The sequence below is a fragment of the Schistocerca gregaria genome, chromosome 1 (assembly GCF_023897955.1).
Source record: "Schistocerca gregaria isolate iqSchGreg1 chromosome 1, iqSchGreg1.2, whole genome shotgun sequence".
Lineage (NCBI taxonomy): Eukaryota > Metazoa > Arthropoda > Insecta > Orthoptera > Acrididae > Schistocerca > Schistocerca gregaria.
Window position 1 is genome coordinate 947,699,880 of NC_064920.1, and position 288,358 is coordinate 947,988,237.

Here is a 288,358-nt window from a genome sequence, read left to right on the forward strand (position 1 = left end):
GACATCGATACGAAGTTTGGAAGCCGTTCAAATTTCTTGCGTGTAATTCTTTTTTTATGCATTGTCTCGATATACATCTACATCTACATGACTACTCTGCAATTCACATTTAAGTGCTTGGCAGAGGGTTCATCGAACCACAATCATACTATCTCTCTACTACTCCACTCCCGAACAGCGAGCGGGAAAAACAAACACCTAAACCTTTCTGTTCGAGCTCTGATTTCTCTTATTTTATTTTGATGATCATTCCTACCTATGTAGGTTGGGCTCAACAAAATATTTTCGCATTCGGAAGAGAAAGTTGGTGACTGAAATTTCGTAAAAAGGTCTCGCCGCGACGAAAAACGTCTATGCTGTAATGACTTCCATCCCAACTCGTGTATCATATCTGCCACACTCTCTCCCCTATAACGTGATAATACAAAACGAGCTGCCCTTTTTTGCACCCTTTCGATGTCCTCCGTCAATCCCGCCTGGTAAGGATCCCACACCGCGCAGCAATATTCTAACAGAGGACGAACGAGTGTAGTGTAAGCTGTCTCTTTAGTGGACTTGTTGCATCTTCTAAGTGTCCTGCCAATGAAACGCAACCTTTGGCTCGCCTTCCCGACAATATTATCTATGTGGTCCTTCCAACTGATGTTGTTCGTAATTTTAACACCAGGTACTTAGTTGAATTGACAGCCTTGAGAATTGTACTATTTATCGAGTAATCGAATTCCAACGGATTTCTTTTGGAACTCATGTGGATCATCTCACACTTTTCGTTATTTAGCGTCAACTGCCACCTGACACACCATACAGCAATCTTTTCTAAATCGCTTTGCAACTGATACTGGTCTTCGGATGACCTTACTAGATGGTAAATTACAGCATCATCTGCGAACAATCTAAGAGAACTGCTCAGATTGTCACCCAGGTCATTTATATAGATCAGGAACAGCAGAGGTCCCAGGACGCTTCCCTGGGGAACACCTGATATCACTTCAGTTTTACTCGATGATTTGCCGTCTATTACTACGAACTGCGACCTTCCTGACAAGAATTCACGAATCCAGTCGCACAACTGAGACGATACCCCATAGCTCCGCAGCTTGATTAGAAGTCGCTTGTGAGGAACGGTGTCAAAAGCTTTCCGGAAATCTAGAAATACGGAATCAACTTGAGATCCCCTGTCGATAGCGGCTTCGTGCGAATAAAGAGCTAGCTGCGTTGCACAAGAGCGATGTTTTCTGAAGCCATGCTGATTACGTGCCAATAGATCGTTCCCTTCGAGGTGATTCATAATGTTTGAATACAGTATATGCTCCAAAACCCTACTGCAAACCGACGTCAATGATATAGGTCTGCAGTTAAATGGATTACTCCTACTACCCTTCTTGAACACTGGTGCGACCTGCGCATTTTTCCAATCTGTAGGTACAGATCTATCGGTGAGCGAGCGGTTGTATATGAGTGCTAAGTAGGGAGCTATAGTATCACCTTAATCTGAAAGGAACCTAATCGGTATACAATCTGGACCTGAAGACTTGCCCGTATCAAGCGATTTGAGTTGCTTCGCAACCCCTAAGGTATCTACTTCTAAGAAACTCATGCTAGCAGATGTTCGTGTTTCAAATTCTGGAATATTCCATTCGTCTTTCCTGGTGAAGGAATTTCGGAAAACTGCGTTCAATAACTCCGCTTTAGCGGCACAGTCGTCGATAACAGTACCATCGGCACTGTGCAGCGAAGGTATTGACTGCGTCTTGCCGCTTGTGTACTTTACATACGACCAGAATTTCTTCGGATTTTCTACCAAATTTCGAGACAATGTTTCGTTGTGGAACCTATTAAAGGCATCTCGCATCGAAGTACGTGCCAAATTTCGCGCGTCTGTAAATTTTAGCCCATCTTCGGGATTTCACGTTCTTCTGAACATCGCATGCTTTTTCCGTTGCCCCTGCAACAGCGTTCGGACCTTTTTGTGTACCACGGGGTATCCGTTCCATCTCTTACCAATTTATGAGGTATGAATATCTCAATTGCTGTTGCTACTATATCTTTGAATTTGAGCCACATCTCGTCTACATTCGCATAGTCACGGCGGAAGGAATGGAAATTGTCTTTTAGGAAGGCTTCTAGTGACACTTTATCCGCTTTTTTAAATAAAATTATTTTGCGTTTGTTTCTGATGGATTTGGAAGAAATGGTATTGAGCCTAGCTACAACGACCTTGTGATCACTAATCCCTGTATCAGTCATGATGCTCTCTATCAGCTCTGGATTGTTTGTGGCTAAGGGGTCAAGTGTGTTTTCGCAACCATTTACAATTCGCGTGGGTTCGTGGACTAACTGCTCGAAATAATTTTCGGAGAAAGCATTTAGGACAATCTCGGAAGACGTTTTCTGCCTACCACCGGTTTTGAACAAGTATTTTTGCCAACATACCGAGGGTAGGTTGAAGTCCCCACCAACTATAACCATATGAGTGGGGTATTTATTTGTTACGAGACTCAAACTTTCTCTGAACTGTTCCGCAACTGTATCATCGGAGTCTGGGGGTCGGTAGAAGGAGCCAATTATTAACTTAATTCGCCTGTTAAGTATAACCTCCACCCATACCAATTCGCACGGAGTATCTACTTCGACTTCACTACAAGATAAACCACTACTGACAGACACAAACACTCCACCACCAATTCTGCCTAATCTATCTTTCCTGAACACCGTCTGAGACTTCGTAAAAATTTCTGCAGAACTTATTTCAGGCTTTAGCCAGCTTTCTGTACCTATAACGATATCAGCTTCTGTGCTTTCTATTAGCGCTTGAAGCTCAGAGACTTTTCCAGCGCAACTACAACAATTTACAACTATAATTCCGACTGTTCCTTGATCCAAGCACGTCCTGTAATTGCCAAGCACCCTTTGACATTGCACCCCATCCCGAACTTTCCCGAGGTCTTCTAACCTAAAAAACCGCCCAGTCCACGCCACATAGCCTCCGCTACCCGTGTAGCCGCCAGCTGAGTGTAGTGAACTCCTGACCTATTCAGCGGAACCCGAAACCCCACCACCCTATGGCGCAAGTCAAGGAATCTGCAACCATTTTATGAAGTCGTCTGCTGTCGAAACCTCCTCCAGAAGTAGGGCTTGATACATGTCCTCAGCAACACCATTCATGAGATTTGCAACCTTATCTTCCTCCTTCATTCTAGGATCCACTATTTTACACAGTTCCAAGACGTCTTGAATGTAGGATGCTGTAGTTTCTTCTGGACTCGGTGCCCTGCACTTTAATTTATCTTCAGCCTTGCACTTCTGTCGTTGTGTGTCACCGAAATACACTCCTGGAAATGGAAAAAAGAACACATTGACACCGGTGTGTCAGACCCACCATACTTGCTCCGGACACTGCGAGAGGCCTGTACAAGCAATGATCACACGCAGGGCACAGCGGACACACTAGGAACCGCGGTGTTGGCCGTCGAATGGCGCTAGCTGCGCAGCATTTGTGCACCGCCGCCGTCAGTGTCAGCCAGTTTGCCGTGGCATACGGAGCTCCATCGCAGTCTTTAACACTGGTAGCATGCCGCGACAGCGTGGACGTGAACCGTATGTGCAGTTGACGGACTTTGGGCGAGGGCGTATAGTGGGCATGCGGGAGGCCGGGTGGACGTACCGCCGAATTGCTCAACACGTGGGGCGTGAGGTCTCCACAGTACATCGATGTTGTCGCCAGTGGTCGGCGGAAGGTGCACGTGCCCGTCGACCTGGGACCGGACCGCAGCGACGCACGGATGCACGCCAAGACCGTAGGATCCTACGCAGTGCCATAGGGGACCGCACTGCCGCTTCCCAGCAAATTAGGGACACTGTTGCTCCTGGGGTATCGGCGAGGACCATTCGCAACCGTCTCCATGAAGCTGGGCTACGGTCCCGCACACCGTTAGGCCGTCTTCCGCTCACGCCCCAACATCGTGCAGCCCGCCTCCAGTGTTGTCGCGACAGGCGTGAATGGTGGGACGAATGGAGACGTGTCGTCTTCAGCGATGAGAGTCGCTTCTGCCTTGGTGCCAATGATGGTCGTATGCGTGTTTGGCGCCGTGCAGGTGAGCGCCACAATCAGGACTGCATACGACCGAGGCCCACAGGGCCAACAACCGGCATCATGGTGTGGGGAGCGATCTCCTACACTGGCCGTACACCTCTGGTGATCGTCGAGGGGACACTGAATAGTGCACGGTACATCCAAACCGTCGTCGAACCCATCGTTCTACCATTCCTAGACCGGCAAGGGAACTTGCTGTTCCAACAGGACAATGCACGTCCGCATGTATCCCGTGCCACCCAACGTGCTCTAGAAGGTGTAAGTCAACTACCCTGGCCAGCAAGATCTCCGGATCTGTCCCCCATTGAGCATGTTTGGGACTGGATGAAGCGTCGTCTCACGCGGTCTGCACGTCCAGCACGAACGCTGGTCCAACTGAGGCGCCAGGTGGAAATGGCATGGCAGGCCGTTCCACAAGACTACATCCAGCATCTCTACGATCGTCTCCATGGGAGAATAGCAGCCTGCATTGCTGCGAAAGGTGGATATACACTGTACTAGTGCCGACATTGTGCATGCTCTGTTGCCTGTGTCTATGTGCCTGTGGTTCTGCCAGTGTGATCATGTGATGTATCTGACCCCAGGAATGTGTCAATAAAGTTTCCCCTTCATGGGACAATGAATTCACGGTGTTCTTATTTCAATTTCCAGGAGTGTATATATAGCACATCAGAGGTCAGGCAGTCTGCCGCTGAGAGTAAAGTGAGCGACACACCAGTGTGCCGTACTCCGATAACTACCATTCTGAAATATTTGCATATATTGTGTACAGTAGTTTTGTTTATTCTTGGATTTAATTCGTGACTTCTGTGACACTAAATACCAATTAAATCTGAGTGAGAACTTATTAGAGGAACACAGTGATTAATGACGCGTATGAAAAATGACTGGTTAGTACGGCAGTGCTGACGGACTTACCGATTGTTTTTGTGCACTATCTCAACCGTTGCGCATGCCTTAAACGTGTATGAGGACAGTGATGTGGTGAAATGATACGTTGTACCTTTTTGCCATATGTGAATCGTTTTAAAGAATTGGACTGTGTTGTGTGTTTGCAGCGCTAGTACAATTTAACAGTCTGTGAACTAGTGTAGTAGGTAATTATCTGCTTTCCTTTAGTTAGAACTATGTGTGAGACACGAAACTGGGCACATCAATGAATACTTTACACCAAGAACGTAACTAAAATCTTTAAATCTGTCTCTGGTGACGACCACAATAGTACAGTAGATTATTTGTAGAATTGACGTCTTTCAGCCCGTTTTGGAGTCATCACAGCTACCAAGAAGAACAGGAGAGACTTATACAGAAGGAAGGAAGTTTGTTCCAACTTATGAAATTTGTTATCAATAATTCATCTAAGACTGAGAGTAAATGAAACATTCACAAGTATGGCGCTAGAAGGAAAAATCTTCTGCATTGTCCTTTCATGAATATAATTTTGACATAGAAAGGGGTAAAATGATTGAAAGGAGTGAAATAGGTGACTATAAAACACTTTGGCAATCGACCCATGGAAATAAATGTGTCATATGGGAGATATGTTTTTAAAAAAATGTAAATTGGCCGGCATGCAGGCATATAAATTTTGTTTTTCTTTTTCGTTGTAAATAATTGTCATATGTTTGTCCTCTTGTCACATTCCACATCCTTGCGTTTATAGCGATTTTGATCTATGGAACAAGTAACTAACTAATTAACAGGCCCTCTACAGTGAACTGTGGAATACAAAATAAAGGCAACACGGATGGCAGCAACGTCGCTATGTAGTGATAAATGTACTTTAAGAGGTACACCGATTTTTCCCAAAATAACGATGCATTATTACAAATTATGCACGCGTTCAAAGCCTTTGCTGCATCTATAGAGCGTCTGGTTTTTGTATGTAAGCTATACTATTGTTAAAACTTCGAATTCTTGCATTCTAATTGTCTCCTAACACGGGTAAATAGGCAAAAAGTAATGTCAACTGTGTAGTGCCTTCAACAAGAGCAGATCTTACTTTTCACAGGGTTGAATATGAGCCTATGCTTACGCGCATATACCTACCTGGCGGACAGGTAACATTGGCTTTCACGAAAATAAAACATATCTGTGTGCCGACACTGGACTTCGGTTGTCCTCCGTATTCATTTTGTTTTCTTCTCTTCCTTGAATTGATTGGAAATAATAAAGAGTATAGGTGGCTTGTCGTTCTACATTGGGACTCATTGACTAAATAAATTATAAATATACGGTATTTATAAAATTTTGTCGTATTACTGACCATACCACAGTCTTAGCTGCTATATCCATTAACAATGAATTAAAATCTTGAGACACCTCTGACAGGTTATGATTGAAATCCTTCTGGATGTAGTACTACGTCATCTTATAAAATATTTAATATTAGGTAATGGAATACACAGTACTAATTTTCCAAAATATATCGTTGGTAACAGACTTTCGGATTTCTAGGCCATCTCCAGACAACTTAAGACTGAACAGACAGTGCATACAGTATCAGAGACATCTTGTTCTCCACTAAGATTGTTATTTCCAGACATATGTGAACATTTTACTACTATACATACGAAATACGAAAATTGCAATAATTCAGTTTTATTTGGCTACAAAACAAAAAATATTCTGTGATGGTCTATTGAGTGCTTTAAACTGCAAAGATGTGATCATAAATCCCTAAACCCACTGAATTACTAACATAAGCATATTGTTATAAACAAGTCACACAGATATTGGTTAAGGTTTATGAATTATATACAAACTGATAACCCATTAGTTAGCATAACGGTAAGCATATTGAAATGGACACAAACAATGAATGAACAAATAAGCCTTACATTCCCTTAAAAGATGCAAAGGCTAAAGCAGCACACTGAGTACTGGCACAGACTATTACGCTATACGGACAAAATTACTTATTAAAGTGATGGACAGCGACAGGGGTAACGGCAGAAGGGAGAAAGTAGTCAGTATACTGTGGAGGAAGGGGTATAACTATTCTATTCACAACAAGCTTATTATCTTATGGAGTGCATGCTAAGAATTAATGTCATTTTTATAGTACTAAATGAATTAAGTCGAGTGATGCTGAGGGAATTACATTAGGAAATGAGACACTTAAAGTAGTAAACGAGTTTTGCTATTTGGGGAGCAAAATAACTGATGATGGTCGAAGTAGAGAGGATATAAAATGTAGACTGCCATTGGCAAGGAAAGCGTTTCTGAAGAAGAGAAACTTGTTGACATCGAGTATAGATTTAAGTGTCAGGAAGTCGTTTCTGAAAGTATTTCTATGGAGTGTAGCCATGTATGGAAGTGAAACATGGACGATAAATAGTTTGGACAAGAAGAGAATAGAAGCTTTCGAAATGTGGTGCTACAGAAGAATGCTGAAGATTAGATGAGTAGATCACATACCTAACGAGGAGGTATTGAATAGAATTGGGGAGAATAGGAGTTTGTGGCACAACTTGACAAGAAGAAGGGACCGTTTGGTAGGACATGTTCTGAGGTATCAAGTGATCACAAATTTAGCACTGGAGGGCAGCGTGGAAGGTAAAAATCGTAGAGGGAGACTAAGAGATGAATACACTAAGCAAATTCAGAAGGAAGTAGGTTGCAGTAAGTACTGGGAGATGAAGAAGCTTGCACAGGATAGAGTAGCATGGAGAGCTGCATCAAACCAGTCTCATGACTGAAGACCACAACAACAACAAATGTGACATTCTTCAAGCAACAAATAAGGGCAGAAAAGCAACATTACTTGATATTCTGATTACCAATGAGCATTAATCGCAGAGCCATGACTAAATCCTTAAGGATAAAACACAGTTCCGCTCTTCACAGCTACTAATGTAACAGCAACAAGTTAACAATTTTGTTTCCTTCACCGGACAGATATTTCTCAGAGACGTAGGGGTACTAGCTGGGATACAACCTTCGTCATATGTTTGTTGTTAAGGTAGGTATCATACCTACATAAATTATCTAATCATTTAAACTATTAGGACCACACATTAAGTAATATTCTATAAACCGAAGAAACCGTACAGAAGTATTTTTGCACCCGATGCGGCTTCCAGTAGTACAAAGTTACAACACATCATAATATTGAAAAGTGAAAGCACTATGTTAAAACTGTCGTCTACGAAGACTAGTAACGAGAGATTTACTACCTGGTATATATAAATCATGATATTGATTTCGTAGCAGAAATGAAGATGTGTGCAGTAACGGGGAGAGGGAGGGCACTAGCTTGTTAAAATGTGGGAGGCGCTGCAGGTAAGCCAGCAGCTGGGGTGGCTCAGAATGAGAGTTCACGAGCCCTGGGAATTGCCGGCGCCACCTGCACGCAGGCCCCCTGCTGTGTCTCGCCATCACTACTCTCCATACAACACTCCCCTCTGTCTTACTTTGCGACCTGCTATGTGCTGGAATAGATCCTCCAATCCGTGGAGGCAAACACCTAATGATGCCGCACCTCGTGCTAACTTGTCTGTACACTTTCCTATTAAGCCAGGGAAGAAGTGTCTTAGAAGTAACACTTACTCGACGAAGAACAATGTATTCTTTCCCTTTCCTTATGTTATCTCACTTCTTCGTGATTGATTAGAGCTCTTTCATGTTGAAGTTAGGATTATTTTATTCCTGTGGGCGGAGGTGCCACCTGTCGATATACCACCACCTCAGCATAAGATTCTGGCGGAAAATCTGTCTGTGAACAGTCTAGATTTAATTGTTTTCACATTTTGTTCGTCTGTTGTGCTTCCAAGGCGGAGCATCTGCAAAATATTCAGTTGACCAGCTACTTGTCCGAGCGATGTGGCACAGTGGTTAGCATATTCGACTCGCATTCGGGAGGACGACTGTTCAAACCCCCGCCTGACCATTCTGATTTACGTTTTCCGTTTTGCGTGATCTCCCTGAATCGCTTCAGGCAGATGCCGGCATGGTTCCTTTGAAAGGGCAAAGGCGACTTCCTTCCTCATTCTTCCCTAGTCAGGTGGGACCGATGACCTCGCTTTTTGGTCCCTACCCTCACATCAACCAACCAATCAATCAATCTGCTGGGTGCACCAGAACAAAGGCCATGATTTCGCAAGCGGATTCCATCACATTCGGTCTCATTTTACACGTAGAGAGCACGAGTAGTTAATTTATTGTAGGAATGTAGTTACTGAGTTCTGTTTAGTAGATACTGAGATAGAGTTTGTGGCTGTGCCGATAATGGATCCCCGTACACTTCCTCTAGTGGGGACCTGTACTGGCCCCTTCAGGGGCTTGCTAAGTACCGTGTTTATGTATACAGTATCAGAGACATCTTGTAGCTCCACTAAGATTGTTATATCCAGAGATACGTGAACATTTTACGACTATACATACGAAATTCAAAAATTGCAATGATTCAGTTTTACTTGGCTACAAAACAATAAATATGCTGTGATTATCTATTGAATGCTTTAAACTGCAAAGATGTTATCATAAATCCCTAAACCCACCGAATACTGCTGTATATAAGCTAATCACTTTTAAATAAATATTGTATTTGGTGTTCTTTGTCTCTTTTTGTACTCTATGTAACACACCACCAAGTAAAGTTAGATGTAAAGATAAGATATAGTCCCGCAAGATGCTTGCGGTTAATAAGCCCACAGATTGGTGCAGCTCTACTAAATTAAACATTGCACTCGCAAAATCAGCGTTTCTACTACTCAAAGGGAAGTTAAATAATGACACTATCATCAAAATCAGTGACGTAAACACATCTAGACAAAGAGCAGTCAGATAATTGGACTTTCATATCAATGAAAGACGGAGCTTCACCGCCCACGTCAAGCAAGATACCCCAAATCAATGCCATTGTTTAATAAAAATGTAAGTATCGCCCAAAGGCAATTTCATCTGCCCACTAAAGCAAAAAATTTATCGCAGCTGCCTGCTTGCTCCGATGTTTATATGTGTCTTCATTCTGCGAGCCCTCAGACTTTCTGTGGTGAGGCCTGCCATGGCCATGTGAAGAGTACAGAGGAACGGCATTACAAGAAGGACTGAACCTTCAGCGTCAGTTCGACAGGCGCCATCCTGGTTATTTTGGGGCTATGTTCCTTACTTTTACACCTGATTATAAAGCAACAAGCAGCTATATACTTATTTAAGAAAAAGCTCAGACAAGGCAGAGAATATCATGGTTATGGCTATGGATCCAATCAAGAATATCACAGATAAAATGCTAATGGATATCTGGCGAAGTTGGTTGAAAACATCACAAACGGGAAAAAGGTCCTATACCCTTTTACGTAACATCAAATATATCATTCGATCTAAGGATTTGATACATTTTCTCACGGGGCGTGGTTCATATATGGAGTTTCTGCAGCGGACAGGCAAAATACAGTCGGCAGAGCGTGGTGTGGCGTCCAGATCGGGACGTCCGAAAGTGTTTTACTGGAGCGTGCAGAATACGAGTCACCTCAGATGAGAGACAATAATTTCAGGATCATAACATAACAGACACCATTAACTACCTTAAAAACTTTTCGCAATATCGGCAGATAAAGGTTACGACATACCCAGCTTCAGCACACACTAAACAGTTAACGTTATTGAACGAACATAAAGTTAATAAAGATCTTGTGGCTTAGTATCTGAGTTCGCACGACGATGTTGTCGAAAATGACAAAAAACCGGACGAGTCCTGTGGTGCAGTCTGTCCCTATAATCGGCGGCCCTTGGGTATAGTCCGTTGTGGGGATCTGCCGCCGTCTCAGTACCGACCTGCGTCAGGAACGGTGACGGAGGTGGGGAAGTGGATGATGGTAATCTACCCCTTCTTAGCCCTTTAGTGAAAGGAAGTTAGACGTAGATCTGTAGATGGTTGCCTCCTCATTAGTCTCACGTCCCAACTTCGTGACTAATAAGTACAATAGCGTAATAGTGCGGATTACAATAAAGTAGATGTTATAAGAATTTGTAGAAAGTATAACACTTTCATTATTAATATGGGGGTGGAGATAATACAAATGATGGGCAGTGTAATTAGTTGTGCCCCGACTCCACGTGTCAAGTGACAGCAACTTTTCAATATCCTTCGGCAGAGGCTAAGAAAGGCAAGAGATATTAATAACGTTGTTATTTAACTAACAAATATATTGTAACCAGTCAGTGTAGTAGTGCATAGTTAAATACCCACAGATTGGCTATTGATGTAAAACGTTGTTGTTAAAAAAAGTCCCACAAGCTAAATCAGTATGCGTTACGGTACATGGGCCGCACACATCGATATAAATCCTGAAACAGTTTTCTTATAAATTACGGTTGTGTCAGTGCAGAATTTCTTTTACAATAACATGCTGCTTAAAAATCATAAATATATAGAAATCAATACATTTACAGCCCAATTTACTACTTTCCGCTACTTTTATTTTTAGTTTGTGGGAATTTGATGTTTTTATAATTTGAAATACATGTTCTAGCTTAGAATTCCAATTATATAATGCATGTAGAAAGATCTTTTTAAATTTGGAAAATGTAAGCTGAAATCTGTGCATGAATATCTATCTTCAAAATGTGAATGAACAAAATCGTTAGTTGAACGCATTTAATGGATATCACTAAACAGCATACTTCGAAAATCCTACACCTGTTCAAATATGCTTCTTTTGTCGTCGGATGTCAGAAACTGTCGAAGAACAAGATGCACATGTATGCCACCAGTGTCATTATTTGGTTTACCGTACGTTGAAATCTAATTATCAGTATTACAGTGCTCACCGTTGTACTTAAGTTCTCACATGAGATATCGCAACTACGAAACAGGTGACGTGTACACCTTGTTATTCAATGATTTTTGTCTTAAAATATTTTACTGTTCTCATGAAACGCCTGTTAAAGACTGCTTCCCTTTTACTTTCAACATCAACATCAGCCTGATGCACGGGAGACTTTATGGAAGGTTTGGATTGAAAGGTTTGGATTCGTTCGTTGACCTAACTTTGTATTAGATATACACCTACAGAAATACTGTGCACGCTCACGTAGAACGCATGGTCGAGGGTACCGTGTCATTCGCTTACCTTTTCCACTCGATAACGCTATAAGAGGTAAACGACTGCTTATATGCCACATAAGGAGTATTATTGTCAGAACTACAACGAAAAAGTTTACACATGGCATGTTTGTAGCTATTCGTGGAGCTGCTAAGGCTTGAGCTTGATGCAGACTGGCTCTGTGACTGTATCTTTCTCACAATAGCAATGGACCATGCGTTTCGTAGCAAACGTTTCCTCGCTTCAATGTACAGAGTAATAAGAAGTCTTCGTAGTTTCTTGAGCAATATTCCTTTGTCGAAGATTGTTTCTTTTCTGGTGTGGACTGATTTCTCTCCTTAGAACAAAAACATTGTAGGCAGTAGTGTCAAGGACGTTGTAAAATACAGTTACTGGATAACGAACGATTTCTCTCTAGCACTTGTATGTGGCAATAAGCTGCTCGAGCGTGTCAACTGCGCCTTTCGAGAAATTGTAGTCAATATCATTTTTCTTTTGGCTTGAAACGTCTCTGTGAAATCGCTTCATAAGACGCTTGTCAAATTCAGTACAACTTATTCACTTTGAACCTGATTTTAGCTCAATTCATGAACTCTTCTAGAAAGACTGAGCACTCAGATAAGGCCCCTTAAATATTATATGCGTGTTTTAATGTGGGGTGTCGGTTTTGTTTTGTGGGAGCAGGCGATGTTGCTTCTCGTTCGAAGGAGAGCACACGATGACCAACTTAGGTTTCGAATACCTGAACAAAGAGGTTTACCCATCTTAGTCGAAGGCTGTTTTTGTGTGTGAGGTTGGTGACGGGGGGCTACCTCTCTGGTATCTTCCGTTGCGCGGGGAGCTAGGTAATCTGGAAAGAGAAGGTGGCACTCTTCGGTGAATGCTTGGTGAGTACAGATCGTAGTTCTTAAGAGGGGATTTCAGGTGATAGGAATCAGGTTGAGTTAGGACTTCGTTATGTTTAACTGGTGAAATACTTAAGAACTTCAGCTTAACTGAAGCGGTGAAGCGACTTATTTTTTTAAATGATTTTTAGTCTTATATTATGTGGAAAATGGTTTTGTCTTTGTGTGTCGCTTTTGTGCCACGTTTTTGGTAATCAGTGACCCTTCTGGTCCACCACGGCATCGCAATAGGCTTTATTTTAACAGTTTGCTTGTTTAATGAGCTATAATTTCTGCAAGAATATCTGTTATTTCGTGCGCTTTCTACAAAGCAGCACAACAGTTTGATTCGGAATACACCACGTGCTCTAGTTCGGTCGTTTGCAAGCAGCAGACGCAGTTAGTACGTTGAATAATTATCGCACAACCTCGTGCATTGGTTAAACCTCTGTCCAGAATAGTGCATGCGTGGAATCGTAATGTGAATCCCACTGAGATATTTTTTGGGTATGACTGCAAAGGAGATGATAGTATCATTGTTCCCCAGCCCCGTTTTCTGTGTTTCTTCTTGCTGTGGTTAAATTGCGCTCTGTTACATTGTCACGTAATTCTTACTTAAATATTTCTAGTCAGGCACCAATTATGTGTAGTTACGATGTGCAACCAAATACTTAGATACAATAAATAATCTACGTGAAAGATAAATTCTGTGGTGTTGATCTTACCCACTTACTCTGATTTCCAATGCTGAATTAATCAAGTTGCTTCATGCACGACATGGAGTGCTATTTATCTGGCTACTTAAAGAAATTTGCGTACGGTCCGGCACACATTTTTAATCTGCCAGGAATTTTCAACAAGTTAAATAATATAACAGACTTATGGGAAAAATGGATGAAAATACTTGAAAAATTATACAGTCCTAGATCATACGTAAGTGTTGACGAGCAGCCGGTGTGTTTTACACGTCGCTGTCCATTCAAAAAATATATTGCAAGCAAATTCGCCCTGTATGGGCTAAAGATGTAGACGCTGTGGGACAGTGCTACTCCATATACACTGAAAACATCACACGAAAGCCACCTGGCGGAATAGATGAGAGAAACAAAGACTGCCTGTTGTCACGGAACTGACATGACCTAAGAGGACAGAATGTTGAATGTGATAATTTTCTTACATCCTTTATGTTGGGTTAAGCACTTCTCGAAAGAAAGGTTACGATGTTGGGTACACTTAGAAAAACAAGACAGAACTGCCTAATTGTAAAATGTAAACTTTCACGGCCGGAACTGTCATGATTAATAAAATTCTTTTCCGGGCTATTATGCCGTGGTCTGATGGATTTCGCATTGTAAACCAACGTTTCGTCCCCATCTGCGGAGGACATCTTCAAGGGGGTTCGTGGCTTCTGTTAACCTCCGAAACACACACTGTCTCACTACTGACTGCAGCAAATTTTTGTTTTCGCGTGCTCCCGCGCATAGGCGTGACGTCACATGTTTAGAATACGCGAGCGCAATTGGCCGTTGTCGGTTGCCGCCGTCCGCTGTTGCTATCATCCCATGGCGGAAGACTGGTACACATCTTCTTCAGCACCGGCATCCAGATGTAATTCAATTTCACGCCCTCCTCCTTCCTATTAAAATTCCTGGGGTGTTTCATAATCTCTATAGCCTCTCTGTAAAGCCTTTCATTATATCCGCTTGTGGCTGACAGTACTTGAGTTCTATCAAAATAAATGTGGTGGTCTCCTGACTGCAAAGCGTGTTCCGCAACAGCTGATCTATCAATCTCTCCCCTTCTACAATTGCCCTTGTGCTCTTCTAGTCGTGTTTTGACCGTTCTTTTTGTGGTATCCACATATACCTCCCCACAACTACACGGGATCCTGTAAATTCCTGCTTTTTCCAGCGGTTTACGAGCATCCTTAGCCAATCTCAGGTGTTCTTGTATCTTCCGGGTAGGTTTGTAAATCACCGCGATATTCCGTTTTTTCAATATTTTCCCTATGCGGTCAGTGACGTCCTTAATAAAAGGCAGGAAAACTTTCGATTTTGCAAGCGCTTGTGCATTGCTATGATTTTCACGCGGCGGTCTTAACGCTCTTTTTATCTCAGCAGCCGAGTAACCATTCCTGAGTAATGCATCAGTGAGGTGTTCCAGTTCCGTATCCAGTAGCCCAGGTTCACAGATGTTCCTCGCTCTATCCGCCAACGTTTTTATTATGCCTCGCTTTTGTTGTGGGTGGTGGTTCGAATCCCGGTGTAGATAACGATCCGTGTGCGTGGGTTTCCGGTAAACTGTATGGCCTAAGCTACCATCCTGTTTCTTGTAAACTAGCACATCCAGAAAATTTAGTCTCCCTTCTGCCTCCTCCTCCATGGTAAACTGAATCTTCGGATTAATACCGTTTAGATGTTTGTGAAAACGGCCTAGTTCCTCTCTGCCATGCCTCCACAACACAAACGTATCATCTACGTAGCGGAACCAGATATTCGGTTTTTTGTTGGCAGTTTCTAGAGCCTGCGCCTCGAATTTTTCCATGAAAAAGTTAGCTATAACCGGGCTTAAGGGGCTCCCCATTGCCACGCCATCAGTCTGTTCGTAGAACTCATCGCTCCATTTGAAATATGTGGTCGTAAGGCAATATTTAAATAGTTCTGCAATGTCGGGAGGAAAAATTCTATTCAGCTGTTGCAACACCTCATTGAGAGGAACCATAGTAAATAGCGATGCCACATCGAAACTGACTAACATGTCCTCCGGCTGGACCACTACGCCGCTTAATTTACTGATGAAATGTGCAGAATTCTTGATATAGGAGTCCGATCGTCCCACATGCGGCCGTAATAGCGTTGTCAAAAACTTGGCAATAGAATAGGTGGGCGAACCAATGGCACTCACTATAGGTCTCAGAGGAACAAGTTGTTTATGAACCTTCGGCAAGCCATAGAGTCTTGGTGGCAGCGCAACTGAATTGAACAGACTTTTCTGAACGTTCTGTTCGATAGAGGACTTCTTAATTAACCGCGTAACCGTTCTAAGAACTTTATCAGTCGGGTCTTTACTCAGCTTCTTGTAAGTCTGCGGATCTAGTAAGTCATTAATCTTGCTGAAGAAGATGTGTACCAGTCTTCCGCCATGGGATGATAGCAACAGCGGACGGCGGCAACCGACAACGGCCAATTGCGCTCGCGTATTCAAAACATGTGACGTCACGCCTATGCGCGGGAGCACGCGAAAACAAAAATTTGCTGCAGTCAGTAGTGAGACAGTGTGTGTTTCGGAGGTTAACAGAAGCCACGAACCCCCTTGAAGATGTCCTCCGCAGATGTGGACGAAACGTTGGTTTACAATGCGAAATCCATCAGACCACGGCATAACAGCCCGGAAAAGAATTTTATTAATCAGAACTGCCTTAGTTATCATGCAAAGACACCCACAGTTCAAAGATCTATTTCACCAAAGATATCATAATACACTGCTGGAAATGGAAAAAAGAACACATTGACACCGGTGTGTCAGACCCACCATACTTGCTCCGGACACTGCGAGAGGGCTGTACAAGCAATGATCACACGCACGGCACAGCGGACACACCAGGAACCGCGGTGTTGGCCGTCGAATAGCGCTAGCTGCGCAGCATTTGTGAACCGCCGCCGTCAGTGTCAGCCAGTTTGCCGTAGCATACGGAGCTCCATCGCAGTCTTTAACACTGGTAGCATGCCGCGACAGCGTGGACGTGAACCGTATGTGCAGTTGAGGGACTTTGGGCGAGGGCGTATAGTGGGCATGCGGGAGGCCGGGTGGACGTACCGCCGAATTGCTCAACACGTGGGGCGTGAGGTCTCCACAGTGCATCGATGTTGTCGCCAGTGGTCGGCGGAAGGTGCACGTGCCCGTCGACCTGGGACCGGACCGCAGCGACGCACGGATGCACGCCAAGACCGTAGGATCCTACGCAGTGCCGTAGGGGACCGCACCGCCACTTCCCAGCAAATTAGGGACACTATTGCTCCTGGGGTATCGGCGAGGACCATTCGCAACCGTCTTCATGAAGCTGGGCTACGGTCCCGCACACCGTTAGGCCGTCTTCCGCTCACGCCCCAACATCGTGCAGCCCGCCTCCAGTGTTGTCGCGACAGGCGTGAATGGAGGGACGAATGGAGACATGTCGTCTTCAGCGATGAGAGTCGCTTCTGCCTTGGTGCCAATGATGGTCATATGCGTGTTTAGCGCCGTGCAGGTGAGCGCCACAATCAGGACTGCATACGACCGAGGCACACAGGGCCAACACCCGGCATCATAGTGTGGGGAGCGATCTCCTACACTGGCCGTACACCTCTGGTGATCGTCGAGGGGACACTGAATAGTGCACGGTACATCCAAACCGTCATCGAACCCATCGTTCTACCATTCCTACACCGGCAAGGGAACTTGCTGTTCCAACAGGACAATGCACGTCCGCATGTATCCCGTGCCACCCAACGTGCTCTAGAAGGTGTAAGTCAACTACCCTGGCGAGCAAGATCTCCGGATCTGTCCCCCATTGAGCATGTTTGGGGCTGGATGAAGCGTCGTCTCACGCGGTCTGCACGTCCAGCACGAACGCTGGTCCAACTGAGGCGCCAAGTGGAAATGGCATGGCAAGCCGTTCCACAGGACTACATCCAGCATCTCTACGATCGTCTCCATGGGAGAATAGCAGCCTGCATTGCTGCGAAAGGTGGATATACACTGTACTAGTGCCGACATTGTGCATGCTCTGTTGCCTGTGTCTATGTGCCTGTGGTTCTGTCAGTGTGATCATGTGATGTATCTGACCCCAGGAATGTGTCAATAAAGTTTCCCCTTCCTGGGACAATGAATTCACGGTGTTCTTATTTCAATTTCCAGGAGTGTAGTATCCTACAATCCAAAGAAAAATAAGAAGTTATATTGATGAGCACAATGCATAATAAGGAAATAAGTAACAGAAAAGATAAAAAGCCTGTAACGTATTACTATCTTTACGACGTTGCTCATCGAGCCATATACGTTATCTCACATTTCTAGCTGCTTCTCTCACACAATTAATAATACAAATTCAGGGTCGCCAAGAGCCCAAGCCCTTCCTAACCATTTAGAAAAAAAAACGGAGCTGGAAAATTATTATTTAATTACTTTAATAATTTAATTACACTTCACAGAAGTTTTCTGCAGGGTTCACAGAGAGCTTCTGTGAAGTTTGGAAGGTAGGGGACTAGGTACTGGCAGAATTGAAACTGTGGAGATGGGTCGTGATTCGTGCTTGGGTAGCTCACATGGTACAAGACTTGCCCGCGAAAGCCAAAAGTCCGGATTTCGAGTCTCGATCCGGCACACAGTTTTAATCTACCATGAAGCTTCATATCAGCGCACACTCCTCTGAAGAGTGAAAATCTCATTCAAGTTAATTTTTGTTTGCTCTTCGCATCTGTCGATCAGACTAATTATCAAAACGTAACATTCGAGATATGCTAAAGAACATCTTTAGTGACGTTGTAGCATAAAAAACAGCTCTACCTGACTTTGGCTCCCATACACTGCTTGTTGATTCACCATACTATTTATAAACACTAGCAAGTAATATTGCACCAATATATGCTTCCAAAGTAATTTCATCTAAGCCTTGCCGGGATGGTTCCTTTGAAAGGGCACAGCCGATTTCCTTCCAAATCCTTCCCTAACCCGAACTTGCGCTCCGTCTCTAATGACCTCGTTGTCGACGGGACGTTAAACAATAACCACCACCACCACCACCACCATCTAAGTCTTCCCAGTTGTCACCATACGCTCTTCGCCACTCAGTATTAAGCATTTGAAACCCAATTCTGCAAAGAGTTTTGTTCATAATTACTTCAAAAGTAGATTTAATATCAATTACTCTGGACGCATCATATGTGATTGGTCCAGGCGTTTCTTTCATTATGTTTGCACTGGGTACCCCTCCATGATGTGGAAATGTCATCTAACTCCAATTAATGTTCTTATCTTTCTACTGAACTAATTCTACAATTTTCAAACTGTCAATACTATCCTCATTGTCTGGAGTACAGTGTTCCGATCTGACCTATTTCTTATAATTCACTTTCAGTTAGGCGATAGTCTTTTATGATAACAATACACCACTATTTACTGCAAGAGTTAAAATTGTAACGTCTTCCTTCAACACTCAATCGGACATTTACATCTTCAACAATATAGTGTCTATTATTACAAAAGCTAGCAGCGACCTCCATTATCATGCACATTGATATGCACATGCGTTTGGATATAGTAGAACGTCAAACTCATGGAAGTAAGTGTAGAGTAATAAAAGCAAGCGACTAATTATGACCCAAGAAACATATGCTTAACGATTTCAACTATAAAAAATAGAAAAATGTTTTTTATTCGTCTTTTTTTACAATTTAAGGTTTTAACGGAAGCAGTTGCGAATATAAACAAATACATAAATTTACAAGCACCAGATGTTACATTTAATCTACTAATAGAAAGATAAATTATTGTTGCGTCATGTTGACGCAAGGATAACGGCAGGGTTTGTGGACAAAAGAGATAAATAAGACAAAATGTGCATGTAAACGTGCCCTCAATCAGACCAGTACTTTTTACGTTATGTCTTACAAAAGTCTTATAACTACAATGAACTTTAATTAATATCATTCTAATGCCTTGGCCGTGTTTGGCAATCTGTCTGTCAATTAACAGAGCTTGATAAGTCCTAGCAGAACATAACACCAGTGAGCACGTAACACTGATAATTAGATTTCAACGTAAGGTAAACCAAATAAAGACATAAATGGCATACATGTGCATCATGTTCTGCGACAGTTTCCAACATCCGACGACAACAGAAACATATTTAAGCAGGTGTCGGATTTTCAAAGAATGCTGTTTACTGATATCCATCAAATGCAATCAACTAATGATTTTGTTCAATTCTAACATTCCAAAGACAGAAATTTATACACAGATTTCACCTTATATTTTTCAGAATTAAAAAGTCATTTATCATGATGGATTACAAATACCCTGAAGTAATGTTTTCTGAACCTACTACGACACTAGATACTAACTGCCACAATAAAGAATAGAGAGATTCAATTAATAGCTGTATACGAGTTTCCAACATGATTTTCATAGATAAAAGCCGGCCGCGGTGGTCTAGCGCTTCAGGCGCTCAGTCCGGACCCGCGCGACTGCTACGGTCGCAGGTTCGAATCCTGCCTCGGGCGTGGATGTGTGTGATGTCCTTAGGTTAGTTAGGTTCAAGTATTTCTAAGTTCTAGGGGACTGATGACCACAGATGTTAAGTCCCATAGTACTCAGAGCCATTTGAACCATTTTTTCGTAGATAAAAGCTCCATTATTGAACTATACTTTTATATACGTATTCACGCATTAGGATCCAAAAAACGTTTTAAATTCTGCACACACCTACAAATAAGGAACACTGAAACAGGCACACCAGATATTTAAAAACAATGCCAATACAAAATGGATGTTTCCCACAGCAATTTTTCCGAACAGAAATCTTTTTACCCTTGAAATCGAAACGCAGAGGAAATTATCTTTTCCTCGCCTTAAATTTATTTTCCACTGACCAGGAAAGAGCACGGGACAGTCCTGTTTGTAAAAAGGATAAAGCAACATAAGTGCAGCATTACATACAAAGACTGTTTCTTGTGAGATCCTGGGGCAGATACATCACTATGACGTTCCCGAAAGAAAAGAAAATTTCCTTAAAGAATTAGCACGATGGAAAATATAGAAAACACTGTGCACTCTCCCTCATACAAGACATCTAACTTTCTGTAGCTTCAGATGAACAAGCACATTCTTGACTGGAAAATTTACTTCGGAACCCGAGATCATTGTCATGGGAAAGATAAAACTGTCTTTCATATACAGAAGTAGTTGAAAATTCTGACCATGCACAGGTTGTGGGGGTTTCGCTGTAATTGCCTGGATCGCAAGAATGTCATAAAACTGTATATAAAGAAGATTACTGTGATGGGAATGGATGAGGCTGTCTTTCATACAAAAAAGTATCTGAAATGTCCGACCGTGCACAGGTTATGGAGATTTTGGTGTAATCGCCTGGATTGCGAGGAGGCCATAAAAACTGTATATAAAGAAGTTCACAACCTAAAGGTGTGCTACATGCCGATTCAACTGGCAAAAGATTGGACAGTTGCACAGGTCACATCATTACACAAGAAACGAAACACAAATAATCAGCTGAATTATACTCCCATCTCACGGATTATTTTGCGGAAAAAGTATCCCACATTAGTAAGGTACTTAAAAAAAACAGTGACATATTTTTCCAGAAGTTGCTGCAATGTCTGATTTCAATCAAATTACAGTCTTCAGTCGACTCATAAAACATATTCACACACACACACACAAATAGTTCAAATGGCCTTGAGCACTATGGGACTTAATATCCGAATTCATCAGTCCCCTAGAACTTAGAACTACTTAAACCTAACTAACATAACTAACCTAACTGCCCGAGGCAGGATTCGAACCTGCGACCGTAGCGGTTGCGCGGTTCCAGACTGAAGCGCCTAGAACCGCTTGGCCACAGCGGCCGGCACAGACACACACACACACACTCACTGATGTTACTATTGGCTCAGAGGTAAAAAAACGTAATCCTAGGAAACAATAATCTTACTGCTTTATTGGTAAAGCTTGTATATATCATTTGTACAAACTATGTTTGTTAGCATCACTGTTTGCACTCGACATTAGTACTAAATGTGAGCAGTTACAACGATCTTGGCGGTTCTACCAGCTGATGTCTGTTTACATGTAGAAACAGCGACAGTGATTCTGCGATATCGACCCTAAACGTAGCCGATCATACACGTAAGTCAGCCAGAGATGCATGTTTGTTCTATCTTTCTACAAAGTTGTATACGTGTGACAGTATTTTTAACACACAGGCTATTATACAGGGTGATTATAATTAAAGTTTAACTTTCAAACCAATGTATAAATAAAACCACTGTTCAGAATGACGTCAAATCGCAGCGGAATATTAACGGAGAAGGGGGAAAACGTATGGCAGAAGAAAAATATTTACAAAATGTACAATAGGTGGCGCTGAAAGCATCATAATTTGATAGTGCTCGACTGCGAATGACAAATGAATCATACAACAATGCCTAAGGTGTGCGTTTGACGTTAAACGAACTGTACTACTCAGTGTGCATGGGTGTATAGGTGTGATACAGTTAGTTAGGTAAGCTCATCCGCCATGTCAAGGTCATATCACATTGGATGGAAAAAATCGGTTTTTAATTGTGCTGAGGCCTACAAGCTTAAAAACCATCAATCAAAATCAAATCGGATTACAAGTTTCCGTATGACTGGCGCAAAACATATTCAATTGCTGTCCCTCGTTTTCTGCTACTAGTTGAAACCGAGAAACAGAATCTTCCACAACTGATCTAAGTGAATCCGGGGTCACGTTCAGAATGTGTTGCGCAATGAGTGCTTTTAATGCAGCTGAGTTTGCAATCGGAAAACTGAATACAACATTTTTGAAGTAGCCCCACAGCAAGAAGTTACAGAGAGTAAGATCAGGTAATCAGGACGGCCAGGCTTTAGGGAAATGGCAGCTAATAATTCTAGCATTTCCAAAGGCGCTTCACTGGATTTGCAATGTGCGGAGGTGCGTCACGTTGCATGAAAATGATCCCATCCTCGCATGCACGCTGCTGGAATGTCGTGGTTGGGCAAAAGACTCTCATACCGCTTACCAGTGACAGTACAGGTAAGAAGACCGGAGTCACCTGTCTCTTTAAAAAAATATGGCTCTGTGATACATGATGCCGTAAACCCTTACCACACAGTGAACTTTTCAGGTTGAAGTGGTACTGGTTGCTTTGCGTGTGGATTTTCCGTTGTCCATATTCGTCAATTCTTTGTATTGATATATCCTGTCAGATGGAAGTGGGCTTCGTTTGTCCACAAAATTTTCCACGGGCAATCTTTTTCCACTTCCATGCGAGCAAGAAATTCTAAGCAAAGGTCTCTCTTGCTGGCAGGTCAACAGGAAGCTACTCGTGTATATGGTAACTTTTGAATAGATAACAAAGAAGGATGTTTCGTAGGATTTTAAGCACCGTGCTCATGGGTATGTCCAATGTTCGGGCAACTCTGCGTGCACTACACGTTAGCACACCACCACTCGTCTCCTCCTGCATTGCTGTGGCCACTGCTTCCACTGACGTCGAATCAATTTGTTTCCTCCCTCTACCATGTTGAACACCAAAAGAACCCGTCTTTTCGAATTTCCGAATCATTTTATCCAGACCCACGGCAGACATCGGACAATCGCGTTTTTCCAAACTCTTCTGTGTCCGGAACTTCTGCACAGCGACGTGTGCACAGTCATCATTCTTGTAGTACAGCTTTACAAGCAGAGTGCGATCCTGAATTCAGACAGTCATGGGAAGGTCGCAGACGCGAAAGGAGGAAAAGCCGTGTACCCGGGGTGTTTACACCAACTTCAATGGGTCGTGCACATGACAACTGTTTTCATTTACGTATTCTGACACATACAGCGACATCTTTTGATCAATCTTCACACTATTTATTTTTCTTCTGTCATACGTTTTCCCATTTCTCCGATAATGTTACGTTGCAATTTTACGTCATTATGGCCAGTGGTCTTACTTATAAGGAGTTTTGAAAGTTTAACTTTAATTATTATCACCCTGCACTTACATCGATCAACTCCTGGGATATTAAAGTTCAACGTAACAGGAAATCGATGAAACGTGTAAATATACACAGCAGTAAAGACACTCAATTTCTCCTGTTAGTTACGTGTGGTGTAAGAAATAGATTGCGCCGTGTATAAAAGTATTATATTAAGAACCAGTTTTAGACCACTCCTAAGCGTTACAGATACAACAGTGACTATGATTTCCAGTTCGTCCTTGACATTTAATTGAAGTGAAACGTATACATGAAAAATGTATTGTCATACGTTCAAGTTTTAGAAAAGGTTTCAGTTTTCTAATTAGAATTGTAGATAAAGTAAGAATGCAATGACCTTTAATACGAAAGCACAGCAGTAAAATCAATTTTTAGTCTTCCTTCTTCTTATAGTTAAAACAGGAAATGCAGCTTCTAGTAATGCAATCACATTGTAGTTGAAATGTAAAGGTATAGAACAAACAGGGTTTATGATTTTAAAAAAATGTGTCAGTTAAAATTAGTTTTAAAATCTATAAAACTGAACTGTATGTATGTTTATCTGTAAAATTCAACTAAGACAGTTGAACTAAAACTGTGTGGTTCGTTGAAAAGAAATAAGGTAACAATAGATCTACATTCCTCCCCCCATGAACCATGGACCTTACCGTTGGTGTGGAGGCTTGCGTGCCTCAGCGATACAGATAGCCATACCGCAGGTGCAACCACAACGGAGGGGTATCTGTTGAGAGGCCAGACAAACGTGAGGTTCCTGAAGAGGGGCAGCAGCCTTTTCAGTAGTTGCAGGGGCAACAGTCTGGATGATTGACTGATCTGGCCTTGTAACAATAACCAAAACAGCCTTGCTGTGCTGATACTGCGAATGGCTGAAAGCAAGGGCAAACTACAGCCGTAATTTTTCCCGAGGGCATGCAGCTTTACTGTATGATTAAATGATGATGGCATCCTCTTGGGTAAAATATTCCGGAGCTAAAATAGTCCCCCATTCGGATCTCCGGGCGGGGACTACGCAAGAGGATGTCGTTATCAGCAGAGAGAAAACTAGCGTTCTACGGATTGGAGCGTGGAATGGTAGATCACTTAATCGGGCAGGTAGGTTAGAAAATTTAAAAAGGGAAATGGATAGGTTAAAGTTAGATATAGTGGGAATTAATGAAGTTCAGTGGCAAGAGGAACAAGACTTCTGGTCAGGTGACTACAGGGTTATAAACACAAAATCAAATAGGGGTAATGCAGGAGTAGGTTTAATAATGAATAGGAAAATAGGAATGCGGGTAAGCTACTACAAACAGCATAGTGAACGCATTATTGTGGAAAAGATAGATACGAAGCCACACCTACTACAGTAGTACAAGTTTATATGCCAACTAGCTCTGCAGATGACGAAGAAATTGAAGAAATGTATGATCAAATAAAAGAAATTATTCACATAGTGAAGGGAGACGTAAATTTAATAGTGATGGGTGACTGGAATTCGGTAGTAGGGAAAGGGAGAGAAGGAAACGTAGTAGGTGAATATGGACTGGGGCAAAGAAATGAAAGAGGAAGCCGCCTGATAGAATTTTGCACAGAGCACAACTTAATCATAGGTAACTCTTGGTTCAAGAATCATAAAAGAAGGCTGTATACATGGAAGAACCCTGGAGATACTAAAAGGTATCAGATAGATTATATAGTGGTAAGACAGAGATTTAGGAACCAGGTTTTAAATTGTAAGACATTTCCAGGGGCAGATGTGGACTCTGACCACAATCTATTGGTTATGACCTGTAGATTAAAACTGAAGAAACTGCAAAAAGGTGGGAATTTAAGGAGATGGGACCTGGATAAGCTGAAAGAACCAGAGGTTGTACAGAGTTTCAGGGAGAGCATAAGGGAGCAATTGACAGGAATGGGGGAAAGAAATACAGTAGAAGAAGACTGGGTAGCTTTGAGGGATGAAGTAGTGAAGGCAGCAGAGGATCAAGTAGGTAAAAAGACGAGGGCTGGTAGAAATCCTTGGGTGACAGAAGAAATATTGAATTCAATTGATGAAAGGAGAAAATATAAAAATGCAGTAAATGAAGCAGGCAAAAAGGAATACAGACGTCTCAAAAATGAGTTCGACAGGAAGTGCAAAATGGCTAAGCAGGGATGGCTAGAGGACAAATGTAAGGATGTAGAGGCTTATCTCACTAGGGGTAAGATAGATACTGCCTACAGGAAAATTAAAGAGACCTTTGAGATAGGAGTACCACTTGTCCGAACATCAAGAGCTCGTACGGAAATCCAGTTCTAAGCAAAGAAGATATAGCAGAAAGGTGGAAGGAGTATATAGAGGGTCTATACAAGGGCGATATACTTGAGGACAATATTATGAAATTGGAAGAGGATGTAGATGAAGATGAAATGGGAGATACGATACTGCGTTTAGAGTTTGACAGAGCACTGAAAGACCTGAGCCGAAACAAGGCCCCCGGAGTACACAACATTCCATTGGAACTACTGACGGCCTCGGGAGAGCCAATTCTTACAAAACTCTACCATCTGGTGAGCAAGATGTATGAGACGGGCGAAATACCCTCAGACTTCAAGAAGAATATAATAATTCCAATCCCAAAGAAAGCAGGTGTTGACAGATGTGAAAATTACTGAACCATCAGTTTAATAAGCCACAGCTGAAAAATACTAACACGAATTCTTTACAGACGAATGGAAAAACTAGTAGAAGCCGACCTCGGGGAAGATCAGTTTGGCTTCCGTCGAAATGTTGGAACACGTGAGGCAATACTGACCCTACGACTTATTTTAGAAGAAAGATTAAGGAAAGGCAAACCTACGTTTCTAGCATTTGTAGACTTAGAGAAAGCTTTTGACAATGTTGACTGGAATACTCTCCTTCAAATTCTGAAGGTGGCAGGGGTAAAATACAGGGAGCGAAAGGCTATTTACAATTCGTACAGAAACCAGATGGCAGTTATAAGAGTCGAGGGGCATGAAAGGGAAGCAGTGGTTGGGAAGGGAGTGAGACAGGGTTGTAGTCTCTCCCCGATGTTATTCAATCTGTATATTGAGCAAGCAGTAAAGGAAACAAAAGAAAAATTTGGAGTAGGTATTAAAATCCATGGAGAAGAAATAAAAACTTTGAGGTTCGCCGATGACATCGTAATTCTGTCAGAGACAGCAAAGGACTTGGAAGAGCAGTTGAATGGAATGGAGAGTGTCTTGAAAGGAGGATATAAGATGAACATCAACAAAAGCAAAACGAGGATAATCGAACGTAGTCGAATTAAGTCGGGTGGTGTTGAGGGTATTAGATTAGGAAATGAGACACTTAAAGTAGTAAAGGAGTTTTGCTATTTGGGGAGCAAAATAACTGATGATGGTCGAAGTAGAGAGGATATAAAATGTAGACTGGCAATGGCAAGGAAATTGCTTCTGAAAAAGAGAAATTTGCTAACATCGAGTATAGATTTAAGTGTCAGGAAGTCGTTTCTGAAAGTATTTTTATGGAGTGTAGCCATGTATGGAAGTGAAACATGAACGATACATAGTTTGGACAAGAAGAGAATAGAAGCTTTCGAAATGTGGTGCTACAGAAGAATGCTGAAGATTATATGGGTAGAGCACGTAACTAATGAGGAAGTATTGAATAGGATTGGGGAGAAGAGAAGTTTGTGGCACAACTTGACCAGAAGAAGGGATCGGTTGGTAGGACATGTTCTGAGGCATCAAGGGATCACCAATTCAGTACTGGAGTGCACCGTGGAGGGTAAAAGTCGTAGAGGGAGACCAAGAGATGAATACAGTAAGCAGATTCAGAAGGACGTAGGTTGCAGTAGGTACTGGGAGATGAAGAAGCTTGCACAGGGTAGAGTAGCATGGAGAGCTGCATCAAACCAGTCTCAGGACTGAAAACCACAATAACAACAGATCTACATTGCCTCCTAGTATTAATTATAGAAAACAGTGCGGGTACAGTGAGGACTAATAATAAGTGAGAGGCTGAATTTAACGTTTGTCAGCCGTCTCTGGTTATTCTGTTAGATATTATAAATAACTGTATATAATGTCGAGAACATATTCTTAAACTTTTGGATTATGGTTTGGGTTAAGTCAGTGAAATATTTTGTGAAACCTTATAAAGGTCAGTAAGTAATGTATATAAACGCATTAGAAATGGGATGGACATCCTAAGTTTAGGAAAATCGTGAAGAAGCAGCAGGAAGACTTACAAGCTGATGAGGATGTCTTTGATGTTGATTACTTTTTTACTTTTTAGTTCAGTCTTGTCATTTAATACACTGATTGGATTTTTAAAAATCTGTTTATGAATTTCTTCTGATAAATTCATTTGTTGAACTTCTTCAACCTCGTTGAGTGATTTTAAGGCTGTAATCATTGATTGTGTGGTGTTCATTCTTTAGTCACAAGTTAAATGTCGGCTGGTTATTTTTGTTCATATTAACTGGTTATTATTCTTCATATTAATATGTTCATTATATCTAATAGTCATTTTATGTCCTGTTCGATCAGTGTACTGTTTACTGCTACTATTACATTCAAATTTAAGGATACTGGGTCTGTGCCACGGCTTTATTATATTAGTCCCATAGATGATGCTAGTTTTGATGTGTTTCCTGACAGAAGCCTATCTTCACGTCAGTTCAAGGAAATTAATTCTGCCTACAAATGGAATGGGAATCATTTTATTTTCTTCTTTTCCGGCTCTTTATGTGTTATCTCAGTTTCCTTTCTCACCTGTCCTCTTCACACCTTACCGTTTATATTTTGATTGTAACCAATATTATTGGCACCAAAGTGGTGAAGTGTACCCAATTCTTTATTTTTCTATACATCTGATAATAGGAGTCATAATAATGTTTCTACCAATGCATGGAACAATATTATTTTGTATGTGTGGGGATAAAAGACGAGTATTACTCGTAAATTCAGGGACCCCACTATTGTTTACTAGACTATTATCCTTTATTTCCACTATCAACGTAAAGCTGTTATGAACACCAATAAAATGTTAATGTATTGTGTACTGAACCGGAGACCTAGAAATGACTGAAAGGTTTCGTCCTGCCGTAGCCCTCAGTGGTTCACAACCCCACAACAGGCCACAGAAGTCCACATACCCCACCGCCACCCCACACCGAATCCAGGGTTATTATGCGCAAGGAACGTCTCCTACCAGAGGAGTGTAGCCCCAAATGGTTGCGTCGTAGAGTAATTATATAATACGCGTACTACATGGAGACCGTGTTTGCCCAGTAATCGCCCACATAGTGTAACTGTGGCGGAATAAGGGGAAGCAGCCCGCATTGGCCGAGGCAGATGGAAAACCACCTTAAAAACCGTCCACAGGCTGGCCGGCACACCGGCCTTCGACACTAATCCGCCGGACGGATTCGAGCCGGGGGCCGCACGCCTTCCCGCTCGGGAATCAGCGCATTAGACCGCACGGCCAGCCGGCCGGGCGAACGTTAATGTAGCTCATCAATGTCTTCGGTACTGGAATATATAAGAACGATGGTATCATCAATATACGTCTTACAGAAAATCCAGGTTCTTCTTTAAATACCTTGTTTTCAATATGATCTAGAAAACTATGTCAAATGTTATTAGGCAGCATTCCATCGCTAGAATTGATTTCTTGTCTGTGGACCTTTTGTCTGTGGACCTCTTTCTGCAATGTGAAACAGTTGTGTGACACTACTGATCTATGTAGATTTGTTAGACCGGGACATAAGTTCGTAATGTTTTTCTTCTACATGTTGGCACTCCAGTTGCTATGGGTTTACTTATCGAATGTAATTTTTTATTTATAGTCCACTCACTGTTGTTCTTTGAGTTTACGTATTGTCGTTTTGTTATTTGGAGATAGTGGGTGGAGCTGTGAACGCTAGGAAATTGAGTGCCAAGTGGAGTAACTGGAACATTTCCAACGTATTCTCCTGTTTGAGTTCAGTAGTGAGGCGACAGCAACGAAGGCAGACAGAAACATTTCCACCGTGTATGGGCATAATGCCTTCAGACAGAGTAGGACAAGAATATGATTTCTCGTTTTTAAGAGCGATCATTTTGACATTCGTGACTCTCCAAGTTAAGGAAGACCTTGGGGGTTCGATAAAGATCGTGAGGCATTTGCATGCAATAAGGAAGGTTTAGAAATCATCGAGTGTATGGGTACAGTATGCTCTAAGCCAAAATCACAAAAACCAGCCTGTGTCCAAATGTGCAACTCTGCTTCCATCTCATTAACTGGATTCTGAACAGCACCGAGCACTCCTACGCAGTATCGTTACTGGTGACGAGAAGCGGTTTTTTATACCCATATAAACAATCGTTGAGTGGAAAGAAAGCAGCGACTCCCCGTACAAAGATCTGCGCGAATCAAAAAAAAAAAAAAAAAATAGTGTTATGCACCTGGTGGAACAGCGACGGTGTGATTTACTACGAATTTCTTGCCCGAGGTATAACCATCACTGCTGACATTTATTGTCAAGAACTGAGACGTCTTGCAAACGCAATCGAAGATCGACAATAGAAGTCATTCCACGCCCTCCTTAATCAACTGATGCTACGCCCTGAGATTTTCACCCTTTCAACTCTCTATCAAACAACATCAAGGAACTTATTTCCGGATGAAAATGCGCTCCGAAGATAGCGCGACAAGTTCTCCGCCTGAAAGTCACTTGATTTCTACAGCCACGGAATCAAAAAGCTACCCCAGCGTTGGTAGACTGTTGTAATAGTGAAGAAGAATACATTATTTTTGATTAAAGTCTGGGTTATGTTAATTATTATCTGTATTAAAATAATGGGAAAACGCTACGAACTTATCTAACAACCCAATATCAATTCTACGTTTCTAGCCTGCCCTAATTTCTTGTAATTAAGCAAATTATTCCCTATGAGCCGTAAGTTTTGTCTCCTGGTATTTTGGTATAGAGATTAATCACGTCAGGTGACATTTTTCTAGATAATATTTGCACTAACGTATTTAAAGACTAGCCAATATTAACCAAAAAAGTATTTTATTATCGGAGGCATGCTGACGATAAGAATATCCTAATAAATGGCCGTAATGAAGACATCATTGAACTGCATTACTGTTTATTCCTACAGAATCTGAAGAATGTCGTCTAATTTTTAAACACTTTTGATGACTTTTCCAAGAAGTTAAGAATTAAATAATATGTAGATCAATTGTAAAAAATTCACCACTTTAAATGCGTATGGACGCACATATAGACAAACCCAGTGTATGATCAACCATTAATTTAAAAATAATCACCGATTCTTTATTGAAGAAAATTACATATTGTCTCTTAGTCGAGTTCTATGATTTAAATGTAACACTAGTAGCTTACTCGAAATATGTCATTTTTCACCGTCGTCATTGTAGCCTGAAAATTTCGCAAGATTTCTTTGTTTTAAAATTCTTTACAAATCGTGGGTAGTTTACAGACTCTGTTTGTGACACGATTGATCCAATGTGGAGAAACTTCTTATTCTTCTGGGAATCCGAATTGGTGAACCTCATCATTAGGCTGTATTCCTAATAGCCCCATAGAGATAAGAAACAGAACGCTCCGTTTATAGCACTCAGTAAACTGTGGTGTTATTTACAATATGTTACATGCAGAAGTATTATCAGCGTGGTGCATTATCAGCTACTGAAGATTAACTTGGATACCAGGGCACTAATAAACTACACAGACTGTATCAGTTTCTCCGGCAGAGGAATACAGTTCCTGTATTCGGACTGCTGCTTCCCAGATGGCGTATGCAGGTCAGTATACACTGAAGGGGTCAACGGTAACGCTGTGTGATTCTCACAGTTCCCAAAACTATTTCCCATATCATAGCAGTATAGATCAGATCAACTGTGAAAGTTTAGATCATTGCTATATCTCTGATATGGCAAAAATTTTATTTGCGCTTTTATTTACCGGTTTGCCAAGGAATGGTGTAGCTCACAGTTAACAATGATTAGGGTAGCAATTATGATTCAGAATTTTCCAGTAAGTAAGAGATTGTCGATTTTATGACACTCTCTGGATTAATATCTGCTTTTAAATAATCTGTTTGTTCTCATGTTTACGAATCATCAGTTAACATTCTTAAATATTTTCTAGCTCAGTCTAGTTGTAGCAAACAAAGTAATATCATGCACTATTTAAGTCATCAGTGGTGTGAGGTTCAAATCTCCGTGCTGTCACTGTACTTATATATTTCAGATTTTATGCGGTTCCACTGAACATCTTTTGGCGAACGTCGGGATGACTTCTTCAAGCAAGATACCGGTTGTTGATTCCTAAGGTCGACATAGTCCAACCTACCTGTGCTCGCATTCTAATAGCTTTGCTGATGAGATGGCGATAAGCTCTAACCTTCCTCTCCTTTTTATTACAGACTACAATTTCGGTTCCACGTTTCGCTTTACAACTTATCGATAAAGTTATTGTCATTTTGCTGACTGAATACAGAACCATCTCTGCAGAAATATTCTGCTTCCCAAAACATTAGCAACATAATCCTGTGGGTGCCTTTCGTTTTCGCTAACATTTCATGGCTTATGGGAATGAATCTATCACAGTACGTAACTGCCCTAATACAGCAAAACTGTAGGATATTACACTATAGGAAGTGGGCCAGTTGCAGTACTTATCAAACAAAACTACACAAAATAGTGGACAATAGGGAAACTGGTTACCAACATAACACTGGTAAAGAAAAGTTTCGTCCTTAAAATTTATCATTCACTTCTGTAGATTGACATCCTGGATTAGTAAACAAGCTTGCAAAACAATTTTTGAGGCGAGTGCAGCATATAGATGAAATATGAACTATGAATCCGAAGAATTTCAAGCACATCGTTGGTCCTCGTAAAATATTGTTGAAAATTCGAACAGAGTCAAATTTGAAAATGAATAAGCTCTAACAATAAAAGGAACATTATGCATGAAACTGAGTAGCATTTATATAAAAAAAGAGAAACAATGTGACATCGCAGTCATGTCTCGATGTACACTAGAGAATACACACTGCAGAATAATTTGCAATAAACGTATGGGGTGCCATTATTTGTAGTGATAGAAAGAAAGGTCTGAGATCCCAATAATAAAAGGAGAAATAGAAAGTGAAAAATTATTTGTTGGTAGACTCAAGAGCTTCAGCCTGAGAGAAATCAATATATTGATGAGTAAAGGCTCTTCTCTTCAGACTACACAGTATTATTATAAATCACACCTCCACACCACCATTATTAGAACAATGTTTATTGGAACCACTATAACTCGCTTGTATATCAATATGACTGACAATACAGAAACATTGGTTGAAGATTCAGATAAAGATTTTCGAGATGATGATGTTGTTTACGACGATGAGTTATCCGTAAATGTATCAATTAACGTGTCGCAAGAATGGAGACTGGTGTAAAGATGCAATCTTTTCCTGCCTTATTAGTCTTCCGATAACTGAAGAACCTTATCCGTTCAGATAACCTTAAATAAGACCGAGACACAGAATTCTACAGTCTATTTCTAATGGAAGGTATTTCATAACCCCAGCCACAGACTGCACACAGCACAGCCAGTGATTTTCATACAGAGCGCTACGTGGCGCGGCGTTACCAATAAAAAAACCTAAACAGCCTACTTACAACCATACTGAATATTGAGCATCTAGAAGCTAAAATTACGGCCCAAAAAGAATGTCTCCTCGATAGTTATGAAGGAAGCTATTTTATTTCTCTCTTATTCTTACAATGGGTGCTGATGGGGTGGCCCTATTCGAAATGTTTTACAGTTAAGAGCGGTCAGAAATCTTCTAATTTTCAAAGTCCATTTGAGTTTTTGTGAACAACGTCATACTATTTTATTAAAGTCTGGGGACAGACTTTGTAATTTTAAGTATGGAGAAAGTATAAGAGTGCTAATCCATAAGTTCCCTTGTTGGATACAGCGTCAGAACGGAAAAAAAGTGAATGAATTTTTATAAAAAGTGTAAAATTAAATTTCACCTGTAGTTAAAAATTTAATTTGATAATACTTTACAAGACCTAACTAAGTCGTTGAGAATTACTCGCTACACGGAAATTAATACAAAGCGAGAAAAATACTTCATTCTACTTTCATGAGAATTAGCCGACTCGGCAGGCTGTTCATTTGGGGGAGCGACGTCGGAGCATTCGAGCTCTTGGGGGCCCGCTCTCACACCCCTTCCCAGCCAGCCCCCGTCCGCCACACCCTTCCATGTGGCCGCCCCTTTTTCTTATTAATATCATGTCGAATCTCCCTGGAGAGGCGTAAGAACGCGCTCCGAATGTGGCCTACGCTGCCGACGGCCGTCCGCCGTCGGAAGGGGACGGCCCGAAGTCAGACTTGGACTGCAATGAAGACGCGGAACATCAAGCAATTTTCCCGCCCGCCGCCTCCTGCACCGTGGCTGAATCGTCTGCCGTAAACCGGTGAACCGAAATTATGAAAGCCATTGGAAAGGGGCGCGGCGCAAGCAGGTACGACGGAGGAGGACTGCGCTGCGCCGGGTGCACTGAAAGAACCAATTTAAAGTTGAGCAATTAAGCAGTTGGCGCGAGACGGCGCTCCCATAAATCGCGAAGGGGTGTCCGCTTCATTAATTTGTGTGAGGCGGGGCTGCGCCGTGGCGTGGCCGGGCTAGGCAGCGCCGCGCAGCGCTCGGCCGGCTGACGGATGGCAGGCGCTCCGGCAGGGCTAATTAAGTGATCGCTGCCGGCGGCTGACCGCTGCCCGCCAAGACAGCCGCGCCGCGCCACGCCAGCCTGCCATCAAAGTCCCCCTCCTTCCCCAGTGGCTGCCTGGCCTCCGAGCCGGCACTACCAGCTTCCAGGCCGCCACCGCCTTCAGTCCGACACCCAACCGTGGCTTAGATCTATGCACAACTCGAGTGCCGTGAAAATCAGCTGATAAGATAGGGTAACTATCAAGCTCTAACACCTGTGAGTTCGAAACCGAAAGTTTGAAAAATAGTATTCTAGAATGGAGATAGAAAACTTCAATGAACTTTTCGGTAACACTAAAAATGACAAATGCCGTGGAACTCTCCACTCGCACATTAGAAAATGTGTAGTATAAGAAGTAATAGCTGGAGGTATAAGCCATGATAACTCTTACGTATTACCTTAGATCTAATGAGGCTTAGATCACCTCTACAAGCTTCTCCATCTCGTTTTTTCCTATAGGTCATTTTTACTACAGTGTACCCTATTTATCGAAAGATGCACCGTACGAAAAAGCACTCGTCGTTACGATGTTGGGTTCTTTACTTTGCTTTGGAAAAAGGCCGAGTGGATAACACAACATATGAAATATTAGTTCACTTTATTGTAACATAACGAGAATTACTTAACTTTGTACGATCCATTTCCACAGGAATGTTATGAGTATTTACAGCTCTCTGAACAGAATACAAGTATCTCACTCAGGCTACATTTACCAACAACTTTCAAGTACAGTTCTGCCTAAAGCATTTACACTACTGACCAATAAAATTGCTGCACCAAGAAGAAATGAAGATGATAAACGGGTATTCCTTGGACAAATATATTATACTAGAACTGACATGTGATTACATTTTCACGCAATTTGGGTGCAGAGATTCTGAGAAATCAGTACCCAGAACAACCACCTCTGGCCGTAATAACGGCCTTGATACGCCTGGGCATTGAGTCAAACAGAGCTTGGATAGCTTTTACAGGTACAGCAGCCTATGCATCTTCAACACGATACTACAGTTTATCAAGAGTGGTGACTGGCGTGTTGTAACGAGCCAGTTGCTCGGCCACTATTGACCAGACGTTTTCAGTTGTTGAAATATCTGGAGAATGCGCTGGCCAGGGCAGCAGTCGAACATTTTCTGTATCCAGAAAGGCCCGTACACGACCTGCAATATGCGGTCGTACATTATCCTGCTGAAATGTAGGGTTTCGCAGGGATCGAATGAAGGGTAGAGCCACAGGTCGTAACACATCTGAAATGTAACGTCCACTATTCAAAGTGCCGTCAATGCGAACAAGAGGTGACCGAGACGTGTAATCAATGGCACCCCATATAATCACGCCAGGTGATACGCCAGTATGCGGATGACGAATACACGCTTCCAATGTGTGCTCACTGAGATGTCACCAAACACGGATGCGACCATTATGATGCTGTAAGCAGAACCTGGATTTATCCGAAAAAATGACGTTTTGCCATTCCTGCACCCAGGTTCGTCTTTACACCATCGCAGGCACTTCTGTCTGTGATGAGCAGCGTCAAGGGTAACCGCAACCATGGTCTCCGAGCTGATAGTCCATGCTGCTGCAAACGTCGTCGAACTGTTCGTGCAGATCGTAGTTGTGTTGCAAACGTCCCCATCTGTTGACTCTGGGATCGAGATGTGGCTGCACGATCCGTTACAGTCATGCGGATAAGATAAGATGCCTGTCATCTCGACTGCTAGTGATACGAGGCCGTTGGGATCCAGCACGGCGTTCCGTAAACCCTCCTGAACCTACCGGTTCCGTATTCTGCTAACAGTCATTGGATCTCGACCAACGCAAGCAGCAATGTCGCGATACGATAAACCGTAATCGCGATAGGCTACAATCCGACCTTTATCAAAGTCGGAAACGTGATAGTACGCATCACAACAACGTTTCAGCAGGCAACGCCGGTCAACTGCTGTTTGCATGGGAAATCGGTTTGAAACTCTCTTCATGTCAGCACGTTATAGGTGTCGCCACCGGCGCCAACCTTGTGTGAATGCTCTGAAAAGCTAATCATTTGCATATCACAGCATCTTCTTCCTCTAGGTTAAATTTCGCGTCTGAAGCACTTCATCTTCGTGGTGTAGCAATTTTAATGGCCAGTAGTGTATTATATAGCTGGCCTACTAGAAGACGATGCTGGTTTCTTAGCCTATAATCACAAGTTGAAATGAGCGGTCCTGTATTCGGCTGTAAGTAGAACAGGAATGGAGGTGGCGTAGCGAAATGTTTTGGGCATGGATATGCCGGTACCGTTCATGCGGCTTCCAGTAACTGGCTCCTGGCACAACACCACAATTTTCTCGACATTCCCCTCCATCTGTTGTACCAGATTTTAATTTTTTTTTTCGATTTTCCTAATACAGCTTTTGCTCATCAGAAAGAAGATTCTGCTTCTGAGTGGAGCTGGTTCATTCCATTCCATTATTTCCATCAGGAATTCAGTCACCGACATTATTAAATAGTACATCCGTTATGCTTCATCATACTGCTAACCTTTCTCACATTTGAACTAATACTGCACCCAATTGCCTTATCGTGCTTTTCCACGGTATTTACAAAAATCAGTATGAAGTAATTGGTTGGAGCATGAATTCAAAGTATTTCAACCATTGTCGCATATTCATTATTGATAATAGACAGGGCACTTTTTTTTAGTGCAGGAATCAATTTTCTTATTCCCCCTAGTTCCATAATTAAAACTTTGTGTTTGTAATTCTATCGACAGTTTGGAGAATTCAAACAGTATAACTAGCAGAGTGACACAAACTGGAAATAATTTTTAATGTGTGAGACCTAACTCTTGTGGCTAATTTTCATGCAGCTATACTGTGTGTTTTGTGCTACCAGACATTACTTTTCCATCTATTAAATCTCATTCCCACTTTTGTCGTCTGTACAGCGCATTTTAAGTATGGCTGCAATGTACCATACGAAAGATTTTGCGTTAAATTATAAGTTCTCTACTCTCTCATTACAAGGGTATAATTTAATGCAGATTTTTTACCGAAGACATTGTGTTTGTGAGACGACAAGAAGTCATCAGCATGAACAAGCATTTGATGCTAGCACGCACATTGTTAATGCATGTGGAATCTTTATGGTGGATCACCTTTGAATAGTATTTTTATGGAGTTGAGAACAAGCAGGCACTCTGTTCATTTAACAGCAAATCTTGCAGTGGACATTTGGGGCTTGAAGGCTACATGCAGCTATTAGGAAAACGAACATCTTAAAACACTTACTGGGGCAGAATGGTGGATCCAAGAATTTGTCTTATCCGAGTGCAGACAATGATTTCAGTAAAAGAGGCAAAAAAAAACAGACTACCCATACCTACCTGTAATGCATCTCTTGCCACAGCAGGAGCGAAGGGCAGAACAAAAATCTAGGTCGCCAAGCCAACGCTTTACAGTAGTGTTGTAAATGCCCTTTGTGACAGGGATGGCGGCCATGAAAAATTCGCGAGTTTCCATGTTCACCATGGACTAGATGGTATCGAAGGAGCCATCAGGTGGTGTCATCCCTCGGCTTGCAGAATTTTTTGGGAAGCCTCAGGCCTCCAAACAACTTTAGAAGGAGCACAAGACAATTATCTCCATGATAAATATGTTTTTCACTTCAGAGCTGCACGCTAACTCGAAAAACACTGCCTAAAGTGGCTATGGGGAAATTTAGCAGGTTGGTACCATAACGTCTCTGCCTCTCTGTACAGGAATTTGCGAGTCAGGGATTGACTGCTTCTCCTGAAAAGAGAAGAATATTGTTAACTTTGATTAAGACTGACCAATAAATAGAACAGATGAGTTAAAAGGGAGACATGGAGCTTTTGGAGTCTTGTGACTGCCAAGAAGCCCCTGTGGGTGCTTTCGTGGAGTTTACTGAAGTCTGATGGAAAGGAAGGAGAGGAAAAACTTGGTCTTCCCATTCAGACTCCAGTCTGGAGTGGGTCTTCTGATTCAGACTTTGGTCTGGAGAGGATTCTGGTCTTGACTTACGTTATGAGTGCGTTACTCTTGGGACTCTTGTTCTGAGGATGCACTAACGCTGGTCTTGACAGGGGAGTCTGTGGTGAGGACTTAGCTGTACCAACAGTTTAGATCTAAGTCATCTCAGACAACTTGGTGTGCTGAGGGAATCTTATTTGTGACAAGTCTGCACTTTGGGGTTTGATCTCCATGTGGGCATTGCTGTATAAGTAAGTCAAATTGGTCCATAGTATGACCGATGAACGTGAGTGTCACATGCTGGAATCTTCCGAGATTTCAGGGCTCTATCAGAGAGTGATTGTGGTCCATATCAAAAATCACCAGCATTGTCTTAGCATATTTCAGTTCCGCGATACAGAACTACTGGGGTCACACATCGCTGCTCCTCTGACGCTTCGACCACTTCGTCACTTGAGACACCACTACACATCGAGAAAGGGGTATAGTATTGATGTTCTGGCTTGTTATAGCAAACAGAATCATAGGTTCGCCACTTGTTCTCAGCTGCACCAACGTAGTATAACTTCTGTGTAGAATAAATCCACCAAAGTCAGTTTAATGTTAGATAATTTATTTCAGATTGCGATATCCATGTTTTGATTCAGAATAAATAGTTCAATCAGACAAATCTTAGTCTATGCCAACCAACCATCTACATGGGGAGTGTTAACTGTCTGTTGGATATTTGTGCTGCTATGATATATTTTTTTATTTTTATCGCCATGCTTAACACGTATTTTTGTCCAATTCTTTTCATTCAAAAAACTTGTGCCATAACTTTCACAAAAGAGCAAGCCTGTGTTGCTATATTAATCACCCAACAACAGTAACTACATGGCCACTATTTCATTAACATTATTTCAGCATTCAAGTTCGTTTAGATTCTGATAAATGTGATAACCTCTAATGCAGGATATCGACAGCAGACGTAGTCAAAAGGCAAAATCAGTTTAGCAGATGCATTGGGCAGGTACTCAATTGGAAGGTTCACTAGTTAAGGTGATTGCTATCAGGGTGCTAACTCATAGTCATCTGCCACCTTCAAAAACATACCAAAAGTCCAGTGTAGTCTTGCAGTATGATAATCGCAACAGTATTAGAGAACGGTGTAATAATTATGACAGAGAGGATGGACATACACACTGTTACTACAAGTAACGCAATGTCCAATTTCCTCACGTAATATCGGGAACAATGTAAGCGTCAGTCACTATTGTGTGCATATCTGAATTACAAGCTGGTGAAGACAAAATAGAGAGAACATACATGGGACTGACAAGATATGTGGACGAAGAGCCTACGAAGGAGACTAGTACACTATAGATAAGGAAGGCAAAAGTATTTTAAATGCTAAGATTTAAAGAAAATTGGAGTGATAAGGGATTTAAAATTAACAACTCCAATAAATAATGACACAAAGTAGAATTTTTTGAAGATCAGTGACGCGTGAGCAGCTGCGGAACAAGAGGTCCTTGCTTCAAGTCTTCATTCGACTGAAAAGTTTAATTTTTTGTTTTCAGACAATTATCAAAGTTCAGGCACTCACACATAATCAACTTCGCTCTCCAAAATTCCAGGAGATGTTCAGATTTGCTTGACATATGCAGGATTTGACGGTCTACACACAGAAAAAATTGGAAACGTTAAAAACATATGTTTTGGCAGAGCACAGGGAGAACTGCGCGACTGTGAAACTGTTGCATTCATTTGTTGCAGTTTATGTGACAAACTCTTACGTTTTCATCACCTTTTTGGGAGTGATTATCAACTGCTCAAGAAAGTACCCGTGTTCTAGGGGTAGCCTCTTTGATTCATAATCAAAACGTTTTTGGTCCTGTGTTCGATCCCCGCCACTGAATAAAATTTTGATAAATAATCAGCATTGGCGGCCGAAGACTTCCGACATAAGAAGTCAGCCTCATTCTGCCAACGGCCTTTTCAAAGAGGGCGGAGGAGCGGATAGAGGTTCAGGGCACTCTCTTGTCCTAGGGGTGGGAAATTGCCCCTAAAGGAGGAAGAATCAGCAATGATCAACGACATGAGGATGCAGAAGGCAAAAGAAACCACTGTATTAAAGACATGTAACGGGTATCCACAGGACATGTGGCCTGTAGTTGAAGAAGTGTCATGATGATCTCTCCATTGGCAAAAGATTCCGGAACAGTCCCCCATTCGGATCTCCGGGAGGGGACTGCCAAGGGGGAGGTTACCCTGAGAAAAAGATTGAATAATCAACGAAAGGATAATGTTCTACGAGTCGGGGCGTGGAATGTCAGAAGCTTGAATGTGGTAGGGAAGCTAGAAAATCTCAAAAGGGAAATGAAAAGGCTCAATCTAGATATAGTAGTGGTCAGTGAAGTGAAGTGGAAGGAAGACAAGGATTTCTGATCAGATGAGTATCGGGTAATATCAATAGCAGCAATAATGGTATAACTAGCGTAGGATTTGTTATGAATAGGAAGGTAGGGCAGAGGGTGAGTTACTGTGAACAGTTCAGTGACCATGTTGTTCTAATCAGAATCGTCAGCAGACCAACACCGACAACGATAGTTCAGGTATACATGCCAACATCGCAAGCTGCAGATGAACAGATAGAGAAAGTGTATGAGGATATTGAAATGGTAATGCAGTATGTAAAGGGGGACGAAAACCTAATAGTCGTGGGCGACTGGGATGCAGTTGTAGGGGAAAGAGTAGAAGAAACCGTTACAGGAGAATATGGGCTTGGGACAAGGAATGAAAGAGGAGGAAGACTAATTGAGTTCTGTAACAAATTTCAGCTAGTAATAGCGAATACCCTGTTCAAGAATCACAAGAGGTGGAGGTATACTTGGAAGAGGCCGGGAGATAGGGGAAGATTTCAATTAGATTATATCATGGTCAGGTAGAGATTCCGAAATCAGATACTGGATTGTAAGGCGTACCCAGGGGCAGATATAGACTCAGATCACAATATAGCAGTGATGAAGAGTAGGCTGAAGTTCAAGCCATTAGTCAGGAAGAATCAATACGCAAAGATGTGGGATACGGAAGTTCTAAGGAATGACGAGATACATTTGAAGTTCTCTAACGCTGTAGATACAGCAATAAGGAATAGCGCAGTAGGCAGTACAGTTGAAGAGGAATGGACATCTCTAAAAAGGGCCATCACAGAAGTTGGGAAGGAAAACATAGGTACAAAGAAGGTAGCTGCGAAGAAACCATGGGTAACAGAAGAAATACTTCAGTTGATTGATGAAAGGAGGAAGTACAAACATGTTCCGGGAAAATCAAGAATACAGAAATACAAGTCGCTGGGAATGAAATAAATAGGAAGTGCAGGGAAGCTAAGACGAAATGGCTACAGGAAAAATGTGAAGACATCGAAAAAGATATGATTGTCGGAAGGACAGACTCAGCATACAGGAAAGTCAAAACAACCTTTGGTGACATTAAAAGCAACGGTGGTAACATTAAGAGTGCAATGGGAATTCCACTGTTAAATGCAGAGGAGAGAGCAGATAGGTGGAAAGAATACACTGAAAGCCTCTTATGAGGGTGAAGATTTGTCTGATGTGATAGAAGAAGAAACAGGAGTCGATTTAGAAGAGATTGGGTATCCAGTATTAGAATCGGAATTTACAAGAGCTTTGGAGGACTTACGGTCAAATAAGGCAGAAGGGATAGATAACATTCCATCACAATTTCTAAAATCATTAGGGGAAGTGGCAACAAAACGACTATTCACGTTGGTGTATAGAATATATGAGTCTGGCGACATACCATCTGACTTTCGGAAAAGCATCATCCACACAATTCCGAAGACGGCAAGAGCTGACAAGTGCGAGAATTATCGCACAATCAGCTTAACAGCTCATGCATCGAAGCTGCTTACAAGAATAATATACAGAAGAATGGAAAAGAAAATTGAGAATGCGCTAGGTGACGATCAGTTTGGCTTTAGGAAAAGTAAAGGCATGAGAGAGGCAATTCTGACGTTACGGGTAATAATGGAAGCAAGGCTAAAGAAAAATCAAGACACGTTCATAGGATTTGTCGACGTGGAAAAAGCGTTCGACAATATAAAATGCTGCAAGCTTTTCGAGATTCTGAAAAAAGTAGGGGTAAGCTATAGGGAGAGACGGGTCATATACAATATGTACAACAACCAAGAGGGAATAATAAGAGTGGATGATCAAGAACGAAGTGCTCGTATTAAGAAGGGAGTAAGACAAGGCTGTAGCCTTTCGCCCCTACTCTTCAATCTGTACATCGAGGAAGCAATGATGGAAATAAAAGAAAGGTTCAGAAGTGGAATTAAAATACAAGGTGAAAGGATATCAATGATACGATTCGCTGATGACATTGCTATCCTGAGTGAAAGTGAAGAAGAATTAAATGATCTGCTGAACGGAATGAACAGTCTAATGAGTACATAGTATGGTTGAGAGTAAATCAGAGAAAGACGAAGGTAATGAGAAGTAGTAGAAATGAGAACAGCGAGAAACAAAACATCAGGATTGATGGTCACGAAGTCAATGAAGTTAAGGAATTCTGCTACCTAGGCAGTAAAATAACCAATGACGGACGGAGCAAGGAGGACATCAAAAACAGACTCGCTATGGCAAAAAAGGCATTTCTAGCCAAGAGAAGTCTACTAACATCAAATACTGGCCTTAATTTGAGGAAGAAATTTCTGAGGATGTACGTCTGGAGTACAGCATTGTATGGCAGTGAAACATGGACTGTGGGAAAACCGGAACAGAAGAGAATCGAAGAATTTGAGATGTGGTGCTATAGACGAATGTTGACTGTAGGTGGACTGATAAGGTAAGGAATGAGGAGGTTCTACACAGAATCGGAGAGGAAAGGAATACGTGGAAAACACTGATAAGGAGAAGGGACAGGATGATAGGACATCTGCTAAGACACGAGGGAATGACTTCCATGGTACTAGAGGGAGCTGTAGAGGGCAAAAACTGTAGAGGAAGGCAGAGATTGGAATACGTCAAGCAAATAATTGAGGACGTAGGTTGACCAAAAAAAAAAAAAAAAGGAAACCTAAATCGGGCAAGGTAGAAGAAACTTTTTACCCACTCGACAAGTGTACAAATTAAATGGGTCGACAACATATTCCTGTCATGTGACGTACATGCCGTCACCAGTGTCGTATAGAATGTATCAGACATGTTTTTCTATGTAGGAATCGGTTCACCTATGACCTTTCAATCAAATGCTTTCGGTTCCCATTGGAGGGGGACGTCCTTTCGTCTACAAATCGCACGGTTTTGGGGTGCGGTCGCAAAACATAGACACTATAAAGTTATTACAGTGAACAGAGACGTCAATGAACGAACAGACAGGTCTTAACTTTGCGAAAATAAAGAAAGTGAACTGTTCACTCGAGGGAAGACTTGAAGATACGACCTCTCGTTCCGTAGCTGCTCACGCTAACCACGGGACCACGGTGCTCCTGACTTCACATTATCCTTGATGTTGCCCAGATTGCACATGGACTACTCAGTTTGTATATTTTGCTTATTTTTTTCATAGTTCCACACAACTTCTTCCTGTTTTCTCGTTGATCTGTGTTCAGTTTCTCAAGGCCTATCCACTATGTCAACTTAGAACTAAATCTGAGGGGGGTGCGATGGGGAGGTTCCCTTGTGAGCAAGCCCCCAGGCCTCACGCGAACTGTTGAAGTCAGTGTTGTTTCCATCTTTGATCCCTCACAAACCTCGTTGGAGAGTCTCTGGTAGTACTCTTCCGAAATCATAGGCGAACTCCAGACCACGAACCAATCGTTTTAACCACTGCCATTTCGCTTCATGTTGTATTGTAGCATTAGTGGCCGTGGAGTTACTATGTGTTAAAAACGTCTCATATTTCTACGGCACATCTGGAATATTCCTGAGTGATAGCAGAGTGATAGAAATTTATATCTCTTTCGTAACACACTATTGTCTGACTAGACTATAAGTGTGTCTGTTATCGAATCACAAAGGTTATTAAATGTGTAGCTACCGAACCACATCCTGAAGAAACAGAATTATGTATCATGTAAGAAGGATCATTTTTAAGGTGTTTATCCAGTTGCAGACCATAATTCGAGAAATTAAAGTCTACTGGTGGTGTCTTTTTGTCAAGTCTCAGGAATATGGACGTAAATGGCATTCAGGTCCATATGAATAAAACATAAACTTTATGCTAAAGTCCTTCTTCCGAGTATTTGGCACAATCCGTATTAGCAATCCTTTATTGCGATGTTCAGACGAAGCATCAATCTTCCCTACAATCAGGACAGAGCTTTAGTCAGTTCACGTATCTTCTAAAAATCTCTTTTACTGAACCTGTTTTGCGATAGTCTCTGTTATACGAAACCTCTGTCACTCCTGCAATCACAAAGAAATTTGCTAGAATGAAAACAGATAGTGAGCTTCGGATGCTGTTGGGTTGATTTTTATTCTTACACTCATCTGGATGTTACTTCCTCTCAAATATCAGGTATTCCCGAGAGGGTGCGATGTCACTACCCGAATTTTCTGTATTATTATTAGACCATGCGGCATCGGACTTCGGGAAAGCGGCTTTCGCGTGTAATACACTCCTGGAAATTGAAATAAGAACACCGTGAATTCATTGTCCCAGGAAGGGGAAACTTTATTGACACATTCCTGGGGTCAGATACATCACATGATCACACTGACAGAACCACAGGCACATAGACACAGGCAACAGAGCATGCACAATGTCGGCACTAGTACAGTGTATATCCACCTTTCGCAGCAATGCAGGCTGCTATTCTCCCATGGAGACGATCGTAGAGATGCTGGATGTAGTCCTGTGGAATGGCTTGCCATGCCATTTCCACCTGGCGCCTCAGTTGGACCAGCGTTCGTGCTGGACGTGCAGACCGCGTGAGACGACGCTTCATCCAGTCCCAAACATGCTCAATGGGGGACAGATCCGGAGATCTTGCTGGCCAGAGTAGTTGACTTACACCTTGTTGAGCAGGTTGGGTGGCACGGGATACATGCGGACGTGCATTGTCCTGTTGGAACAGCAAGTTCCCTTGCCGGTCTAGGAATGGTAGAACGATGGGTTCGTTGACGGTTTGGATGTACCGTGCACTATTCAGTGTCCCCTCAACGATCACCAGAGGTGTACAGCCAGTGTAGGAGATCGCTCCCCACACCATGATGCCGGGTGTTGGCCCTGTGTGCCTCGGTCGTATGCGGTTCTGATTGTGGCGCTCACTTGCACGGCGCCAAACACGCATACGACCATTATTGGCACGAAGGCAGAAGCGACACTCATCGCTGAAGAAGACACGTCTCCATTCGTCCCTCCATTCACGCCTGTCGCGACACCACTGGAGGCGGGCTGCACGATGTTGGGGCGTGAGCGGAAGACGGCCTAACGGTGTGCGGGACCGTAGCCCAGCTTCATGGAGACGGTTGAGAATGGTCCTCGCCGATACCCCAGGAGCAACAGTGTCCCTAATTTGCTGGGAAGTGGCGGTGCGGTCCCCTACGGCACTGCGTAGGATCCTACGGTCTTGGCGTGCATCCGTGCGTCACTGCGGTCCGGTCCCAGGTCGACGGGCACGTGCACCTTCCGCCGACCACTGGCGACAACATCGATGTACTATGGAGACCTCACGCCCCACGTGTTGAGCAATTCGGCGGTACGTCCACCCGGCCTCCCGCATGCCCACTATACGCCCTCGCTCAAAGTCCGTCAACTGCACATACGGTTCACGTCCACGCTGTCGCGGCATGTTACCAGTGTTAAAGACTGAGATGGAGCTCCGTATGCCACGGCTAACTGGCTGACACTGACGGCGGCGGTGCACAAATGCTACGCAGCTAGCGCCATTCGACGGCCAACACCGCGGTTCCTGGTGTGTCCGCTGTGCCGTGCGTGTGATCATTGCTTGTACAGCCCTCTCGCAGTGTCCACAGCAAGTATGGTGGGTCTGACACACCGGTGTCAATGTGTTCTTTTTTCCATTTCCAGGAGTGTAGGTTTGAATAGACAGCCTATGGTGATCCAACTACTACACGGAATTTTTGGAATAAATAATGGTAATGGCGCTTAACAAACTTACTTTTACATCTATATTTGATTATTAGTATCACTGATAATCTCTTTGAAGTGACTGAACAGGGAGCACTTAATTCTGTATGTTTGATATTGCCTAGCGGGGGGACATTATTCATTTAAAACAATACCACAGCCTGGAACCGTTTCACAATACATTAACACACATGACCAACTCTTCAACTTGTTTTAGGTTAATGTAAATTACACAAATTGTAATTACTGAAGTTAATGTTATCGAGCTTGCATTGTGCTCAAGGCACAATGTCTACTGTGGTGGCAGCAATTTCTTTGAACGCTTAAATACAGAACAATATAGGTCTGCTTGTCAATGCAGTAACTGGAAACACTAATTGAGAATCACGTTGCTTGGACGGAACCGAGTAATTTTTACTATGGTAATGTACTGAAAAGCCACTGCATCGAGCTGGATAGTAATTAAGGTGGCACAGTACCTTGCATCTTCATCCATTGCATGAAGCGGCGTCTGCTGGCAATTTAGGCGTTAATTCTGACTATTTTCTCTTGTAATATAGCTACGCCGATACCCACGCACAATAACTTTTCACTGATGTTGCAGCACATACAAATCACTGGATATGGGGTAATAATGAGCTACTTCCCTTAAATACTTGATTACACTCGGAGAATGCAATTTAAACCATAAAATTATTATTGCCTCCAAACTTTACACACTGTGGAGAATTTGGTTTGACTATTACACAAACTGATCCACAAAATATAAATGTACTGGTAATGGCGGCAGTATAACAACCACTGTTCATAATAATACTCTTGTGAGATAACTTCTGGTTCGTTGCCACTAAAGTGAGCTCACCAATGGACCTAATCAGTTATTGAGATCACAATACGCCGTTGGATGAAGCTACTGGTCCCTCCATACCTCGCCGTTGGCACAAGGAACTCGTCGCAATTGCACCATGCAGTGCCATGTACCTCAGAGCGGGAAACCGTACTATTTTGCAGCTCACAGCCCATCTCCGTCGAAATATCGCGTCTTACACGCCTTAGTGTCCATTTAGCTTGTAGCCATACGATAAACGAAGTCCATATCTGTTTTCAGCTTACTTCTAAATGTTCTGTTAGCAATGTTATTGTAGCACACACAGGCAGTCACTTTTACACCACTTAACACTTGTCCCGCCTCAGAGTACGCCAACTTACTTCTACCGCCAATATTACGCGCCAACCTGTACACTGTTCTCATTCTCGGGGATTCCCCCCACACCTAAACATTATTTCACATTACGTCAAGCTCTCTATTTACAATTAAGCATACCATAGCATTACAATATTCAGTTACACTCATTTTCACTCATTAAAGTTATATGACATTTAAATATTTACTACACGTAACAATATTGTTTAGTTTAATTCTTTTGGTATTTCGCTGCCAGAGTGCAGCACAGTCCAGACACTGTCTCCCACATAGCGTTCTTTAATTTAGCTGCGACCACTTTCGGTTTGCCTTCGATTCTGGTCCACAGATGGCATAAGCGTCCACTTTCTCTACCGTTGCGCCTTGACTATGCCTGGCATTCACTAGACGGCATGTTGTCACATTACAAGGGGTAGGTTGAATCAAAGGTTTATGAAGCGATATATGTGTCACAAGAAGCCACCTGTAATGCTCTGGCATGTTCACATGACGTACACTTGAGTATAATGGATGAAGAGGAAAAATGTTATAAGGGTCTATGGTTGAAGTTACCATATTGTTACTCACATTAAAATTCACAGAGAGCAGTTTTTAAGATACAGTATAACATACACTGAGGTGACAAAAGTCATGAACTATCTCCTAATACCATGTCAGACTTGCTTTCGTCCAGAACAGGGCAACATCTCGATGTGGCATGGACTCAACATGTCTTTGGAGATCCCATACAGAAATACTGAGCCATGCCGCTCCTATAGCCATCCATAACTGCGAAACTGTTGCCGTTGCAGGATTTTGTGCATGCACGAACTGGCCTCTCGATTATGTACCATAAACATTCGATAGGATTCACATTTGGCGATCTGGGTGGTCAAATCAGTTCGCGCGCGAATTGTCCAAAATGTCCTTCAAACCAACAGCAAATATTTGTTAGCCAGTGACATGGCGCATTCTAATCCATAAAAATTCTGTCGTTACTTGGGAAGATGAAGTCCGTGAATGGATATAAATGGTCTCCAAGAGTGTTAGTTGGACCTGAGGACTCAGTCTATTCCGTGTAAACACAGTACATACCATCATGGAGCCACCAGCAGCTTCCACAGGGCCTTTTTGACAACTTAGGTCCATGACTTCGTGGGCTCTGCGCCGCACTCGGGCCCTACTACCAGCTTTTACCAACTGAAACCGGGGCTCATCCTACGTGCCCTCGGTTTTCTAGGGCCCAGCCGATAAGGTTACGAGCCCAGGAGAGGCGCTGTAGGCGATGTGCTGTTAGCAAAGGCTCTCGCGTCACTCGTCTGCTGCCGCAGTCCATTATCGCCAAATTTCGCGCACTGCCCTAACGGATACGTTCTTCGTACGGCCCACATTGACTTCTGCTGTCATTTCGTGCAGTGTTGCTTGTATGTTAGCACTGACAACATCACGCAAACGCCGCTGCTCTTGGTCGTTAAGTGAGGCCGTCGGCCAGTGTGTCGTCTGTGTTGAGAGGTAAAGCTCGAAATTTGTTACTCTCGGTACACTCTTGACACAATGGAGCACTGAATTCCCCAACGATTTACAAAATGGGATGTCCTGTGCGTCCAACTCCAGCTACAATCTGGAGTTCAAAATTTTTTAATCCCCATCGTGCAGCCACTATCCCATCTGGAACATTTTCACACGAATCAACTGGGTACAAATGACAGCTCCACCAATGGACTACCCTTTCATACTTTGTGTACGTGGTACTATCTCCATCTGTGCATGTGCATATCGCTATCCCATGACTTTTGTTACCTCAGTGTAAAGAACGTTTCACATCACAGTCAACCACTCATGGGTTTGATAGTGTGGTACTGCCTTTAATGATAAATAATTGTTTTACAGTGAAAGTTGCTCTACTGAAAATTCACAGTTACACCTGACACGCTCACTGGACAAAATATTAATCACACTCTTAAAAATAGAAGGGTCATTTTGGAGCTCTTTAGATAGTCTAGAACTGGTACCCGACAGTCATATGACCCTCGGTTTCTGATGTAAGTTGTACACACATCAAAAAAGTTTTGCATCACCACGGTCCCGAGAGTTCCTAAACCTGTATAGGGAAGCGAAGATATGACGCTGTTTATCAAGCGTCTGCAGAAGAATTAAACGATTTCTTCTCAACAGCTGTAATCTGCCACGCAGCGACAAATTACCAGCCCCAAGATATCAATCTCTCGAGAGACAAGTTTTTCCTAAAACATGTCACTACCGGCACAGTACACAAGGCAATTATGAGAATCTCTTCCGAGGCAGTAGGAAATGATGGAGTGAGCATTGGCATGATTAAAAACGTCGTAGCCACTATTATTCCAGTTATCACAGACATCTTCAACCTGTCTCTTGTCAGTAGTATATATCCTACTGAGTGGAAGCAAAGTTTAATCCAGCCTATACCCAAGACTGACAACCCTAAGTCGCCAGGTGACTACAGGCCGATCAGCATACTACCTGCAATATCTAAAGCCCTAGAATACATTGTCCATGAACAGCTGACGGATTACCTCAAAACCCATAACATACATGACGAATATCAGTCAGGCTTTCGAAAGCACCATAGTACAGCAACTGCATTAATCAAAGTAACTGATGACATTAAACATGCTATGGACAGACGTGAAGCTACTATCCTAACACTGCTTGACTTTAGCAAGGCTTTTGACACAGTTGACTTCGATATATTACTAATTAAAATGAAACAGCTGAATTTCTCAATCAGCGCAATACACTGGTTCGACAGCTACCTCAAAAACAGAAGTCAACAAGTCGTTTGTGGGTCGGAAAAGTCATCATGGAAAAGCGTGCACTCTGGAGTTCCCCAAGGCTCCGTCCTTGGTCCACTACTCTTCTCACTGTATATTAATGATATTTCTTCAGTGATTCACTCCTGCAGCTACCATCTATATGCTGACGACATCCAACTGTACATAAGTGCAAGCCCCAAAAACATTGCTGGCGCAGTAGCGAGTATGAACGCAGATCTTTGCTCTGTTTCTCGATGGGCACAGAACCTAGGTCTGAAACTAAACCCCAAGAAATCCCAGGTCACACTTATATCTCATCCAAAGTTAATCAGCCGGTACTTTCGCGAAACGGTCCCTAAAATACTCCTCAATGGTACCCAACTACCATACCAAAAAACAGTAAAAGACCTTGGAATAATCTTGGATGAACACCTAAACTGGGAAGAACAAACAGTCACAGCTTGCCGGAAATCGCTCTCCTCCCTACATGCAATTCAAAAATTTAGAAAAATATTTCCAACCCATGTTAAACAAAAATTAGTCCAAACACTAGTCTTGCCTAATCTTTACTACTGCGATGTAGTTCAACACGGCACGAATAGTGAAAATTCTAGATGCCTCGAGCTAGTGATGAATGCTTGCGTCAGATACGTGTGCAATATTCGGTTGTATGATCATATCAGTCCTTCATACTCCCAGCTAGGTTGGATACGCCCACATAAGGCACGCGATCTCCACACGATGTGCTTACTTCATCGATTTCTTAGCCACTGGTGCCCTCAATACTTATCTTCTCACATTAAACATCTATCATCATTCCACAATCGCAATACCAGATCGGATACGTCTATCATCTTGGCTGTACCTTTACATAACACAAAATCTTTCTCCGTGTCATTCTCCATCTCAGCCATACGACTATGGAACGCACTCCCCTGTGATCTGCGTCTTATCCAGAACTACTCAACATTCAAGAGGGAACTCAAAACTTACATATTAGGGACGGTATAGCCACCATTGTTGTGCCGCTAACATCTCTTTCTTTCTTCTCTCCATCACAGCTTCGAATTTTACCATTCTTTTTCTCTTCTTCAAACCTATCTACCTCTTATATATCTCTTTCACCCCATTCTATCGTCTTATGTCTCTGCTCGATGAGAATAACTCACAAGCTGCAAGAATATAACGAGAAAATTCCCAACTAACTGACATTCACAAAAGAAATGTATGTTTACTTTCATATACTTAGTCACTATTATTATTATTATTATTATTATTACTATTATCATTATTATTATCATTATTATCGTTGATTGTTATAATTATTTTTATTTTTATAACTATCATTGTACTACTGTTATAATCTCAAATTTTTTTCGTTTGAAATCAAAACTGCATAATACGTTAAATGTTCTTAATGTTATTTAGTAACTGTAACTCGTTCAATCTGAGTATGCCTGGTTAGGTGTAAGAGAGGGCCTGAAGGCCCTAATCTTGCCAGGTAAAATAAATGCATAAATAAATAAATAAAATAAAATAAATAAAATTGGAACAGAGATCAACAGAAAAATGGTTCAAATGGCTCTGAGCACTATGGGACTCAACTGCTGTGATCATTAGTCCCCTAGAACTTAGAACTACTTAAACCTAACTAACCTAAGGACATCACACACATCAATGCCCGAGGCAGGATTCGAACCTGCGACCGTAGCAGTCGCACGGTTCCAGACTGCGCGCCTAGAACCGCGAGACCACCGCGGCCGGCAGAGATCAACATAAACAACATTTTCGCCCTTTTTATTGCTCATGAAAACCACATATTGCATGTTGTACTACCATACAGCGAGACCTTCAGAAGTGGTGATCCAGATTGCTGTACACACCACTACCTCTAATACCCAGTAGAAAGCTCTCTTGCATTGATGCACGCCTGTATTCATCGTGGCATACTACCCACAAGTCCATCAAGGCACTGTTAGTCCAGATTGCCCAATCTTCAACGGCGATTCGGCATAGATCACTCAGAGTGGTTGATCGGTCACGTCGTCCATAAACAGCTCTTTTCAATCCATCCAAGGCATTTTCGATAGGGTTCATGTCTTGAACATGCTGCCCACTCTAGTCGAGCGATGTCAGTATCCTGAAGGAAGTCATTTACAAATATGCACTGTGGGGACGCGAATTGTCGTCCATGAAGACGAATGACTCGCCAATATTCCGCAGATATGGTTGCTTTATCGGTCCGAGGATGGCATTCACGTATCGTACAGCCGTTATGGCGCATTCCATGACCACCAGCGGCGTACGTCGGCCCACATAATGCCACACCAAAACAGCAGGGAACCTCCACTTTGCTGCAATCGCTGGGCAGTGTGTCTAAGCCTTTCAGCCTGACCGGGTTGCTTCCAAACACGTCTCCGTCGATTGTCTGGTTGAAGACATATGCGACACTCATCGGTGAAGAGAAAATGATGCCAATCCTGAGCGGTCCATTCGGCATGTTGTTGGGCCCACCTGTACCGCGCTGCATAGTGTCGTGGTTGCAAAGATGCACCTCGCCATGGACGTCGGGAGTGAAGTTGCGCACCATGTAGCCTATTGCGCAGAGTTTTAGTCGTAACACAACGTCCTGTGGCTGCACGAAAAGCAATATTCAACATGGTGGCGTTGCTTCAGGGTTCCTCCGAGCCACAATCCTTAGGTAGTTGTCATCCACTGCAGTTGTAGTCTTTGGACGGCGTTAGTGAGGCAGTCATCGACAGTTCCTGTCTCTCTGTGTCTCCTCCATGTCCGAACAACATCGCTTTGGTTTACTCCGAGACGCCTGGACTCTTCCCTTGTTGAGAGCCCTTCCTGGCACAAAGTAACAATACGAACGTGACCGAACTGCGCTATTGACCGTCTAGGCATGGTTGAACAACAGGCAACACGCGCCTGTACCTCCTTTCTGGTGGAATGACTGGAATTGATCAGCTGACGGACCCCTTGGAATGACTAGAATTGATCAGCTGACGGACCCCTTCGTCTAATAGTCGCTGCTCATGCATGGTTGTTTACGTCTTTTGGCTGGTTTAGTGACATCTCTGAACAGTCAATGGACTGTGTCTGTGACACAGCATCCAAAGTCATCGTCTGTCTTCAGGAGTTCTGTGAACCGGGTGCTGCAAAACGTTTTTTGATGTGTGGAGTATTGAAGTCGATAATATTGGTCCCGGAGTCTCCAGCGTGTCTCACACCCATTTAACAAGGCATCAGTAGGGTGCTCGTGAAAATATCCTGAATGACAGCTACCGGAGGCGACTGTCAACCCATCAGCGGCAGTCGGTTTCAGGTCAGACGGGAATTGTTCTTTTCAGTGGATACATGTAGATTTCAACCAGTTGCCGAGCGAATATTGCGAAGATAATTGCATGCTACTGACATCTGGAGTCTGGTACCTTGCAAAACGCCGTTATTTACCTCAACACGTAAAGCTTCACGTCTTTATGGTGCCAAACAATACATAAACTGGACAGTAACTGACTGGAACGGTTGTCTGTTGCGAGGAGTCACGATTTTCTCTCTTTTCAAATGATGCAAGGCATAGAGGGAACCCATGGTCCGATGTCGTTTTTGATTCACAGTGTGTTGTAGTTCCGGCCGAAGTGTTTCTTTGACATTTTGGGACTTCTTCGCATCACGACTTGCGCCCACTCCTCCAGGTTACCATGAAAATGAACCGGGATATTTATTTCAATGTTCTCGATGGCCAAGTGTTCTCTTTCTTCGATACCTTTATGGTGAGCGTGTCGTAGACATTCCCGTCTTCCAAGGTAACAACATCCATGTACACTGTATTGCATGCGTATGTTCGGCGTTACTCTGGTACCCTATTATGCCTCAATTGGCCGTCCAAATCAACCATCTTAAAACCATAGATAACGTATGTGTGCATTTTGAACAGTGGGTTAAAAAATAGCAACAGCCGTTCCTCTATTTAGTGGCGGCATCGAATCTAAGTATCAAAGTCTTGTTTCAGCTGAATATGGCACACCAGAAGAAACGTTTTGACTTTTCCCTCGATGAACTGAAGCCATCATGTAGCCCAGAGGCGGTGTAACACGGTATTAGCGTGATGCCTCCTAGAGGGGGGTGTTTTCTGTCCTGTATGCCTGTCCAATCATACAGCTCAGATATGCTTTATACGCCCAACTGTTATGGAACCCTACTAACGGCAGCTACCTGCAGCGTTATTTGAGGAAATTGCGACTCAGAGTTTGGAGAAAGTAGAGATCAGATACGAGGTACGCTTAATCGCGTTAAACTCAGCGGCGACTCGTGTAATCTCCGAACTCGCCGCCTCCGTGTGCTCGTAGACTCCTGAGTCTCGGCCGCAGCCCACTCGTCACCTGAATCTGCTGTCGAGTGCTAGCGGACTCGACTCATTAAGAAAGGAGAGCGAGTACACTAGTTCGCAGGTACAATTACGGACGGGCGGCATTCGCACTACATATGCAACGGTTTTCCAAGAAATATCCTCCGTGAAACTATGAATTACTATTCATTCATTTCATACAATCATTATTTCGGCTTTATAGCCATTCTCAAATCCAAGTTGAAACGTAAGAAAATTTCTGACCTGCCTAAATGACAGAAGCAAGTTATACAACAATATAACGACTTGTACCTGTTACTGTCCTTCAAAGTAGTCACCAGCGTTATGTAGAACCCCTTGCTAGTGATGTGGAAGTCGTAGTATACCGTTAGCAGTGCCTGTTCTCTTGATGGTGCGAATGGAACCGTCTACTGCCTGTCGAATCTCTGGAACAGTTCTGAAGTGAATGCCACGAAGGGTTTCCTTCATCTTTGGAATCAAATCAAAGTCAGAAGGACTTAAGTCCGGGGGCCATGACTTGACGGAAACGCAGAAATGGATGCTTTACGACGCTGCTCAGACGCTATGAGCACGAAGGAGAGGCTTTCTTACACCGTGTCGTAACACTGGATGAGACATGGGCCACATCGTACAAGCCAAAACTGAAACGACAATTCAGCGACTGGCGTCATTATAGGTGACCGCGTCAGAGCCCCAGTATGGTGAAAGTTATGGTGATTCTCGTGTACGAGTGTGGTGGTGTTATACTAACGCATTACGTCCCTCCTCGGCAGACCGTGAATGCACAGTATTACTGTTCGTTTTTGGAGCATCACATGCGACCAGCTTTGCGAAAGAAGCGGCGACACTTTCTACGCAACCTACCCATCATTTTGCTCGACAATGCGCGGGCGCATACAGAGCAAGCTGTGGCTGCTCTGTTCGGTCGGTGGGACTGGGAGATACTGTACCATCCTCCATACTCTCCAGATGTAAGTCCTTGTGACTTTTATTTGATACTGAAGATGAAGGAACCACTTCGTGGCATTCGCTTCAGAACTGTTCCAGAGATTCGACAGGCAGTAGACCTCTCCATTCGCACCATCAACAGAACAGGCTCTGATAGCGGTACAATACACCTTCCACATATCTGCCAACGGGTTTTACACGATGCTGGTGACTACACTGAAGGGCAGTAACAGGTGCAAGCATGTAACTCTTTTGTACTGGTTGTGAATAAATAGTTGACACTATATGAGTTACCGCAGTCGTATTTAGTATCTATTCAGAGAATGATGACAATTTCGGCGACACTTACGAGTTGTTGCCGAGTGTGTAACGACGGTACCAGAAAAAATGACACGAGAGTGAAGTGCAAATTCTAAATATTGATTACAGTAATTATTAAAATGAATTACAGAAATGAATGATAAGCTACACAACTCGTTGTTAGTCCATTAACGCAAGTTTCCGTGACAAAATGAATATAGAAAAAGTGCGTTTTTTATCATAGGTCATAGGTCTATAACAGTCATAGGTCTGCGCCCAGTTTTCCTCTTTTCGTGATAGAGGTGGAATAAACAAGAATACAACCATTTTGTTTGCACTGGACAAAATTTATGTTTTTCGTCTAAAGCGTGCACAATAGTGTAAAAACTTACTCCAGATATCACCCCTTCTCTAATGGAGCACATTTGCAATTGTGTACTTTGCATCAGCTAATAATCGTTTTACACCCTCCACTGTCTCACAAAATACAGCTTCATTAAACGTCATCTGATCCCCACTATCGGTCGTTTCACCTTTATAGTACCACTTGACAGCCCGTTGGCACTGATATAACAGTGGCAGAGGTGTACACATCCCGTTTTTAAGCTGCCCATGCTTGCCTGTTAGCCAGGAAGGCAAGCTGCCGCACGTTAGCAGCAGAGAGGTCAGGCTGCTTTACTCCCATCCAAGCTAAGCTATGGCCCAACTAGAGCGAGCTCCAGAAGTCTTAATCTCAATTTTGGGTCATTGTAGGCCAGAAAATGGTGGATATTATTTGTCTCTCTTTTTTCTTGTTTTCGGCGTATTTCGGATCCTCTTTTGACTATTACTGGCTATTCTCAGTTCCAACCATCGTCATGTCACCTTTAACACATGCCTTTTATACTAAAGAGAATCATCTTTGAAAATAGAGATCCCTTGCATCTAAGAACCTGAAGATGTCTGTTATATAGCAACACCGACTAAACTAAGGTTTAGAAATCTAATTTTCGTAAATTCCGTTTGTTCCTGCCAAATATGAGCCCAGTTAGATCAGTTTTAATTACTGTTTACAGGATCTGTACTGAGGGCTTTTGGAATTCATTTTAAGTGGCGAAAATATTTCATTCTAAAGTTCCCAGACACGGTTTATCAAACACATAGTTCTTTTTACGTATTATGTTAATCTAAAAACATATATATAAAAGAAGCAATCATTTCATGTCACACTTTTTTCGCATTACTTTGCTTTCCACGAGAATGTGGTTTTTAATATTCACTGAGCTATTTTTTTCCTATTTCAATCAATGTTTGCCCTAAATTTGGAAAGACCATATACCGCCAAATGGCCTCATATCTTTTGTACACATTTCCACACATTTGCCAACCAGCAAGTCTTCGTCCTCTTTCTAAATATTTAGAGAGTCAGGAAACTGCTGGTCCAAATGACAAACGTGAGGAGACGAGAGGTTCCCAAATGAGTGTTTAGCAACTTTTTGCACAATTTGAGTAGCCAGACATGTATCGTTTTATTTGAAGCTGTCTCATAAACACACGACAGATTTTACCCTGCGGAACTTGCGCTCTGTATCGTGACTGTTATATGTTCCCCAATTTTTAATTTGTTCTCAATCTCTTTTAAGTTTGATTTGTTCGTTTTGCTGTTTCCACAGTTATGATAAATGAACCGTAGTGAAAATTCCTGCACAAACATATATCTGGCTATTCACGTTGGATTTACAGCTCAATCTGTTGCCAGGTGCAGCAGGCTGAATGGGTCACGTGAAGCTTGCCAGGCTAGTGGAAAACCAAGTTGGCTTGCTTGTTACGTTGTGCGTCAGTAAACATGTAGTCTTGCGTCTCCGTTGCGGCAGGTTAGCTGCTTTAATGGTTGCGACAGAGATAGTGGCAGGCAGGCTGGAGCTCTTTTCACATCTCTTGCAGCGACGCCTTGATCTTGGAGTATGCAATCCGTATAGCACACACGTCCTGCTCAGGTTCTGATCTTCAGTACGAAGTGCGGAGGCGCGCTGCGGGGCAGCCTACACTGAGGGCGGTAGGAGTTCCGACGGCCAATTATCGCGATCCGTCAGGCAGGCAGGCGGTGCGGCCGCGTGAAACGCAAGAAGCCCAGCCTCTGCTGCTGCCGCTGCGGCCACGCTAATTGAAAGGCGACACGCCGCCCGCCCGCCGGCTCCGCCGAGCCACGCCGCGCCGCTTTCCCTGGGCCCCACTGAGCGCTACAATCCTCTGTCTCGACTGCCTGATATCATCGTTACCGTCTCTGCAACGAAAATTTCTCTTCGGACAGAGTAACCTCAAACTTAAACACCGCAAAGAATACTGAAGATATTTAGAAAAATAATAGAAAATCATCGTGAGTGCAATAACTATTTCGTCGAACTACACTCAAGATTTTGCGAATAAAGGAGCCTATGCCGCTAAATAAAAGGTGGTTATAATTAAACTGACGGTGTTTAGAGAGTTGCAGTGTGGCCTATATACATTTCAGGATGCTGAAACATCGTAGGTATGTTCATTAATCGATACGCTCACGGAATATCGTGAAAAGGTAATCCATTTTCTGACAACAGGTGAAAATACCTTGTTGTAACCACTCAGAATGTGGTGTGGATGTAGAGAAAGAGGAGGAACGATTAAACACACGAGAACGGTGGTTCTGGCAAGTTATTAGGGTACGGTCTCAAGTTACAACAGTGTTCAGTACGTTCTACCGACTCTGTGACATGGTGTATGAGTAACGCGGCAGCATCAACTGTTGATCGCATCTTATCTGATGTAATCAGAGTGATATGTTGTTGTGTGCTATCATTCAGACCAGGAAGAGTACGGATACATCGAGGATAACCACCGTCTTTTAGATATCCCCACAGCCAGAACTCACATGGATACATGTCGAGGGACTTGGAAAGCCACACTTCTTGAAATTGTCCAGAGATGATGCAGTCGTCACCGAAGGTTCTTTAAAGCGAATATTTCGCCTGGCAAGCGCCATTTGGTGTCGCCTCATCTGACTTGAAAGCAGTAATGTGAAACTGTTGCGTTCTTGCAAAGCTGGAATCACGCGTTGAACAATGAAGTCCTTATTACGTATAGATGTCACTGTACACGTAACAGGCTGGCAAGGTGTTACCTCTTCGAAGAGCAAAGGAACAATAATGAAGGTGCTTGTGAAACCACACCACACGGTCACATAGGCTGAGTGCAGTAGATGTTCCAGCACAACATGTAGCCGTGGGAATGGGCCACCTTCCTCTTCCTGCTGCACCACGTAATTCAAATGTTTAGTCAAATCTCTTGGTCATATTTTTTAGCCCATTTATTGACACTTCGTAGCTGTTTCTGTTCGCGATATTCCCGCTTTGCGGTGCCACTATTGCTGCCGTTCTGTCAAAGCAACTTTACTAACAGTCCAAGGTCTTTCTTCTCAATAGCCACTCTGTTCCGTACAGAAAAAATCAACCATCTATACTCTTCACACCAACAATCACGGCTCAAAAGAAATCAACACGCCTCACCAAGAGATGGACAGTATACCGACTACAGAATAGGATACAATTCACATTCTGACTGCTTAAAGCACCGTGTTTTACCTGGTAGTATAAAATGGAATATTTTTTCAGCCTACTGAACGAGCACACCGATTGATGAACATATCTGTGATGTTTCAACATCCTGCAATGTACACAGCTCGCTCTGCAGCACTCGGAACACCGCCATATTAATTATAACGACCTGGTATATATATTTATCATTACCATCAAACTCATTACATACATGGTTTGATACACCACTAAATCTTGTTTTACAAGCTCTAAGTCTTGATCTGATAGTGCCATTAGCCGATACGACGTAATAAATGAAGAAATAAATTAAGGATCTAGACAGTATTATCTATTAAATATTCACAGTGATCGTGGGCTCATATGGGAAATTTATTTCCTTTATCAATACAGTTAAGAAATTGTAAAGCAACCAATCGTTTCGGAATTAATTTATGTGATTCCTAATTGAATTAAAGTAAAATAATATTTCCAAGAAGAACCGGCGCAATGAATGAATCACATTGATTCTTTGCTTCATAACTGAGCATTGACTCAGAATGAATCTTTCGCACTGCAGAGGAAATTAAATTGGTTAAAACAGCTTGCTGGGCTGGACTCTAACGCAGAATGTTATCCTTCGGGGAATAAATTCTCTTCTGAGGATCTATGATCAAAAATTGGTTTCGCCTTATCAGTCGACGTAACTTCCAACATTCATCTGTAGCACCACATCTAAAAGACTTCGATTCTCTTCTATTCTGGTTTTCGCACGGTTCATATTACCATTCAATGCTGTGCTCCTATTGTACATTCTCAAAATTAAAACCCATGTTTGATGCTATCAGACTTCTCTAGACTAGGAATGCCCTTTTCTCCAGAGGTAGTCTAATTCTGATATTAAGCACCTCGCTGATTTCATTTCTGCTACTTGAATTCGTCTTTCTTTTATTTACTCTCAGTCCTATTCTGTACTCATTAGACTGTTCATTCAATATAATGCTTCGGGTAATTCCTCTTCATTTCCATTGAGGATAGCAATGTCGCCTGCCGGTGTTGCCGAACGGTTCTAGGCGCTTCAGTCTGGAACCGCGCGACCGCTTCGGTCGCAGGTTCGAATCCTGCCTCGGGCATGGATGAGTTTGATGTCCTTAGTTTAGTTAGGTTTAAGTAGTTCTAAGTTCTAAGCGACTGATGACCTCCAATGTTAAGTCCCATAGTGCTTAATGTCGTCAGAGAAATTTACCACTGATATCCTTTCACCCTGAATCCAACCCTTGAAGTTTTTAAAACGAGCACATCGTTCTAGGCCTTCTAGTTTTATTGTTCCCCCTTGGTTCTATATATGTTGCACATTACCCATCTTTCTTTGTAACTTACCCCTATTTTTCTCAGAATTTCGACCGTCTTGCAACATTTTACATTGTCCAATGCGTTTGCAGTTCAACAAATTAAGTGAATGCGTCTTGATTTTTCTTCAGACTTGCTTCCAATTTCAACTGCAACATCAGAAATGGCTCTATAGTGCCTCTTCCTAAAGCCAAAGTGATCGCCAACTGTCAGATTCTCAGTATTCTTTTCCATTATTCTGTACATTATTCTTGTCAGCAAATTGGATTCATGACCTGACACGCTGACTGTGCGATAATTCTCGTACTTGTCGGTTCTTGCTATCTTCCGAACTGTGTGGGTGATGTTTTTCCGAAAACAGGTATACCCATAAAAAAAGATATATCGATGGTCTCACAGATACCACACGCCAACATGACCGTTCTGTTGCATTTTGCCGCAGTAAATTTAGAAATTCCGATAGAGCGTTATGTATCCCTTCTGCCTCAAGTCGTCCAAAGCTCTTTCCAATTCTGAATCTAATAACCCTATATTCACTATCTCCTCCCGGTCTAGTCCCGTTTCTTCTTCTATCACGTCACCAGGCAAGTCTTGCCTCTCGTAGGGGCCTTCAATATATTCCTTCCACTATCCCCTGATTATCACTGAACTGTTAATGTTGCAGCCTTTACTCTTCATTTCATCGAAGGTTCTTTTGACTTTTCTATATGCTGAGTCCGTCCTTATGACGATCATTTCTTTTTCAGTTTGTTGACCTTTTTCACGAAGCCGTTTTGCTTTAACTTTCCTGCACTTTCTATTTATTTCGTTCCTAAGTAATTTGTATATCTGTTGTCCTAAATTTCCTTGAACATTTTCGTACTTCCTCCTTTCGTCGATTATCTGAAAAGTTTCTTCCGTTATCTGTGGGTTTTTACGCAGTCATCTTCCCTGTACCTACGGTGTTCTTTCCAAATTCCGTGACTGCTCTTGTAAAGATGACAGGGTTTCATTCTGACAAAGGAAAAATTTAAAATTGTATGTCGCTGTTATCTATTTAAACGTCCGTAGAGAGTAACTTTCGGAAAAATGTCATCTACACAATCCAAAAGACAGCAAGAGCAGCTAATTGCGAGAACTATAGCACAATAAGCTTAACAGCTCATGCATCCAAATTGTTAACAAGGGATAAAATATAGGAGAAAGGAAAAGAAAATTGAGAACCTGTTACATGACGGTCAGTTTGCCAAAGTTGGGTGATAGACAATAATACAATAATCACGAAGACATTATAGGAATGAAAGGCCAAGACGAAGTGCTTGGATTAAAAGGGTGTAGTATTTAGCCCCTAACGTTCAATTTATTTATACATCGAAGACGTAATAACGAAAATAAAAGCTCAAGAGTGGGGTTAAAATTCAGGGTGAAAGAATGTCGTTGATAAGATTCACTGACGACATTGCTATCCACAGTGAAAATGTATAATAATTACAAGAATAGTTATGAAATGAACAGTGTAACGAGTGCACAATTTTTACTGCTAGTGAACAGAAGAAAGATGAAAGTGATGAGGTGTAGCACAAATGAGATTAGTGGCAAAATTGGCGTGTAAATTGGTGATCACGAAACAGATGAAGAGCAGGGATTCCGCTATCTTGGAAACAATCCATGTGTGATGGTCGAAGCAAGCAAGACATTAAAAGAAAACCGGCACATGTAAAGGGGGCATTCCTGGCCAACATTGACCTTAATTTGGAGGAAATATTTCTGGGAATGTACCTTTGGAAAATAGCATTGTATTAAAATGAATTACAGGCTATGAGAAAACCAGAAAAGAAGAGAATTGAAGCCTCTGTGATGTGGTGCTACAGGAGAATGTTTAAAACTAGTGGACTGATAAGATAAGAAATGAGGAGCTTCTCTGATAAATCAATGAGGAGTGAAACATGTAAAAAAACATTGATAAGAAGAAGGGGTATAATGATAGGACGTGTGTTAAAACATCAGGGAGCAACTTCCATAGTAATAGAGAGAGCTGTAAAGGATAAAAATTGTAGGGGAAGACAGTGATTGCAAAACATCCTATAAATAATAGAGGACTCTGTGCGTTAGTGCTACTGACATGAAGAAGTTGGCACAAGAGAGGAATTCATGGCGAGCCGCATCAAACCGGTCAGGAGGCAGGAAATGATAAGGAAAAACCTAAACGATGAAAATATTATGCTCAGCATCACACAAATTTTTGGAGGTGATATTACGGAATTATATGTACCAGCATCAGATGCTCACCTTATGGTTCGAGTTTTTGTTGGTAGGAGGGAAACATTTTCATCAGACTGTATGAACATTAGTTTTTCCTAATCATCGCTGATCCATGTTGTATCATCTCGGTCCAGTGCACATGACTGAGTCTTACGGTAGTTCTTTAAATCACTGAAGGCGAATACATGTTTTCCGAAAACATCCGTCACATCATCTGCATTAGCCTTGTCTAATACAAGCGTATCGACAGACGGGTGTAACCAATTATCTCATTTCTTTTCTTTCCGATTGGTCTTGGCATTTATGTTTCAACTACTATGACGTTCGATACTGATGCCTCGATGCGACAAACTGATTGTTTCGAATACATTTGCTTGAACGTACCGCTATCCAACAAAACCTCTGTAGGAACGCGAAGCCTGCTGACTGCCTAGTTCACTGAAGTAACTTCATCATATCTCTCGGAAGCATATAGATACATGCCACAGTGTATTTCCTTTTCTCCTTCACGTTTACTCTTTCTAAACATGAATTTGCAACAAAATTTCATCATTCTGAAACAAGAAACGCGCCAGTACTTAAAATTATCAGCAGCTGGTCACATTCCTGATAAATAGAAAATACCTAATTTAAATGAACGACATAGTCGGAAAGGAAAGAAGTCAAAGCGATTTGAAGCCTTAGAACATGAGTAATCAAAGTATCTTATATTAAAAGAACTACTGTATCACCTGAAGATGGCCAGAAGACCCTGCGCCGAAATATTGTGGCAGGAAGTTACAAACATCTAGCAGTTCTCCCGAAATGTTGTGAATAAAAGAACTACTGTTTTGCACGTGGATTCACATACGTACGCTAAAGTCACGTATATTTGACACACACACACACACACACATACACACACACACAAATACATATATACAAGGTCAGTCACCTAACACTAACACAGGAAACACCTCCCAAACCACAGCAAACACTGAATAACCAATTCCACAGACCGAATGGAAACCTGTTATTATTTTTAGTACAACTGAAAATAGAATCATATACTTAATCAATTCCGTTTGTTACATTGTAAAATGCTAAGTACATCCGGAGTAGCATGTAACGTAAAGTTGACGCTTTAAGCCTCAGGCGTTTAGTCGTGTGTTGTAACAAACAATATCTGTAGGGGTCTGTTTACGAAGACTATGATGTTTACGAGTTTGGCTGTCTCAGTGTCTGCATGTAGTGCTTGCTGAATCAGTCCTTATACTCAGAATAAATGCACTACACTGTGTTACCGGACGTCTGTGATAGTGTACTGTACACAAGTAAGAACAGAAGTACGCAGATTCGGAACGTGAGAAGGTAGCAAGAACAACAGTGTGTACAGTGTCGTAACAACTGTGAAAACGGTTTATTCTAACTCTGAAAAGGCAGAGATGATACTCATCTACGGTGAATGTAGACAAAATACAGCTGCAGTCTGTAGGCTGTATTCAGAAAGGTACTCGGACAGAGATCAACCAATTATCCGCACGTTTGAGACCATCTACAAACAATTTTGTGCAACAGGTATGGTCGTAACACCGAAACGGGTCCGTAACAAACCCATCACAAGAGAAGCAGGTGCAACTGGTGTGTTACCTGCTGATGCCATGAACCTACCCATGAGTTAACGTGACATCGCTACAGGCAGTGCAATGAGACAAGGTAGTGTAATGGGCATACTTCACTGACACAGAATTAAAACAAAAAAAAAAAAAAAGGTTCAAATGGCTCTGAGCACTATGGGACTTAACATCTATGGTCATCAGTCTCCTAGAACTTAGAACTACTTAAACCTAACTAACCTAAGGACATCACACACATCCATGCCCGAGGCAGGATTCGAACCTGCGACCGTAGCAATCACGCGGTTCCGGACTGAGCGCCTTAACCACGAGACTACCGCTGCCGGCTGTCACAGAATTCACACGTATGATGTGCCGCTGCCTCAGCAATTACATGGGGATGACTTTAATAATCGAGTGAATTTCTGTCAGTGGAAATTAACAGGAAATGCGTTGCAGATCTACCTGTTTACCGATGAAGCAGGTTTCACAAACCACGGTGCAGTGAACTTATGAAATATGCGTTGTCCGTGTACAATCCTCGCTGGCTTCGAAAGCTAGAGCGACAGCGACCGTGGATGTAAATGTATGGTGCGGACTCATTGGCGACCATCTCATTGGTCCTCGCTTCATCGAAGGCGCCCAAACAGCTGCAAAATACACCGAGTTTCTACAAAATGATATGCCAACATTGCTAGATGGTTCAAATGGCTCTGAGAACTATGGGACTCAACATCTTATGTCATAAGTCCCCTAGAACTTAGAACTACTTAAACCTAACTAATCCAAGGACACCACACACATCCATGCCCGAGGCAGGATTCGAACCTGCGACGTAGCAACCCCGCGGTTCCGGACTGCAGCGCCAGAACCGCACGGTCTCCGCGGCCGGCCAACATTGCTAGAAAATGTCCCGCTGGAAACGAGCGAGCTTTCTCTGGAAACGCTCGGAATACAAGGCAATATTTCTCCTACATTCTCTGTAAATCATGATTGATTGTGGTTGCAATATTCATCGTTCACGTGCGCGTCTGTTCTCCAAATGATGCGTAGGTGTGTAGGCAATAATCAAAGGGCGTGCATTGCCATCTATAGATTCGCTATCTGTTCTACGTCTGCACGGTACGTGAGTTCCGGTCGGAGAGTGTTGCCTGTCAAGTTACGTCGTAGTTCGCTACACGGCCCCCTCTTTGGAATACACCGTTGCGAATGGGGTTTCCAATTAGAAGCTATAAAATGCTGGACTGTCCTACCCTCGCAGCATGGAGGTGGGGTCCCACGTGCCATTGGATATTCAAGAGCCATTGAGTAGTATGTAAAAAATTACCCATTTCTAAACTTCCGATTACAGCGCCATCTGTGGCGAAACTAAGAAAACCCTACACAGAAAATGTATGTCGATTTTGCAGTGCAATTGTAATTTGCAATAAAAAAAGGTGGTTCCCATTGCAGATTTCAAAATTGCTCCCCTCCACCCACGTATAGAATGGGGCGGCGTGTCGAGTTTGATACCGTTGGATATCCCCCTCCGAGACAAACAATTGGAATTACAACTTTTTTTATCCCTTGTTTTTTTTCGAGATATTTCAATCTCTTGAGTTAAAATGAACATCCTGTGTAGTTTTGCCTTGCTGTTTCATCTCAGTTCTGATGCAACTTCTAATTTTGCCTGTAACTGATTGACGTTACGAGAAAAAAAGAACTACAACTGTCTGCTTCTCCACTGTTTTATTCTAGAAAGAAGTCGATGTATCTGTGTTACTGATGCACGTTATCTTTGTGCCCAAAATACGCTGGCAAAATTACTGAATTACTGGCTCGCTGCAGTGCTCAGTCTCACGATGTGGTGAACAACGGAAATAAGAGACAGACGCCGCTTTCTACTTTTAAAGAATTCCAAATCAACTACTCGCAGGAAAGAAATACAAACAGGTCGTTTTTGGGCGTTTCTGCGTCTCACCACATCTCATCCTCACGTTCATTCCTAACTGTCGTAGGGATATCTTACTCGCACAGTATTTTTATACTAATAATACGGCCCGTAAAAATCAAATTTGTTTGAAATTGTTCCAGGTATTGCTGAATTAAGCTTTCATGTCAGCGCTTCCCACCCCAAGCCCTGAGGCGCGGTGGTGCTAGGAATATTATATTTTATTGACATGTGTGCCTGCTTCGGAAGAAATTCAGTCAGGCTTTCGAGGGATGCGCTGTGTATGAACTCCCTTCTCCCGGTTCCCGTAACTGTAGGCGCGAATTATCGTTTTCATTATCACCAATATTTGTAGCGACCCTGAAAACTATGGATTTGATACTGTTATCGGTCGTTACCGAATATTTCTGTGTGTCACGTCTTCTCGCCCTCCCCCTCCCCCCTCCCAACACTTTTATACAAATAGTGAGTCACGTATATACGAAATTTTAACTGTATATATGAATGTAGTATCTGTCCCGAAAGAACAGATACCTTTGAAGACCGTGCAGCTTCTCTAGAATGAAATGAGAATTAAATCGACACTGTAGCTGCAAACAGGCGTTGATATACATCATTGGGGACATGTTGAAAATGTGTGCCCCGACCGGGACTCGAACCCCAGTTATATATATAAACGCCTGTTCGCAGCTAGAGTGTCGATTTAATTATCATTTCATACAAAATGTTATTGCACTACTCCAGATGCTCCTAAATTAAGCTTCTATTTCCTCTCCCCCCCCTTCCCCCCCCCCCCCCCCCCCCCCGACCATCGTAGCCGGATGAATGGTATAGGAACGGAAAGAAGACATGTAATATCTATTATTACATGTTACATAACGAAAAAGAAGTAATGTCAGAGATATCGATTGTTTCTGCGCATTTGGGCTGTAGCAAACATACATTAAACGAGAAATTTCCAAATAAAATATCGTGAATCCCTTCCTGTACTATTTTCAATTTACTTAAACATATAGTGTTAAATGTAATTGTAGACACACGGAACATGTTTTTTATTCGTGTCATATAACGACGAACACGCAAGATTCGACGAGAAAGCTCTTTTATGATTACCGCTGCAGTTCTGGTAGCCGCTCGCAGTGCTGCGGTGGCGCAGTCGAAAAGCAATTGGAAGGCAGAACGGAAAGAAGATCCGGCGATAGCGCGTATAATCACGCTTAAAACCCGACAGGAGGATTGTTATGGAATCAACAGCGCGGACACCGGTCGTGTGACGGCGGGCAGCGCAGAGCAGCGCGCGGAAAGGAAACGATTAAGCGGATAGGCCGGGGTAGCAGAACGGAGCACGGCACGCTAGGCGGGAGTCGACTTTTAACGGCGGAACCACAGTTAATTAAGGTCGGTCTGTCCCGTGTTTAATATTTGGTTTAAACACGACGCGGACAACAGCGCCGCTCACACACGTTCCTCCAAGTTCAATTATTTCTGCGGTAATCAATATGGCAGGCGGCCGGCCGGCGGAGAGGAGTGGTTTTGATGGGAGATGGCTTGTTAAATTGGCGGTCATTGGACATGCATGCCTGCTCGCGCCCGAGCGCCGCGCACGCACACGAGCAAACGCATTCGCGGGCGACGCGGCCCGCTGGGCACAATTCACGCAGGCGCACTTTATGTGCTGTCAATGTGTGCAGCGCGATCGACAGGTAGGTATTAGTATGCATACCCGACTATTTAATTGGGGGGCGGGGGGGACGCCGCGGCCTCACTGCACAGTGGGCGAGAGGGCATGGCAGGGGGGGAGGAAGGGGGGGGGGCTAGTTTGATTACATTTGACGCAGCAAATCGCGCGCCCGCCGGTGGCGCGAGGGATGAGGCGCGCCGGAAGCGGGCTGTATCCGTCGCGGCCAGCGCAGACGCGCGAGTCGGGCAGCCAGAGCACGGCTAAACGGGCACAGAGTGCCGACACCGGCAACAGGGAGCGGAGGGGCGGGCGCAGAGCGGAAAACGAACGAAAGAGTGATAGGAAAGGGGGGAAAAAAGAGAGACTACTGGCACGGAAACGCGACGCGCGGCCGGGTGCCATTAAATAAGATTATCGAAGTTATTAATTACCCGTGATGTGGCCCCACGAGGGACGGATAAATATGCGCTGCAGTGGAGCAGCGCCGATAATGACCGCGGGTATATATTTTTTTGATGCAGTTTCATTTCGCTGTCTGTTTGGAACTCGTAAAGCACGCACCGCGACGAGGCATTCGCTACCGCCGTTGCCGCTGTCCATCGTTGGCCCCGCTGTTGTTGTTGTTGTTGTTGTTGTTGCGGATAAAATGCAATTACGGAGCCACAATCACGCTTCGCGGCCGGTTAGTGAAGAATTGCTCTCTAAATAGCCTATTATTTATGAGGCACGATTCCTACTCGTCATAACGGCGGACCGGCCGGCCGTTACGCAGCACGCTGATACCCCCCTTCCTCTCTCTCTCTCTGGTCGTAAACTGCCCCTCTCCCCCGCTAACCTAGCAGCGCCGTCGCGCACCGCTGTCGAAAACCGTTCGCCCGCGACCACCGATAATGAACGACCGCGGACGCGAGTGCGCGCGCCAATTGCAGCGACAAACAAACGAACGAAAAATAACAAGTGGCCCGCGTGGGCCGCGCGGGGGGGACGCAGCCGTTCGCGGTCGGCCCTGCGAGCAATAATTCAAGATACGCTAACGCAGGCCGACCGGATGGACGTGTGCGCGCGTGCGGCAGAGGCACCGCCACTGCGCGCGGCCACTCCTAGGATTAAATAGAATTGAAGGCGGCTGTTGGGGTGTCATTAAAAAGGGCCATCAGGTGGGTGTGAGCGGCCGCCGAGCTCGTAATGGCAGCGGGCCGCGACCAATCAGCTGACGCGCTGAGGGAGCGCTGCTGTTGCGTGCTGGTGCTCGTGTTTGTGGGGGTGGGGTGAGCTGTGGAGGGGGGGGGGGGGGATGGGGGGTTGAGGAGGGGTTGCGTGCCGGGGCACAGTTTGCGCTGCGGCGTTTTACTGGAGTCCGGCGGCCGCCGCCGTCGTGCAGAATGGCTGGTGCGCGGCCTCTGACGGCCAGTGTGCGCCCGGCGCCAGGTGTCTCCACCGCTGCCGGCTCATTCCACTGGCTTTCGGCCGGTGCAGCTCTCATACGGAGTGATCTGCAGAATTAATATATAACGGTGTAGCAGGTGGCCGTCGGTAGAGACAATGACGTACATTTGCACAACAAATTAAAAAAAGCAGTAAGCAAGACTAATTGGGTTGGGTTGTTTGGGGAAAGTGACCAAACAGCGAGGGTTCTAGAATGAGATTTTCACTCTGCAGCGGAGTGTGCGCCGATATGAAACTTCCTGGCAGATTAAAACCGTGTGCTGGACCGAGAATCGAACTCGGGACCTTCGCCTTTCGCGGGCAAGTGCTCTACCAACTGAGCAACCCAAGCACGACCTACGCCCCCTCCTCACAGCTTTACTTCTGCCAGTACCTCGCCTCCTACCTTCCAAACTTTACTGAAGCTCTCCTGCGAACCTTGCAGAACTAGCACTCCCTCTTTTGCACGTCTCCTCTCATTTTCATCAATTTCATTAATGTTCTTTGTCATTGCACGGTAGTGACAGACTGAATAAGGTTATTGTAATGAGAGTATTTATACTGAGAGCTCAAAAAATACGTTTCACTTGAGTCCTATATATATTGGCTTAGTTAACTGGGTGGCCTGTGCAAGGCAAGCATCGGAGGACGCGGCACGTGGCATTTCCGGTTCGGGGCTGCATTTCCCTGGATTTTGACAAATCTGCTCTGTCATCATCGGATTTTGTAACACTAGGTGTGCATGATTTTACAACGCTGAAAGTCAGATAGTGATGTTGCGTCAGAGTGTAATAAAACAACACCGCTATGTACCTCAGTTTTGTAAAAAGCCTTAACATCTAATGTTGCAAGATTTGACGATGACGATGTAGATCTATCGAAACCAGTAATAGTAATAAAAAGAATTACTAGCTATTTTGGTACCCTTGAGGTTAGCTCAGCGTACTTTCTGGATACCGTTTCTGCCCTCAATTGCCTTGAGGTACATACGACAAAGACCCTCTGATGCAGTATGGCTGTGTGTCCACATGAATGTTAACATAGTTTGTACTTAGGTTTTGCTCTGTCGTCTTCTTTGAGTTGCGGTGTCGTGTTCCAGGTTCACTGACTATGTGAAAATATCCTTGAGAAAATTGTCTATGTTGTTGTTCAGTAACATAAACCCGCCTTTGTACTGGTAGACGTTTGAATTCACTGTCTGGTAACTGTTCCGCTATCCGGCTTTTACACTGTAACACACTTTTACTATTGCGCAATGGTGTCACACAGCTAACTACACAAACATCTGATTTCAGGAACAGTCACTTAACAAGTGCCTCCTGTTTCAGAAATCGTTGGCGTCTTTGTAATGCTTAATTGTGAGAATTTATCTTTACAAATTCTACCGTAACTTCAGCATGTAATTTGGCTAGCTTTGTCTTGCCATCTTGTCAACGCAAATATTTTGTTATATGTTCCTCAAACCTTTGGTGTTTTTCGTGTTATCTAATTAATTTGGCAGTGTGAAAATGTACGTGGAGTTTTGAATATAACAAAGGTATGAAGTTATTTCCGCGTAACAAAAGTAGTACTTACGTCAAATAACCCTCAATATAGCAAACCTGAAAGAAAGTGTGAGGTTTACCGGATTCTCCATCGCCTGAACTTTATAATGGGATTACGAATTTTCGTTAATTCTGAATCACTTGAAATTAAATGTTGCTTCATGTTTTGATTGTTTACAAGTCGTGGAAAATCAGAGACTAGATTTTCTACCAACTGGTATTGTTTTATTACGTAGATCACTCATGGTAGGGACTCGGGCAACCATTAAATGTCATTATATGAAAGAAATGATTTTGCCTTTTACGTCAGTAGTATTGAGAACATTATTATTCAAGTTACGAACGTTAATCCTTACTTAATAGAGAAAAAATGTCAAGCGAATTTACTTGTACCACTTCTGACGAGATATGTTGTTTGGTTAGCCGGGTTGAGCATAAAGTGCAGGGATGGATACCATAGGAAAAGCGTTTCAAGATCCATAGGCGGCAAAAACCTCAAGGAATAATAGAGATTGGAATACATTCAACAAATAATTGAAGCCTTAGGCCGTAAGTGCTACTTCGACATAAAGAGGTTGGCGCACGAAAGGAAGTCATGATGGATCGAATCAAAACAGTCTTAAGACTGACGTCCAGGACACATCAAGAGCGTCTAACCAACCGTCCATACTTTGTAATAACTAATAAGACAGACTCTACTATTTTCCGTCCAACTACAAGTATTCCACAATTCATCCCCGCTATTAATTCCTCGTTTATCACAGCCAACGTCAAAATCACTTCTCCAAAAGACGCTACCGCTTTCCTTGAGTTCTCTCACGAGCCAGACGATAGTGGGAGTTTCCGTTCAAACAAGGCTTAGTGCCTGGAAATTAATGTGTGAAGATAACGTCAGCCGTCGTATACACCAGGGCTGGAAAACGCTGAGGCAATATACGTTCCAAGGAATAACAGTGAAGGCTCTGAAAAACAATTGAGCATCAGTGTATCGAGCGTTGGAAGTAGGACTTAGATACAAATAACAACACGACATGAACATTCTACAGTCTGGTCTGTGTACATGCAGCGAGAAAGCAGAATAAGACAGCTCGCAGTCCCTGAAGAAGACGACTCAGTCGTCGTCGAAGTACTGTGTATAAAACTAGGATCTACAACCCAACTGGAAATCTGAAAGCAATCACTTAACCGGTTTCCTGTGGATCTCACATTCCGTTCGTTGTTGCAATCCTTCCAAATTCACCTCAATAAATCTGCCGTCATTCCAGCAAAAACATAGGCAGTAATAAAAGAAAAACTAGTCGAGCTTTTCCTCCACGAGACATTTACCTCATAGTGCACAAGGACTCACACCCAATTAAAACATAACCCTCCAAAAGAAATTCCACAACACGCTACAACTAAAATACGGCAGAACACAGGAGCTAAATCGAGACTGAAAATCTAAATGGTGAAAATATGCAATGTAACTGAGAGCTTAATAAAATATTAATAAACTGAAGGATAGCTGTTGGGGAGTGGCAGATGATAGTCGCATCAGGTTAACTCGGGAAAAACTAAGAAGAGAAAGTTTTCTGAATTTCTGCATTACATGTTGATTACTTCCGTTAAATATGATCTTCAGAATTCACTAAACAACAGGACAGTTTGGAGTGGCATGAATTTGTATCAATCTGCCATCTGGATCAGATATTCAGTTATACCTTTATTCAAATACAAAGTTTAATCATAACTTAATGATTTAAAGTAAAATGAATTGAAAAATAATAAAGAAAGGTGGACGGTGAAACATAGAAAATGGTGAATTAGAATATCTAAAACGACAATGGTCTAATATAAAGAGATCACTGGGACACGGACAATCAACGTGAATAGTTGGATACAGGAACGTGATATAAATAATAAAACTGAAAGAAATTACTACAAATATAACAAAACTAGAAGTAAATACCAGCAGTTGATTGAAGAAATATTTCAGCTTATTAGTAAAAGAAGAAAAAGGAGTCTGAAAATGTCTCGTTGTAGTAAAAGTAGGTGAGAAGTAAGAGCAGCACGCAGAGGTGATAAAAAGATGATTTGATTTCGCGTTCCATTATGGTAGAAAAGATTACAGAATATTAGAGTACTTACATAGTACTTTCAAATGTATAGAAAATCTGTCCCAAAGTAATTTGCAATAAAATGATCAGAATTTTTGGGAAAAGTCAGAAAATGCAGAGACAAGTGGCTTTAGTAACAACAAAAAGCGAGCAAGAATGACAAAATTAATATTCTTATCCGAGAATCGAGATGCGTATACCGCTATATCATTTTAGGAAAATACCAAAATTATTTCTTTGATGAAGCCACTTCCTCCTCTCCTTCAATCCATAGTGTATCTGAGACATTGCTTTGTCTGTACTGATCGAAACGCTAAATTCTCCCATTTATTACAATATTCGTTCTACTGTCTAAATTCAAAGAGCGATATCAACTAGCAACTTAATTTCTGCCACCACGCCACTCTGCCCTTCAACATATGATCAGTACCTGCTGCTACATATACATAGAGGTTACTAACGGTCTTCTCATCAATGTAGAATACACTGAAGCTATGTTCCTGTCCTCGCAGAGTATCTTACTAATTTTGTTGACAAAGACACCTTTAGCTCCCTCCTTTATTAGTCGGTTAATACATCAACAGTAGATACTAAACGGCAGAAGAAGCACTGGCTCAGATGGAAAAAGGCAGTTAAGCGTACAATAGCAGCGGAAAATCCAGTCTTATGGAATAATACGGAAAATGTACCATTAAATTTCCTGAGATAACTAATACAATAGTTGACAAGCGAGATAAATTTTTTCCATATCCTCACTACAAACAGAGCATTTTAACGGAAGTGTCATCAGTGAGACTAGGCTTAGCGACCATGGACCTGCATGGTGACCAAAACTATTCCTTCTACTTCACAAGACTATATTTTCCTCATGAGTGAAGAAATAAAGATAAGAAAATAGGTCAAATGCTAACTTACGCATAGCAGCACAACGTTTTCTAATTTCACGTTGATATATCCTTTCCACACATACTCATACTAAAGTGGGGCACTTTACAAAATTACAGTAGTTTCAAAGCACAAATGTTCAATGTCCCTCAGCCGAAAGCATGACAAACATCCAGTCGACAGTCAAACTCGTGCTATATTTTTCTGAGCATAACTGAAGTTTCTGCAATCACTGCCGCTGCTACGCAGCGTCGCAGTCACTGAGAACTGTTGGAAGGGAAGACGCACAGAAATAAGGCTACCACAGGCCCTCCACAAAAAAATTACATATCGCGAAATGCAATGCGACTTTGGTACGCTTCTTACAAGCAACTCATCGTTGCGGCAGTGACATACTCTCGACAAAAATCGCTCCGCACAGTTGTAAGTTTCGTTCAATTTCATCCACTGTAATGGAGATCAGTTAGGTTTCAATAGAGGAAAACAAACAAAAAGTCGAATTTTAGCATTCTACATCTAAATACTCCTTCGTGCCTTTGGATACTGCTTGTATTACTGTACCACCGTTTCATCGGCACGCAAACTCACGAACTACATTTCAAAGGTCGAATAAATAATTCAAACTACTCAAAGCAAAAAAGGTGACACAATTCTACAGAGTCCCTATAAACTATTACATGAACTACGCGGCAAGTTTCTATTACTTCCTTATTCGCATTTACCGAGAATCGCTCCCTGAGAGAACAGCTCCGCTTGGCTGTAACATAGCACACGCCACTTTAAATGCGAACATTTTGGGTTAGGCTTTATCATGATCGTCATTGACATTAAATTAAACAAGTTTACTGTTACCAGTCACCGCTTACTTATCTCCACGACGCATTTCATTTGTTAGAATGACTTGTGTGCGTTTATGTGTTGTTACCACTGGAGGTACCCTATTTTACTTACTTTATTGTTACCGTTAGATATAATTTTAGTTTTTTGTCAAAAGAAACACAGAACCATGTTCTGAAATACTGTTCTGTTTCTCCACTAGACAGCGCCGTAAGTTCCTCCAAAAAATCGTAACACAACACACACACACACATATATATATATATATATATATATATATATATATATACTGACAAATGTAAATCCATCTGATGAAGGCGGTTTAAACTTTTGAAATGTGTCATAGAGATAAATTAATAGCGACTGGTAACAGTAAACTTGTTTCATTTAAAGCACACTCCAGTTCAGTTGATAAGAAGAAAAATTTGCATTAGGCTAATTCAGTGAGATAACTCGTTTGTAGATCTAACAAGAAATTTCGGAATAAAAATACACACCCTGAGATAAGACATGCGATCCTCGTGTTTAAACCAGCGCTGACGGTGTGTTGAGTAAACGTCTGGGAGGCGAGTCGTTCAAGCACAGATTTTCCCAATTAAATTTCAGTCTACAATTTCTTACCCGATCCACTGACCTGCTTTCCTGACAGCAAAATACAGCATTCAAAAAACATCGAGACCTCTGCAGTACTTAGAATATGTCTTTAGTTGTGTCGGTATTTATGTATGGCCTACAGGGTGATTCATATTGACGTTTGAAAACTCACGAAGCGATGTACATCACGCTGAGGCAAGTAATTTAATATAAGATACAAATGGCCGCAATCGATGGAAAATACCCCAAAAATTGATGTAAAATGTTGAACATGTGACGTCACCGAATGACGTACCTCACCGCATGTGGAGCGATCGGGTTGTCGATCCTACCCTCGCCGATAGAGAGCAGTGCCACACATCACTCTGCTAGCGTACGCTGTTTTAATTATTCCGTTATCCGATTTGAGATTCGGCAATGATCGCTTTAGTGGCGATACAAGACTGCGATGAATCGGTTTACATTTACAGAGGCAGAGTAGGATAGCGGTGCGAAGTGTAGCACTGCGCCGCCTCCCCCCCCCCCCCCCCCCCCCCCCCCCCCGGCGAGATACGTCATCTGCTGGCGTCACTTGTTCAACATTTAACATCCATTTTTGGAGCATTTCCCGACATTTGCGGCCCCATGTGTCTCATATTAAACTACATGTCTCAGACTTATCTACGTCGTTTCTGGGATTGTTAATAAGAATCACGCCTTATAGGTATTAAACTGTCAAGACAACAAAAGAAAGTGTAATCTAGCGTGAAAGTCAGAGAAAGTGTAAAGTCTATCGCATCGGAGTAAAAAGAAGAATATATATCATACAGAACTTAATAACGTGAGGTTGCCAATCGACACTGACAACGATGAGTGTTTATGGAAAAAGTTCAAGGCAATGGTAAAAGTGGTTTTAGACAGGTATGTGCCGAGTAAAACTGTGAGGGACGGGAAAAACCCAACGTGGTTCAACAACAAAGTTAGGAAACTACTCCGAAAGCAAAGAGAGCTTCACTCCAAGTTTAAACGCAGCCAAAACCTCTCAGACAAACAGAAACTAAACGATGTCAAAGGATGTCAAAGTTAGCGTAAGGAGGGCTATGCGTGAAGCGTTCAGTGAATTCCAAAGTAAAATTCTATGTACCAACTTGACAGAAAATCCTAGGAAGTTCTGGTCTTACGTTAAATCAGTAAGTGGCTCGGAACAGAATATCCAGACACTCCGGGATGATGATGGCCTTGAAACAGAGGATGACACGCCTAAAGCTGAAATACTAAACACCTTTTTCCAAAGCTTTTTCACAGAGGAAGACGGCACTGCAGTTCCTTCTCTAAATGCTCGCACAAACGAAAAAATGACTGACATCGAAATAAGTGTCCAAGGAATAGAAATGCAACTGGACTCACCCAATAGAGGAAAGTCCACTGGACCTCGAAATAAGTGTCCAAGGAATAGAAGAGCAACTGGACTCACTCAATAGAGGAAAGTCCACTGGACCTGACGGAATACCAATTCGATTGTACACAGAGTACGTGAAAGAACTTGCCCCCCTTCTAAAAGCCATGTACCGCAAGTCTCTAGAGGAGCGGAAGGTTCCAAATGATTGGAAAAGAGCACAGGTAGTCCCAGTCTTCAAGAAGGGTCGTCGGGCAGATGCGCAAAACTATAGACCTATATCTCTGACGTCGATCTGTTGTAGAATTTTAGAACATGTTTTCTGCTCGAGTATCATGTCGGTTTTGGAAACCCAGAATCTACTCTGTAGGAATCAACATGGATTCCGGAAACAGTGATCGTGTGAGACCCAACTCGCTTTATTTGTTCATGAGACCCAGAAAATATTAGATACAGGCTCCCAGCTAGATGCTATTTTCCTTGACTTCCGGAAGGCGTTCGATACAGTTCCGCACTGTCGCCTGATAAACAAAGTAAGAGTCTACGGAATATCAGACCAGCTGTGTGGCTGGATTGAAGAGTTTTTAGCAAACAGAGTCGTTCTCAATGGAGAGACGTCTACAGACGTTAAAGTAACCTCTGGCGTGCCACAGGGGAGTGTTATGGGAGCATTGCTTTTCACAATATATATAAATTACCTAGTACATAGTGTCGGAAGTTCCATGCGGCTTTTCACGAATGATGGTGTAGTATACAGAGATGTTGCAGCATTAGAAAATTGTAGCGAAATGCAGGAAGATCTGCAGCGGATAGGCACTTGGTGCAGGGAGTGGCCTGACCCTTAACATAGACAAATGTAAGTATTACGAATACATAGAAAGAAGGATCTTTTATTGTATGATTATATGATAGCGGAACAAACCCTGGTAGCAGTTACTTCTGTAATCTAGGAGTATGCGTGCAGAACGATTTGAAGTGGAATGATCATATAAAATTAATTGTTGGTAGGGCGGGTACCAGGTTGAGATTCATTGGGAGAGTCGTTAGAAAATGTAGTCCATCAACAAAGGAGGTGGCTTACAAAACACTCGTTCGACCTATACTTGAGTATTGCTCATCATTGTGGGATCCGTACCAGATCGGGTTGATGGAGGAGATAGAGAAGATCCAAAGAAGAGCGGCGCGTTTCGTCACAGGGTTATTTGGTAACCGTGATAGCGTTACGGAGATGTTTAGCAAACTCAAGTGGCAGACTCTGCAAGACAGGCGCTCTGCATCGCGGTGTAGCTTGCTAGCCAGGTTTGCCTACTTATACCTCCCGAGGAGATCACAAATGTAAAATTAGATAGATTCGAGCGCGCACGGAGGTTTTCAGACAGTCGTTCTTTCCGCGAACCATACGCGACTGGAACAGAAAAGGGAGATAATGACAGTAGCACGTAAAGTGCCCTCTGCCACACACCGTTGGGTGGCTTGCGGAGTATAAATGTAGATTTAGATGTAGAAGAAAGCAATATTTATTGGAAGGAAGTCCAAGAAGCAGTTGAAAATTCTAAGAACGCCTGCAATTTCGATATAAATTAAAACTGCAGGCTTCTAACTATCTATCTACCTACAAACAAGGAAGTTAATACGAGCCGCTGTGCTCGAGGAACATACTACACTACCACGATATTACTGCACTTGGCGTCCTGTGGCCGTTATTGGAAACACGTGATGTTGTTACAGTAAAAAAATACAATGGTTACCAACGAAAGAACGTCGTACTGTAAATCAATTGAGGACCCATTGGTGACAAAAACACGTAGTAACCCAACCGAAGCGCCCTCACTCCCACCCAGGTACAGTAACATTGTAGTCGACAAGTAAACAAGTATCAGGTAGCCATATCGGCTGCACGACAACAATAATATTTTCACGACTTTCACCATCTGCTATCAGCACATAGCCGGTGAAGGAGTGTTGGTGGCAGTCTTTTGACGGGGTTAGGAGGAACGTGCCACACATAAATTGTGATGGTCAGTTGGGGTTCTGGATACGCCTCCTCCAGAATATCGTTTCTTGCCGCCGCTGCTGCTCTAGGGACCAGCTGGCTTTCGCTTGGTGAACACGTCTGCACGGGCGAGAGGCACGGGCCCGGCCAGCGGCGGCGCGTCCTCCAGGGAGCAGCCCGCTGTGGGCTGCGCTGGACGGCTATCACAGCGGCCGGTCACGCAGTTCCGGTCACGAGCTGGAAGAGTCGTGATTGGCGCCCTCCCACCGCCATCCCACCCCCCACCCGCCCCCGCAGCCATATATCAGCGGCGGCCGCGCGGCCGGCAATCAGCAAGATAATTAGTTTGTAATGTAGCGGCGCCTGATTAGCCCGCAGGGGTCGCTCGCTGGCGCCAGCGGCGGCGGGCGCTCTGCCCCCGGGGGCGGATCCGCCGCCCCCCACGTCTTCGCCCACCGCTGCCGGGCCGCCTCCGCTTTCACCTCTCGCTAGGATGCCCGCTCCAGACAGCTAATAAACCGCAGAATCAAAGCCTGCTGCTCAGACGGCCTGTCACGCAACGCAGTCGGATCGGGCACACTTCGTGTGTAGTAATTCTGCTGAGGAAATGGCGGGTGGGGGGGGGGGGGGAGGGGGGGCATTTTGACAGAGAGCGAGGGTCAAGGTTGCATCCATTTTGCTGAAATATCAGAAACATGAGAAACCTGTGTCACTATAATACAGAGATTGCATCAGGGTTCTATACTTGGTCCATTAGTTTCTTCCCCAAGTTTTTGAAAACAGCCACAAGACACACTTAGTATTTTCGATTTGCCGGTTTCACTCTTCAAATGAACATTTGCATTATCAGAATAAGTATAGATATTCTACTTCCGGTATGGTGACTTACATTCAAAGTCGGCTGGGAGCACTGAGGATTGCGTTTAAAGTTGCCTGAGAGCTCTAAAGATTATACTGGGTGCCCTACAATACTCAAAACTACCTTTATAATACGTTTGAAGTACAGTAGTAAATAATTACACTGTCAACGCAGAAGATTAAACTGACTGTACAACAGTGTACATAATGTTCATGGCATAGTGTGTCCAAAGATAATTTACAACTACAGGAAAGGAAATTTAAATTTAAATGCAAGCATTATTGGTGTAATCCAAATATGAACGTAGGTCACCATACTCGAAATATAGCATGTTCTTTACGTAACGTCAATGTAAGTTTTCCCTATTATATCAATTTGTTTCTTTTAAGATGTATATTCTGATGATGCTCTTGTTCATTTGAAGAGCTAAGCCGGTATAAAAAAAATACTAAGTGCGACTTGTCCCTGTTTTCAAAAACCCAGTTTTAACAGTCGCTTCCCCTACAGGTAATACCTGCTCTTGCTAAATTTTCCACTGTACTCTACTCTACTCTATTCTGTTCTACTCTCGTATTTATAAACAATTTAAAAATCGATATTTGATCCATCCCTTTTTGTGGTATTTACATACACTATAAAGAGAGATATCTGAACCAGCGTTAGATACATGGATGTAAGGAAAGAGTTAAACTACTAAGAAAAATCTGAAGTATTCAAGAAAACAATGAAATAAAATAACTTCATCACTTATTAACTCATTTTACCTTAGACTATTATGCTGTTTAGAAATTGGACTCCATACGCTGTCTAAAAATAAAAATAAAACTGCGTACACAAATTTATGGAATTATTAGAGATGATAAAAAGAAACTGTTTTGTTTTGTATCTGTAGGTGTCTTTGAAAAGTTTGACTCTAGTTTTCCCTTAGCCTAATGTACACAGTTATTCTGGCAGCTTCATGGCAAACACATTCATACTGGAATCTGATGAACAACACAATTACATCTTTCCTCTAGGAGGGCTAAATTCACATTACTGCTAGCGGTGCCCACGTCACTGGATTAACGACTACCTTATTATGTTATGTTGTGTTTACATGAAATTTTCCACTGATGTTTATAGTTTCTTGATGGGTAATTACACTCTAACTCATATACTTCTCATTTATGGGGAGGCAAGATACAAGAGTTGAGAAGCAATGCGCTTGTATGCAAAACAGTTTCAATAGTTCCCAGGGAGGAGGATAACAAATCAAGGCACATTTCAAAGACTTGATTGTCAGCTTCTTGAAACCGTGATCCCTTGTACCAGATCGTCGTGAAACCGATAGACATCTCAAAAGCCAGTTGTTCAGTTAAAGGAAGTTGTGCTTGAGTGAACTGAAGACTATCACAACTGCAACACACTACCCATAGCCAATGGAACTAAATTCCTCCCACGCTAATCCATGGGACGTCTTGCACCTGCCGGGCGTGTGTCCATTTAAGTATCAGCTGGTATAAGACCTGGCAGCTGAGGATTTCTCCAGCAAATGGAATTCCGCCAGTAGTATCTACACTAAGCCGTAAACATCCTTGACTTCCAAACCTGTGTTTTTTTTACTGATGAAGATGCCTGCGCAGGGAAAGGAATATTTAACAGCTACAATAGCCATGTCAGGGAGCTGGATAATCCTAAAGCAATTCTGTGTTCCACTATCAACAGGGAGTAACATATGCGGGTTGGTATTGCTCACGACCATCTAATTGAGCTTAGCACGCTCGATGGTCGATATTACCATATCTTTCTCCCGCGAAGTCTACCGAAAATGGAGAATGTCTCGCTAGCAGTCAGGCAATGACGGAGTTCCACCACACTTCTCCCAGGGGAAAAAGGATGAGGGGTTAGGTGGGACAGTACCTTGGTGACCATGTCCTCCCTTTTGATGTACGACATGTCGATAGATACTCCAGAAGAGCTGGTTGGTCATCTGGCTGAAACTGCAGCCATTATTCGTGACAAACCTACTTGTTCTGAGCGCGTCAGGCTGCCATCAGGATGCATATATCAGCTGTGCCTTAATTTAAACGGAAGATATTTTCAGCAGCACTTCTACTAAAACAATATTGATCACATGACAGTTTGAACAGCAACGCTGAATATGGCTAGCGTCAAAACTTTAATGAACTTGCGGCGACATGGCACAATTGTTATACTTTTGTCATATAAAAAATGAGTTCCTCTTTATTTTCTCTGAACACTAAAATGAATACAATCGTTTTTTACACCTCGTTCATGTATCATACTCAATTAGCAATATGGCGGTTTTCTGTCACCAGGAAAGAGAAATGATGATTTGAGCTTTATGAACAAGGCACAGCGTAGGTCATGTATATTCATTACAATGAACTGTTTCTGCCGAATAAAGCTGTCTACACATCTAAAGTATAGAGAAGACGATATCTGTTATAGGCATCAGCATCCTGCAACTTCCACATCCTCTTCTTCTGCAACTCTTACTTGTCACCAAAAGTGAAGTTTGGAGTTAGAAAACAGAACATGTACTTTGAGTCGCATCTGCATAAGGAAAACGCTTTTGAACCCTCAATTGCTATCAGGCTAAAGGTAAGCGCAGTAATAAATCATTAATAGGAGAACATGCCCTTCGGAGAGCCCAGAAAGTCGATGCCCCTGTCCACAGAAATTCTTCCATGTGAAGGCAAAAACTTAGCACAACACAGATCAGTGCCTAAGACGCCACAATAAAATCATAACTGTGGCATACTTTCACTGCTCCAAAGTGAAGACAATGTCGTGTATATTGGTGTCTCCATGGATGATGCAACGGTAAACGTCTGATCGGGCTCTCAATCAGAATGAAAGTAGATTTTCAGCCGGGTACCAAGAGAGTACGCGTCGTAATAACATTGGCACACTTAGGGCTTTGTAGGTCACATACCGTGTACATTAAATGTTTTGTACTAGATGTAGAGACATGTTTAATTAATTATGTTCCCATGTGGATGACCCCTATTTCCAGATATGATGGTTATCAGTCTCCTGATGTGACATTTGATAATAATTGTATGCTACACTCCTCACCACCGAATTGATACTAGACAAATTAACAGTAATAAAATTATTCCCCAAAGGACTTCCAGAATAGATCTATTCAGCCTAAAAGTGCTGTCAATTCAGTTGTAAGTTATCAAATCCCACAGACGGCATGACAACGCAGACTACAAAATGAAGTTTTTTAGATTAACTCTGACAAATTAACAAACTTCTCTACTACGGGCAATGGAGCTAAAATAAAATAATGGACACAGTTAAACAGTTATGTCAGCACCGACAATCATTCATTCATAAGGTAAAATGATAAAATAAGTTAATTATATGGTATTAAGGCTTCTGAGAGCAAGCTAACGCCGAGTTATGTCACAATTTTTTTCTTTTGTAAGTCCTTACAATTGCAACAAAATAAATTAAAGGCAAAATTTGAAGTTGTCTGTCATAATTACCAACTTCCAAGTGCCATGTTGCTGTTTCTGTTACTCGCTAGTAATATTTGCTATGATATTTGTGCATATTATTCGATTATCCATCCAGTCACTCTTGCTTCTGCTGTTTTGGTTTTTCTGAACTAAAATCTTTGGGGCCATCGGTGACTCAGCCAATGTCACTTGAATAGCAATTTTCCAAAAATCGATAAATGCTCACCTGTGCAAAATTTAGATTTTCGTATTTACAAGTCAAGGTTTTAGCCACGTGTGATCTATTGAAACAGTTTTGTCAAAAGACTATATTTGGTATTGTTATAGAGTGCTCAGAACTGCGAGTTTTTGTGAAACTCGAGATTAGCTCTCAGACAGTTACAGCAAATGTCGATAAACGCTATCTGTGGTTTGCTTCTTAGAGACCTGAAGGGGAAGTATCAATATAAATAGTCATTTTCAACGATAATGTGAAAGAGTCTTCGATAGGAAACATAAACTGGAAGCAAGCACTTGCTCCCCATCCAACAACAGAAATAAATGAATGGTTTACAAGATAACATTAACTCCTGATTATTATTCACGACCCAGCTTCGTCAGGAAGAAAGAACATAAGGGGAAGCACAAAGAATGGATACTGTTTCGATAAAGTATGGCTAAGGAAAAAAGATGACCAAAAATTACCTGCATGTCTCGCAACAGGGACATACAAAGACAGACTCTCAAAAGGACAAGAGCTGGAGAAAAGGAATCGATTAATAACGAACTACAGGTTGCACAAAGTTTGTGGAAAAGAGTTCTGTGCAATAACGAAGGAGGAAAATACAAATGTGTTTAAAGCATGTTTGGATATACAACAGAATTAGCCAATACCAAACCTCTCCGCAGGTGAGGTATCGAATCCAAGACTAGTTTAGTTACACAATTAGTGCATTACGCTTAAATACCTAGCACGGAGAAAGGAAAGGACTACCTTCTATACATAGCTTGAAAGAGAAGGACCAGAAGGATGCAACCAAAGAACCTCTGCTGTATAACACTTTTTTAGAAGGAAGGAGGGCATAGATTCTGGTTTATATTATTCAGTCTGAATATTATGAAATTTGAATTCATCGCTTACCTCTTCGGATACATTTCTCAACACTTTCTCATGCATATTAATTTCTTCATTCTTAAATATTGCACCAGTTGTGACACCCTCTACCATGTGTTTTGTGCACGGATGTTGTGTGCAGCATGGTGGTTTTATTCATCCCAAAAGGTTCTCGAATTCATTCGCGATCACTCGTCCCTGACTAACAATTTTTGATGTCTTTCCTGCAGAGCCTTACTTTGAAACCACCATTAAGTTAAGGTAATGATCACTCTCCTTCCACGGGAGGTAATAAACCATTCAGGCCATATTTCAAGAGTGCAAGGAAGAGTGCAAGGTTCGGAACTCACATTTAGCACATGAGAACGAGTTTGAATGTGTATAAAGGTGGCTCACTTTAAACTAATTGTCCCGTGATAGCCACCTATGCCGTGAATGGAAAGATCAGAGTTAAAGACATCAGGGCTAGCTTTGGTGGAAGAATGCTTTTGGTATGACATTCGTTTACCACAAACCTGCAGACAGTAACAGTCGTTAGACACGTGTTGCTGAAAATGACTGCGTTTATCGCGTTATTGTTAGTGCACCAACGTCCGCCCCTGGTAGCTGAGGGGTCAACGTCACGGAATGTCATACCTCACGGCCGGGTTCGATTCTCGACTGGATCGGAGATTTTTCCGCTGAGGGATTGGGTGTTGTGTTGTCCTTATCACCATAATTTCATCCCCATCGACACACAAGTCGCCGAAGTTTCGTCAACTCGAAAGAATTGCACCAGGCGAACGGTCTACCCGACGGGAGGCCCTAGCCACATGACATTTAGAACACCAGTTCTTTCATTCAAAGACATTCATAAACATAATGAGGCTAAATATTATTTTCTCGTCCTCGGAAATGCCACTGTCTCTTAGCCTACTGCTTTATCCTCCGTCAAGAACAACCAACTGTGTGTGTCAGCTATGATATTGCGAGAACAGTTCGCCGTTGCTTTATATAAAGAGCGGAGTGCATAAACTGGTTTTCCATAAGATCTGTTCTCTATTTGGAGAATTGGTCCGAGAGTGGTAAACGCCTATAGACATTAAATTCTTTGTAGAGGATTCAGTATTTTACGAAAACCGTCAGGAGACCAAAGTAACGCCTGTCTCTGCTGATTGTGACCACTTTAATATCAGTGACTGTATAATTTAAGTATCTCTACATACTTGACTTTACGGCTTATTCTTATGAAGCGTGTATTTGAACATAAAATTTTTGTGCTTCAGCCTCTATAATTTATTTATTATTTCAGTCTTTAGACTGACGACTTTTGAATGTGCGGATAAAATCATAATGGCATGATCGAGTGCTCTAAAACCCAGAGCAGTGCTACCTTTCCACTTCATGACAAAGAAACTGTAAACTTCATAAATAGAAGGAAAATTGAAATTTGGAGTATCAAAACACATTCCGCTGCATGGACAAACAATGTACTACAGTATTTCAGTAGTGTTGACGGCTTTAACAAGAAACGTCTTTAATAATTCTCACTCAGTTAGTGTTTCCTCGTGCATCCTGTAGGAATATTATAGGTCGGGCGTCATGATTCGCGCCCATAGTCCATCCATTCTCGATTGAGGAGAGATCTGCAGACGCGAGAGGGCATGACATTTCCCTTACTACAGTGAAAGATCTAGAGGCTACAATGGTATGAAGAGTATTCTCATGTAAAAACAAAGAACTGGTGTGGGAGCTGAGGACAGCGGAGCCGCCGCTGTGGCCGAGCGGTTCTAGGTGCTTCAGTCTCGAAACGCGCAACCGCTACGGTTACAGGTTCAAACCTGCCTCGGGCATGGATGTGTGTGATGTCCTTAGTTTCGTTAGGTTTAAGAAGTTCTAAGTTATAGGGAAGTGATGACCTCAGATGTTAAGTCTCATAGTGCTCAGAGCCATTTGAACCATTTTTGAGGACAGCGGGTACACTAGCCGCAGGACTTCGCTGTAGCCCAGTCAAATGGTGAGTTTTTCGTAACAATATTGAGGAATTTATTTTTTCTTAATATTGCTTTACTTTTTTTGGGGTGCTGAATCTACATTTCACGTTTGCTGCCTTGTAGGACCATCTGTTTAATAGTGTGTTGATGTGTATTTGAAAAGAAATATAGTATAGATTGTGCGTGGCACGGATTGAATAAGTTTCTGGAGATATGGGGCACCAGATGTCTACGCACAGGGCAGTTGCTTGCAAAGTTGCTCAGAAGGAAATTAGAAAACGGACTGTAACACCGTGGTCGGATGAAAGAAAGAGACTTCATTCTGAAAGGATGAAACAAATTTGGAAACAAAAGAAGGCCAAACATCAAAAGTGACATTGATGGTTTGTATCTCGCGTGATCGTATTGGGCCTATACGTGAATAGTAATAATAATAAATATTGGTAGACGAAAAATAAGTATCATGACTTTTCGCAAGCACCTCGTATGTTAATTAGAAGTTGTATAATGGGAAACTAATCGTAATCGCGAGGAAGTATGGCCAGCTCGAACAGAGGCGAAGTAATCACATGTGCGTCAGGGAGACAAAACGTGAGTGCGGCCAGAAGTAATGAGATTTGCCAGTGGCTGGGCTCGCGCCAGCGTCCGTGCGCAGCCGGTGCAAGCAGCGTGGCGCCTGGGCGGAAGCGAGAGCGGGACAAGGCGGCGCTCAGCCGGAGCGTAAACACAAATATTTGCGGCAGCACCGCGGCTAATGAATCACGCCGCCACGCCCACCCAGCTGTCCTCCTGTTGCCGCTGCCGCTGCCGCTGCCACCGAGGCGACAGGCGCACCGCGTCCACCTGCAGGGCTGCGGACACCTTCTAAACGTCGCTTCATTTTCTTTTTTCCTTTTTTGCATCCAGGTCGTATTACAGCCTCCACGCTCTCACCAACAGTGACAAGACATTCTGTTTTTCATTACATGTACGAGGCGTGTACAATAAGTACTGCAACTTTTTTTTCTGACTCTCGGCCAGTTTCTATGAAAACATGAGGAATTTGTTGTCGGACGTCATCGAATATTCCGGCTTCGCCCCCTATAGTCTCATGAACTTCCGATAGATGACACCTCTACACGTGGCTAAAAAATGGCTCTGAGCACTATGCGACTTAACTTCTGAGGTCATCAGTCACCTAGAACTTAGAACTAATTAAACCTAACTAACCTAAGGACATCACACACACCCATGGCCGAGGCAGGATTCGAACCTGCGACCGTAGCGGTTGCTCGGCTGCAGACTGCAGCGCCTAGAACCGCACGGCCACTCCGGCCGGCTATACGTGGTCTTGAAAATGGAGTATGTAACGGAGGCGAGTTACCAAGCTGACAGCTCTCATTGAGTCTCTTGTGGCAGAAAACCAGAGCATCGCAGATATTCATAGATGCTTGCAAAATATCTACAGAGACCTTGCAGTGATCATAAGAACCGTGAGTCATTGATGAGGCACCTATCATCATCGCAACAATCGAGAAAACGCGGCCGGCGGCCCGCAGCTGTGACTCATGCAATGTTGAAACGTGCGGTCACTCTTATTGGACGTGATCGATGGATCACAATCAAACTGTTCAACTGAACGTCTCTATCGGTCACGCTGACACATTCGTTCACTAGTTGGTGTACTCAAAGCTGTGTGTCCGTTGGGTTCCTCACAGCCTATCACAAGACCATAAAGAGTAACGAAGAACCATCTGTGCGGGATTGCTTGCTGATGGTGAAAGTTTTCTGCTGAACATCGTCAGAGGCGATGAATCATGGGTTCATCGCTTCGAACCGGAAACAAAAAGTAATCCATAGAGTTTCGCCACTCTACCTGTCTTCTGAAGAAAAAGTTCAAAATCGCATCCAAGTCGGCAGAATTTAGAGACAGCCTTCTGAGAATCTGAGAGGTTATTCAGTTTGCTGTCCTCCTTCATGGTGAGATGATCCATTAGGAAGTGCTTTCTGCTACCCCCAGCAAACTGAAGGAATGGCACACGATCTTCTCCTTCTCCATGAAAACGCAAATCCTAGCACAAGAAGACTGAGCACCCGAGAGGAGCTCCCAAAACTTCATTGGACTGTTCTTCCTTGATCTTGCCACAGTTCGGATCTCGTACCGGCCGACTTCCACCTGTCCGGCCCAATGAAGGGTGCGCTCCGCCGGAAATAGTACATGGATGATACGGATCTTAGTGTGTAGACCAGTAGAGTGGTAGCATGAGTACATTCAGGCCCTCCCAGTAAGTTGGTGTAAGCCTGTCGCATTGATAGGAGATAATGTTGAAAAATAGCAGTTTTTAGCCAAAAGAATAGGGAGTAATATGGTATACTGAAGTCCTGTATAAAACCAACCTGCTTTCAGAAAAAAGTATTGCATTATTTCCTGAACCCCCTCTTACATGCAGTCTAGAGCATAATAACCACTGAGAGTACACAGTACAGGGTGTTCCTGTTGCGACGATAAAAACTCTTAAGAGGAGATGGTGAAGGACAAATGTATCAATTTAAGATCAGAAACCTTGTTCTAATGAAAACGTTCCACAAATAACAGATCACCTCGTTCTCAGCAACATAGCCAAGTTATCTCTTATTCACAAAAAATGAAGGAATAACATCAAAATCGAGCATCAAATGGAGTCAGAACTCGAAAGCTTTAGTTTTGCCTTCGTGTCGTAATCGGATGATATATAAGGTCCACACGAACTTCTTACACGTACACTGGCTGTTAAAATTTATACAGAATGGAGTGGGAGAAACGGATTCTGTCCGGTCGGAAGTTGAGTGGTTTCAGCGCTTGTCTGTGAGCAGTCAAGTTGCTAGCGGTGACTGCATAGCCATCACAGATTTGGTGAGATCGCCACAAAGTTGCATAGATTGCGCCGTAGAGGAGTTTAAGTCTATTTCTTTTTATTTTTCGAATTTAGGCTAATGTTTTTAATTTATTGTTTCTAAGTAAAAGACTGTGCGAACCGCAAATGAGGTTTTCCTTCCAATAACCACGTGGTCCTAGCCAATGTTGTTGTTGTTGTCTTCAGTCCTGAGACTGGTTTGATGCAGCTCTCGATGCTACTCTATCCTGTGCAAGATTCTTCATCGCCCAGTACTTACTGCAACGTAGATCCTTCTGAATCTGCTTAGTGCATTCATCTCTTGGTCTCCCTCTACGATTTTTACCCTCCACGCTGCCCTCCAATGCTAAATTTGTGATCCGTTGATGCCTCAGAACATGTCCTACCAACCGGTCCCTACTTCTTGTCAAGTTGTGCCACGAACTCCTCTTCTCCCCAATTCTATTCAATACCTCCTCATTAGTTATGTGATCTACCCTTGTAATCTTCAGTATCCTTCTGTAGCACCACATTTCGAAAGCTTCTATTCTCTTCTTGTCCAAACTATTTATCGTCCATGTTTCACTTCCATACATGGCTACACTCCATACAAATACTTTCAGAAAAGACTTCCTGACACTTAAATCTATACTCGATGTTAACAACTTTCTCTTCTTCACAAACGCTTTCCTTTCCATTGCCAGTCTACATTTTATATCCTCTCTACTTCGACCAACATCAGTTATTTTGCTCCCCAAATAGCAAAACTCCTTTACTACTTTAAGTGTCTCATTTCCTAATCTAATTCCCTCACCATCACCCGACTTAATTCGACTACATTCCATTATCCTCGTTTTGTTTTGTTGATGTTCATCTTATATCCTCCTTTCAAGATACTGTCCATTCCGTTCAACTGCTCTTCCATGTCCTTTGCTGTCTCTGACAGAATTACAATGTCATTGGCGCACATCAAAGTTTTTATTTCTTCTTCATGGACTTTAATACCTTCTCCGAATTTTTCTATTGTTTCCTTTACTGCTTGCTCAGTATACAGACTGAATAACATTGGGGACAGGCTACAATCCTGTCTCACTCCCTTCCCAACCACTGCTTCCCTTTCATACCCCTCGACACTTGTAACTGCCATCAGGTTTCTGTACAAATTGTAAATGTGAAACGTCCCCTTAGAAAAATTGTACATAACTGTGCATAAACTGACACACAATAGTTTTTAGCGCAACGCAGTCTGACTTTCAATAATCCCTACAAGAGAATGTCCCTGACTAACATTAACCTATATGTTTCACAAATCACTTACCTCACAAAAATCTTCGTTACTCGAACTACTGCAATACAGCGAGCACCACTACTGCCAGCTAACTAAAAGATTCAAACTATGGAAGTCACTAACTACTGATAGGCACAGTTAGCAAATGAAAGATTTTAATGGGGAACAAACAATGTATTTACCTTTATAGTCATAATATATATATCAGTTCATGACACCAATTCTTACAAATTTCAAAACTCCGCCATCTGTCTCCCCACGTCCACCACTGCTGGCGGCTCACCTCCAACTGCACAACGCTATGCGCTGTTAGCATCCAGCTGCCGCTGCCCGACACTACAATGGCAGACAACAATGCAGGCTAGCCACAGACTGCGCACAGCACAGCCAGTGATTTTTCATACAGAGCGCTATGTGGCGTTACCAATAAGAAAACTAGCAGCCTACATGCATAGCCCCCATGCTCCGCACAAAAAATTTTTACAAATTGTTTCGGGCAGTGGCCAATAATGATTTGATAAAATTTTTCATAATTACTATAACAAAGATATGAAATGCACACACTTATTGATACAATGTTGGTCAAAAGCTAAAATTTTCTCACAGTCCATATAGACAGTCCTGATCATTCATCACAGTGAAATAGTAGTGTTTTTCTCAAAGACTGAGCAATAAAAGAAAATGCACACGGAAGTAGTGGATTTCCATGCAGTCTTGAAGAAGTAGTGTTGTCCTTCCAACGGAAAGACAGTGCTGACTCTTGACATGCAGACAGGTAATGGGCCACAACAGAGTCAGTCGACGTTGAAGACTATCGGTAGTTAGGTCATCACAGAGCAGACCCACTGTAGTCCTGATAGAGATTACTATTGGTGGGCCACCTGAGGTGCAGACCCATTGCAGTCCTTGTAGAAATAATGGTATTGGTGGGTCATCAAAGGTGTAGACCCACTGTAGTCCTTGTAGAGATGGCCAGCAGCCATCTGTTTGACTGTGCAGGCGCACAATCACCACTGAAGAGTCTTGCGGATAATATAACAAGTCCATAACCACCACTTGTGCACTCAGAAAAATTGTTTTTGAAATGTCCTTAGAACCAGCAATGCTGTTATCCAGTCCCTTACTGAGTTATTAACACACGTGCAAACACTATCAATCCCTACTTCTCACATATTGTCCATATACTATGACCAACAGAAACGTGTGCAGTGAAATGTAATTTACAAGTTACTTAATTTGATGAACTGGTGTCAATTACAATTTTATAACATAAGAATGCTATAACAAAGGTACAAAATACATCTTTAAAGAACATAACAATACAGATAACATTTGCAGTAGTACAGGCTTTACAAAAGAATCGAAATAGCAAATACATCAGTGTTACAAAAATTATGACATAAGTACATACATAAAAGATCAGAATAACTTTTGAAACATCAACTTCACACATGAGCATTTAAACAAAACACAATAAATAATGTCTGAACATTTTTACAAAGAAAATAACATAGTATTTGAAAAATTCTACAACATAAATCTTATTAGCTAAACACATAAATACAGGATAAAGACAAATGCACAAGGGTACATAAACACATAGAAGGATAATACGAAAGGAAAGGACAGGGTTTGTTTTACTGCAGTATTTTGCATAGAGATCTCCCTTAGTTCATCATTATTCCCAAAAAGTCCTATCTAAACCTGCTTTCTGTATTCTGTTCACATCCTCTTTCAAAAATAGTTTTTCTCCACTGTACACTACTTTTTTGGCCAAACCATTTTCTTATAGCTTCTCAATGCTTTTCTTCCAATGCATCATAGTTAGTTTCTTATATAGTCTACCCCCTCTTAAGCTAACTTAAAGCTACTGAGCTCAGATGCTAAACCAGGGGACGAGGCAATGCAGCAGCGCAAAACAATTTATACAAACAACAATGAAATAAAATGGAAGTTGTCAAAGAAGCAGCAATATTAAAACTAATATAAGGCAATGCACAGCAAACAAGAAAAATAAATCCGTAGTAAAACTGGCTTAACCGAGTAATACAAAGTGAAATTCAGTAGTACTATGCCTGGCACACAGTAGAAGCAAATGCAACAGCTTATAACTAAACATGACAAAGCTCAAGCAGAAAAAATATTACAGTAAAGACAACAAGGGAGATGTCGATTCACATCTTAATGTCTATATAATTAAAGTGGTGCACCACAACTTATTCTACCATAAAATCACCAAGTACTTGAAAAGAAAATTATGTATGCAGTTCCTGTGAAGGGAAGTCTTTTTGTGCTCCTTCGTTTTTTGAAGTACATCATAATTATTTACTGGATTTGTAGGCATAAAATATCTATATTAGTACATCCATTAAATTTTATTGTAACCAATGCTGCAATGCAGCTAGAAACTAGATATTAAACAAAATAGGCAAAGCAAGGCGTGAAACATCATTCGCTAGCCATAAGTCATTTCATAATGCAGTAAACAATCTTCCAACTAGCTAGACAATAGACATGAAATGTTTCTCATCATTTCATTTCAGTAAATACCATAAATTAAGAACTCCAAAGTGTAATCATATGTTTTCAAGTTTGAGGGTGTCGTATTTGCGACGCTTTCTACAAAGAAATGTCAATAGCGAGTATAATGGCACCTTTTTTTTTACCTGTGCCTCTGAAAGGCACACACTAATGGCTTTTTTCCCAGGCAACTGTGGCACAGCTGGGTGCCCACGACGCATTACGTGCAGGTGGCCAGTTACCTTTCTTACTGAAAAATTACGACAGTAGTTTCCGCTACAGTGACAGTCTCATATAAAAAAATTCACAGGTCAAGAATTTGCGTTACAAATATGTAGAAACAATATCCTTTAAATAGAATAGTGTCCAAAATATTTTCGCCAGCATAGTGATACATTCACGCATATACACACATATCATAACTCTTAAAGTACGATTCTCGGTTTCCAACATCCTTTTCCACAAACCAGGGTCCCTAACCACTACCCATTATTCCTTACCTTATTCGTCGACACTTCTTCAATATTTCATCATAACAGATACGTAGCATAATCAAATAACTCATACAGCAACAGCTTATTGATCATAAACATACCACAACAGCATAATACACATAGTCATCGTAATAATAACATCATAACACCTCAATTAAATTCTCAAAATCGTCGTAGCTTTCTCCAATAATTTCAAAACCTAAAAAAAATTCTCTGCTCATGTCAAAAGTGTCATCTACCTCAAACGTACTTTAAAAATCATGATCCCACACCAAATACGTCATTCAAAGCTCTCATAGTATCACAATGGTTCCGAAAAAATATGAACAGTTCACAAAGTACAGAAAAAATACAATTTCGTAAGTGTGAAGTTATCCAACTGTGTAATTACGTAAACATCTGTCACTGATGTAGTATAATAAATGTTTGTTTCACTCAGTTAAATGTTCAGATAGCTGTGTAATTTATGTGTTAGATAAATATGGTACCGATGTGTAGAGTTGTATAAGCAAATACCATATTATCTAGGGCTCCTTGTGCTTGCCAAACACATGGTACACAAAGTAAGCGTGTACCCCCCTGAGGATTAATGTAATTATACCCTCAGGTGTTACAGATTACAGCAATGGAATGAAATGTATCACGAAAAACTTTCTTTTTAATTCAACAATCTTGATAAATAAATCGTTTAAGTACCAAATTAATCACTCAAATGCTTGCCCTGTAATGCTAAATGTGCGTTTTGCTGTAAGATAATTCTGTGGAACTGTCGTAGTTATCGTCCCCTGTAAGCAAAGTTCTGCTGAAGTCAATGTACTTACCTCATCATAAACGAAAGTGAAATGCTTTCCGTATAGATATCGTAGTTATTACGTACCTTACCGTGATCAAGAAAGTACTATAATGTAACGTATTGTTGTGCTACGATAAAGGCTGTCTCGTTGTAGCTATACCACAAAAGTTACTACTAAAACATGTTTTACTTTCCAGAATAATACAGAAAAACTGTGCAGATATAAAACAGATACACCGCAAAAGCAACAATGTAAATCGTGTCACATATTAGTAGCGTCGTGATATAATCGTGTAGCTATCAGAGAAACCAAATGCTAAGACATCTTTAATTTCGCCGAATGTACTTGAAATAAAGAATGTATTTTCAAGTAAACCAAAATGTTGCATTAAAATCTCATTAGCAGTACTGGTAAATGTTCTAAGTATGTAAGCCTTATAGTCGTTACGTAATCATGCAACTAACAAGCAAGAATGTACACACACAATAACACTGTGACGTCTGTTTACTATAACAATGCACTCGTAAATACTGTCTAAATAAGTTCTAGACTGGATAGTTAACTTCAAAGCATTGTTGCATGTTAACAGATTCTTAGTCTGACAAAGTATACTAGTGACGTGATGTGAACAGCTTTATGGCAAAGACAAAGTTAAAAAGCAGATTATCTTTCAATAAACGGTTTTACATGTGAAATGTGATGTAAACCTTTACTCTTCCTAGTACGCAGAGTTTCAACTTCAAAGTAATTATCATGTGGTATACGTCGGATTCTGTAAGGTCCATTGTAAACTCGAAAGAATTTGTGACTCAAGTGTTTCTTCTTATGTGACAATGAATGAGCTTTAATGAGAACTTTCTGACCAATATCTAATTTCTCTGCATTTGCTTTACCGTGTAATTTTCTCCTTTTGTCCTTAGCAGTTTATATTTTTAATAGCCAAATCAATTATGTCTTTGTGTCGAAGTTTACGTGTATTCGGAAAAGGTACAAGCTCTCTGATTCTGTTCGGTGGTTCTTTATTCTTCAGTACAAGAACAGGTGGTAAAGCAGTCGAGTCATGAGGCATTTCATTCAGCACGTTTTGAAATAAGTGTAAATATCTCTCCCAATGCTGATGCTTTCTGTGACAATAAAGTCTGCAAAGCTTATTGATCTCTTTCATAATCCGTTCAGACGGGTTACAATGTGGTGAGTACAATGAAATAAAAACAGATTTGATTTTATGGTTACGAAGCATGCGTGACCAAACAGCAGATCTGAATTGCGGTCCGTTATCTGAAATGACTTTACTAACGTGTCCAACTTCACGTAAGAAATTTTTAACAAAGGTGTTGGATACAGAACGTCCAGTGGCTTTACGTAACGGAGTGAAATAAACAAATTTTGAAGTAAGTTCAACAGCGACTAGAACGTACGAAAATCCATTAGATGTTCTGACAAGCGGTCCCAAGAGATCAACAGCAGCAAATTCTTTTAATTTAGAAGGAATGATAGGAAACAATGGAGCACGATGCGAGACAGTAGATGGTTTCGCCTTTTGACAAAGTTTACAAATAGACAAGACTCTTCGAATTCTCTTTTCCATATTGTTAAAATAACAAGTCGTTCGAAGATTATGGTAACATTTTCGTGGACCAAAATGTGCATAGCTGAAATGAATGTGCCAAATGAGCTTATTAACGAAATCGTCTGGAATGCAAAGTACCCATAGCTTGTCATCAACAGTGTAGCGTTTGAACAGTATGTTGTTTCTAACCAGATAATAATGCCGAATCTATGTGTGTGTCTTTTCATGCAATTTACTTTTGATGTCTTTCCAAATCGGATCTTTATCTTGTTCATGAGCAATGTCCTTTAAAGATGTGGTGATGAAGTTTTCAAAGGCGACATTCTGAATGTAAAGAATACTGAAATTTTTCTCGAGGTTGCTTTCTGTGTTACTTTTCTCAAGCCCAGCCGGTGCATGGGACAGTGCGACCGCAACAATGTTCTCCTTGCCGGGAATGTAGACTATTGTGAAGTGGAATTCTTGCAGAAACAATGCCCAACGTTTTAACCTGTCATGATTTAATTTTGAAGACATAAGAAATTGTAATGCACGATGATCACTGTATACTTTTACGTGCTTACCATAAAGAAAGAAATGGAATTTGTTAAATGCCCAAACGATAGCTAAAGCTTCTAATTCAGTAACGGAATAATTTTTTTCAGATTTTGTTAGCACTCGGCTAGCAAAAGCAACGGTTTTCTGAACGGTAGTGTCATTTTCTATGGTTTCTTGAAATAAATGGGCACCAAGACCGACTTTAGAAGAATCCGTGCTAAGGCAGAAATCTTGTGACAGATCTGGATGAGCTAGTATTGGTGCGTTAAGTAGCGATTCTTTCAAAGTATTGAATTCCAGCTGTGCTTGTTCGTCTCAGTTCCAAATAGTATTTTTTCCAGTGAGAGAACAAAGTTTTGGTGTAACTAGAATTTGCATATCCAGAAAACGACGGTAAAAGTTTACGAGACCTAGAAAACTGCGGATTTCTTTTTTTGTGGATGGAACTGGAATGGCTCTGATTGCTTCTAACTTTTCAGGATCCGGCTGAATGCCTTCAGAAGAAATAATATGTTCCAAAAACTTCACCTTTGTCCTACCGAATTCAGACTTTTCCAAGTTAACTGTAATTCCAGATTCTGCAAAAATACGTAACACGCTGTTGAGGATGCGATTATGTTGTTCCCATGAGACTTCTGCTATCAGAATATCGTCCACATATAAGGTGATGTGACGTTTTAAGAACTCAGGTAATATGGAATTTAGCCCGCAGATGAATGCTGCCGAAGAAATGTTCAAGCCAAAAGGAAGTTTCCGAAACTGATAACAAACGCCGAAACAAAGAAAAGCTGTGTATTTTCTACATTCTGGATGAAGTTCGATCTGATAAAAGCTGGATCTGAGATCAATGGAAGACAACACTTTTACACCATTAAAATTTTGAAGAAGTTCTTCCAACGTTTGCGGCCTGTCTGTTTCAGGAATAATGATAGTATTGATTTGTCTCGAATCTAAGACAAGCCTGATCGACCCATTTTTCTTCTCAACAACACGTAATGGATTGTTGTATGAGCTTACTGCAGGCTCAGGAATGCCCTCGTCAAGCATAGATTGTATTTCTGTTCTAACACGGTCCCTATAATGTGCTGGAATTACGTATGGTCTAACACAAAATTTAGTATGCTCACGAACACGAAATTGGTATTGAAATCCCTTGATTGTTCCTGTTTTGTGAGTGGAATGTGCTTGTAAAATCTCAAAAAGGTCCTGCCTATCAGTGTCATTACAATTCTCAATTTTTTGAATTTTATTCTGAATTAACTCATTAGTTTCAAATATGCCGTCGATATCATCCCTGTCAGTACTTGCAGAGTGATTGTTAGTGTCTAGTTCCGTAGTAAATTCCGAACTGTTGTCTAACAGAAGGTAAAGCCGATTAATTTCCTCGTCATGGTTTGAGAGCCAATCTTCAAATTTCAAAGCTATTGACTTACCTTCTTTCTCTAAACTTATTTCACACATCGAGAAAGTTTAAGATTGCTTTGTTTTCATTCAAAAAGTCTACTCCCAGTATAATTTCCGTCGACAATAATGGAACAATAAGAAAATTCATAGAGAAGCTGTGGCTTTGACAAAAGAATTCTAAGTTGGTTTGTTGGCGTACATCTACACTTTTTCCAGTGACTGTACCTTGTAATTTAATCTTGCGTAACGGAAGTGTGGGGTAATCCTTCGATTTGCTGCATTTGCTAAAAGCTGTTTCACTAATTACTGAAATGGGACTGCCTGAGTCAAGTACTGCCGTAAATTTTACTTCATTTACAGTAATGTGAATCACAGGATATGCAATGTTGTTATGTTTTACGTCGTGTTCCTGGAGTAAGATGTCCCTAATGTCTTCCATTTTTACGTAATTACTAGCTACGGCAGCTGCGTCGTCAGTTTCATGCGTACGTTTTGTGGCTGCCAGCGGTATGAGTTACTGCCTATTGTCTCTTTGTTGGCGCGCGTCGTTAATGGGATTTGGAGACCTAACTTCTACAAATTCACCTTGTCGAGAGGGCCCTGCTCTGTTGGAATCCCTCCAGTCCTGCTGCAATTCAGGTCTGTCGTTACGATCATATTGTGTGTCGTCATGTCGGTAGATTACATAGTTTCTTTCTTGTCGGTCACGTGGTGGAGAATTTCTCCCTGAATCGTAACTGCGCGCTGGACCGTTGCGTCTTAAGTTATTCTGTCTCCCTTGATAATGATTATTTTGGTTTCCATATTGTCTGTTTCTCTGATTGTCTCTGTGATATTCATTACCGCGGAGAGGTGATCTTTCCCTGTAATAATTACTACTCTGCCAACGGTTGTCATACGGGTGGTGTCTGTTTTGGTCACGATTTACGTTGTACGAATAGCCTTGTGGTGTATTATTTCTGTCATCGCGGAATTGTGCCAGGTGTGACCTGTAATTGTTGTGCTCCTGTTTTCGCGTTCCGCGATTGTCAGTGTCAATTTCCAGTTCTTGTAACAGTCCCTGAAAAGCTTCAATGTCGTCTTTGCATCGTCCTGCTAAAATAATCTGTCGTAAATGTTCAGGTAATTTGATTAAGCAAATGCGGATGAGTTCTGAGGGGCTGTATGGGTTTGAAAGATACTGATTCTTATGTAACATGTCTTCAAAATATTTGACAAGACTGGAAAATTCAGATTGTTCGAAATGTTTCATCATTATGATGCTATGTTTTACTTGGTCTTGTGTGGCTTGGGACCAATATACTGAGAGGAAGGCATGGTAAAATTCTCCTTCACTGTGACAATCGTGAATGACCGATCGCATTCTTACAGCTGGTTCATTCTCCAAGTAGCCACACATAAATTCTAATCTGTGCTCTAATGACCAGTTGGGAGGAAAACAATGAGAGAATTGATGGAGCCACGCTTGTGGATGAATGTCGTTGCCAGAATTCTTAAATGTTTTGAATTTACGTGCAGTAATGAACAGCTTATAGTCAAAATCATCGTGTCGGCGGGTAGCATATCGGTCATTGTTACGTCGTGTCGGCGGCTCCATTTCAAAAATCGGTGCACCTTGCCAATTTCTTTCATAATTTCCGAAATGCCCTGTGTTATTATTTTGTGGCTTTTCCGTATTTCTAAGTCCCTCTTCCTGTGTTGGAGCTCGAGTGTCCTCTGAAATTCTTGTATTACCTGTGTCAGCTGATCTTGCACTTCCCGGATTTCTCTTTGGTGTTGTGTATTAATTTGATTCTGATTTTGCTTGAATTTCCTAATTTGTTCGCACTCTTCTCTATCATTCAGATCATCTTCTACCGTTGTAGATAAGTTAATGAACTGATCTGAAAGTTCGGCTACTTTCTCCAATAGTGAACACATTTCCTCAGTGTGTTTTTCTGAACCAAGATTCAGAGTGTCCATTTGTGTTGAAATCGAATCTATTGTGTCCTTTAAGTTTTCCTGAGTTCTTGCAAGTTGCGTAAGCGAATCGATGGATGCAACTGAGTCTATTTTAGCTTGCAAGGTGTCTTGATTTTCACGAACAATAGTTTGCAGTTCTTTTATGGCTGCTTCATGATTCTGTAATGCATTTTCATGCCGGGAAAAAATAGGTTGAAAATGCTCACAAATTTGTGTTTTTACCTCATTACAGATTTTTTGGCATTTCGATTCAATGTTATGTCACTCAGTAGTTAAATCTTCACGTGTTTGTTCAAGTGTGCTGTCTAACTTTTGAAGCTTTTGCTGAGTTTGTCTCTGATTTTGTTCCATTGTGTCTAACTGTTGCTGTGTTTGTCTCTGGTGTTGTTCCATTGTGTCCAACTTTTGAAGATTTTGTTCCATTGTGTCTAACTTTTGAAGATTTTGTTCCATTGCGTCTAACTTTTGAAGCTTTTGTCCCATTTGTTGCATTAATTGTAATAACAATGCACTGGTGTCTGAAACATGTTCCTTAGTGCTATTGGGCAATGCATTTGCACCGGCAATATTCGCAGTTTGAAAAACAGAAAATGTGTCTTGACTTATTTGAGAAAACGGTGAGGACGCAAAACCTGAATCTACAATATTTGCAAGATTGTGTCCTGTCATTTCGGAACCCTGAGGCGAGCTGTTGCCGACCGATCGATCGATAACGCTTCCCTGTTCACTAATTGTTTCACTGCCTACACCATTATTTGCAACCCGCTGTATTTCCCTATGCACAATTACCAAATTACTACTTTGAACATTAGTTAATTCATTACATGGTGGCGCTAACACACTGCTTTCGTCTTCACTGTCATTTCTCAGTTTACTTTGGAGCCTAGTATTACGCTTTTCACACGCCATTTTTGTCACAATATTTCACACGACAACACAAAAAAGCAAAACTTGAAAAGCAAAAATAAGAGAACACATTGACATATCACTGAAAATAATATCTAGTTAATTGCAAGCGCAGCTGCGAAATACTTCGTTCAAAACTATATGCATGCCACAACTATTTTGCTGTACAACAATGAAAGACTACAACTACAAAGGAAATTCTCTCTATGATTACGCGCTAGCAATAAACAAAAGCTACACTAATTACACAAACTACAAGGAAAAAATCAGAAGATTCCAGTGAGGTATCCTCGGCTAAGTGTCGACATATGAAACGTCCCCTTAGAAAAATTGTACATAACTGTGCTTAAACTGACACACAATAGTTTTTAGCGCAATGCAATCTGAGTTTCAATAATCCCTACAAGAGAATGGCCCTGACTAAGATTAACCTATATGTTTCACAAATCACTTACCTCACAAAAATCTTCGTTACTCGAACTACTGCAATACAGCAAGCACCACTACTGCCAGCTAACTAAAAGATTCAAACTACAGAAGTCACTAACTACTGATAGGCACAGTTAGCAAATGAAAGATTTTAATAGGGAACAAACAATGTATTTACCTTTACAGTAATAATATATATATCAGTTCATGACACCAATTCTTACAAATTTCAAAACTCCGCCATCTCTCTCCCCACGTCCACCACTGCTGGCGGCTCACCTCCAACTGCGCAACGCTACGCGCTGTTAGCATCCAGCTGCCGCTGCCCAACACTACAATGGCAGACAACAATGCAAACTAGCCACAGACTGCGCACAGCACAGCCAGTGATTTTTCATACAGAGCGCTATGTGGCGTTACCAATAAGAAAACCTAAACAGCCTACTTACAAATGGCCTTTCGCTCCCTTTATTTTACCCCTGCCACCTTAAGAATTTGAAAGAGAGTATTCCAGTCAACATTGTCAAAAGCTTTCTCTAAGTCCACAAATGCTAGAAATGTAGGTTTGCCTTTCCTTAATCTATTTTCTAAGATAAGTATTGCCTCATGTGTTCCAACATTTCTGCGGAATTCAAACTGATCTTCGCAGAGTTCGGCTTCTGCCAGTTTTTCCATTCGTCTGTAAGGAATTCGCGCTAGTATTTTGCAGCTGTGACTTATTAAACTGATAGTTCGGTAATTTTCACACCTGTCAACACCTGATTTCTTTGGGATTGGAATTATTATATTCCTCTTGAGGTCTGAGGGTATTTGGCCTGTCTCATACATCTTACTCACCAGATTGTATAGTTTTGTCAGGACTGGCTCTCCCAAGGCCGCCAGTAGTTCCAATGGAATGTCGTCTACTCCCAGGTCCTTGTTTCGACTCAGGTCTTCCAGTGCTCTGTCAAACTCTTCACGCAGTGTTGTATCTCCCATTTCATCTTCATCTACATCCTCTTCCATTTCCATAATATTGTCCTCAAGTACATCGCCCTTGTATAGACCCTTTATTTACTCCTTACACCATTCTGCTTTCCCTTCTTTGCTTAGAACTGGGTTTCCATCTGAGGTCTTGATGTTCATACAAGTGGTTCTCTTATCTCCAAAGGTCTCTTTAATTTTCCTATAGGCAGTATCTATCTTACCCCTAGTGAGATAAGCCTCTACATCCTTACATTTGTCCTCTAGCCATCCCTGCTCAGCCAATTTGCACTTCCTGTCGATCTCATTTTTGAGACGTTTGTATTCCCTTTTGCCTGCTTCATTTACTGCGTTTTTATATTTTCTCCTTTCGTCAATTAAATTCAATATTTCTTCTGTTCCCCAAGGATTCCTACTAGCCCTCGTCTTTTTACCTACTTGACCCTCTGCTGCCTTCACTACTTCATCCCTCAGAGCTACCCATTCTTCTTCTACTGTATTTCTTTCCCCCATTCCTGTCAATTGTCCCCTTATGCTCTCCCTGAAACTCTGTACAACCACTGGTTCCTTTAGTTTATCCAGGTCCCATCGCCTTAAATTCCCACCTTTTTGCAATTTCTTCAGTTTCAATCTACAGTTCAGAACCAATAGATTGTGGTCAGCGTCCACATCTGCCGCTGGAAATGTCTTACGATTTAAAACCTGGTTCCTAAATCTCTGTCTTACCATTATATAATCTATCTGATACCTTCTAGTATCTCCACGATTCTTCCATGTATAAAACTTTCTTTTATGATGCTTGAACCAAGTGTTAGCTATGATTAAGTTGAATTCTACCAGACGGCTTCCTCTTTCATTTCTCTCCCCCAATCCATATTCACCCACTATGTTTTCTTCTCTCCCTTTTCCTACTCACAAAGTCCAGTCACCCATGACTATTAAAGTTTCGTCTCTCTTCACTACCTGAACAATTTGTTTTATCTCATCATACATTTCATCAATCTGTTCGTCATCTGCAGAGCTAGTTGATATATAAACTTGTACTACTGTAGTAGGCATGGGCTTCCTGTCTATCTTGGCCACAATAATGCGTTCACTATGCTGTTGGTAGTAGCTTACCCACACTCTTATTTTTTATTCATTATTAAACCTACTCCTGCACTACCCATATTTGATTTTGTATTTATAACCCTGTATTCACCTGACCAAAAGTCTTGTTCCTCCAGCCACCGAACTTCACTAATTCCCACTATATCTAACTTCAACCTACCCATTTCCCTTTTTAAATTTTCTAACCTACCTGCCCGATTAAGGGATCTGACATTCCACGCTCCGTTCCGTAGAACGCCAGTTTTCTTTCTCCTGATAACGACGTCCTCCTGAGTAGCCCCCGCCCGGAGATCCAAATGGGGGACTATTTTACCTCCGGAATATTTTATCCAAGAGGACGCCATCATCATTTAACCATACAGTAAAGGTGCATGCCCTCAGGAAAAGTTACGGCTGTAGTTTCCCCTTGCTTTCAGCCGTTCGCATTACTAGCACAGAAAGGCCGTTTTGGTTATTGTTGCAAGGCCAGATCAGTCAACCATCCAGACTGTTGCCACCGCAACTACTGAAAAGGCTTCTGCCCCTCTTCAGGAGCCACACGTTTGTCTGGACTCTCAACAGATACCCCTCCGTTGTGGTTGCACCTACAAAACGGCCATCTGTGTCGCTGAGGCACGCAAGCCTCCCCACCAACGGCAATGTCCATGGTTCATGGGGGTAACCAAATGGATACCTAAATGGAGAGCTAAATTAGGTATCATCTCAACTCCCGAAGACTGCTACCAATTGTAAGGTAACTATACCGCGAAAATGGTATAATATTATGGAAAACCACGTGAAAATATATGTGTTCTTGTAATCCCAGAGTCTGGAAATGGGTGTAGAAAAGCAAGCAGGTCTGGACCAGAAACAGTAACGAGTTTGTGCCACGGGGAAGCGAGCCCGATTTGTTGAACATTTCTGAGAGTGACTTCGGTCCGCTGAAGGTGCTGTGGATGCCCTAGTGCCGTGAGTATACGTACTGTGCTGCCATATGTAAGAATAGTGTAAAAGGGGTGTTTTCGTATGTTTACTACATCGACATGGTACATGGTGATATATTGCTGGGTTGGAGTTCAGTTTCACGCTCTAATATTCAAGCTCCTGCCCTCAGTGGGAGAGCAGTGTAATTGAGTAAGAGTCTTTCCATCTTTCCATGTTTGACGATATTTATGGGCACTTTGCAGGCTTTCATTGTCGATGCAATATGCCTATCTGTGTAAAATAGTTTTTTTCCCACTGAAAGGTCTCGTCTGCAGAAAGAAAGAAAAGGCAGATGGTGCTTCCACACCAATTGAATAGTAATTTGGAGGGTAAATTCGATAAGAGCCGATCATAATGCTCAATTCATTCACAAGACATTCTTTTGTGCTGGGATACAGGAGTCTCTACATAGCCATGAGGACATTTTTGTGTGTTGAAATCAGAAAGGGTAACATGTGATGGAGAGGGTACCACATTAGGTTTGTGAGGAAGACTGCAATCGATTTTCGTAGACAGGTACTGTTAGGGCAAGAATTTCCATACAAGCTGAGACATCAAGAAAGTGAGCATTAACTATTTCTGGGACACTATACAATTTCCTGGAGGTTGTCTCAGTTCTGATTTTACATAGCCATTTGACATCACTATAAGATATAGAGCCTTGTTCGCTGGCTGGGGTAGCGGGGTGGTTCTAGGCGCTACAGTCTGGAACGGCATCACCACTACGGTCGCAGGTTCGAATCCTGCCTCGGACATGGATTTGTGTGATGTCCTTAGGCTAGTTAGGTTTAAGTAGTTCTAAGTTCTAGAGGACTGATGACGTTAGAAGTTAAGTCCCACAGTGCTCAGAGCCATGTTTTTGAGAACCTTGTTATATGCGCTTCCGATGGCTTGTAACTATACACGCGCACTTCGCAGCGTTGGGTCAGTCACGCTGGGCAGTTAAGCACGGTTAGACGCAATTTGCATGTCCAGCTAGGAACATTGCTCACTGCGCTAGTCTGTCATCAACGATAAACACATGTGCTGCTAAGCTGCCAAGAGGCGTCTCACATATGAGACCAGTGTGGATGCTCCTTGGATTTCTGTGATTTAAGTATAACACTGACTGTGTACTCTAAAATAGAAGCAACTTTCACCAGGTCGCTGTAAGCAGCAGCAATGGCTTGCGTCCGGCAGTGGCTCACGGTGGTGGTGGCGCGCTCAGCAAATAGGTCTTCGCTCCCGTCCAGTCGCGTCACCGAGGGTGCCTGGGCGAACACATATTTCAAGAGGAATTTCTCAGCTAACAAGTATGTAAGGGACGTCGCCACCTCATGCTTGCGGGATCCGAATGCGCACCTGTGCTTGTTTTGACAGATGATGGCCACGTCACTTCATGGGGACTGTCTGTAGCCTCCTGTGAGGTCTAGCAGACAGGGCCTTGCACGCTTTGATTGCATGTCTGTTGCATCATTTTCAGTTTATGAGTACTGAGCATGTCTACACATCAGTGTGCTGCATTATTTAGTAGCAGTTCGCAAGTCTGTACTGAAATTATTTCAGTGTAGTAGTTTGCATGTGTGTAGGCCGTGGAATACATTATTTCAACAGTATACAATTAGCAACTGTGTCTGTTGCATTATTTATGAGTAGTTTGCAGGTCTGCAGACTGTGTATTGTGACCCCAGGCACATCAGGGCGAGTGTTTTGTGTCAGTGTGATAAATATACTCCATTCCTAAATAAATTGTTCCAAAATAAAGAAAGTACACTCCTTCCTTACTCTATCCAGCTACCTGGCACAGGCTGAGTCATTTAAGTGCCATTTTCCCCCTCCAGACCACCATCTTGGAATACGTCACAGGAGGGATGACAGCACCCTCTGGTGGCTGTATTGTGTAAGAGGTTAGTTGGAGTCAAGATCTTGTGGTGGAGGCACTGCCTGCAAAATAGAAATATGTCCAACATATGCAGAACTTTTTCCTGTCATTTTCCCCCTCCCTGGACAAGCATCTTGGATTACATCACAGAATGGATGACAGCGCTCTCTGGTGGTAGTACTATGTACTAGACCACCTGGGCCTCGTGGTGAAGACTTAATTTCCCGCGATTTCCCCCCACCATCATGTATTACATCACATGAGGGTGACAGCACCCTCTGGTTGCAGTACTGTGTACTAGGTCAGTTGGAGTCTGTATCCCTTGGCGACCACACTGGATGGCGGTAGTGCCTCTAATTATTTAAATAAAATAGTGCATGCAAAATAATAAAGACTGCTTGAGACTGGTTGAGTCCTTTTCCAACAAATCCCTACTAGGAGGAGATGGCGGTCAGATGACTTAGGTTAGTGGAAGTGACCTTTCTTTCCCGCCATTTTCTTAGGTTAGTAGAGATAACCATAGTGTGATGCATTATCATGTTGGAATTTGAACTTCCTGTAATTTTTCTGAGGGAGGGGAGGGGGGTTAGATTAGTGGAAGTAGCCCAATTGACCTATCTTCCTGCCAAAAAACGCCATCTTGCATGGCGTCATCACCGTCATCTTGGATACATCCAGCAACAATGGAAAGTGGAGCCGGATGTAGGTAGTCCTACTACTCATGTAGACTGAGCCTTAGAATTTCCCGCCGGCCGCGGTGGTCTCGCGGTTCTAGGCACGCAGTCCGGAACCGTGCGACTGCTACGGTCGCAGGTTCGAATCCTGCCTCGGGCATGGATGTGTGTGATGTCCTTAGGTTAATTAGGTTTAAGTAGTTCTAAGTTCTAGGGGACTAATGACCACAGCATTTGAGTCCCATAGTGCTCAGATCCATTTGAACCATTTCTTTAGAATTTCCCTTTTGCAGGTCCTGTAGCTCCTCTACCATGTTCACACTTCTGACATTTAATGCCTCAGTTCTTAGAACGGTTTTTCGGCCTTTTTCTCACTGTTACCACCCTCTTGGCAGTCTGCTCCTGGAGATCTAGTCTAGAATCGTTTGCCAATGGACAGATCATCATGATAATGTTGTTGTAAATTATAGAAAATAGAGTTAAAACTCAATCGAGATATAGGGTTGGAAATTCTTGTTACCAGCCAGGCAGACATGACCAGACGTGGCTTATGTGTAATGTTGACTGTGCTAACAAGAGTGGACTATGCCGCATAACGAGGCTCGAGCCTTGGACAGCAACATACAGACTATTCGTCATGTAGACCTCACGTGCTACTGCGTGACATATACGCAATGCTCAAGCGTAATAGAAAATGCTAGAAGAAATGGTGCCGGGTGCATTACCGCTACAAAAAGGCTAGCCGCCATATTGTTGAGACAGTGAGACAGTGCTGGGAGTGATGGTAGAGATGCAGCAGCAGGTCGGTCGGTCAGCTCGAGTTCTGATGCTGAGAGATCGCTGTGCAGTGCTGCGTAACTACGAGGAGACTTAGACTTATTTCAATGTAGTCAACCCTTAGTTTGGTGCGCCCACCTCTGCTATATTGGGACTTAAAACTCAGGGAACTATGAGAAGTTACAATACTATGAAAGCAGTTAGTCAATTTTGTACATAGACTTGCATATAAGACAGATGTGCCAGGGGTACTTCCAGTATATATATATATTTCTAACTCACCCTACAGCCCTCTTTTCAGGTGCACAGAAGGCAGCCCACGACCACGAGACCTCCTGTGAAGTTCTTTGACGCGTATTATTGTAGTCCTTCTACTCCCTCTCAGGACTCGTCTGTGGGACACTAAATGTTTCAATTACAGCCCACGTGTCCTGTGAATATACATCATGTGTATTTAATGCAGTGATTGCCATTACTTTCTGTCTTCCCATTCCGTCTAATCACTGTTGATTTTCCCGCGTTTTAGGGTCAGTTTCCCACCCTGAAGGCACGTGAGTAGCCGTAGCCTCTGTCCGCTCCTCCGCCCTCTTTGACAAGGCCGCTGGCTGAATGAGTGTGGCTCCTTACGCTGGAAGACGTCGGCCACCATTGCTGAAGATTTTTATTCGAAATGTAACCAGCGACGAAGTTCTAACGCCGGGCCCAGGACGTTCCGATTACTACTAGCCTAAGACACTACCGCTAGAAAACGGGTACGTTTCTGATCACTTACATTTCCAATTGAGAAGAAATTAGTATTGTTACTGTATTAAAATATTTGTATAAGAATTTTACATTAGTGGTTAGTACTTGGCTGTAAAATAACTTGCAATAAATTTCATTTCAGATTACTACATCATCTGAAAGTATTAGTACAAAAAACTAATATACTGCACCCCAAAACGTAAGAACGAAAGGAACTTTCGCATGACGTGTCACTGCAAAGTAAAATTGATTGATGAAACTTGGACCATACGTAAAAAGAAACAGCCAATGAGACGAATAGATATACCACTTTCATTCAAAGACAATAATAAACCGGAAGCCACAACTGCTCGTGATGGGCCCTGGACACTACAAACAGCGAGATATAATTCTTAATATTGTGCGTTATCGCCACGGACAGCAATGCCTGCTCCGTAACGTGCTCCCAAGCTGGTCAAGAGGTTGTTAAGGAATTCTTGTGGTAGGGCGTCCCATTGCTGCAACAGCGCGTTGACAATTGCTGGGTGGCCGTTAGCGCATGTGGACTTGTTGCAATACTTCTCCCCAACGCATCCCACATGTGCTCGATAGAAATGAAGTATGGGGAACGGCAGACCAGTCCAGTCGCCTAAATTACTCTCGCTCCAAGATGTAATCCACTTGCGTACGAGGGCTATTCGGAAAGTAAGGAACGATAGGTCGCAAAATGGAAAACACAGTGAAAATCAAAATTGTTTTATTTGTGATAGTTAGCTACAATTTGCAGCTACTTATCTCTATAGTCACCGATCCGACTTAGATGTTTGCCGTAGCATTGTACCAAATTTCCAATACCCTCTTTATAGAAGGCATCCGCCACTGATTTCCGCCAATTCTCTACGCTGTCGTACAGCTCGTTGTCGGTGCCAAAATGTTGTCTTCGTAGCCAGCGATTCATGTGAGCAGAGGTGAAACTCAGAGGCAGACAATTACGGGCTGTATTGTGATTAATCAAACATTACCAATTGAAAACGATGCAGAATGTGGCTGAGAATTGTCTTGAAGAAAACGCACGGCAGTTATGTAATGCTGACAGCATAGATTCAGGCGAAATTTCTCACCACGCCCTCGTAGTTGGCGGGGGACACTATTGTTCTAGGTATCTTTATGTGCTCTCTGTGTGCTCAGAACTAAAAAGAACGACGTGATCGTCGAGCATACTAGAGACACTGCCCAACACACCTGTGTAAAAGTACATCGGAGTTTCACTGTGGTTTCCATTTCGTGGCTGATCGTTCCTTACTTCCCGAATTTCCCTTGTATTTCGGAGTAGACTCGCACTGTCATCCATAAAAATGAAATTAAAGCCGTATGCACCCCTCAAATGATGCACATGGAGAAGGAGTTCAGTATCAGAATAACATCGGCTGCTGAGTGTACCGTGTTGAAAAATTTAAAGCTCGGTACGCCAAGGCAATATTGTACCTTCCCTCTCTATACCACATAGGCCATCAAGACGATCATGTTCCACAATGTTTCTGTGCCCATAACGTGTTCCCACCTCTCCCCATATGAGGGTGCGTCCAGCATTGTCGAACACGACCGCTGTCTTTCAATAAAATTGTGATTTGTGTTACTCTTACTACGTATTTGTTCAGTTTCATTCTGTAGTACACTGCACCAGTTCTTTGCATGTGTGGCCCAAGTTTCATCGAGTAATGTTGCTTGGGAATGATACCTCATTAAAAGTTACTTTTGTCCTTAAGTTTTGCAGACCAGTGTACTAACCAACTTCCACAAGTCTTACAACTTCACAAATTGTACGGTGTAAAATTGAACTGTTCACTTACCATTATCAGTATCTCACTTAGCTCTAAGACTGTGGACGCAGATCCCCGACTACGGCTATGAAGAAAGCTGTACCTTTCCTTTGGTTCCACCTACACTCGGGAGAACCAGACTTTTTACTACTTTTTAATGGAGGATACTGCCCTTCTGTAACACTTTCCCTCAAGTTTCTATGCGTTGTCGGTTCCACCTTGAAGCTCTTGGACTATATGAGATTTGTTGTCGGTAGCAGGTATTCCCAGATCGTGAAAGGGCGCCTTCTGTAGCTCGAATGCTTTGTCCAACTAGTCAGGCCGCAAACCAGTCCACGTGGGCTGAACCTTGCGAACACGACTGAAAAATATCTGGTGTGAAACGAAGCTTGTAATACCGCATAAATTCTAGTCACTGTCAAGACTCTCAGTTCTCATGGTGAAACCTCCCCTTAGAAAAATTTATGAATGATTGTGCTGATAAACCCCTTACATTATTTGGTTTTCAAACAGCAGAGCAAAACTGAACGTGCACAACATTTTTAGCACAACGGAATCTGACTTTCAATAATCTCTATAAAAGAATGGCCCCGACTAACAATAACCTATATCCTTCATGAATCACTTACCTCACAAAAATCTTTGTTACTCGAACTACTGCAATACAGCGAGCGCCTATACTGCCAGCTAAATAAAAGATTCTAACTACTGAAGTCACTAACTACTGATGCGCATAGTTAGCAAATGAAAGATTTTGATACAGAACAAACAATCTATTTACCTTAATAGTGTTCAAAAGTCATAATATATATAGCAGTTCATGATATACAGTATTACAAATTTACTGTCTCTGATGGACACACGGCCAGATCATTCGCTCTCAAAACTCCGCCATCTCTCTCCTCAAATCCACCACTGCTGTCGGCTCACCTCCAACTGCGCAACGCTACGCGCTGTTCACATCCAACTGCCCAACATTACAATAGCGAATATTACAACAATGCCACCCAGCCACAGACTGCACACAGCACAGCCTGTGCTTTTCATACTGAGTGCTACGTGGCGTTACCAATATAAAAACCTAAACAGCCTACTTACAATGGCACCATATTCTGTGAAAGTATTCTGTAAAAATATTAAAACTTTCAGTAAAATGTGTTGGGTAGGGGAAGAGAGGGAAATGAGGAAGAGGTTTAACTCCCAGGAACCCTATTCCCCCCTTCGACCCGCAGCTGAATACAGTAGCCATGTATTTGAACAACAAATTCTTTAGACTGCAATTATTGTTTTTGCTGGTAGTGTTATTTAGATGGTGACGGCTACGTAGCTCCCTCTCTTCCACCGTTCTTCACTCACAGGAGAAACCTCCGCCACGGAGGTCGTCGAGACTTGTGGCCCAGGAGGCAGGGTGGGTGACCGCTGGCCGCTCGGCCGGCACTCTGTTGACTCTTGTCAACCGCGACCTGCTGGCTGAGGAGGCGGCGGCGGCGGCGGCGGCGAGCTGACGGCTGCAGACCGGGCCCGGCTCGCGGACCGCGGCCTGTTCGCCGCCTTATTGCATTACCCGCGGGCTGATCCTATTAGTGAAAGCCCGTCCTCCTAATTACACCTTAACTGATAATAATTAAGGCTAACCAAGTTTGGGGCCGCTCCTCCTTTAGGCGGAAGTAACTTGGTCGCCAAGTTGGCGCCGACTGTGAGGCGCGCCGCCCCCGCGACTTGTGGCTGGAGCGAGCAGCGCATGCGCGGTTACAGCCGCCAGGGACCCGCCGCCTCACTGCGCCAGCCAGCGGGCGCGATGGAGCCATGCTAAACAAAACCACTCTTATAAACGCTCAAGACGCTTTCAACAGAGATCTGCCTTTAGCCTCACCTGGGAGCGGTTTTCTACCACAAACATGTTCGCAGTACCCTATTTACGTTTTACATCTACATTCCGCAGGACACGTAACAGTGTGTGGGGCAGCGAACTTCCGTTACTAATATCATTTCCCCATTCCCGTGTTCCACTCGCGAACGGTGCGTGGAAAGAGCGACTAGCGAGAAGCCATCGTATGAACTTCAATTTTTCAAATTTTGTCGTAGTGATATTTCCGCTACATGTGAATGGGAAGGAGTAATTTGTTGCTTACCCTTCATAGAACGTACGTTCACGCAGTGTGAAACGTTCCTTTGAAAAATTATGAATGACTGTGCTGGTAAACGTCTACGTTATTTGATTTTCCAACAGCTGAACAAAACTGAACGTACTCAGACAGTTCTCTCCTTAATTATTCTGATCATCATTAAACTGACACACAATATTTCTTAGCGCAACGCAATCTGACTTTCAATAATCCGTACAAAAGAATGGCCCTGACTAACAATAACATATACCTTTCATGAATCATATACCTCACAAAATCTTCGTTATTCGAACTACTGCAATACGGTGAACGCCAATACTGCCTGCTAAATAAAAGTTTCTAACTACTGAAGGCAGTAACTACTGATAGGCATAGTTAGCAAATGAAAGATTTTGATAGAGAACAAACAATGTATTTACCTTAATAGTGTTCAAAAGTCATTATATATATATATATCAGTTCATGACACCCAGTCTTACAAATTTACTGTCACTGATGGACACACGTCCAGATCATCCGTTCTCAAAACTCCGCCATCTCTCTCCCCACATCCACCACTGCTGGCGGCTCACCTCCAACTGCTCAAAGCTACGCGCTGTTCACATCTAACTGCCCAACACTACAATAGCGAATATTCCAACAATGCCAGACCACACACAACATAGTCAGTGATTTTCATACAGAGCGCTACGAGGCGTTACCAACATAAAAACCTAAACAGCCTACTTACAAATGTTAACTGTACTTCTCTCCATAATGGACAACGCCTGTGCCCTGGCGACTGTCATCAGTGTTTGGACAAATATTTTGATACCTACTGGTTGACTTTAGATACGATGTGGACAGTATAGGTTCAAAGGTTCGAAAGTATACGTAGCACCTATCAGCAAAACTTGAATAACAAGATGAGAAAAAATTAAAACACCAAAATTTTATAAAGTAATGGTGAGATCGATTCTGACATAGGTCAACTTACAGACGGCCTTGGATAATATCCAAACAGCCTACTTACAAATATTAACTGTACAAAAGAAAGAGAATGCTATAGGCTAAGTACTCATGAAATACAAACATAATTTAATTTTTTTAGCATGACGACAAAAATAGAAGAAGGTAGGAACAAATTAAAAGATCGTACTGACAGAATGCTCGAGAAAGAAAAGTGTTTCCAAGCTAATACAAGAGTCTGTACTCTTATAAAGGACGAGGACATCTTCGAAGACCTCGGGAAAGTTGGGAGCAACTCTCTGAATGAAGCAAGATCAGGCGTTCGTCCCTTTACCATACAACGCAGAAGAAGAAGAAGAAGAAGAACTAGGACATGAAAATTAGAATACGAAAATGTGAAAAAGAAGATTTACTAGTTTCTATAGGGGGTGGCCACGAGGGGTAGCCGCGTGGTCTGCGGCGCCTTGTCACGGTCCGTGCGGCTCCCCTCGTCGGAGGCTCGAGTCCTCCCTCGGGCGTGGGTCTGTTTGTTGTCCATAGCGCAAGTAAGCAGCAGTTTGGTCCCATAAGACCTTACCACACATTTCCATTTCCATAGGGGTCAACTTAAAGTTTGATTAACTGTAGGATCAGTTATCGAGATTATTGATTTTAACTTCCTAAACATTGACGTGAAAAAGGATGAATGAAATTATTCAAATGGTTTGATATACCCGTATAAAATCAGTAATTTCTTTTGTAGAAGCCAATTGAAGATAGATATTTGGTTCAATTTTTGTTCGTTTTGTTTCTGACTTTTCCTACATAAGTATAAAGGACACACCTAACACAAAACTCCGCAAGTGCAAAATAAACGCTTTCATGTCCGTCAATAATCACATGAAACTTTTAAATGTGCCTGTTTGAGCAGTCTGTAACCTGATGTCCGCACCAGTTCGTGACACTCTGGCTCCTCTGATGCAGGTACTCTCACGAAATTTTGGTGCTCACTCAGTCTGTGTACATTAAAGAAATGATACTAAAAGGTTACTTGCTGCTCATTCCGCAGTTAATGGTGGCCACAAAGCCAGGATCATACTACCATCAAATTTCTTTCATAACTTGGATAAGTAACAAATAAAAATGTTATTCAGCAAAAATTATTTTAATTAAGAAAATACAAAACACGAGCAGTTTACACGTTTGAATAACATTTTTCCTTGCCCGATCTTTCGTGCAAGACAAAATAAGATTTCATTAGTACAGAGTCAAACATGAAACAAACCCGTGAAATAATACATGCAAATGAGGGGGCAAGATAACAGCCGAATTCAAACAAAGAAGATAAGTGCCATAACTTCTCTCGTCGCGTGATAACAAAAAGTCCATTAATTCGGACTGGGCAATGAATGAATATTTGATTCTAATCTCCTTTAGAAAAGCCAAGAGTAAACTTCCCACTGCAGGCACGAGTTTTGTTTCCTAAAGATATCTTACTGCTTACTGAAGACCAAATTAACTATCTCTCCGAAACCCGTACACGAGGCTACTCATAGCACAGCGTCCCTTCCACGCCTAAATGTGCGGCTGAGGCAGCAAACGACGTACGTAGTCCGACTGAGGACTGTGCTCGCGGCTGGTCAGTAAGCAGCATTTTAAAAGCCTCTTGGTAATGAAATCCGCCCCCGCACCCCACGCTATGGCCGGATTAAATCGACAATTCTTCCCACGAACATGGCTATGATCCTGAAATTTATGAACTATGGCTCATCGAAAATTCTACACACACAGACGCAAGTACGTTTCACTTCCCCTAGAAGAAAGCGAGCTGAAACAGAACATGAAGCTCTAAATGGCTTTTTATTTGTTCGAGGCTGCGAATGATTTTACCTCGGACGAGAATTCTTCGTTCGTTAAATATTTTGTAAAATGGCATCCACTTGGGCTGTACAGTAGGTAGGACCCCCATCTGTTTTTCTTGAGATCAGCGCCAATTTGTACCCTGCCACCTTCCACACTCAAACGCTCAAGTGCGGTGATTGGACCCGCCGATGACGATCTGGCAGAGAAGGGAAAACAGACCGCAACTCCCTCTTTCCACAGGACTACCTTTCTGTCCTTCGGCCTGCCCTCGCCAGACGACCCACACAGGAGGGCCTCGCAACAGCTCCACTTGTATTCACACCTAATACGAGAACAGGATTTCTGCCCAGTTCCTAGGAATTCATGCATCTCAGTAAATTCTAAACTGTAGAAGGAAAATGAAATGAAAACTAAATTAATATTCAGTTACTTGAATCTCTTAGACACTCATTGCTGGTTCAGATAAACAACTTGATATCAAAATTACCATGGAAAACGCGTAATTAGAATTTAATTTCATATTACTAGGGAGAAGGAGATTTAAAATAGACCGACACCTCCTTTTTTGAAAAGGATCGTAGACTTCATGCCTAACTCCAGCAAAAACTGGATGCTAAATTGCTGTCTGATAACATAAAATGTTTATATGAGATGAGACGTCATCTTGCAGATAAGCAATTATCTAGTTTACAGGCAAGGTACGAAGTTAACCGTCGAGGGGGCCTGCTGCGTATAAAGTGTGCCAGTAACATATAACACTGTCATGTACCGTTCCATTCTTGTTTTACAGTTGTGATTCCGTACCCGTTCTTTCACTATTGCTTCATCTTACACAGTGGTACATTATGTTATCTTACGTTCAAGTGAACAGCAGCAACATGGAGAAAATAGCGAGCTTCGTGAGAAGAAAATGCCCCAGATTCCAAACTAGCACCACAATCCCATGATGAGGCACATGTCTAACGTAAGAGATAATCAGTTATTTAATAAGCATTTGGCTGGGTTCTGATGCTACTACACCGTACACTGTTTCGACTGGGTGATTACTGTGGGGTAACACTCAAACGCGGCAACAGAGTGACATAATGAAACTGTGTCTTATTATTGTTTAATTAAACGGTGATTTAACTCATAGAATACAGGTTTATTTTCTCGTTGTTTGATTTAACTAAGATTAAATTGTGATTTCGCTCTTAGATGTTTACATAAAAACAGGTATTCTTCACTTGTGTACAAAGTATGCCACGCTCCCGCACGTGTTACGAAAATCAACGCACCTGCTCGAGGGTTAAGGGCCTAGAACGTGAGTACGCCTCCAACACAAGTACTGATTTGTACAAGTCAGGAATTATTTAAAGGCCTAAATGCTAATTTTGACAGGAAATCTTATTTCCGAAAGTAGATTTATCTTTAGGATCTAGTTTCAGATGGGAAAAATAGATTTTTATTTAATAATTTTTTCATACGTATACAGTGTGTCAGATGGAACAGAAGAAGATGGTAAATATCACAGGAGTTTTCAGACACTAAAACTCAATCTATGTGCGAAGAATGCTATCTTCCATAGCAATAGACGTAGTATCGGCAAAAGACGATCCAGAATTCAAACACCTAAAACATAAAAAAATATTTGTGGTCTGTCGCTGCAAATGAAATGAAAAAAATCTAAGAGAGAGCTCTGTGAAAGAGTCTCAGGATGTCATCAGTTTGAAAAGAGGATCAGGTGATACATAGAAATCCAGGTAGGTCTATTTCAACCACTTTATGTTTCTTGTAGTCATTGTTGCAAAAAATAATACAAATGACAGTTTGAGTCCATCTGAAGTAGGACAGTAAGACACAGAAGCTGAGGCTACTGAAGAAGTACATGAGACTTCGATGTTAAGGCCCTAAAGGCAGAAGAATACAACGACTAATGACGCAGGAACTGGCACTGAACGATTTCAAACGAGTGCCTGATCATCTGAAGACAAGATATTATCGAAGTCATCATATATGCTTCTTGTGAGCAGAACCGTCCACCCCAGATCTATCCGCGAAACACGAATTTCATTAGCTCCGTCAAGCCACCAACTTACTACACAAATATACAGAGTGAAAATTATTTCCATGTATGAAAAAGAAACGTAAATTAGTTACAAACTACGGCTTGCACACACTTTATTCAATATTTAACCACCACTACAGATATGCCGATTTAGGTTACGACATGTTCGATATGCCTGCCATCACGTGGCGCTCACGAATAGCGAAATTGTGCAGGACCCGCTGAAGTGTCGGAACATTGATGCAGTCCATGACCTCCTGAATGGGCTGTTTTCAGCTCACCAGTGGTTTTTGGGCTATTACTGCACACCTTGCCTTTAATACAGCCCCATAAAAAGGAGTCGCATGTATTCAGTGAAGAATATGAGTCAGTCAGTCGAGGCCCATGCCAGTGGCCTCTGGGTACTCAAGAGCCAAAATGCGTTCTCCAAAGTGCTCCACCAGAACATCAAACACTGTCCTACTTCGATGGGGTCGAGCTCCGTCTTGCATGAACGACATCTTGTCGAAATCATAGTCAATTTCGAGAATGCGGATGAAATCATCTTCCAAAATCTTCACGTAGCATTCGGTAGTCACTGTGCCATCAATGAATATCACATCGATTATTCCGTGACTGGACATTGCACCCCACACAGTCACCCGTTGAGGGTGAAGAGACTTCTCGATCACGAAACGTGGATTCACAATCCCCCAAATGCTCCAATTTTGCTTACTCACTAACCCATCGAAATGAAACTGGGCCTTGTCGCTAAAACAAATCACGCACGCGCATACTAATTCCCGTCATGACCCGCGACCAACCGTGCAGTTTGAAGGTCCTGACGAAAACAGTTCAGAAGTTATGACGATTTTATTTCACATAGTTCAATAATTGTATGTGAAAATGTAGCAAACGTGGGGTCTCCAGAAACTCCAGATCAGATCATTTCCGAGCAAGTGACCATTATGAACTGTTTAACATACACAGTAATATAAACAATAACAAATAAGCTGTAATAAAAATATGTGTATTACTATTCATGTATCTACCTGATCATACTAAATTTTTTAAATATAATATCAACACGCTTATCTGATTGTTATCATTATTTTCTCTTCAGGATCTACACATTAACGCAAGTTTGTTGTCATTTCAGTTACTGTTCATCCAATTTTCGAAATTAATTAGTCGAAGGAAGATTTCGCCGTTTTGGTGTAGTACAAAAATATCCGGATGCTTTCTGAACTCTTTGTACAAGGTGTGAAAGCTCCATTAGTATTTCTTCTCTTCAGGAAAGGGTTCACCCAGTATATATGTTTTCTGCGTCTGCAGCGTCATTCCTTCTTCAAACACCCTAACAAGTGCCAAATGGCTACAGCACCTTCCGCAGACACTTCTGTTTGGTTTATTATTTCCAATAATCTGAATAAACAAATTCTGTCTGCCCGCCGTATTGTGATCAAAACGACTAACAGAGCAAGAGCTGTCATGGGAGGCGCGGAAGAGATGGGAGACCTAGTCCACACACCACAGCTTTCGGTTGGTCAGTGCCTTGTTGCCCTTAAAGAATGCTGCGGTTGTAATTTTTAGAACAAAGTCAGATACAAGTATGCTTAGTTTGTCATTGCAGTGATTACACACCAGGAAGTGATGTGGATCAACTGAAGAACTCTTTAATGTTGATTTTACAACTAAGACATTTCTTTTTGTGAGACGACAGTAAGTTATCAACATGAGCAGGCTTTTATGGGAGTATGTAATGCGTGCGGAATCTTTATGGTGGTTCTCCTTCGAATAATATTTTGTGAAGTTGAGAACAAGCAGGCAGTTTGATACTTAAACAATACATATTGCAGTGGACGTTTGGGGCTTGGAATCCACGTGCAGCTGTTAGGAAAACGAGCATCTCGAGGCACTTACCAGGGAGAGAACACTGGTTCCAAAAATTTCTCACATCGGTATGCAGACAACGCCTTCGGATGCTGAGACGATAAAACTGCCGACCTGGATTTACTTGTTAGGCACCTGTAGCCAAAGGTGCAGGGACGCAAGAGAAATTTAGGTCACCTAGCCGAGACGTTTCGACAGTCTCATAAACGCTCTATGTGATCAGGGATGGCGGTTATAAAAATTCTCAAGTTTCTATCTTCACCATGGACCGGACGCTATTGATGGAGCTGTCAGGTGGTCTCGTCCCTCTGCTGCCGAGTTTTTTAGGAAACATCAGGCCTTCGAAAGAATTTTTGAATGGAACACAACATTATGGCTGCTCTGAAATGGTCAATGTTGGGACAAAAGACACCTGGGCAGACACACTGTAACGTTCAGCCCGTCCAGATAATGATCTCTGTGATAAATGTGTCGTACACTTTAGGCCTAAACAGAATCTCAAAACACGCTGCCCAAAGGGACGCCGGAAAAAAACAAGTAGGAAGCACAATGTCTTCTTCTCTCTGCGTAGTAATTTATGAGTCAGGGATTGCGTGATTCTTCAGAGAAGTGAAGAATATTGTTAACTTTGATTAGGATTGTCAGGATGGTATAGCAGACGAGTTAGATGCGAGGCATGGAGCTCGTGGAATCTTTTGATTGGCGCGAAACCTTGTGGGTGCGGCTGTGTGAGTGCTTTTGTCGATTATACCAAAGTTTGGTGGAGAGTGAGGACTCAGACTCCCGTCTGGAGAGGATTCTGATCTTGGCGCTAGTTGTGATGGGGCTGCGTTTGGGACACTCACCCCAAGCGTGACTTTGCACTGGCATTGCTGTTGACTGGGGAGAATGTGGTGAGGACTTAGCTGTACCAACAGTTTAGACCTCTGTCATCTCGGACAACTTGCTGTGCTAAGAACAATCTTGCTCGTTTCAGGTCTGCCGCATTGACGTTTGATCTACTCGTGCACACTGCATTATAAGTGATTCAAACTCGTCAATAGTATGACTGGCGAACAGGAGTGTCACACGCTGGAATCTGCCGAGGGGACTGATGACCACAGCAGGTAAGTCCCATAGTGCTCAGAGCAATTCGAGCCATTTTTTTTGGAATCCCCCGAGGTTTCAGGGCTCCATTAGAGAGAAACTGCGATCCGCCTAACAGGTCGCCAGCCGCGAGTTTACAGATTTGTGACCACGATCACAAATTACAGGAGCCGCCCATCGCTACTATGGTGGCGCTTGCAGCACGATCGTCACCTGAGACAGCGCTACACTTCGATAGAAGAGGTATACTGCTGCTCCGGCTTGTTTGGCAAACAGAATCACAGTCTCGCCACTTGTTCTCAGCTGCACCGACATAGTATAACTTCTGTGCCTATTCAGCGTCAGATAACTTCAGATTGCGTTTTCCATGTTTTGAGTCAGAGTAAATAGTTGAATCAGACAAACCTTAATCTTTACCAACCAGTCATCACCAAGTGGAGTGTGAACTACCTGTATTTGTTGCGTCTGTTTGTGTTGCCAACAGTTTATGATCTATTTGTCATCTCGCTTAACTTTGTTGTTTGTACTGCTTTATGATCAATAAACGTTTGCCTTTTTTTATAAAAGATTAAACCATCAGTATTTGACTACAATAATGACAGGGCCATCATTTCATTAGCATTATTTCAGAATTACCTCTAATGCAGCTAACAACAGCAACCACTGTCAAAGGGTAGAATCAATTTAGGAGACTCATGGGCCAGGTAGAGAGGTAGAAGGATTACTACGTAGTTAAAGTGATTACTGTCGGGGCTTAAATGCATAGTCGCTTGTAGCCTCCCAAATCATTTTGCAAGACCAGTCTTTAAGCTGCGTCCTTAATAGTTTGCGACACGAAGTTCTCTTTACGTAATTGCAATAAGTCGGTCGATTAGGTCATTACATGGTTTTCATTTATGTCTGTTGTATCTCTAATTTGTCGGCAGTGACGTTTAGTTCTCAAAAAACCTCTTTTTCGGTTGATTAGGTCATTACATAGTTTTCATTTATGTCTGTTGTATCTGTAATTTCTGGGCAGTGAAGTTTAGTTCTCAAAAAACCTCTTTTTTCTTATGTTGTACATACTTCAAACGTCAGTGTAGTTAATATGAACATCAAGGCGCTCCGAAGGAGTCACATGACAGTCATAATAAAAGAACTATCCGCTCCTGAGCTGGCACCAACACGCCTTCGCAGCGTAGGCAAACCGCAAATCGATATAAAGCGGGAAACTTCTTTCAAGGGTAATATGTACCGTACAGTGGAACAATGTATGATTCTTCTTGATAGGGAAAAACTCTAACTCTAGTACTTCTCTTTCTTGCAAAACACTCTTCAGTGCAAATTTCGTGTCCTCACTTAATGTCTGAAATGGCTAGCACTTTTAAGTTCCCAGTTTCCAATCAGTATCGTGGATTTGCTACATACATTCCTGTTTCACTTCGAAGAGTGTTACTTCTGACCAATTCTAAGCTATATTTTAGTCCATTTATAAAATGACGTAGGGATCCAGATAAATGCTAATGTGAACGACTAGTTCTATTCTGTTAGACAACAGAAGTGGAAGTTACGGTTGGAAAATATTATAGTTCGGGCTTCAGCACGTGTTTAGTTTTAATGAAAGTACTGGTGAAGCTGGAATAGATCGTCGTAACTAAATTAAACATGGGAGAATATTAAGTTTGTAACGTTACTGCAAAATGTAGCCGTGTTGCAGCACTTAGGTCTTATGTTTGTTGTTGTTGTTGTTACTGACGATGAACTGTCATTAAGAATGATGTATTTTACGTCACCCATCATTCTCTACGGCCACAACGCCGTGGCTGCAAAGGTGCTAGCCCGTAACTGTGCTTACGTGTTTACGTGCGCTCCTCTTCGAACGCTGTTTTTCGCTGTCCAACATGTCGTTAATACCTCCTTCACCAAACAACAATGAAATCCATTCCGCGGAAATATTTTACTAATGCTTAATAAAATTCTTTCGCTTACCGTGATGCCTAGAAACTACTAACGGAACTAAATTAAATTTCTATTTACATATAAAGGGCAAGGGTGCTTACTTTTAGCTTTTTTATTTTTTAATTTACCAATTTGGTATCTAGTGCACGCTCTTCTTCAGCGATCTCGTATTTTATTTTTAAGCTATGAGCGTGTTTTCGATACTGGTTCACTAAATTAAAAAATATGTGAAAAGCAACTAGCCTTGTCTTTACAAATAAATAAAACATTTGATGTATCAACTGTATGAAGGCCGCAAGATACTCTAATAGAAAATTTTATCGGAGAAATTTTCTGATTGAAGATGTAGTACTTGTTGCCCCAGTGCCTAAATTCAAATCCGTCCTGACCTACGGAGGAAATAAAAAAAAAAAGAGGCAAGTTTGACAGAGTGTTATTACTGTTGTACCTTCTACGTCTGAGAGGTTTGAGTATTCTGTCAGAATATTCCTGATGAACAGCACCAGTAAGATGCACACTCAGCGAAATGAAAACTCTCTCACCTGTTGTCAAAGTGAAGGTCTTCGTATTATATTTATGACAAATGATTCTTACTGCTTTCTGTATCGTGTGTACTTTAACTAAGTACAAGATGTATGCAAGATGACTAACGCTGATAGGTGCCATTATGTCTTATGTGACATAAGGTGGGACTAAAGTTTCGCCAAGCAGTTCTAAATACGACGTCTTTGGTGTTGATGGCCTGCATACCCAGGAGGGAATATAGGGTTTAACGTCCCGTCGACACAGAGGTAATTAGAGACGGACCGCAAGCTCGAATTGTGTCAAGGATGGGGAAGGAAATCGACTGCACCCTTTCAAAGGACACTTCCCGGCATTTGCCTTGAGCGATTTACGGAAATCACGGAAAACCTAAATCTGGATGGTCGAAAGCGGGTTTGATTCGCAGTCCTGCCGAATGCGAGTTCACTGTAATAACCACTGCACCATCTTAATCGACAGCAGCCTCTCTGAAGGAAGGGGAAGCCTTTGCAAATGTCATGAGCAGGTGTCCCAGTGAAAGAAAGTATGACTTTTTGAACGTGTGTTATTCTCCTAGAAATGACGGTACCTGTTACTGAGCACAAAACCACCCAGAATCTATTGTTGTCTGCAGAGGTCAGACGTACTTGAAAGAACTGAGACTGTTATAAAATTAATTTAGGTGGCAAAAAGCTGGATAGTTTGTTTTATAAACCGATTTCATATCGGGATTTCGTTGGTGAGGAATTGCCTGCCATAATCGAAGACAGATCAGCAATTTTGAAGCCAAAGAACGTTCGTCGTGCAGGTCAGGAATAGAAAAGGTTAATATAATATTAGTAAACTGCCGGAACAAGAATCAGTATCGCTTATTGAAGGTAATAGTAACCAGTACTATTAGGAACAGAGCATAGGTTGAAACCAGAAGTGAACAGAAACATAGTCATAAATACAAAGTGGAGTATGATCATAATGATAGGTTAGAAGCCAGTGGTGGCGGCGTATTTATTGCTGTAAGGAATTTAATATTTAATGATGTTATCACGAATTTCGAATGGAAAAAAATCACGTAAAGCTAAGCAACAAAGGTGCGTCAAACATGGTAATCGTATATTTCAATATACTGCCTGCGTCACAGCTGTTGCGGAAGAGCACTCTAGAGAATTTCGGAATAAATTCCCTGATCGCGCTGTTGTAATAGATGGAGACTTAAATTTTTCGACTGTGGAATGGAAGTCGTGTGATCAAAACTGGAACCACAGACAGGGATTGGTGTGGCATTATTCTGCATGCCTTGTAAGAATATTACTTCGAGCAGATAGAGATCCAACTCGTGATGGTAACGCCTTACACCTCCTAGCAACAGACAGACCTGAACGTTTCCCATCTGTTAACAAAGAGAAGGCATCAATTATAATATTGCTGTGGTAGCGTCAATGACTCCGGGTGTTAAGAAACGAAGGACTTAAAAAAATTAAAAAATAAAGCAAAAGTGACAGGATGCATAGTATCTGAGGAGCCAACATCAAACGTAGTACTGAGGATGAAGATGGATAAAAATTTCATAAGCATCATTAAATACACCTTAGACAAGTATCTTCCGAGCAAAGTTTAACAACTGTGTAAGAAAGTTGCTTCATAAACAAAGAGACTTCCATCTCAGATATAAAGAATTCAAAATGTGACAAACAAAAGCTGAACCAAGCGGAAAGGAGCTCAATAAGAGCAATGAGAGAAGCATTCAATGACTTTCAAAGTAAAGTTTTGTCGACCGATCTGACCAAAAGTCTAAGGAGTTTTGCTGTTACATAAAATCAGCAAGGGGATAAAAATCCTCTATTAAGTCAATCAGTGAACGTATTGGCATCGAAATGGAAAATGGCATAGAGAAGGCTGAAATACTGAATTCGGTCTTCCGCAACTATTCCCCCAGGGGAAATCGTAATACGCTCCGTCCTTTCAACCACTGCACGAACGCCAAAATTGCAGATATTGAGATAAGTAAAAGACACCTGGACCGCATATGACACCTATAAGATTCTACAGAGATTATGTGATAGAACTTGCTCCCCTTCTAGCACCAGTTTATCGTAGGTCACTGGAGTAACGAAGGGTACCTAGTGGCTGGAAAAATGCACAGGCCATTTCTGTTTTCAAGAAGGGTCCTAGAACAGATGCACATAATTATGGACGTACATCGGGGAAGCCAATATGTTGTAGAATCATATATATGTTTTATCCACGCGTTAGGACGTTTTTGGAGAAGGAAAATCTCTTTCGTCTGTATAAATTAATATGAATTTCGCAAAAAGAGGTCGTACGAAAGTCAGATCGCTCTGTTTGTCCACGAGACCCATAGCTTTGTAGGCAACGGTACTCAGGTTGGTGCCGTGTTTCTTGACTTCAGAAAAGCATCTGGTACAGTTGGGCACTGCGGTTTAGAGAGCTTACCATCAGACTAGATTTGTGACTGGATACAAGAGTTCCTTGACAGGTGGAATTCAATATACCGCTTTAAACGAAACAAAGTCGACAGATGTGAAGGTAATTTCAGTAGTACACCAAGGAAGTGTCAGAGGACCGTTGCTACTACTATGTAAATGAATGATCTAGTGGATAATGTCGGAAGCTTCATCAAGCTATTGGCAAATGACGGAGTTGTCTGTCAGAAGGTAGTAATGCCAGAAGACTGTCGCGATTTGCAAAAGGACCTCTATAGGATTGATGAATGGTGCTGGGGCTGGCAGTTGACCGTGAAGGTAAATAAATATAACATATTGCGCTTACGTAGGAGAATAAATCCACTAATATACAACTACACTATTGATGATAAACTGCTGGATTTAATAAATATCGTAAAATACCTAGGAATGACCATGTGTAGTGACCGCAAGGATAGTGATAACATATAACAGACAGTAGTAAAAGCAGATCCTGACAGATTAATTGGAAGAATCATAAGAAAATGTAGTTCATCCTCGAAAAAATTGGCTTACAAAATACTTGTTTGACCGATTCTTGACTATTGCCCATCAATCTGGGGCACTTACCAGGTGGATTAGTAGAAGAGTTAAACAAGATTCAACTAAGAGCGGTATCGTGTACTCTACATAAGAGCGTTACGGAGATACGGAGATGGTCAACGACTTCCAGTGGCAGACGCTACAAAATGGCAGTGCATCACGAAGGGGTATTCGCCTCGTGCAACGACCACAACGCGACAGTTCAAGAAGTTAGAGCTAACACGGAGATTTATCGACATCCGTTCTTCCCCCGTGCCATTCGTGAATGGGAAAGGGAAAGGGGGGGGGGTTCAGACAGTGGTTCCAGACGTTCCCTACGCCACACATCAAATGGTTCAAATGACTCTAAGCACTATGGGACTTAACATCTGAGGTCAACAGTCCCCTAGACTTAGGACTACTTAAACCTAACTAATCTAAGGACATCACACACATCCATGCCCTAGGCAGGATTCGAACCTGCGACCGTAGCAGCCGCCTGGTTCCGAAATGGAGCACCTAGAACCGCTCGACCACAGCGGCCGGCACGCCACACATTTTCACCAGCCTTGCTTCCTATAGATGCAGATTCGAGGAACGACCACAATTTGGACGACCACCGTTTAAATGTAAACAATCCAAACTTGAAATGGAATATATGGATCTTGGTCGGGGGGAATTCATATCATGCGACTGAAGCTATGGTTAACGTATTCGGAAGTAACGAGACATCTGGCAATTCTGTTTAGAGTTCCCATCGATCCATAAATCATTCCAAGTCAATATCTAGAAAGTTTTTCAAACAAACGGCGGTTGCCTCCTTTCTCAGTCATTCCTCATTTGTCTTAGTGCTCACTTTTTGCTAACCCCGCGATCTCGGAATCTGCTCTAAATGCATTTCCAGAGATATGAGCTCTCCTAATTGTTTCAGGTAAGTTAGGATGTTTCCTGAAATATCGATTATGGGAAGTCTAATTTTATATTTCTGAGATTCCGTTGAATGAAAAGATACCTCCGTTATCATGACAATAACAATAACAGCAGCAAAATGGATTGTCTGTGGACTAGGATTCAACCTCAATCAGTTTTATTTCAGAGTGAATGGCGGCTGGTTCCTGTCTATCTGTATGAGAAAGGAGGTGCGGAGTCAGATGAGACTGATTGGGCAATAAATCACGCACTCTGAATTTCGTGGTGATAGAAGAGTTCCACAGAAATTCCAATGCGGGTATCATAATTGTTATCATTGTTTGAGCTATTGTGGAACATCTGTCATTGTTCGATTATGCCATAGGCCACAACGTACTGCAAATCGTCACAACGGGAAAATACCTAGTTGTACGCGCAGGGAGCGATTTAAGGTTGACCGACCACAAAGAACGAGTTGAAGAGAAAGTAGATACGGGACTGAGTTTCATTGGAGGATTGTTAAAAAAAAAATGTCATTCATCTGGGAACAAAGCCTCGACCGACTGAACCTTGAGTATTGGTCAACTATCTGATTCTCCAGCCAGGGAGTTCGTTTTTTCGGGTGCACACAGAAATATTGTTAAGGAAAAAATTAAGGTACTTACACCGTATGTATATCGCTATGTGAACAATTTTACTTTTTTTTTTCAAAATACAATATGTCACCTGCAAGCATCATCACGCGTAAGGAGCTCACATTGGCAGTTCGTGGTCAAATACAACAGCGCAACGTCGAGGTTTGGCTAATATCTGCATTTGTATTCAGCCATACATTTCTTTCCAATCCCCGTATATGGTCATATAAAGAATTTTATAGGCATATTTTCAAAATCCCACATGTCACCTGTAAGTAATATTACCCGTAAAAGGTGGCAGGGGTGTTACATTATAAATACTAGAATATTGCTCTTGTGCCCGAAAACCTTGCGTCTTGTACTGTTTTATGTGAAATAACTTAAAACAAATCCTTTTTGGTTCAAGCACAGAATAATTCCACATTTTACAGTCAAATACTCCTGAGGGGAAAGCCTAAGTCTTCACTTTGGCCCACACTATGACGAGTAGCCAAAACTGTCACATCGTGCATCATTCCATGGCGCAGAAGCTGCAGTTTTTCTTGTGCTGGAAGGAGTACATCCAGTGGTGGGCTGCCAGGCTTAGTCCATTTGCATTGCTCCAGGTAAGAATTCACTAACACATCTGTATAATAACTCATCTTTAAAACTTACTTTTTATCTTTATAAGCGGTTTTTGTTACACAAGATAAAACTGCGTCACAATATCAAATGGTCCCGGCAGAGATTCGAGTCCTCCCACAGGCATGGGTGTCCTTGGGATAATTTAGGTTAAATAGTGTGTTAAGCTTGGTGACTGATGACTTAGAATTACTACACCGGTAACTGATGCTAAGGCAAGGTGTTACCTTATTCAGTAACATTGTACCAGAAGAAACAGAATATCACTGCATCAGAGAGCTTAAATGTTGCTTGAAAGCATCGTTGTCCTTCCGAACAATTCTGGAGCAGATAAGGAGAGGCGAGTGTGGGATGGGGGCACCACTAGGGGGTGTTAGAGAGCCTTTACTGTTTACAATATGTAGTGTGAGCCCAACTCCACTGATAAAATTTCGGAAGACGTTCAGGGATATTTTCCAAGTATCTTGGTATGAGGTGTCTGTGTTCTCCGGTGGCTTGTTACGCAATGATTGCGTTTACTTTGACTTCTTGCTCCCATTCGTCTCTGTATCTGTATTGCACTGAAAATACCTGCACAACTCTGAAAATGTTGACGGTGTGCGCGGTGTGTCTTGTTTCGAAACATTTCGAAACAAACTTCATCCACTCAGTCACAGTACTTGGAGTTGGCTAAACTGTGCCTACCCTTCACCGTTAAGGCTGCATACAGTCCTGCTCGGTTCTGTCTTGGTTTATTTTTCCGGCAGTGTTAATTTATATGATACACAACAGTACAGATAGGTTTCTTGATGAAAAATTAGACGATATGCACCTTATGCATGGGTTCACTGAAAGCAGTGGAAAAGCGTCTTTCTTGAGCTCTTCTCACAATGATGGTATCCACATCACAGTACTTTTGCACCGTCAGAGAAGTGTTGCAGTACTCTGTGTTTTGTCTTGTACGTTTTGGTAATTGCATGTTACAGGACACTTCACCACATGAAGTTATTTTTACGGAGATCAAGGTAATTAGGTAAGAACTAAAATAAATAAGTTACGTATTTACTCTGTAACGAGCCTCCACAGACCACGGGTCGCTTATGCCACATTTCTCAGGAAGTGCTCTGAATAACAGCTGAGATTTTGTCAGAGTTAGGTTTCACACTGTATATAAATGATACTGACGTTAGAAGCTCCATGAGAGTACTCAGAGGCGATGCTACTGTCTACAGAAAGGTTGCAGCTCCAACAGCGAAATGGAGGAAGCTCTGCGGACGGTGCAGGGACTAACGGTTAACATTGCACGTTATTAAATGTAACGTATTAAGCAGAAATAGTTAAAGAAATATGTTATTCTTGCATTATGCTTTTGGCGATAAATCACTGGATACATTACAAACCGTACGATGTCCAAGTGCAACCTCCCAGACTGACCTATAGCGGGATGAGCACGTGAAATTCACTGCAGGAAAAGGAAATGTCCGCCTGAGATTCACCGAAAGAAAAGCAAATTGATACACGAGTGCCGGCCCCGGGGGTCTCGCGGTTCTAGGCGCTCAGTCCGGAACCGCGTGACTGCTACGGTCGCAGGTTCGAATCCTGCGTCGGGCATGGATGTGTGTGATGTCCTTAGGTTTGTTAGGTATAAGTAGTTCTAAGTTCTAGGGGACTGATGACCACAGCAGTTGAGTGCCATAGTGCTCAGAGAGATTTTTTTGATACACGAGTGAAGTGGTTTCAAAAAAGCTTGTAAAGCTGATACCTAAGTATTTATCATGTATGAGTTAGCAGGTTGGATTAAGAGGTGATATAGATATCTATCGGATGTGGGCATTTTCGTCACGGGTTCGTCTACGTTGCGCAAGAGCGCTACGAAAATATTAAGCAAGTTGCAGTGGCATACGCTAAAAGGGAAACGGAGAGATTTCCTGTCGAAATTCCGACATAATGCGTTCTAAGAAGAATTAAGTGACATATTAGTTCGTTCCAGATATGCGTCCCGAAATGACCACGTCGGGATACACTCGGGGGTTTATCGACAGCCGTTTTTCCCTTGCACCATTTGCGAATAGAACAGAAAATATTAAGTGATAGTGGTACCATACTATGGATTAAGAAAAGGACAGCCCACCCTTACAAACGTTACCTTTGTGTCAACGGTGCTGCCCTCATTTGTACTGACTGAGCAAGATGACGCAGTGGTCAGTACACAGGACGCGCATTCGGAAAGACGACAGCTCGGATCACACAGTTTGGCCACATAGATTTAGGTGTTCTGTGGTTTTCTTAAATCGCTTAAAGCAAATTCAAGGATAGTTTCTTTAAAAGCGCAAGGCTGATTTCCCTCCTCGTCCTTTCCTAATCGGAGCTTGCGCTCCGTCTCTGACGACCTGGATATCGACGGGACGTTAAACACCAATCTTCTTTCCTTCTCATTTGTACTGAGATTGTAATCGGGCTGAAGGTTCCAAACCCGAAATGGTATCAGTGTTCTACAAGTTGTACTAACTTATCGACTTCACTCCAAGTAGTTTGTCTCAGCCCGGTGGTTGAAGCGGCGTCATTTATCGATCAAATGCCACAATCTGCAATAGACTGCTGCCATACGTCTTTCGAGTAAGCAGGCTAAAGCAGTCTATGAGGTGACTTAGTCGACGTTTTACAAGGAGCACCTGTCATTTTATTCACTAAGTCGGCATTGGTTAAAATGACATAATGCTTATAACGAAGTCATGTACTCACAACGATCAACGCTCTACAGTGAGGTGCAAAAGTTGCGTAGATTTGTCAGTGCTAACACACGATGTCCGCAGCTCGTGGTCGTGCGGTAGTGTTCTCGCTTCCCACGTCCGGGTTCCCGGGTTCGATTCCCGGCGGGGTCAGGGATTTTTTCTGCCTCGTGATGACTGCGTGTTAGGTTAGTTGTCCTTAGGTTAGTTAGGTTGAAGTAGTTCTAGGGAACTGATGACCATAGATGTTAAGTCCCATAGCGCTCAGAGGCATTTTTCTTTTTTTTTTTTTTTTTGCTAATTCACGAGCAACATTGCGTGAAAAAATCGCAGAAATCATTATGGGCCGTACGACGCACGTATCCGTCATGACAGTTCTATGAAATTTTGCGTTAAAGATCTAGGCAGCAGACGATCGACGAAAGTGCCTCTGCTTACAGCACATCACCTGCATCACCTCTCCTGGACTCTTGACAATGTCTGTTGGACCCTAGACGACTGGAAAGCCGTAGCCTCCTCAGATGAGTCCAGATTTCAGTTGATAAAAGCAAATGGTAGCGTTCGAGTGTGACACAAACTCCACGAAGTCATGCACCAAAGTAGTCAGCAAGGTACCATTGGAGCAGGTGGTGGCTCGATATTGGTGTGGGCAGTGTTTACATGGAATGTACTGAGTCCTTTGGTCCACCTGAACCGATCATTGACTGTAAATGATATATTCGGCTGCTTGAAGACCATTTGCAGATACTCATGGAATTCATGTTGCTAAACAACGACGTCATGCATCGGGCCACAATTGTTCGCAACTGCCAGGTGGAACATTCTCGATAAGTCACCGATTTGGCCACCCAGACCTCGCGACAGGAGTACCATCGAACATTTATGGGACATAATCAAGAAGTTAGTTCGTGCATAACATCCTGCGCCTGCAACCCTTTCGAAGTTACGGACGGTTATAGAGACAGCATGTCTCAATATTGCTGCAGGGGACTTTCAACGAGTTGTTGAGTCCATACCTCATCGAGCTGCTGCATTGCCCCGGGCAAAATCAGGTCCGAAACGATATTATGATGTATCCCAAGAATTTTGACACCTTACTGTACAATCCACAAGCAACATAATTCACATATATTAAAAGAATACCTTTCATGAAGAATGATCAATAAGATAGTTTCCGAATAAGTAACTTGGCTGCGTTGATCGCAGAATCGAGCGATACGCAACGACATTGCTGCCGACACTGCGCGGGCCCTTCGACTCATCTTCTGTCTGGGAGGCAAGCATATCCCGACTAAATCACTGCCAGCGCGGACCAATATCTGGGGCATTCTTTGTGGCAACCCGACAACGCTGTTACTGATTCCACTGTTAATACATTTCTTATATTACAACGTATAGTTACTTTATATTACTGCAGAAAGACACACCATAACGAATTCGCCGAAAAGAGTCTATATGCTTTTCTACAAATTCTTATTTGGCCTCCCGTTCAATCAGCAAACATAAATAAAGTTAAGGGTTTTGGCGCGGAAACAGCACAATGAAATGAATACCCTTAGCTGCATACACGCGTTGATGGAAGCCAACGGGGACAGTTGATAATGTGTGCCCGATCGGGACTCAGACCCGGGATCTCCTGCTTACATGGCAGAGGCTCTATCCATCTTTCTTTATCTCATTTTTGTTCCATATATTGTTCGTGGAATTTGTTTGTGGCCGACGTCCGATGACACTCGTTCAGTTTGTTCGCTGTTCCGTTTACTCATTTTTTTATTGCAGAGGGCAACTAAACCCTCTGACCAAACACGCTGAGCTACCGTGCCGGCGTCCATCTGAGCAACAGAGAACACAGAGGGCAGTGCGACAGCAGGGACTTATCTCTGGCACGCCTCCCGTGAGACCGACATTCGCAATTTATTGTCCCGCACTATATTCATAGTGTCCCTGCCCATTATACTCATTACTCGTGGCTTTATTGCCGATTCCGGTAAGAGTTCGGGCACTGTTTGTGCATCCGCACAGAAGAAGGCCAAATGGCCGGTGAACCTTAACTATACAGGGTGTTACAAAAAGGTACGGCCAAACTTTCAGGAAACATTCCTCATACACAAATAAAGAAAATATGTTATGTGGACATGTGTCCGGAAACGCTTACTTTCCATGTTAGAGCTCATTTTATTACTTCTCTTCAAATCACATTAATCATGGAATGGAAACACACAGCCACAGAACGTACCAGCGTGACTTCAAACACTTTGTTACAGGCAATGTTCAAAATGTCCTCCGTTAGCGAGGAACCATGCATCCACCCTCCGTCGCATGGAATCCCTGATGCGCTGATGCAGCCCTTGAGAATGGCGTATTGTATCACAGCCGTCCACAATACGAGCACGAAGAGTCTCTACATTTGGTACCGGGGTGGCGTAGACAAGAGCTTTCAAATGCCCCCATAAAAGAAAGTCAAGAGGGTTGAGATCAGGAGAGAGTGGAGGCCACAGAATTGGTCCGCCTCTACCAATCCATCGGTCATCGAATATGTTGTTGAGAAGCGTACGAACACTTCGACTGAAATGTGCAGGAGCTCCATCGTGCATGAACCACATGTTGTGTCGTACTTGTAAAGGCACATGTTCTAGAAGCACAGGTAGAGTATCCCGTATGAAATCATGATACGGTGCTCCATTGAGCGTAGGTGGAAGAACAAACTAAAATGAGCTCTAACATAGAAATTAAGCGTTTCTGGACACATGTCCACATAACATCTTTTCTTTATTTGTGTGTTTCCTCAAAGTTTGGCCGTACCTTTTTGTAATATCCTGTATATATGAAGGTGGTATCTGTTCTTTCGGACATGCCTGGAGCATTTTCCGATGTTTCACATTGGCGTGACCAGGAGGTTACTGAGCTATAGTGCAATATGTAAACATACACGAGGCAACTTTTGTTGTTTGTGAAATACCGATCAATCCTTTTGTGTGACGTGACTTAGCTACTACAACATTTAAGATGCCTTGAATGAGAAGAAAGCAACTACAGCTGAAAGAGTGTTGCTGTCGGAAGTAAGATGCGCCACACACCGTAAGATGGCTCGCTGATAACAGATGTAAATGTAGATGCAAAGTGTATGTACAGTATTGCGGCATGATGTACCGGGCTCCACAAGAAGACTTGCGGAGTACAGACGCGGATGTAATGGGTGTGTTCGCAGCGGCACAAATCTGCTAGCAGCCGCTGAGCAGCCTGGCGATCGGAGCGCCGCCTGGCGCAGCGGCGGCCCCGGGGGACGGACCGGCAGCGGCGTGAATGGCCGGCCGGGCCGTATCGGCCCGTGAAAAATGGCCGACGCCCAGAAACAAAGGCGCCTTGCCCTCTGCTCCGCCGAGTGGACAATTTATACGCCGGGCCGGCGGCAATTAGTTATTCTAACCCGGTGCAGTAGTAAGTGGGGCGCGATTTCAAAAGAGGAATAACGCCGAGCGCCTTCCGGAGCGGAAGAGCGGTGGGGCGAGGGGTGGGGCGCCCTGGAGGACCCGGCCCGCGATTGTTGGCGCGCTGCTAACTACTCGACGGGAAATAATAAATGCAAATGGGACGGCGCTCCTTACTTTAAATTGGTAGCGCGCCGCGCCGGCCGGTGTCGCTGTATTTTCCGCTCGGCGGCATTTGCATGGCGCGCCGCACACGCAAACAAACAAGTGTTGGCAACGGGCCCGCAGCCCGCACCGCCATGTGGCTCGGCGAGCAGGCGGGGACGTGTAATATCGCCGCCAGGGGGCCCTTCCGTCGCTACAGCCGATTCCTCTTACACCGTTCAATGGTATACGAAATATCTTTGCACGGGGTGCTTCATCGTTCAGTACCTTACCATTGGGATCATATATTGTGCATGTGGTTAGGAATCTTATCTGAGTGATAAGAAGCAGTAAAATAACTAAACGTACGTGATTAACCGAACAGGGATACAGAAATACAAATATTTCGGAATGAAATAAATAGGAACTTCAATGAAGCTAAGGCAAAATGGCTACATGAAAAAAGCGAAGCAAAAAAAGAAAAAGAGGTAACCTCCAGTGAAATTAGAAGCAAGGGTAGTAATATTAAGAGTAAAATTGGAATTCTACTGTTAAATGCGGAGAAGAGAACGGATAGGTGGAAACAGTATATTGAGGATCTCTACGAGAAGAATTTAAAAGAGCTTTGGAAGACTTAAAATCAAAAAAGGCCCAGCGGATAGATAAAATTCCATTGGACTTTCTAAAATCATCGGGGGAAGTGGCAACAAAACGATTATTCACTTTGGTGTACTGAATGTACATCAGACTATCGGAAAAACATCATCCACACAATTCTGAAGATAACAAGAACTAATAAGTGCGAGAATCATCGCAAATTGAGCTTAGCAGATCATGCATCCGAATTTATGACAAGAAAATATACATAAGAATGGAAAAGAAAATTACGGATATGTTACATGACGGCGATCAGTTTGCCTTTAGGAAAGGTAAGGGCACTAGAGAAGCAGTTCTGACGTTGCGGTTGGTAACGGAAGCAAGAGTCAAGAAAAATCAAGACAAGTTCATGAGATTTGTCGACCTGGAAAAAGCGTTGGACAAAAGAAAAATAAGGATAAGCTGTAGAGAAAGACGGGTAACATACAATATGTACAAGAACCAGGAGGGGACGATATGAGTGGGAGACCAAGAACGAACTGCTTGGATTAAAGAGAGTGTAAGACAGAGAAGTAGTCTTTCACCCCTGCTGTTCCATCTATTCATCGACGAAGCAATAACGGAACTAAAAGTGCAAGAGTGGCATTAAAATGCGAGATGAAAGGATATCAGTGTTAAAATGCGCTGATGACATTGCTGTTCTCAGTGAACGTGAAGAAGAAAGACAGGACCTGCTGAATGGAATGAGCAGTCTAATGACTACAGAATATGGAGTAGTGAGAGTAAATCGAAGAAATGTAAATGTGATGAGAAGCAGCAGAAATGAGAACAGCGAGAAACTGAACATCAAAATAGGCCATCACGAGGTAGAAGAACGTAAAGAATTCCGCTGCTTAGGCAGAAAAATAGCCGATGATCGACGGAGCAAGGAGGACATAAAAAGTAGACAAAAAGAGAATTCCTGGCCAGAGAAAGAAAAAAATTCACCGTCAGGATCAAGGCCGTACCGACGGGTTGCCGAGATAGGCCTCAGACAAGGGCTTAGGTGCGCTGGTTACGCCATAAATGTCCGAAAGAACAGATTCCATCTTCATATAGTTAAGGCTAACCGGTCATTGACCTTTTTCTGTGTGAATGCACACATATTGCCTCAACTCGGACTCGGTAAGATTGTCTGCTGCGAGTAATGACTCTAATTGGCAAGGGCACTACGAATGTAGTGTGTTGACACTAAGGTGGGAATGTGAGTCTCACCGGGAGCGTGCAAGGGATAAGTGCCTGCAGTCGCACTATCCTCTCTGCCCTCGGTGGCTCAGATGGATAGAGCGTCTGCCCTGTAAACAGGAATCCCGGATTCGAGTCCCGGTCGGGGCACACATTTTCAACTGTCCCCGTGGATGTATATCAACGTCTGTCGGTAGAGTAAGGTCTTGATTTAATTATTATTTCACTTCGAACAGATGTCTATCGCTAACACGATATACATGACAAACAGAGCGCTTGGTTCACACAGCTGCCGCCTTCACAGATTCAACATCGGCTGTCTTACCGCTTCTCTGCTATATACTGTAGGATCTCAAACATCAGCGAGCGGTCGCTGAAGCAAATACGCTGTTGACCGAAGGCGACCCATTCTTGCCAATTTTTTTCGACGGAGGACTGGAGCGAGAAGTGACGGCGGCGAAAACGACGAAAGAAAGTGGAGGCTTTGCGTAATTTGCTTTCCTTTCCATCTTCTCACAAGTTTAGATTGGTACGATACGATGTATAAACAGCAAATAATTAAAGAATAAGCTGCATGTGGCTGATAAATAATACGATGAGAGTAGTTAGTCTTTGTGCCTGTAGATATACGAGTAATCTGTTCATCTAAGTTGAACCCTCGTGTAAACAAACGTATGCTCTGTTATTGGTCATCGGCTACATTGATGAAGTATCTAGCGTCTTAAGACCTCTGAAAGTAAGCCTCGTTTCTGTACTTCGTATTTTTTTTAAATTCTAGCAGTAATGTAATTCTGATGTATGCCAAAACTTCAAGAGTCAAATTTCTTTGATAATCGCTTAGCTCAGCATTTGAATCATGGAGTTTTTGTGTTACATCTCACGCGATAGTTCGCTTCGCCTTGTTGTGTTATTATTAGAGACAAATTATAGCGTTTGATACATCTGAGCATAAAGGATTGTATAAAGAGAGGGAAGTGCGGAAATGTTAAGGGCTGCAGCTTTTGCCAATTCCGATACGGTCTCAGAATCACCGCGGTATGGCTTTGCTCAGAATCGCGGTTACCACTTTCCTCTTCTTTGGCAAGTATCTGTAGTTCAAATTATGTTCACCTCCAAGTGGCAGGGGAGTGCAGGAGAGCGCAGGGGAGGGCCGTTCCCCCTCCCCCTCTTACTACCTGCTCATTAGAAACATTTCTTCGCAACCGAACACACCAACCATATTCACATAGCACCTGAATAGGTTGCCTTCGACCTCGAGAGTAGTATGTCTATTCATTGAGCATGATATATGACACAGTGCATTTGTTTGGCACAGTGGCTTTAAATGAGATATTACAACGATTATAGCGCACGTGTTAACACTGCATTCGACATCTATAGCAAATACTTTTCCACCATTAGATATACATAAACGAACGGCAACATCCCTCTGGGAATGTAGACATCGTGGATATCAAAAATATTTCATAAACGCTTTGCAACACACAACAAGTTTTCCATGGCAAGAGGAAAATGTACCTAATAATGTATTTATCAAGGATACATTACGCTGACTTATTAGACCTATCCTTAAACCTAATCACATTCTTTTAATATTTTGCATTACATTCTGTACGACACACGTGTTGTCTTCCTTATCTAATACGAAAAAAGGCAATTAAGGTCGTGATAATTGCTATGGCGCAAAAAACATAATTTTGTATTTGATTGTAAAATGCAGAATAATGAAGAGAAAATACAGGCAGCTATACTGAAACTGAGGGCTCTGGCAGCAAAGGACGCGAGAAAAAAGATATGAGGGGGAATAAAGAAAAACCTGGCAAAAACACGAGTAATGAAGAGAGCTGCAGGGAGACAGTAACGTGACTGAGAAACGATCTGACAAACAGCCCGAACTCGGTGAAGATACAAGCATTTGCTCCTCTGACGCAGGGATGACTATACACGTTAATTTTCTAGGGACATTTTGTGAGACTGATAGAGCAAAGGAAGTGTTTCGTCTTTTTCTTAAATGTAACATGGCATTGAATTGTGAATAACAATAAGAAATACTCAACACTCAATAACCATTTCAATTACCATAAAAATTATAACAATTACAGAAGTCAAGAATGATGAGAAGTTTCCAAAAGCCGCATAGATTCCCTTGACGCGCAAGCACGCGTGTAATATGAAAAAGTTATATGTTTGCAAAACGTGATAATCAACTAAACTTGTGACTCAAAGTGAGTGTTACACTCGTTACTACATTTACACATGACAATGTAACAGTGATGTCCTGGCAGTCTTGACTGTAACAATTACCATTTTATTTACCAAAACCCTGTTACGGTAGCCCTAAAGTTCATTAAATATTTTCTGTGCCCACATTATTGCCTGTAGATATTTTTTTCTACATGGTGAAGTGCTAGTTACATTTTTTTTTTCCTCCTTATTCCCAAAACGACATTACAAGAAGGAATTCATCATTGTTACGAAATTTAATCTTCAGTGACAAATTTCATTAACGCTTATACAATAAATTTTCATGAGAGGGACCGTTGACAGATGGAGAGGGAGAATACACACAAGAAGATAAAATAATTATTTATTTTTAATCTCTGCTACCAGTCACGTTTATTTGTTTTATATTTAATCTAACATAATACAACGCGTTTCGAACATGTTCTGTTCATCACCAGGCGTTCATATATACATACATACATACAGACAAATGTTACTTAAATATAAATTGTCTTAAACTAAATTAACCTAGAATTTTTTTTCCATTGTTGGTTCCTGTTTCTCTTTCTCTTTCTCTCTCTCTCTCTCTCTCTATATATATATATATATATATATATATATATATATATATATATATATATATATATATATATACGCCTGTTGATAAACTGAAGATGTTCGAAACGTATTGTATTATGTTAGATTAAACATTGAAACAAATAAAAGTTACTGGAAGCGGAAATTACAAATAAATAATTATCCCACACAGTCACGGTTCACAAACGTAGCCACTATAGCCGCAAATAAAGGGAAAATAAACTATGTCATCTGTGCCTGTCAATCCCCCATACCTAAGGCGTGAAGTTAGTTCTTCACAAATAACTATCCAGAGTTAGAATTTCTTCATAATAATGCAGGGACAGGCCACGGTCGTTTTACTCCGGACTGCATCTTCTGCTATTGCTCTGTCTAGAATGGCCGGCAGTAATAGTCTACCTGTTCAAGGCCCTTCAGTCCAGAACCGCGCTGCTGCGGACGCAGGTTCGAATCCTGCCTCGGGCATGGATGTGTGTGATGTCCTTAGGTTAGTTAGGTTTAAGAAGTTCTAAGTCTAGGGACTATGACCTCAGATGTTAAGTCCTATAGTGCTTAGAGCCATTTGAATCATTTTTTGTCTAGAATGACCTCGACATCGATTCAGGCGGAACGTTATTTTTCTTGGATAATTTCTTCTTTCACAAACTGCACAGTCCCTTGCAAGTTCGCTAACCAGGGGCTACCAATCGTTTAGTTTATGCCTGCGTTTAGAACACCGTGTGGGTGGTCTGCTTGTCGAGGATGGAAGAGAACGTAAAACTAATAAAACTGCTATGCTCAGATTATTCCAGATAAAGCCACTCATACTAGTTATGAAGCCCATTCGAAGAAAATGTTCATCACTTCTTTCCTAGTATAACTTGACATACGGAAGTACAGAAGTTGAGTGTGAAAGCAGCTCGTACGTGGTTAGGGTAAGATTTCCCACTCTGCGACACGAGGCGGAAATGTGAGGTGGTAGCGGAGTCGAGACGGCTGCGGCTCCGTCAGTAATGCGATAAGAGGTCCCCTGATTGGCCGCCGAGCTTAACAAGGCTTCAGATTCTTCGGCGGAAGGTCTTCAGTCGGTGTGCCGCCGCCCCAGCCGGATGAAATATTACCCTGGATTCCCAGCGGCGTAATTTCAGTTTGAAAATTGAATTATTCTCTGATTGGTTGCAATTCGAGAATTGCCGAACGACTTGATACAAACAAGGAAGTCATGCAAGCCTAAGGAATCGAAAAATTTCATTACAATTTGCGTGAGCGTCTGAATCACTTGGGAAATAATCTGTTTCTTTCGTGCACTTTTTTGCAAGTAGTCACATTTAATTAAACCTCAGGTTAAGATCAGATGCTAAATAATATAACTGGTGGAATACAGCCTAATAATGTAATTTGAAGCCAGTTTTCTCTTATTGACAGAGACGACGGTTTAAGTATAAACCACAGAAATTGCTCTCTCACTTCATTAGCAGCAAACAGTTTCTTTCTTTATTGACAGACTGACGGAAATATAGTGATCAGCATGTTGTGTGTCAAGCTACCACAAGCTACCATTTTCATGCGTGTTGGTAACATAAGGAATTCGTGCTTGACCGTAATTGTGTTGCAAATCGCACATAAACCATGAACCGAAAATATGAATCTTCTGATAAAGTAGCTCACTTTCTTTCACCCATGACATCTATCTTAAGAAATGACCCAGAGGAGGTTAGATAGCGGCACCTAGATTCACGCCATGTTTCTTAGCTTCGGGAAGGGACTGGATGAAATTCGAGATGAGTGCTCGATTTGACATTCCCGTTTCTGTGTGTGTTGTTAGTTATATGTTTCTAATGTTTAGTTTCCTACACTCTAGTGTCTCTTTTCGTTACTAGTTAGTTGTTTCCTGACAGTGGCCTCATAAGCCTAAAAATTAATCGAAATAAACAAATTGGTAGAACAACAAGGCACTTTTTACCCTATGATAAAAATCTGGAGGCCATTATGTACCGACTTTCTTTTCTGGACTTCCAAATATCTCTTAGTAAACAAAATGGAAGCTTATGGAAAATTGCATCACCTTTTTAACCAACTTTCATCCTTGATAGACCTCAACAGGTAACTTATTAATGAGGTGGAATCCCCAGATGTAGAATTGGTATATGCCATAAAACTGTAATGAAATGCAGAAAAAACTGTAGAAGCCCGATGGATGTGATAGGGACCGATGACTGACGCGCAAAACTAAGAGTAACGTAATGTGCATAAATCGGTTGCAAAACCCGTAACTGCCTTATTTAACTGTTCGTTATAGATCACTGAAAAGTTAACAACTTTAAAACCGTAAAATACACTCTAACACACAAAAAGATGCAGCACTAAGGGATTATTTGAATGGAACGGAAATCAATAGATGTGATGTACATATATAGATAGCGGCACCTAGAGTGATTACAGTTTCAGAAAAACTATGATTAATTCAAGAGAAGGAACTTCACAAATTGAGCAGCTCAGTAACGCTTTGGTCCACCTCCAGCCCTCATGCAGGCAGTTATTAGGCTTGACACTGATTGATAGACTGGTTGGATGTCCTTCCAAGGGATAACGTGCCAAACTCTGTCCAGGTGGCCCGTTAGACGGGACCTGAATGAAGGAACCTACCCATAGTACTCAAAACTCCTCAGTTTGAGAGAGATCCGGCAACCTCTCTGGCCAAGGCAGGGTACGGCAAGCATGAAGACAAGCAGCAGAACTCTCGCCGTAAGTAGACAGGCATAATCTTACTGGAATATAAGACCATAATGGCTTGCCACGAAGGTCAACAAAACGGGGAGTAGAATATCTTCGACGTACCAGTGTTCTGTGAGGTTGATGCAGGTAACAAAGAGAGGGGTCCTGCTATGAAAAGAAATGGCACCCCAGACCATTACCCCTGGTTATGGGCTCGTATGGTGGGTGACACTCAGGTTCATGTTCCACTGCTGCGTGGGACTTCTCAAGACCCTCTTTGTTGGTCATCGGGGCTTAGTCCGAAGCGGGACTCATTACTGAAGGCAATTGTACTCCAGTCAGTGAAATAACTGACCGAATATGCCAGACACCATTGCAAACGGGCTTGTTGGTGCACAGAGCTCAATTGTAGTCGGTGCAAATGGTGCTGTGAGCACATCCCCCATTCAGTGACCGGCCTATTAATGGGTTTTGTGGTCACTGAAGCACCAGCTGCACGTCGGATCGTTGATGATAATGAATCAAGGCTCTGAGTGCCTCTCTGACGATTGCTCTGCCCTCACGTTCTGTCGTCTGCTAGAACGCGTCTTTCTTGACGCTGTGCTCGGCCATGGTTCATTCATTCCTGCCAACATCGTCAAATAGTTGCATCGCTCCTAGTCGAACGTCCAGCGATTCGCCGATTACTGCAACCGGCTTTTTGAGTCTTAACTACAATTCCTCTACCAAATGCTGACATCTGCGTATATCGTTCACGAGCCTGTCTGAGAGGCATAATTACTGTCCATCTAAGCACACGGAATGAAACTCTCAGATACTTTATGCTATGGCATCGGCATGTCCCCAGGTCACAATCTTTGCCAGCTGCGCGATGCCGGCAATTGTGGCCGAGCGGTTCTAGGCACTTCAGTCCAAGACCACACTGCAGCTACAGTCGCAGGTTCGAATCCTGCCTCGGGCATGACTGTGTGTGATGTCCTTAGGTTAGTTAGGTTTAAGTAGTTCTATGTGTATGGGACTGATGACCTCAGATGTTAAGTCCCAAAGTGCATAGAGCCATTTGAATCATTTAAGCTGCGCGATGAAATTGCGCTGCAGCGTCACAGATTCTTCCATCGGACGCCCAAGTTTACAGTTTCGCATTTTCGGTCGATTCATAGAAAAAGGAGACGACAGACGGAAATTCATTGGAAGAATCTCTAGGAGATGCAATTCACCTATGCAAGAAATCTCTTCAAAACAGAATTTGACTGATTCTTAAACATTACTCGTCTTCTGTATACTTTTTCAAACAGAATTAATCGAGAAAATAACAAAGTCAAGAAAGTAGCAGCACGCATTGTCACGCTGTCATTTCGCAAACGTGAGTGGTCCATCTCTGGCAGGTTGACAGACTTCTTGGATGTCCTCCAGAGGGATATCGTGCGAAATTCTGTCCGAGATGGCTGTAGGGCCCTACCCAAATTGGTCCAAACGTTCTCAAGCGGCGAGAGATCCGGTGACCTTGCTGGGCAAGGTTGGATTTGGCAAACATGAAGACAAGCAGCAGAAACTCTCTACGTGTGCGGGCTAGTATTAGCTTGACGTAATTGAAGGCCAGGATGACTTGCCAGGAAGGGCAACAAAACTGGGCGCAGAACATCAACATACCCCAATGCTGTAAGTGTGCTCCGGATGGCGACCAAAGGGGTCCTTCTATGAAAGTAAGTGACATACCAGACCATCACTTCTGGTTATCGGGCCGAACGGCTGGTGACAGTAAGGTTGGTATCCCATCTCGCTCTGGAGCGTCTCCAGACACGTCTTCGGACTGCAATCTCATTGGCTGGAGCATAGTTTTCTTCAGTGATGGGATCCCCCTTTGTACTGAGCCCCGATGACGATCTGAATACTTCGTTGCAAGCACTTTCGATATATCGGGAGGAAAGAGATGTGTCTGTAATTGCACTTATATAAATGGTTGCTGCTATCACATACTCCAGTCTTCCAGGAAATTTACCTTGTTTTGCCAACTGACTACAGACATAACACACGGTAAGGCAAGATTTCGGTACTTTGATTCTTACATCGTCATAGCCTGAAGAGTAGCTTCTTTTACCGTAACCTGATGATTTTTATGATCTCCCTATAAGTTGATTTTGCAAAGACGGGTTGTGTCGATGGAAAACGGTTTGTGTCGATGGATTACTTTAATTGACACGTTGTCCGCCCACGGTAGCTGAGTGGTTAGCGCGGCAGAATGTCAATCCTAAAGGCACGGGTTCCACTCACGGCTGGGTCGGAGATTTGCTCTGCTCAGGGACTCTGTGTTGTGTTGTTCTAATCATCATCATTTCACCACATCGACGCGCAAGTCACCGAAGTGGCGTCAAATTGAAAGACTTGCATCCAGCGAACGGTCTACGCGACGGGAGGCCCTCGTCACACGACATTTACGTTTTTAGTGGCACGTTTTCTTTCCCTGTGTTTCCAGCTACTAATAGGAAGTTCTGGGTGGAGATTTTAATTTGCCGGATATAGACTGGGAGACTCAAACGTTCATAACGTGTGGCAGGGACAAAGAATACAGTGAAAATTTTTTAAATGCTTTATCTGAAAACTACCTTGAGCAGTTAAACAGAGAACCGACTCGTGGCGATAACATATTAGACCTTCTGGTGACAAACAGACCCGAACTATTTGAATCAGTTAACGCAGAACAGGGAATCAGCGATCATAAAGCGATTACTGCATCGATGATTTCAGAAATATTAAAAAAGGTAGGAAGATTTTTCTGTTTAGCAAAAGTGACAAAAAGCAGATTACAGAGCACCTGACGGCTCAACACAAAAGTTTTGTCTCAAGTACCGATAGTGTTGAGGATCAGTGGACGAAGTTCAAAACCATCGTACAATATGCGTTAGATGAGTATGTGCCAAGCAAGATCGTAAGAGATGGGAAAGAGCCACCGTGGTAAAACAACCGAGTTAGAAAACTGCTGCGGAAGGAAGCAAAGGGAACTTCACAGCAAACATAAACATAGCCAAAGCCTTGCAGACAAACAAAAATTACGCGAAGCGAAATGTAGTGTGAGGAGGGCTATGCGAGAGGCTTTCAATGAATTCGAAAGTAAAGTTCAATGTACTGACTTGGCAGAAAATCCTAAGAAATTTTGGTCCTATGTCAAAGCGGTAGGTGGATCAAAACAAAATGTCCAGAAACAGAGGATGACAGACTAAAGGCCGAAATACTAAATGTCTTCTTCCAAAGCTGTTTCACAGAGGAAGACTGCACTGTGCTTCCTTCTCTAGATTGTCGCACAGTTGACAAAATGGTAGATATCGAAGTAGACGACAGAGGGGTAGAGAAACAATTAAAATCGCTCAAAAGAGGAAAGGCCGCTGGTCCTGATGGGATACCAGTTCGATTTTACACAGAGTACGCGAAGGAACTTGTCCCCCTTCTTGCAGCGGTGTACCGTAGGTCTCTAGAAGAGCGAAGCGTTCCAAAGGATTGGAAAAGGGCACAGGTCATCCCCGTTTTCAAGAAGGGACGTCGAACAGATGTGCAGAACTATAGACCTATATCTCTAAGTCGATCAGTTGTAGAATTTTGGAACACGTATTACGTTCGAGTATAATGTCTTTTCTGGAGACTAGAAATCTACTCTGTAGGAATCAGCATGGGTTTCGAAAAAGACGGTCGTGTGAAACCCAGCTCGCGCTATTCGTCCACGAGACTCAGAGGGCCATAAACACGGGTTCACAGGTAGAGGCCGTGTTTCTTGACTTCCGCAAGGCGTTTGACACAGTTCCCCACAGTCGTTTAATGAACAAAGGAAGAGCATACGGACTATCAGATCAATTGTGTGATTGGATTGAGGAGTTCCTAGATAACAGAACGCACCATGTCATTCTCAATGGAGAGAAGTCTTCCGAAGTAAGAGTGATTTCAGGTGTGCCGCAGGGGAGTGTCATAGGACCGTTGCTATTCACAATATACATAAATGACCTGGTGGATGACATCGGAAGTTCACTGAGGCTTTTTGCAGATGATGCTGTGGTGTATCGAGAGGTTGCAACAATGGAAAATTGTACTGAAATGCAGTAGGATCTGCAGCGAATTGACGCATGGTGCACGGAATGGCAATTGAATCTCAATGTAGACAAGTGTGATGTGATGCGAATACATAGAAAGATAGGTCCCTTATCATTTAGCTACAAAATAGCAGGTCAGCAACTGGAAGTAGTTAATTCCATAAATTATCTGGGAGTACGCATTAGGAGTGATTTAAAATGGTATGATCATATAAAGTTGATCGTCGGTAAAGTAGATGCCAGATTGAGATTCATTGGAAGAATCCTAAGGAAATGCAATCCGACAACAAAGGAAGTAGGTTACAGTACGCTTGTTCGCCCACTGCTTGAATACTGCTCAGCAGTGTGGGATCCGCACCAGATAGGGTTGATAGAAGAGATAGAGAAGATCCAACGGAGAGCACCGCGCTTCGTTACAGGATCATTTAGTAATCGCGAAAGCGTTACGGAGATAATAGATAAACTCCAGTGGAAGACTCTGCAGCAGAGACGCTCAGTAGCTCGGTACGGGCTTTTGTTAAAGTTTCGAGAACATACCTTCACCGAAGAGTCAAGCAGTATATTGCTCCCTCCTACGTATATCTCGCGGAGAGCCCACACAGAAGCATACCGACAATCCTTCTTTCCACGTACAATACGATACTAGAATAGAAGGGAGTACCGATAGAGGTACTCAGGGTACCCTCCGCCACACACCGTCAGGTGGCTTGCGGAGTATGGATGTAGATGTAGATGTAGATGTAGATGAAGAATACGTTGAATTTTATGGTCAATGATTGCAGTATCATGTATTCCGCTGCTAATACCATCATAGCGTTGAATATCATTTGCCTTACTAAGATCATTCGTTTAATGCCTAATAAAGTTGCCTCAAATTGCCTTTTCTCTTTTCTTGGATTTTTTTTGTGTTTAGTGCTCGGTTTTAGCCTTACTGATAACATGGTGAATAATTTTGCAATAGTGCTCGTAGTGAACCTTTAAGTCTAATTTATAGTTAGCCCTCTGCATTAAATAAAACGCTGATGTTGACTTCCATGGCCGTGGCCACATGGTAACCTTCTGAAATACAACGAAGACCAAAGGGGATTCCTTTCGCAAAAAATAGGAATTAAGATAGACGGTTTCGGTGAAAACATTAAAACACTAATAATATTCAATAAGGGCTTCATGGTTAGAGTATCGGATCAAATAGGGGGCAGAAGGGGGGGAGGGGGAGGGAGAGCACATACCAACGACCTTGACGCAGTGGTCACACCGGTTCCCGTCAGATCACCGAAGTTAAGCATTGTTGGCTAGCACTTGGATGGGTGACTGTCAGGGTCCCCTGAGCGTTGTTGGAAGCAGGATACAGTTAGCACTTGTGAGGCTGGTTGAGGAGCTACTTGATGGAGAAGCGGCGGCTCCGGTCTCGAAAACTGACTGCAGTCGGGAGAGCGATGCGGTTAATACATAACAGTCCGTATCCGGATCCAGTGACGTCTATTGGCTGAGGAAGACACGGCGGTCGGTAGGTTCCGTTGGGTCTTCCGAGGCCTTTTCTGAAAAGTTTCGTTTAGGAGTGGAGAAGCGTGATACATTAAAGTTGTCATATCGTAGATCATGATTCTTAGGTTTTTACAAGAGGAAGTTTATTTTTAACAGGCAACAGCGGACGTCGTACTTAGTATAATGAAATCAACAACTATGGTAGAACTGCTTGGAAGGAAGAATTATGCGATTGGATTCGGTCTGCATATTTAAAAATTTGTGCCTTTTTACGTTTTAAATCGCGGTCGCTGCACATTTCAATTGTATGTAGCAGAATGCAAAGCGTTGTAACGTTTGAGATAGCACTTACTGGTGTACTTCCAGGTACTGCCGATAATGTAGCACAAAATTTTGACGATCGAGCCACTTACTTTCTTCAGGTGCTGCGAGCAACGGTGTTTTGTTTATACGCTATGAGGACTCCAGCCAAACTGTGTATTATTGTTGGTCTCACGTCACTATTTTTAACAGGCGGTATTTTCAACTCCCGACCACTACGCCCTTTGATGCCTCTTTGTTTTTGAGAGCCACACTAACATTCGTGACAGGTACTTTATCGTAGCGTTTCCCTGCTCTAGTGGATGTGATGGCCGGTGAGATGTTAATAAACTGATTGACTGACCTCGAGCTTTGTTCAAAACCGAACCTCCGTAATCTTCATTACCATAGATTCTTTAATAAACTGTGTCATAAAGTTGAGGTTTTCACCACGATACTAGCCTGATATTCAATTTCGTGATTATATTCGAGGGGGGAAGCGGTTTCTGGTGGTTTTAGCCGGGTGTACCGCTGTGTTCCTTGCATCTCTCCTCGAATGTTCTGATAATCTGCCACACGTAAAACCAGCCCTATTCACTTAGAATGCGGTACACGCCCGGCTTGCGGGGACATAGATCGTGTGTGCAGCTATAAATAACGTCACGAGAGCAAGAGTATATCACTCTCTGGTTGGCGTCTAAGGCAGCGAATACAATTAACAGCATAACGCGCAGTAACAGAAGATGGCTGGGTCCGTCGGCAAAATATAGTGTGAAAATGGAAATACAAACTTACCTGAACATCCGAAAGTGCAACCTTATATATTCACTCCGAGAAAATATAGAGGTCAAATCCCACTTAACGATTCAAAGGAACTTCGGAGTCAGGTGGGCCATTTGTTTTAAATGAGCAACAATTAACGATATTTTATTTAAGAATGTAAAATATAATCGTGGTTGAGATCTTCCGTGGTTGCCATAAATCATCTCAAATGAGCCCCAGGATGGTTTCGTTAAACAAACAGTGAGCGTTTCCTCTTTGTGGTCCCCACTAAGGGAAATAGTGCTCCATAGTCAATGACCGCAGTATCAGTGAAACGTTAAGCTTCAATCTCTGTGGTTTTGTAAAAACACCAGCTCTTATAGCCACTCGTTTTTGTGAGCAACACCAAATGACATTAATTTGTGTGTATTACTTTATTTCTAATAAGGAAATCTTTTCTAAAAAAAGAGAAATATATTAAAATCGAGTATAAATTTAAGTGTTATAAAGTTTCTCTTGAAAATATTTATTCGGGAATGTAGCCGTATAAGAAAAGGAAACATGGACAATAACCAGTACAGGCAAGAAGAGAAGAGAAGAGAAGGTTTTAAATTGCGGTGCTACAGAAGAATGTTGAAAATTGGATGGGTAGATCGAATAACTAATGATGAGATACCAAGCCGAATTGGGGAGAAAAAGAACTGATGGCACAGCTAGACTAAACGAACCGGTAGGACACATATGGGGACATCAAACAGTAGTTCACTTGGTAATGGGACGAAGTGTGGGTGGTGAAAAGTGTAGCGGGGGCCCAAAGCATGACTACAACAACCAGGTTAAAACAGATGTGGCTTCAGCAGCTAGGCACGCAAATGAGACTTGCGCAGGATAGACTGCATCAAACCAGTGTTTTCCATGAGCACCATAGCAATAACAATAACAACAATAATACTTTGGTACTTAACCCTAGAGCACTAAAGGGGCGAAAATGTTACATTCCTATTACACCACAGTAAATACTACGACTGCAAATATTATTCAATAGAAGATGTAATGTATAGTTGATGCATTAGTTACAATTATTACATCCAGTGGTATGTTACTTACCAAATTAAGTGCAATTTTATACCGTAAATCTACAAGGGTTTAGTAATCAAGCGTTAATTAAATTATAGCGCTTACCCATTCACAAAAAATATGTACAGATTGGTGAAGAGGAGGTTGTCCGGGCGACCAACGTATATGTGAAAAGGGCATCAACACTTATAAGAAGGAGAAGCACCAAATGGTTGCATAATGCAATACGTGATCACAAAAGAACTTCGGTAAGTAGCTGTTTTATTTTAATCGCTGTCAGGTACAAAATAGTAGCATACAGATACTTACAGTTATATTGTCGCCTTCAATTAAAATGTGAAACTGTATACAGTGTCACCGTTATAAAAAAACGTTAACATTCTAATGAGTGGAACCTTTCAAGTAGCACCAAATGCTTCAGTCCTGCAATACCTCTGGCATTTCTGCGATAGTTATCATTGATTTCTTTTTTATTATGCGGCTATCGTATGTCAGCAAAACACCTGTACAACGTTTTCCTGATCATTGACATCTTCTCTTTTGCGAACTGGTCCTTTTGGTACGACAACGTACTAACATCCGAGACATACGCAATTAAGTTTTTCTATCCCTAGTGTAATCTTAATTTCTCGATGGATACAAGATAGTAGCAATCTTTATTTACCACTGCAAAGTTTTCATATTCGCAAATCGTCTAGATGATCGCAGTTGTTGCTAGAAATGTTCAAGTTTCAGAAATTCATTCAGTTGCTACCTTGCAACGAAAGCAACATAAGTTTCCTAGTTACCCTTCTACTACACTACTGTTTGTGAAAATTACATAATCAAATAATCGTAAGAAATAAATGGAAGTTACTCCACTTGTAACAGTAATAGAAAGAAAACTATCGCCATTCAGAACACATACAGTCCATCGGCCCGACCTACCGCCGTGTCATTCTCAGAAAATAACATCGTCGGGACGCGGTAGGGAGAAACGTAGTGTCAGCACACCGCATTCCCGACCGTTGTCTAGTTAACAGGCCTGGTGCCGCTACTTGTCATTCACGTAGCTCCACACTTGGCATTACGAGGCTGCGTAGACCCCATTCCAGTCCACCCAGCAAGGACAAATCCCTGGCAGAATTGGGGATCCAACCCTGGTCCCCCGCATGGCAGGCAGCAGAGCCATAATACAGAGAAATAATCTATGATCCACATATACGTAGAAGAAATTTCAGATGTTTAGGCAGAACGAAAACGATACAGAACCTGCAGATCAGTGAAGACTTCTTGAAACTCCTTTAAACATTGGGCGGACCTCGCTATTTAGTGATATAGCTCCTGTGGTGCATCGAATGAGGGCAAGTTCCTGGAGCTGAACAACATGCTTGACGTCATTGCTGACAGTGGTGGCAGTCCGGTTCTTTCGCAGTCATCCGTGATGATTATGGGATACCAGATAACCACGTTAGGCGCTCTTCCAGTATGCACGTGGAGAATGCTGACTGGCGTGTGGGACACGTATATACAATTCCCACGTCAGAATTATCATCACCGGAGGCCAAATCGAAACGACGCAATTTGTTGCCACTCAGGGTGCCTCTGTAACCAACGTCGGGACCATGGTAGAAAGAGATACATTTGGTAATGTGGGACCAATGTCACACAGTCCACGCTGATAGTGTGTAAATGTGGAACAACATTATCAAACAGGTGAAAAGGTTTCAACATTTCTGACATTACCAGATAGCCTTATTTCTGCCACTTTTACTGGACAATACTGCTGGAAACGCCGCTGGACATACAGCGTGACAGTTATTGAACTATGTGAAATAAATATCATCATAACTTCTGAACGGTTTCCATTAGGACATTAAAACTGCACAACTGGCCGCGCTGCATTATGGGAATTACTATTTTGGTTTAGCGACGAAACCCCCTTTCATTTGGATGGGTTCGTTAACAAGCAACATTGGCACATTTGTAGGACTGAGAATCCGCATTTTGCGATCGAGAAATATATTTACCTTCAACGGGTGACTGTGAGGTGAGCAATGACCAGTCACGGAATAATCGGTCCGATATTCCTTGATGGTACGGTGAGTACCGAGCGGTGCGTGAAGGTTTTGGAACATGATTTCATCCCCATTATTCAAAGGGATCCTGATTTCGTCAATGTGTGGCTCATGTAAGACGGAGCTCGACCACATCGAAGCAGGAGAGCGTTTGATGTCCTAGAGGAGTACTTTGAGGACCGCGTTCTGGCTCTGGGATACCCAGAGGCCACTGGCATGGGCCTGGATTGGTCCCCTTATTCTCCAGATCTGAACACAAGCGACTCCTCTTTTTGTGGGGCTATATTAAAGACGAACTGTATTGCAGTAACCCCAAAACCATCGATGAGATGAAAACAGCCATTCAGAAGGTCATCGACAGCATCGATGTTCCGACACTTCAGCGTGGCATGCAGAATTTCGCTATTCGTCTGCGCTACATCATCGCCAGTGATGTTAGACATATAGAACATGTCATGATTTAAGTTAGATTATCTGTAGTGAAGTTTGCATGTTGTAAGTTAATGCCGTAGTTTGTAACTAATTATATATATATATATATATATATATATATATATATATATATATATATTAGTTCAATAAATGTCACCCTGTATGTATTCTACATGTAGCAATTGCAGATTCAGTTCGTATTTGATCCTGTAAGGTAAAGCCTACGAACTGTTAATGTGATGACGATAATGCTACCTAATGATGGTAGATATTTTGTGACTGGTTAATAAAATTATTGCCCAACAGCTGAAACTGTCGTGCGACTGACATTTTATGGCAAATATAGATACTGTAAGACTGTATTAACATTAAGCAAATTCATAACACAAATATCACTTAAAATATCTGGCGTTGAATCTGGTAAAGTGCTAAAATTCCTTACTATTTTGACGAAGCATTTACTCGACCCTTTTTGATGATGATGTTTCCTGTTCCTGTAGAGGAAGAGAAGTAGCTCCGTCCAAATATTTTGGAGTCATGATGAAACTATACGAAACCTCAGAAATACTCTTGAGAACTATGAAAAGAAAGCGAGGGAGTACTCTGTTACCAGTTACATTCGTGCACAGGAGCTATCAATCATTCCCTGCTGACGTCGCAGTAATCGATACCGTGATCTAATTCGCGCTGTTTCTTTGGCTCATGTCGTTAACACTCGAATGAGTACAGTTGTACTCGTACAACGTCGCACACCGCAACGACAAACCACGTTCAGGAACACTAAACATTTTTCCCTTTGGTGTAGAAGGAATCAACTGACATCTAATGACGCTTTTACCAATTAAGAAAATGATATAGAACATTCACTGGTACAATGAAGTCCTTTCTTTACACGTTTTTCATTAACTTCCACAATAAAATTTCAGATATTGAGAAGTATTTGATTATTGGTTTGATACAAGAAGTCGACGATCTCCAGTCGCTCGCTATCGAAGAGGTTTCGTTTGTGTTTCAAAAGTGCTGTCTCGCAAAAGTGTAATATTTGTTTTGATATTTAAAATAAATGAATCTTGCTATTTATAGGATTCCTGTTTTTCTTCACAGAGAAAGATCAACACTTCAAATTAAATTGCACGAATAGTGCATCAGACCTAAGGCAAATGTGTTCACATTTGTTACAGCGCTATTTATTACCCAGTTACTATAGAAAACTGAGCCATCAAAAACGCCTTTCACTATTTCGACAATCATTCGCACGACAGGGTGTGTAGCAAACGCATCGCCGACTATCGCACATGCTGTAGATTAGATTAGATTCAATTAGATTCAGATTTCGTTCATAGACCCAAAAATGAAATGTGCACATGGGCGTGGACAAGTCAAAAAATATAACGTAAAAAATAAGAAACCTGATTATCATACTCACTACCCCGATCATTAGTCAAGAGATTGTCAAAATATGTCAATACATTACAGTAAACTGGAACTGTTAACATTTACAAAATTAATACACTGTCTAAATGAAACACAGTAACCCACTTCTAATAAATTTATTACACACAGAATAGCTAATCCTGACAGTTGTGACCAGTGCTGTCAAAACTGAAATCTAACTGCATTTTTACTTAAGCTAGTCTAACAGTCCCTGTTAAGATATTTATCTATAGAGTAGAAGGAGTTGCTATCAAAAATTCTTTCAAGCTTTGTTTAAACTGTGCTTTATCTGAAACCAAGTTTTTAATAGTTGCTGGAAATTTATTAAAAATATGAGTTCCTGAATATTGGACCCTTTTTGGACCAAGGCAAGTGATTGTAGGTCATGATGTAGATTGCTCTCACTTCTAGTATTGATACTATGTATTTAATTGTTGGTTGAAAATAGAGACATATTATTTTTAACAAATTTAATTACGAAAGTAATATACTGAGAAGCAATGGTTGGAATACCCAGTTCCTTGAACAGGTTTCTACATGATGTTCTTAAATATACACCACAAATGACTTATTATACGCTTTTGCACTCTAAAACTTTTTCTTCGCTTGAGGCGTTACCCCAGAATATGATCCCATGTGACATAATAGATATCTGCTACATCTAATATCATTCACATTCAACAGAGACCTGTTTAGGATCTTGAGCAACTCTGTGGTACACCCTTCTCAACTGAATTTGTTATAGAGTTGTAATCCCATAAATTTAACACTGTCAACTTATTCGATCTGCATGTCTTCATAGGTTATATGCATGCTGAAGGAAATCTCTTACAGGTTCTGAACTGCATGTAGCGAGTCTCTTCAAAGATTAATGACAGTGAATTAGATTTAAACCAGTTATTAATGTAAGTGAAAATTTGATTAGCAGACATTTGTAAATCTGTACTTAACTTGCTATTTAATGCAATGTTTGTATTGTCTGAAAACAAAAGAAATTTGTCATCTGGCAATATAACAGACAAAAGGCACCAACGCACAAAAGAAAAATCAACAGACCCAAGATGGTTCTTTGAAGACCAACATTTGTAATTAATTCCGAATCAGATAAAGACTAATTGCTTACTCCACAGGTATTTCACAATGACACCATTTTCTTCCTGACAGTTAGGTAAAACGCGAACCATTTTGTAGCACTACCGGTGATAGCGGCATATTCTAATTTACTTAAGAGAAGGCTATGGTTCACACAGTCAAAGACTTTTGACAGATCACAGAAAGCGCTAGTAAACTCTAATTTGTTACCTAATGAATTAAGTATATGTTCACTGTACGTGCAAATAGCTTTCTCTATATGAGAACTATTAAGGCATACAAACTGTGACTCGGACAATATATTGTTATTTGCAGTCAGATGCTAAGGAGACGCTTGAACACAACCATTTTAAATATTTTTACAAAAACCGGCAATAGTGGAATTGGCAGATAATTTGACGGTATCTCTTTGTACCTCTTCTTGTAAAAAAGCTTAATTCAATGTATTTTAGCCAGTCTGGAAATGTTCTATTGATAAAAGATTAATTACACAAATGACGTAAGATACAACCCAACTCACATGAGCAGCCTAGGAAATGACCGCCGCGAGAAGGTGTGTGAATGTGTGTGTGTGTGTGTGTGTGTGTGTGTGTGTGTGTGTGTGTGTTCGTAGATTTGGTGAGTTGCCACAGCAATATGGAGACTGGGCTCACGTAAATGCTGACAGAAAACGAACTGTCACAGCCACAGAAGAAGAAGCGTAGAAACGTACCAACATAAACTATCACCGTGTTCCACATTGTACATCCATGTGATGTCTAAAATTACTCACGAATTACACCAGTACCCCGTAAAGATCAGATCATGGTAGCTGCGAATTATGAGAAGCAAACCATTCAGGAAATCTCAAAATAAAGCTTAAGGAGACCCTTCCTATCGGTCTCCGTAGAATTAATACACTTACTTCCAGGATACTGGAGTCCATTGGTACCTTACATGAAAACATTTACCTGATATCCTCGAGCAATCTTTTAATGTCTGTCCAGTGAGCTCAAATGAAGCTAGTTGAAATTTCTCTGTAATTCTGATCGATGATAAACAATGAGGTGACGAAAGTCATGAGTTACATCCTAATATCACGTCGGACCTCCTTTTGCGTTCCACAATTGTAAAACTGCGACAAACGGAAGGAGTCGCCATGGGTAGCCCACTCTCACCGGTGGTAGCGAATTTGTACATGGAGAACTTCGAGGAGGAAGCCCTGTCGTCACCCGAATGGAAACCTACTTGCTTTTTCCGTTACGTGGACGACACGTTCGTCATCTGGCCACATGGTATGGATAAACTCCTTGACTTCCTTACACATCTAAACTCCATACACCCCAACATCAAATTCACTATGGAGACTGAAACGGAGGGTAAATTACCTTTCCTTGACGTCTTGGTCAGGAGAAGGGCTGACGGCACCCTAGGTCTTGGGGTGTATCGAAAGACAACACACACTGATCTGTATTTGCACGCAGACAGCTGCCACCACCCTTCACAGAGGAATGGGGTACTTAAAACTCTTGTACATAGGGCGCCACTATCTCTGACACAGAGAGTCTACCCCAGGAATTGGAACATCTGAGAACTGTATTTCGAAAAAATGGGTACTCAGAGTGGCAGATTTAATGTGCTCTCCGCCCAACCACTGCATCACAACCTGTTGAGATGGATGAAGTCACGAGGGAGGAGGTAGGCACTGCATTTATTCCATACACAGGCGCACTCTCGGGGAAAATCGCCCGCATTCTGAAGAAACAACGGGTCGGAACTGTGTTTTGTCCTCCGAATAAAACTCGTGCACTGGTGGGGAGCGCCAAAGATGACCTCGGTTTGAGGAAGGCCGGCGTGTACCAGATTCCGTGTCAATGTGGCAAGTCGTATATTGGTCAGACGATGCGTACCGTCGAGGATCGATGCCATGAACACCAGAAGCACACTCGACTGATGTATTCGAGCAAGTCGGCGGTCGCTGAACATTGTTTGTCGGAAAATCACGCTATGGAGTATGACCGCACGAGGATTCTGGTACAGACGTCGAGATACTGGGACAGCGTTGTTAGAGAGGCCATCGAAATTCGCACCAATGACGACCTCATAAACCGTGACTGTGGCTATAATCTTAGCAAGGCTTGGGAACCAGCGATTGGGTTAATCAAGAGTAAATCGAGCAAACGCATAGTTGTGACGACCACGGCGGACAGAGCCGTCACACCGACGTCATCTCAGACGCCGTCGCAATCTGTTCCACCGCGCTACCGTGACGCGGGGCGCGAACGGCGGAGGGAGCGCGCCGCGGGCGGAGGGTATTTAAATCGGCCGCCGCCGCGACCGAACCCAGTTCCCCCTGAGCAGCCATAGCGTACGGATATCCGTGCCGGCGCGTTCACAGGAGCTCAGTCCGTCAGTTCACCTGATGATGGCGACATGTTTGATCGCCGAAATATTGTGCCCGTTGGACACTATAGACCTACAGTACACCCGTGGATATTTTGATTATCAAATACGCCGGGAGAAACTCAAGAATTACTATCGTTTGTTTAGGACTCATCCTACTTGTTATCTGAGAAGAGTGTAATCACACCCAAAACTTTGTATTCTTAATGAGCTCCAAGAATATGAATGTTTTTACTAAGATGTGTGGCTTTGGTTTTATTAGTGTTGTTTATGTTATTGTGAAAACGCTAGATACAACTTGCTATAATGAATTTCTAAAATGTTATTTTAAGTACAAATGCACTTTTTACAAGCAGAAATAATTATTTGTTTATTCTCTTGGAATGTAAGTAGTCATATGACAACTTTTATGTCAAAATAAAGAAGTAATTTAGGTGAAACTGTAAAAATCGATTCAATATAATTTGGAAGATAGGCAGAATATAATTATGAAAAAAAATCTGATAAATAGAATAACCCAGTACAATTATTTAAATGAAAGTGTGAATGTAATGTAAGAACTCATTTTCAGTTGCACAGGTCATACTTCGGCAAATGTGGTACTACATACGCCACAAACCTTACATTTCGCAGGATGGAGACTTAAAAAAAAAAAAAAAAAAAAAAACTGAATCATGTTTCGATACCACTCACGGCTGAAATGTGTCGCGTCACGCAAAGGAAGAAAATGCGACAACGCCGTGTCAGGAGGAACATTTATCACGGCAAATCTAACCGACGACAGCTGCGCGAGGCGCCGCAGAGCGGAATTTGATCGCCGGAAGGGATCACTGCAGCAGCCATTAGCTATGCTCGGCAGGGGCTCCACCGATACAGAGATACAGATTACACGCCTCAGGTCGCCGCGACCGTCTCTCTTCTCCAATTTTCATATAAATTACACGGCGCGCCACTTGTGCTGAATATGAAACATTCCCAGGTGACTAGGCGCGGAACTGAGGGATCTCCTCGAAGGACCCATAGGCAATTTCGTCACGCGAAGCGCCCAGGAAATAAGCCTTGGAATGCGAAATGAAACGCAGAGGTCATCTCCGAACGGCAACACACCAGAATACAGGGTTTCTGTCACCTTCCCCCTAGTTCAATAGTGCTCCCTGGATAAAGATTTTTGTGTAGTAAGTGCAAACAACGAAAATCACAAATTTCAAATGGGCCATGCAGAAACTTAGCGTAATACATGTTCAACTTGAAAAGCGGTTAGGAACGAAAGCTGTGATAAGAGATGTAAATAAAAGTGGTTGGTATGGTTCAAACTGCACTTGTTTCATCTTTTTATATATATTTTCGACCTAGATGCTATTTCAAAGCTGAGTGCCCTGTAAAGAAAAACTGTTGGAAAGCACGGTATAACATAAATTAGCAGCAGATACATCTAATTCTGACCGCCTCGTTTTACCTATCTCTACATCTACTTCATTACTCTGCAATTCAAAATTAACGGGCAGAGGGTTCTCAGTAAGCTACTTCTCTACATTTCCACTCTCGAACAGCGCTTGATAAAAAAAGAACCGTTAAATCTTTCCATGCGAACTCTGATTTTTCTTACTTAATTATGACAACCATTTGTCTCTATCTAGGTAGGTGGACGCCAAGAAAATACTGGCACACTCTGAGGAGAAAATTGGTGATTCAAATTTCGTGATAAGGCCCTGCCGCAGTGAAAAACGCCTTTGTTTTAACGACTACCACTCGAGTTCGTGTACCGTATCTCTCTCTTATTTCGCGGTAAAACAAAACGACGTGACCTTCTTTCAACTATATCGATGACATCCGTCAATCCTATCTGATGCGGGTCCAACACCACACAGCAGTACTTCAGAGGAGGGCAAACAGGCATAGCGTAAGCAGTATCTTTAGTAGACCTGTTACATTTTCTAAGTGTTCTGCCAATAAATCGCAGTCTTTGGTATGCTTTCCCCACGAGATCGCCGCTGTGGCTTAGTGCAAAACTTACTAATGATGGTGGAACGAACATATGTATGTACGGACTGTGCCGTTTTACGATATATGGACATATGTGCTCGCGCTACTTAGCAGTGTTACGAATGTATATAACAGCAAATGACTACGACGTATAAATATGTCAGCTTGTATAAAGTAGACATGGCTTAAAGACAAACATCTGTACCTGTTAATAGTGGAAATAAAAAGTTTAACAGTCACTGGCGTGAGCATGATGTCTTTCAAGAGCGTCAAAAGCCTTCTGGAAATCTAAAAATACGGAATCAATTTGACGTCCAATGTCTATGGCACTCATTAGTTCATGAAAATAAAGAGCTAATTGTGTTTCACAAGAACAATACTTGTCAATAGTTCGTTTTCTTCGATGTGATTATAATGTTCGACCGCAGTATATGTTTCAAAACACTACTGCAAAATGCATTTTAGAAGATAATACAATGTGACGATATCTGCAAAATGCGTTTTAGAAGATAATACAATGTGACGATATCTACGTATTAGGTTACAACACTCAGAATTTAATTTCTTATTTAAATATGTTGTCATGATAATTTTGGACATAAGTGGTTGTTTCTGTCCGTTCAGGTTCGGGAGGAAGAGTGTGTCAATACACCTACGGCAAAATTTCATCGCTGTCGCCAGAGATACGCCGACCACAGCCACATACTAAACGCAGAAGATTCTGCCGACGACTATTGTCCACCTCTGTCCTCAACTGAATTACCTCATGAAATTATTATAATTGACGAAGAACGAATATCGTTACGTTAATTTGATTTAAATGTAATGATATTATGATTCAATACAATAATCGAAGTCCTGTCGTCAAGATCTGTTGTGACCATTTGTGTAATTAGTAACTACGTCATAAAGTTTGGAAAAAGTGTACGTTATTTGTTCGCACTGTCGTTCAAGAAGACTACAATGATTAATTATTTTGCGGAAGCTAACATAAAGTCATTTTATCTGTAATGATTGATGATTGCTAAGAGGTGATTGTTTAGTGGCACCTACGACAGACCTGCTGCAGGTCGTGTTGGACACACAACTTGCACGTGAGTCTCATTTCTTCAGTTTATGAAAAGCGTTGTCTTTCGTTCTTTAAAGCAAATAAAATTCAATTTTTTTCGTTCACTGTGACAATAGATCTATAAACAGCGCAACTTTTAAATTTCTAGAATTTCTGAGAGTGCTACAGATTAATAGTAACATGTTCACGTGCACTAACTATTCGAAACAGAGGATAAATGTTGAGTATATCACGATGGACAGCACAAACTGATACGGATGATAGTATGAGCTAACACAAACAAAAACTTCCCAACAAACGTTGAAGCGCCAACAGACCGCTTTGCAGACAACAGATAATTTCGATTTCAACATGAAATGTTGTCCTGGTTAATATTAATGTATATCTTTTCCATTAAGTGCGCATCTAATTAAGCTCAAATTACACTAACGGCTTATCTTCATGAGAAAAAAATCATACTTTACCACATTAGTATGACAATTTACATTCGTACATGTTAAAAATGGTTCAAAATGGCTCTGAGTACTATGGGACTCAACTGCTGTGGTTATCAGTCCCCTAGAACTTAGAACTACTTAAACCTAACTAACCTAAGCACATCACACACATCCATGCCCGAGGCAGGATTCGAACCTGCGACCATAGAACTCGCACGGTTGTACGTGTTAAAGGAGGTGTTCTGTGTCATCATCGCCTTTTAATGCAATATTCCCTCGCATCTTCAGTGAGTAACGAATTCTTTCAAATACCCCAAATCCAACTAGTAAACCTTGACAGAAGGGTACAGTTCGCAGACCGTGTGCGGCTGCGTCTTGTTGGATCGTCTGATCAGTCGGAAGTTGCATCGCAGAGGAGAGTAAATGCCTATTCAAAATATAATTACTTTTGGATAGCTCAACATGAATTTCCTAAGGGACCGTAGTTTATCATGCATTTACCAGTAGAATGTGGCGCGGAGAAATTATTTCGCCGCATACAACTTCCGTCCGATTTCGACGAAAGAATTCGTGACTGTGAACTGTCTATTTGGCAGAAACATAAAAAAAATTAAATAACTTCATGAAGGAGTGAGACATAGATTCTACACTATATAAATGGTCCATACACCAATTCCATTTAAATCTGAATTTATGGCAATTAATAGAAGAACTTACACTGCAATGAAAAATTTGACATGGATGACAATAATTCCTTTCACGTTTTCACATACACGTCGCACAATAAATTTACTGCTATGCAGTATTGCACTTTTAGTATTGCACTTTACTTTACACTAAAACAATATAATTTTTAACGATAATAATACGGCGGCAAGACATACGCGTCCGACACAAGTTACAAGAGACAAGAGAAGAATGAGTAACTGTTCATCGAGAATATCTCGTACATAAAAAAAGAAATGTGTGAAAGTGTTCTTTTTCTGTCCGTTTTTCGCGCCGCAGTTTTCAAAGTCAATAACTCACTGCATCTCTGACGTCGCTTCGACAGTAAATAAGTTACGTCACAGGTCGTTCACCTTTTACATTCTCGCAACATTATTTGCTAACTGTGGCTGTTGCCGAGCGACTGCTCGATTAGTGAATGATTTAAAATGATAAGGCAATCACATAATGTTACATTGCCTTCCATGGGAATCTTGGAAATCAAGGAGATTACCAAGATTCACATGTCACCGTTAACATTATGGGATTGAATACTTTACAGATTTACATTGATCAAACACAGTATTGCTGTCATTTGATTATTAGGATTACACAAATATGGTGATCTCTCATTCATAGACTAAGACAATTCTTAAGGTAAAGATACACAAAAAAAATTTAAAAACTAAGACAGGAAATCTACTCGCCACCTATATATCCGGTAACAAATTGAATACGCTGTCTATCAGTCCACGAATTTGGAAAAATGCCAGAGAATCCACGAAGAAAAACAATTGGGTGGATATTTCTTTTTTCCGGGTTAAAGGTTTGAAAAATTCGATGCTTTATCATGCTTTCTTCCTTCATCATTTTTACTACTGAATCAGGTTCTTGGTTTCGGTGACTAAATGGAATATGTGGTGGTGAAGTGTGTTCATTAGATGCAACAGGTACTCGGAATTGCCGAAATAATTCATCTTCTTCCTCTGAGGCTAACGAGTTAGGATAATTCAGTCTTTGTATTCGGGAACTACTACTCACTTGTGCCTTCAGGTTATTTAGCTGTTCCGTTACCTCTTGCTTCCAATTTGGTAATTGTTGCTGAAGGGTACGCCTCATGCTACCTAGTTCAGACATTACGGTATCTCCGGAGCTTCCAGGAGCTGACAAGATACCAAGAGTGGTTGCTTTCACAGTCTTTACTAGGTCTTTGTTAATTTTATCTTCGACAAATTTGTCCTTTCCAGCAATCCAGTTCTCAAACTTTTCTCTAAATTCTCTCTCATGACTATCTAGCCTCTCCTTTACTTTCGTTTCAGTTTCCAGAGACATTCCCTCGGTTAGTTTTTTCTACCTGCGTAGTTACTCTGTCTAATCTGTGATTAACCGTGGTTACGGTGGAGTAAAGATTCTTGGTTGTGTTTCGGATGTCGGCTGTCTCGCTTTGCATGGTAGCTAAAGTGTCATTCAGTTCGAAAATTATTCCACTTCGCATTTGAGAAACAGCATCCTTAACTTGCTTCGCTACTTCTTTGGCTACGTTTTCTCTAACAGTTTTTATTTCTTCGCTTACTGTAGAAAGTTTATCTTCAATTAGTGTAGAAAGTTTATCTTCAAGCGAGGCTAACATTTGTCTATTTTCCTCTTTCATTTGGCGGTTTCCGTCCTGCATCATTTGACTTATTTGACTCAGTAGCTGTTTGAATACATCGTCTGTCACTACTCCTGAATTGCTTACACCTGCCTCCCTTGTAACCGGTATATGGCTACGACAACAAGTGGCAGAAACTATGCTGGCATTGTCTAGTTCAGTACCAGTAACATTATGGTGTGAGGCACCAAAGTCCGTAAGATTTCCCACTTCACTTTCTACAATTGTTTCGATTGGTGTCTCAGCCCTACTAATTACCCTGCTGGATCGTAAGCGACGCGACACTTCACCCGTTTTGTTCTGTTCATTTGAATGTAGTGATAACATTTTATCGTCTGCCATAGCTCACTTATTTACAAACAGTAAGTCAATGAAGTTCGTTTGAGCTACGGCCGTCAGCTGTCGACAGAGATGTAATTTATAGGTTGCGAGTCGGTTGTCACTGCTACGTCACAAGATCGGAATGTCGGGAGTTGCACGTCACGAGAACAAGAGACTATTCTGGACCGAAAAGAAAGTATGGCTGCACAATGGTCAAAATAAATGAAAACTAAGGCTGGTCATCTCCGTGAACAGGCAGCGGACATTTAAAAACAAATGATATGCAATACACAACAATGGAATTTAAACAATACTTAAAGAAATTACCAATCTACTCAATGCAATCTACTGAATTCAAAGCAAAAGTTTTACTGCAACTACTAAACATCGTCACAAATTGATTAATGTCGGATGAAATTAAGGAAGCTTGGCTACGGCTAACGAAATTTTAACTTACGTTACTGATGACTGCCTTGGGCGTTGCAACTAGACTTTCGCACAAATTCTGTACCAAAAAAATCTCTCTTACGTAATTTACTCTGAATATCTCGTTTCTTTCGCTCAGTGGAAATTTTATTGGATGGTGTTTGATGCCATGCAACAAATAAAAAGCACAAGATTAGCTACAATTCTTTGTGAATATTCCCACAATGCGTATCTTATATAAATTTTTATTCCGTTGATTTTTTTTTTTTTTTTTTTCTGGTTCAAATGGCTCTGAGCACTATGGGACTCAACTGCTGTCGTTATTAGTCCCCTAGAACTGAGAACTACTTAAACCTAACTAACCTAAGGACATCACACACATCCATGCCCGAGGCAGGATTCGAACCTGCGACCGTAGCAGTCGCACGGTTCCGGACTGCGCGCCTAGAACCGCGAGACCACCGTGGCCGGCTTTTTTTTTTTTTTTTTTCGAGTCCCTGTTCGGGCGCCAATTATAACGATATGTTTACGTAATGTGTATACATAAACATACGTTATAAACGTACCCGTTCGTAGTCGCTAATTATAACAATATGATTCTTTTATGCTGCAACATATAGCTATAATCAGCGGTGGAAATATATTTGCAAACGCCGACCGTGTGCGGCTGCGTCTTGTTGGATCGTCTGATCAGTCGGAAGTTGCATTGCAGAGGAGAGTAAATGCCTATTCAAAATATAATTACTTTTGGATAGCTCAACAAGAATTTCCTAAGGGACCGTAGTTTATCATGCATTTACCAGCAGAATGTGGCGCGGAGAAAATATTTCGCCGCATACAACTTCCGTCCGATTTCGACGAAAGAATTCGTGACTGTGAACTGTCTATTTGGCAGAAACATAAAGAAAATTAAATAACTTCATGAAGGAGTGAGACATAGATTCTACACTAAATAAATAGTCCATACACCAATTCCATTTAAATCTGAATTTATGGCAATTAACAGAAGAACTTACACTGCAATGAAAAATTTAACATGGATGCCGTTTTGACTAGCACTTCTCTTCTGGTAATGACAATAATTCCTTTGACGTTTTCACATACACGTCGCACAATAAATTTAGTACTATGCAGTATTGCACTTTTAGTATTGCACTTTACTTTACACTAAAATAATATTATTTTTAACGATAATAATACGGCGGCAAGATATGCGCGTCCGACACAAGTTACAAGAGACAAGAGAAGAATGAGTAACTGTTCATCGAGAATATATCGTACATAAAAAAAGAAATGTGTAAAAGTGTTCTTCTTCTGTCCGTTTTTCGCGCCGCGGTTTTCAAAGTCAATAACTCACTGCATCTCTGACGGCGCTTCGACAGTAATCAAGTTACGTCACAGATCGTTCACCTTTTACATTCTCGCAACATTATTTGCTAACTGTAGCTGTTGCTGAGCGACTGCTAGATTAGTGAATGATTTAAAATGATAAGGCAATCACATAATGTTACAGACTTCACACAGTAAGCTTATGCTACTGCTTCGATGGTACGTGTATCTACAAGACACCTGGGGCAGATCTCAAGTTCAGAGTGCCAAGTAACTTTCAAAATTAGTCAATCAAGTTAATGGTCCGAAGTTTCAGTAGTCACAGCACAACATGGTCTACCAAGAGACAGATACTAACGGGACACCAGTCGAAAGATGGACAGTCTGATCTGGACTCAAGCTCATACAAAATCCCAAATTACCAGCCTCATTCAATATTGGACGATGGGGACGTGGATACAGCCCTACACAACCATAACAACATATTGGTAACAGATCGGATAGCTCACCAGTCGGCTAAATTGGTAGAAGACGCTCCACCAAGTACTCAACATAGTCACCACACTGACATAAGAGCTGTAATGTGCCCAGATACCGTCCCGTTTGCAAGGCGCCTGAACTTCAAGGAGGCACGTTGGAGATATTTCACTGAAGAACAGCATGCCGAGATTGATGAGATACCTCCATTCGCTAGCACCTATGACACATTTACACAGCTCACCAGATGAATATCTCGGAAACAGTCCATAGAGGCTACCGGAAGGAATGCATGGCTGGGCTTAATGACAACAAATAAATAACCGTAGAAAAGTATAACCCGTTCTACAATACCGATTCATTTTCTGACGACACCTTGGAGACTGGAGAAACCACTATTAGAGGAGAGAAGTGGTACAACTTAGTCAGGAAAGCAGACAGTCCTCAAGTGTAATGAGGAATCTCAGCAATGACCCATCGAGCTCCAAAACACTTCAGAATGGTGTCTCGCCAAACCAAATCGCCCATCAGCTTCTACTCAGAGGGAATGTCATCCACCTACTGCCCCGTCTTTCCATCGAAAGAGGCCTGGAAAATGAGTACCATTCACTTGAGGCACCTCACGTAGTTGAGGAGCTGCGCACGGTAACAGACGAAATGAAAAATAATAAGGCAGCCGGCCAAGACGATTTTAGGATCGAACAAATTAAACACTTTGTTCCAAAAACTCTTTGGTGACTAACGAACCTAATGAACGATTTTGAATTTAACCAAGCACACTGAAAATGGATAGAAAGAAAGCAGATGACTGGTATGACTTTCATTGACCTGAGCGCAGCCTATGATAAATTAAGTACAGTAGACTGATATCCACGGTGGTACAAATAAAAGTGTCCCAGAGAACAGAGTTCTAGGGTACAAGAAACACAGTATAGGAAAGCAAATGCAGTACTAACCTTATTATAGAAGATGTATAAAGGGGCCTCCGTTCATGTCTTGACACTTTTGGGCACCGGTCAGCAAGTTGCTGAAGACGGATCGCGGATGAACAGCTGAATTGCTGCAGTTTGCAAGATCCCCTCGCTTCTAAACTGATACTGTTATTACTCAGCTTAGCCGCGAGTCAGTAGACAGTGGAACATGTGACGTACAGTATACCTGGTCAGCATTTCCACCCGGAATTTGCGAGTGCAGATGATGCTGTAATTTACCGTCTAGTAAGGTCATCCGAAGACCAGTATCAGTTGCAAAGCGATTTAGAAAAGATTGCTGTATGGTGTGTCAGGTGGCAGTTGACGCTAAATAACGAAAAGTGTGAGATGATCCACATGAGTTCCAAAAGAAATCCGTTGGAATTCGATTACTCGATAAATAGTACAATTCTCAAGGCTGTCAATTCAACTAAGTACCTGGGTGTTAAAATTACGAACAACTTCAGTTGGAAGGACCACATAGATAATATTGCCGGGAAGGCGAGCCAAAGGTTGCGTTTCATTGGCAGGACACTTAGAAGATGCAACAAGTCCACTAAAGAGACAGCTTACACTACACTCGTTCATCCTCTGTTAGAATTTTGCTGCGCGGTGTGGGATCCTTACCAGGTGGGATTGACGGAGGACATCGAAAGGGTGCAAAAAAGGGCAGCTCGTTTTGTATTATCACGTTATAGGGGAGAGAGTGTGGCAGATATGATACACGAGTTGGGATGGAAGTCATTACAGCATAGACATTTTTCGACGCGGCGAGACCTTTTTACAAAATTTCAGTCGCCAACTTTCTCTTCCGAATGCGAAAATAATTTGTTGAGCCCAACCTACATAGGTAGGAATGATCATCAAAATAAAATAAGAGAAATCAGAGCTCGAACAGAAAGGTTTAGGTGTTCGTTTTTCCCACTCGCTGTTAGGGAGTGGAATAGTAGAGAGATAGTATGATTGTGGTTCGATGAACCCTCTGCCAAGCACTTAAATGTGAATTGCACAGTAGTCATGTAGATGTAGATGTAGATGTGTAAGTCGGACGTTCCTTGATCCGCCTTTGTGGGTGGTGTCGTCAGATTTCCTCCTACCTGTGCGCGGTGCAGCTCTCGTAAATGCCGTCCCGTGCAGATTCTTCATTGGCGCATTGTATGTCTCTGTCGGTGGAAACTGTAAGTAGGCTGTTTAGGTTTTTTTATTGGTAACGCCGCCGCCACGTAGCGCTCTGTATGAAAATCACTGGCTGTGCCGTGTGCAGTCTGTGGCTGGTTGGCATTGTTGTAATACTCGCCATTGCAGTGTCGGGCAGCGGCAGCTGGATGCTAACAGCGCGTAGCGTTGTGCAGTTGGAGGTGAGCCGCCAGCAGTGGGGGACGTGGGTAGAGAGATGGCGGAGTTTTGAAATTTGTAAGAATTGGTGTCATGAAGTGATATATATATTATGACTACTAAGGTAAATACATTGTTTGTTCTCTATTAAAATCTTTCATTTGCTAACTGTGCCTCAGTAGTTAGTGACTTCCGTAGTTTGAATCTTTTATTTAGTTGGCAGTAGTGGCGCTCGCTGTATTGCAGTAGCTCGAGTAACGAAGATTTTTGTGAGGTAAGTGATTTGTGAAAGGTATAGGTTATTGTTAGTCAGGGCCATTCTTTTGTAGGGATTTTGGAAAGTCAGATTGCGTTGCGCTAAAAATATTGTGTGTCAGTTTAAGCACATTCGTGTATAATTGTTCAAAGAGGACGTTTCACATAGACCAGTCGTGTATAAATTGTTCTAAGGGGACGTTTCATATGTCGACCCTTAGCCAAGGATACCTCACTGGAATCTTCTGATTTTTTCTTGTAGTTTGCGTAGTTAGTGTAGCCTTTGTTTATTGCTAGCGCGTAATCATAGAGAGAATTTCCTTTGTAGTTGCAGTCTTTCATTGTTGTACAGTAAAACAGTTGTGGCACGCATATACCAAGTATTTCGCAGCTTCGCTTGCAATTAACTAGATATTATTTTCAGTGCTATGTTAATGTGTTCTCTTATTTTTGCTCTTCAAATTGTGCTTTTCTGTGTTATCGTGTGAAATATTGTGACAATAATGGCGTGTGAAAAACTTAATACTAGGCTACAAAGTAAACTGAGAAATGACAGTGAAGACGAAATCAATGTTTTAGCGCCACCATGTAATGAATTCACAAATGTTCAAAGAAGTAATTTGGTAATAGTGCATAGGGAAATGGAGCGGGCTGCAAATAATGGTGTAGGAAGTGAAACATTTAGTGAACAGGGAAGCATTATCGATCGATCGGTCGGCAACAGCTCGTGTCAGGAATCCGATATGACAGGACACAATCTTGCAAATACTGTACATTCAGGTTTTGCGTCCTCACTGTTTTCTCAAATAAGTCGAGACACATTTTCTGCTTGTCAAACTGTGAATGTTGCCGGTGCAAATGCACTGCCGAAAAGCATAGAGGATCAGATTCCAGACACTAATACATTATTATTGCAATTAATGCAACAAATGAAACAAAACCAGAGACAAACACAGCAACAGTTAGACACAATGGAACAAAATCTTCAAAAGTTAGACACAATGGAACATAATCTTCAAAAGTTAGACACAATGGAACAAAATCTTCAAAAGTTAGACACAATGGAACAAAATCAGAGACAAACACAGCAAAAGCTTCAAAAGTTAGACACAATGGAACAAAAGCTTCAAAAGTTAGACACCACGCTTGAACAAACACGTGAAGATTTAACTAATGAGTTACATAACATTGAATCGAAATGTCAAAAAGTCTGTAATGACGTAAAAACACAAATTTGTCAGCATTTCCAACCTATTTTTTCGCGGCATGAAAATGCATTACAGAATCACGAAGCAGCCATAAAAGAACTGCAAACTATTGTTCATGAAAATCATGAGACCTTGCAAGCTAAAATTGACTCAGTTGCATCTACCGATTCGGTTACGCAACTTGCAAAAACTCAAGCGAACTTAAAGGACACAGTAGATACTCTGAAAATTGGTTCAGAAAGACACACAGAGGAAATAATTTCACTGTCGGATAAAGTAGCCGAACTTTCAGATCAGTTCACTAACTTATCTACGAAGGTAGATGATGATCTGAATGACACAAAACCTGTAGCCTTCACTGACACTGAAGAGTATGAACAAATTAGGAAATTCAAACAGAATCAAAATCAAATCAACACACAGTACAAAAGAGAAATGCGGGAAGTACAAGATCAGTTGGCTCAAGTAATACAAGAATTACATATTTCAGAGGACACTCGCGCCCCAGTATGGGAAGAGGGACATAGCAATACAGAACAACCACAAAATAATAACACAGGGCATTTCGGAAATCATGAAAGTAATTGGCAAAGTACACCGAATTTTGAGATGGAATCGCCGAAACGACGTAACAATGACCGGTATGCGACCCGCCGACACGATGATTTTGACTATAAGCTGTTCATTTCTACACGTAAATTCAAAACATTTAAGAATTCTGGCAACGACATTCATCCACAAGCGTGGCTCCATCAATTCTCTCATTGTTTTCCTCCCAACTGGTCATTAGAGCACAGATTAGAATTTATGTGTGGCGACTTGGGGAATGAACCAGCTGTAAGAATGCGATCGGTCATTCACGATTGCCACAGTGAAGGAGAATTTTACCATGCCTTCCTCTCAGCATATTGGTCCCAAGCCACACAAGACCAAGTAAAACATAGCATCATAATGATGAAACATTTCGAACAATCTGAATTTTCCAGTCTTGTCAAATATTTTGAAGACATGTTACATAAGAATCAGTATCTTTCAAACCCATACAGCCCCTCGGAACTCATCCGCATTTGCTTAATCAAATTACCTGAACATTTACGACAGATTATTTTAGCAGGACGATGCAAAGACGACATTGAAGCTTTTCAGGGACTGTTACAAGAACTGGAAATTGACACTGACAATCGCGGAACGCGAAAACAGGAACACAACAATTACAGGTCACACCTGTCACAATTCCGAGATGAAAGAAATAATACACCACAAGGCTATTCGTACAACGTAAATCGTGACCAAAACGGACACCACCCGTATGACAACCGTTGGCAGAGTAGTAATTATTACAGGGAAAGATCACCTCTCCGCGGTAATGACTATCACAGAGACAATCAGAGAAACAGACAATATGGAAACCAAAATAATTATTATCAAGGGAGACGGAATAACTTAAGACGCAACGGTCCAGCGCGCAGTTACGATTCAGGGAGAAATTCTCCACCACGTGACCGACAAGAAAGAAACTATGGAATCTACCGACATGACGACACACGATATGATCGGAACGACAGACCTGAATTGCAGCAGAACTGGCGGGAATCAAACAGAGCAGGGCCCTCTCGACAAGGTGAATTTGTAGAAGTTAGGTCTCCAAATCCCAATAACGACGCGCGCCAACAAAGACACAATAGGCAATGACTCATACCGCTGGCAGCCTCAAAACGTGCTTATGAAACTGACGACGCAGCTGCCGTAGCTAGTAATTACGTAAAAATGGAAGACATTAGGGACATATTACTCCAGGAACACGACGTAAAACATAACAACATTGCATATCCTGTGATTCACATTACTGTAAATGAAGTAAAATTTACGGCAGTACTTGACTCAGGCAGTCCCATTTCAGTAATTAGTGAAACAGCTTTTAGCAAAATGCAACAAATCGAACGATTGCCCCACACTTCCGTTACGCAAGATTAAATTACAAGGTGCAGTCATTGGAAAAAGTGTAGATGTACGCCAACAAACCAACTTAGAATTCTTTTGTCAAAGCCACAGCTTCTCTATGAACTTTCTTATTGTTCCATTGTTGTCGACGGAAATTATACTGGGAGTAGACTTTTTGAATGAATACAAAGCAATCTTAAACTTTCACGATGTTGAAATAAGTTTAGAGAAAGGAGGTAAGTCAATAGCTTTGAAATTTGAAGATTGGCTCTCAAACCATGACGAGGGAATTAATCGGCTTTACCTTCTGTTAGACAAGAGTTCGGAATTTTCTACGGAACTAGACACTAACAGTCGCTCTGCAAGTACTGACAGGGATGATATCGACGGCACAATTGAAACTAATGAGTTAATTCAGAATAAAATTCAAAAAATTGAGAATTGTAATGACACTGATAGGCAGGACCTTTTTGAGATCTTACAAGCACATTCCACAGTTTTTACTCACAAAACAGGAACAATCAAGGGATTTCAATACCAATTTTGTGTTCGTGAGCATACTAAATTTTGTGTTAGACCATACGTAATTCCAGCACATTATAGGGACCGTGTTAGAACAGAAATACAATCCATGCTTGACGAGGGCATTATTGAGCCTGCAGTAAGCTCATACAACAATCCATTACATGTTGTTGAGAAGAAAAATGGATCGATCAGGCTTGTCTTAGATTCGAGACAAATCAATACTATCATTATTCCTGAAACAGACAGGCCGTAAACGTTGGAAGAACTTCTTCAAAATTTTAATGGTGTAAAAGTGTTGTCTTCCATTGATCTCAGATCCAGCTTTTATCAGATCGAACTTCATCCAGAATGTAGAAAATACACAGCTTTCCTTTGTTTCGGCGTTTGTTATCAGTTTCGGAAACTTCCTTTTGGTTTGAACATTTCCTCGGCAGCATTCATTCGCGGGCTAAATTCCATATTACTTGAGTTCTTAAAACGTCACATCACCTTATATGTGGACGATATTCTGATAGCAGAAGCCTCATGGGAATAACATAATCGCATCCTCAACAGAGTGTTACATATTTTTGCAGAATCTGGAATTACAGTTAACTTGGAAAAGTCTGAATTCGGTAGGACAAAAGTGAAGTTTTTGGGACATATTATTTCTTCTGAAGGCATCCAGCCGGATCCTGAAAAGTTAGAAGCAATCAGAGCCATTCCAGTTCCAGCCACAAAAAAACAAGTCCGCAGTTTTCTAGGTCTCATAATTTTTACCGTCGTTTTCTGAATATGCAAATTCTAGTTACACCAAAACTTTGTTCTCTCACTGGAAAAAATACTATTTGGAACTGGGACGAACAAGCACAGTTGGAATTCAATTCTTTGAAAGAATCGTTACTTAACGCGCCAATACTAGCTCATCCAGATCTCTCACAAGGTTTTTGCCTTAGCACGGATTCTTCTAAAGTCGGTCTTGGTGCCCATTTATTTCAAGAAGCCACAGAAAATGACATTACTGTTCAGAAAACCATTGCTTTTGCTAGCCGAGTGCTAACAAAATCTGAAAAAAATTATTCCGTTACTGAATTAGAAGCTTTAGCTATCGTTTGGGCATTTAACAAATTCCATTTCTTTCTTTATGGTAAGCACGTAAAAGTATACAGTGACCATCGTGCATTACAATTTCTTATGTCTTCAAAATTAAATCATGACAGGTTAAAACGTTGGGCATTGTTTCTGCAAGAATTCCACTTCACAATAGTCTACATTCCCGGCACGGAGAACATTGTTGCGGACGCACTGTCACGCGCACCGACCGGGCTTGAGAAAAGTAACACAGAAAGCAACCTCGAGAGAAATTTCAGTATTCTTTACATCCAGAAAGTCGCCTTTGAAAACTTCATCACCACATCTTTAAAGGACATTGCCCATGAACAAGATAAAGATCCGATTTGGAAAGACATCAAAAGTAAATGGCATGAAAAGACACACACACAGATTCGGCATTATTATCTGGTTAGAAACAACATACTGTTCAAACGATGCACTGTTGATGACAAGCTATGGGTACTTTGCATTCCAGACGATTTTGTTAATAAGCTCATTTGGTACATTCATTTCAGCTATGCACATTTTGGTCCACGAAAATGTTATCATATTCTTCGAACGACTTGTTATTTTAACAATATGGAAAAGAGAATTCGAAGGGTCTTGTCTATTTGTAAACTTTGTCAAAAGGCGAAACCATCTACTGTCTCTCATCGTGCTCCATTGTTTCCTATCATTCCTTCTAAATTAAAAGAATTTGCTGCTGTTGATCTCTTGGGACCGCTTGTCAGAACATCTAATGGATTTTCGTACGTTCTAGTCGCTGTTGAACTTACTTCAAAATTTGTTTCTTTCACTCCGTTACGTAAAGCCACTGGATGGTCTGTATCCAACGCCTTTGTTAGAAATTTCTTACGTGAAGTTGGACACGTTAGTAAAGTAATTTCAGATAACGGACCGCAATTCAGATCTGCTGTTTGGTCACGCATGCTTCGTAACCATAAAATCAAATCTGTTTTTATTTCATTGTACTCACCACATTGTAACCCGTCTGAACGGATTATGAAAGAAATCAATAAGCTTTGCAGACTTTATTGTCACAGAAAGCATCAGCATTGGGACAGATATTTACACTTATTTCAAAACGTGCTGAATGAAATGCCTCATGACTCCACTGCTTTAGCCCCTGTTCTTGTACTGAAGAATAAAGAACCACCAAACAGAATCAGAGAGCTTATACCTTTTCCGAATACACGTAAACTTCGACACAAAGACATAATTGATTTGGCTATTAAAAATATAAATTCTGCTGCAGACAAAAGGAAAAAATTACACGGTAAAGCAAATGCAAAGAAATTATATATTGGTCAGAAAGTTCTCATTAAAGCTCATCCATTGTCACATAAGAAGAAACACTTGAGTCACAAATTCTTTCTAGTTTACAATGGACCTTACAGAATCCGACGTATACCACATGATAATTGCGTTGAAGTTGAAACTCTGCGTACTAGGAAGAGTAAAGGTTTACACCACATTTCACATGTAAAACCGTTTATTGAAAGATAATCTGCTTTTTAACTTTGTCTTTGCCATAAAACATTTCACTTCACATTTCTAGTATGCTTTGTCACACTTAGAAACTGTTAACATGCAACAATGTCTGAAGTTTACTATCCAGTCTAGAACCTACGGAACATATTTAGACAGTATTTACGAGTGCATTGTTAGTGTGAACAGACATCACAGTGTTGTTGTGTGTGTACATTCTTGCTTGTTAGTTGCACGATTACGTAACGACTATAAGGCTCACATACTTAGAACATTTACCAGTATTGCTAATGAGATTTTAATGCAACATTTTGGTTTACTTGAAGATACATTCTGGATTTAAAGTACTTTCTGTGAGATACCAGATGATACAGTGGTTAGTTTATGTGACAGCTACACGATTTTATCACGACGCTACTAATGAGTGACAATTTACAATGTCGCTTTTGCAGTTTATCTGTTTTATATCTGCACAGTTTTTCTGATTTTTTCTGGAAAGTAAAACATGTTTTAGTAGTAACTTTGTGGTATAGCTACAATGAGAGAGCCTTTTCTGTAGCACAACAATACGTTACAGTACAGTACTTACTTCATCACGGCAATAAGCGTAGTAACTACGATATCTATACGCAAAGCATTTCACTTTTGTTTATCATGAGGTAAGTACATTGACTTCTGTAGAACTTAGCTTTCGGAGGACGATAACTACGACACTTCAATAGAGATTATCTTACATCACGACGCACAGTTTAGCGCTACAGTACGTGTAGTTGATTGATTAATTTTTTACTTAAAACATTTATTTTTAAAGATATTTGAAGTACAATGATACAAAGGTTTTCCGTGATACATTTCATTCCATTGCTGTAACCTGTAACACCTGAGGATATAATTACATTATTCCTCAGGGGGGTACACGCTTACTTTGTGTATCATGTGTTTGGCAAGCACAAGGAGCCCTAGCTAATATGGTATTTGCTTATACAACTTTACACATCGGTACCATATTTCTCTAACACATAAATTACACAGATATCTGTTCATTTAACTGAGAGACAAACATTTTTTTTTATTACGTCAGTGACACATGTTTACGCAATCACACAGTTGGATAATTTCACACTTATGAAATTCTATTTTGTCTGTACTTTGTGAAATGTTCATATTTTTTCAAAACCATTGTGATACTATGAGAGCTTTGAATGATGTATTTGGTATGGGATCACGATTTTTAAAGTACATTTGATGTAGATGACACGTTTGACATGAGCAGAGAATTCTTTTAGGTTTTGAAATTATTGGAGGAAGCTACGACGATTTTGAGAATTGACTGAGATGTTATGATATTATTACGACAACGATGTGTATTATGCTGTTGCGCTATGTTTATTATAAATAAACTGATGCTATTTGATTGTGCTACGTATCTGTTTCGATGAAAAATTGAAGAAGTGTCTACGAATATGTGTATATGTAATAAAGGTAAGGAATAACGAGTAGTGGTTAGGGACTCTGGTTTGTGAAAAAGGTTGTTGGAAACCAAGAATCGTACTTTAAGAGTTATGAAATGTATGTAAATGCGTGAATGTATTACAATGCCAATGAAAATTTTTTGGACACTATTATATTTAAAGGATTTTGTTTCTACAGATTTGTAACGCAAATTCTCAACCTGTGAAAATATTTTTATATGTGACTGTCACTGTAGCGGAAACTGACGTCGTAAATTTTTCAGTAAGAAAGGTAAGTGACCACCTGCTCTGGGCACCCAGCTGCGCGACAGGCGCCTGAAAAAAAAAGCCATTAGTGTGTGCCTGTCAGAGGCACAGGTGGAGAAAAAAAATGGGGCCATTATGCTCGCTATTGACATTTCTTTGTAGAAAGCGTCGCAAATACGACACGCTCAAACTTGAAAACATATGATTACACTTTGGAGTTCTTAATTTATGATATTTAGTGAAATGAAATGATGAGAAACATACCATGTCTATTGTCTCGCTAGTTGGAAGATTGTTTACTGCATTATGAAATGACGTATGGCTAGCGAACGACGTTTCACGCCTTGCTTCACCTATTTTGTTTAATATCTAGTTTCTAGCTGCCCTGCAGCATTGGTTAAAGTAAAATTTTATAGATGTACTAATATAAATATTTTATGCCTACAGACCCAGTAAAGAATAACTTCGTGATATACTTCCAAAAAATGAGGGAGCACAAAAAGACATTTCCCTTCACAGGAACTGCATACATAATTTTCTTTTCAAGTACTTGGTAATTTATTTCATAGTTTTTGTGGTGCACCACTTTAATTGCATAGACATTAAGATGGGAATAGACATTGTCCTTATCTGCATTCTTGTCATTAGTGTAACATTTTTTCTGCTTGAGCTTTGTCATGTTTAGGTATAAGTTATTACATTTATTGCTGTTTGCTATGCTTACTTGCATCTTTTATTCATTGCTGTTTGTGTTAATCGTTTTGTGCTGCTGCATTGCGTCGTCCCTTAGTTTAGCATCTGAGCTCAGTAGATTTTAAGTTAGCTTAAGAGGGGGTAGACTATATAAGAAACTAACTATGATGAATTGGAAGAGAAGCATTGAGAAGCTATATGAAAATGATTTGGCCCAAAAAAAGTAGTGTATAGTGGAGAAAAACTATTTTTGAAAGAGGATGAGAAAAGTACAGAAAGCAGGTATAGATAGGACCTTTTGGAAATAATGAAGAACGAAGGGAGATCTCCGAGAAGTAAAGAAAGTTTTGTTTGCAAAATACTGCAGTAAAACAAACCCTGTCCTTTCCTTGTGTTATCCCACTATGTGTTTGTGTACTCTTGTATATTTGTGTTCTTCCTGTCTTTATGTGTTTAGCTAATAATATTTACATTGTAGAATTTTTCTGATGTTTAGACATTATTTATTCTCTTTTATTTTAATGCTCATGTGTGAAGTTGATGTTTCAAAAGTTATTCTGATCTTTTATGTATGTACTTATGTCGTAATTTTTGTAACACTGATGTATTTGTTATTTCGATTCTTTTGTAAATCCTGTATTACTGCAAATGTTATCTGTATTATTATGTTCTTTAAAGATTTATTTTGTACCTTTGTTATTGTATTCTTATGTTATAAAATTGTAACTGACACCAGTTAATCAAATTAAGTAACTTGTAAATTACATTTCACTGCACACGTTTCTGTTGGTCATAGTATATGGACAATATGTGAGAAGTAGGGACTGATAGTGTTTGCACATGTGTTAATAACTCAGTAAGGGACTGGATAACAGCATTGCTGGTTCTAAGGACATTTCAAAAACAATTTTTCTGAGTGCACAAGTGGTGGTTATGGACTTGTTATATTATCCGCAAGACTCTTCAGTGGTGATTGTGCGCCTGCACAGTCAAACAGATGGCTGCTGGCCATCTCTACAAGGACTACAGTGGGTCTACACCTTTGATGACCCACCAATACCATTATTTCTACAAGGACTGCAATGGGTCTGCACATCTGGTGGCCCACCAATAGTAATCTCTACCAGGACTACAGTGGGTCTGCTCTGTGATGACCTACCTACCGATAGTCTTCAACGTCGACTGACTCTGCTGTGGCCCATTACCTGTCTGCATGTCAAGAGTCAACACTGTCTTTCGTTGGAAGGACAACACTACTTCTTCAAGACTGCTTAGAAATCCACTACTTCCAAGTTCAATTTCTTTTATTGCTCAGACTTTGAAAAAAAACACTGCAATTTTACTATGATGAACGATCAGGACTGTCTTTATGGACTGTGAGAGAATTTTAGCTTCTGACCAACATTGTATCAATAAGTGTGTGCATTTGGTAGAAATTATGAAAAATTTTATCAAATCATTATTGGCCACTGCCCAAAACAATTTGTAAAAATTTTTTGTGGGGAGCATGTGGGCTATGTAAGTAGGCTGTTTAGGTTTTTTTATTGGTAACGCCGCCGCCACGTAGCGCTCTGTATGAAAATCACTGGCTGTGCCGTGTGCACTCTGTGGCTGGTTGGCATTGTTGTAATACTCGCCATTGTAGTGTCGGGCAGCGGCAGCTGGATGCTAACAGCGCGTAGCGTTGTGCAGTTGGAGGTGAGCCGCCAGCAGTGGAGGACGTGGGTAGAGAGATGGCGGAGTTTTGAAATTTGTAAGAATTGGTGTCATGAAGTGATATATATATTATGACTACTAAGGTAAATACATTGTTTGTTCTCTATTAAAATCTTTCATTTGCTAACTGTGCCTCAGTAGTTAGTGACTTCCGTAGTTTGAATCTTTTATTTAGTTGGCAGTAGTGGCGCTCGCTGTATTGCAGTAGCTCGAGTAACGAAGATTTTTGTGAGGTAAGTGATTTGTGAAAGGTATAGGTTATTGTTAGTCAGGGCCATTCTTTTGTAGGGATTTTGGAAAGTCAGATTGCGTTGCGCTAAAAATATTGTGTGTCAGTTTAAGCACATTCGTGTATAATTGTTCAAAGAGGACGTTTCACATAGACCAGTCGTGTATAAATTGTTCTAAGGGGACGTTTCAAAGCTAATTATCTGAAATTGCTGTCGGTCAACTTTGGGGTATCTATTTACTCTAACTTAACTTTTAGAATGCCGTAATATCACTTTTATTCCTATTAGATCAATAATGAAACACTCTTGTCACAAACTACTCGTAACCGAGAGCATAGCTACCATCGAACAAGACAGGAAGGTCTCTTAACGCCGACTGCCGACTTTGGCACGCAATCCGTATCTCTTACTAGTTTCGTCACAGTTCGTGGATTTCCGATCAACTTCGTAATTACTAAGATATGCATTTTTTAATGAACGGGTGTGAATTTTAACGAGAGAAAATTATGATAAATAGTTTTAAGCATCCAGAGGCTCCTCCTAGTATTCATGTTGTCATAAATGACTTTAATTATTAAATGTAAACGAACAAAATTGGTGACTTTGGCGCCAAGTTGGCGGTACTTCCCGTCATGGATATTTCCCATGCTGACGCTTGTTGTTACGGTCCAGCTCCGAGCCCCACTCCACTACGCGCGACATATGGTCGCTTCGTCACCTAGCCAGCCAGCGTGGGAAATGCTCTCCGACTCATGGCCGGCTACGGACTACAGCACTTCCTAACTGTCGTGAATACATCAATAAGAGACAATAATTTATTAAAACTGGTAAAAATGTCTTCCTCACGTAAGAGACACCTTACAAGTCTCATCCGAAATGTTCTGCTGCAGTTCTTGAAGACTAAGAAGTTTGTTGTGATGTATCTTAGACCTGAGCGCTCTCCACAAAATGTAATCGCACACTGACAGATCAGGTGACCTGGATGACCAGCTAGGGCAGCCACCAGACTGACCTCTGCTAACAACTCTGTCTGGTGTGAATATTGTCTAAATGTGTTCTAACGTTCGGCCAGCTGTATTGACTCCATTCTGTAGGAAGTAACTGGAGGTCTTTTCCTCCTCCATTAATGCTGCCACAAATTGTTTCAAAATGCTTGCAGTGTAGCGCGCGGAAGTCAGCGTCTGATGAAAGATGGGATCAGTAATGAGGCGTGCAAACATTGCAACCGAAACCCCAACTTTCTGATTATACCATGGTGTTTCCCCGCTACGCAGGACCTGTGATTCTGTGAGTTGGCATAACCACTCAGGTGAAACCAGGTTTCATCAGACATAAAGAACACATCCATGTCTAGCTCACTCATTGTTGTCTCAGTGAAAAGCCACTCACAAAAGTGGTTGCATCTGCTGGTTTTAATGCATGAACATCAGATAATCAGTAGGGATGCATGTGCAGATTGAAGTGAAGTATTCGCCCGCATAATCGACGTGATATGCTGGTCTCTTATGACAAGCGTCGGATTGATTTGATAGGACTCTGAAGCACTTTTTGGTGGACTACACTCACGTTTTTTGGAGTGGGGGCACGTTTTGGAACTTTTTTGTCTCGTTCAAAACAGAACCTGTTGTCATTTTCAGACTAAGCAGTGCATGGCACTCTTTGCAGGCACTTTTATACCGTTAAACGTCTGACAAACAACTGACCACACCACTTCCACGACTTTGTCGTCACGTAACTTTCCACAACCAACACCCACTGGACCATTGTGAGTAGTACCGCCCGCTTTGCACTGCTCCACTCACTGACACACATCACACTACGCTCTGAATCGGTGTGGATCACATGGCTGGGGTATACGGGGAGTGCACGTCACGCGATATGGTTAAATGCATACATTCACGTCCAATAGTCTCCACTCGTCTGGGCCACTTTTATTTTCCCCATTCTGTGTAAGGTTTATCGGGACACCAAGGATATTGTATTTTGAAGATGTGTGCAGTGCGTACTACAGAATAGGCTCTCTGTGTTACCATGCGGGGGAAAACAGTAGGTGGAGAATCCAAAAATAAACGGCCTCGCTTAGGATATTGTATTAACTCCGTTGCTGATCAATGTGTATACACCAACGACAACCCAACTCATGCCTATGACAGGCCGTTTATATATGCTGCTGACGGCCTTGGCTGCCCAAGTGAGTACCCCCGAGGAGTTGGAGGAGAAATTTAGCAACAGCCTTGAAATACTGGAGATTAGTGCCACCAAAACCACCTGAGACCAAACTCAGCAAAGCTGCAAGTTTTCAGTTTGCACCTGAAGAATAAGGAAACCTGAACGGAACTCCAGAAAACTCCATGTGAGTTGTAAAGCACAAGAGCTAGAGCACTGCTACACTCCCAAATGCTTGGGCATTAAGTTATTCATAACTCCGTCATTTAAATAACACTGTTTGGACACTAATCAAAATATCAGTGCTAGGAATAATATAATCATACTAACACAAACTGGGGTGCTGATCCAAAAGTGTTTCCAACAACAGCATTGTAATCAGTCAGGCGGCAGTTGAATACGCCGAGCCTGTGTGGAAGAGTTCGGTGTACGTAAAATACATTCATCTAGGCTTAAACGAGTGATCTCGCATCATATGAGGATGTTTGAAACCACTCATCAGCGGTTTTCGGCGGCAACTGGCTGCCGAGATGGAGAGGAAAGAAACTGATGACAGATAAACGTCCAGATAATCGTCACCCTCTACACGGGCATCATCTCTATCTACATCTACATCTACGTGATTATTCTGCTATTCACAATAAAGTGCCTGGCAGAGGATTCAATGACCCACTTCAAGCTGTCTCTCTACCGTTCCATTCTCGAATGGCGCGCGGGAAAAGCGAGCTCCTTAATTTTTCTGCACGAGCCCTGATTTCTCTTATTATATCGCGATGGTGGGTGCCATCGGAATATTTTCGCAGTCGGAGGAGAAAACTGGTGATTGATATTTCATGAGAAGATCTCGACACAACGAAAAACGCCTTTATTTTAATGATTGTCACTCCAGTTCACGTATCATGTCTGTCGCACTATCTCCCCTATTTCGCGATAATACATAACGAGCCGCCCTTCTATGTACTTTTTCGATGTCATCCGTCAGTCCCACCTGATGCGGATCCCACACTGCACACCAATACTCCAGAATATGGCGGACAAGCATGGTGTAAGCAGTTCCTTTAATAGACCTGTTGCACCTTCTAAGTGTTCTGCCAATGAATCGCGGTCTTTGGTTAGCTCCACCCACTGCATTATCTATATGATCGTTCCAATTTAGGTTATTTGTAATTGTATACCCTACGTATTTAGTAGAATTTACAGCCATCAGATTTCTGTGACTTTCGCGTAATCGAAATTTAGCTGATTTCTTTTAGTACTCAAGCGAAAAACTTCACACTTTTCATTATTCAGGGTCAATTGCCACCTTTCGCAACATGCAGATACCTTATCTACATCATTTTGCAATTTGTTTTGGTCATCTGATGACTTTAAAAGATCGTACATGACAGCATCGTCTGCAAACAGTCTACTTGGACTCCTCAGATTGTCTCCTATGTCATTAACATTGATAGAGGGTCTATAACAGTTCCTTGGGGAACGCCAGATGTTATTTCTGTTTTACTCGATGATTTTCCTTCTGTTACTACGATCTGTGACATTTCTGTTAGGAAATCACGAATCCAATCACACAACTGAGGCGATATTCCATAGGCACGCAGTTTGGTTAGAAGACGCTTGTGAGGAAGGGTGTCGAAAGCCTTCTGGAAATCTACCAACAGCAGCTCAGTGACTTGGCTCAGCTCTTTCTTGAAGCGGAAGAAATAGATGATCAACGTCGCCGTAGAAGAGATGAGACTTCAGTTATGGAAGGAGGCAACACCAAATCCTATCCTGGAGCTTAAGGAAGCTGCTGGAAGTAACAAATCCTTCACATCTTGGAAGGCTTACAACATACTGAGGACTAGAGTCTCACATTGCAAGTATGACGGCGACCGATGAAGTTACTTCGAAGGGGAATCGCTGTGTGACTGTGGATATATCCAAACGGACGACCACCTACTGCCCAATCTTCAGCACAAGCTGCACGCTCCTAGAGTCACTGTAAGCTAATGATAAAACCGTCTGTGTAGGTAATTCTTGGGCATGACATATTTAAACTTTGAATTTTATTACAGTTGGATTACACTAGATTTTAATGTATGGTGTTCTGTACACGGAAAATGAAATAGATAAATTCGATCTTAACGCTAAACTTTCGTGATTGACGTGAATGTCTAGTCTCTGCGCTGTCTTTTTCGCACTATAGGCGTTTGATACCCAGTGATTTGCACCCCTTCAGTAGGTTTCCAGCAAACAAGATCAGAAGGAGCCTGGGCCAGCAAGTAGCACACGATCCCGTCCCTGGCGGGTTGGGATCGACCCGAAGACACGCGGTGTTTTTGAAACGCCGCTGCCGGACAGGCGCCGGTGCTTAACGGCGTGAATAATGGGCAGTGCCGTGGCCGACATGCAACATTCAGCCGGGCCACGCCAGCCGTCGCTTACCGGCAAGAAGGCGGCGCCAAGTCGTATAAGCTAACAAACTCGGGATGAGCCGGATTAACGTTGCATGCGACAAGACGCCCCTCGGAGGGGCCGTTAAATCTGAATCCGTGATGCCGTGTTAAGTTATGCACGAGGAGCGCCGGCGACCAACTCGGCGCCGCGCCGTCGCGTCCTGTCCTCCGCTCTGTATCAGCGCCATTAACAAGTTGCCGGGGGCCGTGGTGGAGTCATTGCGGGGGCGGAGGGGTCCGGCCGCGGGGGCGGTCGCTTTCTGGCCGCAGAGTCACAGACCGAATTCTGGATCACCTAAGCGGCTACGAGTGTGCCTTTGATGCCAAACATCTGCGCTCCCGAAACGGGTAATATCTTGCGTATGAAATAACAGACACGGATCAACTCCATAGTAAAGAAATTGAAAACCATATTCACGATCAGACTACTCAGTAAGGATTATGATTTTTTCTCCCAGCTTCGATTGTGTGAAACTAAAAACGGTGAACTGCAAACATGATGCCTTGTTCGTCCACTTACTGGTAGTATATGGTACAGTTCAGTACCGCTGCGTATTTATTTATTTAGCATCAATATCGTCCCGCAAATGATACTGGACTTGTCATACATAAAAATTAAAAATACCGAATGAACAAAATGAAATTGCCTGCAACATATACCAGAAAATTTACAATTTATTTACATATGAATGGTGAAAATAAATTGTTTCCCAGCAATGGCTATGTATAGAATAAATAGTAATGCAGTACAGGATAAATTGAAACATACAAAGATAGAAACAACTGACGAGGTATATCACTCAAGCGTATTACACATAATGGAGATTACTTTATAACATCATTTTCTTGATGTACAATATTCATTTACTGAGTATCAACATTTATCAATTAAAATTTTTCTAAGTTCTAATTTAAAATTTATACCGTCGTAAGTCTTTAATTTATTGATTTATTGAGGCAATGCATTGTGGCGCTTAATACCCATACAGCTAACACGCTTCTCAATTCGTGCTCTTTTTATTTGTTTCACGTGCAGATCATTCCTGTTACTTGTGTTATAGTAGTACCAGTCAATATTTGTGTCAAGTTAGCTTAGATCTGCTATGATTAAGAGTACACATTTAAATATATAAGTGGTGGCAGAGTAAGTGTTCCAAATTTCCTGAAAAGTGGTCTGCAGCGCGCTTGTGTAGCACTGTGGGTAATTGTGATTACGTAGGCTTTCCCGGCGTAATAAGTCTTGAAAGTCTCTTCGGGTTTGCTGCCGGATCCTAAAATCAACTTGACTCGATATTTCGGCGATCCAACTGTTCGCCATCTTCAGGAAATTCTGCTTCTGCTGATGAGTCCCGCTGAGAACTGACTCAAGATTGTAATTCGACGTCCTATATAGGCCACCGTTCAGTACACGGCGCATGCGCCGCCCATCACGGTTTCTGCCTTACAAAACAGGGAGGTGGCGCCGCCCTTAGTGAAACACTGCTGGCAACGGTATATCGCAATCTAGGCCGCACCGAAGAGCGTTCAGTTTTGATGCGAGATAATACAGGATTCCACGTTTTGCTAAGAGGAAACCCACTGTCTCTGTTGATTAAATTATCAGCCAACCTTAATTTTTTATATGAATTAACGGTGGTGAGCTCTACACTCTGAGATTTGGTTTTGACATACGACTGGAACGACATTTCAGTTTTTCCTCGAATATCTATTGCATCAAGCTTATCAAGAAGGATTTCGTGGCAGACGGTATCCAAGGCTGTAGACAGATCTAAATCTCAACACTCTACATACGCACTGAAAATCAGGCCACACATGTGCTGGATTGGACAATTTATGGCAAATCTTCTAAATGCGGAGGCACTGACAGACACGAAAATAGCCACGTTTGTACGATGGAGGGTGGGGGGGGGGGGGGTGAGGGGCGGTAGGGCCGTTGCAATTCCAGGAAGTCCTAACGTTGACTTTACTCGGTGAAAATGTTGGCAGTTGACCAGCAAGACATCAAAAGTAACCAGATGTGGGCAAATGAACCAGAGCACCCGATGTTCTAGTTTAGCATTGCGGATTAGTTGTTTCAATTAATCGTAGCATTCAAATGCCTAGAAGTAAGTTACGTAGACAGGGTTTCACATCAATTGCATAAATCTTTCTTTAATTCTAACAGCGTAGGAGGAACACTAAAGAAGTGTATCCCAGTGAACAGAGTCTGGCTCGGATGGGAATGTTCATAGGTATACGCTCACTAATAACCCTCGGATCTACATGAACATTCGCAACAACAATTACTTCTTCGTTAAAACTTAAAGGACATTGACACTATTACTGTTTTCATCAAGGTGGATTACATGATGTCAATAACAATAATATTTATTGTTTTGCCCAATGGTCTTGCCGAAGTGGGAACATCGGTTTCCGTCAGACCACCGAAGCTAAACGCTGTCGGACTTAGGTAGCACTTGAATGGGTGACCTTATGAGTTTGCAGAGCGCTGTTGGCAAGCGGGTCAAGCGGGATGCACTCAGCTCCTGTGAGGCCAATTGAGGTGCTACTTGACTGAGAAGCAGCGGCTCCGGTGGCAAAAACTGACAACGACCGGAAGAGGTGTCTGCTGATCACATGCCCCTCCATATCCACATCCGCTGACGTTTTTCGGCAAAGGATAACACAGCAGTCGGTCGATACCATTGGTCCTTCCGGGGCGTGGTCGGGCGGATTTTTATTGTTTTACGACACCATTATTGCCCATTGGAGACACAGTAGCGCTATACTTATTTGAGTGCTCAGTGTCCTCGACAGGATGCGTTCTTGAAGTCTGCGAGTGCTACAGGTGGCGACATGCCCTTCTTCCTAGTTATCCTTAGTGTTCACACATACATTCTGAATCGGCAACTGCCTTACAGGTAAGTCATTTCTGCTATCATTACAGTGACAGAGCTCACTTAGGCCATTACCGAATGCAGCCACAAAGTGCCACGACAGCCGTTCTAGCACACTCCATCCATTGAATTCTTTGCTTTGTGTCCTGCCTGCTGTATTTAAATCACATAAGACATAAATTGGAAGTGCAGAGAAGCTAAGATGACATGGCTACATGAAACATGTGGAAAAATAGAAAAATAGGGTCGTCGGAAGGACTGAATCACATTTAGAAAAGTCAAAACAACCTTCGGCGAAATTAAAAGGAAGGGTGGTAACATTCAAAATGCCCTGGAAATTCCACTGTTAAATGCAGACGAGAGAGCGGTTAGATGGACAGTGTGCACTGAAGGACATTCTGAGGGAAAGATTTGCCTGATGTGACAGAACAAGTAACAGCAGTCGATACAGATGAGAGAGGGGATTCTATCTTAGAATTTAAAAGAAGTTTGAAGACTTAAGATCAATTAAGGCAGAACGGATAGATGACATTGCATTAGAATTTCCAAAATTTTTGGGGAAGAGGCATAAAAAAGACTATCTACATTGGTGGGTACAATGTAAGAGACTGGCTATGTACCATATGACTTTCGGAAAAATATACCCACACGATTCGAAGACTGTAAGAGCCGAAAATTGCGAGAGTCATAGCACAGCCCGCTTAAAAGCTCGTGCATCCAAGTTGCTGACAAAAATGATAAACAGAAGAGTGGAAAAGAAAACTGAGCATGTGTTAGAAGGCGGTCAGTCTGGCTTTACGAAAAGGCTCAGAGAGGCATTTGTGACGTTGCGATTGGTAATGGAAGCAAAACTGAAGAAAAATCAAAACATGTTCACTGGATCTGTCGATCTGAAAAAACGTTCGGCAATGTAAGATGGTGCAAGATGTTCGAAGTTCTGAGATAAATAGGGTAAGCTACAGGGAGAGAGGGGAGAGAGGTGTAATTTACAACACGTACAAGATCCAAGAGGAAATACTAAGTGTGGAAGACTAAGAACGAAGTGCTCTGATTATGTTCGCCCCTACTGTTCACCCTAGACATCGAGGAAGCAATGCTGGAAGTAGATGAAAGATTCAAAAGTGGAACTAAAATTCAAGGTGAAAGGATATAAGTCATAACATTGCTGATAACATTGCTATCCTCATTGAAAGTCAACAAGGACTGCAGGATCTGATGATCAGTGTAACAAGTACAGAATATGGATTGAGAGTAAATCGAAGAAAAACGTAAGAACTGAGAAGTAACAGGAATGAGAATAGCAAGAAACTTATTTAAACATCAAAATTGGTGATCATGAAGTAGATGAACTTAAGGAATGCTGCTATGTAGGTAGCAAAATAACCCATGTTGGACGGATCAAGGAGGACATAAAAAATAGATTAGCACTGGCAAAAAGAGCATTCCTGCCTAAACGTAGTTTATTAGTATCAAACAAAGGCCTTAATTTGAAGAACAAATTTCTGAAAATGTATGTCTGGAGAGCAGTATTGTATGGTAGTGAAACATGGACTGTGATAAAACAGGAAAAGGATAGAATCTAAGTATTTGAGATGGGGTGCTACAGAAGAATGTGGAAAATGAGATGGACTGACAGCGTAAGGAATGAAGAAGTTCTGTGCAGAAACGGAAAGGATAATGGAAAACACTGACAAGAAGAAGGGACAGGATGATAGACAGCAGGTAATAACGTCAAGATTATTAGACGGAACTGTAGAGGGTTAAATCTGTAGGGGATGACAGAGACTGGAATACATCCACGAAATAACTGAGGACGTAGGTTGCAAGTACTACTCTGAGATAAGAGATTGGCATATGAGAGGAATTCCTGGCGGGCTGCATCAGACCAGTCGCAGGACTGATGACTCAAAAAGATAAATAATGTTCCGCATAAAAAGCTGAATCATTTCTGTGTCTCTTAAATATAATTCCATGCACGGGATGTAACGTTTACGACGTTGAGACCAGGAGCGCTTTATCGTAATCTAACGTTACAGGTAATTTAAAGTAAATTTGACAAACGAATTATATGACAAACACTAAACAGTACATAACATGAAACCCAATACTGTTGATATGTTTCGCAGAAACTTTGACAAATCTGTTTCAGTAATTACGAAGGTCGCGAAATGGAAACCACTTTAAAAATCAAAAATGTTATATCTGCAACAGTTAGATAGACCTTCCAGCTACTTCCCTACATAGTAGCCGCTTCGAATTACACACTTGTCGCAGCGCCGTACGAGCTCTCCAATGCCCTCTTCATAGAAGGCAGCCGCCTGTGCTTTCCGCCAAATCTCTGCGCTGATCTACAGCACATTATCTGTGCCAAAATGTAGTGTTCATAGCCAGCATGTCATGTGAGCGGAAAAGAAACTCTGTGGAAGACAATTACGGGCTGTATTGTGAGTAATCGAACGCAACCCATCGAAAATGCTGCAGGAGCATCTCCAGTGCCCCTGCAGAATGCGGGCGAGAATTTTCATGAAGAAGGAAACGCATGACAGTAACGTTATGCGGGCTGAATACCTTCAGACGAAATCTTTCACTAGACTCTCACTCTTGGCGGGAGACACTTCTTTCTAAGCATCTTTCCGTGCTCACTATGCGCTCAAAACTGAAAAGAGTCACGTGACGCGATCGACGGGCATTCTACAGACACTGCCCAACATATCTGCGAAAAGTTTCATCGGATTTTCACTATCGTTTCCATTTCAAGATCGATCGGACATTACTTTCCGAATGTCCCTCGTAATACAGAAAGATATAAACTTACCAAACTTATCAAGAATATGACAGATTACGTTATATTTCAATGTGGTCATGTTCGGCTGCCATGTTCTTAGTCTATAGGTGTAAACTGACTTCAGCAGATGAAAATCGAAGCCAAGCCAGGACTGCTGACAGGATCCTGGCGTCCATAACTGGTTTAAAAAACTTTGTTATCCGAAGATGCGGATCAAAGGCTTGCGGCTGCTTTGGATGCAGATAGTGGATTTGTGAATGTGGATAGGATTTTGTCTTATCTGCGCAGATTTCTACCAGTGAGGACAAGTATCATACAGTGCTCCTACGGCGGAGAGACAGTGCTCCGGCAGGAACACATAAAAGCAGAATTACCACGTGTCACGCGACTGGAGTGTCACCACAACTTCGACTGGGTGTCGGCCTGATATTCAAGTGCAGAGTGGGGAACATTGGTGCGTCTGATTGTGGCCAGACTGCCTGACTCGTAACTCCTTTATTTAGATTTCGTTTATTGGACATGCAGCCAACAGCTTGACACAAATTTAAAACATATGTATCGAGAAATCAAGATGTAAACAGCTTGAACTATGCTTTAAAATTATTTTACAATAACCACATCGGTTACAACACGTACAGCTAAGAAAACTTGACTTATTGACTAAGAGCAAAATGTGTACTGCTATATAAAGACAAAACGTTGTCTTACGTTGTTACCAAAAATATCGAAACATTCTTGACCACTTTACCTCTGGAAACGAAAAACATTCTTCATTTCCAATCCTAAAGACGCTCTCCCCCTCCCACAGCACAGCATATGTACCTTACGATTTACTTCAAATTTTTACACGATACTTTAATAAACGTTCAGACGGACATACGCTGCATTATATATATATATATATATATATATATATATATATATATATATATATATATATATGAGTAATACCACGGGCGCCCATACCAGGGAGAAAGAGGCGACGAGGTTGAGTTGGAACACTAGCACGGAGTTACATTTTCACGGAGTGAGACTTGCTCGGAGCCTGGGGCCCTTACCAGGCAAATAGGCTTTTCACAGGTACAGGCACACTAAGACGTTTAGCAGTTGAGCACAGCTGCTCATGAACCTGGCTCGCGCTCAACCATATACACTCCTGGAAATTGAAATAAGAACACCGTGAATTAATTTTCCCAGGAAGGGAAAACTTTATTGACACATTCCTGGGGTCAGATACATCACATGATCACACTGACAGAACCACAGGCACATAGACACAGGCAACAGAGCATGCACAATGTCGGCACTAGTACAGTGTATATCCACCTTTCGCAGCAATGCAGGCTGCTATTCTCCCATGGAGACGATCGTAGAGATGCTGGATGTAATCCTGTGGAACGGCTTGCCATGCCATTTCCACCTGGCACCTCAGTTGGACCAGCGTTCGTGCTGGACGTGCAGACCGCTTGAGACGACGCTTCATACAGTCCCAAACATGCTCAATGGGGGACAGATCCAGAGATCTTGCTGGCCAGGGTAGTTGACTTACACCTTCTAGAGCACGTTGGATGGCACGGGATACATGCGGACGTGCATTGTCCTGTTGGAACAGCAAGTTCCCTTGCCGGTCTAGGAATGGTAGAACGATGGGTTCGATGACGGTTTGGATGTACCGTGCACTATTCAGTGTCCCCTCGACGATCACCAGAGGTGTACGGCCAGTGTAGGAGATCGCTCCCCACACCATGATGCCGGGTGTTGGCCCCGTGTGCCTCGGTCGTATGCAGTCCTGATTGTGGCGCTCACCTGCACGGCGCCAAACACGCATACGACCATCATTGGCACCAAGGCAGAAGCGACTCTCATCGCTGAAGACGACACGTCTCCATTCGTCCCTCCATTCACGCCTGTCGCGACACCACTGGAGGCGGGCTGCACGATGTTGGGGCGTGAGCGGAAGACGGCCTAACGGTGTGCGGAACCGTAGCCCAGCTTCATGGAGATGGTTGCGAATGGTCCTCGCCGATACCCCAGGAGCAACAGTGTCCCTAATTTGCTGGGAAATGGTGGTGCGGTCCCCTACGGCACTGCGTAGGATCCTACGGTCTCGGCGTGCATCCGTGCGTCGCTGCGGTCCGGTCCCAGGTCGACGGGCACGTGCACCTTCCGCCGACCACTGGCGACAACATCGATGTACTGTGGAGACCTCACGCCCCACATGTTGAGCAATTCGGCGGTACGTCCACCCGGACTCCCGCATGCCCACTATACGCCCTCGCTCAAAGTCCGTCAACTGCACATACGGTTCACGTCCACGCTGTCGCGGCATGCTACCAGTGTTAAAGACTGCGATGGAGCTCCGTATGCCACGGCAAACTGGCTGACACTGACGGCGGCGGTGCACAAATGCTGCGCAGCTAGCGCCATTCGACGGCCAACACCGCGGTTCCTGGTGTGTCCGCTGTGCCGTGCGTGTGATCATTGCTTGTACAGCCCTCTCGCAGTGTCCGGAGCAAGTATGGTGGGTCTGACACACCGGTGTCAATGTGTTCGTTTTTCCATTTCTAGGAGTGTATCACTTCAGCGTGGCTGATTAAAGCGTTTCGAAGCAAATTTATTTTTGTGACTCTTGTATTAATGAGAAGTGACAGTGAAATTCAACTTTTTGAGAAGTGACAGTGAAATTCAACTTAATAAGAAGTGACTATGAAATTAAACATATCTTTTAATATTCTGATGATGTAAAGAAGGGGAAGGGGGCGCAGTTAAGTTAGAAACGTGGTATTTCTTATGTCTGTTGCAGCATTATGACGACTGTCGTTTCAGGACTAAATTTATATTTTAACAGATTTATATCTCGCTACCATTTTATTTAAATATTTAGCATAAAAATTCACAATGTCACTAAATATTATTTGTTTTGTTTTTCACTACTTTTCGAATAATGCTAATTCGAATATAAGCTCTTAAGCTGAAGTTTGCCAGTGGGCTTCTGCTGGTGAATTTCGTCCTCTTTATTGCGTAAAAAAGCAGCACGTTTCTGTAAGTCTAAACATCGATGTAACCGTAGCTGCACACTTGTGAAGTAATGTGAATTAATTCTGAGGAAACAGAAATGTATGAAACTAATTTTGCTATGAAACTAATCTTGGAAGGTCACATTGTAGGTGTATAATTTCTAGCTGTAGACGAGCTTCCACATTGTCATCATAACGCGAAAATCTGTGAAACTGCGCATCCCTTTGCATCTTTGCAAGCTGAAAAACAGTGTGGTAACTTGATCTATACTCTGTTCATCATAAAAATAAGCCTGAGATAAACAAACAAAACGCGATGATTGGTCAGAAGCCGTAGCACACGTACACTGGTGTTGTTTCGTTCGAGGAAGCAGGTCCTACTGATGTATTAGATATCTTATTACCAAGTTACGTTAAATGCGTTAAATGAGATTTTAAGATAGTCTAATATATTAACAGCTATCAACGTTTTTCCTAGTCACGCTTTAGCTTTGTAAATTTTATTTCTAAAATCGAGTACAGTCACATTCTCTGTACTGCTGTGCTCTGATTGTCGCGCTGTTAATAAGCAGTTTTAAAATGGCTTAGACTGCTTCCTGCTCCGTAGTAAAACATGCGTATGGAACAAAGTTAAAAACTCCCGATATTTTTCGTAAATTTACAGAAAAAAATCTGCCTTGAAGTTTTACAAGGGTCTTTATTTAGTATAGTTGAAATACAAATACACACTGGATGTATAGCGAAATCGGTAGCGTACTAGATAGGTAACCTGGCGTAGATCACGGCTGACTATTTCAAGCCTCACTTTGGTCATCCTTTTTTTCGTTCAATTTGAAATACCTACTTTTCATAATTGTTAAGTTCATTATCATTTTTATGAATAATAAACGTCTTCTTGGTTCTAATTAGTTATTGCATGCGTAACTCCTGTTTTCATTTCAAATATAAATTCTCAACTATCGATATTTTATGAAAGATTGTTAATAAGGGTTGCTTAAAATAAGAGAACACAAAAATTTAATTTTTAGAAGAAATTCGATAAACCAGATACGCTTCAATTGGAGTAGTAGATGTAGTACGAACCAGACTGACAAGTGACGTAGAAACATGAAAAACAATCATGTTCACAGCATTGAGCACACCATACAAATCCTTAGTTTTTACATTTTCCGTTCTAGGATTACGATATGAACCCAACATAACTGATCTGGAACCTAGTTAAGGGATACGTCACAAGACATAACAAGACTCTTGCGCTACCAGACGTACTTCAAGTGTCGCACTCAACTTTTCCACATTTCACTTCCGAACGCTGGCGGAATGTAGAGCGTCACGTCATAGAAGAAGTGGAGACAATGCGGCGCCTGTGTGGCTTCGTGGGCTCTGTTGTTGATGGACTCGTTACCAACGTAACAGGCGACGGTCCCAGAACTGAAATCTATTTCTCGAATTCAGATAAGTAAGGAGCTAAGACATAACCAGACGACTGACTGTAATTAATATCTTCAGTGGTTTCAAAATATGGTGAAATCCATGCAGTACTGTTTTTCATCACACATAGCTCGCTCAGAAAAATTACCCTGTTTTTAAGTTAGGAATTTTCATCACTCTTGTTTGTTATTATGATACTACGTTAGGTGATAAATAGAGCATTTAATGCTTTCCGTCTGGCCACCTAAGATGCCTGGGTTGTCCGGGAGTTTTGCCGAATATTATTTCACTCCCTTTAGAAATAAAATGATTTTCGAAGCTATAGTGTTTCTCCGCTCGTCTCTTTTTAAGCATAAACTGCAACTGTTTACATCATTGTCGATTAGCTGGACCAGTTGGCCGGCCAGTGCTGTCAAAGTTAAATGTGAATACCGAATCATTTCTTTGCTTTTAGCAAGCTGCGTCAATCACATAGCCAGCAACACAAAAGAAAGCGCCATCTACGTGGCAACGATGATTTCCGGACACATGTTCATAAGAACTTTTTACTCCGTTTCCGGTCAGGAATCCGTCCGTATTGTCTGCCAGTTTTATTGATGTTTATCCTCAATATAGAAGTAATAAAACGAGAATTGAATCACACTAAAGACTGACAGATGAAATTAGGGTAGATAAACGGATTACACAAGGTGATTCATTAAGACCTCTTCTGTTCAACTAAATAATGGACCACATCATCGACACCTTATGAAAGAAACCAGGACATAAAATGGGAAATATGACTGTAAATATTATATGTTAAGATGATGATGCGATACTGAGAGCAAATAAAGAGGATGAATTAAAAAATTTTCTTAACCAATTCAATAAAGCTGTTAAACTTTTAACATGGAAAAGGCATTTAAAAAAATCTGAGTGTGGTAACATCAAAAACACCTGTAACATGTGAATTATAAGTAGATGGTTTGCCAATTGAAGAATTGATGAGCTTTAATTATGTATGGGCTGTTGTCACCATCTATAAAGACTTACCAAGAAAGCTACAAAAACCAAGTGCAAAAGCAGTAAGGGTAGCCGAATGGGTGAAAATACTGTACAGAGAAACAAATTATGAAAAAGTGAGGGGAAAGTAAAATTATATAACCAATAGTGCACGTTTTTATGACATGTGTAGGAGAAACTAGAGAGAAAACAAAAGAAATACAGTAGAAATGAAGATACTAAGAGTGATTCAAGGAGTAACCACGTCGGCAAGAGAACAAATGTATCGATAACGGATTAGCGTAGATAAAGGTATAAAATGTGAACAAATGGACGAAGGCAATAAAAAGAATTTGGGAGTATCATGCGGAATGAATGGACTCCGAAACACTCGTTAAAATTTATAAACATGGGGGACCGCAAGACAACTCCTGCCCGGAGGACCAGCCGAAATGTGGAACAACTGATCCAGTACGTCTACAGAACGAGGCCGGCAAACAGAGGAAACCCTGGTCAGCAGCAGCAGGAGAAGGAGGAGAAGGAGGAGGAGGAGGGGTACAACTCCTCGTAAGCAACGCATTCTGTAGTTGACTCCAAGCGCCGCTTTCGGTGACGTAAAGGGCGATGCCACTGGACACTGGATACTGGAAACGAGTAATTTTGAATGATAAATCACTCTACAGCCTATGACACTACGATGTGATGGTTTGAGTTTGGCGAATGGCTGGAGAACGTTACCTACCATCATGTCTAGAGCCAACAGAGAAGTACGAAGCAGGTGGTGTTTCGGTATGGAGGTGTTTCTGTGGTCAGGTTGCAATCCTCTTATCGCACCTAACAAAATGGTAAAGGGATCTTATAGCGTTCTATACTATGTACAGTACAGAACAGTTCGGTGACCACGATTGTTTGTATCGGCGTGACAGTGCAGCATCATAAGCAGCATGTGTGGTGCAATGGTTTGCGAACAACAACATTCTTAAAATGGAGTGGCTTGCCCAGAGTCGCGACCTAAATCCAATGGAACATCTTGTGGCTGAGTTGGGATACTGACATCGGTCCAAATCCCAGACTCCGAAATCACTATTTTTTCTGGTTTCGGCTCTTGAGGAAGAATGGGCTACCATCCTCAACAGACATCCAAACACCTGATTAAAAGCGTGCCCAGCAGAGTTCAAATCGAGATAAAGGTGAATAGTGGACACATCCCATATTAATGACCACTAACAGGGGCCAAGATAATTTCATTGAAATAATGTAGATCTTTTAGAGCTAATCAGGGAAGCTACCTTACTTTACAGGTATTCTATCACGATGTATTATGTCGACGGCGCCTCCAGCAGCGGCGAAGAATTGTACCACCCGAGATAACGTTCAAAAAATGTTCAAATGTGTGTGAAATCTTATGGGACATAACTGCTAAGGTCATCAGTCCCTAAGCTTACACACTACTTAACCTAAAGTATCCTAAGGACAAACACACACACCCATGCCCGAGGGAGGACTCGAACCTCCGCCGGGGCCAGCCGCGAAATGTTACAGATGGCTAAGTAGACCCGCAAATTATCTCACCACACAATTAGTCTTTGGCGAGCTAGCGCTTGGTGTTTGCTTCTTCTTAACGATAATATTTAAATCATTGATGACTGATGCGTTCATGTCTTAGTCTATGAAATAACGTTCTGCTGAAACTGCTCTGATATTTAGTTAACTTTTGTGAGAAGTGTATTAATGCGTAAGCTCCGCGCGGCAGAACTATGGTTAAAGTGAGACGTGTGGTAAATGGTTCAAATGGCTCTGAGCACTATGGAACTTAACATCTGAGGTCATCAGTCCGCTAGAACCTAGAACTACTTAAACCTAACTAACCTAAGGACATGACACACACCCATGCCCGAGGCAGGATTCGAACCTGCGACCGTAGCGGTCGCGTGGTTCCAGACTGTAGCGCCTAGAACCTCTCGGCCAACGGGGCCAGCCGCAACGCAGTTCGGGATCTCAACCACCTCATGCGACTGACATAGACCTACCTGCAGTATTCGCTTATCCCTGCGGGACGGTACAGCTGTGTGTACGTATCTTGAATCAGGAAATGAGTTTATTTGCAGCAATAGACTCATTCACATGGACACTTCGGCGATGCCTGAACCGTCAGCTCAGTCAGCATTAATGCGGCTGGCCCCGTTGGCCGAGAGGTTCTAGGCGCTACAGTCTGGAACCACGCGACCGCTACGGTCGCAGGTTCGAATCCTGCCTCGGGCATGGATGTGTGTGACGTCCTTAGGTTACTTAGGTTCCAGTAGTTCTGAGTTCTAGGGGACTGATGACCTCAGCTGTTAAGTCCCATAATGTTCAGAGCTATTTGAACCATTTGAGAACAGAAATGTACAATATCGTACCCTCATATCACTCCATCATCTAAACTGTTCTGTTTACTTTTCCACGAAGTCTCGTAGCTTACAGCACTTTTCAAACGAAGCTGCTGTGACAGTATTGTAGCACTGCCGATGACTGTTGCCTTTTTTTTCGTTCGGACTTGTAATCTTGGAACATGTTATGCGTTTTGCACCCAGTGACAGTAATTCCGTATTAGGTTTAGATTTCACGGAGGGCAAATGTCTCCAAATATATATATTTCCATTATTATATTCTGATATGTTGAAATGAAGGGGAGAGGCGCTGCACCTCTGTAAAACAAGAGTAAAATGATTTCTTAGAAACCGTATGTCAATAGCGACATCTTTCAAAAGCATTGTCGCCTGGTACAACGTAGGATAAAATGCTGCAATGATCGGTAAATGTACTGTAGGCTAATGATAGTCTGCGCTCTTCGTCGTGAGAAAAACTGCAGTCGTCATCCGGGGTACGCTGCTACGGTATTCAGACGGGGTGGCACAATTTGAGTGCCGTGGGACCGTTGAAGGCCGACAGAGGTCGCGGAAGCGGCTGCCAGCCGGATTGAGATCTCAATTAGAAGTCGTCAACGGCGGGCCTAACGAGGTTTACCTGACGGGCGCCATTAATTGCACGCGTGACAGGGCTAATTGACACGGCCGTCATAGCGTGACGCGCCGAGCTACCGGCGTTGCTGCTGCAGGTACAGGTCGCAGGCGAGTGTCGTGTCTGCCGGCAAGCGGGCGGCTGAGAGTGGGCCTCGCGGCCAGTGCACGCAAACAAACACTATTAAGCACTGGAGCAATGGAGTCTCCAAGAGGCACGGAAAGTAACGCCTATCGATGCAAACAAGTTTGCGTTTGCGAAATTAGTACTTTCATGGACTCGAACCCGTGGCGCTCTGACGGTACCTAAAGAGGAGGAGGAGGGCAGATTAGGATTTAACGTCGCGCGCGCTCGTGTGTGTGTGTGTGTGATTATGGTTTATGTGGGCTCAATAGTGAGGTTGTCAGTGCTCTTACTAAAGTTAGCAGAAACGAATTGCCGGCCGGTGTGGCCGAGAGGTTCTAGGCGCGACAGTCTGGAATTGCGTGACCGCTACGGTCGCAGATTCGAATCCTGCCTCGGGCATGGGTGTATGTGATGTCATTAGGTTAGATAGGTTTAAGTAGTTCTAAGTTCTAGGGGACTGATGATCTCAGAAGTTAAGTTCCATAGTGCTCTGAGCCATTTGAACTATTTTAGAAACGAATTTGGAAAAAATGTCTAAAATGTTGTAGAACAAGGAAGAGTAAGTCTTATCTTAAAGTCACTCAGGGTCACCCAAATAATCACTCTATCTCACAACCTGTAAGATAGCATAACTAAAGTCGGATGTTCTAAAACTACCAGTTTCAACACAATTAAGATAAGAGGAAAGGTAAAATAATCGCACATGAATACGTGGCTGGCTGATAACTTCCAAAAACGTGGAAGAGCCGGACACCCTGAGGACACCTTAAAAGCTTCATCCTAAAGTTTTAGCTACATACGGGACATCGCACAGAAACTCGGGAATCATACCACATTCCAGTCATTGTCAGTTAGAACAGAGGGCAATTGTGTTGGTAAATTAGCTACCTTCCATTTGTTTGAATATAAAACGCAATGTACTAAAATTCGGCTCACCGAGATCTGTACGCCACTAGCACCACACACTGGAGAGACCTTTCGCCGTAGCAAGAAGCCGTGAGGCATAGGGCTGTGTCCTTTGCGAAGACGTGTGTTTGGAAGTAGGTAAGTCAAGGCCAAGCTATCGACTGTACTAGGCACATCTCATTATCTGTCACTGTCAGCCACTCTTGTTTCCATTTCCGAATGCACCGTACCTCAACAGTGATGTGTTAGCATGTAAGTGGATGGCACACTGAACTACCTTCCCCTAGCACCCTTATATGCTGGTATCCAGCAGAAAGACACCCTCTTCTCCAGCATTTGTAAGGCCGCGCAGCATTAGCCGAGCGGTCTCAGGCGCAGCAGTCATGCACTGTACGACTAATCCCGGCGTAGGTTCGAGTCCTACCTCGGGCATGGGTGTGTGTGTTTGTCCTTAGGATAATTTAGGTTAAGTAGGGTGTAAGCTTAGGGACTGATGACCTTGGCAGTTAAGTCCCATACGATTTCACACAAATTTGAAAATTGAGCATTTGCAGGTGGAAAAGGGCGTCCTGGATGTTCTGAGGGCTACTTTATCTGCTGGGTACAAGGGTTGTAAAAATCCATGGGCACACTGGGAGTCGGAACAGACCAGGAATTTAGCAGTCGTAATACATCTCAGCTGCCCCGGTGTCGTCATCGCGTGTAGTTCTGCATCTCCGTAACTGGATCAGGGAAGACAACAGAGCAGCCAACATAGTCCACCTGTTTACATTCATCCGTGAATACAGCCATAGAGTTGCGATACTCATTTAAAATCACATAAAATATTGTATTACATAGATACTGGAGTGTATATTCTCCTGCACCATACTCAATCTAAGATTACTCTGGATCTAGCCAGTAACCAGGGTGCAGTCAGTTCCAAGCCTCGGATTTGTATTTGCCCCACATCAAATGACCCCAGAAAATTCTTCACATGGATCCCAAATGATCTTGTTGTTCGAGGACGATTTGAGAAAAAGCATTCCATAGCTAGTCGAACAACAGTACGCTATACTAGAGAATTTGGAGCAGTGAGGATCACATATGCTGCTCAAGCGACTGTTTGTGTGATAATGCGACCAATGTCAGCGTCCATATCTATCTCGTTCCGTTTTCGCTAGCCAATCTTATGGATCATAGGGGAAGGAAAGTGAGGAGGAACTGCATTACTGTGTGAGCATATTTCGTTATTTGATTTTTGTATCCTAGATTTAGTTTTAAGGAACGAATACAAAGAATCAGATTACAAAATACGACTACTCAGGTACTATACAAATCTAAAGTAACATAGACACACATGACCACAAGCTACAGTGGCATTTCATAATTATTGTTCAGAATGATGGTCAGGGTGTATGTGGCTAAGTTCGACTCTTCATAGAAAGGATTGCTGAAAACCATCCATCATATCTGTATCTCTTCACGAAATGTCACAGGCATGTTGTATTCTGCGTCCATGGTTGTTGATATCAACAATCCCTCGTCCATAAATTATAGATTTCAGATGGCCCCACAATAACTAATCCAGTGGTTTAAGATCCGGCGATATGGCTGGTCATGCTATAGGGCTTCCATGAGCAATCCTTTCGGAACGAAAGGAATTACCATCCCAGTTGGCATCGCACTTACTGCTGAAGTTAGTGTGGGCTCCATCATGCATGTACTACAGCTTCATACGAGAGATCAAATTAACGTCTTCCGACAATTCCGATAACGCAGCATCGAGAAAACGCAGATATTGTTCTCCTGCCAGCCTTGATAGTGGCACATGTGGGCCTGCAAGATATCGATCGATAGTGCCACAACGGATATTGACACCGCATCGTTGTTGGTACACTCGTACCACTGTGCTGTTGTTGTTTACTTCTTCCCACTCGTGCCGGTTAAGCGGATTCACTGTCCGACCGCTGTGGCGAGGCACTTGGTGCTTATTCTTCGGTCCTCAGCAATAGTCTGTAACATATTCTCTTCGTCATCCGCACTATAGATCGACGGTCGGCTTCGGCCACTAAATCCTGGAGGTGATTCAAATGTACCATATTACCTCGTGTACCTTTCCACAGAGTAAAATGATTTTGCCGGTGGAAGGCGCCGGTTCGGAAACCTTTCGTGACACAGTTGTCTTGAGACGTGCGCTCTTCCATTAGCAAGCCCATAGTTGAGGTTTATGTCGTCGTATTTCTCGTTTATGAAACATGCCGTGGTAATAACACAGCGACGCGTCCATTAGCAGCTGGAAGCTCGGCGAGCATCGGCTAGAGTGAACACAACAGTGCTGTTGTAAACACGCCATGCAAGCCACTGTTTTCCTTCCGTCAATGACCGCTCTTTCCGTTTACATGACAAACAACACTGACATGACAATGTACAGTGTCACCGCCGACAACGTGTTATTCATAAGTTCTAATACAATTTCACACACAAAGGGCGTTCAAAAAGTGTTGCACAAACGTCTCTAATTTTATTTTTTGTAAGAGGAGAATGAAATTTTTTGTAAACATACATGGAACATTTAGCTATAAGTTGGTGTATAAAAGTAATTTCTTTTATTTACAGGTGATACATAATGGAGCGTGAAGTAGACGTCAGGTTGCGACAACCGTCGATGATGGAGTTCCTTTTCTAGACTGGCGATGGCTCTGCCACATCGATTCACAGGAAGTTGCTCCCTGTTTATGGGGAGGATGCAGTGGATCGCAGCAGTATCCAGCGGTGGTTGCAGAGGTTTAAACAAGGTGATTTCTCTCTGCTGAGCAATCCACGATGCTGTAGACCATCGACGGCAGTGACTGTTCTGAATAAAAAAACCATTGATCAAATCAGCCAAAATGACATGTGTGATGACACGACAGCTTGCTGAAATGACTCTTTTGCCACTGGGTAGTGTGGTATCACTGGTAAAGTTATTAGGGTACAGAAAAACCTTTGCACTTTCGGTGCCTAGATTATTGACAAGAGAAATGAAAACTATGAGGAAGAATGTGAGCGAGGGTCTCATGAAGACCTTTACTGAAGACTGGAAACAGTGTTTTGACGGCGCCATTACCCAGGATGAAACATGGTTGTTTTTGTCCGAACCTGAGAGCAAAACCTAATCCATGGAGTGTTGTCATCCGAGTTCCCCTAGGAAGAAGAAACCATGTCTTTCATGAACAGTGGACCGAAAGGTGATGGCCTCCTCCTTCTGGGATCAGTGCGGTGTTATTTTCATTGACGTTTTGGAACCTGGCTCCACAATTAACTAGAACCGTTACTGTTTCTCATTGGACAAGCTGCGACGTGTCGTCAAGACCCACAACCACAGCTTCAGAGTCAGCTCATCAGACTACACCATGACAATGCCAAACTCCATACAGCCCTTATGACGCAGGAGAAAATCAGGTAAATGGGTTGCAAAATTGTTCTTCATCCTCTGAACAGCCAGGACTTGGCTCCATCTGATTTTTACCTCTTTGGTCGTCTGAAGGCTCACGTGCCCGGTAAAACATTTGATTGTAAGAAAGACCTTATTTCCTGTGTCAAGCGATGGTGTGTAAGTCAATCTCCAGAATTTTACCAAAGTGCATCTATATCATGTAAAGAACGTTGGGCCAGATGCGTCACAGCTGTGGAGACTACATTGAGTAGGATTAATGTATAGCTAAATGTTCCAAGTATGTTCACAAAAAATTTTATTCTCCCTCCTGCAAAAAATTAAAAAAATTAGAGACGACTGTGCAAAACTTTTTGAACGGTCTTTGTAAATTACGATGGGATTTATCTTTCAAACGCTTGTAGATACAAATCAAGTCACTGGTATTTCATGTGATGCATCTGTGGGTGAATAATATGTCGTGACCATGTGATTTGTCGGTTTCTCGTTAAATGGTTAACAGTTTATGTTTTATGCACGCAATACACCGAGAAGAACAAAATTAACAACGGTCCGTCACTTGCGCATAGCAGCATGCGGTCCTCCGAAAAATATGTCCTCATTTACTACTCACTATATATATATAAATATAGCTTCCAAAACTCTCGAAAAATTCGTGACTGTTTTATTCCAAATTTTTACACAGTACTCTAATCAACGTTCGAGTGGAACATAGGCCTTAATGTATATTTTTAATATCTGTTATATATGTACCATGTAAAGGGAAAACGTTGTTACCAAAAATCTTAAAAAGTATCGACCAATATATTTTTACGTCTTACTGTAATAAACACCTGCTCACAGAGCCACAAACACACTAAACACACGAAATTTTAGCCCTGGATAGCTGATGCCAGTAGGAACGGACAATGCACCATTTTTAAACTACGAGAACTCAGCGCTTTACACTCTGATTGGCCGTGGGATAGCCCTGTTGCCGTTCGTGGGTTGACAGGCAGCACTATGGTCATGCGTTGTCCAGAGCATCCGGCAACAGGGGAGTCCCGTGGCCAATCGGAGTGTAAAGCGCTGAGTTCTCGTAGTTTAAAAATGGTGCATTGTCGACCTACACAACATTAGTAATTGATGAACAGAGAGAGGCAGAGGGGGAGAGAGAGGGGGGGGGGGTCTGGAAGAGATAGAGAGGGAGAGGGGGTGAAGGAGAAGATGGATGGAGGAGAGGGAGGCGGTGATAGGCCAAAGGAGGACCATGAGGTGAACAATGAGAGGAGGAGGAGAAGGAGATGGACAGAGACAGGGCAGAACAAGATAAGGATGTATATCCAAATCCCATCCATATTAGAAACGTGTGCTTTCTATTTTATTTTTTCCATTTAATCAGACTCTCACTGCAATGTGTAGCCAGGAACAAATTGTTTAGAATAAAAAGTGAGTTCCAGAAACCTTACCGAATCTTTAAAATGTAGAACTGTGTCCCACATATGTAAGCAAGGTAAATAAAAAATACAACTACCATTAAAATTAGTACACACACACACACACAGCAGAAAATGTAAAACTGGTCTTTGCAGCCAACTCCTCCAACCTCTCCATTCTACGTTGTAATTGACGATTTGGAGGAGGACCGTACTCCTTACCATACATGTTATGCTGCTTATGGCTTTGCCAAAACGGTAACATTTACGAAAAGTCCCTGGCAAACAACATTCTCCTGTTCACAAATATCTGACAGCCCGTCATCTATTATGTACCTAAAGAGTGTTTTGATAAGAAGAACTAAATGAAAAGAGGATGTTGGCCAAAGAAGCCCCACTGGTGCAGCCGCCCTAGAATATTGTGCCTCCAGTTAGTGTCATACATCTTACTAGTGTCAAAAATAACTATATGATTATAATCCTTTTGCAATGCTGCCTACGTCAGAAAGCCCACTCGCAGCCACATCTAGCAGGGTCAGTTTTTCTATAACCGATCGACGTCTATTGAATCCACACTGAGAGCCGCTGAGTTGCTTGTCTTCTAATATCCAAAGGAGTCGATGGTTGACCATTAGCTCAAAGGAGTTTTTCTATACACCTTGTTAAGCCTACGCTCCTGAGACAGCTACAGTCATTTCCTGGTTTGAGAATATGTATCAAAATGCCTCTCTCCACGAGTTGGTAATTTGTCCTGTCCCTTACAGCGAATTTAGACATTCTAATAAGGCTTTCCTTTGAGGCAAACTAGAAGTTACGCAGCATGCTGTATTCGAATTAGCCGTGTTAGGTCACAGTATCGCGAGCCTCAGACAGTGGCGAATCCAGGTTTCACATAGAGGAAGGGCAGTTATAATACATAATTCTGTCTGATCCGAACTCGAACTCAATGGACGCATGGTAGCGGCGGAACGTTGGATCCTGGCTAAGAGTAGCAGCAGCAGTCATTGCAAAATTCCCTGCCCTTGTCTGTGTGATGTCTCCAGACGTCTTTAGGGGACACGCCTGTTTTAGTTCGCTGCTATACGTAACTGACTGCATTTACAAGAAATCCTCCTAATGCTTTCACATACTTCAGTAGAACAGTTGGAGTGATTAACGGAGTCCAGAAACGCTTACCATCGCATTTTTCTTGCTCTTCATGATCATGCACTGAGCTTTCAATCTCGCTACTCGAAAGACTGTGTAGTTTTCTGTTGTTAGGAGGCAGTTAAACATTCGTAGAGCCGCAGCCGTGACCTGGATTGGTGAACAGCATTCATCGGTCTTCCAAGGAACAGGCCTGCTTCTAATAAGACCTGAAGACTGCGATGGATAGGTCGGTAGCACGGTGGACCACACATGAGAAATGATCCATCCATTCCTGGACGCTGCGTCTATGTTCAAATACATCCAGCTGTCTAAACGGTGTCCTGTATGCTATGTTGATCATCCATCTTGGTGGCTTTCTGTCAAGGGCTCCTCATCTGTTCAGTGGATCCAGACTGGGTAGTAGTCACTGGAATGAAGATCCCACTCAGTGGAATCTGCGAGGACTGGAGAGCATAAAGAGAGGTCTGTGGCTGAGTGTGACCCAGAATCAGCTTCCAGATGATTGGGATGCCCATACTGATAGTGCATAGGCATGGGACATCGTGAAGCCCCCTGGAACAAGTAGAATGTGAAACACATAAAACTATACTGGCGTTGGAGTCTCCCAGTAGATGAAATGATTTGTGGAGTTGGCCTGTAGATCTGTGGGAGACTCAGAATCTATTGCATCTTTTAGTTTAAGCGCAGGGCGTATACAGCGATCATTTTATGTACATGAATTTCAAGTGCAACTCTTTTCAGGTCAGTAGGACTGGTGTGTCTTATTTGCAACCACAGCTATCCCGTCCTTGGCCCTTTCTCCAATCAGGTCTTCCTTGTAGAAGAAAGTATAGCCTCATAGAACAAGGCTGTCAGCAAGTACAAACGTTGTTTCTTGTCATCACAGTCACAGTGGAAGTTCCAGCGCTAGGAGTTTGTTCCTCCATATGCGTCCTGAAGCGAATGGTATTCCATTGCAGTATGGGAGCCATGTTACCGATGTACCTTCCAACCTGTCTCTCCACTGGGGTGGGGATATAGCGACAGCTGGAGGCTTAGTCATGGGATTAGGCGGTTCCTTCAGGCAGACCTCGTATTCCATTGTCTCTAAAGCAGATTCATTAGAAACGTCAGATAGAGAGATATACTGGTCTTAACGTCTGTCTTCTTCTGGTATTGACGCCTCCCTACAGGTTTGTTTCTCAGAGAATTCTTTGGAAGAACATTCGTGATAGTGGCAATGGTAGTGGTGGCCTGTTTACTTGAGTCTGCCTTTTGATGCACTGGAAGTTCTACAGTGTAAGCAATGGCCTTTTCTGATGTTCTGTGGGGAGCTATGGCCTTCTTTCTAAAAACACTCTTGCAACTGCGCTTCCAACGCAGGTATTAGTGCTAGCACTATTAGCCTCCGTTTGTGTAGAAGTATCACCTTTCTGAAGGGCCTTTTAATAGTTAAAGCAAATGAGTTAGCGAAAGTGGGAAGATGCGCAGCTTTATAGATCTGTCTTGCCTTACTACACGCCATTCCCTTCGTTGTTTTTAGAACTGCTGTACGTTCCTCTTTTCAAGGCAAACACTGCAGCCTCTACCCCAGACAACACACTTAGATAGAGAAAAACAATTGACTGCTTCGTGGGCAACATTGTCACAATCCCCCACTGCGGGTCCAGGGGTTAGAATAGGCCCGAGGTATTCCTGCCTGTGGTAAGAGGTGACTAAAAGGAGTCCCTCCCCCTCAAGAGGGTAGTTTGCGCCTGCGTCCGGAGACGGACGGTTCCACGACTTATATTTGTGGTCATTTTGGATTTTCCCTTATTCTGGTTTCTTCCTTCCTTTGTTTGGTTCCTTTGTCCTTCTCCCTCTAACTGTGTTTCTTACTTTTCCCCTTCTTCTCCTTGCCTTCTTCTCCTTGCCTTCTTGTCCACCCTCTGGTCTCCGCCTCGGCGTTTGAGACAGTCTGTCCTTTCTCTCCCTCTCTCTCTTCTTTTTCTTCTTCTTCTTTTCCTCCCTGTGCGTGCCTGAAGGCCGACCCACGCGTTCGCACGCATAGCCGGTGATGGGGTAATGCGTAATTCCCCGCCCTGGGTTGACAAGTAAGGCACGCACGTACCCCCTGGTAAATGCCAGGCCCAGGGAGGGGTGATTGCCTGAGCCGACACCTTCCGACCACGCCGACTGGTCCCTCCGTCCGTTTCTCGGGGGGGTGTGACTTGATGTGTAAACATTCACCTAAGGCGGGAGTGCCCTCTGAGAGGGTCCCCACAAGGAAGGAGCGCGCCATCGGAGACGCTGGCAATCATGGGGGATTCCTCCGCAATGGATTTCTCTTCTTCTTTCTCGACTTCTGCCCAAAAACGGAAACTTGACCTGCCACCAGCGACAAAAGCAATACCGCCTGCCCCGAAGTTCCTCGTGGTTTCTCGATCTGAGGACGGAAACGATTTTTCATCTGTCAACCCTTTCGTTACCCAGAAGGGCGTAGATGCCATAGCCGGATCTGTCAAGTCTTGTACCAGGTTGCGTAACGGTACCTTGTTACTAGAAACTGAGAGCGCCTTTCAGGCACAAAAACTGCTTTGGGCCACACTCCTGTACACGTTCCCTCTCCGGGTGGAGGCTCACCGCACTTTGAATTCGTGTGGTGTGGTATATACTAGATCACTCGACGGATTGACTGACAAGGAGATTCAGTCTTTCCTCGCTGAGCAGGGCGTGACGTCTGTCCATAGGGCCATGAAAAAGGTCAACAATGACCTTGTACCGACCCGGACACTTTTCTTGACCTTTTATGGCGTTCAACTGCCGTCGCGCATCAAAGCGGGCTACGAGGTTATTTCTGTTCGCCCCTATGTCCCGATACCTACGCGCTGCTACCAGTGTCAGCGTTTTAATCACATTCGCCAGTCTTGTTCTAATGCGGCTAAATGTGTCACTTGTGGCGCGGATGCCCATGAGAGTGACTATCCACCTCCGTCTCCTCGTTGGGTAAACTGTCAGGGTGACCATGCAGCGCCCTCCCGCGACTGTCCCATCTACAAGGAAGAACGCTGTAAACAGGAAATTCGGGTCAAAGAGAAAGTGTCCACCTAGGCTGCTCGCAAGCTATTAGCTAGTAGAAAGTCCACGCTGCTCTTCTCGGACTACCAGGGAGGTGGCGACGCAGACATGCGATCTGACCTTCAGCACTACGGTCGTCCGTTCGGCCAGTGCTAAGATCGCCCGGTCGACGTCTCCTCTTCCTCCCGTCACCCCTCAGACACAAGCACCTTCATCAGCTTCTGCCAAGACGAAGACCCAGAATTCAGATGCACGGGCCTTCAAGAAGGAACCGCCCCGTGCAGACTTCCTATGTACCTCGAACTCCCAGCCATCGACCAGTACCTCCACTAAACGACCTTCCAAGAAGGCTCATAGGAAGTAAAGTTCTCCTTCTCCGCCACGGCGCATTTCTTCTCCTGTGCCACCCAGCGGTTGCCGCTCCAGCCTCTCATCCGTTTCGCCTGGCCGCACCGCTGGTAGCCGAACATCTGGTCGTTTACCGGCGGAGGAAGCTTAACAAGATGGCCGATGAACCTATTGAACCAATGGACGATGATTCTCCGCCTACTGATAGCGGCGGCAGTGCTCGCTCGAAGCCAGGCCCTCAGCGGCCTTCGAGGTGACCCCTTCTTGCTTCTCCTTTTTCTTTTTCTTCTCACGATGGCACTTATTCATTGGAATATTTTCAGCATTCGCTCCAACCAGGAGGTCTTAAAGTTGCTGCTCCGCTTGCACTGTCCTCTCGTCGTAGCTCTCCAGGAAACAAAGCTACGCCCATGCGATCAAATTGCCTTGGCACATTATACCTCTGTGCGTTTTGACCTACCCCCTGTGGCAGGTATTCCGGCTCATGGAGGGGTTATGTTGTTGGTCCGGGATGATATTTACTACGATCCCATCACATTGCACACCGGCCTGCAGGCAGTTGCCGTCCGAATTACTCTCCCCACTTTTACATTTTACAATTGTACCGTTTACACTCCATCGTCGTCTGCCGTTACCAGAGCAGACGTGATGCAAATTATTGCTCAGCTACCTGCACCATTTTTGTTAACTGGAGGCTTCAATGCCCACCATCCCCTTTGGGGTTCTCCAGCATCCTGCCCGAGGGGCTCCCTGTTAGCAGACCTTTTCAACCACCTCAATCTTGCCTGCCTCAATACTGGCGCCCCTACTTTTCTTTCGGACACACCTCACACCTATTCCCATTTAGACCTCTCTATATGTACTACTCAACTTGCACGCCGGTTTGAGTGGTATGCACTTTCTGATACATATTCGAGCGACCACTTCCCGTGTATTATCCATCTCCTGCATCATACCCGCTCTCCGTTCTCAACTAGTTAGAACATCTCTAAAGCGGACTGCGGGCTCTTCTCTTCCAGGGCGACCTTTCAGGATCAAACCTTCGCAAGCTGCGATAGTCAGGTCGAACACTTCACGGAAGTCATTCTCACTGCTTCTGAATATTCCATCCTTCACACTACTTCTTCTCCACGTCGCGTACCGGTCCCCTGGTGGACCGCAGCATGTAGAGACGCTTTACATGCTCTTCGACGTGCTTTATGCACCTTTAAACGCCACCCTACGGTGGCGAATTGTATCAGTTATAAACGATTACATGCGCCGTGTCGTCGTGTTATTAAAGAAAGCAAGAAAGCCAGCTGGGCTGCTTTCACAAGCACCTTCAACAGTTTTAGTCCTTCTTCTATTGTCTGGGGTAGCCTGCGCCGGCTATCTGGCACTAAGGTCCACTCACCAGTTTCTGGCTTGACGTTCGCGAATGACGTCCTTGTGGCCCCTGAGGATGTCACCAATGCCTTCTGCCGCTTTTTCGCAGAGGTTTCGAGCTCCACTCATTACCACCCTGTCTTACTCCGAAAACAGGCAGAGGAGGCGAGGCCACCTAACTTCCGCTCCTCTAATCGTGAAAGTTATAATGCCCCATTCACCATGCGGGAACTCAAAAATGCACTTGCCCGGTCACGGTCCTCCGCTCCAAGGCCTGATTCTATTCATATTCAGATGCTGAAGAACCTTTCTCCTGCGGGCAAAGGTTTTCTTCTTCGTACTTATAATCGCATTTGGATTGAGGGTCATGTTCCCACATGCTGGCGCGAGTCTATTGTTGTACCGATTCCTAAGCCGGGGAAGGACAAGCACTTGCCTTCCAGTTATCGACCAATCTCGCTTACCAGCTGTGTCTGTAAGTTGATGGAGCGAATGGTTAACTCTCGTTTGGTTTGGCTGCTCGAATCTCGACGCCTACTTAGTAATGTACAATGTGGATTTCGTAGGCGCCGTTCTGCTGTTGACCATCTGGTTACCTTGTCGACCTTCATTATGAATATATTCTTGCCGAAGCTCCCGACCGCGGCTGTGTTCTTTGATTTGGAGAAGGCTTACGACACCTGTTGGAGGGCGGACATTCTCCGCACCATGCATACATGGGGCCTTCGCGGTATCCTCCCTATTTTTATTCGTTCCTTTTTAATGGATCGACAGTTCAGGGTACTTGTGAGTTCTGTCCTGTCCAACGCCTTTCGCCAGGAGAATGGAGTGTCACAGGGCTCTCTTCGCCATAGCAATAATGGATTGCCTCCCAGCTGATGTATCAGGCTCCCTTTTCGTGGACGATTTTACCATCTGTTGCAGCGCACAGCGTACATGTTTCCTGGAGCGCTGTCTTCAGCGTTCTCTTGACCGTCTTTACTCCTGGAGTGTCGCCAATGGCTTCCGTTTTTCTGCCGAGAAGACGGTCTGTATTAACTTCTGGCGCTACAAAGAGTTTCCCCCACCGTCCTTACGACTCGGTCCCGTTGCTCTCCCATTCGTGGAGACAACAAAATTTTTAGGTCTTACATTTGACAAGAAACTTAAGTGGTCTCCACATGAGTCACATTTGGCTGCCCGTTGTACCCGTTCTCTAAATGTCCTCCGTGTTCTCAGTGGTATGTCGTGGGGAGCGGATCGAACCATCTTACTTCGCCTATATCAGTCGATCGTCCGCTCCAAGCTGGATTGTGGGAGCTTCGTATACTCCTCTGCATGGCCGTCCATATTACGCCACCTCAACTCCATACAACATCGTGGTTTACGTCTTGCGATCGGAGCGTTTTGTACTAGTCCCGTCGAGAGTCTTCATGCTGAAGCCGGTGAATTGCCACTAACCTACCGGCGCGATATACTGCTTTGTCGGTATGCCTGTCGGTTACTGTCAATGCCCGACCACCCGTCATATCGTTCATTTTTTGACGACTCTCTCGACCGTCAATACGGGTTGTATGTCTCTGCCCTGCTACCCCGTGGAGTTCGCTTTCGTCGCCTCCTTCAGCACCTTGATTTTTCACTCTCTGCAACCTTTCGAGTGGGCGAGAGCCAAACAACACCTTGGCTCCAAGCTCAGGTTCACGTTCACCTTGACCTCAGCTCCCTCCCAAAGGAGGTTACCCCCGGATCGGTATACCGCTCCGGTTTTATCGAACTTCGTTCGAAATGCATTAATACGATCTTCATTTATACAGATGGCTCTAAGACCAATGACGGTGTCGGGTGTTCTTTTATTGTTGGGGCACACAGTTTCAAATAGCAGCTCCATGGCCATTGTTCAGTCTTCACAACTGAGCTGTTTGCCCTTTACCAGGCTGTTCTTTACATTTGCCGTCGCCGACATTCTGCTTATGTCATCTGCTCCGATTCCCTGAGCGCCATTAAGAGCCTCAGTGATCCGTATCCGGTTCACCCTTTCGTGCACCAGATCCAACGCTCTCTTCAGCAGCTGGTGGACGACGGTTCTCGGGTTAGCTTCATTTGGGTTCCTGGCCATGTCAGTATCCCTGGGAACGAAGGTGCTGATGCCGCAGCCAAGGCTGCGGTCCTCCAGCCTCGGACAGCTTCTTGTTGTGTCCCTTCATCACATTGTAGCAGGGTCATTTGTCAACGCATTTTGTCGCTGTGGCATGCCGATTGGGCTGCACTTACGGACAATCAGCTTCGGGCCTTGAAAGCTCTTCCCGTGGTTTGGACGTCCTCTTCACGCCCTTTTCGGCCGGGTGAGCTCGTTTTGGCCCGGTTACGAATTGGACACTTCCGATCCAGCCATCGCCATCTGCTGACGGCTGCGCCGGCGCCATTCTGCCCATGTGGGCAATTGCTGACAGTCCGCCACATTTTAACGTCCTGTCCGAATTTTAATACACTGCGTGTTGATATTGGCCTACCATGTACTCTGGATGTCATTTTAGTCGATGCCCCAGAAGCAGCTGCTCGCGTTCTTCGTTTCATCAACTTGACAAACCTGTCTAAGGACATTTGATTATGCTGTTTTTTTAATCATCAGCCTGTCTATGTCTTTTATAGTATTGTCCCTTTTAGTTGCTGTTTTAACCTTGTGCCTTGCGGTGCATTCTTAACTTAGTCTGGGCGCTAATGACCATTCTAGCTGTGGAGCATGGATTTAGTCAATTTCGCTGCGCCAGCCAATTCGCATATTTCAGCGACCACTGTGAACTGTGCAGAGTGGAAGTCGCACTCATCCCCTCCCCTGCATACTTCCTGTCATGAGCCATGTCAAGTGGCTACTTCCTGTTTGTGAGTGCTTGAACCAAAATATCAACCAAGGTATCTGAGAATACTACATTCTGATTGGTTCCCATCAAATTTGTATGTCTATATAAACTCTACCCCCTCCACTCCCAGCCTCAGTCTGCAATTGTCCACTGTCAGGTCAGCTCACTTCTTACTTGCTTGCATTATTAGTCTGTTTGCTTCATTGTTGTCGTTGCCTGTGCAGGAATATGAAGCATTTTACAGCAGATTCAACTAACAGCATCGATAGCGCCAGTAGCAGTAAACGTCCAAAGCAGTCACAGGAATGGGAATTACCTGGTAAGTTCAGATACAAATCGGCAACTGTAACGTTGTGCCTACACCGTAAAAATTTCAAAGTGTTGAATACATTCCGTCTTACCGTTTCAGTGCACATCCTCCAAATTATGGAAGAGTTGGAGACAGAGGTCCAACAGGACAGGTTAGTCATAAGTTGTATAAATATGTATTTTCCTTTGCATACGTAATGTGTTACAATTATTTAGAGGAAATTCAGTGAGTCTTGGTCGTTTTGGATGATTTGGTGGATCCAGGTCGATACAAGTCACTTTTTCACTAAGAACTTCGTATATGTCCATTAATTGTTTTGTCATAGTATCCTGTATACATAATTTTCTTCTAAAAAAATTTCAACTTTTATGTAATATGTTGTTTCTGAAGATGACTTCAAGTATCAGAATCGATAAACACTAGTTCTTTTGTATTCACTGATAATTCCGTTTCGTTTCATTACATGTCCAGTGGATACTTGACGGCTTAGCTGCTAAAAGCAGCCCTGTGTATTTGTAGTATGCCGAGGTTTGACAAAAATTTCATGGTATGCATGAAATACGTCGCATATTCTTTGTTGTGATTTCTTGGCAGAAGAATGTAAGGGAGGGGTATGTGTTGGGGATAAGCTGGAACCATCGCAGATCCTCTGTATGCGTAATTTTTTCTTATATTTTTTGTTGTTGTTTGTGTATGTTTTTATTGTTAGATCTTTATATTGCAGGTCATGTAGGGGAGCTGGACATATGAGCCTCTCACAATTCAGGAGAGGACGAAATACCTCAGTGGCTGCAGGAAATAGACATTCATTTTCCTAAGAGATACCAAGAAACCAGAGCGAAATAGGTAATATATACCCACTCTGCTTACATATAATCTGTGTTCTTTCTTTCTTTGCAGCAGCAGGCAACGTCTGGAACGCTGTACTTGATTTTTTTCGTTATTCTCTCTCTCTTCTACAGCAACAACATCATGGGTACAATTCACACAAGATGGGGCATGGGTACCTTGGTCGGCAGAGCCTCCTTTTCCAAAGCAGGGCCCAGTTAGCGGTTAGGCAAACTGCACCGGCAAGGGCACTACTAGACGCCACGCAACAAGCCGCTTCCTCCGCTGACCCCACCCACGGTGACCCCCCCCCCCCCCGCCCCCCCCCCCCCCCTCCCCCCAGCACCGCTCTGGCATCCATGAGCCGTGCTCCCTCTGACAAACGGGTCAGGGCTGTAGCAACATGGCTGTTCGCAGTAGCCCGATGTTACAGCATCTCTTCCTCCTCCACCATCATCCCTTTCTCGTCAATAGGTATGCGCACCATGTCCCAAACCACTCAACATATCACCACAGCCACCTTCGCCATCCGGGTTGATGCAGTCATCACCTAGTTGTAGTATTAGTAACAGGAACGATTCTGTAACTAGCGGCAGTTCCCTCTCTCGTCCTTTTAGTGAAGGACATCAGAACAGCAGCATTAAATTGCAGTTAGAATACTCGGTTATTGCAGACACCTTTAAGGAGCGAATCTCGTTCACTACAATCGAGAATGTAGCAGGAGGATACCGGGACACTGTTGGCCTTCTAATAGCGTGCCTTCCTGTCATGGAAACTGAGCTCCTCAGTTGCCTCTGGCATTGAAGAGATAAGTCTACATTATCTATTATCTTTGTGGGGACAATTGGTGAAAACACGGAGGACTTCAATGACCGTGACTCCACCTTGAGAACTATACTGGCCTGATTTTGCGTGATGGAAGCTACAGGGTCAGCTAAAGCAGTCATTCTGGACATCCATACACCTGCCTATGATTGGTAAATGGATGATTCAGCTACATCGAGCTGCCTAAGGATATAGCTGATAAGAAGGCATATATTAATTCCAAAATGAAAAGGATCAGGGTTATTATGCATGGTCAATCTTGGCGTGCAAAATAAGTTACAAGAAAAAACCGCAGCGTACATCTCTATATGGTAGATACCTTGACATTCATAAGTGTTATAACTTCAATGGAGACGAGTTCACCGTCAAGATCCAAGACGTGCCTGAAGTTGAGGTGCAGAAAACCGGAATATTGGTTCATGGTTATGGCCTGGAGAGGGAAAGCAAGTGCGATGAGAAGGAGAAGCTTAAAGTCGTCGGCTTCCTGCATTTCTGAAAATCTGCCAGTGAGTGTAAGATGCATGTAACCGTACTCTTATTCACCGAAAACCAAAAATGCAATTATCAGTATGTGTGGATCAAAGACCATCCCGATTACTTCCCTCCCACAACCGATCATGATGTAGAACATGTCTGAATTATTTTTTTCCTCATAAAAGTTATTAGCAGTGCATATAGTAGACAGTGCTTCCAAGGATCCGGTATATGTGATTATGCCTACTGAGGAAAAAAAATTCATAAAGTTTAAAAACGCTCACTATCAGGAGCTATAATCGTTTGTGGTGCACGCCAACTTTGAATACCTCCTCAATCCTGTGACCTGCTATGAAGGTGATGCTACAGTCTCACATACCACCTTTACAGAAAAACACATATCATATGCGGCAGCATACCAAATTGTATCGCCCTACGATTCAAGTCTTAACCATTACAAATCTTCTGTCTGGTATAATCCAGTGGTTTGCCTGCTCACTGACCTCGAAAAACTTTCTTGGGAGGTTGATAAGCTTTGCAGCGACAACGTTCCCACGACCAAATCGAAGGAGAATGAAGATTTGTACAATAACGTGCTTAACTGTCATATATGTGGGCTGCTGTTAGATAGAAAAGTAGACTCCTCAAAGGGCGTGTGGTGCAGCTCACAGTACGTGCAATTTGATGTCTCAGCTTCCAAGGCACATACCCATTTTTCTCCCATGATTTAAGCGGGTGTGATGCTCACTTTCTTGTTGAGCACTCTGATGATTTCGACATGGAGAAATGTCAGGCCAGTGTCCTACTTGAGAACGTCGAGAAATACATTTTATTCTCCAAACGAATGACGCCAAGAATTACGCTCCGCTTCCTTGATACGCTACGTTTTATGCAGAAACTCGTTGAAACTCTACCTCGGGAGGATATGCGTATCACTCGAGCTGCATTTCCCGACGAGTTTGTGACTAGGAAGGTTGTTCTGCCATTCGAGTATCTGGATAGTATAGCAAAACTCAACGAAACCAGGCTGCCCGACATAACTGCATTCTCCAACAGAGAAAATGTCACGGATATGATACATGAGCTTTGAAGGCAAGGCGCTTCTCGTCGTGGCGAAATTTTTCCACGATATTACAATAATCAACTTCCTCCTCAGAATGCCAAATTATTTCGTTGGCCCCTACATAGGGAGAAATGACTATCTTAATAACACAACAGAAAATAGAAATCCTAAAGAAAGAATAGATCATCTTTCACGCGTACTATTCCAGAGTGGAACGGTCGAGGAATAGTCTGAATGTCATTCTGTTATCTCTCTGACAAACCTTAAGTGTGAATTGCAAAGTAGTCATATAGATGTAGATGAGAAGAACCGTCCTGGCTTTTACTTTAAGCGGTTTGGGAAAACTACAGGAAACTAAAATCTGGATGACTGTACTGGGACTGGAACCGCCGTCCTCTAAAATGCGAGATCAGGGTCATACTACTGTTCCACGTCGCTCGCGCTGATATCCAGCAACAGCCCTCGTGAGTCGTAAATCAGTAAGGTATCTCTCAAAATTAATGTACCTCTTTCAGCGCAATATTTGCCACTGCGATGTTGCTATACACTTAAGCGACAGAAGTTATGGAGTGCCTTCTAATATCGTGTGGGACATCCTTTTGCTGAGCGTAGTACCGGAACTCGACGTGGCGTGGACTCAAAAGATCGTTGCAAGTCCCCTGCAGAAATATGGAGCTATGCTGCCTCTATAGCCGTCCATAAATGCAAAAATGTCACCTGTGCAGAATTTTGTGGGCGAATAGACCTCTACATTATGTTCCATAAATGTCCAATGAAATTCATTTCTGGAGATAAAGTTGGTCATAGCGTTCGTCCGAATTATTCAGAATATTCTTCAAACCAGTCGCGAGCAATTGCACCATCCATATGACAGGGACCAATGAAGCGACTCTTGAAAACCCCGCACCACACGTTGATAGACCACAGACGTTTGGTATCAATTCCTTTAAAGTCCTCGCCAGTAGCTGCATCTCCAGTTCAACCAGGCCGCCGCTGCCGCCGCCACAGTCGTAGCCCGGCTGCCGACGTGTGAACGCCTAAGTCTCACTAGGACAACCCATCGGCCACACAATGAATGGTGAAGAAAATTGCACTAGAGTACTCCCCTCAAAGACCACCTGCCAGAGTATCAACAAACACCAACCAAAGCGACCTTGATATATTTATTAATACACTACTGGCTATTAAAATTTCTACACCAAGAAGAAATGCAGATGATAAACGGGTATTCATTGGACAAATATATTATACTAGAACTGACATGTGATTACATTTTCACGCAATTTGGGTGCATAGATCCTGAGAAATCAGTACCCAGAACAATCACCTCTGGCCGTAATAACGGCCTTGATACTCCTGGGCATTGAGTGAGACAGAGGCGTGTACAGGTACAGCTGCCCATGCAGCTTCAACACGATACCAGAGTTCATCAAGAGTAGTGACTAGTGTATTGTGACGAGCCAGTTGCTCGGCCACCATTGACCAGCCGTTTTTAATTGGTGAGAGATCTGAAGAATGTGCTGGCCAGGGCAGCAATCGAATATTTTCTGTATCCAGAAAGGCCCGTATAGGGCATGCAACATGCGGTCGTGCATTATCCTGCTGACATGTAGGGTTTCGCAGAGATCGAATGAAGGGTAGAGCCACGAGTCGTAACACATCTGAAATGTAGCGTCCACTGTTCAAAGAACCGTCAATGCGAACAAGAGGTGTAACGAATGGCACCCCGTACCATCACGCCGGGTGATACGCCAGTATGGCGATGACGAGTACACGCTTCCAATGTGCGTTTACCGCGATGTCGCCAAACACGGATGCGACCATCATGATGCTGTAAACAGAACCTGGGTTCATCCGACGTTTTTCCATTCGTGCACCCAAATTCGCCGTTGAGTACACCACGGCAGGCGCTCCTGTCTGTGATGCAGCGTCAAGGGTAACCGCAGCCATGGTCTCCGTGCTGATAGTCTATGCTGCAGCAAACGTCGTCGAACTGTTCGTGCAGATGGCTGTTGTCTTGCAAACGTCCCCATCTGTTGACTCAGGGATCGAGACGTGGCTGCACGATCCGTTACAGCCACGCGGATAAGATGCCTGTCATCTCGACTGCTAGTGATACGAGGCCGTTGGGATTCAGCACGGCGTTCCGTATTACCCTCCTGAACCACCGATTTCATTTTATTCTAACAGTCATTGGATCTCGACCAACGCGAGCAGCAATGTCGCGATACCATAAACCGCAATAGCGATAGGCTACAACCCGACCTTTATCAAAGTCAGAAACGTCATGGTACGCATTTCTCCTCCTTACATGAGGCATCACAACAACGTTTCACCAGGCAACGCCGGTCAACTGCTGTTTGTGTATGAGATATCGTTTGGAAACTTTCCTCATGTCAGCACGTTGTAGGAGTCGCCACCGGCGCCAACCTTGTGTAAATGCTCTGAAAAGCTAATCATTTGCAAATCATTTGGGTATCACAGCATCTTCTTCCTTTTGGCTAAATTTCGCGTCTGTAGCACGTCATCTTCGTGGTGTAGCAATTTTAATGGCCGGTAGTGTACAAAGGGCATATTATTGCTTCCTTCCAATCTTAGGGTGTGATTGTAAGAAATGAATTATTTCTGAATGCGTTTTGGAAAGAGAAACTGCAGTCAATTTAGAATTGGCTGAGAATAAGATAAATTTTATGGTAATACAAGCATTTACAATATCCTTTATTTAGATTCTTTTTGCTGGTACTCCTAATCCTGTTTAATGTTAATAACAGGTGCTGCAAAGCAGTACAGGTTTCGTTGTTAATAAATGTCAGCCATATAAATCAATTTCCCAAGCTGCGTAATGTCATAAATCCATTACTATATAAATACGTTCCCAAAGCGGCGCTAACAAATACAAATTACAACCATCTCTATACAGCTGAAATTATGAACGCATGTGTTCCGTCTGAAACGTCTGCTTGTATGACTGTATGACTTCCTGTTGGTGTGGTTGCTACCAGCCAGACAAACTGCGCGAGTACCGTATGCTATGTTTACTTCAGCCTGTACACTCCGCACTACCCCGCGTCACGAAACACATTCTTATCATTTCATCATTAATACAACTATAGCTTTCACGTAACCCGTAGCATCCTTGCTGAAAACATCCGAAAAACAAAAAGCTCTCAAATGCATTCTCTCTCGCTGCTGTCTCTCTCTGGAACAAACTACCCTTTATCTAAGCAAAACTAAATAGCGTGTTTCCTTTAAGAAAAAATCCATTCTCGGAGTTAGCCGGTCGGAGTGGCCGAGCGGTTCTAGGCGCTTCAGTCTGGAACCGCGCGACCGCTACTGTCGCAGGTTCGAATACTGCCTCGGGCATGGATGTGTGTGATGTCCTTAGGTTAGTTAGGTTTAAGTAGTTCTAAGTTCTAGGGGACTGATGACCTCTGATGTTAAGTCCCATAGTGCTCAGAGTCATATGTACCATTCTCGGAATTATTATGGAGCCACAGTGGCTCCGGGGGCTCAGAGGTTATTTGCAAACACCGAACGGATGTCGGGTCGGCAGCTACAAACGTTACTTCCCCGTTAAAGGCAAGAGCTGAACCGGGATATCGATCTGGAAGAAGCAAGCAAGGCGGAGAGTTGGTTGGGTCCGAGTGACCAGCATAATCACACATCTGTTGATATTTAAGAGACAACCTTTAAAAGAGGGCAAAGGCTAGTAATTAGCGGCGGGCTTTGGGAGCAGGAATGTTGCGGTGTCGGTCGGTGTTAGGCTGGTGTTGGCGACCCAAAGGAGGGATCTGGAGAGCGTTGAGTACGAGGAGAGGCATTGCAGTACCAGGATGTACACTACTCGAAGGAAGAGGCTGGAAGTTCTATATGGAGTGGCGGAAAGTGCACAGACGCTGTCTTGAGACTTGATAGAGTTTAGGAAGTACTTGAATTAAGCCAGAAATATTTGGGAATTACTCTAACAGTGTAACTTTCATTTAAATTTAATAAAAGAGCTTAACTCTCAACTTATATTGACATGTACTCATGCATTTTCTGGCGTTGATATCCCCCTGTTTCCCCGATCCTTGGAACGGATGATGGGCCTTAGGGAAATGAGCTGTCAGAAGAACCTGATGAGTCACAGTTCGTAAATTATCCTTCTCACATGAGGTCAACATTTTATAGCGAGGACGGCGGCTCACTTATTTACAGTTATCACTATCGGGAGGATTAGTATTAAAGGCAACCGAAAGCAATTAACATTATTTAGGTAGATTAAAACTGTGTGCCCGACCGAGACTCGAACTCGGGACCTTTGCCTTTCGCGGGAAAGTGCTCTACCATCTGAGCTACCGAAGCACGACTCACGCCCGGTACTCACAGCTTTACTTCTGCCAGTATCCGTAAAGTTTGGAAGGTAGGAGACGGATACTGGCAGAAGTAAAGCTGTGAGTACCGGGCGTGAGTCGTACTTCGGTAGCTCAGATGGTAGAGCACTTGCCCGCGAAAGGCAAAGGTCCCGAGTTCGAGTCTCGGTCGGGCACACAGTTTTAATCTGCCAGGAAGTTTCATATCAGCGCACACTCCGCTGCAGAGTGAAAATCTCATTCTGATTATTTAGGTAGATCAGTAAACGGCTGGTGCGTCATACTCGGAATCACCTGCCTGAATGCTATCCTGATGGTAAGCGGGATGGTGGTGCTTCTGTGTCCTCCCGTAACATCTAATTTCAGTCCTTCTGTTTATAACAGGCCTGGCCAAACACTGCTCCGCTAGGGCGAGCGCTCCGACCGAGCTCGCGTCCAGTGTTCTGAGCGCAGCAGCGAGTAGGGTGAGAAGGATGCAGCCAGACACCACTAGAGCAGGGCAGCCGCCTTGTCACACGCTAGTAGTTTGTATTAAATTAGATTTATGTTCGGTTTTAAGAGTGCTATGATGTGTACACACAGCTCTGAAAAAAGAAAAGGTGGAGAAGCCCATCATTCAATGCGGAGTGCGAATTCAATTACTTTTCGTATCGTATGAAGGCCATGCAAAGAGCTTAATATGCCATCGTTCGATTATGATCTGGAAAGACACTCATTACCACCCAGCCACGAAGACGATACGATGCACTTGTCTTCTTTCGAATGAGAGAGAATGATGGCTGAACTGAAGGCGATCGTAAGGAAAAACACTGAATTAAGGTTAAGTAAGGAAATGACAGTCTTTTATAGTCGAGATCATCAGTTATTTGAATCCACTGACTTTTTTTAACCCAAGGGAAGAATTATGTGGTAACGGATATAGCAGATAAGACTGATCCTATAAAAAAAAAAATTAAATACATGGACAAATCAACTTCAAGTTTATGACTCGGAGCATGTCCCAGAAGTCGGGGCAGTCATTTGTTGACCAGGCGTGACTTACTACGTTTCAGCATTTCAAACATTTCATCATGAGTGCTCAGAGAAATTCAAGATATGCACGACTGAAGACTGATTTCGATTTATTTGTCAGACCACACTCGGTTTTGGCTGTGGGAGTACCTCACTAATTCAGATTTGTGCTGATAGAAGCACAGTGTAGCACTCTGTTCCATGACCCTTTTTTTTTCGAATCACGAATCTACAGTATTCTTACCCGAGATCATTATCCTCGACCGCACAGACAAGGTGCTAAAGTTGTTTTACGTTTTGTTCAACAATGAATGCGAGCGTTTTCTTGTTATGAAATTGACGAACATACAAACGTCAGGTTTTTCAGATTTTAATTTCTGTAACTGTATATGAATGACTGTATCACCAACCACTATTCTAGATATACTACTTATTCTAAAATCTAAATATATATGGATTTATAAACACACAACGTTATAAACTCTTGCACGTTAAGTTTTTGTTTAGTAAAAGGATAGTTCTGCTCACTGAATTAAGACAAGCTAATGTTTATATTTAAGTAATAAATTTATTGCTTTGGCTGAAAAGTAGCAAGCTAAAATAAATGTGATAAATTCCTTCCTATAGTAGTATGCTGCAATATTCGTCTCTTACAGGTAGTCCCACTATGTTGGAAGCATGTCATTCTAACTTCCCTGCGCGTGCAGCCTTCGGTATATAGCTGTCTTAATGACATACCTGTTCGGAGTAGCAGAGTGTGGAGGAAGCTGGAGCACTGGTAGACACCAGCTGTCTCGCAGTGCGAGAGTGTTTCGAGGGATGCAAAACTTGGCTAGGCCTGGCGTAGAGCGTACTTCGAAAAGACTGAAGTACACGGAATATGTCAGTAGCCACAGATATTGAAATAAAATATTGGCATCAAACATAATCCGGTGTGGATGTAGATACAGAGTGAGGAATCATACAATAGAGGTAATGAATGACACGGCTAGGAAACCGCCAGAAGTTATTCGAACTAAATCCATGCGCGGTAAAGGTTGGCTGCCACTGACAAAGTTACAACGCTGTTTGCAAGGCGGTGCTGCTTTATAAAGTTTTGGCAACACCGATACTTAGTGCAACAGTAAATTAAACAGTTCGGGCCATTACGTTACAGCATATCGCAATACAGTCAGTTTGCCTACAATCGCAGCTGTGACAGTTAACCAACAGGAGGTTCTTTAAAGTGTTTTTTTTTATAAATTGAGCCGCCGGAGTATGCAGCCGATTTCCGACTCCCAAAAAACATAAAAAACTCCTACTTTCCCATGAAAGCTCATATGATTATACCTAGTGCTAAATATCATTTGTCTGATTTTTTTAAAAAAATGAAGTAAAGGGTATTTACTGTGAAACGCAATATTAAACATTTTGAACTGAATGAAACGAAATGCAAAACCCCCATGTTAATTATAAAACAATAACATGCAAGAATGTGTTGGAAAAGACTTGATTACGGTAATGCAGACCAATGAAGGATTAAATTAAAAAGAATTGCAGAAATACTAAATCAGAATGGTTGAGAGGTACATGTTCTTAAGGAAGAATGAATTGTGGGAGAAATTGACACGATATACAGAAAGATTAAAGCTCATCTCGGATAAGCGGAGCGTAGAGGCGTTAACCTACGAGTAAAGATGGGAAACATGTCATAATCATAGATGACATACCGGATAGAAGGTATGAATACACTGAAGAATTACAGAAGTGAAGAAAAAGACTCATTTGAAATAAATGGTGAGTTTACAACGCATTCTTACTTTAATAAAGCTCTAAATTTGTACCAGGTAGATAATTATTTGACTTGTTTTCAAAAATTTATGAACTAGAGAACCTTCGCTATCAGATTTCTAATAATTTTCAGTGTAGTGGCTAAAATTAGATGAGCAAGATAGGAAGAATAATTGATGAAATTCTCCACTTACAACGGCGTAGTTTCAAGAAGAGTATAGCAACTAAGTGTAAGCTTAAATGGAAGGAAAACTAGAAGAATTTCAAGCTACGTTAGTGACCTTATTAAGTTAAATTTTGCGAGACAAATGGCGAATAACATGCAGTATGTACAAACTCCATACCATAAATATGGAAATGGAAGATCTAGAAAAACAAATATTGTTAATATAGATGTAAGGGGGAAAGCGGAGGCAAGGTGGCCAACACCAGCGATATAAAGACACCATCAAACGCCACCTCACAGCCTGTGGTATTCCGAACAACCGTTGGGAGGAGCTTGCGTTTCACCGATCACAGTACCACTCAACTGTACACAAGAGTGTGGAACAATTCGAGCATATCCGCCTAAAGAACCTGGACGATAAACGAAAGCTCCGCAAATCTAAGCCCAAGCCTAAATACATCTATACTTATAACTCCACTGGGCAACTATATTGCACTTTGTGCGACTGGATCTTCAAAGCAAAGCTCAGTTTTGTAAGCCACATCCGAGCTGATGGAGTCGCTGAGCCGGTCACGGCGAGGAGTACATGAATGAACGAATGAATGAAGGTAGGTCACTGGAGACAAGTCCGTAGATCGTGCTGGCCCGGGAAGTTGCTGCACATGTTGTAGACCACATTGAGCGTCACGGTCAGTGTGTGGGCAACCACTTATCTGTTGCATGAACGGCAAAAGAACGCGTCTAATAACATTCTGCGCTCACCGAGCGCTGTTTTGTGTCCTCTTCAGAAACACCAAAGGTGAATGAGAGTTGTAGATTACTGTACCCCAGATCAAAGGCCGGTGGTGGGACCAGAGTATCTTGGACGAATGCACTCTACGAGACAGCTCTCACCCGGTCTACGTCGTACATGCCTACGACCATCACTTCCATGCAGGTAGAATCTGCTTTTATCGCTGAAGGTCACGGTGCGTCACTCCATCTTCCAAGTGATCCTCCGACGGTATCAGTCGAGCGGTGCACATTGATGCTGTGGAGTGAGTGGAAGATGGGCTAGAATAGAAGTGTGCGTGCCCGTAGTCCCACTAAACATATCGCGTTGACACCTCTGGTCTTTCAAGCCCTCTTGTCTGTGCTGTGGTAGCTGTATGGTCTGCCACTGCTGCCCTTACAATACAACGATCCTGGCGGATGTCTGTGTCTACAAGGAAAACATGAGTTATTTAAGGTTTTTGATTAAGTTCTTGATGCCTTTGACTGCGAGGGTGAGAAATCCTCGCGCAAAACTTAAAGTATTGTAGTATAATAAATATATGCAGGTTTATGGCTTTGATCATGTCTACAAGGTAGACAGAAGTTCGTACCAGTGCCACTAAAATTTCAGACAACTGCACATAATATAACACAATATATTATTTTTGTTACTTCACAGTTTCTAGTCATTTTACTGATCTTCCGTTAACACAGTCACAGGATGAAAATTTTACATTTCAATAGTATAAATGTATGGGAATAAAGAACAACAGTCTTCAGATTGAAATTGTCGCTTATTTTATCAGAAAACATTTGCAGATAAAGGTAATTTAGTTTTTAACTATATTTTTTGAAGAGTCAGGACATATAGTTCAGCAAGAGCCATAGAACCCGAAAACCTACAACTGCAATGTATTAAAAATAAAATACAAGAATTTAGTGTTACATTTATGGAACTGCAACTAGATAATAATCTGAATATAAAAACCTACTTGATGAAAGGCCTCAGTCTATAGTTTCGTACATTCGCAGAACACATAATTATACAATTGATTTAAACCAAAGGAAAGTAGTTTTTTTTTCATATACCCATTCATTAATGAGTTGAGATTAATTCTGGGTGGAGAAAATGGGACCTCCAGCAAAACCATTTTCAGAATATGTAAGTGAGTTATACAATATATACAATATATTTTTTCAAAGAGCCTTCTGTAGGTTCTTTGAAAAATTTGAAAGGTGTACAAATGTATCACATTGCATGTATTCCTTAATGTCATTTGTTGTTATCACAATTTCCTTGTTATTAAGAAAGACTTAAATCATAGTGATACATAATTGTTATAATAAATAACTATGTAATAAATAATTATAATATAAATATTATAATAACAATGAATTATAATAACAGGAATCCCCTGTGTATTAATCCCAAGCCTGGGGCTGTATCAGGCAAATGGTGAGGAAGGATGAGTGGGAGGAGTAAGAACCTTGTAAAAATAACCAGGGTGCTCCTAGCCCGCGAGATGTATTATCTTTCCCCCAGAATCCGAATCTCTGGTTGCCATTCACTGGCGGATGAACTGATTACTATCTTTAAAATAATTGAAAAGCCACGATTGCTTCAATAGTTTATTAGATGACCGGTTTCAGTACTCTGAAGGTGCCATCATCAGATCTGTGAAGGTATAACATAGCAGGTTTGAGGGAGGGCTTACATTATTTAACTATATACGTTACAATTATTGCAGAATCACATACCTGAAACGTGGATTAACATTTATAAAACCATATGGACATCATGGCATATGAAGCAGACCATCTGATAAAATCATTGTCATAACCAACAAAAAATAATAAACTGCTCTCATGGTCATTCTTTCCATAAAATATAAAACTGAAGTCACCAGATGAAACTACCACTCGCCTAACAGCGGTGGGAATCATGACTGCCCTATTCGGCGCAGGCTGACCTGCTGTGATTCTAGCGGTTCACAACCGACCACCAGATGCCGACCGGTGTTGGGAGAGCACTAATAGTTTCATCTGGTGACTTCAGTTGACCATGAGAGCAGTTTTTTATTATGATTTATTGTTTGTGAAAATGATTTTATCAGATGGTCTGCCTCATATGTCATGATGTCCATACGGTACTATAAATGTTAATCCACGTTTCATGTACGTCGTTCCGTAATAATTGTAATGTATATAGTTAACTCATGTAAGCCCTCCCTCAAACCTGCTATGTTATACTTTCACAGATCTGATGAGGGCACCTTCAGAGTGTAGAAACCGGTCATCTAGTAAACTATTGAAGCAATCGTGCACTTCATTGCAGCCAGGCCGCCGCTAGAGCATTTGACAAATTACTTTGTATATTGTGGTTGTAACATTGACTTGCTGATGCATCGTTCATCTCGTCCCTCACATACCTGGTAATGTTTTATAAAGAGCACTTGTACAGTTCGTATAGGAAACATATAACAACATTTTACCAACATTTGAAGAAGGTGACCGTGCTCACTAAAAAGGGTGATCGATAATAAACGTTGTCTGCAAGCGATGTTGGCTAAGACGTTCACTCTCTTTCAAGTAATTATTACAGATCACCACTTACCATTCATGATGAGTAAATTAGTGGTTTTTCTTTGCATGTTTCTTCAAAATCTGGGGCCGCACTTTTCATTCCCTTTCTAAGCCAACTAATGTGGAAATCCCGTCTAACAACAGACGATAAAGTGGTAGATTAATGAAAGAGTCATGAGATTACGCTGGAGTGTCTTACTGCTTGCACTTTGACCGAGACTTCCACCTGCTGTAATTAAACGTCGTTTATGGTTGCTTTCGACCAATAAGTTCAGTGTGAACAGAGCAGAAACAATTGAAGTCACTCTCTCCATTAGTTCCTTTTAATAAAATTTGGTTAGATAATTTGATTCTCCGTTTAACAGGTCAAGGTACAAGCAAGTCAAATCATAGTTAGGATGGCTGAGTTTCAAAAGTGAGTCGTGTGACCCTTAAGGCAGGGGGCCACCCTTTGTGTTACTTGGACGATGATGAACCACCTTTACGTAAGGCATTCAGAAGAGCCACTGCCCAGGATGGTCGCTTTACAGGCTCGGCAGGGGTTCGTCGTAGTACTTTCCTGCCGGTATGCACCAAGGTGGACACTTTGGTGATTTACGGCGGAGGCACGTCTCTTGCAGAGTCGATGTCTTCAGCTCAGAAACCGTAAGTCAAGAACTAATGCACGTTGATACCCGGGACGACATACTGGCGGCAGCCGAAGAATAACAGCCATTGTTGTAGGTAGGAAGTTACGCCTCCGACAGACGTACTGACACCAAAAGTGTTTACCAAAACTGTGGGAATAGTTGAGACACTTTCAAAAATAAGAAAATCATAGTAGGGGTAGAAACGAGTACTTGCTCACGTCTCATAGTCTTATATCAAGACTAGGGCCCCTCAACGGCTGCTGATATGTGGCGTCAGTCTTTCTGAGACTCGAAATGCGAGAGAAGTGGAGTCCTGTAGAACATTTTCCCTCTTCCGATGAGTAAAACACAGAATCACGAGCCCTGATTGACTGACGCAGCATTTTGGAGAAATTATTTTGTTGTGACACCAGCAGAGAGCGCTTCTGCTATTATACGAAATCGAACCCCAGACCATAATTCCAAATGTATGTCTCGTGTGTCTAGCACGCAGGCAGGTTAGTTGCAGGTCCTCAACTGCACCGTTCTAATCAAGATACGCCCATCACTGGCACCGAGGGAGAACGAGCTTTCTTCAGAAAATACAACAGACCTCCTTCACAAACCAAAGAGTACCAAAAACGTTCGGATTTGGAGAGTGGCACAGATAACATTCTGGAGGGCGATAGAGAGAAGATTCTGTTTCAGAGAGCGGCGGAGAACAATGGTTTCCTCTTTCTGAGATCGATGGAGAGCAGTTTCTTTCGTTCGAGATCCGAGTTAGTAGCCAGAATTGTGAGTGTTCTCGCTGTAGTGCTAGCATTTAATTGATGTTTGCGTTGTGTGAAGTTTTAAAACCATGCGATCATATTAGAGTCGTTACCAGCCCTAGTCATGTTTCTTAATTTTTCACTTCAGTTTTTCCGAGATTCAGGACTCGTCGTTTGATGCAGTAAATCGTGAATTACCATTGATTTGCTCGTTAACTTATCTGGTGCATGCATTCATGCTGGCGTATGTCTGCCTCTCCTTAACGCCGTGAGTAACGCAGTTAATGTTGCCACATCATTTAAAGTCGAGACTGTCAAGATCTCTGAAAGTAACGCCTCTTGTACACTGTATTTCCATGTACTTTGCAGACTCACCGTTCATACATTACTCGTAGTTGAGTATTAATACTTGATGTCTTTCTTGCTATTTTTAAACGAAGACGTTCGCCACCATTCATGTATGTAGATGTTGGTATAGTAAATGTGCTGTAATAGAATTCCTGTGGGTATCATTTCGGTAATTAGCTAAACCTGTATCACTTAAATTTAGATTAATCTAGGCCATCAGCCTTACTTACACGATTATGTAAGGGACCTCATTTCTCATGAAAATACCGTGTGGCAACTCTTAAATCAAACAGCTTCCGATCAGCCCTTAGGCCATAGAATATAGTCCTTTATTTTTGTATTAATCATCGATGTTCAGATATTAGCAACCCTTGTTCTGAGTCATGAGCAGAATCGATAGCAACAGCTTACTTTCATTTAATTCCTCCCCACATACACTGACAGAAAAAAATCGCAACACCAAGAAATGGCTGTGCGACGTAAACGAAAGTTTCTGTATCTGAAAAATGATGTTTATTTAAATTTCAGTCAGTTGCATAAGAGTGGCACTAGTAAAGCCAGTATGAGCATGAAACTCAGGTTTGTTTTAATTACACGCTGTAAATGTCGTGAGCGTTAGTTACATTTTGGATTGGACGTCGTGAATTAATGTTAATTAAGAATGCCTTTAAAGCAACAAAGGCGCCATTATCAACAAATCACTGAGTTTGAACGAAGTTTCGTAAGAGGGCTATGAGAAGCCGAATGTTCCTTCTGCGATACTGCAGAAAGACTTGCCAGGAACATAATCACTGTACATGACTGCTGCCAGTGGTGGTCACGAGAATGTACGGTCGCAAGGAGACTGGGCTTTGCACGGCCACGTGGCGCCACCAACAAGGAAGACCACCGTGTTCGGCGTATGAACTGCATCCGCAGCAGCAATTTGAGCAGCAGTTGGCACAACAGTGACGCAACGAACTCTTACAGATCAGTTTTTTCAAGGACAGCGTCAAGACATACGCCCTGTGGCGTGGATTCCACTGACCCCAAATCACCACCATTTTCATCTTCTGTGGTTTCAAGCGAGATCTCATTGTAGAGCAGAGAGGAGGTCTGTTGTATTTTCTAATGCAAGGTGGTTCTGCCTCGGTGCCGGTCTTGGTTAGAAGGGGGGCAGCAGAGGACCTGTAAATAGTCTGTCTACGTGTTAGACACACTGAACATACCCCTGCCAGTTACGGTGTGGGGCGCGATTTCGTATGACAGCAGAAGCACCCTCGTTGCTATCCCATGCACCCGGTCTGAAAAAACTATATGTCAACCTGATGATCAGACTTTCTGTGCTGCCATTCATGAACAGTGCTCCAAGGGGTGTCTTCCAACAGGATAACACTCGCCCACATACCGCTGTTGTATCCCAATATGCTCTACAGTGTTGAAATGTTGCCTTGGCCTGCTCAATCAATAGATCTGTCTCCAGTCGAGCACGTATAGGACATCACCGGACGACGAGTCCAGTGTCGCCTATGAACAGCATTAACCCGTTCCTGTATTGACCGACCAAATGCAACAGACTTGGAACTCCGTTCCACAAACTGACATCCCGCTCCTGTACAACAAAATGTTTGCCCATTTGCATGCCTGCATTCAACAAGCCGGGTTGGTAATGTACCAGCATTTCACATTTGCAATGGCTTATCTGTAGCTTACACTAACCAGCGAATTTGCAGTGCTAACCACTTACATTAACTGTACAGATTTATTCCCAGAATTTCATTACTATATATTTATTATTTTTTGGTGCTGCAACTCTTTTCCGTCAGTGTTGTAGGAGACAGCTTCTATGGAAAACAAACATATATGTTTAAAAATTATTTTCTTTATGCTCAGCGCCGGGCAACTTACAGATCCTAGTTGCCTACCATTCAGTAATACTATGCTGCATACATTTAAGAGGTTCTGCTGTATAGAACTTACATAAACACATGTTTTACTTTTCATGTAATGTAAAAAATATTCCACGAAACGATGCTGTAATTTTCGCCTTGCCAAAGACAGTTTATATAAATACATTAGTTGATAAACTAGAGTGTTGACTGTCCAGGTTTGCAATGATCAGTCTAGTGTGATATTCCTAGCTGTGGCCACCAGTATTTTATTGTGCTAGAAGGTCGCCTTGATGCAGCTTGAAAGATGTGAAGTAGCATATGGTACCAAAGTGGGGTGTGGTACAAACAACAGATGGCCCAGTATGTACCATTCCCATGGTAGAGTACGCCTATTGTAGTGAACTTGCTTCCGATTGGTCAGCACATTCGGGTACTAGACGCCAAAACGCCTAACTTCTCCTATTAATTATTTATATACTTTTAATAGTATTTAACCCAGTTTTCAGTACGACAATCTCTCATGGTTAGCCTACGTGCCTAGCGTTTTTGTTTATTAAAATCCACTAGTTTTGAGAAACATAAGAGTGATGATATTAAATGGAAGCGCTTCGGACACCTTCGGGTCGCTCTGCCGCGCCTGGAAGACGTACTTTGGCTGCATTAGTCACTCTGCTTCGGGCGTTCTCAGAGCCAGACATGTATCTCTGTTTCGGGAGGGACATGTTGTACTCTACATCGGAAGTTGTTTTGAAAGTTACCGTACAATTAAGAAAGCTATGCCGAGTGTTGTGAAAAAAGTGTAAAATGTAGGAATACTTAAATAATAATGAAACAGGATCCAGTAATGAGTAGTGTCACCTACCATCATTGCCAGTACTACAAATCTTGTCCCCTGTAGGTACGGAGACTAATCTGGGCATGTGGCTTCCCATAGAAAGCACAATCACAGGTTCCAGATGACAGCATAGCAGCCTCCACTGAAGAAGATACCACGATCGATGAGCTGTCTTCAACGCTGGGGACACAACCTTAGAAGACGACAGGTTGGTGGAAAGAATGGTTAGGGACTCTTTTTCAATCTCTCCAACTTCCAGAACTGACATCCAAAGCACACTCATAATTTATACTAGGCTGTGAATACCAACCTAGACATTGAATGTATTGTAGCGACACCACCGTTTAAGATAGGAAAAAGATTTGGTGCAATATTTCTGAGCGCACAATTAACAGCCCGGCGGCGCAGGCCTGTTGACAGTAAGTTACGCTACCAGTGGTTGCAAAGTACAATGGAGGCCTCAGGGCCGTAGACCCGCTGAAAAGAGTAAACGCAGTGGTTTGCATGACGCGAGTTACAGGCAGCAGGGGCCCACTGGCCCACTCAGGTGTTATGAGTGCATGACTCGGAGCAGCACGTTAGAAAAACAGAGGCGCACAGTCATGTGTAAATAGGCGCTAGGTCACTAACAAGGCATTCAAGTGTGGCAGTTCTCCTGGATGGTGCGGCATGTCACACCATCGGCTAAATGCAGCAGCAGATGGGACACCAGCATTCCAGTTCTTGGCAGGTCGCTGATTCGACCCTCTGAGGCCAATGCGGGGTCCGCATCCAGCCAGCAGCAGGCCACGCCAAAGCTTGCTACCACGGGCAGTCTTGTTCGCTCCCAACACACGCCAGAGGCATCCCAAGGTGAGGGCTGCAGGTCTGGATGTCGGATCGCAGGTGCTTGCTGTCGCCACGATCCTAACCACGACAGCAAAGAAGCATGCAGCAGGCTTCCCGGTGAGTGGCGCTGAGGCAAGCAGGGCGAGAGACCGTTGAGTCGACTGCTGGTGCAGCCTAACGTCATCGCAACTCCGTGGCCATACATGGTCGACACACAGCAGTGTGCTACATGGGTCACTGAGGCAGCCATTCCATGCCAAGCCGTTTCGCACACAGCGAAGTGGTGTCCTCAGCATTGCGGGACCCGGTGATGCAGACCGAGAGGAACAGGGGCACTGTAGCTGGAAACAATAAATTACTTGGGAACCATGGCCGAGTTTTAATATGGCGCATCCTGACAGTTTCCATCCTCATCCAAGATCCATCTACAGTGTGTTAACTTGCTTGTAGATAATATTATTGGCAACAGTTACAAAAATCAACATCTTTCAGTGACTGACATAATCAAAATAAATGTTTTGTAAACCCGGGTGTGATATTCTATATCCATATTCAGATTTTAACCAACCTGAGGGATTTTAATTGCCACATATGTCTCGCAGAGTCAGGTTTCGATCTCTACACACATCATAAATGTACGCTATAGCCTACACTGCATCAGAGATTATAAAATTTCAAATTTGTAATAACTCCGACGTTATGTAGAAGTCGAGCTCTGCAGTGCACTATTTGCCCTGTAATGCTAGTCCCACAGCACACTGTCATTGGGTTGGTCTGGGATGTGTATCCGCATGGTTCAACTAGAAGAACACTGCCTACCATGCTGCAGGATCCTTGTTCTAGTTAAGACCCATCAGTCACTTATGTTTTGTAATTAAGTGTGTCAACCTAATTGATCAAATAAAGCATCTGGAACCGCGCAGAGTCGCCGCGTGGTTTGAAACCCTTTGTCACAGATTGCGCGGTCTCCCCCTCCAAAGATTCCAGTCCACCCTCATGTATGGGTGTGTCTGTTGTTCTTAGTATGAGTTAGTTTAAGTAGTGAGTAAGTCTAGGGACCGATGACCTCAACAGTTCGGTCCTTTAGGAATTCACACACACACACACACACACACACACACACACACACACACACAAAGCATCTGGATGTGTAACAAAGCACTTAGGCTGTACGCCTGTTGCTGGATTCCACTTTTTTTTTATTTTGAACATTTCCTTTCACTGTGTATGTAGTTGTTGTTGTTGTGGTCTTCAGTCCTGAGACTGGTTTGATGCAACTCTCCATGCTACTCTATCCTGTGCAAGCTTCTTCATCTCCCAGTACCAACTGCAACCTACATCCTTCTAAAACTGCTTAGTGTAGTCATCTCTTGGTCTCCCTCTACGATTTTTACCCTCCACACTGCCCTCCAATACTAAATTGGTGATCCCTTGATGCCTCAGAACATGTCCTACCAACCGATCCCTTCTTCTAGTCAAGTTGTGCCACAAACTTCTCTTCTCCCCAATCCTATTCAATACCTCCTCATTAGTTACGTGCTCTATCCACCTTATCTTCAGTATTCTTCTGTAGCACCACATTTCGAAAGCTTCTATTCTCTTCTTGTCCAAACTAGTTATTGTCCATGTTTCACTTCCATACATGGCTACACTCCATACAAATACTTTCAGAAATGATTTCCTGACACTTGAATCTATACTCGATTTTAACAAATTTCTCTTCTTCAGAAACGCTTTCCTTGCCATAGCCAGTCTACATTTGATATCCTCTCTACTTCGACCAACATCAGTTATTTTGCTCCTCAAATAGCAAAACTCCTTTACTACTTTAAGTGTCTCATTTCCTAATCTAATTCTCTCAACATCACCCTACTTAATTCGACTACAATCCATTATCCTCGTTTTGCTTTTGTTGATGTTCTTTTTATATCCTCCCTTCAAGACACTATCCCTTCCATTCAACTGCTCTTCCAAGTCCTTTGCTGTCTCTGACAGAATTACGATGTCATCGGCGAACCTCAAAGTTTTTATTTTTTCTCCATGGATTTTAATACCTACTCCGAATTTTTCTTTTGTTTCCTTCACTGCTTGCTCAATATACAGATTGAATAACATCGGGGAGAGGCTACAACCCTGTCTCACTCCCTTCCCAACCACTGCTTCCCTTTCATGTCCCTCGACTCTTATAACTGCCATCTGGTTTCTGTACAAATAGTAAATAGCCTTTCGCTCCCTGCATTTTACCCCTGCCACCTTCAGAATTTGAAAGAGAGTATTCCAGTCAACATTGTCAAAAGCTTTCTCTAAGTTTACAAATGCTAGAAACGTAGGTTTGCCCTTCCTTTATCTTTCTTCTAACATAAGTCGTAGGGTCAGTATTGCCTCACGTGTTCCAACATTTATGCGGAATCCAAACTGATCTTCCCCGAGGTCGGCTTCTACTAGTTTTTCCATTCGTCTGTAAAGAATTCGCGTTAGTATTTTGCAGCTGTGACTTATTAAACTGATAGTTCGGTAAGTTTCACATCTGTCAACACCTGATTTCCTTGGGATTGGAATTATTATATTCTTCTTGAAGTCTGAGGGTATTTCGCCCGTCTCATACATCTTGCTCACCAGATGATAGAGTTTTGTCAGGACTGGCTCTCCCAAGGCCGTCAGTAGTTCCAACAGAATGTTGTCTAATCCGGGGGCCTTGTTTCGACTCAGGTCTTTCAGTGCTCTGTCAAACTCTTCACGCACTATCGTATCTCCCATTTCACCTTCATATACATCCTCTTCCATTTCCGTAATATTGTCCTCAAGTACATCGCCCTTGTATAGACCCTCTATATACTCCTTACACCTTTCTGCTATCCCTTCTTTGCTTAGAACTGGGTTTCCGTCTGAGCTCTTGATGTTCATACAAGTGGTTCTCTTATCCCCAAAGGTCTCTTTAATTTTCCTGTAGGCAGTATCTATCTTCCCCCTAGTGAGATAAGCCTCTACATCCTTACTTTTGTCCTCTAGCCATCACTGCTTAGCCATTATCCACTTCCTGTCGATCTCATTTTTGAGACGTCTGTATTCCTTTTTGTCTGCTTCATTTACTGCATTTTTATATTTTCTCCTTTCATCAATTAAATTCAATATTTCTTCTGTTACCAAAGGATTTCTACTAGCCCTCGTCTTTTTACCTACTTTATCCTCTGCTGCCTTCTCTGCTTCATCCCTCAAAGCTACCCATTCTTCTTCTACTGTATTTCTTTCCCCCATTCCTGTCAATTGCTCCCGTATGCTCTCATTGAAACTGTGTACAACGTCTGGTTCTTTTAGTTTATCCAGGTCCCATCTCCTTAAATTTCCACCTTTTTGCAGGTTCTTCAGTTTTAATTTACAGGTCATAACCCATAGATTGTGGTCAGAGTCCACATCTACCCCTGGAAATGTCTTACAATTTAAAACCTGGTTCCTAAATATCTGTCTTACCATTATATAATCTATCTGAAACCTGTCAGTATCTCCAGGCTTCTTTCATGTATACAGCCTTCCTTTAAGATTCTTGAACCAAGTGTTAGCTATGATTAAGTTGTGCTCTGTGCAAAATTCTACCAGGCGGCTTCCTCTTTCATTTCTTTGCCCCAGTCCATATTCACCTACTACGTTTCCTTCTCTCCCTTTTCCTACTACCGAATTCCAGTCACCCATGACTATTAAATTTTCGTCACCCTTCACTATCTGAATAATTTCTTTTATTTCATCATACATTTCTTCAATTTCTTCGTCATCTGTACAGCTAGTTGGCATGTAAACTTGTACTACTGTAGTAGGTGTGGGCTTCGTATCTATCTTGGCCACAATAATGCGTTCACTATGCTGTTTGTAGTAGCTTACCCGCATTCCTATTTTCTTATTCATTATTAAACCTACTCCTGCATTACCCCTATTTGATTTTGTGTTTGTAACCCTGTATTCACCTGACCAGAAGTCTTGTTCCTCCTGCCACCGAACTTCACTAATTCCCACTATATCTAAGTTTAACCTATCCATTTCCCTTTTTAAATTTTCTAACCTACCTGCCCGATTAAGGGATCTGACATTCCACGCTCCGTTCCGTAGAACGCCAGTTTTCTTTCTCCTGATAACGACATCCTCTTGAGTAGTCCCCGCCCGGAGATCCGAATGAGGGACTATTTTACCTCCGGAATATTTTACCCAAGAGGACGCCATCATCATTTAATCATACAGTAAAGCTGCATGCCCTCGGAAAAAAATTACGGCCGTAGTTTCCCTTTGCTTTCAGCCGTTAGCAGTACCACCACAGCAAGGCCGTTTTGGTTATTGTTACAAGGCCAGATCAGTCAATCATCCAGACTGTTGCCCCTGCAACTACTGAAAAGGCTGCTGCCCCTCTTCAGGAACCACATGTTTGTCTGGCCTTTCAACAGATACCCCTCCGTTGTGGTTGCACCTACGGTACGGCTATCTGTATCGCTGAGGCATGCAAGCCTCCCCACCAACGGCAAGGTCCATGGTTCATGGAGGGAGGGTGTACGTAGTTGGTTTGATAATAAGAGTAGTAAGTACTTTAAGCCTATGGTGCATACGTTGATTTTCGTCTCTGCTCCTTAGCATAACGCTGCTGGGCTAGTCTTAGACACGGACTTAACAAGGGTCCCTTATGGTTGTGGGGCAGCGTCGTGCACGGTCCCCGCCTCAAGTAAAGCTGAAGATTATCCAAATAAAGGATGCTCAACTACGTTTCTAAGGTTTAAAAACACTAGGGTAATGACTGGCCCGAATGTTGATAAACTACGTAAACGTTCTGCTGATAGTAAGAGACGTATTACTTCGTGTTTGATTTTGAGAACGTGTTGTGGTGATTCCAACTGTCAAATTTTAGAGTGAATTATTATTCAAGTTGGAAAAACGACTACAATAATTTGTAGCATTCACGATTAAAACTTCAATGCGAAATTTAAGAATACCTAGATCTCGCAAATATCTTCAAGCGTAATAACATTTCATTCTTTTGCAATTTATGATTTTTTGATAAATAGTTGAATACGTATAGCAAGTCATTTGCGGTAACGTCCGGGTTTTGAATTAATTGCACCACAAAAAGCAGCCGCTGGTCACAACCGCAAGTATGGCGCATCTGACATCCCTTTTAGATTTCGTTTTACTGTTTTCCCTAGCACATTTGCGTTAATCCAATTAAATATTCGTCTAGTTCAAGGAATTAAGTTTGCAGTCATCAGAAAATAGACATATAAAAACATAATTCTTGATAAAGCAAATAAATTCAAAAAGTAATTACTACCTTAGGAATGAAGATTCTTACAATAGCATAATCGTTTAAATAAAACAGAAAATACGTATTTACTACAAAAATAATTTCAGCCATGGATATGATTAGACAATATGATACTTATGGTACTACAATTGTCAGCAGTAGATTCGATCAACTCATGAGTATTACGGAAATGTTCCGTGTACTCAAATGGGAATTTCTGGAGCGAAGGCGACATTCTTTTGTGAAACATTATTGAGAAAATTTAGAAAACCGGCACTTGCGACTGACTACAGAACGATTCTACTAACGCCAATGTAAATTTCGCGTAAGGATGGCGAAGACAAGATAAGGGAAATTAGGGCTCGTACAGGATCATATAGTCAATCATTTTTCCTTCGCTCCATTTGCGAGTGCAACAGGAAAAGGGGATGACTAGTAGCTTTACAAGGTATTATTCGCTGTGCACCTTGTGGTGTATAAGCAGATGTAGGTGTAGCGTAATGGCATTTATTAAACCGAAAATTTAAGTAGGATGTAATGAAATGTTACGAGATAGAAAATTTTAAGACGTCGGACAATACAGAGTGTTATGAATTTCACTGTTTCGACATTCAATACAGGAAAAGACCATAACTTCAGTAGTCATATGAATTTGATGTTGAATGACCCTTTTGTGCAGTGATGGATGGTATCAGTAGGAAGAGCTACAGGTTTTTTAGTCCTTCGTGGAATGACTGGCCACTGATATTCAAAGTAGACAACACTATGCGTGAGAAAAAAGTGAAACTGGTGTTCAGTGCTGTATTAAAATATCAGCTGTAAGCTAGCAGAATCACTCACGGTAGTCAGTTATTGAGTCAACACTGTACAGAGTGATTTGAAATTAGAATGACCACATCAGTCTGTTTGTCGTGACGGAAGATACCAGGCTGAGATTCATTTGAAGGATCCAAAGAAAATGAACTCATCCAGAAAGTAGAACTGCGTACGAAATCCGTAGCCAAACTAGATTTACGTATGTACTTTTATCAGAACATTTGCAGCTCAGTTTACGACTGCAAATCCTGTTCCACTTTTACAGGTTGATACAAGTTGCACTCATTTCCTTTGTAGTTCAGGATGTGCACACTCGTGAACAAGATTGTAAACACTAAATACCAATAATTTACGCACACTAAACAAAGCACGTAAAATTTCTCTCCAGCTACATTATTTTACAATACAGCTTCCGGGTTCTTAAAAAAAAAGAAAGGAAAAAAAAGGAAGTCAAATGGTATGAATGTAGGCCAGACACTAGTAGTGGTACAACAAAATGTGTACAACTAAGACGAATTTTACATACTGTGTTTACATCAATGGCTTCGGCTACCCCATATGAAGAAATTTAGCATCCCAGTTTTCTTTCGTTTAGAGACAGGTTAAGGGTCACTCAGTTACTCTTACATCTCACAGCTTCAAAAATCAGCCCAGCATTCAGTAGGACTATTACCGTACAATCACCGAAGCCTAGCCATACCACGATTTGACTTGCAGATGGTTCTGAAGAATTTTGCACTATATCACATAACGTACCATATGTGCTGGCAATTGCCTCTACATATTCCTTCGTTCTGCCGTCTGTTATTATAAGCTGATCGAAATTCAGGGCCTCCTCCTATATCCATTAATAATTTGTATTGTTGTGCTTTTCCAACAGCTTCTCTGTTTTTCATACGTACTACTGCCGGTTCTTTCTGAAAGTCCTCCGCTCTGTTGATCCTAATTTTGTAACAGATACACATATTCCTTGGAATTTTTATTGATTTCTGTGGTCCAAAACACCCGCTGGTATCCAGTACATTCACAGGTGCTCCTCAGGCTGGTGCGATTAAAAATATCATCGTGGTATCAAATTATATCATATAGCTGACGTACAGTTATCAGACTTAATCATATCTTAAGACTTATACGTGCTGAGGACAAAGCATCAATGTGGCTGTGTAGTTTTTTGATAGGTAGTTTAAGCCACTACATTTGATTACAGTTACTTTATTCGAGATCGCACTCACATTGAGAACTTCTATCTCTGTCGTTCTGTGTCTACATTCGTGAAAGGTAGAAGTTATTCGCTCCTTGCAAACTTGAATCAAACAAGCGCATGTTCTCTTATTAGGAATAACAGCTGAAAATTTTCCTTGAATGCGTTGGCACATATGACAAGATTTTGGCTGCTGTAACGTAGCTGAGACAATATACATACGTTACTTCAAATCCGGCTGCGAGTAATAACGGAAGCACAAGTATTTCCTTTCTCGTAGCCACGAGGAGAGGTAGTAAGACACTTGACCCGCAAGCTGGAGGACGGCGGTACAAATGAGATTTAGGTTTTCCGTGATTTCCGCGAGTAACTTAAGGGAAATGCCGGGATGGTTTCCAAGAAAAGAATACTTATGTTCCGTCTCTAATAACATTTGTCGTAGAGGGGACGGTAAATAATCAAATCCCTTCATTCCTTACACTGAAAGGACTTTCCAAAACCTGTTGCGATGTTCGTTGTGTTCCTAAATAGGGAAAACTAGTGCAGTTCCGTACCACGTAGTTTAAGTTTCACAAGAAACTGATCAGAAAGCGATCCTTTAAGCCATAGTGAAATTCTGTTTCCCCAAGAAACTGAATACGGCTGTAACAACGACGGCCCTTATTGCCTGTTCCGTCATCGATATTTACTCTATATTTCTCCCATTGCTGCTACTTTACCATCTTGAACTTGAAAAATGCTAGGCAATTTGTCGAGTGAGAAGGCAAGCAAGAAAGGCTGCGAAATAACGTCGTATCGACGTCTAAGTCATCAGAAACGCACAAAACCTGGGTCTGGACGAGGATGGGATAGAAAATCCGGACTGTACTTTTCTGAGGTAAATTTACAGCATATGACACACGGATTTTGTCTCTGAATCTGCGACTGACGTTTGTTTGACAGTTTTTCTGAAGTTACGCACGTGCGACTGACTGGCATTGTCGAAGGTTCTCCCTGCATTGTTGGTGGCGGACTGGAACAAGCCCCTGCAACGATCGCTCGCTGCAGCATGAGAATGAAGGATCCGTTTGCTTCGGGGGTTTCTTCTTTCTTGTGAAAAGTGTTGCCAAGTTTGGGAATCTCTGTGGCTTCCCTGAACAAACTGCCGTGGTACCTATTCAAGAATCTGGATGACGATGGATTTTATTTTGTGGTCGGTGTCATACCGTGCTTGTTTCACCACAGCTGACTTCTCCATCTGTCGCAAATCGCAGTCCGTTTATGTTCGATGACCCTCATATTGATGGATTGTCCAGTCTTTTCAACATATACTTTACCACGTGTACTCGGATAGCATGTTGTATATCCCCGACGTTATGAGTGGCTCCCCTTTGTGTTTTTCCGATATGAGGCGCTGTTTGATCTTGCGACAATAATTAGGGAAAAGTCCTCAGGCGATGTTGTGACAGGTATACATTACTTTCGGCCACGAGCTCGGCTCCGGTCCGCCGCCAGCAAAGAAGTGCGAACCTTTTACAATACCAGCAACTCGTGCTGGCGAAAAAATAATAATAAATAAAAAATAAAATAAAATAACGTTAAACGTCTGCCGAAGATCGCGAGACGGAATTCAACAGGCACAATGTCAAAAAGTGTCAACGAAAGCAAAGAGAATTTTGTATTTCAGCATTTTCCCCAAATTAGTTACAGGAATCAGAGAAAAATCTGAATCAAGGTGGCTAGACAGCGACTGGAAACTCGCGTTTCCCGAATGCGGTTCCACTTCGCTTGTTTCGAAGGAAGAGATCGTGTCTGGATAATTGTCCTAGTCTTCATATAAGGAGATACTTTTCAGCAACACATGGGTTTTATCAATAAAAAATTAATTTTCATTTATAAATCAGTTACTTTTCAACCATACCTAGAATGATTAGGAGCATATTTAGCGTATTTCCTAATGTATGTTACATCATAATTGTCAGTTACATGTTCCATAGCTCATTTGAACGATTCTTTTATCGAAATGATGTGGAACGAGTCAGTCTACAGGTGTACATGATTAGTGCTAACATTAATGGACACACTATTCTTTTAACCCTATTCAAGTAACTACTTTTAAAAACTAGATTCCTTTTCTCCTTTTTTTCGGATTACTAATTTTTAAATAGAAATTCGTCTATGGAATGGAAAGAATTATTCAGGAGATCTGATTTTAGGTTAGACTGAAAACGAGTTTTGCTACTAATCACACACTTTATGACATTGGGTAAATGATCAAGAATCATCGCTGCTGCATATTGAATTCTTTTCTCAGCCGTCGAGAGCTTTATAAAGGGTAACAAAGGCAATTTTTGCTCTAGTGGTATAGGTAATGATGTCACTTTTTCTCAGACTGTGATGGATTGGTTATAATGCATTCCATTAGTGAATGTAAAATATGTACTATGATGGTGCTGTTAAAATGCTCAACTGCTGGAAGAAGTGTCTACATGACGGCCACTGATGAACACCACATATTACTCGCACTACTCGCTTCTGCGCAATCATTACTTTCTTTCTAACTGATAAGTTGCCCCAGAAAATTATTCCATACGATAGCACTGAGTAGAAGTATGCGAAATAGACTGTCGATTAATCTGTTTCCAAGACTAGTTTTAATACGAAGAGCAGAAGTAGCAAATTTAACTGTTTGAGAAGCTCAGCAACATACTTCTTCCAACACAAGTTTTCATTAAAAAAATTGGAGCAGCCTACCCCATATACTGGCTCCCGTTCATGTTGTTGATATGATTCTGTCTGCTGTACAGAATTCAATAAAGTGTGTTTTCTCGAAATTTAGGGATAGTTAATTTTCAGAGAAGAACCAATTGTTAATTATTTGTAAAACATCATTAAAAAATTCTTCTGTTGCGTTCTCGTCTGAAGAAGATGTCTGTAACTTTGGTAGGAGAATGAAATGTGTTTCGTTAACCGAGGTAAGAACACAGAAGGAGAAAAAATATTTGGCACTGAATTCAAACTGTGATATCACCGCTACTATTGACCTACTAGGAACAGAAGATATGTACGGAATTTCCACCGCGTCGATACGAAAGATATGCTTGACACGAATACAGAAGTTGAGACTATCGAGCCAGTTGTACACTACACAAAAAATTTCCATGCAACGAGGAACAAAGTTTTTCGAAATTCAGCGCTAGTATCACAAGCTTTCGCGGAGCGTGGGACCTCTGTTCTTACTAATGCATTAAATGTTAAACCGTGGAAATAATTCGCGGAGAAAACGCGCCGTAATGTTAATTTAAATTAGCGGCAAGATATGCAGATTATACTCCTCGGCGGGGGCTCCATGTATATGAATGTTAAAATAAGTTTCAAATTGTCGACGACGCAAAGTTGATTCCCGCGGGAGCGCGCTACGAGAGGAGAGGTTTCGGAGTTGGACTAATTTGGGAGGGAGGAGCGTATATATAGTAATCTAGCTGCAGCGAGAGGAGGCGCGGCTAAATTCATTAGCAATCCCTAGGAAAAATGTCTCGGGCGCTGGTACGGAGCCAGCAGCCCTCTCGCAGTGTGGAAGTCGGTTGTAGGAGTAGATGGGGGACAGAGGGGATGTAAGGGGCGAGAGAGAGGGGGGGAGCAGAGGTTGTCGGGAGGCGGCTAGTCGTGGCCGCGGACGCGGCTGCTGAGGAGGTACACCAGCCCCGGCAAGGAAAGCGGCTCGCCCGGAAGGGCCTTTTCTCGACTCGGTCGAATAATTTGCCACAGCCCACAAAAGGACGGGGTCGTAGAGCACAGTGTGTGTGTGTGTGTGTGGTAGAGGCTGGTGGAGGGGGCACCTGGGAGCACGAGTTCCAGTTCCGTGCACTGCTCTTCGCCGCAAAAAAAACTTTTCCCCTGTTTTAATTTTAACCTCTTCCTTTTCTCATCGGTAGCGCAGCTCGGGTTCTTGCTCAGATCTGCTGCTATCTGTTTAATTAAGTACTCCCCAGACAGGAAGAGGCACGCGGGCCGGACTTGAGGGAGTCCCTGGCTACACGGCCATGAATTAATAAGTCAAGGCGCCGGCCGCGGCGCGGCGCTGCGCTCGCAATCAGGAGGCGGCCAGCCCCGCCCCGTCCCGTGCCGCGGCGCACAATTAAGGGCGCCATTCCCTACGGCTGCTTAACCCGGCCGCGTTATTTACCGGCCTGGGACCCGCGCCGGAGCGAGTTATGGGCACGCATGATCACTGCCTCGCTTCTTCCTCATAGGCCGTATGTGCCACCACTTCCCGTGGTACCGAGGGTATTGCATGCTCCTGTTGGCATGCAGGTCACTACAGATGGAGCACTAACTCAAATGAATGCAGTAAACAGGCAGATACCATCTAGCATTAGCCCGAAGTTACTTCAAACTACGGCATAAAAGTGAACCAGAATGGTCGCATCAAGTTGTGAACCCAGTTCTCTTGTAACACAAATCCACTGACTTGATCATCGAACACCATCCCAGTGTGACGCAACCGACAGAGGAGCTAAGGAAGAAACATTCATATAGCATTGTTGTGTGGAAGATCCCAAGGGATACGAGAGTGCTCTGAAAAGTTATCGGCATCGTCAATAGAGCGAACCGAAAGAGACTTGTTCCTCAGAGACTGGTACAATTTTCAGGCAAATTGGAAATTTGTGGTAAGGTTTTATGGGACCAAACTGCTGTCATCGGTCCCAAAGCTTAAGCACTATTTAATCTAACCTAAACTAACTTACACTAAGGACGACACACACACCCATACCCATGGGAGGACTAGAGCCTCCGACGGGAGGAGCAGCGCAGACCGTGATAAGATGCCCCAATCGCGCAGCTACCCCACGCGTCTCAGCTTTCAACAAGATCTGTGTTAAACTGCGATCATTCCATCTATACTGGTTGTCTGATACAGGCAGCTGTCTGGACAAGACGCAGAAGGGGAATTCTCAGAATGGTGAAGACAGAACATCTACTTGGCGGTAAAAATTTCATTTGAGGTGAAATACCTCAGACTTCAAGAAGAATATAATAATTCCAATCCCAAAAAAGCAGGTGTTCACAAATGTGAAAATTACCGAACTATCGGTTTAATAAGTCACACCTGCAAAATACTAACGCGAATTCTTTACAGACGAAAGGAAAAACTGGTAGAAGCCGACCTCGGAGAAGATCGGTTTGGATTCCGTAGAAATATTGAAACACGTGGGGCAATACTGACCCTAAGACTTATCTTAGAAGATAGGAAAGATTAAGGGAAAGTAAACGTACGTTTCTAGGATTTGTAGACTTAAAGAAAGCCTTTGACAATGTTGACTGGAATACTCTATTTCAAATTCTAAAGGTGGCAGTGGTAAAATACAGGGAGCGAAAGGCTATTTACAATTTGTACAAAAACCAGATAGCAGTTATAAGAGTCGAGGGACATGAAAGGGAATCAGTGGTTGGGAAGGGAGTGAGACAGGATTCTAGCCTCTCCCCGATGTTATTCCATCTGTATATTGAGCAAGCAGTAAAGGAAACAAAAGAAAAATTCGGAGGAGGAATTAAAATCCACGGAGAAGAAATAAAAACTTTGAGGTTCGCCGATGACATTGTAATTCTGTCAGAGACAGCAAAGGACTTGGAAGAGCAGTTGAACGGAATGGACAGTGTCTTGAAAAGAGGATATAAGATGAACATCAACAAAAGCAAAACGAGAATAATGGAATGCAGTTGAATTAGGTTCGGTGATGTTGAGAGAATTACATTAGGAAATGAGACACTTAAAGTAGTAAAGGAGTTTTGCTATTTGAGGAGCAAAATAACTGATGTTGGTCGATGTAGAGAGGATATAAAATGTAGACTGGCAATGGCAAGGAAAGCGTTTCTGAAGAAGGGAAATTTGTTAACATCGAGTATAGATTTAAGTGTCAGGAAGTCATTTCTGAAAGTATTTGTATGGAGTGTAGCCATGTATGGAAGTGAAACATGGACGATAAATAGTTTGGACAAGAAGAGGACACATGCGTTTGAAATGTGGTGCTACAGAAGAATGCTGAAGATTAGATGGGTAGATCACATAACTAATGAGGAAGTATTGAATAGGATTGGGGAGAAGAGAAGTTTGTGGCACAACTTGACAAGAAGAAGGGACCGGTTGGTAGGACATGTTCTGAGGCATCAAGGGATCACAAATTTAGGATTTGAGGGCAGCGTGGAAGGTAAAAATCGTAGAGGGAGACCAAGAGATGAATACACTAAGCAGGTTCAGAAGGATGTGGGTTGCAGTAAGTACTGGGAGACGAAGAAACTTGCACAGGATAGAGTAGCATCAAACCAGTCTCAGGACTGAAGAGCACAGAAACAACAACAACAACTACCTGTGTATGGTGACTCCTCTTCTTGAATTTCCACAGAGAAAAAAAGGGGTGCCAACTTTAATGAAACCGTCGGAAAAGTCTCTGGTATTATCTTGAAAGATCAGCGTATGCTTGTGCTTGAACTTTCAAACAATAGTTTAAGAAGAAACTGTCGGTTATATTTAGTACGAAGAATTGCACGTGAGGAAGTTTGTGAAAATTGAGGTGCTGTGCCTGCTCACGTTGGATACGAAAAAAAGTCGTTCGGTATTGGAGTAATGTTATTTTCCTTATTGGTAGGCCTATGTGTCAGTGGATAATACACGGATTCACCACAACGGAACAGAATCAAAACAACAGTCGAAACATCGGACAGAGGCTGGTTCGTGAAATCCAAAGAAAGCGAAGACGATATCATCAGCAGGGAAGGTTATTGTTTCGGAATGCGAAACAAGGTCTGTTCATTGACTACCTTCAAGAAGATAACATAATAACTGAGGGACACTATTCCCCCACATAAAACTGCTTCTTGCGGTATGTAAGACTTGTGTTTTGTAAGTATCTGTTAATTGGAAGTGACTGTAGTGGATGTATGTCTAGCGTCGTGTGATGTTTGTGTTGTATAATGAGATATCCCTGGCAGAAAGATACACTATCGGCACAAAACCTATACCTTGTAGATCAGATTCTCTCTTGCATGTTGCTCTGAGTATTGGAAAGTATGTCTTCAGAAAAATGACCTGAGTAATGACTCCTTTCTACATGAAGTTTTGACCCAAGAAATGATTTATAATGCACTCTGACTGCTATTATGTCTCAGCAACATCAGCTATATATTATTGTCACCTTGTCTTTCAAAAAGGATGTAGGCCGAAGCAATGAATTAAAATTTGAACCAGCACCGGGAATCGAAACCAGGTCTCCTCTACGCTAATCATTGCGTCACCATGGCACTGCAATGCAGCTACCATCGCTGCTTTCACGTACATCATTATCGTAGATAAAGGTGAGACTCGATATGTTTCAGGAACATCAACTGTATATGATTGACATATATCACCTACACCCTTCTTCCCCTACGGTACAGGCAGGGTTAACCCAGTTTTGCCCAATGTTAACACCCTGTTCCATTATCGGAGAGCCCCTTCAATACTGATACAAGTTTACAAGGGGACCAGCATCGGGCTGGGTTTGAATTGCAATTTGTACAGAGGAGGAAGACTTAGAATGGTAATCCTTAAGTTCATCGTCTCGACATTTTCGATATGTTGACGTGCGTTATCATGAAGTAGCAGCATCATTTACATTCATAGTTTTCGACAGACGTGTTGCCCCATACACATTCTTCACTCTCCGATGAATATATACTGCTGATTGTCCATCGGCAACACAGGTGAGCGCTAAACAGGAGAGATGAGAATGTGTAACACCCTTCTGCTTCGAATCACTTTCAAATTTCATCGAATGGTTTTGAACGGCCTCTGCTGGTTCCACCTCGTATAAAAGAGCAAAAATTGCGGTCACAATACATTCAAAACGTGCCAGATCACTTCTTCTTAGAATAGCGTCGTATCGTTCGGGACCGGTGAGGGGGGGGGGGGAAGGGGGAAGGATGGGGGAGGCTGGAGGAAGGGGGGAGGGGGAAGGAAGGGGGGGGGGAGTCATTAGTGTCGAACGTTGTCAAGTACGTCGTCTATTGCTCATCGCATTACGAACTGTGGCATTCGGCCACGATATTATGGCAAATAATGCTCCAAGGGAAGGTGTGGTTTCATTGATGCCCTTTATGCAACCTCCTGGGGACTTTTCGTATCGATAGTGATGGTCCGTGTTCCTGAAACATTTTCCTCAGTCACCGGTAAAAAATAGCGTGATTTCAGAAGTTGAGGTACAGTTATGAGCTCCATAGCAGAGGCGTCAAAAGAATGGTTGAAATGTAGGTAAAACGGGAATGGCGAACTTCTAATCTCGTAACACGTTGTAAGTTCCCTACTATGTATTTCTGTATGAAATTCGTCACAGCTTTACCTCCCACTCCCTAAAACGTCTACGTATCACCAAAACTATGTTATTCAATTTAAAACTCGTATTCTAATCTTTGACCAAAAAGAACACAATTTGAACTGAACTGTAACTGGTTTGAGTACAACTGGTCATTACATTAAATTCGCAACTGAAATAAAACAATTATCTCGACCTAATCACAATTTTCACTTACCTCTTGTCTTGATAACACTTACATATTTCTCGAAAGCACAAAAGAAAACAGCAAGCAGCCAACGGCTAAGATAGATTTATATTTTTAAATAAAATTCTACATCTACATCTATATCTGCTTCCATACTCCGCAAGCCACATCACGGTGTGTGGCGGAGGGTGCCTTGAGTACCTCTATCGGTTCTCCCTTCTATTCCAGTCTCGTATTGTTCGTGGAAAGAAGGAGGTATGCTTCTGTGTGGGCTCTAATCTCTCTGATTTTATCCTCATGGTCTCTTCGCGAGATATACGTAGGAGGGAGCAATATACTGCTTGACTCTTCGGTGAAGGTATGTTCTCGAAACTTTAACAAAAGCCCGTACCGAGCTACTGAGCGTCTCTCCTGCAGAGTCTTCCACTGGAGTTTATCTATCATCTCCGTAACGCTTTCGCGATTACTAAATGATCCTGTAACGAAGCGCGCTGCTCTCCGTTGGATCTTCTCTCTCTCTTCTATCAACCCTACCTGGTACAGATCCCACGCTACTTAGCAGTATTCAAGCAGTGGGCGAACAAGCGTACTGTAACCTACTTCCTTTGTTTTCGGATTGCATTTCCTTAGGATTCTTCCAATGAATCTCAGTCTGGCATCTCCTTTACCAACGATCATCCATTTTAAATCACTCCTAATGTGCACTCTCAGATAATTTATTGAATTAACTGCTTGCAGTTGCTGACTTGCTATTTTGAAGCTAAATTATAAGGAAACTATCTTTCTATGTATTCACAGCACATTATACTTGTCTACATTGAGATTCAATTGCCATTCCCTGCACCACGCATCAATTCGCTGCAGATCCTCTTGCATTTCAGTACAATTTTCCATTGTTACAATCTCTCGATACACCACAGAATCATCTGCAAAAGCCTCAGCGAACTTCCGCTGTCATCCACAAGGTCATTTATGTATATTGTGAATAGCAACGGTCCTATGGCACTCCCCTGCGGCACACCTAAAATTACTCTTACTTCGGAAGACTTCTCTCCATTGAGAATGACATGCTGCGTTCTGTTATCTAGGAACTCTTCAATCCAATCACACAATTGGTCTGATATTCCATATGCTCTTACTTTGTTCATTAAACGACTGTGGGGAACTGTATCGAACGCCTTGCGGAAGTCAAGAAACACGGCATATACTTGTGAATCCGTGTCTATGGCCCTCTGAGTCTCGTGGACGAATAGCGCGAGCTGGGTTTCACACGACCGTCTTTTCCGAAACCTATGCTGATTTCTACAGAGTAGATTTCTAGTCTCCAGAAAAGTCATTATACTCGAACATAATACGTGTTCCAAAATTCTACAACTGATCGACGTTAGAGATATAGGTCTATAGTTCTACACATCTGCTCGACGTCCCTTCTTGAAATGGGGATGACCTGTGCCCTTTTCCAATCCTTTGGAACGCTACGCTCTTCTAAAGACCTACGGTACACCGCTGCAAGAAGGGGGGCAAGTTCCTTCGCGTACTCTGTGTAAAATCGAACTGGTATCCCATCACGTCCAGCGGCCTATCCTTTTTTGAGCGATTTTAATTTTTTCTCTATCCCTCTATCGTCTATTTCGATATGTACCATTTTGTCATCTGTACGACAATCTAGAGAAGGAACTACAGTGTAGTCTTCCTATGTTGAAACAGCTTTGGAACATTTAGTATTTCGGTCTTTAGTCTGTCGTCCTCTGTTTCAGTACCATTTTGGTCACAGAGTGTCTGGACATTTTGTTTTGATATACCTACCGCTTTGACATAAGACCAAAATTTCTTAGGATTTTCTGCCAAGTCAGTACATAGAACTTTACTTTCGAATTCATTGAACGCCTCTCGCATAGCCCTCATCACACTACATTTCGCTTCGCGTAATTTTTGTTTGTCTACAAGGCTTTGGCTATGTTTATGTTTGCTGTGAAGTCCCTTTGCTTCCGAAGCAGTTTTCTAACTCGGTTGCTGTACAATGGTGGCTCTTATCCATCTCTTACGATCTTGCTTGGCACATACTCATCTAACGCATATTGTACGATGGTTTTGAACTCTGTCCACTGATCCTCAACACTATCTGTACTTGAGACAAATTGCCGTATAATATTCAAACTGTTGCTTACCATTTGGTGCAATGCGGTAATGATAAACCTTTTATAAACACTGGGATGGTGAGAGTAACTGTCCATATGAAGTGGTTTTCCAAGACACGTTTTTAGAATGAAGTATGTATTCAAAAAGACACACTAAATCTTCTCGTGATCTATACACGTAACATTAGTCTGAACAATACTACGGTTAACAAAGTGAACAATGATTTGAAAAAAGTACAATGTTAGCAGAGAATTACTATAAAAACCAGACAGCTTAATACGTTAGTACATTAGTGCATGATTCAGAGAAGTGGGGTGGTCTTTCCCTCAGCTCTGGGCAAGTTCTGTGCAGTGTTGCAGTCTTACCTCAAACTACTTCTCTCCAAAAAATAAATTCAAAATTGATATTCGCCGGCCGTAGTGACCATTCGGTTCTAGGCGTTACAGTCTGGAACCGAGCGACCGCTACGGTCGGAGTTTCGAATCCTGCCTCGGGCATGGATGTGTTTGATGTCCTTAGGTTGGTTAGGTTTAATTAGTTCTAAGTTCTAGGCGACTGATGACCTTAGAAGTTAAGTCGCATAGTGCTCAGAGCCATTTTTGAATTGATATTCTTTTCCCCTTTAATACATACATCATGTTCATCCTTGCTCTCCTTTACAATAAATCTTTCTCCATAAAGCAGATAGAATCAAAAATCAACACAGCACTACTGAACACGTTCATCATCTACCACACTTCAATTAAGAATGTATCAAACTGCCACGACAAGACCAAAGATTTTTTAACAATAACATAACTTGCTTTCTCTCTGACGTGGTCATCGATAACTTACAAAAATCAAAATGACATGTCTACATTACAGCGTCCATTAAGACTTTTGGCAGAATTGTGGTGAAATTTTGTGTCAATGTGCCGTCATAGCCCATAGTTCACTTCACAAAACGTCTGAGCTGTTGGCCTCTTCTTCGCGAGATCGAAACTTGCTGTTTGAAGCGTAGCCGAAAATGACGTCGCAGGACACCCCACTTACCCATAATTATAAAGATCGTAGGCACCTTTAGGCCACATTTCAAACTTATGCGTCGTATTAGGAGATTATTACTGGGTTTCGAAAAACTGGTGCTCTTTTTGCGCAACGTACAATATAAACTGTTTATATACCAGACAAGGTGGTGCTAGTTCTGCGAACTTTATTGGATCACCTCTGAGGTACTGCTTTGCCACTCAGGGCGAAATTGTTCGGACAGTCCCAACTACATATGCGTAATAGACGGCTGTGGTAGCGACAGCAAAGCTTAAAAGTGAAAAGGTCATATGTATCTCGAGCCTCTTCAGAAAAATGTTGTAAGGTGTCAGGCAAATCCAACACCTTCCATGAAAACCCTGACATGATAAGCAAATCCAGTAGTATGTCATATAGCTCCGAATAAATCATGACATTAAATTAACCAAAGTAATACGAGTAACGAGTGAGCAAATGGAATACCACAGACTAACACAAGAATGCCTAAATGCATGTCATACCTTCCCACCGTGAGACAGACGCAGTTCCGAGGGGAGAAACGAGAACAGAAGCCGAGAGCAGAACCATGTTAGGCTAGAAGGCCCTACGATAAGGGACGGACTGGACACCCACGTCGCCAGCGAACCACTACGGCCACACCACCCGCAGTTTTAGCGTGAGACTTTTTCGCGTCTCTGTTACGTCAAGGACCACGCCCGAGCCCATGTTAAAAGCTAGAGCCCTCCAGAAAAACAGTATAGATCTTACGATAACACAAAAAGGGCCACTACCACCCGCAAGTTTTAGCGTGAGACTTTTTCGCATGTCTGTTACATTAGGACCACCCCCCAGCCCATGTTAAAAGATAGAGCCCTCCAGAAGAACAGTATAGATCTTACGATAACGCTAAAAGGACCACACCAGCTGCAGGTTTTAGCGTGAGACTTTTTCGCGTCTCTGTTACGTTGCAAACTTTAAAAATTTTGCCCCACCATGAAAAGTATAACGTTTCTCATTGGATAGACAGAATTTTTGTAGGCGGAGCTTAAGGTTAACATTGAGACCCTGATTGGTCAGATGAAAACACAGCCAGATAGTTTTTTTCTAAACCAATTTCGGTAAATTGTAGTAAGGAGAAGTTAGGAGAAGAGTTGCTTCCGAGATGGCGAGGTGAGCGGAGTTGAGCCGGCCGCTGCCCCCCTGAAGCTGCCTAACCAACGACAAGGTAATGAACGCACGCGATGCCGCATAACAGCGCATAAAGCTTCACTCAGAACTGCTGAAGTCTCATCTGTTACACCCCCTTTCTGCGTAACACTAGTGTCGATCGTCAATTAAGGCTCATGGTGTTCACATTTGCCACTTGAAGTAAAGATCTGAAACGCGATGATTTCTCTGTTATATACTTATTGAGAAGCCACATCAGCCACTGTAATTTACGACAAGTTAGATAAGTAATTAAAGATAATTGAGGGTCACTGTAGACCATTTTGATAGTTTTCTCTTTTGTAAAACTTAATTTAAACTTAGATTATAAATATGATATGGCATAGGCCATCCTTCGATCCGTTGTAGAACTTGGTAACCCATTCAGGGAATATTCGTTCACATTTTTGTTGAACGCAGTTGGTTTTTACCATCCTGTATTGAAACATTTCCTTTTATCAATAGTGCAATTTATAAATAATGTTTTGTGAGTAGAATAAAAATTCCAATGGTAAACTTAACTGCTTTTTGGACGTTATTTTACCAGCTAACTAAAAATAGGAAAGCCTTGAACCCCTTCCACTAGATTTAGTTAGTATTAAGATTCTTTCACAGGGAGTGCAGTGGAGCTGACGCTGGAATCATTAAGTATTTGTTTATATCATCGCTAGTCTCACTGAACTCTTCTGAATTCTACATGTCATGTGTGGTCTTGCGTCTCCTTACCAGCAGCAGGTCCCAGGTTCAAACTCGTCAATTCCCTAAAAAAACACGCTCAGAGCGTCGTTGCGCGAAAGTGGTAGGGAGACACGATATAGAACAAACAGACACCACCATGAATGTTTAGAATGTGCTGCAGATGGCTGTAATCCTGACAAAGCCAATTAAGAAATGCGTTATCAATGGAAGGGCATCAGGCATGTGAAAGACAGCCACAGCCGTCAATATTAAAAGTAGGAAAGAACAAGACCAAAACAGAAAATTTAGAGGCCAATTTTCCTAATTAGTATTCTGGCCAGAATCCAGAAATGGCAATTGTGTGACTGTCCACAGGTATGCATGAAACTGCACAGAGTCAACCAGTGACTGAAATAGGTTTGGAAATGATGGCTCTACTGAAGACCCTGCAAAGCAAGCCATCCGAGCACAAGTGTGTCCAAGTTTGCAACAGCTGCTATGAATGATAATTAAGGCGCCTTTGAATATACTTGCTGACCTTTTATATTTGCACGAATCTGAGTACGTCCACTATAGCCCACCTTGGTCCTGTATTACAGTGTATCTCTGGAACGCCTTGAGAAATTCTGTGCAATAACAGTATACTGATGGCTTACAACATTACAAAATAAGAAAAAACAGTGTGGCAGTTACAGACTAGCACTGTTAGGATACAGTCGTTAAGTGTGAAGGAGAGATCATGTGAAAGTAATCGAAACGCTGAAGCCATAGTATTCTTTGTTGCTTGCTGATAGATAACATTTAAAATTTTGGTTAAGTGATAACCAACAGCCATTAAATAATTGAGAAAATTGATTATTAACCATCAGCTGTTTATTGCAATCCTATAAATCTACTGGTTTCAGTCAAGGAACATCACCACAGGATGTCTGGAAACACCAGAACTGAAGACACGTAGTGTACGTGAAAGCAATATAACATAACAAAAATGTAGGTATACCATACATAAATGTACTTAACTGGTGAAAACAGATCAGATGAAAGCATAATTTCATGTCACTTTTTGGCTCATCTAACATCACAATCATGATAGTGAAAGACCACGAGCAATAGTCATATACAGTTTTACAGTAGTAACATAGTATCACAGTTATTAACACCAGAGTGACGAAACGCATGGAGGAAAATAAACACATGAAACAAGCAAACACAATTGTCTGTAAGTACCAACACAGATAGTAATGCCTGTGACACATCCACTGGCCTTTATAACATAACTTCATAACAGTGAAAAATTGTGTCAGCTGCACAGAGTCAGGTGGGATATTTCTACTGAATATCTTTGGTAAGATAATTCGTGAACTAATGACAATGATAGTTCTCAATGTTGACACTAACAAGGACGTAAAAAGCCATCACAATAGTGAAACGTAATAACTGTTTTGCAAATATAACTATACTACATGATATACATGGTGTCAAGTAATACAACAATGAAATTCGTACTATAAATGCATTGCATTGTGTGTAGAGACTGAGCCATAATAAACTGCAACTTAGTACAATAAATCAGGCCAGGCTGACCAAAGATAAATTAAAGAACCATATAGCTGTTTAAATGCCAGAAACACAAACACCATCTGAACAGGCCTTAAAGGCCAACGATAACGACTGGTTGTTGTGTCATCCTCAGCCTGCAGGTATCACTGGATGCGGATATGGAGAGACACGTGGCCAGCCCACTGGTCTCCTGGCTGTTGCCAGTTTTCATGACCAGTGCCGCGCTTCTCGTTCGAGTAGTTCCTCAGTTTGCCTCACAAGGCCTAAATGCGCCCTGCTTGCCAACAGTACTCAGCACACATGGACTGCGACCCATCCAAGTGTTAGCCAAGCTTAACAGTGCTTATCTTTGCTGATTTGCCTGGAATCAGTGTTACCACTGTGGCAAGGTCGTTAGCAAATTCCAGTAAAGCAATGTTAAGTAACTAAGACGATTTAGCCCATGCTTCTATATAATACATGATCACCACATGAAAGTATTCAGACTAGATCAGCAAAGCTAAATACATGTACAAAATAAGACAGTAGGTGCCAAAGTCCATAGTACCTAACAATGATCTGAAAGTCAAATCATGTTCACACCATGCATTAGCATAGGTAAATAAAATTATTTGATTCTGTGAAGAACCTTGTGAATATACCTTTAGACTTTGGCCTATACATCATCCTACACTGGATGCAATTGTGCAGATGCACTTGCACATATATATCAGAAAGTAAAAGTCACAATGATACAGGTCAGCAAAACAGGAAAATATCTTCCTTAATGAAATATGGGTTGCAATGTCACCATATACAAAGACCTTGACTTACATATCGTTCATAGTGGAAATGTAGGTCCACAGTTCTCAAGACACAGTACAAGCAACATTATTGTATTACATATGTAAATCGAAAGTAAAGTTAAAAATACATCATCAAGAGTGATGTTGAAGCACTAAAATGAAGTCTGTCAGACATTAACCAGAGGTAGTAAGATGTATGTGTTTGAGACCCCAGACTTCCTTAAAAGTATACCAAAAGCAGGTTTTGTCTCAAAAGATCTGCCCTTAACGTCAAGAAGTGTGCATCCATATGTACATAGAGGGTATAAAGCTATAACCATCATTGAATTATACAAAATATGTACATGTATCAGGTGTAAATGTGGAGTGAAAATCAGTGGTATTAGTTATTAGGCTACTAAAAACTATAAGACACAGCATGTGAAAAGTGAACAAGTAAATAACAACCTTAAAAATGAAAACCTATGACCAAAAATCCTTATCATGTTCTTAAGTCACATATTCTCAAACAGTCTAATCATTTTATACTTAAGTCGAGTATGGTGGGTAAAAGTTACATACTATCATTAGGCTGTACTCAGATGACAGTGATCATAAATGTAAGGAGATCCAAACTGCATAACATAACAAGAACTACATAGGGCAGAAAGTGACAATTTGCACACAATCAAAGATGCAAAATCCGACAGAGAAGTAAAATCTAAAATGACTAAAAATATATTTAACTGATGGGAACTAGTTGTGTCTTGAGATCATAGAAATTTTTACACAAAGCTTATGCAATCCATAAGTCTGTATAAAAAGTTATTATACCCAGGTATAAAATGAAAACACATGTGTACTGCATGGGATGTATGCATATTGCTGGCAGAAAGAAGGCTTAAGTGCTATCTCAGCGCATGACCTACAGAAGTTACAGAGTATGACACAATGACAATCCAACTCAGATTAACACTTGAAAATGAGGGTAAGACAGGGGTTGAGACGTGGAAGGATAGGGGAGGTGCCAACAGGTAAAAAGGATAGGAATGGAAGAACCCAATGAGGGAAAGGGGGGTTCTTTTTTGAGATTAATAAGTGTTTACAAAATATTTTTTAAATTAGAAAAGATTTCGATTTCTTGAAGCACATTCATCCCTAGGCCTTTATTAATTTTATGTAACGACTTCATGTTGTCCTCAGTGTTGCCTATTGAGTATTTAGAAGTTTTGAGGTATGTATCCAACACTATTTTTACATTGCTTTTTCCAAATATGTGACTGATCTAATCAGGGATTCTCTTTATATACTGAGATAGTACATACTTGGGCTTCTTACCATATTATTAAGAAGCATACTTGCCTCAGTATTGTTCTTATTTTTAATTTCAGTGCAGTTACATCATTACTGAAATTGTTACTTGACACTGGGACCCTTTATTGCCTATCAATCATGCTGTGAAAAAATACACGTTTGTACTTAACTGGATGGAATGGTAGTTTGTGGATATTAATCTGTAGGAGACCAACTACAACTAATATTATTTAGTTTTTGGAACTGAAAACGAAGTGAAAACAAAGCTTCAGAAGAATTTACAGATGTTATCAGTATATGATCAAGCAGAACTATATAAAATTAACTGATAAAAATGTAAATTTTACATGGGGTTAAGTGGTAGGAAATTAATGCAAATACTCCAAGAACATATCCACTAATCCAACACCTTAGCTTTGGATATACATCTTAAATCTTCCAAACACTCACTAGGAAACTCTAAGGATAACATGAAGTTTTTACATAAAACTAATAAAGGTCTACAGATGAACAAGCTTGAAGAAACTGAAATCTTTTACAAATCTGAAGAACATCCACATAACACAGTTAATGCAAAAGATAATTTGAAAAACAAAGAGCTTATGCTTTCTTCATCTCAACAATATGTATGCACCCAATGTAGTACATATAACATTTTATTTTATGCTTGGATTTTCTAATGTTTTATACAGACTTACAAGTCGCCTAAGCCTTACACAAAAATTTGTTTGATGTCAAGACACAACTAATTCCCAACATTTATATATTTTTAATAGTCATTTTAGATTTTAGTTATTTAACAATGCTTTACCACTATTTAAAAAACTATATGGTTCTTTAATTAATTAATTTCCAACTTGATGTTATTTACTGTCTAAGGTTAGGCTTTACTATGGGTCAGCCTCTACCGACAATATGATGTATTTATAGGATGAATTTCATTGTTGTTTTACTTGGCACCATGTACATGATATATATGTAGTTATATTTGTAGAAACAATTATTAGGTTTCACTAGTGTGATGTTTTTTTTAATTTTCTTGTTATGTAATAATGTCAAAATTGATAACTCTCACTATCATAAGTTCACAAATTATCTTTCCAAAGATATTCAATGGAGCTGCTGCACCTAACTCTATCTAGCTTATACTATGTTTTTCTGTTATAAAGTGGTGTTATTACCGTCAGTGGATGTATCACATGCCTTACCATCTGTGTTGGTACCTCTCAAACACGATTGTCTTTGCTTTTTTCATGAGTATATGTTGCTCCATGCTTTTTGTTACTTTGGTACTAATCGATGAAATACTGTGTTACTGCAGTAAGTTCTGTATTTGACTATTAATTGTGGACTTCCACTGTGATAATTTTGATGCATTATGAGTCTATAAGGAACATGAAATTCACCTAATCTAGTCTCACTTTGTATGTATACCTACATTTTGTTATTTTATTTTCATGTAAACCACATATATCACGACATACATTCAGTTTTGATGTTGACAGACATTCTGTGATGATGGTCTATGACCGAAACCAGGAGACATATAGATCTGCAGCAAACAGCTGATGGTTAATAATGCATTTTCTTTTGGTAGGTAAAATTCTTGATGACGACCCGTATAGACAAGAGTGACGGTGAAAGGGGAATGTTTGACGACATAACAGCATAAATGTGAAATGTGTGGAGAGTGAACTAGTTGATATCACAAGGTATCTGTTACACTTACACTTAATAATTTGTACTGTGTATTTATACTTTTACAAGTTTATAATAAATTAAGTTTGTTCTTGCATCACAGTCAAATTTTATTCCTACTGCTGCCTAATATACTAATGGTGTAAGTAAGTAACAGGAAGACTGCACTGTCAGCTACTAACATAATAAATCACTTCTGAAGGACTACCCCCTCTCTTTTTGCAGCAAATAGATGGGAAGAATTAAGTGCAGCTGATAATAGATATACAGGTAGTAGCATCTGAAATTTCCAACAGTGCTGTGAAGACGGCATGCTGTGCACACAAGCAGCGATGGTGCACGTGCAACCGGTAACAAATTGCTCCCATAAAATACAAACATTTCACTCAAGGGGACACCATCACACAGTAGAATCCCAAAATATAGCTATATGACATCACACTTAGTAAAAATTCTGTTTATTAGGTTCAGAGAAATGTGCAGGTCAACAACATTGTGCCCAAGATAGCACACTCTCTTTGCAAGTGGTTGGGATCTACAACATATATTTAGCTCGTTAATCAACAATGTGGCCAGAATCTGGTATATCTTCTTTTGAAACAAGCAGTGGATGATTACCTCATGATGAGTGCAAAGTGATTCTGAGACTTACAAGAGCTCTATTACACTGCTGATAATCGTTGTGTTTCACCTTGTTGATACATCGTGACATACTGCAGCACAAAGTAACCCGCCCGAGTTCATAGAGTAATCGTAAGTTATATCATGATTGGAACATAAATGAATTGGCGGGTGGTAAGATGACTGTGAAGTGACGACGTGAATTGATGAATTCTGTCGTGCAGTAGGTCTGCATTTCGTAGCCATCTTCCAGCTCAAAATAACTTCTCGTTATTGGTAAAAGGATTCAGCACCATCTATTGGCTAGCTGTACCGATAAGGTCGTTGTTTCCTAGTTGTTGTATCTTCTGTATGTTCTTCAGACGCATTGCGTCAAAGCACAGTGCAGTTCTTTGTTCTCACTTCCCTGGCAATCGAGCAGTTAATAATAACACTAAGACCGAATGCAACACTCATTGCATTCGTAATAGGTTTGACTACCGACTAATTATTAATAGTTTTCGTCTTGTCATACTATGCCAAACTAGCAGACGATCTTAGATTTTTCGTCTGGCTAATCTTGTAATAATGTTTTACAAAACGGGCAAACAAACGATATCTTTCTTAAGCCAGCTGGTCACTCCCACCAAGGGCTGTTTTTCTGTTGCTTGGCTGTATATACTCACCATGATTCCACTCAGATGTGTTTTGGGAGCATGTTACATCATTTCATGAAGCAAGTACAATATTCTGTTGCATCTCGTAAATACAGTTCCCCTGGAATGTCTTCCATCCTCTAGACTACATTGCGAGCCATGTTAGTTGTGTCAGCCCATAGAAATGTTTGGTTGATTCCTAATTGAGTGACGGAACAATTAGCTACCAATGGGCGAGAATCAGTATAAGATCCACAGAGTTCTACGCGAAGCAAAGACAATTTTTTAAACGGAGACTCCTGTGATTTGGAACACAACTATTTAACTCGGATGCGTCGCAGAATTCGTATAGTTGAATTCTACTGACAGTTGCTTCTATCAAAGCTCTTCGTATAATGGCTGCCAAATGCACTTCATTTCTGAAGATGAAAGTTCGTCTCATGTTAGCTGCTTCTATGCAGGAAGGTAGAAGAGTACTTTAAATGTGATCACAATGACTATAATCATACTCCAAGGATCGAAAATAGATGAACTAACCGACAAGATAGTGCACTTTATGATTTTATAACAATGATGTGTTGGCTTTATGTTCTTCAGAAATAGAAACTGATCAACGGTTCGATCCCAAAGCAACCCCATGATTTTTATATCATCATCACTGTCAAGTCTTACAGTAAGTTCTGTTTATCTCAACGCAGACGGAATACATCCAAGCAAATTACTGCTGTTGCTGAGCCATTTCCGCCATAAGGACCACCTTTCTGAAACAGGCTAATGGATCTTGTTGAAATTTAACTGCTTCCTCAGCCTAAAACAAAATTTTACTGGCTTGATATAGTAACCGCTTTCCTCATATATTGTCGAAGACAAAGTATTGCTCGAAAAGGAGTGTAACCCATTCCGTAGGTATCTGTACACTCCTGAATGGACGTAGGTTAGTCACTTCACCACATTATCCACTGATAGACAAAAACTTCTTCGGCTTCAACAGCAAGTCTGTAAATTTATTTCTATAAATATAATGCACCGAGTGTGAAAACGAAGAATTATTTAGCAGAATTCCTGTTTATGGAGTCAACTTTTAACGAAATGTCAAGTGAAGTGTTAGTAATTGGTTTAGTTAAACAGTCAAACGCAATTCTTGACTTGGTTATAAGTAATATTGTTGGATCCTTGCACGATGAGGCATGAATTACAAAGTGGTTTTAGGAAAGGTTACTGGTTCGGTGTGCCCATGGTCTATGACTCCTCCACGAAACTTCCTCAACTTTCCTTCAATGTAAAGTGCCTTGCGACTCTACGTTCAACTTGAGATTAATGTCTTGAGGCTACGTGAGAAGAATCGCATAGTTTACTTGTATCATTATGCACCCAAGTCAACGATGAATAAACTTACAGAATTTCTTGTAGTGTATTTTAAAAATGTGCTTCGCACTATCTTAATTTAGTTTCCCAAAATCTCTTAACAAAATTTTCGCTTCAGCTTTTGATTTAGCCAATGCGACAATGCCGGCCACGGTGATAAAATTAACGCGTTCTGCGATTTAATGCAAGCCTGAGGGCATCCTATCCAGCTCTGTCTGTTGGAAAATGAGGTAGCCGCTGAATGTAATCACAAAACTCTCCTCCCTACAGGACATCAAATTTGCCGGCCTAGCCAAATTCTGGTTCTGCTCAAGTGGCACTTGACATACGCTATGCACTGCATTCAATTATTTGTTTCGGCAATGCATCCGGTTTCTTAGATAAAACCACAGATTCAACCCTCATATGAGGTTCATTAATAAATGGGGCCACTTGCACAGAAATGGTTCATCCGATTCCTCGAATCAATACTTTTCTGAGTCACGTCTTCATTTTGAGTCTTTGAGAGCATGTAGCACGATTCATACCCAAAACCTAGTAAAGCACAAAATATTTGCCACTGGTTAGTATTGTTACTACTGCTGTAGCAAGTGGGATGCAATTACATGGGTAGACATTCAGAAGGCAGTAACTAAATACGATTGGCTCGTTAGACGTGGTATTGCGTTTCTTATCCACATTATTTTGACACTCCAATTGTCTCTGCTTATGCTACGCCTCATAGTGTAATAATGTGTGATGTCGTTCTTTACACGTGTGATGGAAGAGTAGGAGGGGTGGGGGAGGCAAGAAGTTTCTGTGATATTTAATAAATCTAAAACATAAGCCGGCGTGCATAATAATATTTGTGTAGAGAGCGTAGTTTTTTGCCGATTTTCTTTCAAGAAATGCGCTAGTTTTTTTTTAGCGTTAAGAAGGTTTCAAGCTTAGTTAAAAGTCCGTTCTTATTGTAGGTTCGAATTTTTGGAAGGACAAATTGCGACGCAGTGACAAGTTTTAAGGAAATATTTCACTGTAATGCTTTGAGTGCATCCAAATCATTTGATGCCTAGTTCAGAAGCGCGCGCAGTTCAGTCACCGACAATTTTGTCATTGAAACTAACGCTAACAGTTACTTCAAATCTTCTGACGCAGTCACCTGTAGATTACTGTGGCCATCTGAAAAACGACGTCAAAATTATCATTGTTTACGCAAAGATAAGACTCAAACTGCATGTTTCACCAGTGATGTAGCTCACCAAATGACGGCTTTTTGCAGTTTTATCTAATACTCGGGCGTAGAGTCGGTCCAGAATGACGGGAAGCTGCCTCTTGGCAGTATTGCGCAGTTTAGGCAATACTACAAGGTTATACGCCCGAGAACGTTTCAGGCAACAGCCAGAGTGTTTAGATCAAGTGATACGTCACAGTCGTTTACGAATTCTATTCCGTACAAAGTAAAAATTTTTTCACAAATATTCATCCGTTTTTAGAGAAGAACAGTATCAGAATTATTAATTAGATTACATGGGAATAAAATGAAAATAGAAAAATCGGATTAGGTACTTACCTTTACTGGTTATGCGCTGTCCACTGTGTTGAAGCTAGATGCCGTAATTCCTGCCAAACGACAACAGCCATTTCACTTAACTTCCTGGGATCTATTATTGTCTCAAGCAGAATGTTTGTTGACGTAACCCTGGTTATTTTACTTAGTAATAAATTGACAATTATGTGTTTATTTTTCTCGCAGCAAGGAAACAAGGACAACCAACTGTCGAAACAAGAGAGTCTATAACCACAGACGTTATATCTCCTCATTCGGCAGCATCTCTGGAGCGAGATGTGCAGACGTCGATAGAAGGCATCAGCCTCCATGGACTTAGTCGGATATGAGTCCAAATAATTATGTACAGAATAAATTCCTTGAACATCATGATCAAACCGAGGATAGGAACCGGACTTTGATAAAGACATATTTAACTTTTATATTAAGAGCTGATGAAGGAGAATAGACAGAAAACCAAACGTCTAGGGGTAACAGATTAGATTGTGAGGAAGAAATTTTATTAGAGGAATTATTTTTGTTAAAAACCACTCTTTCGCTTTAGCGATGGGGGTAGGTAGTATGCAGCAAACCTGGTTAGTACACCGCACTACTTCGTTGAAATCTCGACGTCAGTGGGCGGACGAATACTAAACGATTTGTAGCGTCGCCGAGAAACGTCAGCCGACATTTTGTCTAAGTTGTTCGTCTTGATGTGCTTTATAATCCCTAAACATTTAATGTAATGACTTTGGAAACCTCCGTACAAATGCCTTCGGCATAGAAAGGCAGATAGAATTATCTAAAAATGGCGCAAACGCTACGCCATACTCGGGGTGAGACAGCTAGGATAGGTCACCCAAAATACATCCAAAACGATTATATATATCGAGGTGCGGTTTCCGATAAATTATAGGAGACTAGTATAATGAACTTAAAAGGTTACTAGCTGCACAATTATGACACATATATTTTTAAATGGACTCTCATACCTATTTTCGTGGCATTGAAAAGAGCCTACGAAGAGGGCTTCGACGTAACATATGTGGAACCAGACAAAACTGGTGCAAGATAACAGCGCTGCAAACTGCTGTCCCGCCGTCAGGAGAGAGGTTCAACACTGAATCTGCTACTCAACAACCGATTACTGAACTATGGGAAAAATATCGATGGTAAAAAAGGCATTTCAGTAGTGATAATGTTAACCGAATAAAGTAATAAAAAATCATGTTTGTCAGATGATCGCACTCGGGTGGAACGACATCGACTTTTACACAACCATGGAAGGAAAGCGCTTCCGTCTTTCGTAATTAATGTTCATTTCTTGTCTAGATATTACCTCCTCATCCTAAGCAAATTCCACTTAGTAATTTCAAAGAAAGCATCTCTCTACCGTAAGTAACGAAAACCATATAGAAATTGTCGAGTGCTAGCGCTGACGATTTATGCAACTTCAGATACTGAAATATGGTTGACGTAGATTCGAATTATTTGCATAACTTACCATGTCGTATAACGAATTTACTTAACATCTTATATCGTTCATGAAGAAATCGTATGAGGGTGTCCAAGATTTTAATATCGGCCACAAACTGAAATTAATTAGAAGTAAATTGGGAAGTTCGAGCCATAGTTTCACAGAATGCAGTGACACCACAGTCTTCATGGCAAGATCTTTTGGAGCTCCAAAAGACAGATATACGAAAATTGTTATCATTTATTAGATGCTAACTGTTCTTTCTCTCCTTGATTTTGATTGTAATTGCATGTTTTTCAACTGAAGCAATTTGTCCAACTTGTAATGGTATACATTGTGTACCCTCCAACTGATACAAAAGAAAGGCCTTGTACCAACAGATTGAGCTTGGCTGGGTATCGAGTCGAGCTGAGCTTGGACGACAGATATGGATACATCGTTCCATGCTGCTTCAGCTGTGTACCATAGTTCATCGGCCTTCTCAGTCACTCGGCAGCCCATGGCCAGACGTTTACAGTACGTAAGAGGTCTAGATGACGTCCCGTTTGGGACGTCAGTCGAGCAGTCTCTGTCTCGCTCTCTAAGCGCAAACTATTAGTCCCACAGGAAAAACTGACAAGACTTTCTGTAGAAATGTAATGGAGTTAAATTTTGTAATGGGATATGTTTTCATTAGAAGCCGTAGTTATCAAAATTTTCAAGGAGTACTTATAAAAGTGGAACTCAAACTTATCCCTCGCTCCCATACTCAGATTCGGCCTGTCAGGATTTCTGATGTTTTTGATAGCAACCCTTCCTACAACTGTACAAAAATTTGAAACAGCAAGAATTACTGCCCACTTTCAACCTTTTTTGGTCTTCGCTGACTGATCTGATTGCGCTACCGACTTAGACAAGCACTTACAAACTACAAAATTCATGTTTCTGTAAATTATTCCTAACACTTATGGGAATTTCAATGGCATAAAATAAACATTTACATCGTTGTATTCGTCAGGCTTTCTAAGTGCGAAACTTCTGTGCCTGTAAGGGTTAACTTGCATCGAACAGTAAACGTTTCCGCGTAACCTTTAAAAATCGTTTTTCTTTTATTACCAATACGGACAGGTTTAAATTACTAATTTTGGTAAAGTAGCCGACTATGCTTACGTGCTAATAGCCCAAGCAGCAGAGACCAAAATAGTTCGAATATCGGGAATGGCTCGCGTAGTCGGAAATTTTTGTACAGTGGTAGGAGAGAGGGCCACAAAGAACATACTAGAAATAGTAATCAGTGGGGGCTGAGTGTGAGAGTGTGGGTGCGTTTGAAACTCGATTTTGTACTTTTTTTTTAATAACACGAAAACTGCGGCCTCTAGCGAAACTGTATCCCAGTAGAAAACTTAACAACATGAAACATCCTACAAAAATGTCTGGCTCATTTTTTTTCTGTAGGGTTAATAGTTCGAGAGCAGCGAGCAAGAGAATATGAAAATCTTGCGCGTGGTTTATGAAAGACAGCTATAAAATCCCGTGTTGCATAAAAGGACTGCGGTGGGGGCTGCTGAATCACGCAGTATACTGACTGTAGGTAACGTTACATCTAAGTTGTGTGCTTGCGTTAAAATGCTAATCATCTTAATTTGAATAATGTAGTACAGTTCATTGACGCCTTCCTGATGTTGCAGTTTTACTGACATCTTATTTGATCTACAGAAGTTTTATATTACTAATTTCCTCTTGCCCGTGTAAAATTGCAGTACAAGGCGACGAACGTATCGTATTTTACAAAAATAAATCTTCAGTCTTCGGTTTCAGAGCACGTGAGATTGCAGGCTATAAATGAGCAGATTAATAGTTCATGTAAAAGTGGCAGATGGAGGGTAGTCTCCACATCACCGAAATTCTACTTCACAGCACTAAATAAATTGTGAAACATATATACGTCGTAAACAATTAATCATGGTTGTGGAATAGGTCAATAGAAAAACTATAAACTCAATATATGCCAAAGTTAAGCTAATAATTAGCGTTTGGCGAAAGAGTAGTAACAAATATGTCAAATTTTCCAAAACCAGCGACAGAAACATGAAGAAAGATTATTTGTTTAAAAACGACGAACTAAAGTATACGAAGGATTACAGATATCAGTCTTACAGGAAAAATCAAAACGATGTGCTATACAGTTCCCCTTTAATGGCTAGGACCAGCGTTACAAGTTACATCACCTTGGAGTAGCCATTCAAAAAGCTATTAAGTGGTTAGTTTGAAATGACATAGAAAATTATACAGAATATTTACATTATGTTAAAGTACACTGAATTATACATTATGATGTCCAGGAAATACAGAGCAATCACTAGGAATTAAAATTCCATTTTCTGTGGAAATACGCAATGCAATGTCTTTCTGTTTCTTATTAGTTAGGTAGACAAGGCGGTCACTATGTCCAATTAATAGTTATGACTTAAGTTTCCTTTAATCCCAAATCATAGAAGAGTATAAGAATTTCTGTCTTTGTTGACGTTCATGAATATTTTTATAGTATTCATGTTGGTCCGCTTGTACTTGGCAATCTAGAATGTTCAAAACATATTTTGTTAGTTATCCACATTTCCACAGTTTGCTGTTTATGTATATCATATGTTACAGTCATGACGTGTTGGTAAGAAGTGGATTTTCTTTGCTTGTGGTACAGCGAACTGCAAGTCATCAGGTTCGGACAGCTGTTGCGGAAAGTGATGACACCAGGGGAGGGAACAAAAGGAATGACACAGGAGACGTTATTCAGCTGTGTAAAGGTAGATCTTGGTAGTCAGTCTCGAGATTAAAGGTCATCGACCTGAACAGCATGCAGGAACCACAAGTTTCATTGTCCGACACATCATGCTAATCCCAGTGAGCCCATCAGTTTCACTTGAATGAAACAGGTGTACCATACGTTGAGCTGACAAAAGTCATGGGATGGCGATAAGCACATATAGAGATGGCGGTAGTATCGCGTACACAAGGTATAAAATGGCAGTGCACTGGTGTATCTGCCATTTGTACTCGGGGGTCATGTGAAAATGTATCCGATGTGATTATGGGCGCACGACGGGAATTAAGGCTCTGAACGCGGATTAGTAGTCGTAGTAGGAGCTAGATGCAAATGACACTCATTTCGGAAATCATTATGAATTCAATATTCCGAGATCCACAGTTTCAAGAATGTGCCGAGAAACCATGTTTCAGGCATTACCTCTAGCCACGGAAAAGGCAGGGGCCGATGGCCTTCATTTAACAACCGAGAGCACCGGGGTTTGAGTGGAGTTGTCAGTGCTAACAGACACGGAACACTGCGTGAAATAACCGCAGAAATCAACGTATGACGAACGCTCAGTGCGACGAAATTTTGGGTTAAAGGGCTATGGCAGCTGACGGTTGACGAAAGTGCGTAAGCTGACAGCACGACATCGCTTGCAGCGCTTCTCCTGGACACTTCATCATATCGATTGGACACCAGACGACTGGAAAACCGGGGCCTGGTCAAATGAGTTCCAATTTCATTTGGTAAGAAGTGACAGTAGGGATCGAGTGTGGTGCAGACCCCACGAAGCAATGGACCCAAGTGGTCAACAAGGCACCGTGCAAGCTAGTGGTGATTCAATAGTGGTACGGGCTGTGTTTACAAGGTTTATTGATTGGGAATGTTTATGTTCGGATACTTGAAGACCATTTGAACCCATTCATGGGCTTCATTTCACAAACAACGACAGAATTTTTGTAGATGACGATGCACCATATCACAGGACGACAAATTTTCGTGATTGCTTTGAAGAATATTCTGAGAGGTTCGTGCGAATGATTTGGTCACCCTGGGAGCCCAAAGTGAATCTCATCGCACAAATGTGGGATATAATCGAGTAATCGAGAGGTCAGTTCGTGCACGAAAACTTGCACCAGTCGCACTCTTCCAATTGTGGAGTCAGCCTGGCACAGTATTTCCGCAGGGGACGTCCAAAGACTTGCTGGGTCCATGCCACGTAGAGTTGCTACACTACGCCGGGCAAAAAGAGATAGGACTCGATATTAGGAGATGTCCCATGACCCTCTGTCATCTCAGTGTACCATATATAAGGAGCCATCAAATGAAGACGACAAAGATGGAGAAAGTAAGTACACTATTTATTATTTCAAAAGTAATCGTGGTAACAGTTAGTGCGCTTATCTCACTGTAAGACGATAAGGTTAATGATTTTCTGGAAAAGTGTTTGCGGTTGCCTACGGAACCATGATTGTACCCGGGAGCGTACCTCTTCGTCCGAAGCCAGTCGACGGCCACGGATATCTCTCTCCAGGCCTCCAAAAATATGGAAATTATGTGAGGACGGATAGGAACTTGGTGGGTGATGTTTATGGGATTCGAAGCGAAACTTCTGCGACACTGTCGATGATGATGATCATGATGGATGGTTTGTTCAAATCAAAGCATATGACTCTAAGCACTATGGGACTTAACATCTGAGGCCATCAGTCCCCTAGACTTAGAACTACTTAAACCTAACTAATCTAAGGTCATTACACACATCCAAGCCCGAGACAGGATTCGAACCTGCTGTTCCTCACTGAAGTGCCTAGAACTGCTCTTCCACAGCAGCCGGTTGTTTGGTTTGTGGGGTGCTCAACTGCGTGGTCATCAGCGCCCGTACAAATGCCGAATTTTAACACCGTCCCATTTCTTTCACACAGTCCAGTCTAGCCACGGTCACGAATGGTGATGATGAAATGATGAGGACAACACAGTCCCAGTCTCAAAGCAGAGTAAATCCACAACCCTGCCACGAATCGAATCCAGGACCCCATAATCCAGAGGCATCAACTATAGCCATTAGACCACGAGGTGCGGACTGCAACACTGTCGAAACAACCTTGGAAACATATGGGTGGCCATTATCTCGCACCAGAATCGTGCCGTCTATTAGCATTTCTGAGCGTTTGGACTTGATGGCCCTCTCAATTTTTGTAAATAGTCCATAGCGATGCGTTTATTGTGGCACATTGTTCCAGAGAGTCAATAAGCAGCGCGCCCTAGTAGTCAAAGAAATAGGTCATCATGACTTTCCCGGTCCTGGTGGCACGGTTTTTTGGTAACTGTGAATCCACGTTCTTTCATATTTAGCTCCGACTGTTGCTCTCTGGCTCAAAATCATGAAACAATGTTTCATCTCCCGCGACAATAAAAGACAGGGAAAGATAACCTTCATCGTGTTACCGTTCCAGGTGCTGCAGTGATGTCGACGTTCTGTTCTACTTCCGTTCGGCCTTAGGCTGTGGCGGTACAACTGCACACAGATTTTGTGAAGTTTCTGATGCGCTGTCATGATGGCATGAGCTGTATCGTGACTGTGGCTCAACATGAGCCCGAGCCGTCCATCGTCGATTCTTCCTGACGGCTGCGTCCACCGCAGTAATAGAATTAGAATAACAGAAGAGGTATTGACATGTTGAGATTGTCCTGGGCGACTGCTGTCTTTCAGTGACAGTCAGCTTCCCGAAATCGTTTATTCCACTGAAACCTGATTGGTACGTACTCAGAGAGCGCACAGGATAAGGTTACGGCTGTGGATGGGGCCATAAACAGGTACTATGACTTGCACAATCAAACACACAACTTTATTTTTCTAAAACCACTTATTTACACATTGCTTTAAAAGATCACAACCAAACAATACGGCTGAGGACCTAGTTAAAGAAAATTTGAGATGCTTTTTGGGGCTGAAGGCCTGGACAACAAGTGAAACAAACAGTTTAAAATAAACCCCTTCCTTCTTATAAAAAATTTTCCTTTAAAGAATACACACAGCTGAAGGCCTTATTAAAAGAGGTTCACGTAAATCCTCGGACGAAGGCTACACATAACACATCGAACAACTAACGGCTTAGGGCCTAGATTATAAACAATTTCAGATAGAACCAATTTTAAGGAAATAGTTAAAAAAATAAGTCTTCAAAATTTTAGTTTAACATGACTGAAGGCCTATATGTAAAATTTAAAAAGAACTGGATTAATACATGGTCGAAGGCCTCGCACGATGCTTCAGACTAAAATGAAAATCACAATCTAAAACAAACAGAACAAGTGGTGATCAGAAATGTTCCAAGGGTCGGCCTGAGAGGGTAGCTCAAACGTCAGGTGGAGTGAGACAGGCAGCCAAGAGTTGAAGTTAAATAATCGGATGGCAACCCAAACTAGGAATGGTCCAAGGACGGACCAACATTTTAACCAATTTCCTTCCGTCCGACCAACGATGGAAAATATCGGCCCAGAACGAGGATACGACCAGCACTACGTCTTCAGAAATTGTCGTTTAAAAACAGCCAAGGGAACAATAAACACTCTAAGCAAATATGAATCAAACATTTGTAAAATATTCTCTTAAGAAGACTGACAAGAATATCTCAAAGGGGAAGCCTTTTCTACGGAATAATCGCAGCATTCACCTTGAGAGGTTTTTAGAATCAAAATCTTTTTAGACATCGAATACAAAATGTTTGCAGCGGAAACGAAGACAAATAATCAAATAAATGCTTACTTTCTCCCTCTGTGAGAAGATGAGCAAACCAGCATGAAATTGCTGAAGACAAAATAAATTATCATAAATAAGTGACTGGTCGCAGTTCTGCAACCTTCAACATATGTTAAAACTAATTTATTACTAACACACGACTACAGCAGGCCTGTTGAGGATGCAGATAGACGAGCAAGAGCGTTCTCGCTCGATCGCCGCCTGGGTTGTGAGCGCTCGAGGTTAAACTGGATAGTCAGACGTCGTTACGTAGCGCAGCAGGCAGACTGGTAGCCCAAGAGAAATACAAGTAGTGCCTTCAGAGGAATTATCATAATTAGGTTCGTCGTAAACTTACGTATGAACGTACAGTTTATACGGCGTGGTGCTTAAGGGGACACCACCCAAAAATTTAACTTTTCTTCTACTTCGCCGACAGCAGTCTAATTTTAAAATCGTGTCTCTTAGTGAAAACGCACCAGTACCCAAATTTTGAACCTCATAGCTTCATTGCTTTTCGAGTTTTGAATTTTTAGTATGATTTTAATTGTATTCTTGAAAGCCAAATTTTGGTACTCACACCACAATTTTCACAGGCCGGATTTTGTAGGTACATTTACAAGACATAGTTCAACAGATCTGTGCATTTCTTTTGTGAGAAATAATAATACATTTTACAGTGTTTATTTCAAATTTCAGCCTTACATTTTTTTTAATAATCGATACATAAGTGTGATGATAGAATAAGAAAATTACATTTTCGATAATATCGATATTAATTCATAAAGGTATGTAAACGCATCAAGACTACTTTCTGAAAAAATTTCATTCCGGTTGCTTTGTATTTATGAGAAAAAAAGTTGGCACTCTGTTTAGAAAAACAAACTTGTGGTAAAATGTATTTCAATATTTTATCAAAAAATGAATGTTGCTACGAGACATATAACCATTAAATTTCACTAGCACTATAATGTTTCTCCTTCCCGCTTTCAGGGTAGCCTTTTTCTTGAATTTCCCGAATAAAAACCTACTCACAGTTTCCTCAGGAGGTACAGTGGTAGGGATACCTGATTGTAAGCCAGTGTCTATCTCCTGGGAGCTTGTTGGCTTTGCTGAACAGGACTTCGGTGTATTCCCTAAATTTATATTTACGCAACCAAAGGGCATAGTAATTGATTTCCAGCGACTGGCTGCCAAAAGTTTCGCTTCCGTTTTCCTTGCAGCTTGTTTTTCCCAGTTTGAGTTTATCTCAAGGTCGAAGTAAAGATGATTCTGTTTGACAGTGATAGACATCAACTAACATCTTTGGCATCTTTTGGTGTGCCACAGCCACTTCCGCAGTGAGTACTTCAAACATTCCTTAGGCATGCATGTAATGCGAATACAGTCAAACCGTCTTGGGATCTCAGAGTAAACATTCCAAAGATGTAAAACACCCATTAACTTTTTTTTAAATTGAAGTTTGGGGTGTAGTCTCCTCTTAAATTGTAGAGTAGGTGTTTTTAAAGGGATGACAAGTATCATGATGGTTGGGTTAGGAACTTCAGAGCAGTCAGACACATCAACACCTATGTATCGGTGCATGATACCTAGTCTGTATGTTTATTGTATGCTATGGTGCCTTGATACATTTAATGTTCTATTAATGCACTTCAAAACTTTGAACACGCAGATAAAATTCAGTTTACAACAATATTACAATGTATTTCCATGCTTGATATTATGGACACTTGGAAGGCGAACAGCAAAATGCCAGTGTGCAGAAATAAAAATAAAAAAAAAACTTTTAAGAAATATGACTGACAAAAGTTTTCGTTGTACAGGAACAAGATAACAAACGTCTCAAAATTTTTTTCCAACATTTACACCATGAAAATACATTTATGTTTTCGGAAGGATCAGTCAACGAATAAATTCTGCAGTTAGATAAATTTATCAATTTACTGTACTGCTGTTCAGGTTGCAGAACTCCGCAGTTTCACTGATTTCCATGATATGTTGACAGTGTGGAGGCTCTGCTACGGCTAGAATTTTTGAACCTACAGTATGACGTTGCGTGATTATTAGTAGTAATAGCAAAATTATTCTCATATTCTCCTATTTAGCCAAATAAGATTTTGTAAGTAGGCTCTGTCCGTAACTAAAAGATTCGAACTACGGAAGTCTCTAACTACTGATAGGCACAGTTAGCAAATGAAAGATTTTAATAGAGAACAAACAATGTATTTACCTCACTAGTCATAATATATATAGCAGTTCATGACACCAATTCTTACAAATTTCAAAACTCCGCCATCTGTCTCCCCACGTCCACCACTGCTGGCGGCTCACCTCCAACTGCCCAACGCTACACGCTGTTATCATCCAGCTGCCGCTGCCCGACACTACGATGGCAGACAACAATGCAAACTAGCCACAGACTGCGCACAGCACAGCCAGTGATTTTTCATACAGAGCGCTACGTGGCGTTACCAATAAGAAAACGGACAGAGCCTACTTACAATTTTAACTACTTTACGCGTCTGTAGCTACGATTCAATGCAATGCATGTGAAATTATTATGGGACTTAACTGCTAAGGTCATCAGTCCCTAAGCTTACACACTACTTAACCTAAATTATCCTGAGGACGAACACACACACACCCCTGCCAGTGGGAGGACTCGAAACTCCGCCGGGACCAGCCGCACAGTCCATGACTACAGCGCCCTAAGCCGCTCCGCTGATCCCGCGCGGCTGTAGCTACGATTATTGCGATGTTTAGAATGACTTGTACATGCTGCTTTTTTTACGCAAAAAGAGAAAGAAATCCACCAACTACCTGACTTGAACTTAAGAGCTTGTCTTCGAATTAGCATTACCCGAAAAATGATTACAGACGTTGATCCTTTAGTGCAAAGCAAAATAAGTAAGATTCACGGACATGCCTTTATGTTTAAAGTTTAAATAAAATTGTAGCCAAATACGAATTTGTCAGTTTAAATTTCGTCCTGGAACGGCAGAGATCATAAGGCTACAACAGCCATAAAAATATCATGTTTCTAACCTAGCTGACTACAGTTCTTTTCCTCATCATGGTATTAAAAAGAGACGTTGAATTTTATTGTCTGTTCTCATTAATAAAACAGTCTTAACAATAAATTTGCCATGAAACGCGTTTATGAGCCTTGTCGAAGCGATACGCGGTTCCTCGCCGCTGTGGTGTGAGCGCAAGCTTACTCTCACGAGCAGCTGGGTTGAACTGCTATATTTCTTTGCATGCCTCTACCTGCGAAAAACAAATTAGCCCGAAAAGAGCCCCAAGTTTCGTGTGTCACTCCATGCTGGCTGACCCGGGTTCTGGCGCAAAACTTAGCCGAAAATAAGGAAAATCCCGGTTGAAAAACGAGTCGATCGCTTTGGAGGGCCACTTATGCTCTCAGCAATGCTGAGCCTTGAGACAAACTGAAAGATGGCTTCTTAAAGCTCTTGGAGAATCTTTAATTTACAGTCAAATATTATTGCAAATCTGTGTACATCGGGGATCCCAGAAAAATAAGCCGCTCCAAATAAAACAACAGTAGTTTCAATATCTTTAAAATTGGAGAGGTTAATATTTCACAGTGAATAAATGTTTACACAGTGAGCCGCTGAATTACGAACTTTTAAACGCTTCATATGATTTCAACATCCGACATTTCAGCTATCATCACATAAAGCTACGCACCTTTGTCAGTTTTATTTGTTGATTTACGACATCTTTTGTATCTGTTTCTTTATGCAAATGTTTCTCAGAACACCGTATTCTCCATATTTACACAACAAATGAACACATAGTCAGTACATTGCATATTATTCTAGTTGTGTTTTTATTTAATGAGAGTTTACTATTTTGCCAGTAACTACACTTAAATGTTGATTGCAAGTGATACTAAAAATTGTGCTAAATTAAAATTGGTCAGTCGCATGTGTTTGCGTACACCACAATTGAACAGAGAACCAGAAGATGCTTCTGTCAAGTAGCCGCAAATAATTGTTTTAGACGATATAGAAGAAGAATCTGCTGCCATTAATCATGAACACACTGTGCAAGAATACTGGCTTATTTATTTATGAATAAACTGTTATTTACATTTATTTAAATGATCTGAGTAACCGGATTTTTATGATATTTCATTATTTAAATATTCTTGTAAAATGTTAGTTTAGTCCAGGAAGTGGTCTGATCAAATCGTGTCTGTGTAACCTCAGTCAGTTTGAAGGCAGGTACTAGTGGAAAATTATGGGAACCAAGTGTAGACTGGGACATTCCGAGTGAGAGTTCAAGAGAGCGTTTCAGCACTGTAAGAAGGCAGACTTTTCTTGAGTAATGTGCGCGATTGAGTCATGTAGGTGACTGTTTATAAGTGGTGAACGAACACTACAATATTCTTAACTTTTGAAGATACTTTACATTTCGAGAGGCCTAAATGTACTCCACAGTAGGACTGTAAGCCGGCCGGAATGGCCGTGCGGTTCTAGGCTCTAGAGTCTGGAACCGAGAGACCGCTACGGTGGCAGGTACGAATACTGCCTCGGGCATGGATGTGTGTGATGTCCTTAGGTTAGTTAGGTTTAAATAGTTCTAAGTTCTAGGCGACTGATGACCTCAGAAGTTAAGTCGCATAGTGCTCAGAGCCATTTGAACCATTTTTAGGAATAGAACTTTCAAGAATAAACATTTTTCATCATAATTCTGTCATCTTCATCAATTACAGATATTAGAATAGAACCCTTTTAATAAAATATTCGTTTACCTTCTGTCTTATGTTTCTGTGTGTTTTATTAACTTACAGTTCTAGCCAATGCATAGGCTGCTTGACTGCAGGATCACAGCTACAAATTATCATTTGCAGCGAATTAGCTACAAGGGCATAAAAGCAGATGTGTGCGGACTGCATCGATATATCCTTTAAAACAGAGACATGTGAGCTCCAATACCAAATAGGTAAAGTCCCAGCTGGTTTGTTCGTATGCCAAGCTGTTTTGAAGAGTAACTACACAGCAGCAACAGTTAGGTACAGTCACGTATATACCACTTTATTGCTGCCCGTTACCGTTGTATTGCCTCTCAGTTATCATTGCAGTAAGGCCCAGTGCTGTGTTACATTGGAAAGGTAAACAGCAATCTTGTATGTTCTGGTAAGTGAAAAATTATCAAAATCTGGAAGGGCTTACACAAATCTCAATGGATACGTATGACACACATAAAAGCGTCTTACCCTAATACTTTGCAAGGGTCCCTAATGGTTACTGCCGAGTAGCTGCTCTTCTGAACAGCAGGTCATAAGAGCAAACCAATTGCGTCCTTACCAGCGATACTTGTACTTTAGGTGCGTGTCCTCTTCAACGCCGGTTTATTTCGCCACATCTGGACCTGATGTGGCGATCTCGGATTTCCCAAAATATTCACCTGCTCAGAAGACTTCAGAGTTCAACATGGTGACGCACAAATTAACACATGCAATTCTAAAAGTAACTCATATTGAGCCTATTCTTAGTTCCGTAAATCAAGCTTAAAAACGTTAGGTTACTACTCTGGAGCACATTGAAACCTCAATAAATATAAGCCCCTTCAGAAGTGAAAGTCTGGCATTCATCACCAAAAAAACATAATCCTTAACCCGTACAGAGACGTTTTGATTGAAGTTGACCACTTCCCGGACTAAACTAATATATTACAACAATATTTAAGTAAAGAAACATCATAAACATTCTGTCACAGTCAAATAATTTACAGTAATTATAGATATAGTTTCGTCAGCAAGTAAATATGCCAGTATTCTTTTGCAAGTTCGCTCACGTTAAATGACAGCAATTTGTCGATAAATATTAAGTAAACAATTATTTACGCCTCGTTGGCAGAAGCATCTTTAGGTTCCCTTTTGAATTGTGGTGTTTGCTAGCACATGCAATTACCACTTTTAAATTAGCACAGTTTTTAATAGCATTTAGTATCAACATTTAAGTAAAAATAGTAGAAAAATTGTAAACTGTTCATTAAATAAAAACACAAGTATTACGAAATATGACATACTGATGCCTTGTTCATTTGCAGCGTAAATGTAGAGAGTACAATGTTCTGACAAATATTTGCACAATGGCTCAAAATGGTTCAAATGACTCTGATCACTATGCGACTTAACTTCTGAGGTCATAAGTCGCCTAGAGCTTAGAACTAATTAAAGCTAACTAACCTAAGGACATCACACACATCCATGCTCGAGGCAGGATTCGAACCTGCCACCGTAGCGGTCGCCCGATTCCAAACTGTAGCGCCTAGAACCGCACGGCCACTCCGGCCGGCCATTTGCGCAATGAAAAGAATATAAAAACGTAATAAATCAAGAAATAAAATAGATACAGATATGTAGTTTTCAGAGGCGATGCTATCAGTTAATTCTATCATTGGAGACGACGTTGAGACGACGTTTGTTGAAATGGCTTAAAACGATTGATAATTGTTATTTCAGAGGGTGAGTGATTGTGGAAACGTTTATTTGCTGAGAGATATTAACTTCTGTGCTTTGAAAGACAGTGAGATATTGTTGTGCCATTGGATGCATCTCATTTTTCTGAGATAGCAAATGTACACAAATTTGCATTACTATTTGATCTGCTCAAACAGTCATATTTAGCCGTCTTTAAGATTGCCTTACATTCCACCATTTCTTGGAGCATCTCCTGCACAAAAGCCATGCAAGTAACCGTTGGCCAAATTCACAACTTTCTGGATTTTTCCCACATCCAGTCCTTTGCTGACGCCCTTGCACCTGCCTTGCATGGAGCGGACACAGTGGCCTCCCCGGACGTGATGCGCTGTTAGCCCTGGTCTGAAAATGTCTTTCAATAGTAAACATTAAACACGTATTTTTGGATGCCCATATTTTGCGACTTTCAAACCAAACAGTCGTAAAGGAATTCAATTAGATTAAATGGAACATTGAAAATAAAATTTGGTAATCATGTCGTATCAAAACGGGCTGTTCTTGTTGTTATTGATTGTTGGTGTCTTTGCCTAAATGATAAATCCAAAATAAATGCGGCAATGCTGAAAAACTTGCAGTCACAGCCGCTTGAAAGCAGACGCCAGCTATCCCGTGAAAGTCTACATAACAGTTTCAAGACCCAATGTTAAGTGAGGAATCCCTGCTTCGAACTGCGATCAGTGGAATTGCAAAGACAGGATTTGACGAAGTGCAGTGCGCAAGGAGGCACTGAAGCTATCAGTCTTCTTGCGCTCCACAGGATGACGGAACGAGAAGAAGTCGTAACATTTATTACAATTGAAAGTACCTACCAACACACATTTACAGTGGTTTACAAAACATGTATTGGGATGTAAATACGGATGAGTTTTAACTTTGCTTAAGTGGCGTAACTTTGAAGGGTGAGTGAAAATAGAAAATAAAACAAGTACACATAGAAGCGATGGCAAATGATGTACTTACATACCAATCTAAATCCACCAGTGAGTTCTTAGGACATCTCAGAATACGTTGCCACATAAAGCCCTCCAATACCAAAAAAGGAGACATTCGGGAACATAATATCACCGATAGATTGTCCGGTCGTAGATCGGGTACATATCCAGTATTGCTAACGAGTGATGGTGACAATTAAGTAAAATCTGTGACTCGTTTGTAAATTAGATAAAGTAAAAAAAAGAAACTAAGTGACGAAGTAAGTCGATTCGTGAGGGTTTTTAATACGAAACTGGACGAGAACGAACAAAGGGTACTCAAGTTGGAAGAGTATTTCTTATGTGCATAAGACTGCAGAGAAAGTGGCTGAAGCTGTACAAGATTAGTTCTCCAGTGTAGCCACTAAACAAGGCAATTGGAAAGAAGTTTTCAAAGAGAGAAGCAAAGAAACCGAAAAGCGAGTACAGTGCAAAGAAGATGGAGTGATGTCCGAATTAAAAATTGTATGACAGAGTTGTGCGATCAAGCGAGAGTTTTGTGAACACGTTCGACTGGGGATGCATCCGAAGACGTACACATCGCCAGTAATTTTGCCCTGCATGGCTCGAACGACAGTAGGGTAAGCGCAGGTGAGAATACTCTAACAATGTAAGTGTAAACTACGCCTCGTAGCTCACATTGGGCGGCAAAAATTCCAAACAGAGGAGTTATCGCTGAAGGATTAGTTATATTACAAGTTAGTTGCAGGACGAAGTTTTAACCTGAGTTTGGCGAGTGGAGAAATCCTACCGAAAATTTTTAGAGATTTCTAGACGAATTACGATCTCTGGCAACACAGAATAGAATTTTTAATGAAATAAAATGGAGGAAAAACCTTTATTGGAATGACACCCTCAATTAGACTAAGCTTCCCTCACTCTCTAAAACTGTGTGCCAGACCGGAACTCGACCCTGGGACCTTTTCCTTTCGTGGATAAGTGCTCAAGTCGATGAGTTGGGTTTTGTTTTGTTTTTTGGCCTCCTTACTTCTCCACAGTCCTTTCAATCGTTCATCTTTAGTTGTCTTCTCTGCCTGGCTTCTGTGCCTTGTATCTTACTTGTAGATAGAAGAAATTGACTGACATAACTATTTCATGTGATGTAGAAATTTCTTTTTTCACTATTCATTTAAATTAAAATTCTGCTTCCTTATAAATTAAACAATGAGGAAGATGTTTCATTCTGTGCAACAAAACATGTCATAACATAGTAAGACCCCTTTTGCTAACTGCAAATTCTTTCACTGTTAAGATGTGAAGTAATTTATCATCCTTTTGGATACTTTATAGCTCTTTGTTCCAAAATTAATTATTATGCAGCTCCATAAGTGCAAATAATTCTGACATTAAATACAAGTAACATTATGGGTAAAGGTATTAACCTTAAATAACAAGATAGGAAGTAAGAGACTCAGCAGTCTGTACACTAATCTTGCATCGGTATCATGTTCCTGCATGATCAGCAAACTTTTTTGGGTATATTATTGTGTGCAGTTCATGGTGCAGTGAGGTCAGTCTACACTTAAATGTCATTAAACCTGGATTTTCTTATGTCATCACATAGTGCCAGAATTGAGCCAGAAGCCTAATTACCACGTTGTTTGCTGTGTAGAACTTACGTGTAGAGGGGTTTGGGTTTGGGGTTGTGCAGAGGTGGGACTCAATTTACCAATTTCTTTACTAAATACATAATACTTCTGAATGACAAAATAGTAATACAACCACAATAAAACGATATATGTTTCTGTAGCCTGTTACGATCCTTAAGCAGAACTCATATCATAAATACAACGAATTATGTTCCATACAGTAAACAAAATTAAAATTCAGGTTTGCCCTAGGATACTTAATCAGGCAACAACATTAGGAATTACAATGCATCGCCCTCAGGTAATAACGGTAATGGAGATAACTTCACCAATTAAACATATGATTCCGAAACGTCTCAATTAGACAACATATAACTAAGCATTGATCTAGCACTACTGTCATCACGAGACACAATGTCCCAGTGAGTTAGCCCACTACACTCTGCCAAACTACCTACATACATAACTCAATAAATTCTTATAAAAACATGTGCACGTGTACACACATGATCACACATACACGCGAACACATGCACGCACGCATAGGTGATCATTCACACAGAACAAGATTAGTTCTTAGTACAACTTGTGTGAAAAACTGAGATACACTCAATGTGTGATTCACACAAAATCACATTCTACCTAATTGAATTGATCGCGTAATTTTACAAATTAATTTGCTCTCATTCACAGTGCACACTTTCACTCCCCATGTGCCATCAATCAGCAGCTATCTTGTCACATGAGAACCATGGGCTTTAGTGCAGAATGTTTTTATGAATACACCTACTGTATCACTCATACGCAACACAGTGCACTGCAACAACCACAAAACCAGCAGTGTATAACCGTCAGCTTCTAAAGCGCTCGGCTAGTGCTTCTCTTGACATGCAGAAACCATTTTCTGCACCTTCACTGGCCTGTCCACTTCACTGGGAAAAGATACCAAACCCTCTGCCAAGCCACGCCTCACACAGACAATAGCAATGTCCGGCTGACCATACTGTAGCGCACCAGCTTCTTGGGGCACTCGCTCTTGGCTCTGCCCAGAACTCGGCCTCTCGTGTCCATGGAACAACTGAATACATCGCCTCCTGTGCTTGTGTCCAGCTCAGCTACAGCGGTGCTCGCGGCAGTCATGTGCCATCTGGCGGCTCCAGCGCGACACTCTACTCGAATGCGTCGCGCCACTCGACACGGCACATGGCTTGCATCACTTTTGCTTTGGTGGCACAAATTCTTGTATATTGACAGATTACGTTGCTGTCCCAAGTAGTGATGCAAGTTTTTGTTGCATCCATCCACAGATTCCACATGCTTGGTGACGTTTGAGTAAAGGCCACTGGAGGCAGGTTTGTTCTTAACTTGTAATCTACCGACACCTGAAGGATAAATTTTACGATGTTGATAGGTCATTAATGTTTTCTTTAATACTGTAGAACGTAATGGGCAACAAATCATGTACATGTGTGACTTCCTTGAAACTGACAGAAAATCTGGCGTCATTGTGGTAATGTTTAGCAGCACAAAGGTTCTAATGTGTAGTGTTCAGGAGGAAGACCTTAATTATCTTGTTTTATGTCTAAATTAACTGTTTGCTTTTTGTACAGAACCAAGCAGTGGAAACGTTTATTAAGGTGTATCTTCTCTTGTGGGAGTGTTTTCAGGAAATACGAGGCAAGGATCCTGAATTGAATGTTAATTTTTTTAGAACATTCTGGACAGTTCGAGCCAGTGATTTGCCTACCTAGGTCTCCTGACACGAGTCCCATCAAACATTTATGGGATATAATCAAGAGGTCAGCTCATGCACAAAATCCTGTACTATCTACACTTCTGCAATTACGGCGACTATAGACTATGCTTATGGCAACTATGGCTCGATATTTCTGAATGATCTTCCACTGACTTACTTAGTTCATGTTACATAGAGCTGCTGCACTAAGCCAGGAACAAGGAGGTCTGACACAATCTTAGGAGACATCTCTTGACTTCCCTCACTTCAGAATACAATTGTAGATGATACCTATAATACGATGGCACACAGTCGTTGTAAATGATAATTAGGCCATACCACTGACTGTGAAGACGGTTTCCCGCGAATTTTAGTGTATTTCCTTGCATTTATATATACTGATTTCGTGAGTAAATTTTCTGTGTAATTGATAATGTTCTCCTATCGGTGTATGTGACATGATATGAGGATTGAGTAATGCTTCTTTGTAGATGTTGATGTGAACAATTTATCACAGAGTGCTTTTTGGTGCACCTCCTTTCTTATTAGTGCTCCTGAGGCTATGTTCTAATGTGTGAATATTATAGGAGTTTAGTGGAATGGTACAGGGTAATGAGTTTGTTGTGGGCCACATGAAATTTGATGAATAGTTTGAGACATGGACCATGATAATGTGGAAGGCATTGGAAAGAGATTACTTGGTGTGAATAATGTGTAAGCATGGTCTGGTAGGCTGTGAAGGTTTATAATTTTCTTACTCCAGGTAAATGGTTGTCAATCTGTTAAGATGAAGCGATGTTTCTATACTTGTGTGTTGATAAGTGTGTTTTTGTTGTTTTGCAACTGAATGTCTCATGTTTGAAAAGTGCATATGATGTACAGGATGTAAAGCCATATAGAGGTTGTGTCTAACTATAATAACAATTTGTCCATTTTATTTGGACTGTTGAGCTCCGTGGCCGTGGATAATGATATTTCACTGAAAAAATACGGCAACCAGCCACTTTTTAATGCGTTTTTTATTTACGCCAATATGCATTTCGGGTTTGCACCCATCTTCAGCTGGCAAATTACATGGATCTTCAGTTACTACAGTAGTACAATCTCGACAGCAGTTTGGATGCTGCAGCAAGCTTTCTCCTTTCCTTGTTTTTTCCTGGCTTTTCTTCTTTTTTGCAACGACACAAACACTTTTTATCACGTATTTTGCACAGGCGCACTGCGTTATCCGCCATGTTGTCGACAAAAGAAGAAAAGCCAGGAAAAAACAAGGAGAGGAGAAAGCTTGCTGCAGTATCCAAACTGCTGTCGAGATTGTACTACTGTAGTAACTGAAGATCCATGTAATTTGCCAGCTGAAGATGGGTGCAAACTCGAAATGCATATTGGCGTAAATAAAACGCGCATTAAAAAGTGGCTGGTTGCCGTATTTTTTCAGTGAAATATCTAACTATAATTCTGTAAGAAATCTGGGTGTGATTTGATTTGCAGAGTGAAGCCACATTATATTTATTCCTAACAGATACAGAGTAATTGGTGAGAGATGAAATGCAGTCACCGCAGAAATAACTAAACAACAGCTTGCTTTCGAGATTAATGGTACTAAAGAACTGTAAACGGGTCATAAGACTAATGACACTGAATATTTTGGACTTATTTATCCCTGAATGTTAGTGAGTTAATTTTGAGAGAAAATTATGTATGTGAGTGGCAAAAGGTAAGTTGATTCCTTTGAAAAATTTTGATGTTCCTCAGTTTAAAATGATACTGATTGTTGACTGCCACCTTGAAGAATGCCCTTGAGTAATCTTCTTTCTTCTCAGAGTGGTATGTAATTTGATGTATATGACTTGATGAACCAACATGTCATTTTATGTGTGTGAATATGTTATTCTCCACTGACATTTTTTTTTCTATTTAAGTGAATTTATGTTTTATTGACGAATATTTATACCTTCTGAAGTTAATGATGTTATGTGAATTTGAAGGTCTGGCTGCCTGATTTCACTGCTTGATGCTGTAAATTTTAATAGATATATTAACATTTTTCAGTGAACTGCCTGGTTTGTACTTGCTTGCCCATTGTATGCTGAAATGATAATGTTTCTGTTTAGTGGTGGTCGTTATCTGATTGTGATTATATTAGTTGCAGTGCCCATAGGTATGTTCTCCACTATCACTATCACTTGAACTTTCCTGCTATAATTGTTTCTAGTTGTGGAAGCTGAAGCGGAGAAGAGACCTTAATTTTATACACTCCTGGAAATGGAAAAAAGAACACATTGACGCCGGTGTGTCAGACCCACCATACTTGCTCCGGACACTGCGAGAGGGCTGTACAAGCAATGATCACACGCACGGCACAGCGGACACACCAGGAACCGCGGTGTTGGCCGTCGAATGGCGCTAGCTGCGCAGCATTTGTGCACCGCCGCCGTCAGTGTTAGCCAGTTTGCCGTGGCATACGTAGCTCCATCGCAGTCTTTAACACTGGTAGCATGCCGCGACAGCGTGGATGTGAACCGTATGTGCAGTTGACGGACTTTGAGCGAGGGCGTATAGTGGGCATGCGGGAGGCCGGGTGGACGTACCGCCGAATTGCTCAACACGTGGGGCGTGAGGTCTCCACAGTACATCGATGTTGTCGCCAGTGGTCAGCGGGAGGTGCACGTGCCCTTCGACTTGAGACCGGACCGCAGCGACGCACGGATGCACGCCAAGACCGTAGGATCCTACGCAGTGCCGTAGGGGACCGCACCGCCACTTCCCAGCAAATTAGGGACACTGTTGCTCCTGGGGTATCGGCGAGGGCCATTCGCAACCGTCTCCATGAAGCTGGACTACGGTTCCTCACACCGTTAGGCCGTCTCCCGCTCACGCCCCAACCAACATCGTGCAGCCCGCCTCCAGTGGTGTCGCGACAGGCGTGAATGGAGGGACGAATGGAGACGTGTCGTCTTCAGCGATGAGAGTCGCTTCTGCCTTGGTGCCAATGATGGTCGTATGCGTGTTTGGCGTCGTGCAGCTGAGCGCCACAATCAGGACTGCATACGACCGAGGCACACAGGGCCAACACCCGGCATCATGGTGTGGGGAGCGATCTCCTACACTGGCTGTACATCTCTGGTGATCGTCGAGGGGACACTGAATAGTGCACGGTACATCCAAACCGTCATCGAACCCATCGTTCTACCATTTCTAGACCGGCTAGCGAACTTGCTGTTCCAACAGGACAATGCACGTCCGCATGTATCCCGTGCCACCCAACGTGCCCCAGAAGGTGTAAGTCAACTACCCTGGCCAGCAAGATCTCCGGATCTGTCCCCCATTGAGCATGTTTGGGACTGGATGAAGCGTCGTCTCACGCGGTCTGCACGTCCAGCACGAACGCTGGTCCAACTGAGGCGCCAGGTGGAAATGGCATGCCAAGCCGTTCCACAGGACTACATCCAGCATCTCTACGATCGTCTCCATGGGAGAATAGCAATCTGCATTGCTGCGAAAGGTGGATATACACTGTACTAGTGCCGACATTGTGCATGCTCTGTTGCCTGTGTCTATGTGCCTGTGGTTCTGTCAGTGTGATCATGTGATGTATCTGACCCCAGGAATGTGTCAATAAAGTTTCCCCTTCCTGGGACAATGAATTCACGGTGTTCTTATTTCAATTTCCAGGAGTGTATTTTTGTCCTTCAATTAATAAATGTTTGTGCTTGTGACATTTTATATCATTCTGTGCGTGAAATTTTGTATTTGACTGATGAACATTGTGCAATGGCTCATTGTTTTGCTGTTAATGCATTACAGGAAGGGAGATCATGCATTGACTGTGATTTCCAAAGACAGCGGTGAGTTGCAAGACCACAACAGTCATGAATGTGAAATATCTTCTAATTCAGTTTTCGTTACAGATCGAGTACTGATGACAATAGTTTGTTAATTTGAAGTTAAAGGACAATCTGAGAAATTCCAGCCAGGTCTTCTCCATTTTTGTGATGAGGCATTATCTGATTAACTTCTCATGTTATTCTGCAGGCAAGGAAAGACATGTTTGGAGAATAGACACTCAAAAAGTAAGAAGAAGAGGGCCATAGCTGGTGTTGGAATTATAAGTAGCCAAACTGTTGTAATTGTGAAGTATGGCTTAGCTGTGATAATGTAGATCTTGTGTGATAACAATGAGCCATAAGTAGTGGTGTATTTTTGTCAGTTCAAGAATTGACGAATAAACCTTTGTGGCATGATAATTTTACCTATATTTCATGTAAAATGATACTTTTTAGCCAGTCATAGATGTTATTTATTGTATTTTGAGTTAATGTGAGAATTTGTTATGATATTATGTAATTAGGTTAATGCTGATAACTGTGCATACATTATGTTTATTATCATGGGATGAAAAGATTTGTCAAGTTACAGAGTAACAGAATAACTGTTTTTTATGATGTAAGACATCCACCTTGAGAGATGATGTGAATAAATAATATGCATATCTGTTGAAATGCCATACGATACTGTTAGATTAATTATTTTAAATTATTTTCATATTCCAGGCCATGGGGTGGATGGCAAGACAGAGGCTGACACACTGCCACAAGATGCACAGGCTACCCAATTAGGTGTTAGCTGAGACCACCAGTACAGAGCACAATGACTCTGTGAAGCAGCTCTTGATTGCCCACGTGAGGTGCTAACTGGGTAATTGACATAAAATGTGGAGAATCCTCCCATGAAATTTCCATAAGTTCACAGTAACTGTAGAATGTCATGGATGGTCACAGTAACCTTGGCATGGACCAACTGGTGTTGTACATCCAGAATAGGCAACAAACAAAAATAGACTGTTCTGATCTGTATCATCATAACTAACAATTTTGCGATGAAACCATCATATGTAAATATGTGTGTGTTCCCATGTGCACAAAACAATGTAGCCTACCTGTCAAATACTTTTTGCCAACCAAGTACCCAAACGATGGTATACTCTTTTTCTGTATTGACGATTTTGCAGTGATTTAAGGGAGATGTAATGCATGGAAAATATCTTACTTTAACACTCTGTGTAATGAAGATGAGAGAGGAAAATGAATATAGTAATATCCTAAATATATTGGTCATCATGAACATCCTCAGTGAAGATTATATAGGAACTTTCAAAAAGTTTTCTCACAATTAATGTCATATGGTCAAATTAAATGTTATTTTACTATTTTTAGTAATGTTATTTTGTGTGACTGCAATCACAATTAAAACTTTTAGAGCTGATGTAGTAGAATGCTTGTCCTCATTAAATTATTTACTTCAGAATAGTCTTATTTGCAATAACATTGATTCATACATGTACACACATGAAACATTTACATAGCACAGTCTCTAGCATTATCAATGTATGTTTTAAATATAACATTTTTAGTTAAAAGTTGGTGTGTGAGGCAATATATCTACCTAAATCTTTTACCCTTTATTTTCTTCATAAACATAAACATAAATTTATGTTTCTATTGTTATGCCTTAAACTCTTGTTTTGCTCACTACCTGTAGCTGAAAGATCTCTGTAATATTCATTTCTTTTAATATTACTTAGATTATTTTGAATCATCTTACTTGTTGAGAATCCATTTGAATTCATATTTATTTGTTATTTTCCATAACGTCCAATTATTCATTCTTAAGCCCACCCAGTTTCCAAATAAAAGATGCATTTGGCAAACTGTTTGTATTCACAGATGTTTTGCCATGATGACAATCGAATATCTTAGCACAACCATTAAGCTTAACTTTTGAAAAATCATATGTTATTATTGCGTAATGTCAAGCTCTGCCATGAAGTTACCCTAGCTTATTTCATTTTACAACTCTTTACATTCGTTTTGTTATTCAATAACTTCGTTGTTTTGAAATTTATTAGGGCCTCGTATTTCAGTTTGGAATGCCTTATGGTGGTATCTCCAGAGCAAGTTTCAAATCTGTAGAGTTTACCAAGAAGAATGTGATGAAAGTTTTTTGTCAGCTTCGTAATGACATTTCATCTCATTATGTTTTGCATTAAGTAGATCGCAACAGTTGTCTATGTGTAGTCTGTGCTCTTCTGCTACACTCAATTTAAGGTGATTGATATATGCTGATAGATCAGTCTTTGCACAGCCACCGAGATAGTTCCGTATCTCTACGGAGTTAGTTCGTGCTCCACAACGCGTCGAGGAAACTTGTCGTTCTGTGACACCAGCAACTTTACATATCGTCTACAAGTTGTACAGAAGCCACAGTGAGTTGTGGTTTGGGAAAACGGGTAATCGTGCAAACACTTCACTTGAATGAATACTTCACCATCAGGACATCCATCTGTACACGCCAGTTATCTACAGCATGTTGCATCAACTGTAAAACAATAAGGTTCCTAATTCGTTAGCTCAAATTGATGGAAATTTGATTTAAACAGATTTGTACACAGTTTTAATAAATCACATTTTCATAGGAAAAAGTAATTTTGTTTTGAATAAGTTGTAGCTCATAGCTGTAACTCACTGAGAAATAACTAAATAAATTATGTTCATAATTCCACAGGAAGTGTAACGTTTCTTATGTTAGCTGGTCTGAATAAGCGTTCACTGAATTTATTATTTTGCAAGGTCCAGACCAAAACGTCCTGTGTACTATCTCAGACCTTATGGTATGTAACAGTAACTGTAACATTGATGTGTGTATTCTTCAGTGTTCTAACACAAACTGAATTAGTGCTTTGCTTCTCCAGTTATGGTGTCGAGATTTTGTTTAAATTGTCAATAGCTATCTGAAAGTTTGTTGTTCTGGACAAAGTGCTAATTCGAGCTCATTGTTAATTAAAAGTTAATTAAAGAATGTGATTCTGAGCTAAGTAACATATTAAGCTATTTGTGTAACCAGTGGTGGAATATTTCCTGAATGGTTGAAATACGATGAAGTTAAGCCACTGTTTAAGAAGGAAGATAAAGAAACAGCATCAAATTTCCGTCCAATTTCACTGTTGCCAGCATTCTCAAAAATTTTAGAAAAAGTAATGCACAATCGGCTTCATTACCATCTTATCTCAAATAACATAATGTCAAAGTCACAGTTTGGATTTCTAAAGGGTTCTGATATTGAAAAGGCTATCTACACTTAACAGTGAAAATGTGCTTAATTCATTAGACAAAAAATTGAGGGCAACTGATATATTTTGTGATCTATCAAAGGCATTTGACTGTGTAAATCACAATATCCTTTTAAATAAATTATAATATTATAGTGTAACAGGAAATGCTTCAAAATGGTTCAAATCTTATATCTCTGGCAGGAAACAAAGAGACATGTATCAAGCTATCAGGCATCATCCAACTGGGAACTGATCACATATGGGGTCCCACAAGGTTCCATTTTGGGGCTGTAAGTTCGTTTTGTTTGCTGATGATACAATCATTGCAATAAATAGCAAATCAAGTGCAGTCTTAGAAAGATCAGTTAATAAAATATATGTGGACATTAATCACTGATTCCTAGCCAATTCTCTGTAACTAAACTTTGAAAAAACACACTACATGCAGTTCAGAACTCGTAAGGGGTGTCCCACGAGTATATGCCTAACATACGATGACACGCAAATAGAAGAAGTGGACAGCATTAAATTCTTGGGATTGCAGCTAGGTAATAAATTCAACTGGGAGGAGCACACCACAGAACTGCTGAAGCGTCTTAACAAATCTCTATTTGCAATGCGAATTGTGTCAGATGTAGGGGATATAAAAATGAAAAATCTGGCATACTACGCTTACTTTCATTCCATAGTGTCTTATGGGGTTATTTTTTGGGGTAATTCATCAACCTAAGCTAAAGTTTTCCAGGCACAAAAGTGCAGTAAGAGCTATATGTGGTGTGAACTCAAGAACATCCTGCAGAAGCCTGTTTAGGGAACAAGGGATACTAACTACTGCCTCCCAATATATTTATTCGTTAATTAAATTTGTCATTAAAAATATTTTTTCAAACCAACAGCTCAGTTCATGGAATCAATACTAGAAATAAGAATACTCTTCACAAGGATTTAAAGTCACTTAGTCTTGTACAAAAGGTGTGCATTATTCACGAACACACATTTTCAATATCTTGCCAGCAGCCATAAAAAGCTTAACAACCAATGAAATTCAGTTTAAGAGAAGCCTAAAGGATTTTTTGGTGGCCAACTCCCTCTACTCCATTGATGAATTTCTCAGTAAAACCAACTAATATAACTTCTGCACAATTTCAGTGCAGTATTGTGTTGATTGCAAATGTGTGTGTGTGTGTGTGTGTGTGTGTGTGTGTGTGTGTGTGTGTGTGTGTGTGTGTGTGTGTAAGTACAATCTAACTCCTGCACCACT